Below are 260,454 nucleotides of genomic sequence, written 5' to 3'. Positions count from 1 at the left end.
TGCGGAGCACAGGCTCCGGACGCGCAGGCTCAGCGGCCATGACTTACCAGCCCAGCCGCTCCACAGCATGTGGGATCTTCCCTGATCGGGGCATGAACCCGTGTCCCCTGCATCGGCAAGCGGACTCTCAACCACTGCGCCACCAGGGAAGCCCCTCTTTTTCTTTTTTTTTTTGGCTGCACCTGCTGCTTGTCGGATCTTAGTTCCCCAACCAGAGATCGAACCCGGGCCCTCAGCAGGCAGTGAGAGTGCAGGAGTCCTAACTACTGGACCTCTAGGGAATTCCCAACAATTTTTCTTTGATGTCCTATAATTTGGTTTACTTAGGGTAAGATGGGTGAGGCGAAATATTCTAGTTAGTGTGTCAAACTGTGGTGAAGGGCCAAGGTTTTTGGTTACCCTTCTTTCCGTTAGAGACCAGTACTTTATAAAATACAGTGAAGACATTGCAGTATTGTCCTATTGCTTACTCACTTTCTGTACTTAGCCCACTGCCAACTGGTCGCAGTCTGTGGACTGTGGCTTGATCGGCCCTGTACTAAATAACTCAAACGAGGGTTGGTCCCTAGCTAGGCATTGCTGACTGGCCATTTATTCCTTAAACCAAAGCTAATTATTTAGTAGACAAATTTCTACAGTTACATTTTTTTCACCATATTACATACTTTTCCACAATTAAGAGTTAATACTCTGGTATGTCCATGAGATTGGTTAGACCAAAAGATTCCAAGAAAGAGACAGACATGCCTGCTGGATCAGCCTAGAGATGGGAACAGACCCAGTTGCAGACCTTGGTGGAGTTAGATACTCAGCTGGAGCAGGCAGCCAGGGTACAAGAGGACTGGAATGAGGAGCCTGGGCCAAGCTGCTGCACTGGTGTTTCTTAGACAAGATGGTCAGAACATGACAGGGCCTCAGGTTCATTTGGTTTCAGTAATAGCTTTTTGAGTTGTTTTCTTTTTCTCTTTTATGATAGTTATACTCTATAATGAATAGCTCACTAAGGAAAATTGGGAAAATACTGAAAAATACAACATGTGAAATTAAAACACTTAATTTTCTGATATCTTTCTTCATAGTCTATTTTCTATACTTCTCTTTTCTATATAATTGGTATATTGTATGAACAATTTTAGCACCTTTTTAACAATATATTATGCACTTTTTATCATAAAGAAAATTAATGGCGGGACTTACCTTGTGGCCCAGTGGTTAAGAATCCGCCTGCCAACGAATAGGACATGGGTTTAAGCCCTGGTCCAGGAAGATCCCACATGCCGCGGAGCAGCGTGTGTCACAAGTACTGAACCTGTGCTCTAGAGCCCATGAGCCACAACTACTGAGCCAGCGTGCCACAACTGTTGAAGCCCGCGCGCCTAGAGCCCGTGCTCTGCAACAAGAGAAGCCACCTTAATGAGAAGCCCGCACACCACGAGGAAGAGTAGCCCCCGCTCGCTCACTGCAACTAGAGAAAGCCTGCGTGCAGCAACAAAGACCCAGTGCAGCCAAAAATAAAATAAATAAATAAATACATTTATTTTTTAAAAATTTAATGACTGCATGATATGAATGTAGTTAACTAATCCCTTACTGTTGGACATTTAAGCTATTTCTATTTTGCTAACTATAAATAATGCTCTAATAACCATGGTCTATATCTTTTATTTCCTTATGATAAAGCCTAGAATTATTAGGTCAAAGCGTTTGATATTTAATGACTAATTGCTTTCCAGAGAGATTGTATTGATTTCACACTTCAGTTTCAGTTAATGTTCCTATTCCCTGGCCAGCATTGGGGATTATAACTTTTTAATCTGGAATTTTTATGTATCATCATTAAACATGCTTTAGTCTGCTTTTTTTTTCAACAGTGTTTATATCAATATTTATTAGCCATTTGAATTTCTACTTTGTCAATAATCAGTTTATACCTTTTCCCCATTTTTTGTATTGTTTTAGGATGTGTTAATGTAAATGAGCTACTTGCATAGTAGAATATTAATTTTTATCATATTTGTATGTTTTCCAAGTGGCCTTTTAACTTTTAATTTTTCTCATAGAAGTTTTTTGTTTGTTTTAATTTGGCTGCATTGGGTCTTAGTTGTGGCATGCGGGGGATCTTTGTTGTGGTGCGTGGGCTTCTCTCTAGTTGTGGCACGTGGGCTCAGTAGTTGTGGTACATGGGCTTAGTTGCCCTGTGGCATGTGGGATCTTAGTTCCCTGACCAGTGATTGAACCTACGTCCCCTGCATTGGAAGGTGGACTCTTAACCACTGGACCACTAGGGAAGTCCCTCATAGAAGTTTTAAATTATCATGAAATCATCTATTGATCTTCTCCTTTGTGATTTTAATTACTTTTTTACTCTTTTTCAGAACTCCCCTCTACAAAGACGAAAGAGTCATATATTTTCTAACTAGGATTGGTTCTGGTATTGGTGTAAACCTGTCTGGAGCTAAATTGGAACAGGCCTAAAAGCTCTCTGCTTCCCATCCCCTCCAGAGCCCAGCAAGGTGGTAAGAATGTAGGGGCCACATGCTTGAGTTGGACGGGGCACACCAGGTTGAAAGGAAGCTCTTTCCTCTTTTTCTCTTCAAAATCTGTCCAGTTTCCAGCAGCCATCCCCCTTTTTCTCAGCTTCTAGTGTCCTGATTCTTCAAACTAAAGGAGCTGACAGCCCTCTGAACTTAAGCATTTCCTGGGCAGAAGAGGCATCCTCTGGCCTTCTTCCCTCAGCCCCTGGATGTGATCCTGTAGTGATCCCATGGGCTCCACCAAAAGACTGGTTTTCTTTGCTTTATTCATGTGTCCCTCCTCAGGTTGCACCAGCTATGTTTTCCAGTGCAGGAAGAGATTGCAACAGGCCACCGTTTTGATAGTGTTTTAGTTTTACTCACTCGGAGCGTCTCCAAGGAGGGAATGCCCAGTCCAGCTATGTCAGCTTCAGGTTGCCCTGGGTCACTGGGCAGCACACAGCCTCTGGTTAAGTATCTCTGCCTAGTGGGGTTCCTAGGAGAGTGATTGATCTTCTCCACCTCCCTGGCCTCTCTCTTTTCCAAGGGCTGGGTCACAAGGGTAGACACAGATCTCCCTCATCCTCGCCACCCCCTCCCCTTCTGTTCCTTGCTCTTGTTTTTCCCTAGCCTTTCTACAGGTTTTGTTCTTTGATTTATCTCTTCCTCTTTTCACCTTGTTGTCTACAAAACTGGCATACCTAGCCCCAGAGTACCTCCCATTTCTCTGGAGCCATTATTATTTAGAGGGACCAGCTAGAGCTCCTTTAGCTTGTTGGTGCCCCTTTTCTACAAGTGGCTATGCTTGCTATCTTAGCTCTAGCTCTATAAGGTTTTTTTGACCAGTTGGCTCTTGTAATTGCTGTGAGGCAAGGCTAAGCATTGGCTACTGAATTAAAGGATATACTTTATCTGGCAATGGTTCTTCAATATGTACCATGTTATTGAGGTAATACTCCAAAAGTGCAGACTAACATTTTCAATATTTGTATGAAAAGAAAGATTTATAATTTTCTAGGAATAGTTAATCTGGACTCTCCTGTGTTCATAATCTTCCTGTGTTTATCCTATATTACCTATAGAGATTCTCTGATAAGAGGTATTATTTTTAGTAATTTCTTGAATTATACATAGTCTAGGTTTTCTAATGTCTAGTTCAGCTATAATCTGATCTTGCATAAGAGCTGCAGTACCTTCTGTCTGGAAGCAAATCCTAAAATTGTAGGTGTTGTGTCCCATAGAATAAAGAAGTATTCTTCTACTAATGATTCCAAAACATTAATCATAGGTTAGGATATAGGCTCATTAGAGATTCTTACTACTTGAATGCTTCTATTAAACCAATGTAAGTAAAGTTCATTTCCCTTCAACCGCTTTACAGTTTACTGTATACCCTCAAATTTGTCTTTTATTATCTTTTTTCCCCCGCACACTGGCACAAGAAGTTCCTCTCTTTTTTTCTTAGGAAAAGTGAACTTGCTTTCCTTTTTGCTTTTCAGCCAACTTTAAAATTGTTCACAGCAAGATTTTATGTTCTACAGTAGTAGGAATGAGGTAGATAAAATGGCACTATATCAACAAGAATTATCGTCCCATTATTATAGATAATTCTCCTTGGGAGTTTAGAGGAAGGACAGAATATTTTTCGGTGCTAATATCTCTTGGAATGGCACCATTGGACCGATTTTGGACACTTGTCCTTTTGTTTTTTAGGCAGTGTGGATCCATGTTTCTTTCCATGGGCCTTCTGCTTGTAATCTGTACCATTATCCTTATATGTAGGCCCCCAAGTCTTAAAGAAGAAAGGCTCATTTTGTTGTTTTATAGAGAGAGACATAAATTACGTGGATTTCTCACTTGTTTACTTTCTGAGACTATCCAGAAATATCTAACTACACAGTGGATATTTTTTAACCTGGCAATTTCATGTATTATTTCTGATTGAATTCAATAATTCATGCTTGAGCCCATTTATAAAAGAGGTTATTAGGCTCCCTTTATCTCACCTTGAGTCTACTCTAGAATATTGGCTGAAACTTTCTTAAAGTCTTTTAAATCTGTATTTCATAATTTTGAAACTTTAGGTTTTAAGTTTAATCCAACCTTAACAGAAAGGCTTCTGAACTTTATGTAGTGTTTTTATTTTTAAATTTTACATAGAGGCTTTATTGAAATCTTTTTTTTATAAATTTTTTTTCTTTTTATTTATTTTTTATTTATTTATTTTTGGCTGCATTGGGCCTTCATTGCTGCGCACAGACTTTCTCTAGTTGCGGCGAGCGGGGGTTACTCTTTGTTGCAGTGCACGGGCTTCTCATTGCGGTGGCTTCTCTTGTTGCGGAGCACGGGCTCTATGCACGCGGGCTTCAGTAGCTGTGGCGCTCGGTCTCAGTAGTTGTGGCTCGCGGGCTCTAGAGCGCAGGCTCAGTGGTTGTGGCGCATGGGCTTAGCTCTTCTGCAGCATGTGGGATCTTCCTGGACCAGGGCTTGAACCCATTTCCCCTGCATTGGAAGGCAGATTCTTAACCACTGTGCCACCAGGAAAGCCCAAAATCCTTTTTTTACCCTGCTATTCTGAAACTTTTTTTGTCCATCTAAGAGTCTAACAGTTAATTGAACTAATTGATACAGAGGTATAGTCCAGGACTGTAACCTATCTCAAATATCTTGTCCCTTTATCTGTTTTCCTGAAGTTGATGATGAAGTTAATTATAGTCCTTTACTTGACTCTTGACGGTAGTTTTAATTTAACTTCAAATCTGTCTTTCTGTCCTAGCAGTTTTACAATGTACTTGTCTTTTTGTTTGATTGGTTTTTGTTTTTAGATTGTCTTTTTGTATTACACGAAAGGATATTTATTTAAAATGAGAAAAGAGACCCTAATCAATAAAAATGCCACAAACATAAAATGCAGAAAAAAATTAATTAATTTAATTAATTGACATCTTTATAATACTTTTTCCTTATATACTTTGGCTGCAGTTTTTAAAAAAATCTTTTTGTTTTGTTTTTTTTTCTTGCCTGTAACCTTTTGATTACCTCTTCATAGGACCACAGTTTTTGTAATGTTTTCTAAGATTGAATAGAAAGAGAATTCATTATTTCTTCCTGCATGGTTGAACAAACTTTGCTTTTTATTATTGATGGTAGGGATGCATAAAACATACAACTTCTTCCATGGACATATACACTGTTTATAGTATTCCAACAGGTTTGTGGCCTAGCAACACATACATTTTGTATTCTGTGATTTCCATCACAAAAGAAAAGAACATGATGGATTTATAATGGTATCCATACTCAGTGTAAAAATCAAGTATATTCCTGGTAGGAGTGGATTTCCATTTTGGCCAAGCATTGATGAGGATTGAATCTTCTCACAATTTTAGATTAGTCTGATTACTGGAAGAATTTTACATCAACAGCTTCTGGTTGTGGGCATTTCAAATCTTGTTTCTCTTCCATTTCCCACCTACCTCTTGTGTTGAGCACTACAGAACTCATTCATTCATTTCATTCTAAGACCTCCAGCCTTCAATTTTTTTTCATGGTAGGTCAGTACAGAGGCTGTAGGAATATTCCTGGAAGCCAGTTCCTACACTGAAGTGGTTAGCAGTATCCACAGAAATGACAGCATACTATATAAATCTAGCTCACCCATCCAAAATTAAACACGTCCCCAACTTCCTGGATTCCCCAGATTACCACAACCACTCCAAAGCCACCTGAGTAGAGGGGAAGTATCTCAGTGAAAGGTACAATAGACCTAACTGATTGACATGAAAGTATCTTTTTTTTGGCCACGCCACATAACTTGCAGGATCTTAGTTACCCAACCAGAGGTTGAACCCATGCCCCCCACAGTGGAAGTTCAGAGTCCTGACCACTGGACCACCAGGAAATTCCCAAAAGTATCATTTTTTTTAAGTTGTATTAAGATATATTTCACATACCATACAATTTAACCATTTGAAGTGTAAAATTCAGTGGGTTTTAGTATATTCATAGATACATGCAACCATCACCACAATTTTAGAATATGTTCATCATCTCAAGAAGAAACCCCATATCTTTTAGTTATCACCATCCACTCCCCTTGTCCCCTCACCAGCCCTAAACCATCATTAACCTACTTTCCTATTATGTATTGTAAACTTTATGCAATCTTAGGATCAGGTCACTACATTGTTAGGTCCGTTCCCAGAGTCTGGAGAGGGGCCATAAAACTTAAGGTGCATTTATTAGCTTTGTGGTTTATCTGCCTCTGTACCTTTATTCTGCCAGAATCTGTACATTCAATTCCCTATCGTTCACAGAGTTGATTTGATCTACTACAGTATGTGCGTGTGTTTTGTGAAAATTCTGTGGGTAAGGAGTTCATTTGAAAAGTCAGGTAAAGCTGAGTAAAACGAGAGTAACTCAAAGAGGATAGGATTCAGAAGGTTACAACGTCTTTGAGACTGTCTCTTTTTAAAAATATTATATTTATTTATATATTTATTTATTTACTTTTGGCTGTGTCAGGTCTTTTTTTTTAACATCTTTATTGGAGTATAATTGCTTTACATTGTTACGTTAGTTTCTCTTGTATAACAAAGTGAATCGGCTGTACGTATACATATATCCCCATATCCCCTCCCTCTTGCGTCTCCTTCCCTGTCCCACCCCTCTAGGTGGTCACAAAGCACCCAGCTGATCTCCTGTGCTATGCAGGTGCTTCCCACTAGCTATCTGTTTTACATTTGGTAGTGTATATATGTCCGTGCCACTCTCAAATTTCGTCTCAGCTTCCCATTCCCCCTCCCCGTGTCCTCAAGTGCATTCTCTACGTCTGTGTCTTTATTCCTGTCCTGCCTCTGGGTTCTTCAGAACCTTTTTTTTTTTTAAGATTCCATACATATGTGTTAACATACGGTATTTGTTTTTCTCTTTCTGACTTACTTCACTCTGTATGACAGACTCTAGGTCCATCCCCCTCACTACAAATAACTCAATTTCCTTTCTTTTTATACCTGAGTAATATTCCATTGTATATATGTGCCACATCTTCTTTGTTAGTTCATCTGTCGATGGACACTTAGGTTGCTTCCATGTCCTGATATTGTAAATAGAGCTGCAGTGAACATTGTGGTACATGACTATTTTTGAATTATGGTTTTCTCAGGGTATATGCCCAGCAGTGGGATTGCTGGGTCATATGGTAGTTCTATTTTTAGTTTTTTGAGGAACCTCCATACTGTTCTCCATAGTGGCTGTATCAATTTACATTCCCACCAACAGTGCAAGAGGGTTCCCTTTTCTCCACACCCTCTCCAGCATTTATTGTTTCTAGATTTTTTGATGATGGCCATTCTGACTGGAGTGAGGTGATATCTCATTGTAGTTTTGATTTGCATTTCCCTAATGATTAGTGATGTTGAGCATTCTTTCATGTGTTTGTTGGCAATCTGTGTATCTTCTTTGGAGAAATGTCTACTTAGGTCTTCTGTCCATTTTTCGATTGGGTTGTTTGTTGTTTCATATTGAGCTGCATGGGCTGCTTGTAAATTTTGGAGATTAATCCTTTGTCAGTTGCTTCATTTGCAAATATTTTCTCCCATTCTGAGGGTTGTCTTTTCATCTTGTTTATGGTTACCTTTGGTGTGCAAAAGCTTTTAAGTTTCATTAGGTCCCATTTGTTTACTTTTGTTTTTATTTCCATTTCTCTAGGAGGTGGGTCAAAAAGGATCTTGCTGTGATTTATGTCATAGAGTGTTCTGCCTATGTTTTCCTCTAAGAGTTTGATAGTGTCTGGCCTTACATTTAGGTTTTTCATCCATTTTGAGGTTTTTTTTTGTGTATGGTGTTAGGGAGTGTTCTAATTTCATTCTTTTACATGTAGCTGTCCAGTTTTCCCAACACCACTTATTGAAGAGGCTGTCTTTTCTCCATTGTATATTCTTCCCTCCTTTATCAAAAATAAGGTGACCATATGTGCGTGGGTTTATCTCTGGGCTTTCTATCCTGTTCCATTGATCTACATTTCTGTTTTTGTGCCAGTACCATACTGTCTTGATTACTGTAGCTTTCTAGTATAATCTGAAGTCAGGGAGCCTGATTCCTCCAGCTCCATTTTTCTTTCAGAAGATTGCTTTGCCTATTCGGGTCTTTTATGTTTCCATACAAAAATTGTGAAATTTTTTTGTTCTAGTTCTGTGAAAAAAGCCAGTGGTATTTTTTGATAGGGATTGCACTGAATCTGTAGATTGCTTTGGGTAGTAGAGTTATTTTCACAATGTACATTCTTCCAATCCAAGAACATGGTACCTCTCTCCATCTGCTTGTATCATCTTTAATTTCTTTCATCAGTGTCTTATAGTTCTCTGCATACAGGTCTTTTGTCTCCTTAGGTAGGTTTATTCCTAGGTATTTTATTCTTTTTGTTGCAATGGTAAATGGTAGTGCTTCCTTAATTTCTCTTTCAGATTTTTCATCATTAGTGTATGGGAATGCAAGAGATTTCTGTGCATTAATTTTGTATCCTGCTACTTTACCAAGTTCATTGATTAGTTCCAGTAGTGTTCTGGTAGCATCTTTAGGAGTCTCTATGTATGGTATCATGATCTGCAAACAGTGACAGTTTTACTTCTTCTCTTCCAATTTGGATTCCTTTAATATCTTTTTCATCTCTGATTGCTGTGGCTAAAACTTCCAAAACTATGTTGAATAAGAGTGATGAGAGTGGGCACCCTTGTCTTGTTCCTGATCTTAGTGGAAATGGTTTCAGTTTTTCACAGTTGAGGATGATGTTGGCTGTGGGTTCGTCATATATGGCCTTTATTGTGTTGAGGTTAGTTCCCTCTATGCCTGTTTTCTGGAGAGTTTTTATCATAAATGGGATTGAATTTTGTTGAAAGCTTTCTCTGCATCTATTGAGATGATCATATGGTTTTTATCCTACAGTTTGTTAATATGGTTTATCACATTGATTGATATGCGTATATTGAAGAATCCTTCCGTGCCTGGAATAAACCCCACTTGACCATGGTATATGATCCTTTTAATGTGCTGCTGGATTCTGTTTGCTAGTATTTTGTTGAGGATTTTTGCATCTATGCTCATTAGTGATATTTCTTTTTTTGTGACATCTTTGTCTGGTTTTGGTATCAAGGTCATGGTGGCCTCATAGAATGAGTTTAGGAGTGTTCCTCCATCTGCTATATTTTGGAAGAGTTTGAGAAAGAGAGGTGTTAGCTCTTCTCTAAATGTTTGATTGAATTCGCCTGTGAAGCCATCTGGTCCTGGGCTTTTGTTTATTAGAAGATTTTTAATCACAGTTTCAATTCAGTGCTTGTGATTGGTCTGTTTATATTTTCTATTTCTTCCTGGTCTAGTCTTGGAAGGTTGTGCTTTTCTCAGAATTTGTCCATTTCTTCCAGGTTGGCCATTTTATTGGCATATAGTTGCTTGTAGTAATCTCTCACGATCCTTTGTATTTCTGCAGTGTCAGTTGTTACTTCTCCTTTTTCATTTCTAATTCTATTCATTTGAGTCTTCTCCCTTTTTTTCTTGATGAGTCTGGTTAATGGTTTATCAGTTTTGTTTATCTTCTCAAAGAACCAACCAGCTTTTAGTTTTATTGATCTTTGCTTTTGTTTTCTTCATTTCTTTTTCATTTATTTCTGATCTGATCTTTATGATTTCTTTCCTTCTGCTAACTTTGAGGGGTTTTTTTCTTCTTCTTTCTGTAACTTCTTTAGGCGTAAGGTTAGGTTGTTTATTTGAGATGTTTCTTGTTTCTTGAGGTAGGATTGTATTCTGTAAACTTCCCTGTTAGAACTGGTTTTGCTGCATCTCATAGGTTTTGGGCCATCGTGTTTTCATTGTCATTTGTTTCTAGGTATTTTTTGATTTCCGCTTTGATTTCTTCAGTGATCTCTTGGTTATTTAGTAGTGTATTGTTTAGCCTCCTTGTGTTTGTATTTTGTACAGATTTTTTCCTGTAATTGATATCTAGTCTCATAGCATTGTGGTTGGAAAAGATACTTGATTTGACTTCAATTTTCTTAAATTTACCAAGGCTTAATTTGTGACACAAGATATGATTTATACTGGAGAATGTTCCATGAGCGCTTGAGAAGAAAGTGTATTCTGTTGTTTTTAGATGGAATGTCCTATAAATATCAGTTAAGTCTGTCTTGTTTAATGTGGCATTCAAAGCTTGTGTTTCCTGGGCTTCCCTGGTGGTGCAGTGGTTGAGAGTCCACCTGCCAATGCAGGGGACATGGGTTCGAGCCCTGATCTGGGAATATCTCACATGCCATGGAGCAGCTAAGCCCATGCACCACAACTAGTGAGCCTGTGCTCTAGAGCCCGTGAACCACAACTAATGAAGCCCAAGCGCCTAGAGCCCATGCTGCACAACAAGAGAAGCCGCCACAAGGAGAAGCCAGCACACCACAATGAAGAGTAGGCCCTGCTCACTGCAACTAGGGAAAGCACAGGCAGCAATGAAGACCCAACACAGCCAAAAATAAATAAATAAATAAATAAAATTTATTTTAAAAAATAAATAAAGCTTGTGTTTCCTATTTATTTTCAGTTGGTTGATCTGTCCATTGGTGGAAGTGGGTTGTTAAAGTCCCCTACTATTATTGTGTTACTGTCAGTTTCCCCTTTTTTGGCTGTTAGCATTTGACTTATGTATTGAGGTGCTCCTTTGTTGGGTGCATAAATATTTAAAATTGTTACATCTTCTTTGATTGATCCCTTGATCATTATGTAGTGTCCTTCTCTGTCTCTTGTAATAGTCTTTATTTTAAAGTCTGTTTTGTCTTATATGAGAATTGCTCCTCCAGCTTTCTTTTGATTTCCACTTGCATAGGATATCTTTTTCCATCCCCTCACTTTCAGTCTGTATGTGTCCATAGGTCTGAAGTGGGTCTCTTATAGACAGCATATATATGGGTCTTGTTTTTGTATCCATTCAGCCAGTCTGTGTCTTTTGGTGGGAGCATTTAATGCATTTACATTTAACGTAATTATCGATATGTATTTTCCTATTACCATTTTCTCAATTGTTTTGAATTTGTTATTGTAGGTCTTTCCTTCTCTTGTGTTTCCTGCCTAGAGAAGTTCCTTTAGCATTTGTTGTAAAGCTGGTTTGCTGGTGCTGAATTCTCTTAGCTTTTGCTTGTCTGTAAAGGTTTTAATTTCTCTGTTGAATCTCAGTGAGATCGTTCCTGGGTAGAGTAATCTTGGTTGTAGGTTTTTCCCTTTCATCACTTTAAATATGTCCTTCCACACCTTTCTGGCTTGCAGAATTTCTGCTGAAAGATCAGCTGTTAACCTTATGGGGATTCCCTTGTAATTTGTTGTTTTTCCTTTGGTGCTTTTAATATTTTTTCTTTGTATTTAATTTTTGATAGTTTGATTAATATGTGTCTTGGTGTGTTTCTCCTTGGATTTATCCTATTTGGGACTTTCTGCGCTTCCTGGACTTGGTTGACTATTTCCTTTCGCATATTAGGGAAGTTTTCAACTATAATCTCTTCAAATATTTTCTCAGTCCCTTTCTTTTTCTCTTCTTTTTCTGGGACCCCTGTAATTTGAATGTTGGTATGTTTAATGTTGTCTCAGAGGTCTCTGAGATCGTCCTCCATTCTTTTCATTCTTTTTTCTTTATTCTGCTCTGTGGTCGTTATTTCCACTATTTTATCTTCCAGGTCACTTATCCATTCTTCTGCCTCAGTTATTCTGCTCTTGATTCCTTCTAGCGATTTTTTGTTTTTTTTTTTTTTTTTTGCGGTATGTGGGCCTGTCACTGTTGTGGCCTCTCCCATTGCGGAGCACAGGCTCTGGACACGCAGGCTCCGGATGCGTAGGCTCAGCGGCCATGGCTCCCGGGCCCAGCCGCTCCGCGGCATGTGGGATCTTCCTGGACCGGGGCACAAACCCGTGTCCTCTGCATTGGCAGGCGGACTCAACCACTGCGCCACCAGGGAAGCCCCCTTCTAGCGAATTTTTAATTTCATTTTTTGTGTTGTTCATCATTGTTTGTTTTCTCTTTAGTTCTTCTAGGTCCTTGTTAAACATTTCTTGTATTTTCTCCATTCTATTGCCAAGATTTTGGATCATCTTTATTATCATTAATCTGAATTCTTTTTCAGGTAGACTGCCTATTTCCCCTTCATTTGTTTGGTCTGGTGGGATTTTACCTTGCTCCTTCATCTGCTGCCTATTTCTCTGTCTTGTCATTTTGCTTAACTTACTGTGTTTCCTTTTCTCAGGCTTCAGGTTCATAGTTTCCGTTGTTTTTGGTGTCTGCCCCCAGTGAATAAGGTTGGTTCAGTGGCTTGTGTAGGCTTCCTGGTGGACAGGACTGGTGCCTGTGTTCTGGTAGATGAAGCTGGATCTTGTCTTTCTGCTGGGCAGGACTGCGTCGTGTGGTGTGTTTTGGGATGTCTGTGAACTTAATATGATTTTAGGCAGTCTCTCTGCTGATGCGTGGGGTTGTGTTCCTGTCTTGCTAGTTGTTTGGCATGGGGTGTCCAGCACTGTCGCTTGCTGGTCGTTGAGTGGAGCTGGGTCTTAGAATTGAGACGGAGATCTCTGTGAGAGCTCTTGCCAATTGATATTACGTGGGGCCAGGAGGTCTCTGGTGGTCCATTGTCCTCAACTTGGCTTTCCCACCTCAGTGGCTCAGGCCTGACATCCGGCTGGAGCATCAGGAGCCTATCAGCCAGACAGCTGGAGTTCCTTCCGAGTTGGAGAATCTGGCTTGCATTGGCTGTCCTTCTGTGCTGCACATCAGAATCACCTACTTATTTTTTGTTTTTGCAGGCAGTGTTCCACAGAGAAAAACAGTAGCGTGAAAATAGTCACAGCTCTGAGATGGCTTTCTTTTTCATTTGTGCTTAGTCGGGTTTCACTTGCTCACGGGGCTACATGCGGAGGCCTCACATCTGGCTCTTCTAACCAGAGTCTGAGTTGGGTCTTAGTTGTGGCATGTGGGATCTTTCGTTGCAGCACACAGGCTTCTCTCTAACCGTGTCGCGTGGGCTCAGTAGTAGCAACGCCTGGGCTCTAGGGTTCTATAGTTGCCGCGCACGAACTTAGTTGCCCCGCGGCATGTGGGATCTTAGTTTCCTGATCAGGGATCAATCCCGCATCCCCTACATTGGAAGGCTGATTCTTAACCAGTGGACCACCAGGGAAGTCCCATTGGATACTGTCTTGGAGTTTGAATTTTTTTTTTTTTTTGAGGCCTCACTTTTCCAATTTTAAAGAAGCTGATATTGTCTATTTGGTGTTTTGTCTCCTAATTTTTTTTAGAATGCCTCTTAAACATATTTATTCTTTATGACATGTCAGAAGCTTCCCATGATGGCCATTGTTTTTTAAGTTTTAAAAGATTTTAAAAAGTTTTTCGTTTAATTTCTCCATTTACCAAAGAAAATTCAAGAGTTAGGATTATGGTATAGCTTTGTATAAGAGGTAGAAATTCTTCCAGGAAGAAGTTTAGACTTTGTCACAGGGAAACCTGTGACACACCAAGAACAAGGCCAGCACAGTTGGTTAACATATGCTTGGTAACTGTATCTCACATTCTCCTTTACAAGAAGGACACCAGTCACTTTGGATTAGTGCCCTCCCTAATGACCTTATTTTACTTTAATTACCTCTTTAAAGACCCTATCTCTAAATACAATCACTTTTTTTTTTACAATCACATTTTGAGGGGTTCTAATTGGGGGGCTAAGGAATTAGCATAGGAATTCAACATAGGAATTTGGGGAGCCTACACAGTTCAGCCCGTAACATATAGCGAGGTGTCAATGCGAATAATCAATAAACAATCTGTAACAGGAATAGAAAAAACAGAAAAATAGAAAAATCCAAACTGAGGATTATAGCTTGGGAAACACAAATTGAGGACACACTTGAACAGTGTTCTGCTGGACTACAAAATGGGAGAGGCTTATATTGGCAAAAATTGAAAAGTTGCATAAATTGTTAAGAATTAGGATTAGAGCTGGCATGAAGGGTGCTTGTTTAGCAAGGATTGATTGGGGTCCAAAATGGTTGCATGTTTACAAAGGGAGACCTTGAGGCCTTATGGTTGCATCTGGTAGCTGCTAGCCGATATTGTTTTGAAAATGGCTGGTGGTGTCCTTGAGTTTGATACAGTTCAGAAAATTCAGATTCTCAGTTGATGCGGGAATGTGTCTGAAACCACATTCACAGTGGCCACCAGGCTCTACTTTGAATGCCTGAATCACATTTAATCCGTTTTGATTTTAAAGGATCTTAAATATGTCATCAGTGAGAAAGTTATGCTGGTCAGGCCCAGTCTCTCACAGCTGAGCAGAGTGTTGGTCTTGCATGGGTTTGGGGCAGTGTGGAGATCAGAGTCTGGCAGACTTTCAGAGCAATAAGGAATTGACATCATCTGAAGTATGACTACCTAGTTGACACTCTTGTTGGTTGGTTGGCACTCAGAGGTAAGTTTATTTGATTGAGTCCATCCCTGACAGGCTGACTTTCAGAAGCAAGAGTCTAACACTGATTGGATGGCTTATGAAAGTATCTTCAGTGAGGTAGGTTTTCATTAATTGATTGAATAGGTTTAATGGCTGGCAGAATAGCCAGTCTTTTCCTAAATTTTGGGGGATGTTATTCTCAACATAAAAAGTGACTTTCATATGTCCCACTTTTCTTCTAAAGTGGCTGAACATCTCTTAGCTCTAGACAAGGGAATTTGTGGTACTTTCTGGCTGATTGACAAGTTTACACTCTGAATCCAAGTCAATGATATTTTGTTGGTCTACAGAGGAAAGAAGGTTGGAGTCATCCTGGTTCTTCAGATCACTAGTTGTGTGGCCTCAGACAAGCCACATGACTTCTCTGAGAGTCATTTTCTTCATCTGTAATTGGAAACAATAATAACTATCTGTGTTATTATAAGTATCAAGGGCATAACTTAAGGGGAATGCCTAGCACAGTATCCATGGTACCTACCAGTTCATGGTTCTCGTCCCTGGCTTATTAGACTCACCTGGAGACCTTTAAAAAATCCTGAGAATAGGAGTCTCCCCATCTGCCAGAGCTTCTGATTTAATTAGTGAGGGTTGATTCCAAGCAGGCAATTACAAAACTCCCAAGGTGGTTCTGATGGACAGCCTGATTTGAGAACCACTATTAACTGCTCCCAAAAGTGGTAATTCTCTCTCAATCCACTCTCTTCTATTTCTATTAGTTTTCCCCCTGAAGTTGATGCCCTTCCCAAACTTCAGAAATTTTTCTCCTATATGCCTGAGAGGGAAAAGTCCTCCCCATGCCATGTGTGTACTGATTTTGATAGGATGTCTATGGCTCTGATATTACTTTAAAGTGGCTATCTTCTTTTTTTTTTCAGTTGAGGTAAAATTGGTATATAACATTATATAGTTTCAGGTGTACAACATTTAATTTTATGTCTGTATACTCTGTAAAGTGACCACCCCCCCAAAGTCTAGTTACCATCTGTCACCATACAATTGACCCCTTCACCCCTTGCCCTCAGTCCCTAACCTCTTTACCCTCTGGTAAACACCAATCTGTTCTCTGTATCTACGAGTGTTTTTCTTTGTTTGTTTGTTTGTTTAAATTCCACATATTAGTGAAATCATATGGTATTTGTCTTTCTCTGTCAGACTTATTTGACTTAGCATAATATCCTCAAGTTCCATCCATGCTGTCTCAAGTGGCAAGATTTCCTTTTTTTTTTTTTAATGTCTGCGTGGTCTATTATATATACATACCACATCTTTATCCATTCACCCATTGATGGACACTTAAGTTGTTTCCATATCTAGGATATTGTAAAAACTACTGCAGTGAGCATAGGGGTGCATATGTCTTTTCAAATTAATGTTTTAGTGTTCTTCAGATAAATACCCAGAAGTTAAATAGCTGAATCACATGGTAGTTCTATTCTTAAATTTTTCAGGAATCTACATACCATTTTCCACAGTGGCTGCACCAATTTACATTCCCACCAATAGTGCACAAGGGTTTCCTTTTCTCTACATCCTCTCCAACACTGTTTCTTGTTTTTTTGATAATAGCCATTCTAACAGGTATGATGATTAGTGATGTTGAGCATCTTTTCATGTGCCTGTTGGCCGTGTGTGTGTCTTCTTTGGAAAAATGTATATTCAGAACTTCTGCCCATTTTTTAAAATTTTATTTATTTTATTATTATTATTATTTATTATTATTTTTTTTTTGCGATACACAGGCCTCTCACTGTTGTGGCCTCTCCCGTTGTGGAGCATAGGCTCCAGACGCGCAGGCTCAGCAGCCATGGCTCACGGGCCCAGCCGCTCTGCGGCATGTGGGATCTTCCCAGACTGGGGCACGAACCCGTGTCCCCTGCATCGGCAGGCGGACTCTCAACCACTGCGCCACCAGGGAATCCCTTCTGCCCATTTTTTCATTACGTTGCTTTTTGTTGTTGAGTTGTATGAGTTCTTTATATATTTTGGATATTAACCCTTTGTCAAGTGTATGATTTGTAAATATCTTTTCCCATTCAGTAGGTTGCCTTTTCATTTTGATAATGGTTTCCTTCACTGTGCAGAAGCTTTATGGTTTGATGTAATCCCATTTATTTATTTTTGCTTTTGTTTGTTTTGCTTTTGGAGTCAGATCCACCAAACATTGCTAAGACCAATGTCAATGCGTTTACCACCTTTGCTTTCTTCCAGGAATTTTATGGTTTCAGGTCTTAAAATCTTTAAGCCATTTTGAGTTAATTTTTGTGTATGGTGTAAGATAGTGGTCTAGTTTCATTCTTTTGCATGTGGCTGTCCAGTTTTCCCAACACAATTTGTCAAAGAGACTGTTTTCTCTCTGCTGTATCTTCTTGGTTCCTCTGTCATAAATTAAATGTCCATATATACATGGGTTTATTTCTCGTCTCTCAGTTCTGTTCCACAGATCTGTGTCTGTTTTCTTATGTGAAGTGGCTATTCTTTTCTTGTCTGTGAAGTGATTATCCTCTTAATGCATGAAAGTACATGTTACATTGATCATGTGGATAAGAGAAGTGTCTTCAGATCGAAAACTGGAACTGAGGAGGCAGGTAGGGAGACTGGAAGGTAGAAATCTCCTTTCTTGTTCCAAACTGTAAAAGGACATCACACAGAAGTCTGCTTATAACATTTACAGGGTGAGAGGCAAGATGGAAATGAAGATACACATGCCATTTTTAGGTTCTTAATCAAGCTAACAAAGTATTATGTGAAATATGACCTATAATACTACTTTGACAAATATATTTTCATAGCAAAAAGTGTGTTAAACTAAGTTTTTTATATACGTGCTAGTCATCAAAATAATTAAAATAATTTATTGGGCAATTGAAGGGCCAGTAATGTTTGGATAAGTAATGAAATAAAGACATACATAATTAACATTATATATTCCATAAAATGTATTTATCTTGCCTTTATTTCTACAAAATCATTAATTATGTTTTAATACTTGTATTAGTTCCTAGGGCTGCTGTAGCAAATTACCACAAACTCGGTGACTTAAAGCAACAGAAATTTATTCATTCACAGTTCTGAAGACCAAAAGTCCAAAATCAAGGTCTTGGCAGGGCTGCTCTCCCTCTGAAGGCTCTAGGGGAGAATCCATTCCTTGTCGTTTCCAGCTTCTGGTGACTGCCAGCATTTGTTGGCTTGTGGATGCAGTACTCCAACCTCTGCCCCCATCTTCACATATCTTTCTTGTGTGTGTGTGTGTGTGTGTGTGTGTGTGTGTATAATCTCCCTCTGCCTGTCTCTAATATGGACACTGCTGATGGCACTTTGAACCCATTGGGATTATCCAGGATTATCACCTCATTTTTAAATCCTTAACCACAACTGCAAAGACTCTTTTTCCAAATAAGGTAACAAGGATTAAGACTTGATGTCTTTGGGGCTACTAGTCAGCTCACTATAATAATCAAGGGTTTTCTGCTTCTTTTTACATTAATCAACTAAAGGATTTAAAAACATGTATTTTTATTTAAAGTATATAAAGTTTAAATGTATTGTTGGCCTGAAACAAATAGACTGCCAGATACTTCTTCAGCAAAGATGGGTTTATCTAGGATCATCAGAGAATTGCAATTTGGGGCCTGCAACCATGGCAAGCCACATGTAAGTACCCCCTTCTGGTCTCCCAACTCTGTTTAATTGAAACGTCTGTTTGTTAATTTTTTATATTTCCCTCTATTGATCAAGGCCTTTCTCTGAAAGCATCCCTGATCAATAGTCAAGTTTTCTAGTTTCAGTGGCTTTTTGTTCCTCTATGTCAGGAAGGACCTTTCCTGAGCGTAATGTCTCACGTCAGAGGGAAAGTCGACAGATTGGAAACTGATTAAGGTCATATTCAAGTAACAAGGACAGGTAGGAGGGAGAACTCTCAGGCACTTTTTGTCTGAAGTCCGTATGTTATCAAGATCATAGATGTTGGAAATCATCTGAAGCATTACATCATCATCAAAGTTTTGGCAACAGAATTCTAACAGACCTAGTCCAGATATCTTGGGCAAGCTGTCTCATCAGATGTTGTTTGCTTCAAATCCAGGAAATCTTTACTTCAGGTCACCAGATGATATGTAGGTCCAGTCAGGTTTTGGCACTTTCTTTAGCTGTGTCATGTGAATCCAAGAGTCTGTTGATTGGAATTTGGGGGCACAAGGGTTGGTTAGCGATACTTGGTAGGGGCCTGTCCGGTGTGGTTGAAGAAAGTTCTTCTGAAGGTTTCCTTTCCAATAGATGAAATCTCTAGTTTGCAAGATGTGATGCTTAAGGTCTTTGTTTCCTGAGGGTTTGCTGAGAAAAGATTGCTCTACCAAAACAAGGTTATTTTTAATAGAAGCAATTAGCCCTTTGCAGTATTGGACTACCTTTCCTTTTATCCGTTGTGGATCAAAAGAAGCAGAGGCCAATTGCATTGGGCATCCTGTGACTATCCCAGTAGGTGAGAGTTCATGAGTTTCAAAAGGGGTGGGTCTGAGATTTAGAAGGACCAATGGCAATGCTTTTGCCCAGCGTATTTGGAGGACCTCTACAAATTTTGCCTATTGGGTCTTAATAATGCTGTAAGTGCGTTTGACTAAACCAGAGGTTTGAGCTTGGTGAGCACAGTGAAAGTGTGCTTAGACTTTGTTGAAGCAGCATAGACTTGTTGAAGCACATAGACTTGTTGCGAAGCAGCATAGACTTGTTGAAGCACATGGCCAGTAAAATGGGTTCCTCAATCACTGCGAAATTTGGGAGGAGTTTCCCAGGTAGGGGTAATCTTTTCCAAAAGGACTTCAGCCATAGAAGAGGCAGTAGCCTGTCTGCAAGGGAACGCTTCAGTCCAGTGTGAAAACATACAGACCACGACTAAAACACATTTATATTCACTAGACACAGGAAGTTTGTATCAAATCCATTTGCCAGAGCTCGAGCAGTCCATTGGGCAGTTTAAAATGTCTGGGAGCAGTACCAACAGGCTTCCCTGGGTTGTACTTTGGACAAGCGGGACAAGTGAGGTAGGTGCTTTTGTGGCCTTGTTGATATTGTGGCCTTGTTAATAATCACCAGTATTGATTCATGCAGGCTACTATTTTGTCAGTAGACCAATGGTTTAATGCATGCAGCGTGGTGAGGAGTGGGAATTTTAGAGTCTCCTGTAGGACTGGGTTGTTATTTGGTCCAAACCAGAGCTTTCTCTTTTTATCAAACCAACAACTGTTGAATTTCCAATCTTGTTTTTCCTTTTTTGAGGCTAATTGTTGAGCTCTCTAGCCAGTTTTTCTAAATTATCATTTGGGGAAATATCTCTTCGAACCATGACAGAGATTTGGCTGCTTTAAGGGCAGCATTCCTTGCAGCAATATTGGCAGGATGATTTTCCCCTAGCTTCCAGAGAGTCAAGTTTAGAATGCCCCAGTATCTTAAAAGTAGCTAAAGAGGCAAGTAAAAGTATTACATTAAATAATTCCTGAACATAGAGGCCATTTAAAATTTTATTTCCACTAGAAGTTAGGAAGCCACACTGCTTCCACAACATTCCAAAATCACAGGTACTCTAAAAGCATATCTACTATTGGTATAAATATTGGCAGTTTTGTCCTTGGCTAAAGTACAAGCCCATGTAAGAACATATAATTCAGCTTGTTGGGCTGAAGTAACCATAGGTAAAGATGCTGCCTCAACAACATCAAAAGGAGTTGTAGGGGCTTCCCTGGTGGCGCAGTGGTTGAGAGTCCGCCTGCCGATGCAGGGGACATGGGTTCGTGCCCCAGTCCGGGAAGATCCCACATGCTGCGGAGCGGCTGGGCCCGTGAGCCATGGCCGCTGAGGCTGCACGTCCGGAGCCTGTGCTCCGCAACGGGAGAGGCCACAACAGTGAGAGGCCCGCGTACCGCAAAAAAAAGACAGTGTTATAGAGGTCTAATTGACATAGAATAAAGTGCACATATTTTAACTGTACAGGGTGATGTTTTTCCATATGTACATTTCCATGGAACCATCAGCACAATCAAGATAGTGAACACATCCATCAATCCCCAAAGTGTTCTTGTTCCTGTTTGTAACCTCTCCCTACTTTCCTCTCCGCCTCCCCACCCCAAACAACCACTCATCTGCTTTCTGTCATTAGAGTTTAGTTTACATTTACATAAATGGAATCATATAAGATGTTCTCTTTTTTCTTCTGACTTATTTCACTCAGCGTAATTATTTTGATACTTGTGTATGTTGGGTGTATCTATAGTTCATTCTTTTTTATAGGGGAACAGTATTCAATTGTATGAATATACCACAATTTGTTTATTCATTTACCTGTGGATGGACATTTGTGTTGTTTCCAGTTTTTGGCTGTTACTAAAAATGCTGCTATAAACATTTTCAGGGCTTCCCTGGTAGCGCAGTGGTTAAGAATCTGCCTGACGATACAGGGGACACGGGTTTGAGCCTTGGTCCAGGAAGATCCCACATGCCGCGGAGTAACTAAGCCTGTGTGCCACAACTACTGAGCCTGCGAGCCTAGAGCCCGTGCTCCGCAACAAGAGAAGCCACCGCAATGAGAAGCCCATGCATGGCAACAAATAGTAGCCTCCGCTCACTGTAACTAGAGAAAGCCCGCGCGCAGCAACGAGGACCCAGTGCAGCCAAAAATAAATAAATAAATAAATATAAAACAAAAACTCCAAAAAATTTTGCAAACATTAAAAAATTATCATTATTAAACATGAGAGTTGTTAATGAATCTGAAAAGGGGTTGAAGGGTCATGAAATGCTGGTTACAATCCTGACTTCTCCATGCTAGTGAAGAATGTCTTGAGCTAGTGAAAAGATCCTGCCTCCCCTTTACTACCTGAAAGACATGAGATAGAATTGGTTAAAACACATAAATGTATCAAACCTGAAGCTACTTGGAGAAAGGTGTCATTTACAACACAATTTAAGGTTCTGTCTAAACATGGCATATTGAATGTATGCATCTAATTTCTCTCCTTCAAAACCCATTAAAACTACGGTAAAGACAGCTCATGCAGCTCAATATCAAAAAAACAACACAATCAAAAAATGGGCAGAAGATCTAAATAGACATTTCTCCAAAGAAGACGTACAGATGGCCAAAAAACACATGAAACGATGCTCAACATCACTAATTATTAGAGAAATGCAGATCAAAACTACAATGAGAGATCATCTCACACCAGTCAGAATGGCCATCACTAAAAAATCTAGAAACAATAAATGCTGGAGAGGGTGTGGGGAAAAGGGAACCTTCCTACACTGTTGGTGGGAATGTAAATTGGTACAGCTACTATGGAGAACAGTATGGAGGTTCCTTAAAAAACTGAAAATAGAGCTACCTGATCCAGCAATCCCACTCTGCATATATCTGGAGAAAACCATAATTCGAAAGGATGCATGCACCCAGATGTTCATTGCAGCCCTACTTACAATAGTCAGGATGTGGAAGCAACCTAAATGTCCATCGACAGAAGAATGCATAAAGAAGATGTGGTACATATATACAATGGAATATTATCAGCCATTAAAAGGAATGAAATAATGCCATTTGCAGTGACATGGATGGACCTAGAGATTGTCACACCGAGTGAAATAAGTCAGAAAGAGAAAGACAAATATCGTATAGTACCAGTTATATGCGGAATCTAGAAAAATGGTGCAGATGAACTTATTTGCAAAGCAGAAATAGAGTCACAGATGTAGAAAACAAACTTATGGTTACCAAGGGGGGAAGGGAGGGGTGGAATGAATTGGGAGATTGGGATTGACATATATACACTACTATATGTAAAATAGATAACTAATGAGAACCTACTGTATAGCACAGGGAACTCTGCTCTGTGGTGACCTAAAAAGATTAGATATATGTATATGTATAACTGATTCACCTTGCTGTACAGCAGACACTAACAACATTGTAAAGCAACTATACTCCAATAAAAATTAATTTAAAAAACTACGGTAAAGAAAAAAAATTAAGACATAACTCTCAAGGAAAGAGAAGATGAGAGGAGTTAACAGTGTTGGAAGCTAGGTAACTGATTTCACTGACCAAAGAAAGCCCAATCCTAAAAGTGCAACAGAGAATGCTAAGGCCACCTTTTTTTTTTTTTTTTTGCGGTACACGGGCCTTTCACCGCCGTGGCCTCTCCCGTTGCGGAGCACAGGCTCCGGACGCGCAGGCCCAGCGGCCACGGCTCACGGGTGCAGCCGCTCCGCGGCATGTGGGATCCTCCCGGACCGGGGCACGAACCCACGTCCCTTGCATCGGCAGGCGGACCCTCAACCACTGCGCCACCAGGGAAGCCCCCTAAGGCCACCTTTTATCTACACTGAAGAATCCCCAAAAGACTCAGGAACTAGGAGCACTAGGTGCCTCTGGGACCGAAGATTATGGGGTGGGAGAAGGAGGGGCTAAAATGAGGAGGACTCCTGCACAGCTGAGTCAGTCGTTTGGAACGTGCATCCACTGCTTTCCCTCCACCACCCCTGCAGTGGTGTATATGGACCCTGTAGAGGGTCCCATATACAGACTGCGTCCTGAATGCTGAGACTCCTGGCTTTCTTGCTCCACTTGGCTTTGAAATTCTGGCAACCAGACACTATCCAGGTGGGAGATTTAAAGACTCTCCCTGAGAAATCTGACTAGCATAAGAAAAAGGACTTATAAATAGTGACATCTGGGTTCCCAACAGACCTTCCAGACAAGGCACTCTACACTGATCCTAAAGTGGACATAGCTCACCTACCAACTCAGTTTCCACTCAGTATTTTCTTTTTAATTTTTATTTATTTTATTTTTTAAAGTTTTATTTATTTTTTCAATTTTTTTGATGTGGACCATTTTTAAAGTCTGTATTGCATTTGTTAAAATACTGCTTCTGTCTTATGTTTTTTTTTTTTTTTGGCTTCAAGGCATGTGGGATCTTAGGTTCCTGACCAGGGATCAAACCTGCACCCCCGGCATTGAAAGGCGAAATCCTAACCACTGGACCTCCAGGGAAGTCTCAGTATTTTTTTTTTTTTAAATTGAGATGTTTTTTCTCCCATTTTTATTACTGGACTCTATTTTGTTTCAAGGGAGATTAATAGATTTAATGACTATCATTGTCTCGCAAATCACATTTAAAATAAACCTTGATACAGCAGAACTTAACACAACATTGTAAATCAACTATGCTTCAATTAAAAAAACAAAACAAAACTTGAATTATAGTGAGAGCTCCAAGTTCACCCTGTGGGTCAATGGGGCTCTACACACAAGTGAGGAACTTGGTGTAGTGGTTAGTGTGTTTCTGCAACTGTTGATCTTTAACAACTGTCAAATAGTTCCACAGTGCTAGATTTTGTGCTTGAAAAAACAGATGATCGCACCGATCAAAAATGCTTCCCTGCACAAATACCTTTTCATTACTTCTCAGTGAGAAAACATTCTAGGGCATCTGCTCTTTTCTCACAGCCCAGGTCTGGCTTCTGTTGGCATCTGCTGGCAGCTGCTGAGCTAAGTCGAGCACCTCTTCCTTCCAAAATCTAGAGGGGTTCTGGGTCCTGAGGAAGAAAGTGAATTAAGAATTCGTAGGAGGTGCCGACTGTCCCCATGGCGGCTGCGCTGGAGCCCGGGGGGCCCGGGAAGGCGAAGGTAGAATTAGAAGATCATGTGACGTTCGAGTAGGAGGATTTATCTTGGTGACTTTAGGATGCTGGTTCCATTGTAGGTATAATTATGCAAAGCTAAGAATCCAGGAAAGACTTGCCAGAGAAGGAATTAAAAACAAGATTTTATATGAAAGTACCCATCTTGATCCTGAAAGAAAACAAACCAACAGCGGCAGCAGCAGCAATTGAGCAGTCTAGAGCACAGAAAACCCAGACACAACTCACTTAGGTGTGAACAAAGCTGAGATCAACTATAGAAAGCATTTTATGTACCATAAAGCTTTCAGTCAAGTAAATAAAGTATGTGTAAGTTGTAAAAAAAAAAAAAAAAAAAAGAATTACTTCGCTTCTCACCTTGGAGCCGGTACTGGGCAAGGCTCTTCCAGAACTGCACTTGATTCTTCCATGAATCCCGAGTGGTCAGTGTCACCCTGCAGCTTTCTCCTGGATCGTGTACGGCAGGCGCACTCACGGTGCAGGCTTCAAGCTGACTGGGGCAGAGTCCTGTTCCACCAAGTCCGGCTCTCAGTGCTCCGTTTTGGCCTAGGAGTGCGGCTATGAAGATTAAAAGACGTGCGACTAAGGCGCCAGCTCTAGGCCGGCAGCAGGAACGCAGGGCTGGGAGGTTTCTCACAGTCTAGCCTCCAAAAGTTTCTCTGCACCAGTGGCTGGGCCAGATGTCCCACCTAATTATGATTTATGTAGTGGCAGCATCAAAACCGGATACTTTTCTTACACTTGAATACATTCAAGAATAAAGACCTCTGCTGACAGGGTTCTTTTTTTTTCCCAGTATTTTTTAATTTTAATTTTTATTTATTTATTTTTTGCTGCGTTGGGTCTTCGTTGCTGCACGCAGGATTTCTCTAGTTGTGGTGAGCGGGGGCTACTCTTTGTTGTGGTGTGCAGGCTTCTCACTGCGGTTGCTTCTCTTGTTGCAGAGCTCGGGCTCCAGGCGCAAAGGCTTCAGTAGTCTGGCACGTGGGCTCAGTAGTTGTGGCTCGCGGGCTCTAGAGCTCAGTAATTGTGGCGCGCGGGCTTCGTTGCTCCGCGGCATGTAGGATCTTTCCGGACCAGGGCTCAAACCCGTGTCCCCTGCATTGGCAGGCGGATTCTTAACCACTGTGGCGCCAGGGAAGCCCAGCTGACGGGGTTGTTAACCTGGGGTTCACAGACTCCACTTCAGAGGGACTTTAACTCCCTGAAATGGTACCCCAGTGTTGGTGGTAAGGGTCCACGTGCTTTTGCGGGAAGGACTATGGCTTTCATCAGGTAGTCTGGAGGGTTCTGACCCAAACAGGTTTAGGAATCAAAGGCTTAGACCTTCCAAGTAAACCGCAGCTAGGCAAAATCGCGACTTTGAACTGCATTTCAACCTGCCTCCTCGGTGGGCGGTACAAGATGACTCCACGCCCTCCACTCCTTCGGCAGCACCCCTGGGGGCAGGGCTGAGGTCGGCCGCGCCCTCCAAACACCGCCCATTCCCCTGCTCGGGGTGGGGCATTCCTACTGGGCATGCTCAGTACCAAGGACTCGGGTTGGCCTCCTAGGCGGAAGCGGGTCCCTGAGAGTTTGTGTGTTCTTCCCAGGGTTCTCCGCGCTACCGTTATGGTCGCCTCCTTGTGCCGGTGTCCGCACATGGGGTTCTAGGGCTGTGGATGTGCTTACAGGAACTGTCGCCACTACTCTTCGACGTCTTTGGACCCTCTTCCTTTCACTTTCTTTTGTTGACTCCTGTGTGACCCTCGTAGGACTCTGTTTTGGTTGCACCGATATCTGAGGTGATGTGGACCCCGGAGCTGGCCCTACTGAGGGGCTTCCCCACTGAGGCTGAGCTGCAGCAGTGGAAGCAAGAGGGAGTCGCCGGTTCGGGTGAGAGGGGTGCACCTGCCAAAGAGGGACTGAGGCCAGCGTGAGGACTGTGGGGAGAAGGGGTGGCGGCGGCTGGGTTCTCATCCCTTCTGGTTTTATTTTTTTCCTACCCAAATCTATCTGATTCTTAATGCTTTGGGTTGCTGCATCCTTGACATAGTGGGCGCGGTCCAAAGGCTCCGTGCATGTCTTTACCCCAAACTTCTCACCGTCCGGGTTCAATAATAATGTCAATTGTTTTTCTAATCCCTTAACATTTCTTCAGTCATTTAATGCTTAGAATAGACCTGTAAGGTAGACACTACTTTTATTCCCGTTTTGCAGATGGAGGCATTTAAGTACAGATTAAGTAATTTATTCAAGGTCACACAGCTGGTAAGCACAACAGCTGAAATGAGGCAGCAAAGATGTAATCTTGTAAGCGAAGCACATTTACCGGAGAGAGAAAGAGTTAAAAGGCACATATACTAGGGGGATATAGGCACATCTGGTTGTGGGATTTAGGCTGGACCCAAAAGAGAAATAACAATGTAGGACAGTATATGTCCTGTCCTATATATTTGTGTGTGTATGTATGTGTGCGCGGACCCGTGTTTGTGTGTATACGCAATAGGTGCTTCAGGAGAGAGGTAGTTTCTGAAGTTTGGGTCTGGAAGTCTCATGGAACAAGTCAAACTTGACCTGATTTTTGTTTAAAGAGTGAGACTGACAAGTGGAAAAGTTCCCCAGGAGGAGTCACAAGTGTAAAAGTGTGGAGGCAGAATGTGCATATGGATATTAAGGGAACAATGAGGGAACCAGCTTTTCATCAGGGAGGACAGTGGGGGTAGGAGGAGCCAGATCGTGAAAGGAAACTTTGTAAGGAAACTTTTCTGTTGTCAGTAGGAATTCTTTTGAATTCCCAGCAGAATTCCTTTTGATGTTACTTGCTAATAAGGAATATTATTTCTGGGTTTAACTTCTGACATGCTGCTCATGGTATGAATGAGCTTCTAATTCTAGGAGAAGTGATGGGCATTTGCTCAGTACTTTGTGGTTAATGTATAGGAAGCATTCTAAGTATATACATTTTTTTTTTGGCATGCTGAAATGATAATAGTTACCTTTTATGGTATGAAAGTAGTTGTTCTTTGGATTATTGGACTAATTTTTTTCTATTACAGAGAGTGGATCTTTCCTACAATTGCTGCTAGAAGGGAACTATGAGGCCATATTCTTAAATTCATTGACTCAAAGTATTTTAAATTCAGCAACGATGACTGAAGAAAAGATTGACAGCTACCTAGAGAAGCAGATAGTAACATTCCTGGATTACTCAACAGATTTGGACAAAACCAGAAGGTAGAATTTTATTTGAAATTTTCGTAGGGAAACAGATTATGAATACATTTAATATTGCCTTGACAGTGTAAGGCACTGATTTTTGCAGTTGTTGAAAAACCTGGCTTTATGTTTACTCAGGACTCATGATGTACCAAATAATCTATGTAAGAGTTTCTGTCCAGAGGACCATTGAGAATGAAAAGGTAAAGTCGTGTAGGATATACAGGTTTCATATATAACACTGACTTATGACTGGGTGGTAGCTGCTAACCCACTGAGTTTCTAAATGCTTAAGTCTTATAGCTTTTAGCCATAGACAAGACTTCAGATCTTCTTTTCTTTTAACTTGAAAATGTACACTCTCCATCTTGCTGTTTGTAGATTGCTGAGTGATAATTATAACTACTTTTATTATGTTTTAGGTTATCTTTAATGTTTTTAGCATGGAACCCTTGGTTTATCTTCTTCCATTGACGTTTATGTAATTTTATAGGATTAAATATAATGGATAGTTACACAGCAGTGTAACCTAAGTTTTTCAGTGGCTTATATTTTACTGTTGTTAGTTTGTTAATATACCATCCTTTTCTCTAGCATCTCTGGCAACCACATCAAGCTTTAGTTGTCTTTAAAACACAGTTTTGTTTTACCATTATTTCTAGGGAATGGCTTCATTTAGTTCTTCAACAAATCAACTCCTGGCTAGGTGTTGAGGTTGTGAAGATGAATAAAACATAATCTATATCTATAAGGAGTTCACAGAAGAGTGCTACTATAGGCATTTTATTTAAAAAATTAGTGTCATTCATTTTTATTTTTCTGGTTTACTAGTAGTTTACATTCCTCTGATGTCGTTCCTGATTATTATTTTGCTGTCAGATGTGTGTGTGGTATCATAGCCATTAGCTTTGTGTGGTGCACATGAAAACACACATACACACAAATACATCATACACTGGTAGACCAGAATTCGGCTTGTCACACAGAGCTGAGAAGAGACATTTCAGTTACCTCATTATGAGGTATTTGGAAATTAAACTCTATTCTCAATTCCCCTTAAGGATTTTGATTTTTAGTTATGACAGTTATATTAAGGCTTTGAGATCTTGCTGCACACCTGTTTCCTCAAGTTTCCTGACTTCTAATTACAAACAGCCTCTTTTGTCACCTGTTTTCTGCTCATTCTTTGCTGTCAGTTGTGCTACATCCAGAGCACTCCAGCTACCACAGGCTTGTAGGCTTGATTTTTTTTTTTTCCTTAAAGAATCTTCCTTTTGAGGTAGGGCCTAGGGGATATGGGAAGAAGAGGGTGACTGCTTTTATTTTTCCTTCAGTGTGAAGCTACAGGATTCTCTGGCTGCTGTTCGTTAGAGTTGAATCCCCACCTATTTGTGTCTTAATCTAGGGGTTGGCAAATTACTGCTGGTGGAGCAAGTCCAAAGTGCCTAAGAATGATGTTTACGTTTTTAAAGGGTTGGAAAAAAAGAAACACGTGTGACCCACAAAGCTTAAGGTTTTTTTTTTTAAATCTCTCCTTTGCAGTATAGGTTTACCTACCCACTCCTGTCTTCAGCCAAAGTAGGATTGAAAAGGAATGGGTTCAAGTGAAATTTCTAGGTTTTTTTTTTTTGTTGTTGTTCTAATAGTTGGTAGTACAGGATCAGTAAAATATTTGAAAACAACTTTTTGTTGTCAGCTTTCTTTTGTATAAAATCAGTTTTCCATCCAGTGTCAGAGCTGTTAAATAGAACACAAGGCAAAATTCTAAGTGCCTGATAGGGTCCTAAACCAGTGCTGTTCAGGAGAACTTCCTGTGATGATGGAGATGTTCTGTATCTGCGCCGTACAGTACGGTAGCCAGTAGCCACGTTTGGCCATTGAGCACTTGAAATGTGGACAGTGAAACTGAATTTTAAATTTTATTTACTTGTAATTAATTTAAATTTAAAGCAGCCGTATGTGGCTCATGGTGATAATGTTGGACATTGCAGATATAAATTGTTTCAGAAATTTTTTTTTGTAATACTCTCAGATAATCTCCATAAATGTTGCTATCTTACATTTTTCTTAATAAAGCTGAAATGAAATAGTGTGTTTGTGGTTGTACAGTGATAGTGGCTCATGTTTATTTCTTTATTCTCATATGCAGACAACAGCTGATATTCCTACTTGGTGTGAGCAGTTTGCAACTTTTTGTTCAGAGTAACTGGACGGGGCCTCTTGTTGATTTACACCCTCAGGATTTTTTGCCGTCTGTTTTGTTCCAGCAGTTTAGTGAGGTACGCTTCTTGGAAATGTCATATATAGGTATTATTGTGTTCTTTATTCTTTAGGAACGGCTCTTTATAAACTGGAGTTAATAATAGGTAGGAGGGAAACATGACTTTATTGCTTGTACAGAACCTACTAAGAATGCTTGTTCATTGATCAGATTTTCAATTCCAGAAGTTCCATTATCAGACTCAAACTCCTCTTCAGATGCTCCCCATTTTATGGAGCTCTGTTAGCTGCTCTTTTTATTAAAGTGCAGGCAGCTGCGCCAGTCACCCAGCTGCATGTGTTACCACAGTTACATAAAGATCTTTTCTGGCAAAGCAGAGAATGTGGAGATCTGTTTAATTTTGTTGCAGGAAACTTTTGCTGCTGTCCTTACTAACAGTTCCCAGGGGTGATTTCCTTTATGTCACAGATATACTTATTTGTATATACTTACAGTGTCTGGCACAGAGGTGCTCCATGGTGATAATGATTCTTCTTATCCATATATGGAGATAATATTATTGACCTGCATCAGTAGGTCATCAGTAGAGCTTGCAGTTTGAATTCCTCAGTACTGTTTGAGCACATATATGCAGGGCTTGGGGGATATGACATGCTCTGAAAAGAAGTATGGTAACTGATTTATCCAGCCACCTCAGAACTAGAGCATTACTATCGACCACTCAGCCTGGAAGGCTGTGCTTAGCATCCAAAACTTGCACAGCAAAAGGGACCTATTTACTGTTACCTGGTTTCTCAGAATTAGAAGTAACAAATGAAAGGGGAATGGAGTTGTTAGAGATTAGTGTTAATAATTTGATGGTGGTTGGAAAGAGAAATACAAAAGCAGTCATAATCTGAAGCCTCTGTACACATCAGTTTACTGAGTCATTATGTTATATTGCAATAGAGTAATTGAGATTCATAATGCTGGCCCTAAACCGTAATTGAAAGGTTAAAAGCTCTTCCATATCTTATGTCTAAGAAGGGAATTTAATCTATACTTTACAAAAGTTTTCATCCAAAATGGTTAAAATAAAATCCCCAAGATTTTGGCACTTAAAGAGATGTGCTTCAATTATCTAGGAAATTACTTGTAAGGAATGTCTCATTCCCTCTCTTACTGTGTATAAGACAGTTTCTGGCCTCTATTGCCCTATAGTGCAGGTTAGAAACCCACCAGACAAAGTCGTAAATACGTACCGAGCGCTAATGTTGGTTGGAGTGGTGCTTCATTCATGTATGCTATATCAATTTGACGTATTCTCTAGATGAGAAGACTGATGCTCCCAGTGGTGAAAGAAACTTGTCAGAGGCCTTATAGCTGGGGGATTGGAACACACATTTTCTGGGTCCGAATTCAGTACTCTTTCTGCTATACTAAAGTAGAAGCACCTGTAAAGTTAGGTAACAATCCAAACAGTACAGAAATGGGTTACATGAGAGGTTCAACCTATAAGAAATGCTGAAATTAGGGCTTCCCTGGTGGTGCAGTGGTTGAGAATCTGCCTGCTAATGCAGGGGACACGGGTTCGAGCCCTGGTCTGGGAGGATCCCACATGCCGCAGAGCAACTAGGCCCATGAGCCACAACTACTGAGTCTGCGTGTCTGGAGCCTGTGCTCTGCCACAAGAGAGGCTGCAATAGTGAGAGGCCTGCACACCACGATGAAGAGTGGCCCCCGCTTGCCACAACTAGAGAAAGCCCTTGCACAGAAACGAAGACCCAACACAGCAAAAATAAATAAAATAAATTAATAAACTCCTACCCCCAACATCAAAAAAAAAAAAAAAAGAAATACTGAAATTAATGAAGACGTGTGGAAAGTGAATTTTGTCTGAGAAGACCTTTTCGTCAAGAGTGGACCTTGAGTTAGAACCTGAAAGATGATGAGGAAATGGACAGGTAGAGAAGAGAAAGAAATACGTTCTAGGTGCAGTCACATGAGCAGAAATTTAGAGGGGAGAAGAGTGCGGTGTTTGTGGGAAACGGATGCTTTGAGCCTGTTGGAGCAGCAGTAAAAGGTCAGCCTTGATGGGGCTCAGACCAAATCATAGGAAACTTTAAATAAGACCTTGATTTTAATTTTTTTATTAGAAGTGCCTCATATGGGACTTCCCTGGCAGTCCAGTGGTTAAGACTTTGCCTTCTAATGCAGGGGGTGTGGGTTCAATCCCTGCTCTGGGAGCTAAGATCCCACATGCCTCGTGGCCAAAATACCAAAATCAAAAAACAGAAGCAATATTGTAACAAATTCAATAATGACTTTAAAAATGGTCCACATTAAAAAAAAAAATCTTAAAAAAAAGAGTGCCTCATACATTCCAAAAAGCATACAGAATGTGTACAGTTTAAATAACAAAACTCCTTTGTTCCCACCACCCGGCTTGAGAGAGAGAACATCACCAGGATTGTAGAACAGAGCTTCCCGACTGCTGTTCCCCAGGTTTTGAGTCCCTTTGCCATTGCAGTAGCTCTGTGGGGCCGGGGCTGGGGAGAGCTTTTGAACTGGTCTCGTCTGGTGTAGTAGCCTTCTCTAGTTACCTGATGTGCACTACAAATAATAGCATCTTATGCATTTGCTCTGACTTGGAAAAGGTTGGGAAATACAGGGTTACAAGGTCCCCTGTGTGTGCTTCCTGGTGGTATCCCTGGCCCCCTTTCTCATGAACCACTCTCATGAATTTTGTGTTAACATTCCATTGCTTTTTTTTTTTTTTAATTTTATTTATTTATTTGGCTGCGTTGGGTCTTCACTGCTCCAGGAGTGCTTTCTCTAGTTGCGGAGAGCGGGGGTACTCTTCGTTGCAGTGCACGGGCTTCTCATTGCGGTGGCTTCTCTTGTTGCAGAGCACGGGCTCTAGGCGCGCGGGCTTCAGTAGTTGTGGCTCACGGGCTCTAGAGCGCAGGCTCAGTAGTTGTGGCACACGGGCTTAGTTGCTCCGCAGCATGTGGGATCTTCCCAGACCAGGGCTTGAACCCGTGTCCCCTGCATTAGCAGGTGGACTCTCAACCACTGCACCACTAGGGAAGTCCTCCATTGCTTTTCTTCATGATTTTAGCACCTATGTATGTATGTATCCCCAGAGGACAGATTGTTTAGTTTTGCCAGTTTTTGAACTTTATATAAATGAAACAGATTGTGTGTGTTCTGTGACTTGCTTTGCTCAGTGGTGTATTTCTGAAATTATACTATTATTCATTTTTACTATTGCATAGTATTCCAGTTGTATGAATATACCACAGTTTATATATCTGTTCTACTCTCAGTGGCCACATGGGATGTTTCCATTTTTTGCAATATATTATGTACAGTGCTATTAGGAACACGTCTTCTGGGAATCATTTGCAAGAATTTCCAAGCACAGCATATGCTTAAAAAAAAAGGGATAGTGTTTGGTGCAGTGTGCTAGATGGAAGAGGCTGTTTTTACTGGCCCTCAGGCTGTAGTCGGGCAACCGCTGAGGGCTGAGGGGATTGATATTTTGCCACACGTGGAAATGCTTCCCAGCACTGAGTTGGGAAGCTCTGCTGAGGACATATATCTGTGAGTGGAGTTGCTGTGCCCTAGGGTATATGCATGTTCGGCTCTTCTTGGTCATGTCATGTTGTTTTTGAGAGGATTATTCAATTTATACTCTATACCAGCAATCTGAGAATTTGGAAGATAAAGGGAGTTGAAGTTTTTAAACTGGGGAGTGGCACATCAGTATTTTCTAGTTGTCATTTTCCTGTGCTGATTTATGTTTCATCGTTCTTGTGAAGGACAAATATTTGTGAATATACTTTATGGTCATGGAGTATAGTCATCAAAGCCAAATTAATTTTCCCTGCCTCTAAATTACGGCCTTGGCATTTTTAGCACTGTTTTTTGACCTCTGGTGCTAGCCAGCCTCAGGGGAATAGCAGTGAAGGTTCATTTCTGAGTAGGTCACCTCTCACACATAAAAGTTGATCTCCTAGTAATCTAGTTTTATATTAAGTTTATCTCAGATGTTGACTTTTTTTCACTATTCTGATAAATAAGTATTTTTGTATGTCATATGCTCTCTTGACTGAGGAGTCGTTCCTAAGGGAATTGTAACCTTCATTTTGTCTGTTTTAATTGAGAATATAAACAATTCTCTTTATTTATTTATTTTTGGATTCTTTTATAGGTTATTACAGAGTGCTGAGTAGAGTTCCCAGTGCTATACACTCATCCTTATTGATTATCTGCTTTACATATAGTAGTATGTATTGTTCATCCTCAAGATTTATCCATGTTGTATCATGTCAGAATTTTCTTACTTTTAAGACTGAATGATATTCCATTGTATGTACATACCAGTTTTTTTGGTTTTGTTTTTTGTCTTTGATTAATTTTTTTAAAATTTATTTTTGGCTGCGTTGGGTCTCCACTGCTGCACACGGGCTTTCTCTAGTTGCAGTGAGCGGGGGCTACTCTTTGTTGTGGTGTGTGGGCTTCTTGTTGCAGTGGTTTGTTGTGGAGCACGGGCTCTAGGCGCGTGGGCTTCAGTAGTTGTGGCACGCGGGCTCAGTAGTTGTGGCTCATGGGCTCTAGAATGCAGGCTCAGTAGTTGTGGCTCACGGGCTTAGTTGCTCCACAGCATGTAGGATCTTCCTGCACCAGGGCCTGAACCCGTGTCCCCTGAATTGGCAGGCGGATTCTTAACCACTGTGCCACCAGGGAAGTCCCACAATCCTCTTTAAAACTCGGCCATTTCCCAAAACCTCTGGAAGCACATTTAGAATTCGGTTGGAATATCAGTGTTATGTCACAGGAAGATAGGAAAGCATTTAATTTTTTAATGATGGTGATGCAAGGTAACTCTAGGAAAAGAAGTTTATTTATTTGTTTATTCATGCATTCACTCCTTTGTTTATTTATTATTTACCCAATTAATGACATTTCCAGAGGACTTAGAGTAGGAGGTTTGGTAACCAACTAAACCGTTGAGTATCAGAGGTAATGAGATCCAAGTAGTATATCATGGAGTATCTCTTTGTGTAATTTTTTATTTGTTGCCCTGTTAAATTACTTGTTTGTTATCTTTAAAGATTTCGTTTAGAAGAAAATGATCTAAATTTGTGCTACAACAGGTAGACATCTTTCTCATCTCAATGTGATTAGAATAAGGATTCTTTTCCTTAAAGGCATGTCTTATACTTCACCAGCTTGGTTTGGATGTTAGGAAATAAAGATTGTTCAATCCATCTAAATGGCAAGATGATTTGATGAGGCTGCAGGTCCAACTTGGGCACATTAGGCAGGGTCTTCTTTCTAGTTCTTTTTTTAAAAAATTTATTTATTTATTATTTTATTTTTGGGCTGTGTTGGGTCTTTGTTGCTGTGCGTGGGCTTTCTCTAGTTGCAGTGAGCAGGGGCTGCTCTTTGTTGTGGTGTGCGGGCTTCTCATTGCGGTGGCTTCTCCTGTTGCGGAGCATGGGCTCTAGGTGCGCGGGCTTCAGTAGTTGCAGCATGCAGGCTCAGTAGTTCTGGCTCACGGGGTCTAGAGCGCAGGCTCAGTAGTTGTGGCGCACGGGCTTAGTTGCTGTGCGGCATGTGGGATCTTCCTGGACCAGGGCTTGAACCCGTGTCCTCTGCACTGGCAGGCGGATTCTTAACCACTGTACCCCCAGGGAAGCCCTTCTCTCTAGTTCTTAAGCAGTAGATTCACTTGTGTATTCGGTACCTCCACTTGGAGGTCTCACAAGGTACCTCAGACTCATTGTGTCCAAGACTGAACTCATGGTGAGGTTCTTCTCCAAACCAGGTCTTCTTCTGGTGTCTGTGTCTCAGTGACCCACACTGCCATCATGCAGTTGTCCTAGTCAGAAGTCTAGAAGTGATCCTGGCCCTGTCCTTGAGGACTTCCTCATGCTTAGCATAGCCCAGGAGCTTGCTGAGGGGCAGGAAGAGGTAGAGAGGTCCGAGGGGAAGGCAGCATAAGGTGGTAGGAAGAACACTGGTTTGGGAGTTGGAAAACTTGGGCTGTAATGTCTGTTCAAATGCTGATAACTTCTGTGTGATTTTGGACTGCACTTAACTTTTTTGTGTCTGTTTTCTTCTGAAGTTGAGGCAGTTACAGTACTTAAATAGTTCCTTGATTATTGAACTTAAAAAAAAAATTCCTTCTACCCTCAGTGTAGGTAACAGTAAGCTTTATTTGTGGTTTGGTGGTGGTCATTCACGTTGTCTTTATTCCTCTAGTACACTTTTCAGTAATGATGAAAGTTAGACAGAGGATGAACCCACAGCTATTACTTTCTTACCTTTATTGAATGTTTCAACAAAGCATTGAGCCAGACACTGATCACTTGGATTGTTTAATCCTTACAAGAACCCTGTGAGGTTTAGGTTCTATTATTTTATTTTATAACTGATGAAACAGAGGCTTCAGTTAAAAAAAAAATTACCTACGCCCACAAATTAATAATCAGAAAAAGGACCCTATCCTGTGTCTGTGACTTACAGCCCATGTTCCTAACATTGAGCATTCCTACTATCGATTTTGTGGTGACTGTCAAAATGATTCAGTCCACATTTTTAAAACACAGGTGCTTGGTCTGTTGTAGAAAATCTCTGTTCAGTAAGAAGTAGATTTTTCAGAGGCATCCCTTTTGGGCAGCCTCAGTTCACATTGGTCCATGATTGTATGCCTACTCAGCATTTGATATGTAAGACCTTGTTGTTTTTTGGCTTTATAGTAATTATGGAGCAGCAATGGTTTGTAATGACATTAGCCAGCTGGTGAAGCATATATGAAATGTAGGTGTTTAATATGAATACTTTCACATAGGGATGGTTTTTATTGAGAAGCTATTTTGTTGTAAGTAAATCTGTAAAGTTATGACGCTTCTTCAATAGTAGCATTTTCTTGGGCTTCCCTGGTGGTGCAGTGGTTAAGAATCTGCCTGCCAATGCAGGGGACATGGGCTTGAGCCCTGGTCCCGGAAGATCCCACATGCCACGGAACAACTAAGCCCAAGTGCCACAACTACTGAGCCTGCACTCTAGAGCCCGTGTGCCACAACTACTGAAGCCCGCACGCCTAGAGCCTGTGCTCTGCAACAAGAGAAGGCACCTGTGCACCGCAATGAAGAGTAGCCCCTGCTTGCCACAACGAGAGAAAGCCCATGCGCAGCAGTGAAGACCCAGTGCAACCAAAAAAAAAAAAAAAAATAAATAAATAAATTTATTTTGGAACAAAGGGTGCAACTTGGGAAAAGCAAATTAAAAAAAAAATAGTAGCATTTTCTTGATTGCCCTGTTCTCTAAAGTACAAGCAGGCAGCTGTCTGTCAGGGCAGGCTGGAGTTGTAATGTTAGGACTCCGTCCAGTGCCAACTGCTGTGTAATAGATCAGTACCTGTGTTTCACAGCTGATTACCTGGAAAATATGTATTCTTGTAAGATATATAACGATTAATATGTTGCTAAATTATATCATCTTAAATTTTTTTTTTTCAGGTCAAAGGACTGGATGCACTCGTTCTGAGTTTGCTCATTCTAGATGGTGAATCAATCTACAACCTGACCTTGAAGCCTATACTGCTATTATTAGCACGAATTTCCCTAGTGAATGTAAGACATAGGCTGACAGCTATTCAGGTAAGGGAAGAAAAGGAGCCAGGAGGTTCAGACCCAGGTGTGACTTTTGTGCCGATTAGCATAAAACTTTAGGTGTGATGCTGAAAATGTCTTGGTATATTTGTTTTCTAAGTCTTCTTTAGGTGTTTAATTTTAAAATCTGATGAAAATAAGCAAAAACTGTCTCCTGTCATGAGATTCGTCTAGTATAAAATGAGATGTTGAGCCTCTTAAATGGGGTTGTGTATATGTGTTGTGTGTATATTTGCATGTGTATAAATGTTCATTCTCTGAATCTTAAAAATAGGTTTAAAAACACCCTTCATAGTTTTTTGTGAATTTCATGTAAGGATAATGAGTAGCCAGAAGTATAGCACTTTCAGTAGATCTTTCTTTTAAAAATTGATTTCACTTTTTACTGTTTTTTATTAAAGCTCCTAGAAATTTTTTTTTAATAAATTTATTTATTTTATTTACTTATTTTTGGCTCCGTTGGGTCTTTGTTGCTTGCACACGGGCTTTCTCTAGTTGCGGCAAGCAGGCTTCTTATTGCGGTGGCTTCTCTTGTTGCAGAGCACGCACTCTAGGTGTGTGGCCTTCAGCAGTTGTGGCACGCGGGCTCAGTAGTTGTGGCTCGCAGCTCTAGAGCACAGGCTCAGTAGTTGTGGCACATGGGCTTAGTTGCTCCACGGCATGTGGGATCTTCCCAGACCAGGGCTCGAACCCGTGTCCCGTGCATTGGCAGGTGGATTCTTAACCATTGTGCCACCAGGGCAGCTGTTTCTTGATTACTGTTTCTTGGCTCACATCCTACCTTGTTTCATATTTGGGTTGGATTTAGTAGAGCATTTGTTGAATGCCTGTTATATGGTTTCTTTAGGTCACATATAAATTAGTGAGAAAAGCACTGATACAGATAGCTATTACGCAGTAGGAGGTGACAAAAACCACATGAGAGATTCGAAGAAAGTCCTTGAGGTGTAGTGGAGGTTGTCAGCTGTGCAGTGTGCAGGCTCCGTCACAACTGCTCAACTCTGTGCACCTAACTATTCAATCTGCCTTGTAGTGTGAAAGCAGCTGTAGATGATATGTATGTGAATGGGTGTGACTGTGTACCAATAGAGCTTTATTTATGGACACTGAAATTTATATTTCATATGCTTTTCGCATGTCACAAAATATTATTTTTCTCTCTTTCTTTCTTTCTTTTTTTTTTGCAATGATTTAAAAATGTAAGAACAAGTCTTGGTTTTAGGCTATAGGAAAACAGGTGGTGGGCTGGTTTGGGTCCATAGGCTGTAGCTTCCTGACTCCTGTCCTGATTGTTGCAACTTGGGCATACAGACCTTGTATTTCCAGAAATAGTAAATCTAAATTTTATGTGAGATCTCCCAATTTCCAAGTGTTGGCTGAAAAAGTTTAAGAAACACAGTATTTCTATGGGCAAAATGTGGACTTGGTCTGTACTGTAGAAGGGCTTACTTTCCTAAGCATTTAAGTTGTGACAAAGAGGAGGTAAGAAGGGAATCATGCCTCTTTCAGCAGCTCTCATGAGGACAGATGATTTGGAATCAGTTGTACCAGAAGGGTTTTTTTTTTTTTTTTGCTGTATGCGGGCCTCTCACTGTTGCGGCCTCTCCCGTTGCGGAGCACAGGCTCAGTGGCCATGGCTCACGGGCCCAGCCGCTCCACGGCATGTGGGATCTTCCCAGACCAGGGCACAAACCCGTGTCCCCTCCATTGACAGGCAGACTCTCAACCACTGCGCCACTAGGGAAGCCCAAGAGAAGTGTTTTTAATAGATGGGTTTCAACATATCCTAGCAGATATAAGACCTTATCTTTGATTATTTTGTTTAGTGATGTTAGCTTGAATAAAAAAATGTTTTCCCAAGTTGATCTGAGTTAAATGATCTTATAGACTGACTAGTACTTGGCCCTAAAGGAAGTATCATCAAAGCATGAGGTTGCTAAATGGCATTATTTTCTTTCTAGTGAGACTAATGGTCAATGAGTTAGTGATACAGTTTTCATGGTGGAAAACTTTCATCAGCAAGTACCTTCTTTAAGCATCATTTGTAAAAAGATACATATAGTATCAACAGCTTAGGAGAACAAGTAAATATGTGAACTGCTGGTTGCAGATGTTGTAGGATTGGAGACATAAGTTACCTGAGTTTCTTGGCAGATGCTAAACAGCTTTTGACTTCTGTTTCAAAACCCTATTTTCTTGTACATCTCCATGCAAAGATCATTCTGTGCTGAAACCTTGCCTTTCAGTTGAAATGTTATAATTTTCTTTCCTTTGGGTCTTTGATATATTATTCTGTAAACGATGATGTTAAAAATGATTTCTTTGAGAAATGAAGATAGAATGATAAAGAAGCATGACATGCTTATCCAAGTTAATCTTAACCTTTTAAATTAATTTTGAAATGGCTGGATCTTAAGGAACATATCAGGTTGTTTATTATGATTTTATTTTTGTGGAACTATAAAAGAAGATGATTTTCCCCCACCCCCTAGTCTGTGAAGTGGATAGACTAGTGTTAGTAATATGTGAATGTTGAGTAAAAAGAATTTTGGCTTTGGAATAAGACCAGAGTTTGTCTGGTCCAGCCACTTAACAACTGTGTGGCCTTAGGCCAGTGAATTTCTCTGAATATCAGTTTTCTTATTTATAAAATGGACTAAGTTGGCAAACATTTATTGGGTTTCTTTTGAGTACACTCATGCTCCCTGCCTTCTAGGAGGTTATTGACTAGTGTGACTTGTCAATCAGAATATTCTGTAATAAGTGCGATAATAGGAGACAGGATCTAGGAACTATCTAAAGCAAGGCTTCTAGTTTTCTTTTTTATTAATGCCTCAAATTGTCTATTAAGTGATTCCTGACAGATAGAAAAAGGCACTTATATTTTCTAGTAGAAAAATAGGCTATGCTTTCTTTCTCTGTTTCACACTCCCCCTTCTCCCATCTGAAGATTTTGGGTTAAGAGTTAGTTTATAGATCTGATTTTAAGAGTTGAGCATCTTATGTTGTATGTTTTCTTAAAAGGGCAGTCTCTTTGACCGGATCTATCTAAATTCCATGTCTAGAAAAGGAAAGACTGCTGCCAGACCTGACTCACTTATTGCTGACAGCAGATAAGGGACAGATTATTGAAATATAGACTGACTTCATCAGCCTAGTGATAGGAAAAGAATGAAAATGAGACAGCACCTCAGGGAATTAAATTAAAAATGATGTGAAACTTTATTAGATAATTCTACCTTTCCTCTCCTTAGATGGACTGAGGGAACAGCGTTAATAATTAGAAAAGATTTTGTCAGAGGGTCAAAATTCATTTGTGATTTTTTGATTGTTGTAGCACTTGTGTGTAGTTTAGAAGGGGAGCAAGCAGTTTTACCCCTTAATCAAATGAAGAAATTAAGTTCAAGTAAAAAAGAAAATGCTTTTGGTAATTAAGCTTGATCTCCTATTAGTAGGTATTGCTTTAAAAAAAAGGAAAACTAATTTTTCACTCCTTTGTGCAATATAATTTAGAGTAACATAGTTGTAATTACGTTAGATGATTCAGTGCATGATCACACTTGGTAATTTAGTGAGCCTATCAAAAATATTTAATACTTACTACTTGCATGTGCGCGCACGCACACACACACACACACACACACACACACTCACACACACACACGCATAGCAGAAGATCTAGAAGAATATAAACCTCTGTCATGGATTTTTCTGGGGGAGGAGAATGACGCTGAGGCAGCAGAAGAGAGACTTTCATCTTCACTGCGTATGCTTCTGTATTGGCTTGTTGTTGTTTGTTGTTGTTGTTTAGTAAGGATGTGTTGAAAAGTAAGAGTAAGCATCAGAGAACTGAGAAAAAGCTACTGTGTTCTCAGCCTGTGCATTAGTCAAGACAATGTATAAAATGCAGTTTCTACCCTCCAAAATATATGGACCAGGTATTTACACACTTGAAAAACAAGAGCTCTGCAGTGTGGTGCTAACTTCTAAGCACAGTGTGGAAGTTTAGAGAAGTGAGAGACCAGTGTGTGCCCTACTAGTGGGAGACGGCTTCATGGAAGAGGGTGTGGAAGAGATCTTCCCAGTTTGGGGAATATCTGAACCCAGGGTATATCTTACCTTGTAGTTTGCATAGCATACGTTGCTTCAAGGAGGATACAGAGATGAGTAAGACATGATTCCTCATCTTGTTGGCTAGATGGCAGACAGCATTGAAAGCTAGGATGACATACACGAATACGGTGGAGTGTGTCTGCAAAGAGAGGTGCAAACAATGTGCTGGAAGTTGAGATGAGGGAAAAAAATCACCCATAGGAGGTTCTTGGGGGAGGCCTCCTAGGATTGTTGGTATTGGATTATGGTGCTGGTAGAGTGTCACGGCAGAGCAGCACGATTACAGTAGGCATTTTAAAGGAGGAAATGGTAGGTTCGAAATGACATCAGGAAGCCCAACTGGCTACAAATACAGGCTTTGAGAGAATGGAGGAGAGATGTTATTCTCGTGGAAGACATGGCAGTGGATTTGGTATTATTACTGAAGACATAGCAGCTTATTGAAGGGTAAATTTAATCTCACAAATGTAAAAATATTCTAAAAATTGATTTGAATTAATGTGAAATTTTTTTCCTAAGGGTCCTTTTAATTCAACGTAAACACGTTGGTGTTTCCTTTTTCTAGAGCTTGCCATGGTGGACTTTGAGATGTGTGAATATTCACCAGCAATTGCTTGAGGAACGCTCACCTCAGCTCTTTGCTCTTGCTGAAGACTGTATTGATCAAGGTATGTCGCAGATGTTGTTTGCTATGAACGTGTAGCTCCATTCTGTTTTCTTGGCTGAGACATTCCTCTTTCGTCTGTTGTTTGACAGCAGATGGTAACTTTTTGTGTTCCATTCTTTCTGGATGTGGAGTATCACAAATTATTAGGATGTCAGATTATAGGATTTCTTTTTTGTCTTTGAATTTTTAAAAAGGCAATCACTATTATTTATATTACCTACTTAAAAAGAGTGATTTATTCTATGTAGCTCACCATGATTTTATCACAAACTGCCTAAAGGTATTTAAATATTTTCTCGGTTCTTTAATGTAAGAAACCTCATTAGAAACAAATGTAAACTCCCTTTATTTAAAAAAATCTTTAACTAATTTGAACTGGAGTAAATTGTACCAAATTGCATGCAGAACAGGAAATTATTTATCCTATATCCTACTGAGTACATGAAGAAAGGATTCAGGTTTTCTTTTTTTTAAACATTTTGTAGAAAATACATTTTACTGAGGATGACAGTGGATAGAGAGGCATTTTTGCATTTTGTTTTATTGTTTTTTATTGTAGTACATAATGTACCTATAGAAATGTGCCTAGATATAAATATAAAATTAAGTAAATGATCATAAACCACACACCCCTGTAAATGCCTTTGTTGCAGATGCCTCATGTGTCTTTTAGGAAAACATTTTGAGGAAGGGGGAAAATCTTGGGTACCTTGACCCTTGATTTCCCTGGGATTTTGGAACAATTATTCCTAACAAAAGTTGCCAAACAAAAACAAATTCTCTTGTAGTGAAGGAATACAGAACACAAGTAAACTTGTGTTCAGAAATGAACTTCTGAGTTTCAGAGAAGGGATTTGACATTAAGTGTGCCTGATTCCAGAGCCCTTACTCCTCTCACATCACAAGAGTATGAAGTCATTATGTATGTGGGTGCGCATGTGTGTTGGGGGTGGTGGTTAGTGTCACTCTGCGTGGAGAAGCAGTGATCTGCTCCTGTTTGAGGCGGCACATTCGTGAAGGCGTGAGACAGCTCTTGTGGGTGTGGGCATGTGTAATTGCAAGATGCTGCTGTACCTTTCTGGAGTCTGGTTCCTTTAAAGGTGCATCTGTATAGTAACAGGCTATGTCACAATGCACTAGAGAGGACATTAGTTTGTGCGGTAACACATACTACTAAGCTAGAAACTAGTTTCTCAATTTTGTTCTAAGACAGAAATACATACACATATGCTAATCTTAGATAAAATGAACATCTATATGTGATTCAAAATGAGAATGTCAGGTAAATATTATTCAGTCAGTATAATTGTTATTTATATACCTGGACTTAGTTTATATTTGTTCAGGATTTTATGTTATGTAAGAGTGTGGAACAAGCAAGGGTATGTTAGATCAGACTTGTACATGTAAAAAAAGTTATTCTGAGCTTAAACTTTGTATATATAAAACAATATTTGTTCTGCCATGAGATTTAAACCTGACATGTTAGCAGATCGTCTTATTAAATGTAAGCAGTTTACTTTTCTATACAATGACATTTCACTACATGTACAATGATGCAATGAAGCAACAGAACTGAAAAACAGTATTTCTTTTTCCTGTAAAAGTCTTTGGTTTAATGCTTTTGGATTACAAAAGGTTTTTATGAGCAAATTTAGGCTGCTGAACCATCTATATTTTTGTTAAGACTGTAAGCAACTCTCTGTAAGTTGTGAGCAACTTGAGGGCTGATTTTTTTTATAATAAGTTTTTTTTTTTTTTTTTTTCTTTTTGCGGTACGCGGGCCTCTCACTGCTGTGGCCTCTCCCGTTGTGGAGCACAGGCTCCGGACACGCAGGCTCAGTGGCCATGGCTCACGGGCTCAGCTGCTCCACGGCATATGGGATCTTCCCGTACCGGGGCACGAACCCGTGTCCCCTGCATCGGCAGGCAGACTCTCAACCACTTCGCCACCAGGGAAGCCCTTGAGGGCTGATTTTTTTCTTGTTTCTGCTTAATGCCTAGAAAATAATAAATATTTAATGCATATTTGTTGAATAGTGATAGCTAACATTTATTGAGCCTTTTCTACATTCACTTTTCAGGGGAGAAGTTGCAGAACTCCCTCTATTTGTCTTCCATCTTGATAGCAGTTTTTATCTGAGTTTACTTCTATACAGAAGTTTTTCAAAAAGTGAAATGTTATAGAAATTATGAGAAAATTGATCCTATCCAGATACCCTATGGGATCTTGAATCTTCTCTTTATAGTGTTGCCTAAGTGTGGAGTTCTCTTGCAAATGAAATATGCAGTTGGACTTGGAGAAAATTAAGACCTGATGCCCAGTTTAGCAGACGTCATTGTCCTCTTTCTATTTTTAGTAAAATGAAAACTGTATAGACTAAGTCTTCCCGCATTCATGCCATTTCATATTTTTAAAATGAAGTGAGATACGTTCCATAAACAAACTTAGTGCAAGGGAAACAGAGGAGTGGGGGCTCACAAAACTGGTAAAGTTTTGAAAGTCAGAGATGAGTTGAACTTTACTGATATTAATGGGGAAAAAAGTTGATTTTTCCTGAGGATAGTGAAAGCGTTTGGAAGAAGATGGCATCAGGATTCAGCCCACTATTTAATTTTGTAAAAGGTTATTACATTATACTGTGTAGCATATTATACAGTTTCGTATGCTTCATTATACTTTTATGGAAAATTGGTAAATGAACAAAAAAACAAGGTGTCACTAGGAGTTTTTATTTCTCTTTTTGTAAAGGAAATCAAGTTTGATGCAGTTGCCAGAGGGAAAGCTCCATCTCTTCCCTTTATCCCATATAATATATATAAATCTGCATTTATGTCTACATCTTTACCACATCTCAGTGACTAATATTCTTAATGATGACCCTTAATTATTAAGAAAAGAAAAAAAATACCTTTTTTATGTACCATTTTCAAAGGTAGGAACCATATGAATGATAGGAACCATCCTCTTCTTAGAGAGAATTCTAAGAGGTAAAATTAGGTCCTCAACAGAAAGTGTTAACTAAGATATCTGGAAGATATGACTCTAAGTGACTCATTCCCCAAGTGGTCTCAGTTCTTTCCTGCAGTATATTTTAGCATATCATTTGCTTTGCCTTGCAACTAAGAATTTTTTATGTTGCTGTTCTAGGCTAATCAACGACATTTTTTTATTTTATCTTCTCGTAAATTGGTCCATTTTGGCTATGTCTAAGTGTGCACATAGTCTTAAACTGCAACATTTCATAAACAGTTTTATTTAAAAAAATGTTCTGGGATTTAACCCAAATGTTGACCCAACAGTCAGTTATAACTGAAATATTGTTCAGTGTCCAGAGAAGAATATTATATTTGAAATGTTGCCCTTGAAGGATCATCAAAAAGTTGGCAAGATTTTTTTTTTGCTTCAGTCTATGAAACACAAGCAACTGCGATCTTTATATTTTTGTCCAGGAATGTTGCATCAGTACAATGTAGTGGAATATAACCCATCAGAATGTCAGCATAACTTTGCTGGACTGATCACATCTCTGAAAGGAGTGAGTTAGAATCTTGAAAAGTCTGATCCTCAGCGCACTCTGAGATCCTCTTTGGATGTCATACTGATGAAACCGTGATTCTCTGAAGGCTGCTTAAGGGCACACAATCATTTATTGTGGGATCTGATACTGAAAACGTGTTCCGTATAGTGCATGAGATGTAATATTGAGGTTTAGGTATTTGAAGATGAGCTTATGTCTAAGAGAAAACAGGCTAAAATGCTTTGTCCGAGATTCCACGGTAACATTTACAGGCAGCTCTGTGACTCTAGGCTTAGATTGTTTCCACATAGAAAGAGTTCGTCAAGAGATTAGTTTCTTGATGACTGATGAATGTATCGATTTTTAAAGATAAATTTGATACTTTGGGATGGATGTCTTTAAATGTACTAAGTATAATTATCTAATTATAATTATCCATATGAATCCATAGGGATTTCTTTTTAACATAGCTTTCAATAATCTCATGAGAAGAGATTTTGGTTTTAGCATACATTTTAAATATATGCTAAATATATTAAATATATGCTGGTTGACATTTTGATCCAGAAGGTCATGAATATTCATTTCCATGGAGAACCTACTGATTTATTAAAATAGTAAATATATGTCTGTTGGGACAACATGCTCCTCTTTCTATTTAAACTTGAGTTATCCAAAGCTTAAAACTTTGTGTTCACGGTTGACTCATTGTTTTCCATCATTCTTCGTATCTAGCCAGTTCTTAAATCTTATCAGTTCATCCCTAAGAGTTTCATATCCATCCTTCTTTTCCATTCCTACAACTCTTATCCTAGCCCATGTCTGAAATCTTTAGTTTGGAAAGGCCCTTTAGAGATTACCTTGTCCAGCTAACTCATTTTACAAAGAATTGAGACTCAGAGATTCTCCAAGAACCAGAACTATGATCTGGAGTTTCTGACTCCAAATCTGTTTACTCTTCTTTCCATTACTTTTCTCCAAACTGGTCAGTAGGGCAGAATTCTAACATCTAATAATAATAATGCAGTTTACATTTCAGTAGTTTTTACTCCACACCAAGTACTGTTCTAAGTCTTTAAATATGTTAACTACCTTATTCCTTGCAACAACTCTATGAGATAGAACTGAAGACTTGCTATAGGAAGGTGTAGCAGTGGATTTGTGTGCTTTTGTTTTTGCAATGTTTTTGAAGTATAATTAACCTACAGTAAGACTCAAATTTAAGGTGTACAGTTGGTGATATTTTACATATGTATATACTTGTGAAATTATCACAATCAAGATAATTAACAGAACCTAGAGTTTTAAGATCTGACTTTCCGTTTCTGTTCTGTCACTGACATGCTGTGTGCTTCAGGGAGCTCGTCTGACTTCCAAACCAAGAGTTTTCTTCCACGTAAAAATGGTCTTTAAGTCCTTACTAGGTGTAAAAAAATGTGATTCTTTGCAGGCCAGCTTCCCACCCATCCTAATGCTGGGATCTGTTGGAAGATTGTGTCCAAAAATGTTATTTCCGGGCTTCCCTGGTTGCGCAGTGGTTGAGAGTCCGCCTGCCGATGCAGGGGACACGGGTTCGTGCCCCAGTCCAGGAAGATCCCACATGCCGCAGAGCAGCTGGGCCCGTGAGCCATGGCCGCTGAGCCTGCGCGTCCGGAGCCTGTGCTCTGCAACGGGAGAGGCTGCAACAGTGAGAGGCCTGCGTACTGCAAAAAAAAAAAAAAAAAAAAAAAAATGTTATTTCCTTTTTCATTGGGCTTTCTGAGATGACCTTGAGAAGGAGCTCATTCCATTGTTGGGATCTGTAATTGCTACAAAGTGCCTTTTAGTAAATAAAAAAACCTGCTAGTCTTTCACTTGCTAGCTAGCTAGAGCCGTGCTGTCCAACACAGTAGCCACTAGCCGCATGTGGCTAATTAAAATAAAAGAAATGAAATAAAGAATTCAGTTTCTCTAGCCCCATTTCAAGTGCTCAGAAGCCACCTGTGGTAAATGGCTACCATTTTGGACAGTGCAGCTGTGGAGTATTTACATCGTTACAGAAACTTTCATTGGCCGGTGCTCCTATTGAGCAACAGAATTTCAGGGTAGGTCTATCCTTCTTTCTGTGTGACCAGCCTTGCAGTTCCTTAAGGCTGTTATCACCATCACTTTGTGTCTGAAGGGTTGCACCTGACTTGTAGGCTCCTTCTTGGCCTTCCTTTCTTCTGCCTGTACAGCAGTACTGGATTTTTTTTTTAAATACCAATTTCATCATGTCATTTTTAAATTAGGAAAATCTTTAATCATTCCCAGTTTTATTTTTGACTTTCTGTTTCCTGCCCAACTTGATATTTAATTAAAAAAATTTTTTTGGAATGATTGCTGAGTTCCAGTCACTGTGGTAGTTGCTAGGGATATCAGTGAACTCAGTGGGTTAGGGAATAAAATGCAAGTGAAACCGTGCATCTCAGATTGGGACTTGAACCCACGCAGCCGGGACTTGAACCCAGCCAAAACCCTGATTGGGAACTCGAACCCAGGTGGCTGGCACTCGAACCGGGACAAAACGGACAGGTGATACCTCCAACTGAGATCACACACTTGGTTTCAGGACTTAATGAAGCTCAGGTTCTTGATGTCTCATTGCAGAAAGAATTCAGTGAGAGACAAAGTGATAGGTAAGAAGTGGATTTATTTAGAGGGAAACACACTCCACAGACAGAGTGTGGGCCATCTCAGAAGGCGAGAGTGGTACCAGGGTATGGGGGTTGTGAGTTTTTACAGGGGTGGGTAATTTCATAGGCTAATGAGTGGAAGGAGTATTCCAGCTATTTTGGGAAGGGGTGGGGATTTCCAGGAATTGGGCCACTGCCTACTTTGTGATCCTTATGGTCTGTCTTGGAACTGTCATGGCGCCTGTGGGTGTGTCATTTAGCTTGCTGATGTGTTACAGTGAGCATATACTGAGGCTCAAGGTCTAGTGGAAGTTGACTTGTACGCCATCTTGGGCCCATTTGGTTCTAATCAGTTTTTTTTTTTTAAAAACATCTTTATTGGAGTATAATTGCTTTACAATGGTGTGTTAGTTTCTGCTTTATAACAAAGTGAATCAGCTATACATATACATATATCCCCATATCTCTTCCCTCTTGCGTCTCCCTCCCTCCCACCCTCCCTATCCCACCCCTCTAGGTGGTCACAAAGCACCGAGCTGATCTCCCTGTGCTATGCGGCTGCTTCCCACTAGCTATCGGTTTTACATTTGGTAGTGTATATATGTCCATGCCACTCTCTCACTTTCTCTCAGCTTACCCTTCCCCCTCCTCCCCTGTGTCCTCAAGTCCATTCCCTAGTAGGACTGTGTCTTTATTCCCATCCTTCCCCTAGGTTCTTCATAACCATTTTTTGTTTTCTTTAGATTCCATATATATGTGTTAGCATACGGTATTTGTTTTTCTCTTTCTGACTTACTTCACTCTGTATGACGGACGCTAGGTCCATCCACCTCACTACAAATAACTCAATTTCCTTTCTTTTTATGGCTGAGTAATATTCCATTGTATATATGTGCCACATCTTCTTTATCCATTCATCTGTCGATGGACACTTAGGTTGCTTCCATGTCCTGGCTATTGTAAATAGAGCTGCAATGAATATTGTGGTACATGACTCTTTTTGAATTATGGTTTTCTCAGGGTATATGCCCAGTAGTGGGATTGCTGGGTCATATGCTGGTTCTATTTTTAGTTGTTTAAGGAACCTCCACACCTTTCTCCATAGTGGCTGTATCAATTTACATTCCCACCAACAGTGCAAAGGGTTCCTTTTCTCCACACCTTCTCCAGCATTTAGTGTTTGTAGGTATTTTGATGGTGGCCATTCTGACTGGTGTGAGGTGATACCTCATTGTAGTTTTGATTTGCATTTCTCTAATAATTAGTGATGTTGAGCATTCTTTCATGTGCTTGTTGGCAATCTGTATATCTTCTTTGGAGAAATGTCTATTTGGTCTTCTGCCCATTTTTCGATTGGGTTGTTTGTCTTTTGATATTGAGCTGCATGCGCTGCTTGTAAATTTTGGAGATTAATCCTTTGTCAGTTGCTTCATTTGCAAATATTTTCTCCCATTCTGAGGGTTGTCTTTTCATCTTGTTTATGATTTCCTTGGCTGTGCAAAACCTTTTAAGTTTCATTAGGTCCCATTTGTTTGTTTTTATTTCCATTTCTCTAGGAGCTGGGTCAAAAAGGATCTTGCTGTGATTTATGTCAGAGTGCTCTGCCTATGCTTTCCTCTAAGAGTTTTATAGTGACTGTCCTTACATTTAGGTTTTCATCCATTGTGAGTTTATTTTTGTGTATGGTGTTAGCGAGTGTTCTAATTTCATTCTTTTACATGTAGCTGTCCAGTTTTCCCAGCACCACTTATTGAAGAGGCTGTCTTTTCTATATTGTGTATTCTTGCCTCCTTTATCAAAAATAAGGTGACCATACGTACATGGGTTTATCTCTGGGCTTTCTATCCTGTTGCATTGATCGGTATTTCTGTTTTTGTACCATACTGTCTTGATTACCATAGCTTTGTACTATAGTCTGAAGTCAGGGAGCCTGATGCCTCCAGCTCCTTTTTTCTTTCAGAAGATTGCTTTGGCTATTCGGGGTCTTTTGTGTTTCCATAAAAATTGTGCAATTTTTTGTTCTAGTTCTGTGGAAAATGCCAGTGGTAGTTTGATAGGAATTGCATTGAATATAGATTGCTTTGGGTAGTATACTCATTTTCACAATGTTGATTCTTCCAATCCAAGAACATGGTACTTCTCTCCATCTGTTTCTATCATCTTTAATTTCTTTCATCATTGTGTTAAAGTTTTCTGCATACAGGTTTTTTGTCTCCTTAGGTAGGTTTATTCCTAGGTGTTTTATTCTTCTTGTTACAGTGGTAAATGGGAGTGTTTCCTTAATTTCTCTTTCAGATTTTTCATCATTAGTGTATAGGAATGCAAGAGATTTCTGTGCATTAATTTTGTATCCTACTTACCAAATTCATTGATTAGTTCTAGTAGTTTTCTGGTAGCATCTTTAGGATTCTCTATGTATACTATCATGTCGTCTGCAGACAGTGGCAGTTTTACTTGTTTTCCGATTTGGATTCACTTTATTTCTTTTTCTTCTCTGATTGCTGTGGCTAAAACTTCTAAAACAGTGTTGACTAATAGTGGTGAGAGTGGGCAACCTTGTCTTGTTCCTGATCTGAGTGGAAATGGTTTCAGTTTTTCACAGTTGAGCATGATGTTGGCTGTGGGTTTGTCATAAATGGCCTTTATTATGTTGAGTTAAGTTCCCTCTAGGCCTACTTTCTGGAGGGTTTTTATCATAAATGGGTGTTGAATTTTGTCAAAAGCTTTTTCTGCGTCTATTGAGATGATCATATGGTTTTATCCTTCAGTTTGTTAATATGGTGTATCACATTGATTGATTTGCATATATTGAAGAATCCTTGCATTCGTGGGATAAGCCCCACTTGATCATGTTGTATGATCCTTTTAATGTGCTGCTGGATTCTGTTTGCTAGTATCATTATTATTTTTTTTTTGCAGTATGCGGGCCTCCCACTGCTGCGGCCTCTCCTGCCGCGGAGCACAGGCTCCGGATGCACAGGCTCAGCGGCCATGGCTCGGGCCCAGCTGCTCCGCGGCATGTGGGATCCGTCCTTACCAGGGTATGAACCTGTGTCCCCTGCATCAGTAGGCAGACTCTGAACCACTGCGCCACTGTGGAAGCCCTGTTTGCTAGTATTTTGTTAAGGATTTTTGCATCTGTGGTCATCAGTGATATTGGTCTGTAGTTTTCTTTCTTTGTGACATCTTTGTCTGGTTTTGGCATCGGGGATGGTGGTCTCGTAGAATGAGTTTGGGAGTGTTCCTCCCTCTGCTATATTTTGGAAGAGTTTGAGAAGGATAGGTGTTAGCTCTTCTCTAAGTGTTTGATAGAATTCACCTGTGAAGCCATCTGGTCCTGGGCTTACGTTTGTTGGAAGATTTTTAATCACAGTCTCAATTTCAGTGCTTGTGATTGGTCTGTTTGTATTTTCTATTTCTTCCTTGTTCAGTCTCAGAAGGTTGTGCTTTTCTAAGGCCCTGTCCATTTCTTCTGGGTTGTCCATTTTATTGGCATATAATTGCTTGTAGCAATCTCTCATGATCCTTTGTATTTCTGCAGTGTCAGTTGTTACTTCTCCTTTTTCATTTCTAATTCTTCTTATTTGAGTCTTCTCCCTTTTTTTCTTGATGAGTCTGGCCAGTGCTTTATCAATTTTGTTTATCTTCTCAAAGAAGCAACTTTTAATTTTTTTGATCTTGCTATTGTTTTCTTCATTTCTTTTTCATTTATTTCTGGTCTGATCTTTTGATTTCTTTCCTTCTGCTAACTCTGGGGTTTTTTGTTCTTATTTCTCTAATTGCTGTAGGTGTAAGCTTAGATTGTTTATTTGAGGTGTTTCTTGTTTCTTGAGGTGGGACTGTAGTGCTCTAAACTTCCCTCTTAGAACTGCTTTTGCTGCATCCCATAGGTTTTGGGTCATTGTGTTTTCATTGTAAGTTGTTTCTAGGTATTTTTTGATTTCCTCTTTGATTTCTTCAGTGATCTCTTGGTTGTTAAGTAGTGTATTGTTTAGCCTCCATGTGTTTGTAGTTTCTACAGATTTTTTCCTGTAATTGATATCTAGTCTCTTTTTTGTGGTTGGAAAAGATACTTGATATGATTTCAGTTTTCTTAAATATACCAAGGCTTTATTTGTGACCCAAGATATGATCTGCCCTGGAGAATGTTCCACGCGCACTTGAGAAGAAAGTGTATTCTGTTGTTTTTGGATGGAACGTCTTATAAATATCAGTGAAGTCCATCTTGTTTAATGTATCATTGAAAGCTTGTGTTTCCTTATTTATTTTCATTTTGGATGATATGTCCATTGGTGAAAGTGGGGTGTTAAAGTCCCCTACTATGATTGTGTTACTGTCAGTTTCCCCTTCTATGGCTGTTAGCATTTGCCTTATGTGTTGCGGGTCTCCTCTGTTGGGTGCATAAATATTTACAATTGTTATATCTTCTTCTTGGATTGATCTCTTGATCATTATGTAGTGTCCTTCTTTGTCTCTTGTAATAATCTTTATTTTAAAGTGTATTTTGTCTGATATGAGAATTGCTACTCCAGCTTTCTTTTGATTTCCATTTGCATGGAATATCTTTTTCCATCCCCTCACTTTCAGTCTGTATGTGTCCCTAGGTCTGACGTTGGTCTCTTGTAGACAGCATATATGCGGTCTTGTTTTTGTATCCATTCAGCCAGTCTGTGCCTTTTGGTTGGTGCATTTAATCCATTTACATTTTAGGTAATTTTCGATATGTATGTTCCTATTACTGTATTCTTAATTGTTTGGGGTTTGTTATCGTAGGTCATTTCCTTCTCTTGTGTGTCCTGCCTAGAGAAGTTCCTTTAGCATTTGTTGTAAAGCTGGTTTGGTGGTGCTGAATTCTCTTAGCTTTTGCTTGTCTGTAAAGGTTTCAATTTTGTCTGTCGAATCTGAATGAGATCCTTGCTGGGTAGAGTAATCTTGGTTGTAGTTTCTTCCCTTTCATCACTTTAAATATGTCCTGCCACTCCCTTCTGGCTTGCAGAGTTTCTGCTGAAAGATCAGCTATTAACCTTATGGGGATTCCCTTGTGCTGTTTTTCCCTTGCTGCTTTTTAATATTTTTTGTTTGTATTTAATTTTTGATAGTTTGATTAATATGTGCCTTGGCGTGTTTCTCCTTGGATTAATCCTGTATGGGACTCTCTGTGCTTCCTGGACTTGATCAACTATTTCCTTTCCCATGTTAGGGAAGTTTTCAACTATAATCTCTTCAAATATTTTCTCGGTCCCTTCTTTTTCTCTTCTTCTTCTGGGACCCCTATAATTCGAATGTTGGTGCGTTTAATGTTGTCCCAGAGGTCTCTGAGACTGTCCTCAATTCTTTTCATTCTTTTTTCTTTATTCTGCTCTGCAGTTGTTATTTCCACTATTTTATCTTCCAGGTCACTTACCCGTTTTTCTGCCTCAGTTATTCTGCTGTTGATTCCTTCTAGAGAATTTTTAATTTCATTGATTGTGCTGTTCATCATTGTTTGTTTGCGCTTTAGTTCTTCTAGGTCATTGTTAAACATTTCTGTATTTTCTTCATTCTGTTTCCAAGATTTTAGATGATCTTTACTATCATTACTCTGAATTCTTTTTCAGGTAGACTGCCTATTTCCTCTTCATTTATTTGGTCTGGTGGGTTTTTACCTTGCTCCTTTATCTGCTGTCTGTTTCTCTGTCTTCTCATTTTGCTTAACTTACTGTGTTTGGGGTCTCCTTTTCACAAGATGCGGGTTTGTAGTTCCCGTTGTTTTTGGTGTCTGTCCCCAGTGGCTAAGGTTGGTTCAGTGGGTTGTGTAGGGCTTCCTGGTGGAGGGGACTTGTGCCTGTGTTCTGGTGGATGAGGCTGGATCTTGTCTTTTTGGTGGGCAGGACCATGTCCGTTGGTGTGTCCGCTGGGTTGTCTGTGACCTTATTATGATTTTAGGGAGCCTCTCTGCTAGTGGTTGGGCTTGTGTTCCTGTGTTGCTAGTTGTTTGGCATAGGGTGTCCAGCACTGTAGCTTGCTGGTTGTTGAGTGGAGCTGGGTGTTGGCATTGACATGGAGATCTCCGGGAGATTTTTGCCGTTTGATATTACATGGAGCTGGGAGCTCTCTGGTGGACCAGTGTCCTGAACTCGGCTCTCCCACCTCAGAGGCATGGACCTGACACCCGGTTGGAGCACTAAGACCCTGTCATCCACATGGCTCAGAATAAAAGGGAGAAAAAAAGAAAGAAAAAAAATACAGTAAAGTTATTAAAATAAAAAATAATTATTAAAAATTAAAATATTAAAATGTAATAAAGAAGGAGGAGAGCAACCAAACCAAAAAAAAATCAACCAATGATAACAAGTGCTAAAAGCTATACTAAAATAAACCAAAACAGACAGAGAGAACCCTGGACAAATGGTAAAAGCAAAGCTATACAGAAAAAGTCACACACAGAAGTGTACACATACACACTCACAAAAAGAGAAAAAGGAAAAAAATATATATATCGTTGTTCCCAAAGTCCACCTCCTCATTTTGGGATGATTTGTTGTCTATTCAGGTATTCCACAGATGCAGGGTACATCAAGTTGATTGTTGAGATTTAATCCACTGCTCCTGAGGGTGCTGGGATAGATAACCTGTTTCTCTTCTTTTTTCACACAGCTCCTGGGGTTCAGCTTTAGATTTGGCCCTTCCTCTGCCTGTAGGTCACGTTTAGGCACCCGTTCCCCGCTCAGGCAGGACGGGGTTAAAGGAGCAGCTGATTCGGGGGCTCTGGCTCACTCAGGCCGGGGGGAGGGAGGGTACAGGATGCGGGTTGAGCCTGCAACAGCAGAGGCAGCATGATGTTGCAACAGCCCGAGGCGTGCTGTGCATTCTCCTGGGGAAGTTGTTCCTGGATCATGGGACCCCGGCAGTGGCGGGCTGCACTGGTTCCCAGGAGGGGAGGTGTGGATAGTGACCTGTGCTCGCACACAGGCTTCTTGGTGGCGGCAGCAGCAGCCTTTGTGTTTCATGCACATCTCTGGGGTCCGCGCGCCTGTCTCTGGAGCTTGTTTAGGCGGCGCCCTGAATCCCCTCTCCTCACGCACCAGGAAACAGAGAGGCAGGAAAAAGTCTCTTGCCTCTTAGGCAGGTCCAGACTTTTCCCCAGACTCCCTTCTGGCTAGCTTTGGCGCACTAGCACCCTTCAGGCTGTGTTCATGCAACCAACCCCAGTCCTCTCCCTGGGATCTGACTTCTGAAGCCCGAGACTCAGCTCCTAGCCCCGCCCGCTCCAATTAAAATTTAACCTTACAAAGTGTTTATAATGGTATTTATATCTTTTTCTTAAACTGGAGATCTTGTTTCTAACAATATTAATGTAATTACTTGTTTTACTTTACATATAAAATGTTTCAATGGGGAAAAAGTAGTCTTTTCAGCTGGGACAAGTGGGTAACCACATGCAAAAGAATGAAATTGGACCCTTACCTTATACTGTCTACAAAAGTTAAATTTAAGTGGATTAGAGACCTAAATGAAAGGGCTAAAACTATAGGACTCTTAGGAGAAAATATAGGGGTAAATCTTTATGACCTTAGATTTGGCAACAGATTCTTAAATATGACACGAAAAGCATGAGCAACAAAAGAAAAAAAATAGATACGTTGGACTTCATCAAAATTTAAAAAACTTTTGGATTTCAAAGGACACTATCAAGAAAGTGAAAAGACAAGCCATAGAATGCGAGAATATATTTGCAAATCATATATATCATAAGGGACTTGTATCTGGAATATGTAAAGAACTCTGACAACCCAATTATAAAAAAAAAAGACCCAATTAAAAATGGGCAAAGGATCTAAGCAGATGTTTATCTAGAGAAGACCTAAGTACATGAAAGAATGTTCGATATCGGGCTTCCCTGGTGGCGCAGTGGTTGAGAGTCCGCCTGCCGATGCAGGGGACGTGGGTTCGTGCCCCGGTCCTGGAAGATCTCACATGCCGTGGAGCGGCTGGGCCTGTGAGCCATGGCCACTGAGCCTGCGTGTCCGGAGCCTGTGCTCCGCAACGGGAGAGGCCACAACAGTGAGAGGCCCACGTACCGCAAAAACAAAAACAAAAACAAAAACAAAAACAAAAGTTCGATATCATTAGCCATTAGGGCAGTGAGAATCAAGACCATGGTGAGATGTAAGTTCACACTCCCACGACTGGCTATAATAAAAAAAGTGAGATAATAACAAGTATTGTTGAGGACGTGGAAAAATTGGAACACTGCTGGTGGATATGTAAAATGGTACAGCCATTTTGGAAGACAGTTTGGCAGTTTCTTAAACAGTTAAGTACAGAATCACCATCTGATCCAGCAGTTCAACTCCTAGGTATATACCCAAGAGAAATGAAAACGTAGGTCCATACAAAACCTTGTATATGAATGTTTATAGCAGCATTATTTGTAATAACTAAAAGATGGAAGTGTCCATCAAGTGATATATGGATAAACAAAATATTGTATATCCATACAGTGGATTCCATTGTAGTATTATTTAGCCGTAAACAAATGAAGTGCTGATACATACTACAACACAAGTGAACCTTGAAAACATCATACTAAGTTATAGAAGCCAGTTATGACAGACTACATAGTATATGATTTCATTTATATGAAATGTCCAGAATAGGCAGATTTAGAGTCAGAAAGTAGATTAGTTGTATTTAGGGCTACGGGAGGGGTGGGCGGAGGAGAGTGATAGCTAAAGGGTTCAGGATTTATTTTTGAGGTGATAAAAATGTTTTAGAGTTGACTTGTGATGGTTGCAGATTTCTTGGAATATACTAAAAGCCATTGAGTTTCACACTTCAGGTTGTTGGGCTTGTACGTATGTGAATTATCTAAATAAAGCTGTTGAAAAATTTAACCTTGCATGTACAGCATAGTGACTATAGTTAATAATTCTGTGTCGAAAGTTGCTGAGAGAGTAGGTCTTAAAAGTTCTTATCACAAGAAAAAAAACTTGTAACTGTATGTGGTGATGGATGTTAACTAGACTTACTGTGGTGATCATTTTGCAGTATATACATATATTGAATCATTATGTTTTATACCTGAAATTAATATCATGTTATATGTCAATTTTATTTCAATAAAAAGGTGAAAAAAAGAAAAAAAGATTTAACCTAGGAATTTCTTAAAATGTCCAAAACCAAAATGAAGTCAATTGTATAACTTTACTAAAAATGTTAAAGACATACTGTTTTCTTGAATAGGATGATCAGTATTGTAAAGATGCTAATTGTGCAATTACAGTAAGTGCAATTACATTTTGAAGAGAGAATATGCAAATTGATTTTGGAAGAAAAAGTATGTAAGAATAGTCAAGAGGATTTTTAAAGAGAAAAATAATGATGCAGACTTTCCCTTAGATATAAAAGTTACTCTAAAACTATAGTAATTTCAACAGTATGATAGTAGTAAAGAAATAATATGATATAAAAAAATTTAACCTTGCAGTGTATCAATATCTTTGATTTCATATTTATATCCTTCTTCTCTTAAACTGAAAATCTTGTTCCTAACAACATAAACATAATTACTTACTTGCTTTGTTGTATATATCAAAAGTTTCAAAACAATGCCAGCATTCCTACTAACAATAAGACCACTGAATAAGGCTCAAGATTTCTTTGCAACTCTCTTTGCCCCTAGAATATGTTACCTTAAGGATGTATACTATGCTCTAAGGCAAAACATTTTAAAGACATTTGCAATAATTCTTTCCCTTGTCACCAACTTGTTATATAGTTAGAGTTATATTTTTCCATTTGTTTTCAATTTTTAGGGATTGATGTTTTTATTTTTGATTTTTTGAATATATAAAATAATTACGTGATTCCAGAATCAGAACTCTTCAGAGAAGAGTCAAGGTCAAGTTAAGGTCTCTTCAGAGAAGTTTCTCATCTATCTCTGTTTTCCTTCTACCCTATTCTCTCTTTTTCCCTTTATTAGTTTTATTAATTTTTGGTTTATTCTTCTAGTTTTCTTTTTGCTCTTTGGTATTCTCCCTTCCTTCATGTTACACAAAATATTTTATATATATATATATATAAAACATAAAATATATTTTATGTATATACACACGTATACACACACACATTGCCGTTTGGGACTTTATTTCCTTAATTTTTTTTTTTTTTTTTTTTAAAGCTGAAAACCAAATCCTGTTCTTTTAATCATTTTTTTTTTTAGATGTTGGGGGTAGGAGGTTATTAATTAATTTATTTATTTTTGCTGTGTTGGGTCTTCGTTTCTATGCGAGGGCTTTCTCTAGCTGTGGCAAGTGGGGGCCACTCTTCATCGCAGTGCGCAGGCCTCTCACTGTTGCGGCCTTTCTTGTTGCGGATCACAAGCTCCAGATGCGCAGGCTCAGTAGTTGTGGCTCACGGGCCTAGTTGCTCCGCGGCATGTGGGATCCTCCCAGACCAGGTCTCGAACCCGTGTCCTCTGCATTAGCAGGCAGATTCTCAACCACTGTGCCACCAGGGAAGCCCCTCCTTAATGTATTTTGAAGATCATTCCTTTTTACAGCTGTCTAATATTCTAGTATGTTGGTGTTTCATAGTTTATTCACCTGTCTTCTTTTGACAGATGTGAGACCTCTGGACTATGTCCAATCTTCTGCTGTGTTTGGATCCTCGAAGGTAGACTTTAAAAATTAGCTGAGGCAAACAGGAGCCCCAGGTTCCCCTAAGTGGCAAAAGCTTCTATTCCTCATGTATTATAATTTGCGCTCTTACTTTTCCCTACCCTTTGTTATATTCCGGAGGGCTAGTTCTACCTGTCCATTCATGTCCAATTTTGCTGCCAAATGAGGTCAGTTCAGATCTTTTCCCCCCAAACAAATTGCAAAAACACTTTAGGTTTGCAGGGATTTAAAAAAATTTCATCATTGCAGATAAGGGATTTTGGATGTATAATAGGCTAAGATAAGCAGTATCTTATAAATGGATGACAGGGTAGTCGATAAATGTCTGACTTGGCAAACTTTGATGCCAGAAAGAAGGACTTATGTGAACCGTAAAGGCTCTGTGGCATGAGCAAGATGGTCTAAGGTCATTGTGGTTGAAGCAGAGAGAGGACAGTGTGGGAGGTGGAGGTCCAGGACTGTATAGGATATGATAGGGGATGTTTAGGAATTTTGTTTTTATCCTAAGAGCAATGGGAATCAGGTAAATGGCTTTAGCTAGGGCATGTTTGATCAGTTTTATTGATGGTTATGCTGTATATTTAAGAAATTAAATAATCCTGTACGTGTTTGTCTAGTTAATATCCATGAGATTCAGCTTCTCATGAGAATGTTGTCACTAGGATGATGGGGTTGCTTTTGGGGAAACACCAATTCTCTACCTTTTCATTGCTCTTTTCTAAGTTTTATGTCTTTATCAGTAGCTTAATTAACATTGGAAAGTATCTCTGCTGAAGCAGATACAGTACTTCCAGCAGCTTTCAACTTTTACTCTAAATCAGAAGCTTTAAAAATAGATAAAATTCTCAACGCTCCTTCACACTTGTTCATAAAGAGACTTGGCCTTCTTCCTTTCCACACTCCAAAGATGTACTGTTTTTTGAAGTCTGAAACTGCAGTGTTGGGTTATGATCCTTGGCTTTTTCCTGTCTGTCTTTGGGCAATGTTTTCTCATTTTTCTCTACCTAGGGGAGGTATGGAGGTAATAAAAGTTATGTTTTGGGGGACTTCCCTAGTGGTGCAGTGGTTAAGAATCCGCCTGCCAATGCAGGGGACATGGGTTCAAGCCCTGGTCCAGGAAGATCCCACATGCCGTGGAGCAACTAAGCCTGTGTACCACAACTACTGAGCCTGCGTTCTAGAGCCCATTAGCCACAACTACTGAGCCCGCATGCCACAACTACTGAAGCCTGTGCACCTAGAGCCCGTGCTCCACAACAAGAGAAGCCACCCCAATGAGAAGCCCGTGCACTGCAATGAAGAGTAGCCCCCACTTGCTGCAACTAGAGAAAGCCCATGCGCAGCAACGAAGACCCAACACAGCCAAAAATAAATAAATAAATAAATTTATTTTTAAAAGTTATGTTTTTGTATACTAAAAGTTATTTAAAGTAATTTAGCAGTTCAGTTTTAGCAAACATATCTTGGTGATAAACTCTGCTTCTTTTTACTTGGAAATATCATTATTTCACTCTCCTTGAATTGTCAGCTAAAGGATTCTAGGTTCATAGTTATTTTCTCTCAGTACCATGAAGATATTAATCTGTTTTCTTCTGATTCCACTGTTGGCATTGAGAAATCAGGCGTTGGTCCAACTATTCTTCGTTAGTGTGCATTTTTCCTTTTGCTGTTCTTAAGATCTTGTCTTTATATTTGGCATTCTTTAGTTTGACTGTTACTGGACTAGGTGTGGATTTCTCTTTATCTTGTTAGGGATTTGGTGGGCTTCCTGATTCTGAGATTTAGTTTCTTTCCACATCTCTGGAAATGCTTAGCCATTGTCTCTTCAAATATCATCTCTTCTTCATTATCTATTTTCTCCTTCTAGATCTTCAGACACGTTAGAACTTCTCATCTGCATCCTCAACGTTCTTTAATTCTTTTATTTTCTATCTCTTTGTTGCCCTGTGTTGCCTCCTGAATAATTTTATTTAGATCTATCTTCTAGTTCTCTGGTCTGTCCATTTAATTTTTAATTTTAATTAAAGTGTTTTTTCTAAACTATTTTTGGTTTCTTTTCTGATTTGCCTGGTAGATTTCTATAGTTTCTTTTTCCTTGTTCATATTTTCTAGCCTTTTATTTTTTGAAACCTATTGAATATTTCATGTATGGGTATCTCACAATTTCAGCCTCTGAAGGCTTTGAAGGTGTGTTTCTGCCTTTTGCTGTTTCTGCTAATGTTCTGTTTTTTGGTGGTGGTTGTTGTTTTCTGTGAGCTCTTGTTCCTTGGAAATTTATCTGTGGGAATTCATTGAATCCTGGTTGAAGTTGCATTCCTACAAAAGAGGATTTTTCTTTGTTTGTGCTACTTCTCTGGGGACCTAAATTCTTGGCTTGAGGGGTAGGGTTTTTTTGTTTTTGTTTTTGCGGTACGCGGGCCTCTCACTGCTGTGGCCTCTCCCGTTGTGGAGCACAGGCTCCGCACGTGCAGGCTCAGCGGCCATGGCTCATGGGCCTAGCCGCTCCGCGGCATGTGGGATCTTCCCGGACCGGGGCACAAACCTGTTGTCCCCTGCATCGGCAGGCGGACTCTCAACCACTGCGCCACCAGGGAAGCCCTATTTGTTTTTGTGGGGTTTTTTTTTTTTTTTTTTGACTGAATATTGTCTACAAATCTGTGTGAAAGCTAGCTTATGGTGATGAATTCTTGGGATAAATGTTTTCCCCTTTGCCCACTGCCATTTTCCTTTTTGACCTCTTCTGCGTGGCAGACCTAGTTCTTTTTAACTTCCATTGAAGACACAGTTCTTTGGGGCTCAGTTTTAAATGGAGCTCTTTGGCTAGATTGCCTACTTTGGGTAGGTTCAGGTCTGATCTTTTGACTTTGGTGCTCCTTGCAGCCATCAGAGTGGAATCCTCAGGTCCCTAAAGGTTTGGTAGGTAGCTTCCGGGCAGAATATGGCAGACTGTGTGCTTAATTCCTAAGGTTGCAGTTTTCATTTAGTTTTTGTCTTTTGATGATTCCTTATTTTGTTCTCAGCAGTCATTTTGTTCCCAACACAATCATTAACACAAAAATATATTAAAAATTTTAAATCCAGTTTCTTAAAGGTATTTTTATTGGGAGAGTAATTGGTCATGCTGGTGGAATTAAAGATTAAACTAATTCTTAAAAAAATTAGTATCTATCCTACTTTTTGAACAGTCTTTGACCCCTGAACATGTAAGAAATGCAGAAAAAGCACAGAAGTAGAAGATCAGAACCAATTGTACTAATATGTGTTTGTGTGTATACACACACACACACACATATATTTCTACAAGTAGGTAAGTGGGTAGGTAGGAGGGACGATAGATATACACATCTTGCTTTGAGCATTTATGTGACTTATGTGTTATTAGGACAGTTTAAATTTGGTGGTCCTCCCTAGACCTTTGTGAGTGATCACAGCATAACAAGCCTACTTAAGTGCAGAAATGGCCGTTTTGTGATATTTGAGAGAGGATTTTGAAAAACCTTAGGCAACATCCCTTAATACAGTTTGCATCCAGAACCTTTAGAGATTACTGTCATTGACAATTAGGTGAAATTGTGTCATTTGTGAATTGTGCTAAGCTCATAGAAGGTTATATTTCTGAGAGTAGTGGCTAGACACTCAGGAATAATGGGCAGACAAAAGAAGAGAAAGTTTAAAAAGAAAAAGCACTCACTGACAGCATGGAGTATCATCAGATCCACCTTTTCTTGAGTTTGGTTTGCATGGAGGAAATCTGTTGAAGGATTTTCACAGTGAGGAGTTCGTGTTTGTATGCCTGTCTGCCTTTTGAAGTAAGACATGTACATCTTTTTTAAAAAAATTAATTTATGGCTGCATTAGGTCTTCGTTGCTGCATGCGGGCTTTCTCTAGTTGTGGCGAGCGGGGGCTACTCTTCGTTGCGGTGCGCAGGCTTCTCATTGCGGTGGCTTTTCTTGTTGCAGAGCGTGGGCTCTAGGCACGCGGGCTTCAGTAGTTGGGGCATGCGGGCTTCAGTAGTTGTGGCTCACGGGCTCTAGAACGCAGGCTCAGTAGTTGTGGCACATGGGCTTCGTTGCTCCACGGCATGTGGGATCTTCCCAGACCAGGGCTTGAACCCGTGTCCCCTACATTGGCAGGTGGATTCTTAACCACTGTGCCACCAAGGAAGTCCTAAGACATGTACATCTTGATTTAGTCTCTTTATTTGAGTTAAGAATCTCTTTAAAGGACTGACAGTATATAGAAAAACACTTTCTTTTTCAGACTCATTTTATTTTCAGTTCATGGTAAGACAAAGGATGTCTGTTTCTTAGCTGTAGGTTTCTGTCAGATTACTTGGTGAGAAAGTAGATTAGGTTTTGTAACATCATCTCTACACCTTTGTCCTTCCAATGCCAGCTCCCTCCTCCCGTTTTCCCAACAAGTTTGGATTCAAATTCTGGCTTTGTCATTTAACAGGTGAGGTGACTAGTCAGTAAGCGATGTAAGCTCAGTTTTCTAATGAGTTCAATGGGGTTAATGTCAACCCTAAAGACATCATTGTGAGAATTAACACAACATGTAAAATACGTAGTGCTGAGCAGAGTAGCCATCGATCAATGTCACTTCCCTCTCAGCTTGAATTACAGAAAACTGATTCTCAATTTTTGGACATTCTAAGTGTGTTTTCTATTCATTCATTATACTTTCATTCATGTAAACTGTTTTGTGCAATGCTGATCCTGTTCCGGGAACATTTGTGAAGGATAGTTTTTCAGGGATATTGTAGAGGGATGGATGAGGTGACCTGTTGGAAACTCCCTTGGTGTATGCCAACTAGCCCCTTTATTATATATAATTAATTTTGAAAATCATCTTATTTCAGATACCATGTTATTAGGCTATTATTCTCCCGTCTTTTCATCTCATGTGTTTAGAGAAATAAAGTAGAATATGACTGCTAAGCCAATACTTATTCATTTTCTATTTGATACTCATATTGTCTTAGCTCTATATGGATATATATCTGTTTCTTCTTTTAAGGGAGAAATTCTACATTCTTTATGTGGAAAACTGTCTGTAAGCTGATCTGTTCATTAGATTTTCATATCATTTAACTTTGCAGATTCACTTGGTATATTGTATCATCACCTTGTGTTGTCATATTTTTTTATTGTACGATTAAGACAAGTACTCTAAAATAAGAAAGAGTAGGGTTATGAATCATATCTCCTAGGATTGTGTGGAATAAAGGAGATAATGTATATAATATCCTTAGCTTGAAGCTTGGAACATGTAAGTGCTCAGAGAATGCTTACTGTAAACTATTATTATATGTGTCTCTCATCTTCCAGATTTGAAATTCTTTAAGAGCAGGAACTATGTAATATATATATTTCATATATTATGGACTCAGTGTTTTACTTTATAATATATTTTTATTCTCATCATACTTTTCAATGTTTCATCTTTTGTCTTACAGTGATGAAACTAGAGGATCTGTTTGTAGATGATTCAGGTCGATATTTGGCTGTTCAGTTCCATCTGGAATGTGCATATATATTTTTATATTATTATGAATATAAAAAAGCAAAAGATCAGTTCAATATTGCTAAAGAGATCTGCAGATTACAAATTGATTTGACAGGTAAGATTTTTTTTGACGTTTTGTGGATAATTGATTTATTTTTATGATAAACTAATATATAATTGATAGTTTGGCTGTATTGTATGGTTGTATTTTATTATCTGTGTCCTCTTGTTTGCTTTACAAAAATAGATTTTATTTAAAAATTCATAGTTTTAGAACAAAGTTGAAATCATATACTTTATTCCTGTAGATGCCCATGTCTAGTTAGACATGTCAGTAGTATGTGGCAGCTGGGCAGTACACAAATGAACTTTGTGTATTTGGTTGTGCATGTGGGCTTCCCAAGGCCCCTCCTGATTCCCAAATTTAGTTTGCCCTTTCTGTTAAATACCCACCTGCGGCTTCCATCCTGCCTTTCTTGTATTTCTTAAGAACAGAAATTTTTGACTGTTTTGTTTAGATGTTTCTTCATGGCCTTAGAACACTGTCTGGCATACAGTAGGCACTCAATAAACATTTGTTGGAAGAACAAATAAATTGCAGAATTTTTCCCAAGATCTCTGTGTTTTTTTCTGAGTACCAAATAAGAAACATTATTTTCTCTTAATGTATTGCCCTGTCCCTAGTCTCACAATGTAATTGGCATTCTATATTGAAGACATTCATGAAAATCAGACATCATCAGTGGGTCACACCATTTATACCTGTTGAACCTGGGCTCTGTGAATGTTGAAACAACAATCTGTGAATGTTGAAATGATTGAAACTGCTTGTCCTGCGTAGGCTTGGTCTAGATTATCTCTAAGGCCCATTCTTAGTCCCCAAACTCTGTGCTTTTTGAGGTAGTCCTGTCAATAAAATCCTTCAGGTACATTATGAGGTAAATGTGACTTTGTGGCCTAGTCTGGCATCTTACCCACCTTTTATTACATTGTTTGTATGGGGAGAATTATTAAATATCCAACTTATAACTTTGTGACAATGGCCAGGTGTAAGTTGGAGTCTTGTTTTTGAGATATATGTAATATAAGTTGTGAGGTTAGTTTCAGAGATTTTGTTTTTAAATATTTCGGTCCTAGGAGACTTCTTTTTTTGGATTATTTAAAAAACTAGTATCATGGTACCCAGTATAGTCAGCTTTAGCTGTTGGTGTATTTACTAGCTAGTTCTTCATATTTTTTTCCAAGTTAAGGCTGAAGAACTTAAAAATACAAATGTGCTCACAAATATAAAATGAGAATCAGATTATTACTTTTTTCTTTTCAGCTCTAGCCTTACTATAAAAAAGTAAGCTGTGTTAGACCATCTCAATAGCTATTTTTAGTATAACGTGTTTAAATGGTTGTTGTATAAAGTAGAGCCAGACTCATCACAGGATAAAATCCAGACTTCTTAGACTGGTCTTTGTAATCAAGGGTCTTTGTAATCTGACTCTTGCTAGAGAATAGATGTCAGAGGTTTTGCTTCTCTTAAAGCTGTTCTGCAGCAAGTTATTTCAGATACAAAATGAAAAAAAATTTGGTCTTACGTGGAGCCAGATAGTGTAATAGAAAGACTGTGGGATTTAGAACCTGAAGACCCTGGCTTTAAGCCCTGGCTCTGATACTGAAAACCCTGTGATCTTGAGCAAATGACTGCACTTCAGAATTCCCTTTTTTCATCTGTTGTATGGAGAGGATAGTATTTCTTCTGTCTATGACACCTAATGAGTTATGTTTTTTGAGAAGGGAGGTAGTTTAGTGAAAAAGTAACTATGTGGAAACTAGTGGCAGAAATCCTGGGTTTGAGTTTTGACCTTATAACTTACTGGCTTTATAATTTTATAAAAAGTCATTTTAAAGTCATCTTTGAGCCTCAGGTTTCTCTTATTTGAAATGGAGAAAATACCTCATAAGCTCTAAAGCACTCTGAAAATACTACTCTTTAAGATTGTACTGTATGTCTGATTGACAAGTTGATACATATAATTTAGTATATATTTTTTCAGGTGCTTTGGGAAAAAGGACACGGTTCCAGGAAAATTACGTGGCCCAACTTATTCTAGATGTAAGAAGGGAAGGAGCTGTGTTTTCAAATTATGAATTCACTCCAGCACCCACTCCTCAGGAATATTTAACCAAGGTAAGTAGGATTGTAAATTATTTAAATTAGCATCCAAGTCTAACAGTTTCCATAGGTGAGTTTTGTAGAAACACTGGATGGGGTGGGAAGAGGCTTCTTTTGACCCTTCTTGAGATTTTACAAGGTGGCTGGATGTTTTAAAACAAAACAAAACAAAACAAAACAGGACCCATTTTTTAAAGCCATTTTTACCTTTAAATAGAGATAAAATGTTGTTTTTTCCCTAGACTTCAGTAAGTATGAATTAGTAATGCAGTTAGTTATGTATTACTACCCTTGAAAAAAGTCCAAAAGGCAGACTGAGTAGAGACTAATTTTTCCAGTGGCTACCATATTTTTTGCCTTCTGTTGATATTTTCAAATATTAAGAGCCTTGAAATTTCTTGGGTTTCTTCTAACTATGTAAACAGATGATCAGAATTCCTTTTTACCAGTTTTCTGGTCTGTCCTTAGTTACTACTATGTCATTACTGGGCTGGTTGCTGCCTTAGTATGTTTTCTTGACTTGGCTAATATATTCTCTTGTAGCTTAAATTTATAGCTTTTAGTCAGTTTACCTGCTCAATAGGCCTTTCCATCTGCTTCCATGGAGGCCATTAGCATTTACATTTTCTTATCCCAGAGACCCCAAACCAACATTTTTGCTTGTTCTTTGGTTGATGTTACCGTCCTTGAAGCCCATGTCTTGCTACTTTTCATTCCAGAGCCTGCAAACAAATTTACTTGGTGCATTGAACACGAAAATTCTGTTGTGTACTGAAAATAATGCCAAGGGTAGGGACTAGGGAGATGGGAAAGAGTGGCAGCAGTAAGGAGTCCTGAGGAAGGCCTTTGATGCGATCTTATGTCCCTCCTGGGCTTGCTCCAGCTTTTGTTTGCTTTTGTGGTAACTTCAGGGTGGGGAAAGTTACTGATCTAAGAGGAGAAGGAAGGAAGGAAGGAAGGGAAAGATGGAGAAACTCAGGGATGAGACTGCACAGAGGACAGCCTATATCTCCTGATGTAGGTAGAGCCACAGTTGAACAAGTATTTGTACTGCTGTGTTGATGCTGGTCAGGGAACTGTGTTGATACCTGCTTCCATCCTCCATTTCCTCCTTGTATATCCCAGACCCTTCTCCTTCAGCTATTTGATGTAACCCAAGTCCCTCCCTGAGTCTTAGATTAAGTATCATTAAGCTGGTTTTTAGGCCATAGCACAGCATCAATGAAAAGAGATTTAATTCCGCAATCTAAGCATTTAATTCAGTAATCCATTGTTGTTTGTTTGTTTGTTTATTAGTGTGGAGTTCTCGTATTGAAAATTGTCTCCTATGATTATAAATAGAATGTGATGACTCTTATGAGGAATGTATAAAAATGATGTACAATTTAATACAGAATTTATTCTTTCATACTTGAAATAAAATACATTCTGATAGTTTTATTATCTTCATTAATTACCACTTAAAGGTGGAAAGTACAAATTATGTGATGTAGGTATGGATTAGATAGAAACAGCTTTTTACTCATGGATGGAAGATAGACTTGCTTGTTTAATCAGTTATGTACGATATTTTCTTATTCAGATACCATTAGATTATAAAATACACCATCTGGTTTTTTTTTTTTAATTTTATTTATTAATTTTTTGGCTGCATTGGGTCTTAGTTGCGGCACACAGGATCTTTGTTGCAGCATGCGGGCTCTTTGTTGCAGCGCATGGGCTTCTCTTTAGTTGTGGCACCCAGGCTCCAGAGCACATGGGCTCAGTACTTGCAGCATGTGGGCTTAGTTGCCCTGCAGCATGTGGGATCTTAGTTCCCCGACCAGGGATCGAACCCGCGTCCCCTGCATTGGAAGGCGGATTCTTAACCACTGGACCACCAGGGAAGTCCCCACCATCTGTTTAATAACCAAACTCTTCAGGAAAAAAGGAACACTATTATACCAATTATAGTGATTATAAAATACATCGTGATTAGAAATGTTACAATGTGAAGATGTATATCTTAGAATTGAGGAAATACAGTAATTTTATTGCCAGTGAGGAACATAGTGTTTCCCTTTGGACCTTGCTAGACTTTTAATCTGTTATTAATGGGGAATTACATAGCCTGAAGCTATTGGACTTCAGGCTTTAATAAGCCAACAGTTATGAGCAACCCCAATGTTCAAATCAAAGGCGCAGTCTCTGTTCTTTATTATTCAATCATGAGGGCACAGTGTGAGGAGGGAGAATAAATTAAAATTGTATATTCACAGAAAACACAAACACATACGTGATCAGCATCATTGAAAAGAAATATACATTAAGTGCTGAATATGGTGTGTCCCATGAATTGGAGATAAATTACGTGCTAATTTCTTTTTCTCTTTTTTTTTTTACATTAAGCACAATACAGCAATTTATAAAGATGCTTAAAATGAATACAAAGGGAAATAAAGATCACAGAATTACACATTGTACAGCAGTGTGTCACATATAAGATGGTGTAAATGAATACACCAGTATGATGTTTAACTAAAGATAAAACGGCACCCATTGATTTGCTGCTTCTACACAACCCAAAGCGTTCATACAGATTGAAAGGGTGTCAATATGAGTAGTTGCAAAGTCAGTTCTTGCATGTGATTTTAGCTTTAAAGGTTTCAGAAAACAGATCTGCGATATCAGTTTTCATTTTTGTCAGCGGTAATGTCAAGGATATTCAGAACAAGAAAAATGCAATAATACAGGACAATCTAGATCTGTGACTGGCCTCTGTTGCAGGATTGTACAAGGTTATGTGCAAAAACAAAGTCTGTCCAAAAGTCCACACTCTTGCAGTTTCAGCCTTTAGTTTGATTATCTAGATATAACGTTTATTACACAGCAAGGGCAGCATGAAAAGAAGAAACAAATTTATGATGGGTGAGCAATAACAGTATCATAAGCATCACTTGACTAGGAGGTCTGAAAGACTGTAGCTAAATTTTTGATTCAGTAGAACGTTATGAGGTTGGAGTGGGACTAAAGTAGAACAGTATTTTAAATTTGTGGCTTGTAGAACACATAGGCAAGTAGGTGGTGCAGCCAACCAGTTTTAATTTCGAAAAGAGCTGAATAGGAACGCAGAGTATCTTGAATGAAGATTGAAACTATTTTGATCACCTGTTTGTAGCTGAAGAGTAATAAATAATGCCTTGTTGTTAAGGCTGACCTGTCTCAGGTCTTCTGTGGGGGCTGGAGGGGAAGGAGTCCTCGCTGGGAGGTGGAGACTTGGGTCCCTGTCACATCTTTATTGTCTAGCCAAGGTGAGAACCTGGGAAAGTTATTGTATTTTTAGCCTCCTCATTTGTTCTTCCCCACATCACACTTTTTTAAAAAAAATATTTATTTATTCGGCTGCGATGGGTCTTAGTTGCGGCACGTGGGGTCTTAGTTGCGGCACGGGGGCTCTTGGTTGCAGTGCGCGGGTTTCTTTCTTGTGGCACGCGGGCTTAGTTGCCCCGCGGCATGTGGGATCTTAGTTCCCCAGACAGAGATTGAACCCTGCATTGGACGGCGGATTCTTAACCACTGGACCACCAGGGAAGTCCCCACATCACACTTTTTTTAAGGGATCAGATTAGATCTATAAAGGTGCTCCACAAACATTGGATATTAAAAGCAGGTTGATACAACTCTATCTGGATGTGAAAAGGTGAGAGATTTGGATACTCTGGAGCTGCACTGTCCAATATGGTAGCCACATATGGTTATTAATCATTTGAAAATTGGTTGGTCCAAACTTTGATGTGCTGAAGTGTAAGTGTAAAAGATGTACTAGATTTCATAAGCTGTGTATGAAAGAGTGTATAGTATCTAATTAATTATTTTCTGTTGATACATGTTACAAGGATAATATTTTTGATGTATTAGGTTAAATCACTTATTATTTTTTTTTTACTTTTTAAAGTGTAGCTGTTAGAAAATTTAGAATTACATAAGTAGCTTCCTAAAAAAAAAATATGAAAGGCTTGTATTGAAAATGGTTGGCCACCAGGGTGCGCTGTGCACCTGCCAGCTCTGCCTTTTGAGGTTGTGCCGGTCAGGGAGGAGGAGACACTTTTTCAGTGGAGCCTGAATAGCCACCTAAAGTTGTGTGTTTCTCCTGTCAGCAGTTGTTGGAGGTTGTTGTACTCTTTTCTCTTTTCTCGAAACCTTATAGATAGAGCTAGGCCTACAGTTTAAAGTCTTCCTAGTTTTAGCTACTACTTCTATTGAATTAGAAAAAAATTTAAATTAGGTTTATTGAGGAATAATTTACATAAAATAAAATGCACTTATTTTAAGTGTCCAATTTGATGAGTTTTGACAAATAGGTAGACCCATGTAATCACCACTGTAATCAAAATACAGAACCATTTACATTAGGCCAAGAAGTCCATCCATACTCCTTTGCAGTCAATCACTTTCCCTCCCACTGGTCTGCTTTCTGTCACAGATTAGAGCTGTTTTTTCCTAGAATCTCAAACAAATGGAATCATATAGTATGACCCTTCTGTGTCTGGTTTCTTTCACTTAGCATAATGTTTTGAGGTTCATCTATATTTTGATACCAATAGTTAGCTCCTGTTTATTGCTGAGTTATTTCATTGTATGGGTAAGCCACAGTGTGTTTATCCATTCACCTCTTGGTAGACAGTCGAGCAATTTTTAGTTTTTGGCTGTTATGAATAAAGCTGCTTGGAACATTCATGTGTAAGTCTTTGTGTGAACGTATGTTTTTAATTCTCAGGGGTAAATGCCGAGGAATGGAAGGGCTAGGTTGTGTGGTAAGTGTATTTTCAACTTGAGAAACTGCCAAAGTGTTTTCCAAAGTGGTTGTACTATTTCACATTCCCACCATCAGTGTATGAGAGCACCAGCTGCTCTGCATCCTTGCCAGTGCTTGGTAAAATTTTTTTGCTATTCTGGTGAGTTGTGTGTAGTGGTTTCTCATCGTGGTTTTACTATTTTTTGATGATTAATTTTTTTAAAAATCCATTTTATTGAGATATAACTTATACACAGAAAATTTTTAATTGTACGGTTTGCTGAGATTTGAAAAATATATACACACAACCATTACAGTCAAGATACATTTCATTACCCTAGAAAGTTCCATCCTGCCCCTTTGCAGTTAATTCCCCATCCTCTCTGGCCCTAAAGAGTCATTGATCTGCTTTCTGTGGCTACAGGTAGTTTGCCTTTTCTAGAATTTCATGTGACTGGAATCCTACAGTATGTACTCTTTTGTATCTGGCCTCTTTTGCTCAGCAGTTGAGATATATCTATGTAGTTGCATGTGTCAGTACTTCCTTTTTGTTTCTGATTAGAATTTTATTAAATGCATATAGCATAATTTTTCTTTTTAATCTGTTTACCTGTTGACAGACATTTGGGTTGTTTCCAGTTTAGGGTTATTACAGATAAAACTGCTATGAACACTTTTTTATTTATATACATATCTATCTATCTATCTATCTATCTATATATATATATATACACACACACACACACACACACACATGTTTTTGGGTGGACATATGTTTTTGTTTCTCATAGGTAACTACATAGGAGTGGAACTGATAGCTCATATGGTAAATATGTTTATTATAAGAAACTAGCAAACTGTTTTCTATGGTTGTACCATTTTACATTTCTACCAGCAATGTATGAAAGTTCTAATTGTTCCAGATCCTTGTCAACAATTAGTATTGTCAGTCTTTTAAATTTTATCTATTCTAATGGGTGTGTACTAGTAGTTCATTCTGATTTTAATTGGTATTTCCCTTTTGACTACTGTTGTTGAGGATCTTTTTATGTGCTTACAGACACTTTTGTGAAGTGTCTGTACAAATCTTTTGTCCATTTTTATGTTGGGTTGTTTATCTTCTTCTTAAGTTGTAATTCCATATTCTGAATACAAGCCTTTTTTCAGATATTTGTTTTGTGAATATGTTCTCTGAGTCTGTAACTTGGCTTTTCATTTTCTTAACAATGTTTTCAAAGAGCAGAAGTTTTAATTTGTTGAAGTCCAGTTTATTAAGTTTTTCTTTGATGGTTTGAGTATTTTGTGTCCTAATTAAGGACTGTCTGCCTACCCCAAAGTGGCAAAGCTTTTCTCCTATGATTTTTTTTTTCTAGAAGTTTTTTAGTGTTAGCTTCTACAGTAAGGTCTCTCATTAATTTTGATTTAATTTTTGTGTATGGTGTGAGATCAGGACGGAGGGTCATTTTTTCCCAAATGGATATACAGTTGTTCTAACATCATTTATTGAAAAACCTTTCCTTTGTTTGACTCACCTAGACACCTTTGAAAATCAATTGACCATACAACATGGGTCTAAAATTTTGGACTTTATTCTATTCCTTTCATCTATATGTCTGTCTTCATGCTAGTACAACACTGTCTTGGCTTTGTAGTTATTCTGAAATCAAGTACTCTACCAAGTTCTCTAAGTCTTCAGGTTTTATTCCTTTCTCAAATTGTTTTGCCTATTCTAAATCCTATTGAGAAACAGAGTTGGCAGTTGATGTTTTAGATTATAATTTAGAATCAGAGTAGAAAGATCTGGTTTTGAATCCTGATGTGTTAGAGGGGCTTTTGCCTACTAGGCTGAATCAACAATAGCAGTCATTCCCTGTTATTGATGTTGTCAGTGCATCCTGAGGTATAGATGCGTGTCCTCCATTTCTGCACAGTAAATTGTCTCCAAATATGTGTTTCACAAGAAGCAGCCTATTGACCATATATAGACATTGTAAAATCTTGAACAAAAAGATGTTATCCCCCCAGCAATCTGTTGTGTATAGTCTGTTGAATGAATCAGAATTAATTTTTTGTTCTAAGTAGTTTCTTTTGTATTCCACCAGAATATTGAGCTCAATGATGATACTGTTCTAAATGAGATAAAGTTAGCAGATTGTGAACAGTCTCAGATGCCTGACCTGTGTGCTGAAGAGCTTGCTGTTATCCTTGGAATCTGGTGAGTTGATGACTTACTTGGCTACCTTAAACTTCTGGCATATTGGTTCTCTTGTGTTGGGGAAATCTTTGTTCGAGCAGGCCCCCAGAGTTGTGGATGAATAGAGAATCTTGTCATGGCTTATGAAGATGAAGAATACTTGGGCAGCCAATTAGAGTTAGAAATGAGGAATCTCAGGAATCTCCTGTAAGTTGGTATACTTATCCTTCTCTTTTCTTCATAAACAAAATTTCTTTGGTTAACCTTGGCTAGGAATAGACTCTTAATGAAGTATTTAGGATAGGTGACTGTTTTGACCTTTGAGGATATTTACGTTCAGAGTATGGAATTATTTTTTTTTTTTATTTTATTTTTTAAAGACTTTTTGATGTGGACCATTTTTAAAATCTTTATCAAATTTGTTACAATATTGCTTCTGTTTTATGTTTTGTCTTTTTGGCCCCGAGGCATGTGGGATCTTCACTTCCCGACCAGAGATCAAACCCGCACCCCCTGCATTGGAAGGTGAAGTCTTAACCACTAGACCTCTAGGGAAGTCCCTAGAATTTTTTTTTAATACAAGAGAACCTTATGTGTGGTAGAAATAGTTTTTCATTTTATTTTATTTTTCTATTTTGAAATAATTTCAAATTTGGAAAAAAGTGGCAAGGGCAAGGCATTGGAAATAACTTTTTTGAGAATAATTTTCCGACATGATATTCTATCACCCCTGAATACTTTAGTGTGTGTTTTCAACAAACAAGGGAGCTTTTGTGCATAGCCATAATACAGCTATCAAAATCAGGAAATTTAACATTCATACTTTACTGTCACTTCCTACTCAGACCCCATTCAAGTTTTGCCAGGTGTCCCAATAATCTCCTTTATAGTACAGGATCCAGTCTAGAACATATGTGTTACATTTAGTTGTCATGTCCCTTTAGTTTCTATCAATCTGGAATAGTTCTTCATTTTTGCTTGACTTTCATGATCTTGACACCTAAAATTTATAAGCCAGTTATTCTGTAGGCTTACTCTCAGTTTGAATTTGTCTGATTTAAAAAAAAAAAAGGATTAGTTTCACATTTTGTATCATTATCAGGGGTATCAGAAAATGGAGGTTTTGTGGTTCTTATTGCATCCCAGCAGGTAGAAAACAATTTTGATTTGTTCCTCTACTGGCCATGTTATTTTGATCACATGATTAAAGTGGGGTCTGCCAGGCTTCTCCAATGTAAAGTTATTCTTTTTTAACTTTTGTTATTAACATGGTCTTTTAGAGTATATAAATATCCCATTTCTCATCTGGAGATTTAGTAATGTTCAAAATAGGCTATTTCACAAAGTTATAATATTGAGACTGGTTAAATTAGTAATAGGCAATTTAATAAAGGGAGCATTTATAAAAAAATTTGTGTTTTAGCTCAGTAGAACTTATCCTTCTGTGTTCACCTCATAGCATTTTATCTCCTTTACACTAACAGTAGGTTTTCATTTATACAAAAGTTAAATTCAGTTCTACAGTCCCCTTTTGTTTGATTAAAAAGAATCACACATGCAGAGTTCTGTTTCTAATCCAAATCAGTTGTCTTATCACATTATTTTATTCCAGTGACAGAATTTATGCTTACTGCCAAAGAATTATTTGTTCAATTCATAATGATACTTAGTATATAAATAATATAAACAGCAATCATTTACAAGCAGTGTTATGTGCTAGGAATTATACCATGTACTTTCACACTATCCCTCATTAATGTTCTAACAGTCCTAGAGGTTGTTGTTTTTCTCCATTTTTCAGATGGGAAATCAGGGTTTACATGGCAAAATGACTCAATCAGAATTACAGTACAGCATTTAGGACTTGAATCCAGGTTTTACGGACCCAAATTCTGAGTTTTCCTTTATGCTATTTCTTAAAAGATTATTTTGGCAAACATAATTGTCAACTCAACAGGAAACTAAATCAAACCCAATATATATATTCCCAGACTTCTCTCAGTTGTGCTTTAGCTTTATTGAGTTTTGACTTCACAGTTGAGAGAGGACTGAAAAACCAAGAAAATACTTGTCTGCAAATACTTTTTTTCCCCCAAATATGATCTTGGTAGAATCTCAATATATAGAACAATTAAAAGTGCTGAATGGATTTCATGGGCAATTTAAATCTTCATTGTTTGGTAGAAACTACTTGATTATATTCTGAATCTTGGGGCATCTGATGCACTTTATAAACCCCTGGGTTGGAACATCCGTGAATTGATGATTTGCATGTGGGGGTCGTGATTTTATTATACTGTCGGATCTCTGTGTGACCTCCGTGGCCACTAACCCCTGTGAAGAGGTGATTTGGACATTGCGATGGGCTGGGTTCTTTGGAAAGGAGATATAGGGGGAATTCATATAGATGGTGGATTGACCAAACTGTGGGGCCAGCTTCATGCTCCTTTTCTTCAACTCCTTTGCTTCACTGGCCTCCTGCTTGAATTTGATTTTACCTGGAGGCCACGTGTCTCATACATCAATGTACCTGATTGCTTTTATGTAAAGTAACTGTGGGAGAAATTCCTTAAAATACAGCAATCCTTCAGTAATTCAGACAACTGGAGTGAGAAGGGTAATTGCTTTTGAATTAGTAGTCTGATTTTCAGATATGCAGAGTAATATATTCTAAGCCTAAGTTAGTAAGTTACAGTGAAGAGTGGTGGCCTGATTCAGTTACTGTACCATAATTACTTGTAATGAGCCTGTAGCATTTCAACTTTATCTATATACTTTATGCAGTGAAGTTAAGATTGGAATTTTGTATGTGAGGGATGAATTTTCATCCATTTTGGTTGAGGTTCTTATTTTAGAATGACTTTTGTTTTTTTGTTCACTTATCAGAGTCATAGTATTAGAACCGAAAGGACCTTAGGGGTTATTTGGATCATCTTGCCAACTGATAACATAATCCCTTTGTGCAAACTAGAAATGTCTAAGTATGTATGTGTGTATTGTGTGTGTGTATGTTTTCAAATGAGGTAAATTTGAGACATAACATTGTATTAATTTCAGGTGTACAACATAAAATGATTTTATAATTCCTTCCTTCCATTCATTTATTTTTTTTTTTTACCAACAGTATGTTCATTTAACAATTATTATGTAAACATTTTATGCTCATTATAAAATCCTCCAACAGTATGGAAAATTATGAGGAAGTGGTACTATTTTGTGAGGTGGCATTTTCTTTTCATTCTTAATACAAGTAATATTTGCATACAAAATAACTTATGTAATATATAAATATAAGTTATATAATATAATAAACTGAACCCACCGCCCAATTTAAAAACTAGAAGATTGCAAATACCACCTGCTCAGTCTGTGTGCTTCTTTCCCATCTCATCTTCCTGCCTCTCTTTAAAAGGTAATCACTGTCCTGAATTTTGTCTTTTTCTTGCCTTTTCAAAAAATATATTTATTAACATCTTTTATATCTCTAAGTCAGTTGCTTCATTTTGTTTGTTTTCGCGCTTTATAAAAGCGCTATCTTACTGTATGTAGTTTTCTGTGATTTGCTTTTTTCTCTCACTAGTGTCTTTCTGTGCCTCATCCATGTTGTTATACATAGCTGAAATTTACTTTCCCGTATAACATTCCATTGGGTGAATATTTTACAATTTATTGGTTTCTTTTTTGGACATCTGGATTGTTAACAGATTTTTCCTATTACACACAATATTACTATGGATATTCGTGTGTATGATTCCTGGTACACCTGTTGAAGAATTTCTCTCAGCTCTATACCTAGGCTGGAATTACTGAGATTAGGATATATGAATGTTCACTTTACAAGATAATGCTAAATTGTTTTCCAAAATTATCCAATCAAATCATCTGCCTCTTTGACAACTTCTTAATTTTTGCCTGTCTCATGGTGATACTAAATTTTTTTTTTGTATGAGTTTGATAAATAGGAATTGTTGCTATATGCTTTTCATTTTCTTTGTGGAGTGACACAGATTGGATTTCATTTTTTTCTTATAAAATAAATTGTGTTGATATTTTGTGCACCAACCACATTTCATTTCTCAGCATTTTATTACTTTTTGTACTTATCTTTGGCACACTCATCTCTACATTTCTATATAATGCAGTAATATTAAAATATGTGCTTTCAAATATGTAGATATAATTTACTTGCTTTTTAAAAATTATATTTCATTCATTATGACATGCATTCTGGAATTAATTTGCTTTTTTTTTTTCAATGTAAAGCACAAATCTCCAAAAGAATAACCCAGTGCATAAGTTAACTGAAGAGGAGCTGCTGGCATTTACATCCGTGAGTAATGTCTTTTTCCTTTCCATTTCTTTTTTTTTTCTTTTTTTCCTTGTAAATTATTTTGCCTCTGGTATATTCTTGCCTCAGATTGCTCATGATGAAACACTGCCACCTAAGGAAATTGAGGGGAAAAAAGCTCATCATTTTAGTTTCCAAGCTGCATATATCTTGCTGCTGATTTAGACATAAGCATTCTTCTTTGCACTTGCTTAGATTTGGGGGCGGTGACCAAATATTTCTTGCTCTTTGTTTGATCCCAGGGCCTAGTCCAGTATCTCACATATAATAGGTGCTCAATAAATACTTGTTGAATGAATAAATGAAGTGACAGAGCAAGAGTTTGAACCTTTACTCCAAAGCCAGTATAGTGTGCAACTCTTTCGTCTCAGATTGAAGGTGATGCGACACGGATGTGATGAGAAAGAGGACTTCAGATAGCGAGGAGGAGAACCAGCAGAGGGAATGTGTTTTGGAGGCTGAGGCAGGAGGCAGTGTCAAGAGCCAGGGGTACTTGTCAGCGTTCAGCAGTGGAGAGCAGTCTGGAGGAAAGGCTGAGGCTTTGATGTTTTACGTTGCTTATCTCTATGACGGTTTCAGTGGAATAGCTGGGTAGTCACCTCACTACAAATAATTGAGGGAATGGGGTGTAAGAAAATAAAGTTGATAGATGAAGACCACAGAGAAGAATGGCAGTGAAAAGGAAAAATAGGGTAATCGATGTTTGAGGATTCATGATCAAAGAAGGCTTTTCTAGAAGAGGAAGGTCAGAGAGCAAGAGGTCAGTCAGGATCTTTTTAGCTTTATGGATAAGAAGAAGATACACACGTCTTTAATGAACACAAGTTGCTTAAGATACATCATTTTTTCAAAGACATTTTTATTATCATAGTTAGGGATCAAGTTAGAATTCTGGTGTTTTCTTCTTTTGTTATTTTTCAGATAAGGCAAAAATTAAGCACTTTTATCTGGTAGAAAGGAAAGCTAGCTTACTTTGTACTGTAAAATAAATTTTGCAAGTTACTATTTTCTACATACAGTTTTGGAACTGGTTGGATGTTAATCTTCTGAGTCCTCTGGGTGCCTGTTTTATTTTCTCACTTAAGTATTCTTAGAAATCTGCTGTTTTTCATTATAGAATATGAGTGTTTAGGTAACTATGTAGAATGTCCCTAATTAGTCATTACATATGCTATAGGGAATTTGACAAGTAAAGTGTTAAACATTTTTTAAAAGATATATTTTAAAAATTGTTACGTACCTCCCATTTATTCATTCAGCTAATATCAGTTGAATACTTAATATCTACCAGGCATTGTGCTGGTTATTGGAGATACAGCAGTAAACAGTCTTTTCCCTCTTGGAGTTTACATCAGTTTACACTCTTGTGAGGGAAATAACACAGTAGACAAAAAAATAAATAGATATTTAATAGAAGTGCTCAGTGTAAATATAAAACAGTATAAGGGAATAAGAATGGGTTGGGGATGGCTGTTTTATTTTATTTATTTATTTATTTATTTGTGGTACGTGGGCCTCTCACTGCTGTGGCCTCTCCCGTTGCGGAGCACAGGCTCCGGACGCGCAGAGCCTGTGGGATCTTCCCGGACCGGGGCATGAACCTGTGTCCCCTTCATCGGCAGGCGGACTCTCAACCACTGCGCCACCAGGGAAGCCTGGGGATGGCTGTTTTAGACAAGAAGGTGGGGGAAGATCTCAATGGGAAGGTGATGTTGAACATGGATCTTCCTGATGTGAGGCACAGGAAAGGACATGAAGGGTCTGGAATGATGGGGAGCTTGAGTCAGTGTAGGGAAGTACAGAGCTGGATGGGGACAGTCACCTAGTATCTAGATGATAAATGATGACCAGGATGCTTGTGTTTCTTCTGATGACTGAGCTAAACAGGATGCAGCATATGATAGGAAGTGTTCCTGCTGTCCTCTCATGGGGACAGTGGTCAGCAGTAACGCCTTCTTGGGATTGGCTTCATAAACAGATTATTGTGGAATGTAGATTATCTACAGTTATCCTGAAATGACATTAAAACACTCTATTTACATTCAAGCAGTTAACTTTTTTTTTAGTGTTTTTTGTGGGTGGGGTGTATTCTTTTCTTTAACCTTTTCTTATTTCTTTTCTGATTCTTTTCTCTTTCTCTCTCTCTCTTTCTTTCTTCTTTTCCTGTTCTTGTTCCTCTACACAGTGAGGTACTTCTGAAGTAATTAATTCTGGTAACCTGTGATGGTAGGTGACTCAGCCCTCCTAACTTGCAATGAAGGTCATAAACTCAGGTTTCATACTTTCCCCCCAGGGCTTTATAATACATAAGTTTTCTGCTCTCCTCCTCCAGCTCTCTTCCAAGTCAGCACTGACCTGAGGACTGATCTCTTTTTCGAGGAAAGCTGTTCAGTGACAGTGCTTTATAGTGCCAGGCCTAACTCTTCTAAAGAGATGAGTTTGTTAATGCCAAGTAAATGTTTAATTGGTAAGAAGTAAGGCAAGGAACTTATAGTGAGGAGGGCTTTGAGGAGCCCCAAGCATTCCATTTCTTATCCCAAAGGAAGCATACGGAATGCACCAGAAAAACCCAAATCAGCTCTTCCTTTTGTCATTCAGTCCTTCCTCTTATCCCTTCTTTGTGCATGATTCTGAAGTGGGTAATAAGGTGAATTAGAAGTGGCTCCTGGTTTCAATGAAGAATTTCACTAAAATTTATATCCTATATAACTGTATGTCCTGGACATAAATATCCTTTATTTATATCCTATATAACTCCAGAGGAGTGTTTGAGACAAGAGGGACCACTTTTAAGTGCTACCCTGCTTCTGAACTCTCTTTTAACAAGGATCATATTTGGGCTTACAGTATTGTAATTATTTATGTGTATGTCTTATCTTCCCCATAAGGCTATAAACTTCCAGTTTTAGGCACTGGTCTCTGTTCTTCTCTGGGTCTTCTACAAGGCCTACTGCAGTGCTTCAATGCTTTACTCACAGTTGTTGCTCAAGAAAAGTATGCAAAATGCAGGAATGAATGAAGTACACTAGAACCAGAAACAGGATTTATTTCTGTCCTGCAGCAAGGTGCTGCATTGCTCCACTTAGTTCCATAATATAGGTAGTACTACCACCCAGCGTACTACCTAGTGTATCCTTAGGATGACCACTTATTTCATCTTCCTCTTCAGTGAAATGAGGGAAGGAGTGATGTGTCCCTCCCTCGGCACTGAAAACTTGTTTTGAGGATCAAATTACAGAAGGTATGTGAAAATACTTCAGAGTGGGTAGATAGAGCCTGGTGCCCCTGTAGCATTCAGGAATGAGTCAGCTTATCTGGTTGCTGGTTTGTAGGAGCGTGCTACTGTTTTCAAGGAATAGGACTTCCTAACTGGATAAGGCCGGTTTGGAATTGGCTGTAGATGTGGAAGAGAAGGGAGTAGAGAGGAAAGAAGCAGCATCCTCTTCCTTTCTGAGCATACGTTTCCATGCTATGGCTGTGGCGTGGTGGCCGGGGTCTGGAGTTGTGAACTCTTGAGGCTGTGAGGTGTCTTCCTCTGTTGATAGAAGAGCAAGTCCTGTAGAAATCTCAGTCCCCTACCAGAGTATTGTGAGCACTTGGAGGGACAGGAATGACAGTTATTGAACATTTGATTTATACTTACTGAACAAATGAATGGCTTATTGGTCCTGAATTTTGTTCAGTTTTCATGTGCTATCCTAAAGTTTACTAAAATAATGGTGAAATCTCTTTTTTGGAAGAATTTTTGCCACGGTTTCCAGGTTGGTGTAGCATGTTGAAATATATGTGAGATACGTTGGGAAAAAGTTTTAATTCAGCAATGGCAGAAGATTTTCCCAAGAAGAATACTTTACCTTTTTAATATTGTTATTATGTAATGCTCTTCCTGAGATATTCTTTCCTCACATTTCAGGAAAACTGAATGAGTCATAGTAAAAATAACCCACATTGTTCTAGAGAGTCATTTATGTTGTGTCGGCTTGATAATTTAAAATTAGCTGTGTTGTCTACGTTATTTCCTTTCAGATGAGCCAAGTCAGTGACATTCAGTAATGCCTTTAATTTCCTTTCATTGTTGAAAATGGGAACAATTTAGTTAATTCATACAGGTGTTTCAGTTTTCATTGGCAAAAGTTCTGCTTAAGTGTGAATTGGTACTGGCAGCCTGCCTTCTCACTGTCTGCCTGAAGCCCCAAGGTCTCTGCAAATGAAAAATGGAAAAAGACCTTTGAAAGTTACACATTATATTGTATGTATTTTCTCTTTTTGCTATTAATTTTAAGGCTACTTAATAAATACTTAACTATGGAATTAAAATAGTTTGCTAACCATTTTTGAAGAGAAAAATTATACCTTTTTTTCTTCTAGGGCATACTTATTTCTTAATTTTAATTTTTTAAGATAGGCAATATAACTGTGAGATAGTCACGATACTTCGCATTACATGTTGACATGTCTATATTAAGCAGGATAACCCAGGATTTTGATTTTCTTTCTGGTTTGAATACTTGTGTCCCCAGATGTTACTCATGCATTTTAATTTAACAGGCATTCGGATCATGAGCCTTGTAGCTATATCTGGGTCATAACTTGGTAACTTTTAAAGAAGCAGGAGATGGTTATGTTTTGTTCCATTTGTGGGTTAACTGTTATTAAACAGAGGCTTAAAATATTTTCTTTTGATTGGAGTTGAACTAGGTTACTTGTATATATCTTACTTCAAGAATAGAGAAAGAATAATGAGTAATAGGATTTGTGGGATCTTACATGGCTCTTTTCTTACCATCATCTACTTTGGTAACTGCTAGATTTCTTTCTTCACAGTTAACCATGGCTTAAGGTTAATGCTTATTTGTGGGTCTATTTCTAGCCATGTTTGAGTAACTGGTACTGCATTTGAACTCTCATTGTAAACAGCCACAAATCTGGGGCAAAATAAATATATGAAACAGCAGTATATAAAAAGGATAGTAAGTTATGATCAAGTAAGTGTTTATCTCAGGAATGCAAAATTGGTTTAACATTAAACAGTCATTGCAATTCATCTTATAATGTAGTAAAGGAGAAAAGCTGAATGATTATCTCATTATATTTATTTATTTTAGCATTTGAAAAAATTCAACACTCTTTCATTGTAAAAACTTAGTAAACTATGAATAGAAGAGAATATCAACCTGATAAAGGGTATCTATGAAAAATCAGAGTTAAAATCATTATTGATGAAAAACTAGTTTTTCCTCTAAGATCAGGAAAGTGGCACTTCTATTCTTCATTGAACTGGAAATCCCAGCTAGTGCAATAAAACATTAAGAAGATACAAAGGGAGTGCAGATTGGAAAGGAAGATATAAGATTATCGTTTTGCATAGATAGCACAATTCGTTACATAGGGAAACTCTATAAAGAATAGACATGAAAGCTACTAGAACTAATAAGCAAGGTCTGAGAATACAAATACAAGGTCAATATAAAAAAGTCAGTTATGTTTATATATACTAGCAGTGAATAATTGGGAAAGTAATTTTAAAACTACTTACAATAGCATAAAAACACCAAATGTTTAGTGATGAATTTGACTAAAGTGTAAGACTCGTACACTGAAAATGACAAATATTGCTTTAAGAAATTGAAGATCTGAATAAATGGAGAGACTTACCATGTTCATGGATTGGAAGGCTTAATATTGAGTTGACAGTTCTCCCAAAATTAAGCTATAATTTAAATCCAGTAGCAATTGGAATCCAGGAGAACCCCCTTCTCTTTTCTATTTTTGCAGAAATTGACAAGATGATTCTAAAATTTATTTGGAATACTTTTGCTTCTGTGATGGCCAAGTAAACTCTTTGGACCCATCTGTCTGCAGATAAAAATTACAAACTATGGACAAAATACAAAAAAACAAACAAACTACCTGATGACATTAGGTTATATGAATGACCATTAAGAGAACGAAAGATTGTTAATATCACTAGTCATTGGGAAAATGCAAATTAAAACCGCAACAATATATCACTATACACCACTTAAAAGGTATATTACCATACAGAGTAGTTGGAATTCTCATACATTGTAAATGTAATGTGACATAAAATGGCACAACCACTTTGGAACACAGTTTGGCATTTTCTCATACAGTTAATCATCAATCCCACCTCTAGGTATTTGTCTATGTGAAATGAAAGTATGTGGCTCCACAAAGACTTACACAAATGTTCATAGTTGTTTAATGCATAATAGCTTAAAACTGGAAACAGTGCAAATGTCCATCAACAAGGAAATGATAAATTGCAGCATATCCATCTAAAGAAATAATACTCAGCAATAAAAGGAAGTATTGATACATGCAACAATGTGGATGAAATCTGAAAAACATGATTTTGAGTCAAAGAAGCCAGATTGTATGATTCCATTTCATTAGAGTTCTAGAATAGGCAAAACTAAATCATAATCACAGAAAATAGATCACAGATTGATTGCAAAGAGGTGCAAGGAAACCAGGGAATTTTTGTGGCTGATAGAAATTTTGTATATCTTGATGTTTGTGGTGTATACATTTGTCGACACAGATCAAACACTATACTAAATATGGGTTTATTTTATTGTACCTATCATATACTTCATTAAAGTCACTAAGAATAACTAAAAGGGAAAATGCATGTATGTTATTTAGAGCTGTAATATTTAAGATGGATTAGTTTGTCAAAGTAGATTTCGGTTTCCGTGTAGATTAGTCTTTGTCATCAACTTATGAAGTACACCAGAAATACTCAACCTACCTCAAGTGTTAAATGGAAAGAATGTAGAAGGAGAAGAACAAATTCCCGATGGGAAATTGCTCAGTGTTCACATTCAGTATGAAGCTTACTTCTTTTTCAAGGCAAAATCAAGCTAGTTTTACCCAAATATTTTTGGAAACTTGTGTTCAAAAGAAACCCTAAAATTGAGTGGATGGATATACTGTATAGATCTCCAGTTGGGGGTCCCTTTGACCCTTAGCATCCAACCCAGGTTGTCGATATTAAAATGTTTATTGAATTGAATTTTTTCCCTCTCATGATTGAGAGTCAACAGAAGCAACAAATAGAAAGATAGTTAGGATGAATGTAATGCTTAGGAGTGCACAGGGCAGGAAACTTGTGTATACAATAAAATAAAGTGAGGTACTAATATATGATTTCAGGTAACTTCTTGTGTTAATGGACATAAAAGTAGTTAATTAGTAGAATTTAATTATTTTAAATCTGTAAATGCCATCTTTAGTAGAATCGGTATTGGGCCTGCAGATCAGACTATTGGTTGTGTGGCAAAATGTTAACACTTGGGTGAAGGGTGTATGGGAATTCTTTGTATTATTCTCAAAACTTTTCTGAAGAAGAAAATAAATTTGAAAATAAAAAGTTGAAAGACCTCTGGCACAAAACTATATGGAAAATGAGCAAGGTCCATTATTGCCTCATTGCTAGATAACCATCCTTATTTGGGGTTGAAGATATACACAGACTCTCTGGAACATATTCAGGCTACCTTTAAACTTCGGTCGGTCTCCCTGTGTCTCTTACTGGGTTTCAACCTTGTCTTGCCCCATATTGTCTTTAGCAGCAAAGGAAATAGGGAGGAGCTACGAAATTTAAAGACGTGGCTTAAAATAAAAGGAAGAAGGGGGATTCCTGGACCAGAGAGCAGAGGCTTTCACGGTGTTAAGACACTGCTAATCTCACAAGAGGTAGAAAAGGTGTCTAAGGAGTCTTCAGACCTGATTTAAACACGTACATATGTGCATAGACACTCAGAGACGTCAGCAGCTGGGGTCAGGGCCAGCAATGAGAGGCAGGGAGCCGAGGCCTCGGATGGAGTTACCTGAAGTAATAGCACTTTCAGAACTTTCCACTGAGCTAAGACTGAAGCAAGCAAGTCTGAAGTGATCGTGACTGCATGGTGCTGCTTGGCTGTGGCAGCAGAAACCAGTCTGTCTAGAGGAAAACATCTCCTAAACCCAACTTAAAAATTGAGCAGTGAGCTCATAATTAAAGATCAATAAACAGAAGAGAAGGTAAGCCACTGTGGTCGAGAGTCAACAAACAACAGATTAAAGGATGAATTGCAGTTTTCTCATTCATAATGCATAACAGCTATGTGTGAAACGTTTACAGAAATATAGGGTATAATCACAAAGATAACCTAGCAACTTATGTTAGTTATTAGATGTTCATGATTTGGGAGAGAAAATGTAACTTCTAGAAATAACTTGAAATTAAAAAGCAGAATTAAAAAATAATGTAATCCATGTTTATCCACGTCAGAGAGATGTCTAAAAACACCAAGAAGTTGTGTATAACTAGAAATTCCAGTCTTAGAAGTACACCTAAGAAACTCATGCATGTGCAGCAGTGGATGTGTATAAGAATGTTTAACAATAGCAGTGTTTGTAATGGCAAACAAACTGTAAACAGCCTAAATGTTTGTTGACAGGAGAAGGGATAAATAAACTGTGATATCTTATATCACAAGTATGAAATATTATACAACAGTGAAGTGAAAATAAATGAACTATAGCTATAAGTAACAACGTGGATGAGTTTTATAAAGGTAATGATAGGTTAAAAAACCAGTCCCAGGGACTTCCCTGGCAGTCCAGTGGTTGAGACTCCACACTTCCAATGCAGGGGACGTGGGTTCGATCCCTTGTTGGAGAAGTAAGATTCCCACATGCCACAAGGTATGGCAAAAACAACAACAAAAAAACCAGTCCCAGATTCACAGGTGCTTATATTATACTTTATAACTTGCAGTTTAGTTACTTTTAATCTTCTTTGTATATCAAATAATAAAAAAATCTGAAAAGCATTTTGGGCAAGAGCAAAATCATTTAAATGTTATTTGATAAACGATTTTAAGGAATAAACGACACTGACATCATTGTGTATATTTTACTTTTAAAGTGAATCTTGCTGTTTATTAGGCTGGTGACAATGGAGAGCATTAATGTGAGGTGGAGGAAAAAACCTTAAGAAAGAAAAGCTCCTTAGTGGAGCTTCCAGTCCCCAGATAGGAGAAATATATGGGGCTTATAGCTAAGATGTTGATACATTTGATACTGAGGAGTCTTACTCAGACTCATGGCTTTGTGCTTCGGCTTTTGGCCATCATTGAAACTACAGGTGTTAGGCCTTTTGACATTATGAATTCACATGGTGTTAAAGGATGAAAAATCCAGTTTAAAAATAATTTGTATGCTTTAAATAGGTCTGCTTTTCATGACCATGTGAAAGGTGCATCTGGTACTGACGAACTGGCATCTCCAGAATGCAGGAGATCTTTCTTTTTTGAGGCAACCAAATGACCATCAGCTTGATCTCTCTGGTGTCTGCTTTCTATGTGAAAATTTGCAGACTGGAGAAAAGAACTTTGAGCGCGTTGTAATAGCGGGAGATCCAGAATCTCAGGATTTGCCAAGCATGCTGCTAGATACTGTGGAAGAAATAAAGGTATAAAACATAAGACTTGCCTTCATGGAATTTTTAATTTAGCCAAGATCAGATAAACTTATGAAAATGTAATTAGCAGTACCAGGCAATTTAAACTACAAATTGATAGCACAGATAAATAAATCCCCTAACTGCTTAGAAAAGAAGAAAATATTTAGAACAGAGCAGTCAAAGAAGGCTTTGTTCACTAAGGGAGGATTAGAGGGGCCTTGAAAGACAGATGGGATCTAGATGGAGTGATAACACCAGCAAAGGCAAGGAGATGGCCATGTGTGAGCTGCACTGGGTTCATTTGGCTGTGTTGGAAGGTTTGTTTAAGGCAGTAGTAAGACTTGGGGAAAAATAGCTTTGAGACAGATTTTAAATGGTCTAGAGAGCAAGGACAGGGCATTTGGACTGCTGTTCTACTGGGAATGATTTATAGACTACATTTGGAATTTAAAGTTATTTGGTACTGATTTTAACAACGAATGCTCTTTTAAACAGTTTGTTAAGAAGGGGGAATAGTTTTGTTTTTTTTATAATATTTCTTTGTTCCTTACTTTTATAAGGTCAGCCTGACCTGGGTTGGCGTTGTTTGATTTGCCTTTAGTGTAGCCAAACAACTATGCATCCACAGGAGAGCTCTGAGTTGCCTTGATTTATGTGTAGAAAAAGCAACTATGTGAAAGTTCCTTCATATTTAAAGGAGCAGACTGGCTGGCTGTCATGTAAAGGGTCCTAGTGACCTCTGGAAGAAGAGTATTTGAAATGTATAATGATAAGAATGAAAGGAAATTTGTTTTTAATAGAAACAACACTCCAGATCCTCTTTGATGGTGGTACATAATTTTCTTGGCTACTTATCTGGAAATGAGGGTAATGTTGCATATGGTGGGAAATTGTTAGCTAAGTAAAATAATGCCTTCTGTATAGTGTGTCATAATATTAAAATTTACTTTTTAATGTAAGTTAAAGTGGTATTCACTGACTTTTTCAAGTAGTTACTGGCATTTCCTCAGATGTCATCAACAGATGATTACAGCTCCCTTTCTGGTCTGAGCCCAAGCATCAGCTCAGGTGGCATAGTTTAGTGAGAAACTCCTACTGAGGCGTGCAGAACTGTCTCCCTTTTGCTCTCAAGGTATCTTGTTACACTGCTTATCAACAATTGCTGAAGTGGATTGATTCTTTAACTTATAAAATATTCTAACTATAAATAAAAGAGTTTATTTCAACTTTCACAACAACAATAGAAATGTTAAAGTGTGTATGAAAAATGATAAACTTGTAGAAACCTACTGACTCAGTGAGTAACCTTTCAGCAGTTCTGTTTATGAGATTTGAGATATGAGAGAACTTTCCTTAAAAAGAGACACACAAATGTTACCACTTACTTTTAGGGGGTTTCTGGCCTCTGCCCTAGTATGTGAAAATGGTGGAAATTCCATTTCACATACAAGTATATGGTTGCAATAGGCACAGTGTTCTGTAGCAATTGTCCTAATTCTCAAATTGCTGCTAGTTGAAAACACCAAATTTCTTTTTTTCTTTCTTTTATTTTTTTAACATCTTAATTGGACTATAATTGCTTTACAGTGGTGTGTTAGTTTCTGCTTTATAACAAAGTGAATCACCTATACATGTACATACATCCCCCTATCGCCTCCCTCTTGTGTCTCCCTTCCACCCTCCCTATCCCACCTCTCTAGGTGGACACAAAGCACGGAGCTGATCTCCCTGTGCTATGCGGCTGCTTCCCACTAGCTATTTGTTTTACGTTTGGTATTGTATGTATGTCCATGCCAATCTCTCACTTTGTCCCAGCTTACCCTTCCCACTCCCTCCCCATGTCCTCAAGTCCATTCTCTAGTAGGTCTGCATCTTTATTCCCATCCTGCCCCTAGGTTCTTCATGACCTTTTTTTTTTTTTTTTTTAAGATTCCATATATATGTGTTAGCATATGGTATTTATTTTTCTCTTTCTGACTTACTTCACTCTGTATGACAGACTCTAGGTCCATCCACCTCACTACAAATAACTCAATTTCGTTTCTTTTTATGGCTGAGTAATATTCCATTCTATCTATGTGCCACATCTTCTTTATCCATTCATCTGTCGATGGACACTTAAGTTGCTTCCATGTCCTGATATTGTTAATAGAGCTGCAGTGAACATTGTGATACACGATTCTTTTTGAATTATGGTTTTCTCAGGGTATATGCCCAGTACTGGGATTGCTGGGTCGTATGGCAGTTCTATTTTTAGTTTTTTATGGAACCTCCATACTGTTCTCCATAGTGGCTGTATCAATTTACATTCCCAGCAACAGTGTAGGAGGATTCCCTTTTCTCCACACCCTTTCCAGTATTTATTGTTTGCAGATTTTTTGATGATGGCCATTCTGACTGGTGTGAGGTGATACCTCATTGTAGTTTTGATTTGCATTTCTCTAATGATTAGTGATGTTGAGCATCCTGTCACGTGTTTGTTGGCACTCTCTATATCTTGTCTATTTGGTCTTCTGCCCATTTTTGGATTGGGTTGTTTGTTTTTTTGATATTGAGCTGCATGACCTGCTTGTAAATTTTGGAGATTAATCCTTTGTCAGTTGCTTCATGTGCAAATATTTTCTCCCATTCTGAGGGTTGTCTTTTCATCTTGTTTATGGTTTCCTTTGCTGTGCAAAAGCTTTTGAGTTTCATTAGGTCCCATTTTTTAATTTTTGTTTTTATTCCCATTTCTTTAGGAGGAAGGTCAAAAAGGATCTTGCTGTGATTTGTGTCATAGAATGTTCTGCCTATGTTTTCCTCTAAGTGTTTGATAGTGTCTGGCCTTACATTTAGGTCTTTCATCCATTTTGAGTTTATTTTTGTGTGTGGTATTAGGGAGTGTTCTAATTTCATTCTTTTACCTGTACCTGTCCAGTTTTCCCAGCACCACTTATTGAAGAGGCTGTCTTTTCTCCATTATATATTCTTCCCACCTTTATCAAAAATAAGGTGACCATATGTGTGTGGGTTTATCTCTGGGCTTTCTATCCTGTTCCATTGATCTATATTACTGTTTTTGTGCCAGTACCATACTGTCTTGATTACTGTAGCTTTGTTGTATAGTCTGAAGTCAGGGAGCCTGATTCCTCCAGCTCCGTTTTTCTTTCTCAAGATTGCTTTGGCTATTCGGGGTCTTTTGTGTTTCCAAACAAATTGTGAAATTTTTTGTTTTAGTTCTGTGAAAAATGCCACTGGTATTCTTTAATAGAGAGTGCATTGAATCTGTAGATTGCTTTGGGTAGTATAATCGTTTTCACAATGTTGATTCTACCAATCCAAGAACATGGTATATCTCTCCATCTGTTGGTATCATCTTTAATTTCTTTCTTCCGTGTCTTATAGTTTTATGCATACAGGTCTTCTGTCTCTTTAGGTAGGTTTATTCCTAGGTATTTTATTATTTTTGTTGCAATGGTAAATGGGAGTGTTTCCTTAATTTCTCTTTCATATTTTTCATCTTTAGTGTATAGGAATGCAAGAGACTTCTGTGCATTAATTTTGTATCCCACTACTTTACCAAATTCATTGATTAGCTCTAGTAGTTTTCTGGTAGCATCTTTAGGATTCTCTATGTATAGTATCATGTCATCTGCAAACAGTGACAGCTTTATTTCTTCTTTTCCGGTTTGGATTCTTTTTATTTCTTCTGTGATTGCTGTGGTTAAAACTTCCAACACTATGTTGAATAATAGTGGTGAGAGTGGGCAACCTTGTGTTTTTCCAGATCTTAGTGGAAATGGTATCAGATTTCACCATTGAGGAGGATGTTGGCTGTGGGTTTGTCATATATGGCCTTTATTATGTTGAGTTAAATTCCCTCTAGGCCCATTTTCTGGAGGGTTTTTATCATAAATGGGTGTTGAATTTTGTCTAAAGGTTTTTCTGCATCTATTGAGATGATCATATGGTTCTTATTCTTCAATTTGTTAATATGGTATATCACATTCATTGATTTGGATGTATTGATGAATCCTTGTATTCCTGGGATAAACCCCACTTGATCATGGTGTATGATCCTTTTAATGTGCTGTTGGATTCTGTTTGCTAGTATTTTGTTGAGGATTTTTGCATCTGTGTTCATCAGTGATATTGGCCTGTAGTTTTCTTTTCTTGTTACATCTTTGTCTGGTTTTGGTATCAGGGTGATGGTGGCCTCGTAGAATGGGTTTGGGAGTGAACCTCCCTCTGCTATATTTTGGAAGAGTTTGAGAAGGATAGGTGTTAGCTCTTCACTAAATGTTTGATAAAATTCGCCTGTGAAACCATCTGGTCCTGGGCTTTTGTTTTTTGGAAGGTTTTTAATCACAGTCTCAATTTCAGTGCTTGTGATTGATCTGTTTATACTTTCTATTTCTTCCTGGTTTGGTCTCGGAAGGTTGTGCTTTTCTAATTATTTGTCCATTTCTTCCAGGTTGTCCATTTTATTGGCATAGAGTTGCTTGTAGTAATCTCTCATGATCCTTTGTATTTCTACAGTGTCAGTTATTCTCCTTTTTCATTTCTTATTCTATTGATGAGAGGCTTCTCCCTTTTTGTCTTGATGTGTCTGGCTAATGGTTTATCAATTTTCTTTATCTTCTCAAAGAACCAGCTTTTAGTTTTATTGATCTTTTGCTATTGTTTCCTTCATTTCTTTTAAATTTATTTCTGATCTGATCTTTATGATTTCTTTCCTTCTGTTAACTTTGGGGTTTCTTTGTTTTTCTTTCTCTAATTGCTTTAGGTATGAGGTTAGGTTGTTTATTTGAGATGTTTCTTGTTTCTTGAGGTTGGCTTGTATAGCTATAAACTTCCCTCTTAGAACTGCTTTTTCTGCATCCCATAGGTTTTGGGTGATCGTATTTTCATTGTCATTTGTTTCTAGGTATTTTCTGATTTCCTCTTTGATTTCTTCAGTGTTCTCTTGGTTATTAAGTAGTGTATTGTGTAGCCTCCATGTGTTTGTATTTTTTACAGATTTTTTCCTGTAATTGATATCTAGTCTCATAGCGCTGTGGTCGGAAAAGATACTTCATACAATTTCAGTTTTCTTAAATTTACCAAGGATTGATTTGTGACCCAGGATATCATCTATCATGGAGAACGTTCCATGAGCACTTGAGAAGAAAGTGTATTCTGTTCTTTCTGGATGGAATGCCCTATAAATATCAATGAAGTCCCTCTTGTTTAATGTATCATTTAAAGCTTGTGTTTCCTTATTTATTTTCATTTTGCATGATCTGTCCATTGATGAAAGTGGAGTGTTAAAGTACCGTACTGTGATTGTGTTACTGTTGATTTCCCCTTTTATGGCTGTTAGCATTTGCCTTATGTATTGAGGTGTTCCTCTGTTGGGTGCATAAATATTTACAATTGTTATATCTTGGATTGATTCCTTGATCATTATGTAGCGTCCTTCTTTGTCTCTTGTAATAGTCTTTGTTTTAAAGTCTTTTTTGTCTTATATGAGAATTGCTACTTCAGCTTTCTTTTGATTTCCGTTTTCATGGAATATATTTTTCCATCCCCTCACTTTCTGTCTGTATGTGTCCGTAGGTCTGAAGTGGGTCTCTTGTAGACAGCATATATACGGGTCTTGTTTTTGTATCCATTCCGCTGGTCTATGTCTTTTTGTTGGAGTATTTAATCCATTTACATTTAAGATAATTTTCGATATGTATGTTCCTATTACCATTTTCTTAATTGTTTTTGGTTTGTTTTTGTAGGTCTTTTCCTTCTCTTGTGTTTCCTGCCTAGAGAAGTTCCTTTAGCATTTGTTGTGAAGCTGGTTCGGTGGTGCTGAATTCTCTTTGTTTTAATTTCTAAAGGTTTAATTTCTAAAGGTTTTAATTTCTCCGTCAAATCTGAATGAGATCCTTGCTGGGTAGAGTAATCTTGGTTGTAGGTTTTTCCCTTTCATCACTTTAAATATGTCCTGCCACAACCTTCTGGCTTGCAGAGATTCTGCTGAAAGATCAGCTGTTAACCTTTTGGGGATTCCCTTGTATGTTATTTGTTGGTTTTCCCTTGCTGCTTTTAATAATTTTTGTTTGCATTTAATTTTTGATAGTTTGATTAATATGTGTCTTGGCGTGTTTCTCCTTGGATTTATCCTGTATGGGACTCTCTGTGCTTCCTGGACTTAATCAACTATTTCCTTTCCCATATTAGGGAATTTTTCAACTAAAATCTCTTCAGATATCTTCTCAGTCCCTTTCTTTTGCTCTTCTTCTTCTTGGACCCCTATAATTTGAATGTTGGTGTGTTCAGTGTCATCTCAGAGGTCTCTGAGACCGTCTTCCATTCTTTTCATTCTTTTTTCTTTATTCTGCTCTGCAGTAGTTATTTCCACTATTTTATCTTCCAGGTCACTAATCTGTTCTTCTGCCTCAGTTTTTCTGCTATTGATTCCTTGTAGAGATTTTTCATTTCATTTATTGTGGTGTTCATCATTGTTTGCGCTTTAAATCTTATAGGTCCTTTTAAAATGTTTCTTGAATTTTCTGCATTCTGTTTCCAAGATTTTGGATCATCTTTACTCTCATTTTCTGAATTCTTTTTCAGGTAGACTCCCTTTTCCTCTTCATTTGTTTGGTCTGGTGGGTTTTTACCTTGCTCCTTTATCTGCTGTATTTTTCTGTCTTCTCATTTTGCTTAACTTACTGTGTTTGGGGTCTCCTTTTTGCAGGCTGCAGGTTGTAGTTCCCGTTGTTTTTGGTGTCTGCTGCCAGTGGCTAAGGTTGGTTCAGTGGGTTGTGTAGGCTTCCTGGTGGAGGGGACTGGTGCCTGTGTTCTGGTGGTTGAGGCTGGATCTTGTCTTTCTGGTGGGCAGGACCACGTCTGGTGGTGTGTTTTGGGGTGTCTGTGACCTTATTATGATTTTAGGCAGCCTCTCTGCTAATGTGTAGGGTTGTGTTCCTGTCTTGCTAGTTGTTTGGCATAGGGTGTCCAGCACTGTAGCTTGCTGGTCGTTGAGTGGAGCTGGGTGTTGGCGTTGAGATGGAGATCTCTGGTAGATTTTCGCTCTTTGATATTATGTGGAGCTGGGAGGTCTCCGGTGGACCAGTGTCCTGAACTTGGCTCTCCCACTTCAGAGGCACAGGCCTGATGCCCGACCAGAGCACCAGGACCCTGTCATCCACAAGGCTCAAAATAAAAGGAAGAAAAGAAAGAAAGAAAGAATGAAAAAGAAATAAAATAAAGTCATTAAAATAAAAAATAATAAAAATTAGAAAAATTTACAAGGTAATTTAAAAAGAAAGAAAGAAAGAAAGAGCAACCAAACCAAAAAACAAATCCACCAATGATAAGAAGTACTGAAAAGTATACTAAAAAAAATTAAGAGAAAACGGACAGACAGAACCCCAGGACAAATGATAAAAGCAAAGCTATACAGACAAAATCACACACAGAAGCATATACATACATAAGCACAAAAAGAGAAAAAGGAAAAATATGTATATATCGTTGTTCCCAAAGTCCACTGCCTCAATTTGGGATGATTCTTTGTCTATTCAGGTATTCCACAGATGCAGGGTACATCAAGTTGATTGTTGAGATTTAATCCGCTGCTCCTGAGGCTGCTGGGAGAGATTTCCCTTTCTCTTCTTTGTTTGCACAGCTCCCAGGGCTCAGCTTTGGATTTGGACCTGCCTCTGCGTGTAGGTCGCCTGAGGGCGTCTGTTCCCCAGCTCAGACAGGGCAGGGTCAACGTATCAGCTGATTCGGGGGCTCTGGCTCACTCAGGCTGGGAGGAGGGACGGTACGGAATGCTGGGCGAGCCTGCGGCAGCAGAGGCCAGAGTGACGTTGCAACAGCGTGAGGCGCGCCGTGTGTTCTCCCGGGGAAGTTGTCCCTGGATCGCGGGACCCTGGCAGTGGCGGGCTGCACGGGTTCCCCTGAAGGGAGGTGTGGATAGTGACCTGTGCTTGCACACAGGCTTCTTGGTGCCCGCAGTAGCAGCCTTAGCATTTCATGCCTGTCTCTGGGGTCTGCTCTGATAGCCACGGCTCGCACCCGTCTCTGGAGCTCGTTCAGGTGGTGCTCTGAATCCCCTCTTCTCGTGCACCACAAAACAATGGTCTCTTGCCTCTTCGGCAGCTCCAGACTTTTTCCCAGACTCCGTCCCTGCTAGCTGTGGCTCAGTAGCCCCCTTCAGGCTGTGACCACGCAGCCAACCCCAGTCCTCTCCCTGGGATCCAACCTCTGAAGCTGGAGCCTCAGCTCCCAGCCCCCAACCGCCCCAGCAGGTGAGCAGGCAAGCCTCTGGGGCTGGTGAGTGCTGGTTGGCACCGATCCTTTGTGCGGGAATCTCTACGCTTTGCCCTCCGCACCCCTGTTGCTGTGGTCTCCTCTGTGGCTCTGAAGCTTTACCCCCCACCACCCCGTCTCCCTCTCCGCCAGTGAAGGGCCTTCCTAGTGTGTGGAAACCTTTCCTCCTTCACAGCTCCCTCCCACTGGTGCAGGTCTCGTCTCTATTCTTTTGTCTCTGTTTTTTCTTTTTTCTTTTGCCCTACCCAGGTATGTGGGGAGTTTCTTGCCTTTGGGGAGGTCTGAGTTCTTCTGCCAGCATTCAGTAGGTGTTCTGGAGGAGTTGTTCCACATGTAGATGTATTTCTGATGTATTTGTGGGGAGGAAGGTGATCTCCATGTCTTACTCTTCTGCCATCTTGAAACGCTCCCAAATTTCTTTCTTAAGTGTCTGTTTTTACTGGATTTTTAACCAGTACTCAGTTTAGTGAGCCAACATTTCATCAAATCGCTTTAGTTAATAGACTCCAGGTAAAAGTAAATGAACTTTAAAAAAGGATAGCATTTGCAACTGCCTGTTTCAACTTATTTATATGAGGTACCTAGAGTAATCAAATTCATAGAAAAAGTAGCATGGTGGGGACTTCCCTGGTACTCCAATGGTTAAGGCTCTGCACTTCCACTGCAGTGGGCATGGATTCGATCCCTGGTCAGGGAACTAAAATTCTACATGACATGCCCCAAAAAACACGCCCCCTGCCCCTCCCCGCAAAAAAAAAACTAACCCAAAACAGAAAGCAAGCAAACAAACCAGAAAGGAGCATGGTGGTTGTTGCCTTGGGGTGGAGTGGGGTATTTTTGTTTAATGGGTATAGAGTTTCAGTTGAAGGATGAGAAGATTTCTATAGATTGGTTGCATAAGTAAACTGTACAGTTAAAAATGGTCAAGAGTGTACATTTTATGTTATATGTATCTTACCATAATTAAAAAAAATGAAAAAGAGGGGAAAAAGATAACACCTGCAATAATGTTAAAGAACATCAAATTCCTAGGAGTGAATCTGTCAGAGGATTTACAAGGCCTCTGTGCTAAAATCTACAAAACATTATTAAGAGAAATTAATGAAGACCTAAATAGAGGAATATGCTGTGTGTGTGTGGGGCTCAATATTTTAAAATTTCAAGTCTCCTCAAATTAACCTACATTATCAATGCAATCTGTAACAAAATCCCAGTGCTTGATTTTTGTTGTTGCTGTTGCTGTTGTTTTTTCTGGTTTTGTGGAACTCAAGCTGACTTTAAAATTCATATGGAAATGTGAAAGGCTAAGAATAGCGAAGTCAGTCATGAAGAACAGAATTGGAGTACTTCCACTGGCAGATACCAAGACTTATTATAAAACTATATCAATTAAGGCAGAGCTTAGCCTATTGTGGTTCTTGGACTGGCAGCATCAGCATCACCTGGGAGCTTGTTAGAAATGGAATTTCTCCGGCTCCACTTCACACCCTGTTCAATCAGAATCTCTGGGATTGGGGCCAAGGAGTCTGTGTTTTAACAATCTCTCTAGATTATTCTTATGCACTTGAAAGTTTGAGAAACACTGAATTAAGACATTTTGTCACGAGGAAATACAGACTAACTAGTGGAACAGATAGAGAGTCCAAAAACAGAGCCATACATACACAGTTCATCTGACTTACGTCAAATCTGGCGTTGCAGTGCAGTGGGGAAAGGGTAGGCTTTTCAATACATGCTAGTAGATGATTTATATCCATATGGAAAAAAGCTACCTTAACCCCTATATCATACTAGATATACAAAAAATCAATTCCAAATTGAATATGCCGAAGTAGAAAGCAAAACTGTAAAGTTTTTAGAGGAAAAATACAGGAGAACATCTTTGAGACCTTAGGACGATCAAAAAGGACAATAAAGCTCTAACCATAAAACAAAAATGATAAACTGGATGACTAGTAATATTAAACACTATAAATTTCAAAAGATACTGTTAATATTTGTAAAGCAGTTAGACCAGTGCCTTGCCAGAACAAGTATGTGTTGTGTTTTTGTCAAATAAGATGATGAATATGTTACCCTCTTCCAACAAAAAGACAGGGAGGCTTGTGTTCAGAAAATATAAAGAATATTTAACAAATTATCAAGAAAAAATTCTTTTAATTTATTTATTTTTGGCAGCATTGGGTCTTCGTTGCTGCGTGTGGGCTTTTTCTAGTTGCGGTGAGCAGGGGCTACTCTTCGTTGCCGTGCACGGGCTTCTCATTGCGGTAGCTTCTCTTGATGCGGAGCATGGGCTCTAGGTGCGCGGGCTTCAGTAGTTGTGGTACCTGGCCTTCGGTAGTTGTGGCTCGTGGGCTCTAGAGCGCAGGCTCAGTAGTTGTGGCACAAGGCTTAGTTGCTCCATGGCATGTGGGATCTTCCCAGACCAGGGCTCAAACTCGTGTCCCCTGCATTGGCAGGTGGATTCTTAACCACTGTGCCACCAGGGAAGCCCAAGAATATTTTTGACAACCCAATAGAAAACAGCAGGCAAAGGACTTCAATAGGGACTTAAAAGAGAGACATTAAAATGGTCATTAACATTTTAAAAGGTGCACAACTTTATTAACCAGTAGAGAAATGCAAATTTGTTAGAGAAGTGAAAATTAACCATAATGGAATACTACTAAATACCCACCAGAATAGTTAAAATGTAAAAAATAGACAATATTGAGTGTCGCAGGGTTGTGAAGTAACAAGGACTCTAATGTTTCTAATAAGAGTGTAAAGTGGAAAACCTTTTAGAAGATTGGGTGTATTCCTGAAAGCTGAATACTCTGACCTAGCAGTTTCACTTGTAAGTATATGTCCAGCAGAAATACTTGTACATGTTCACCTCAACTGATGGCACATTCTGATAGCACATCTAGAATGTTCATAGCAGATTTGTAATAGCCCCAGATTGGAAACTACCTAAATGCCCATTAGCAGGATAATGGTTAAATAAATTGTATATTGCAGTGAAATATTATTCAGCAATAAAATGAACATTCTTCAACTATGTAGAGCATTAAAGCATATATATCCTGTTTAATTTTCTTTTTCGTTACCTAATGTCTCATATTCTGACTGATTTTTACCTTGTGGGCAGCAGTGTTTTGTAAGATATATTAGACACAGCCTATCTGCAGTTACCTCCTTTTAGAAAGACTTTCCCAAGTCAGTATATCTCCCAGCCAAACAAATATAAGATAAATGCATTCTTCAGTGATATCATTATCCAGTCAGTTCCTTCTTTAAAGCTTTTCAAATGTCTGTTTTTCGGATTGCATTTTACTTTCAGCGTTTAGTGAGAATGTTTTGCTTGAGCTTCACATAAAAGTCTCAAACTCTTGTTCTCATGCCAGCATAGAAAACAGTCTGAGTTGGTAGTTTTCCGAGGAAAATATCTCCCCGCTTTGGTATGCAAACCTTTTAAAGCTGGGCTTTAACTGACAAGCCCACGGCCTGTGCTGGCCCATGTGCCATGATGTTATTGGTGTAAAGTGACCGTGTGGCTGGGGACTGTGGGGGAGGACAGAGTTTTCCTCCACGCTTTTAGGGTTCCAGACTGGGTCTGAAAATTAAACTGACAAAGACAGATTAACAGGAAAAAAGGGCACACATTTACTTAATAGAGATTTTGTGTGACACAGGAGCCTTCATAAGGAAATGAAGACCTAATGAAACAGTTCAACCTGAGTATTTTTGTGCTAGGTTTGATGAAGTGCGGGCAGTCGTGGAGGAGTATGATAGTTCAAAGGTAAGGGTAGTACACTGGGAGAAATTTAGTAAGGCCTGCTTGTTGGGGTTCTTCTCAGGGTCCCTTTTTCTTCAGAGATAAGGATGCATCTTTCCTCTGGGTATAGGGAAGGCACCTCTCATATGAGAGTTTTATGACCTGTTTCAGGAGAAAAGGGCAGTGGGAAGGTCGGAGTGATCTTCCTGCTTCAGCTGTTTTCTCAGACTCCTTCAGCTTAAGATGCTCAGTATGCCCAGGTACCATATTTTGGGGGTAGCTGATGGTTAGGGCCATCACCTGTGCCCACTCTGGTTGCTGCATTCCTGCTGAGGGTGAGAGAAGGCATTACAGGAGGAGAAATCCCGGAGGGGACCACATGTGCTATTTAGCAGGTACTCTTGGAGGCTAGTTAAGTGTTAACCTATTCATGCTTATTTAATCCTCACAAGTTTATGAGAGATGGGAGTTACTACTCCTATTTTAGAGAGGAGGAAAATGAGATCCTAAGAGGTCAGGTGGCTTCCCAAGGTCACCCAGCTAATCACCTGACTTGGTGGAGCTGGGATTCTGATCAAGCTCTGGCTGACTTGGAGATTATCCCCACTGTTCTACAGAGCCATTTCCTCAGTGCTCTTCCATCCTGTCATGAGGTTACCGAGACAGTCCCCTTAATAAAATGAACAGAAAACAGGCGACCCACTGTAGGTAGTAGAATCAGTGTGCAGATTTACTTATTTCATGTCTTCTATTTCATCATGTATATATTTATAGTGCCATGTAACTGTATTCCAAGGAGATAAAAATATTTTAATTTGCAAACTTAGTTATAGAAGAATTAGGTTACTTAATAGTCATTGTGTTAGAATGTAAGTTCTCTGAGGGCAGGGACCTTGTCTGTCTTGCTCGCTACTTTGTCCCTGGGGCCTTGTGCACACTGCCTTGTACAAAGTAGGTGCTCAAGTGAATTAATGAATGAACACATTTCAGTAAGAATTTATTCTTCTGATTCTCCTTCTCCCTTATTTGCATATTCTCTGTTTACTCCTCTTCTTCCACTTCCCTTTAATAGAGCAGTTTCCTAAAGTTCTCTACTGAGTCCTCTTCTTACATTACTCTACCAGTGTTTCCTGGGTACTGTCATCCACTTCCTTGGAGAAAGTGTTAAGAAAACAATGTAAATGTGTTCTGCGGCTGTAAAAAAGTGAAATCTTGCCATTTGCGGCAACATGGATGGATCTAGAGGGTATTTTGCTAACTGAAATAAGTCAGACAGAGAAAGATTGCATGATCTTACTTATATGGTGAATCTAAAAAACAAAACAAGCAAATAAACAAAACAAGATGAAAACAGACTCACAGATTCAGAGAAGAAACAGGTGGTTGCCAGAAAGTGAGGTGGGGTGGGCGAAATAGGTAAAGGGGATTAAGAGTTACAAACATCCAGTTATAGAATAAAATAAGTCATGGGGATATATTGATAATATACAACATGAGGAATATGGTCAATAATATTGTAATAACTTTGGGAAAAGATGGTTACTGGACTTATTGTGGTGATCACTTTATAATGTATGCAAATATCAAATCATTATGTAGTACTCTTTTTTTTAAATAACTTTTTTATTTTTGGCTGCGTTGGGTCTTCACTGCTGTGCATGGGCTTTCTCTAGATGCGGGGAGCAGGGGCTCCTTGCAGTGCGTGAGCTTCTCATTGCAGTGGCTTCTCTTGTTGTGGAGCACGGGCTCTAGGCACGTGGGTTCAGTAGTTGTGGCTTGCGGGCTCTAGAGCGCAGGCTCAGTAGTTGTGGCACATGGGCTCTAGAGCGCAGGCTCAGTAGTTGTGGCGCATGGGCTTAGTTGCTCCGTGGCATGTGGGATCTTCCCAGACCAGGGCTCAAACCCGTATCCCCTGCATTGGCAGGCAGATTCTTAACCACTGCGCCACCAGGGGAGCCCTGTAGTACTCTTGAAACTGACATAATATTGTATGTCAACTATATTTCAGTTACAAAATGAAAATGGTTGAAGCTCATGCATCCCAGTGCAATTTCCAAAAAAAAAAAAAAAAAAAAGATGTTGTTTTGGGGATCGAGACCAAGTATTAGAATCAGCTTTTGCTCCTAATGAAGGTGTGACATTGAGCAAGTGATCTAACCTGTTGGTGCTTCAGTCTCCTTTTTATTGTAAGAAAGTTGGCAAAGATTTGGAGTTGAAAATTCACATACCTATAGGGGCCAGGTAGGTAATAGAAATGATGGAAGTGAGCTGGGCACGGTACAGTAAGGCATTGCAGGGACGGTGATATAGTTTATGTATACTCCATTGAAGAACTTCTTGCTAACTTTTAATGAGATTTTGGAGTTACAAGGGAATTTGACCAAAAACAAATACTTGTATTAGCTTAGCCTACTAGTGCTTAAATTTGGCTATGTCTTAGAATTACCTGGGGAGTGTTTTAAAAAACACCAATGCCCAGATTCTGCTCTCAGAGATCTGATTTAGTTCTAAAATACCAAAAGCTTCTCCTGCTAGTGCGCAGCTAGGTTTTGAATGATTAATTGGACGCTAATTAACTAGGATGTTTTTTATACCTGACTTTCAGAAATAAGCAGATAATCAAGGATGTAGTCAGCTTTCAGACGAATAAACCTTTTGCCTTTCTTCGAAGCAATCTTCACTGAAAGTTATTGTTGTGAATGATCACTCAGGGACAGCACTGGTTTCCGTGTCACCAGCAAAGAGCTTAAGTTGTGTTCATTATACCAGTCAGTCCCTATTGTCTCATAATACATTTTGCCCCTGTTTTCACACACCCAAAACTTTCACTTTTTCCCCACTACATTTGTGGTCATATTCAGTGGTTTCTACTGCACTCTGTGAACTGATGGTTGGTCACAGTTTTCTCTGGGGCTAGGATTCAGTATGTGCATATTCAGAGTTTTCTTATGAGCCAGTCTTTCTTAAGATGCCCTCTCTAGGATAGCATTTTAACTAACATTAGAGACTCCCTACCCTAACCAAGACTAGAAAGCATTCTCAAAAATTTTTAGAGTGGTTTTCTTAGTTTGATTTGCATTTGCATCAGTGGATTAGGATATTTAAGTGAAAGGTACCAGATTTCTAATTATTTGTTTTTGTTTGTGAGTTTGGATGATTTTTAAAAATTTATTTCAAATTTGAGAAGGTGGCATTTATTTGATGTAGTTTATTTTCTCACATTTTTAAATAACTCGTGAGATAAAAAGATTTATTAATTTATGGTATGATACATTCTGCTTACCTTTTTGATTATATGGAAATATTCTGATTCATTCCTTAAGGAATTTATTCAGTAGAACAGGTCAACTAGGTTAAGTAATGACTCTGCTCAGATGAATACATTCTTCATAAAAAATATTCTTCATAAAAAACATAAAGCACGTGTTGTCTTTTATTATTTTTCCCTGAGGTGATTTTCAAATCTGCACTCACTCAGCACTACCTGATATATTCATTTTGTTATATTCAGAGTGGAATTACCCAGCTTATCCATTCCTTCTGTGGTTTTTTTCTTTCTTTCTTTCTTTCTTTCTTCCCCTCAGTGTTTGCTTTCACAACCCAAGTTCTGGGCCATTCAGACATCAGCTTTGATCCTCCGGACAAAACTTGAGAGAGGAAGCACACGCCGAGTGGAACGGGCAATGAGGCAGACACAGGTAAGAATTAATGTGGCAATTTTTGTTATTCTTCCAGCTCTTTATTATTATCAATAACCGTACATGTTTGTTGTGAGTATAAAATCATTTTCCTCTAACACGTTTTATTATTGAAGAGTGTTGTTTTAGAGTCTGCTTGGCTCCAAAGCCCAACTCTGTCGCTTAGCTCTGTGACCGTAGTATTTAACCTTTCTAAAGGAAAGCTGTTCGCTACTCAACATTTCTGACGCCAAGTGTGTGGGTCTTTCACACCAAGCATTTCATCATTTCCCTGTGGACATCAACTGGGTGTCCTACAATTTAATTCAATTCTGACCCTCCCTGGAATTAGTGCAGACCCCATATGTTAAGGGCTAAGTTCCAAAAGACTGCCTCCCACTTCAGATTCCAATCTCAAGTCTTCTACGTCTGACTGACTGGCTATAAATCAGGGGTCCTCACGACCTCCTCCTCACCTCAGGTTTGATAATTTGCTAGAACTGGCTCACAGAACTAGGGGAAACACTTAATTATGATTACTGGTTTATTATAAAGGATGTTATAAAGGATTCAAATGAACGGCCAGATGAAGAGGTATATAGGGCAAGGATCCTGAGCAAAGGAGCTTCTCTGTCTTTGTGGAGTTTGGGGTACACTCCCCCTCCCAGAACGTCGGTGCGTTTTCCAATGTGGGTGCTCTCTGAACCCATTTGTTTTGGGGGGTTTTATGGAGTATCTATTATGTGGACATGATTGAATAAATCAGTGGCCATTGGTGATAACCTCAATCCCCAGCCCTTTTTCCCTCCCCGGACCTTGGGGTGGGGCTGGAAGTTTCAACCCCCTAGTCACATGGTTGGTTCCTCTGACAACCGGCCCCCATCCTCCCAGAGTCACCTCATTGCCATAAACTCAGGTGTGGTGAAAGGGACTTACTATGGATAACAAAAGACACTTTTCTAACCGTACAACTCAGGAAGTTACAAGAGTTTTAGAGGCTCTATTCTGGGAACCAGAGCTTATATATTTCTTATTATATCACAGCATCACATCCCTAAGTTTCATTATCTATATAAGAGGGTAGTAATAATTGTACTTATAGCATAGGTTTGTGGTGAGTGGTAAAGAGATAATACAAGAGTTAGTGAAAAAGGTAAGCAGTTTCACAGACATAGATTGTATGAAGAAACAAAATTCATCCTAATGCAAAAATATTCACTGATGAAGTAGAATGAATAGTCTCTATTCCAAAGTGGTTTTTTTTAAACTACTAAAGAATATTTTATTAATTTCTTTGTTTAAAAATATTTCTAATAGACACCTCACTAAGCTTAGAGCACTCTATTGATGCTGCTGGAAATATAGTACAAAGTTATTCCTTAGGTTCTGTATCTTTCCTAGCTAGTTTTCCAGTTTGAAACCTGCATGATTCTCTGAATTGTGCAGATGATGCTTTTAGATATCAAATACACAGGATGTGCTTTGCTTGGGGAAAATGGATTTGAAGAAAGAGCCAAATCACCATGCTTTGGCCCTTTGCCCCTGTCTTGGCCTTACTATATCTGGGGTCACTTCATCTTGCCAGGCAAATGCTATGTGATGAAGAGAGTGGTATACCTTTCTACCTATACAGCGGAATGAGGGAGTTGTTATTCCTGCCTCTGTGGGAAAAATCAGAGAAAGTCTTTTGACTCCCCAACCCAGAAAATTTGGAAATTAGTCAGATCATGGAACAAGATGAATTAGACAAAATTTGTCTAATTTTCTGTCACTTGTTGAGCCATTTACTTCATAATCTGAACTTTTGCCAATTCCTCTGATTCAGAGTTGATATTACTAATTGTTGAAGTTATTGCATCCCTGAAGAATAAGACGAAAATGATTTAAACAATACATGTATACATAAAACAATGTTTTAAAAAAATTCTCTTTTAGTTTCTGTGGAAATTTGTTCCCTTGCTCAGCTGTACAAAGTGGTAACATGATAAAGTGTTAAAGCAGAAAGAAAAATAAGCTAGAAGGAACTCTCAGGGAAAAGCTTAATCTTGTCACATGATAAGTTGAAGAAATGCAGGTATGATGAGGTCGGGTGACTTGCCCCAGTTTGCCTGGCGAGTTAATGACAGAGTCTGGACTTTAACTTACACAGTAGCAGGCAGTTACATTGAAGAATGCAGACCGGCTTTTTGGTGGGGCAAATGGCGGACTCCGGGAGGGCTCACTCCAAGGAGTACTTCCCAGTACTTCTGCTGTCAGTGTCCTCGTCCCCGCAAGTAAACCACAGCCACCCACCACCTCTGCAGGAGACCCTTCAACACTAGCAGCCATGTGGCTGACAGGATCATGGTGCTCCAGCCGAGTGTCAGGCCTGTGCCTCTGAGGTAGGAGAGCCGAGTTCAGAACATTGGTCCACCAGAGACCTCTCGGCTCCACGTAATATCAAATGGCAAAAGCTCTTCCAGATATCTCCATCTCAACGCTAAGACCCAACTCAACTCAAAGACCAGCAACCTAGAGTGCTGGACACCCTACGCCAAACAACTAGCAAGACAGGAACACAGCCCCACCCATTAGCAGAGAGGCTGCCTAAAATCATAATAAAGTCACAGACACCCCAAAACAAACCACCTGACACAGTCCTGCCCACCAGAAAGACAAGATCCAGCCTCATCCTCCAGAATACAGGCACAAGTCCCCTCCACCAGGAAGCCTACACAACCCACTGAACCAACCTTAGCCACTGAGGGCAGACACCAAAAACGACGGGAACTACGAACCTGCAGCCTGCGAAAAGGAGACCCCAAACACAGTAAGTTAAGCAAAATGACAAGACAGAGAAACACACAGCAGATGAAGGAGCACGTTAAAAACCCACCAAACCAAACAAATGAAGAGGAAATAGGCAGTCTGCCTGACAAAGAATTCAGAACAATGATAGTAAAGATGATTCAAAATCTTGGAAATAGAATGAAGAAAATACAAGAAACATTTAACAAGGAACAAGAAGAACTAAAGCGCAAACAAACAATGATGAACAACACAATAAATGAAATTTAAAATTCTCTAGAAGGAATCAATAGCAGAATGACAGAGGCAGAAGAATGGATAAGTGACCTGGAAGATAAATAGTGGAAATAACTACCATAGAGCAGAATAAAGAAAAAGGAATGAAAAGAATTGAGGACGGTCTCAGAGACCTCTGAGACAACATTAAACATACCAACATTCAAATTATCGGGGTCCCAGAAGAAGAGGAAAAGAAAGGGACTGAGAAAATATTTGAAGAGATTATAGTTGAAAACTTCCCTAATATGGGAAAGGAAATAGTTGATTAAGTCCAGGAAGCACAGAGAGTCCCATACAGGATAAATCCAAGGAGAAACACGCCAAGACACATATTAATCAAACTATCAAAAATTAAATACAAACAAAAAATATTAAAAGCAACAAGGGAAAACCAACAAATAACATACAAGGGAATCCCCATAAGGTTAACAGCTGATCTTTCAGCAGAAACTCTGCAAGCCGGAAGGCAGTGGCAGGACATATTTAAAGTGATGAAAGGGAAAAACCTGCAACCAAGATTACTCTACCCAGCAAGGATCTCATTGAGATTCGACAGAGAAATTAAAACATTTACAGACAAGCAAAAGCTAAGAGAATTCAGCACCACCAAACCAGCTTTACAGCAAGTGCTTAAGGAACTTCTCTAGGCAGGAATCACAAGAGAAGGAAAAGACCTGCAATAACAAACCCAAAACAATTAAGAAAAAGGTTAATAGGAACATACATATTGATAATTACCTTAAATGTAAATGGATTAAATGCTCCAACCAAAAAACATAGACTGGCAGAATGGATACAAAAACAAGACCTGGGGCTTCCCTGGTGGCGCAGTGGTTGAGGGTCCGCCTGCCGATGCAGGAGATATGGGTTCGTGCCCCGGTCTGGGAAGATCCCACATGCCGCGGAGCGGCTAGCCCATGAGCCATGGATGCTGAGCCTGTGCGTCTGGAACCTGTGCTCCGCAACAGGAAAAGCCACAACAGTGAGATGCCCGCGTACCGCAAAACAAACAAACAAAAACAAAACCCAACAAGACCTGTATATATGCTGTCTACAAAACACCCACTTCAGACCTACAGACGCATACAGACTGAAAGTGAGGGGATGGAAAGAGATATTCCACGCAATGGAAATCAAAAGAAAGCTGGAGTTGCAGTTCTCATATCACACAAAGTAGACTTTAAAACAAAGACTACTACAAGACACAAAGAAGGACACTACATAATGCTCAAGGGATCAATCCAAGAAGAAGATATAAGAATTGTAAATATTTATGCACACAACAGAGGAACACCTCAATACGTAAGGCAAATGCTAACAGCCATAAAAGTGGAATCGACAGTAACACAATCATAGTAGGGGACTTTAACAGCCCACTTTCACCAATGGACAGATCATCCAAAATGAAAATAAATAAGGAAACACAAGCTTTATTTTTTTAATTTTTTATTTTTTTATAATTTTTATTTTTTTGGCCATGCTGTGTTCATGTTGGATCTTAGTTCCCTAGTCAGAGATCAAACCTGCACCCCCTGCATTGGAAGCACAGAGTCTTAACCACTGGACCACCAGGGAAGTCCCTGAAACACAAGCTTTAAATGATACATTAAACAAGATGGACTTAATTGATATTTATAGCACATTCCATCCAAAAACAAGAGAATACACTTTCTTCTCAAGTGCTCATCGAACATTCTCCAGGATAGATCATATCTTTGGTCACAAATCAAGCCCTGGTAAATTTAAGAAAATTGAAATTGTATCAGGTATCTTTTCTGACCACAATGCTATGAGACTACATATCAGTTACACGAAAAAGTCTGCAAAAAATACAAGTCAGAAAGAAGAAAACAAATACCGTATGCTAACACATATAAATGGAATCTAAATAAAAAAAAAAAAGGTTATGAAGAACCTAGGGGCAGGACAGGAATAAAGTCGCAGACCTACTAGAGAATGGATTTGAGGACATGGGGAGGGGGAAGGGTGAGCTGGGACAAAGTGGGAGAGTGGCATGGACTTTTATATACTACTGAATGTAAGATAGCTAGCTAGTGGGAAGCAGCCGCATAGCACAGGGAGATCAGCTCAGTGCTTTGTGACCACCTAGAGGGGTGGTTTAGGGAGGTTGGGAGGGAGATGCAAGAGGGAGGAGATATGGGGTTATATGTATATGTATAGCTGATTCAGTTTGTTATAGAGCAGAAACTAAAGCACCATTGTGAAGCAATTATACTCCAGTAAAGATGTTAAAAAAAAAAATGGATGTAATGGCAGGTCCTAAAGGTGGCAGATTTGGAAGAGATGTCTAAGTGAGATGTGCCAAACTTTGAAGGGACTGTTGTGTCACACCTAATGGTAAATAAATCAGTATTATAAGATCCACAGAGGAAGAAGGAACTCCAAGTTGAGGACAGTCCATTAAAAGCACCATATCTGGGCTTCCCTGGTGGCGCAGTGGTTGAGAGTCCGCCTGCCGATGCAGGGGACACGAGTTCGTGCCCCGGTCCGGGAAGATCCCACATGCCGCGGAGCAGCTGGGCCCGTGAGCCAAGGCCGCTGAGCCTGCGTGTCCGGAGACTGTGCTCTGCAACGGGAGAGGCCACAACAGTGAGAGGCCCACGTACCGCAAGAAAAAAAGAAAAAAAGAAAAAAAAAGCACCCTATCTAATGGAGATTATTCTAGGCTAGAGTTCTTTAATTATTGTATCTTCAGGACTATGATGATGGTGGTAATGATGAACAAAATAATGTTTATGGAAATACTGGTTATTTTAGAATTCAAAAGCAGCTTGAATTAAAATATTATATTCTCCAGTATTTATTTATACCCTGCTTTTTACCAGTGGGGTACAAAATACCTATGTATCTATCATGATTCTGCTTCTCCCCCACCCCACCATGCCATGTCTGATCCAAGTCCAAATAATCGATATCTTCTGTATCATAAGATCACATCTTTTTTTTCTTTCCTTTAGTATGATGAAAGCAATGTATTGTACATATCCAAATATGAAGGAAATTAATTGAAACCACATACATTCAAGGGAACTGTCTTACTTATGTTCAATCCAAAAAAACTAGGGCAAACCAAATGTCATCGTCTAATAACGTCCATATTAGTGTTAGATAAACTCAGTTCAGTCATTGAGGGTTAATGTTAGGTTACTTTATGTTCATTATTAAGTAATTTTGCTGATGAATTTTAATTACCCAGTTATGTTTTAAATCTTTTAATTTAAACTGTGAAGATCTGTCCCTGTCGAGGTAGTTTTGCCTCTGAAGATGTTTGTATGGCAAAAGTCTTTTCCTTCACCCTTGAATTTCTGGGAGGACATTGCATTGAATTGGGAATTTGAGATTGCAGCAGTTTTCTGTCACTGGAGACTGTTCATACTGCCATTTGACTTTCTTAACTGTGGGAACTAATTGAGATTTCACAATTTTTAAATGAGTATTTTTAGAAGTTTTTTTTTTCTTTTTTAACATCTTTATTGGAGTATAATTATTTTACAATGGTGCGTTAGTTTCTGCTTTGTAACAAAGTGAATCAGCTATACATATACATATATCCCCATATCTCTTCCCTCTTGCATCTCCTTCCCACTCTCCCTATCCCACCCCTCTAGGCAGTCACAAAGCAGTGAGGTGATCTCCCTGTGCTATGCAGCTGCTTCCCACTAGCTATCTATTTTACATTTGGTAGTATATATAAGTCCATGCCACTCTCTCACTTCGTCCCAGCTTACCCTTCCCCCTCCCCGTGTCCTTAAGTCCATTCTCTTCGTCTGCGTCTTTATTCCTGTCCTGCCCCTAGGTTCTTCATAACCATTTTTTTTTTTTTAGATTCCATATATATGTGTTAGCATATGGTATTTGTTTTTCTCTTTCTGACTTACTTCACCCTGTATGACAGACTCTAGGTCCATCCACCTCACTACAGATAACTCAATTTCGTTTCTTTTTATGGCTGAGTAATATTCCGTTGTATATATGTGCCACATCTTCTTTATCCATTCATTTGTTGATGGACACTTAGGTTGCTTCCATGTCCTGGCTATTGTAAATAGAGCTGCAGTGAACATTGTGGTACCTGACTCTTTTTGAATTATGGCTTTCTCAGGTTATACGCCCAGTAGTGGGATTGCTGGCTCTTATGGTAGTTCTATTTTTAGTTTTTTAAGGAACCTCCATACTGTTCTCCATAGTGGCTGTATCAATTTATATTCCCACCTACAGTGCAAGAGGGTTTCCTTTTCTCCACACCCTCTCCAGCATTTGTTGTTTGTAGATTTTTTGATGATGCCCATTCCAGCTGGTGTGAGGTGGTACCTCATTGTAGTTTTGATTTGCATTTCTCTAATAATTAGTGATGTTGAGAAGCTTTTCATGTGCTTCTTGACCATCTGTATGTCTTCTTTGGAGAAATGTCTATTTAGGTCTTCTGCCCATTTTTGGATTGGGTTGTTGTTTCTTTATTATTGAGCTTCATGAGCTGTTTATATATTTTGTAGATTAATCCTTTGTTCATTGATTCGTTTGCAAATATTTTCTCCCATTCTGAGGGTTGTCTTTTCATCCTGTTTATCATTTCCTTTGCTGTGCAAAAGCTTTGTAGTTGCATTAGGTCCCATTGTTTATTTTTTTTTTAATTTCCGTTACTGTAGGAGGTGGATTAAAAAAGATCTTGCTGTGATTTATGTCAACGAGTGTTCTTCCTATGTTTTCCTCTGAGAGTTTTATAGTGTCTGGTCTTACATTTAGGTCTCTAATCCATTTTGAGTTTATTTTTGTGTAAGGTGTTAGGGAGTGTTCTAATTGCATTCTTTTACATGTAGCTGTCCAGTTTTCCCAGCACCACTTATTGAAGAGGCTGTCTTTTCTCCATTGTATATTCTTGCCTCTTTTGTCATAGATTAGTTGACCATACCTGTGTGGGTTTATCTCTGGGCTTTCTATCTTGTTCCATTGATCTGTGTTTCTGTTTTTGTGCCAGTACCGTATTGTCTTGATTACTGTAGCTTTGTAGTATAGTCTGTAGTCAGGGAGTCTGATTCCTCCTGCTCCGTGTTTTTCCATCAAGACTGCTTTGGTTATTCAGGGTCTTTTGTGTCTCCATACAAATTTTAAGATTTTTTGTTCTAGTTCTGTAAAAAATGCCATTGGTAATTTGATAGGGATTGCATTGAATCTGTAGATTGCTTTGGGTAGTATACTCATTTTCACAATATTGATTCTTCCAGTCCAAGAACATGGTATATCTCTCCATCTGTTGGTATCATCTTTAATGTATTTTATCAGTGTCCTACAGTTTTCTGCACACAGGTGTTTTGTCTCCCTAGGTAGGTTTATTCCTAGGTTTTTTGTTTTTGTTTTTGTTTTTGCAGTACGCAGGCCTCTCACTGTTGTGGCCTCTCCCGCTGCGGAGCACAGGCTCCTTATGAACAGGCTCAGCGGCCATGGCTTACGGGCCCAGTCGCTCCGCAGCATGTGGGATCTTCCCGGACCAGGCCACGAACCCGTGTCCCCTGCATCGGCAGGTGGACTCTCAACCACTGCGCCACCAGGGAAGCCTTATTCCTACGTATTTTATTCTTTTTGTTGCATTGGTAAATGGGAGAGTTTCCTTAATTTCTCTTTCAGATTTTTAATCATTAGTGTATAGGAATGCAAGAGATTTCTGTGCATTAATTTTGTATTCTGCAACTTTATCAAATTCATTGATTAGCTCTAGTAGTTTTCTGGTGGCATCTTTAGGATTCTCTATGTATAGTATCATGTCATCTGCAGACAGTGACAGTTTTATTTCTTCTTTTACAATTTGTATTACTTTTATTTCCTTTTCTTCTCTGATTGCTGTGGCTAGGACTTCCAAAACTATCTTGAATAGTAGTGGCGAGAGTGGACATCCTTGTCTTTTTCCTGATCTTAGAGGAAATGCTTTCAGTCTTTCACCATTGAGAATGATGTTGGCTGTGGGTTTGTTGTATATGGCCTTTATTATGTTGAGGTTCGTTCCCTCTAGGCCTATTTTCTGGACGGTTTTTATCATAAATAGGTGTTGAAATTTGTCAAAAGCTTTTTATGCGTCTATTGAGATGATCATATGGTTTTTATTCTTCAGTATATTCATATGGTGTATCACATTGAGTTGCATATATTGAAGAATCCTTGCATCCTTGAGATAAACTCCACTTGATCATATTGTATGATCCTTTTAATGTATTGTTGGATTGTGTTTGCTAGTATTTTGTTGAGGATTTTTGGATTTATAATCATCAGTAATATTAGTCTGTAATTTTTTTTGTAGTATCTTTGTCTGGTTTTGGTATCAGGGTGATGGTGGCCTCATAAAATGAGTTTAGGAATGTTCCTTCCTCTGCAATTTTTTGGAAGAGTTTGAGAAGGATAGGTGTTAGCTGTTCTGTAAATGTTTCATAGAATTCACCTGTGATGCCATCTGGTCCTGTACTTTTATTTGTTGGAAGATCTTTAATCACCGTTTCAATTTCATTACTTGTGATTGGTCTGTTCATATTTTCTATTTCTTCCTGGTTTTGTCTTGGGAGGTTATACCTTTCTAAGAATTTGTCCATTTCTTCCAGGTTGTCCATTTTATTGGCATAGAGTTGCTTGTAGTTGTTTCTTAGGATTCTTTGTATTTCTGTGATGTCTGTTGTAACTTCTCCTTTTTCATTTCTAAATGTATTGATTTGAGTCCTCTCCCTCTTTTTGTTGATGAGTCTGGCTAATGGTTTATCAATTTTGTTTGTCTTCTCAAAGAACCAGCTTTTAGTTTTATTGATCTTTGCTATTGTTTTCTTGATTCTATTTCATTTATTTCTCCTCTGATCTTTATAATTTCTTTTCTTCTGCTAACTTTGGGTTTTGTTTGTTCTTCTTTCTCTAGTTCCTTTAGGTGTAACGTTAGATTGTTTTTTTGAGATTTTTCTTGTTTCTTGAGGTAGGCTTTTATAGCTATAAACGTCCCTTTTAGAACTGCTTTTGCTGCATCCCATAGGTTTTGGGTGATCGTGTTTTCATTGTCATTTGTTTCTAGGTATTTTTTGATTTCCTCTTTGATTTCTTCAGTGATCACTTGGTTATTCAGTAACGTATTGTTTAGCCTCCATGTGTTTGTGTTTTTTACGTTTTTTTCCCTGTAATTGTTTTCTAATCTCATGGTGCTGTGTTCAGAAAAGATAGTTGATATGATTTCAGTTTTCTTCAATGTACTGAGGCTTGATTTGTGACCCAAGATGTGATCTTTCCTGGAGAATGTTCCGTGCGCACTTGAGAAGAAAGTGTAATCTGCTGTTTCTGGATGGAATGTCCTGTAAATATCAATTAAATCTTTCTGGTCTATTGTGTCATTTAAAGCTTCTGTTTCTGTATTAATTTTCTGTTTGGATGATCTGTGCATTGGTGTAAGTGAGATGGTAAAGTCCCCCACTGTTATTGTGTTACTGTCCATTTCCTCTTTTATAGCTGTTAGCAATTTCCTTATGTATTGAGGTTCTGCTGTGTCAGGTGCATATGTATTTATAATTGTTTTATCTTCTTGGGTGGATCCCTTGATCATTATGTAGTGTCTTTCCTTGTCTCTTGTAACATTGTTTTAAAGTCTGTTTTATCTGATATGAGTATTGCCACTCCAGCTTTCTTTTGATTTCCGTTTGCATGGAATATCTTTTTCCATCCCCTCACTTTCAGTCTGTATGTGTCCTTAGGTCTGAAGTGGGTCTCTTGTAGACAGCGTATATATGGGTCTTATTTTTGTATCCATTCAGCAAGCGTGTGTCTTTTGGTTGGAGCATTTAATCCATTCACTTTTAAGGTAGCTATCGAAATTTGTGTTCATATTACCATTTTCTTAAGCGTTTTGGGTTTGTTTTTGTAAGTCCTTTTCTTCTTTATGTTTAATTTTTAATTACCTACTTATTAGCAGGAATAATTGAGAGTTAGCTAAATTAAAGATTATATTTTCATCTGGCAATTTAGCAATCTGAGAGCAGTAGAGACCAGCCTTTGTAATATCCTACAGTCCAAATCTTCAGTTGAGTGCCAAAGCTAACAGGAACAGAGCAATCACTGTGATCACACTGAGGGCAACGTAGAGGTCTCAGCGGGTAGTAATTCACACTTTGGTTGGTTGTATTTTTTTTAAAGGGAAAGAGGTAAAGGAATTTCAGTTTTTTCTTACAGGGTTTCCAAAAAAATGATGAACTGCATGCATAAATTGCTACCCTTTGAGGTCATTAGAAGAAGTGATAAGAATTGTAAAGCAAGTATACTCCAATAAAGACATAGGGCTTCCCTGGTGGCGCAGTGGTTGCAAGTCCGCCTGCTGATGCAGGAGACACGGGTTTGTGCCCCGGTCCGGGAAGATCCCACATGCCGCAGAGTGGCTGGGCCCGTGAGCCATGGCCGCTGAGCCTGTGCGTCCGGAGCCTGTGCTGCGCAAGGGGAGAGGCCACAACAGTGAGAGGCCCACGTGCCCCCCACCCCCCCCAAAAAAAGATATTAAAAAAAAATGATAAGAGACCGGAGTTCATGAATTAGCTACTTAATTATCTCAAAATATGTTCACTGTATTTCTCAACATACCATAAAACAAAGCTTTTCCTCTGTATTACAAGCTGGTCATTTGTTCTGCATTGCAGACTGCTCTCTGAAGTTTTGGTGTCTCATAATATGCACCTACTCGATTACATTTTCACATATCTTCTTCATGAAAGTACATCCACATGAATTATATTTGGCAGGCTTGGCATTGACCTTGATGTGCAGCTATTTGTGTGAGTGGAATACATGGCTGTCATTATGGATTGCAGGAGGTGGAGGGGAGCACGCGATGTAGTAATTCAAGCTGACCTTGGCTGTGTTTGGCTTCCCCACGAGGGGGTATGGCTTCAAAATTTGAGAAGTTGCATTTGATTTTTATACTTTAAATATCCTTTTCTAAATATAAGGTGCTTGTAATGGACAGATTGAAGTTTAGAGCTTTTTGAGACTTTTTATACTTCTACTTTAGTACAATTCAAGGACAGGTCTCAGTAGGAAACTTTCAGTTGTAAGGGACAGAAACCCAATTCAAACTGTCTGTAAAAAAGGAAATTGGTTGACTGTTATAATAACCGGGAAGTCTAGGGGTATTCCGATCCCATAGTTAGCTGGATTCAAGGCTCGAAGAGCTCATCCGGTCTTTCTGTCTTTTCTCATCTCTGCTTTTCTCTGCCTGCTTCAGTGTCAGAATGTCTGTTGTCAGAAAAGCACCAGATTTTATTGTCCATAGACCTCACAATCCAAGAGGAAGAGATGTCACGTACTGTGGCCAAGGCTAAGCACCATAACCTCTTATGCTTCACTTCCCTTACCTGGAGAATGGAGAGAGCGGTAATGCCCACCTCATTCAGATACTGAGGGGTTAAATGACTTAATATCTGTGAAACACTCCAAATAGCGTCTGGCACATAGTAAACCCTCAGTAAATGTTGACTGTTTCTATTATCCTGACTTTAAAGGAGGTACAGGAAAAGAAAACTGCCCAATCCTTCATAACTCACTAAAAGCAATCATTATTACCTAGAATAGAATGCTTTAGATTTAGAAAATCTAAAAACATTGAGATAATTACAATGCTTCACGTTTAGTGTGCTGGGTCCCACCATTGAGTTTTTCAAATATCTGAGGTATGAAATCATGTCTTCTGTTCTAACTCTGTACTTCACCTGCATTAATAACCACATGTAGCGCTTGAAAGTTATTGAAAAGTATACTAGAACTTGCTCCTGTGACTGTAGCTATGCTTTTTTTTTTGGAGTCATTATAGTTACTACTGTTTATTCAGAACTGTGTACAGTTACTACCGTTTACTGGATACTCATGTGCCAGGTTCTAAATAATCCTAGGAAGTAGGCACTATTTATATTTTTACTGGTGAAGAAACTGAAGCACAGAAAATATAAGTGACTTACCCAAGGTCTAATTGAATTCACACCAGGTCTGTCTTGGATTTCGAAGTCCGTGCTTTTTTTTTTTTTTTAATTTATTTATTTTTGACTGAGTTGGGTCTTTGTTGCTGTGCGTGGGCTTTCTCTACTTGTGGCGAGCGGGGGCTACTTTTCGTTGCACTGCACGGGCTTCTCATTGCGGTGGCTTCTCTTGTTGCAGTGCACGGGCTCTAGGCACGCGGGCTTCAGTAGTTGTGGTGCCTGGGCTCAGTAGTTGTGGCTCGTGGGCTCTAGAGTGCAGGCTTAGTAGTTGTGGCGCACGGGCTTAGTTGTTCCACAGCACGTGGAATCTTCCTGGATCAGGGCTCGAACCCGTGTCCCCTGCATTGGCAGGCAGATTCTTAACCACTGAACCACCAGGGAAGCCCCTGAAGTCCATGCTTTGATTCACCATGCTGTATTCTCAGGAAGCTCTGAGAAGGAAGATATCAGTGGAAGACTTGGCATCATCTGGGGGAAAGGGGTTGAACCAGCATAGGCAGGAAGAAATGAATAGAGGCTTTCGTGAGGAAGGTTTGGTTGCAGAACTCAGCGTCTGAATGCCTACAATTTAGGTGAAAGGAGGAGGAAATGGATTGTACACAATATCAGGATGCAGTCCCATGTGGGAAAAGAACGTGCACCTGGGTGAGTGAAACTGGCGTCTGCTAAGGCCAAGAAAGGGGGATGCCTGGACAGAGGCTGATGGGCTGAACCAGGATGTGAGTTTCGTGATAATAGATTAGTAAAAATATAGGCAACAATTAGTTCATAAATAAGTGAGATAAAAGAAGGGAGAAGCGATAAACAACATAAAATATTGTTAATAGTTAAAAAAATATTTTGAAAACCTAGAAAGTTACAGAACAGTGAAAACTCAGTAACAGCAGAGAAACTTACTAGTGGAATGGAATAAAGTACACCCACTTAAAGCACACTTCTAAAGGCACTAAATGCTAACTTCAGTCAGATTCCAGGAGGGGCACACTGAAGGTCTTTGACAGAGTCAGATTGTGTTGATTGAACTGACACATCGGTGTTTCCTGGGACAGCACCCTGTGTACATCTTATGAGCCTTATACAACATTTCTCAAACTTGCCTGAACATATGAACCACTTCCAAGGTGCTTGTTAAAATATAGCTCTCCATGGGACTTCCCCGGTGGCGCAGTGGTTAAGAATCCACCTGCCAATGCAGGGGACACGGGTTCGAGCCCTGGTCCGGGAAGATCCCACATGCTGTGGATCAAGTAAGCCCGTGTGCCACAACTACTGAGCCTGCGCTCTAGAGCCCACAAGCCACAACTACTGAAGCCCGCACGCTTAGAGCCCATGCTCCACAACAAGAGAAGCCACCGCAATGAGAAGCCCGCGCACCGCAACCAAGAGTAGCCCCTGCTTGCCGCAACTAGAGGAAGCCTGCATGCAGCAACAAAGACCCAACGCAGACAAAAGTAAAAAAATATATATATATATAATATATATATTATTTATATATATATATATATATATATATATATATATATATATGGCTCTTCAGCCCAGCCTGCAGAAATTCAGGGTCTGGTGAGGGTGGTGATTATGGGTGCGTTTGGAAGAGACTGCCCCTGACAGAGGCAGGTTGTTAATCTTTTGTAGCTCCAGATATTTTCCTGTCTTACAGCCAAGTACAAACAGAACAGAGACTAAAAGGGCATTTACCAAGGCCTGGAGGCCAGTGTTGTGGTTTAACAGCAGACTGGGTGACAGAAGGAACCTTAGAGGTGAGTGTTACTGAGGGCTGCAGGCGAGGGCCAGGTGGAATTGAGCTGGCTGAGGAACAGATGCTTTGCATCTGTCTGAGAGTGCTCAGGAAAGTAGGTGTAATTATTATTAGACTTAACTATTTTAACTTTTTTAGAAAGGATAATACTGGGAATTTAAAGCATTCATTTAAGTTTTAATAAATATTCTTTGCACTCTTATGATACTTGCAGACTGTAAACAGACTGACTTTTCTCATTTCCTAATCTTTTAAGACAAGATAATAAAGGAGAACTTCTAAGTATTGCCTTAAATACTAAGCAGGGTCCCCTGGAGAAGTTGTGGGAGAAGGTTGGAGGTGGGCGGTGTCTGGGGAAGGCACGAGAGATTGTGCATCTCCCAGTTCTCAGGCAGCAGTTCTCAGGGGGTGATTGTGGAGCCCCGAGGCTCCTTAGCCCTTTCAGAGTGTCCAAGGTCACAACTGTCTTCACAACAATATTGAGATACTATTTATCTTGTCACTGTGTTGATACTGAATCACTAGAAGCAATGGGGGGTCAAACTGTTGGCCCCTTAACCGGAATCAAGGTCAGGACACCATACTGTGCTGGTAGTCATCCTGTGCTTCACCACCACGAGTTTGTAGCTTAAAAAAAAGAAAAGACAGTTTTGTTTTTTGGGTTTTTTAAATTTATTTATTTTTTGGTTGTGTTGGGTCTCTTAGTTGCAACGCGTGGTATCTTCGTTGTGGCACTCAGGATCTTTTGTTGTGGTACGCGGGCTTCTCTCTAGCTGTGGTGCACGGCTCCAGAGTGCATGGGCTCAGTAGTTGTGGCATGCGGGCTCTCTAGTTGTCGCACGCTGGCTCTAGAGTGCGTGGGTTCAATAGTTGCGGCATGCGGGCTTAGTTGCCCCGTGGCATGTGGGATCTCAGTACCCCAACCAGGGATTGACCCATGTTTCCCTACATCGGAAGGCGGATTCTTAACCACTGAACCACCAGGGAAGTCCCAAGACAGTTTTGTTTATGAATGTCTTTGATAAAGCGGTAAATATTATTTTATTAAGTCTTCACCCTTGACAGCATGCTTTTTAAAGTTCTACGTGATGAACTGGGAAGTACTTGCGAAACACTTGTGCTGCGTGCTGAAGTACAGTGGTTGTCTCAAGAAAAGCTAAGCGAGTTGCTTTTCCTAGGAAACACTGTTTTTACTAAGAAGAACTATTGACAGACTATGCGTATTCATACTTGGGTATTTGGCAGAAATTTTCTTGAAAATAAATGAAGTGAGCTCATCACTTCTAGGAAAATAATTGACAGTATTTCTTACCAGTGATGAAATTTTGAGCTTTTAAGAAAAAAAATGAGACTTTTGGAAATCTTTTATATGCAGTTACGAATTTGACAGCTTTCCAATACTTCAAGTACTGGGCTGAGAGTTTTCTTGTGAGATTATTGGTGATATTAATGCATACAATTTTTAATATTATATGAAATATGTCAACATTTGTAAATCTGCACATTTTCCAAATGACTAATGCATGATGTGAAAAATCAAGCATGGGTAAAAGATCCATTCAGGGTTCAAGATACATCAGTGAGTAGTTTTTTGTTTTTTGTTTTTTTTTTAGACCAGTGGATTTTACTGTAACAGGGTATTTAATGTAACAGGGAAACATTCATTGATAGGATTTCAAATTCCACATTGCAGGTAACTCTAAGAAGCCACCACATTTTGAATTTTGATGTAGTATCAAAGGATAATGTGCACAATTAACTGAAAAAGCTGTTAACATACTTCTCCCTTTTCCAACTACCTATCTGTATGAGGCCAAATTTTCTTCATAAATTTCAACCAAAACATCATATTGTAACAGATTGACTACAGAAGACAGTATGAGAATAGATGACAGAATAGCTGTCATCTATTAAGCCAGACATTAAAGACAGTTGCAAAAATGTAACACATTGACAGTTTTTTTTTTTTTTTTTTTTTTTTTTACTTTTTTCTTTGTGCCACTCAGCTTGCAGGATCTTAATTCCCTGACCAGGAATTGAACGCGGGCCCCCAGCCGTGGAAGCTCAAGTCTTAACCACTGGACGTCCAGGGAATTCCCAAGACATTGCCAATCTTTTCAAGACTTTTTTTTGGGGGGGGTAGATATAGTTATTTTTCATGAAACATATTATGTATGTTAATGTAATAGATTCATTATTTTCTTTTAGAATGGATTAATATTTAAATTTTATTCAGTTTTAATTTCTAATATGATAAATATTGATAGATGATAGCCCACACAAACAAAAGCTCTTTGGAGTCCCTCAATAATTTATAAGAGTTTAAAGAGGTCCTACAACATTGTAAAGCAACTATACTCCAATAAAAATTAATTAAAAAAATAAATATAAAGAGGTCCTGAAACGAAATGGTTTAAGAACTGCTAAGGTGTGACTAAGGGGAATGTTCCAAGATCCTTGTGTGGGCTTCCTTGAAGCCTCCCTCTTTATGTTCATCTCTTCTGTCTGGAATCATAAAAAAGACATCTAGGCTCTCCCAGCCCCCTTTAGTAGACCCAGCTCCTACCAGCCAACACATAAAAGTCTTTGGAACAGGAAGTAGTGATTAAAGATCTTCTTGGCCAGGCCACACCCTGACTCCCATATTATGTGATTAGGTGGGGAAAAACCCAGTTAATTAGAGTTCTCAGTATTTTTCCAGTGAGAAGCTGCTTTTTATTTTCACAGCTCTGATAATTTCCACTTAGGAGGTAAGGTTTTAATGAAGCTGTCAACTTAGTGTTTGGAATCAGACAGGCTCACCTATTTCATAGCTTTAAACTTTGGGCAAGCCATTTTTAAAAAAATGAATGAATGAATGAATGAATGGCTGAGTTGGGTCTTTGCTGCTGTGCACGGGCTTTTTCTAGTTGCGGTGAGCAGGGGCTACTCTTCGTTGCAGTGCGCGGGCTTCTCATTGTGGTGGCTTCTCTTGATGCGGAGCATGGGCTCTAGGTGCACGGGCTTCAGTAGTTGTGGCTCACGGGCTCTAGGTGCATGGGCTTCAGTAGTTGTGGCTCACGGGCTCTAGAGTGCAGGCTCAGTAGTTGTGGCGCATGGGCTTTGTTGCTCCGCGGCATGTGGGATCTTCCTGGACAAGGGCTCAAACCCGTGTCCCCTGCATTGGCAGGCGGATTCTTAACCACTGCGCCACCAGGGAAGCCTGGGCAAGCCATTTTTTTAATCTCTCTGATTCCCTGCAATTCCCAATACACAAGGTAAAACTGAATTAACAATAGGTTTAACAACTTAGTAGGTTGTTAATAGGTTTTGATTCTCATTCCCCTTTTTCCTATTAGAAGTTTTCTTGGGCTTGGGAGCTTGAGATGGCAGTTAGCTTCACCACTCTGAATCATGGCGGAATGACTGCAGACTCCTGTCAAAGAGAGCAGTTCAGCCCAACTGTTGGATATATTTGATTAAGTACGTATTTTTATAATAAATCCCACCCTCCTACACACACACACACACACACACACACACACACACACACACTCACATTGCACAAAAAAGCAAGGTGATTTGGCATATGATCAATCATACCTTTTAGATTATCAGCTAATTTCTACTTGGCTCTTCAGAAAGTGGATAAACACTTTGATATCACGCAAGCAAGAAAGAATAGCCTTCAGTGAAAGTGTAGGTCCTTAGGGACTAGCTCTGTTCTTTTGAAGATATGTGTGCCATACTTTTAGATACGAGCACATAAATAAAGTCTAAATCATACCAGACCTTGTTCAGAATCGTCCTTCTATACTAAGTCATTCTCCATGTGCTAATTTTAAAATGTAGCCTTGATCTTCTCTAGTTTTTTGGAGGGGAAGTTCTTTCGGTACTGAAAACAGAGCATTGAAAAGAGAGGACCCATCATTGTTTTCCAGGGTTTCATTCCCCATTCCTTAGAGGTATCTTTTATTCCCCATTCCTTAGAGGTATCTCCTGACCTCTGGTACAGTGGCTCCTGGAAGGCTGGAGAGTCGTTATTGTTTGGGGTTAGAGAATCTATATGCACAAGCACGTTGTCTCAAAGGACACTCAAAGTATAAATGCTTTGCGATGGAGTTTGGGGAGAAAAAGACATTAAAAGGGAGTCTTAAAACTTGAAAACAGTTTCATATCACAGTAGTTTATACATCATGAGGTCATCTTTGGTGTCTCCCAGCAGTTATCATACCTGGATTTTCTGTGACTTGGCTGTCCCCCCACCTCCTGACTGAGCTCTAGACTCTTCCTTACTCTTTACTCATTGTCTTTCCCGTTTATCCACATTTCTTCTGTCACCCTCCTATGTACACTCTGCTTGCTTTCAACTCTTAATGATTGGTCTAGGGTATATTCACTTCTCTCTCTCTCTCTCCATTTTTGATGTTACCATTTTCCCTTAAAGGCAACTTCTCATACCAGTTTTAACTTATGACCAAGTGCCCATGACTTTCAGGTGTGAAATACATGAAATTTAGAAACTGGAGAGAGAAAATGGGAAGTGAAAGGGTAGGACACTGCTTTAGAGGTCATTTACCTCAATTTCTGGGGGTGTGTGAAAGCTTACAAAGTGCCAGTTTGTCTCTGAGCTACTGTTTCTGTCCACGTTCACACACACACGTATACACGGCAGGGGCTCGGGCTTGCTGTTCATTCAGTCCCATTCTCCTAGGACTTAATGTCCTGCTGTTGTCTTCCAGACCGCTTTGGTACAGTTTGCCCCTGAGGAATGAACCTGATGCTTGTGTTCGGCTAATGGTACCTGAAACTAGCAACCTCCTCAGATGCTTGAAATTAAACAAAATACTCTTTTGATAAAGCCATATACTCAGAGTGTTTGGAGTGCAAAAGATCATTTAGAAAATCATTTCGTAGATGAGTGCCTTTGTGTTTAAATGACTTGCTTGTTGGAAGTTGACCTAGAACAGCAGGCAGGCCACTTCACCTATCAGTACTCTTTTTCTTGTAAAGGACTCCAGTTCATTTGACTGTAATGGGATTATTCCAGAATGAGTCACTAGAAATAATCCTGCTCTGAAAAACCTAGAGATGAATTGTAAATAAGTTCCTGTATTTGGGGTGAGTTAGCAAATAAGAGAGTACTTTGAATTCAGTAGAGGAAATAGACAAGTTAATTTGATGTTCCTGGTTTTATTGGTAGGTGAATCTTTAGGTGGTTGTCATATTTAAGGTAGGAAGAAGTATATTCTGTGCAGGAGTGAAAATAGGTTAGAATTCTGTTTTTAATCTTTATCATACACATGGCCTATTCGAGTTCTATAAAGCATGGCTGTACTTGTACAGGGGCTTATTTATGGTATCAGATTCAAGTAAATGTTCATTCTCTGCTCTCTCCGGTGGTCTCTGACATTTTGGAGAGTATCTGAGAGTACCAGAGACACTCTGAGGTCATCTAAAAGTATCTGAGAGTATCTGAAATACATAATAAATCTGTTTATTAATAAATGAGGAAGTATTTACTGAGCACTGATTAATACGTTTTAGCTAGATGCAGTAAGTGCAGCAAACAGCGTGAGTTTTGTTTGAAAATCAGATGTCTTGCATGTAATTAAGACTTCATAAAAGTAAATGTTGGGATGTTGCTTTTGGCTTTTAATTATTAAATAAGCATTATTTATTTTTTCTTTCCAAAGGAATAAAAAGAATTTGATAAAAGGGAAAATTTGCCCCCCTTAATGAAGTAATTCAGTGAACCTTCTATTTATGTATTGTAACCATATGTATTCAGCCAGAGGTTTTTCTTCTCTTCTCTCTTTCCTACAACTAAATAGCTTTGGGCAGAAGCATGCAACCTTTTTGCTATTAAGTTTCTCTGAAGTAAGGCCAGAAAGCTTTAAAAATGTTTTGATCAAGATGGTTTAGGAGTCTGGTTATGACTCAGTTTGTTCTGACTGATTTGATTGAATAACATCTTGGATTGTCAAAGAAGTGATGTAATGAGTGTTTTCTCATTCTGCAGGGTATTCTTAGACTAACAAATGTATCTCCCACCTATTATAATATAGAGAACTTCCCTTCTCCCCCAGTTGAGGAGCAGTTCCCCTGCTCAGAAACTGGTCTCCTCTTACTTATAGTGGGATTTGTTAGATTCTTGTCCTTTTCTTTCTCCTGAGGAAGTTTGAACTTGCTACCTCTTACTTTTTTTTGTTGTTTTTGAAATTTTCAATTTTAATTTCATAAAAACTTGAAAAAAATTTCAAACACAGAAAAGTTTTAAGTACAGGACCAGCTGTCTTTTGTATCCTGAAGTTTGGAAAGTAAGTTGCAAACATAGAGCTTCATCATCCTCAAATACATGGACGCTCTCCTCCATAACTACAATATGTGCATTAACATCAGAAAATTAACGTTGACGTATTGTTGCCATCTAATCCTTATAAGATAGGCCTGTGAAAACTAGTCAATTGCCAAAAAAAGAAAATTTGAGCACTGCATTATGCAAAAAAGGTCATGATAATTCACAGTTGAGAGGTCTCCGTATAAAACAGAAAAAACATATATGCCTACTGTATGGCAAATGAGGAGGCAGGTGAAGATGATCACGGTAATGGAACTACTGTCTGTGTATTTACCTAGGACTCCCGTGCGTCTGCATTCACTTTGATGCTGAATATGTGGGGTCTTGTGATGACTCATCACGTGACTACCAGTTAGTGCCAGCCTTTGGCTTTGCATTTGGCCCTGGTACCTTTGCTCAGAGTCAGCCATCTTGGTCTTGTTGGTCTGCTTCTTGACATAGCCTCTTCGAGTTCAGTTACTTAGTACAAAAAAAAAAAGTGCAGGTATTTCAAACCAGCAGAGGGATTCCTCAGTGCATGCAGCTTGAAGCTGTCCACTGCACCTTAAGGGTGGTCTCACATGAATGAATGTCCTGCCCTATGTCTCTCTTGCTGAAGAGTAAGAGAACTCACCCTCTGTGATCAAATAGACGCATGCTTTGATTTCACTTTATTCGTTAGAAAATTCCTAAATGAAGTTCTTCATGTAATTTTTCTCTGATTTATGTTAGAAAGTGCCATTGTCACAGTGACAGTATGGCTGTGAAATAGATATGCTGAAGAACAGTTTTTCTTAGAAAAAGTAAAAAGGCTGATTAATAAGGCTAGTTCTTAAAGAACTATTATAGGAAACCTCAATTTAAAAAACTATTTTCCTGGGCTTCCCTGGTGGCGCAGTGGTTGAGAGTCCACCTGCCGATCCAGGGGACAGGGGTTCATACCCTGGTCCGGGAAGATCCCACATGCCACAGAGTGTCTGGGCCCGTGAGCCATGGCCGCTGAGCCTGCGTGTGCGGAGCCTGTTCTCCGCAACGGGAGAGGCCACAACAGTGAGAAGCCCGCGTACCGCCAAAAAAAATAAATAAATAAAAATAAACTATTTTCCTGGTAAGTTTTAAATGTACAAATTTACATAGATGTTGATTAATTTAAAGTTTTTAAAAATATTTAACGAAATTCAAGGACTTCCCTGGTGGCGCCGTGGTTAAGAATCTACCTGCCAATGCAGAGGACAAGGGTTCGATCCCTGGTTTGGGAAAATCCCACATGCCGCGGAGCAACTAAGCCCGCGTGCCACAACTACTGAGTCCATGTGTCACAACTACTGAAGCCCACGTGCTCTAGGGCACGAGTGCTGCAACTGCTGAGCTCGCATGCTGCAACTACTGAAGCCCTCACTCCTAGAGCCCGTGCTCTGCAACTAGAGAAGCCACCGCAATGAGAAGCCCGCGCACTGCAACAAAGAGTAGCCCCTGCTCACCGCAACTAGAGAAAAGCCTGTGCACAGCAACGAAGAGTCAGTGCAGCCAAAAAAAAAATGAAATTCAAGAAAAAATTCACACATCCCATCACCTTATCAAAGTAACTTGTGTTCTTTATTGTTTATATGTCTGTATAACTTGCAATAAGAATCTTGTTTATATTAAAAAGTTATTGCACATATAGATTCTGATTATGATACATGCTCTTAAGGCTCTTGCAGACCAATTTGAAGATAAGACTACGTCTGTATTGGAACGTCTGAAGATTTTCTATTGCTGTCAAGTGCCACCTCATTGGGCCATTCAGGTATTTTTGTTGTTGTTGTCATTGGGTATGGAAAATACTTCGCATTTGAAAGATAAACGCATTAGATGTTTATGTTTGAGTTTTCAAATATTTCAGTGAAAAGAATAAAAGTATCTAGCTGAGGATTGCCAGTTACTTCAAACTGCTATTTGAGTAAAGTGATATTAGACTTTTATAACATTAAAAAAAATTTAAACTAGATCAACTAGAACCACAGAAGTCTTCATTTTCAATGTTTAAAAGCCCTTTAAGGACCTTCTGCTAAAGAATGAACCTTTTAAGCAAGTTGTGTACAAAAGGTAAAGGAAAGCATTTATTCAATTCTTGATATTGTGGGATACCCTTAACTACTCTCCTCTTTCTAGTGATATGAGAATACCTAGTTTAGCTCCCACACCATGGTTCTCCTGTGTAAGAGGCGTCGGTTCTCTAGTTTGTAAAATTTTAAGCACTGAAGGCCACTTAAGATATGTGGTCCAGTTTCTTAATTCTACAGAAAAGAAAATTGAGGCCCAGTGCAATTAATTACACTTTTCCAATGTTGATCATATAGCTGTTCATGAACTACATCTTTAGTTTCCCAACTTTTAGTCTAGTTTACCTCCTTTCCTGTATCTCCATTGGGTTGTAATTATTACAAATAATAACAGCCAGCTTTTACTGCACATTTATTATGAGGTGCACATTTTGTTCTGCCTTTCACACACGTTATCTTATTTTATTGCAACAATTTTGTGAAATAGCCTCATTTTACAGATGTGAAAGCTATGGTGCAGAGTGGCTAAGTGGAGTTAAATGATGCTAGCCAGAAATTTCTAGATGATTTAGTAACTATTGTCATTTTAACCAGCTTCCTGTCCTCTCGTGGATTAGGCACATAGGCAGTGATTTAGAACTATAAATGCCAACCCACAATTCAGTGACTCAGAATCTCCATCATAAGATTTCTTAGAGAGTAGGTTATATTCTTAAGCACAGGGTAAATGAGGGGGTTTATTACACATTGGGATTCATTTTATCTATTGAAGGCATCTCAATAAAACATAGGCACAAAAAAAGCTTTGTTATATCATCTCAAAAGGAGTAGCTTCTTCATCAGGAAGGTGTTAAAAATTGGAACTTTTTGGCATGTTTTTGACCCTGATCTGTGAAATTTAAGTGCTTTGTACTGTGTGATTTGTGGTGTATAAACCTCTCAGACTGTTATTGTGACAAAACATGTCTGTTGAGGGTGTAGCTGTTACTCTGTTTCTGAACAGAACCATTAGGAAAATTAAGTACTGTTCAAATAAATTTAGGATGTAGGCTAAGTGTTTATTTTATCTGCTTAGGAAGCTGTGGATTTTAGGATATTTGGGCAGTTAGATAAACATCCTCTTTCATTAAGAAATTAAATCATTTTTCTTTCATAATAGGGAGTAACCATATCTTTATGTATTATTTTTAAAGATCAAGAAGTAACAGCATAGTTTATTATAAAAAGAGAATTCATCTTTACTGCTAGCTAAAGATCATATCAGCTTAGATGTCATAACTTTCTTCATCTGTTAAATGAAAAGATTAAACTACTTACTACATGAGCATTAAGACTTATTCCAGCTCCCACATGCTATGTTCAGGTTTTGAAAATGTCCAACCACATATTCTAAAATAGCCAAATTCTCTTGTATTTCATAGGATACAGAAGAATTGGACCATCCCTTTTATTTATTTCGATAATATGTTAGCTTATAATTTTCAGGCATATTTCATTTTACTTTCTAAGTTTGTTAGTCCTGCATGTTCCATGTCCATAAGCCTCTTAACTCTTAAATATGTATTGAATTTTGAAACCAGACCTTCAAGAGTCTCACCTACTATTTAAACCTTTTTAATATTGTTTTTCTATTCCTGCAGGTTGGATCACTTATAATATACAGTATGTTTATTTTTGAATATATTTAACCTTCACTCACCTTACCATAATTTGTACCCTTTTATCTGCCAAGGACTGGGAAATTAGTAGCTAAGTTTTTTAGGATGTGCTTAAAATAAATTAGTGTTTTCATTTTCCTCAGCTATATGCCCAGAAGTGGAATTACTGGATCATATGGTAGTTCTATTTTCAGCTTCCTGAGGAACCTCCATACAGTTTTCTGTAGTGGCTGCACCAGTTTACATTGCCACCAACAGTGCACAAGAGTTCCGTTTTCTCCACGCCCTCAGCAACACTTATCTCTTGTCTTTCTGATAATGGCCATTCTAACTAGAGTTTTAAAAATTGATTTATTGGATATCAGCTTTACAACAGAGATTGTCCTATATAGAATCTCTAGGTAATGAAGAAATACAGATTTTGCCTTTTAAGTTCTGAATTCTTGGGAAAAAATTGATATATTGAGTGTTTTGAACAGTTCCTATATTGTTTTTTAATTCCTTACCCCCTCTAAAGAGGCTTGCTAAAGTAAAGGTAAGTATTGAATGATTGCAAATTTCTAATTAGTAGAGGTTGAATTGTAGAAATTAGGCATTTAATACAGTAAGCAGATGCTTAAAATGGCAGATTGGATATACCTACAAGTGGAATAGGAATCTGTCTTTGTGTAAAGGATTGTTCATTATTTTAACTTGATTTTCTAGCGCCAGCTTGCAAGTCTACTCTTTGAGTTGGGATGTACCAGTTCAGCCCTTCAGATATTTGAGAAGCTAGAAATGTGGGAAGATGTTGTCATTTGTTATGAAAGAGCTGGGCAGCATGGGAAGGTATGTAATAGTAAAATTCTGTGTACTGGCCAGGGCCTTTCATCTTTGAGCGTCTTCTCACTTGTTTTTTAAGCCTACTTTTGCCAACAGTTCACTTATATTCCTTTTTTCACTTTTTTCCCCAGAAATCTTTTTAATGTTTTCTCTGATTTCCGTTGGGGCAGGTTATTTTGTCTGCATGTGTATGTGTATATAAAAGAGAAAAGCAAGGCCCAAAACTGATACAGTATTTGATGTTTGTGAATAAATAATGAAAGCTTTAAACACATTGCACCTTGCGATCTCTTTCCTTTATTAACTCTCCTTCTGTAGACAACTTCAAAATGAACTATTAGAAATTATTTTAAGCACCATTGTGTTGCCTTATGATCAGAGGCTGTGGGTCTGAAGGAAGGTTACCTAGGAGGGAGGGCAGCTGGCTTGGCCTGTAGAAAATCCAAAGAGTGTGACAACCCACCCCGCCTTGGGGCAGAAGAGTTGTCAAGTGTGTAATGCACATTTAATTCCACCTTTAAATTGGGTCAAGAGAGAGAATGTTGCCATATTTGCATCTGTTATTAATCTATTGTTTTTTCCCTCATAAATGAAAAGAATTTTTAAAGAAAGAAAAAAGGACTATGCAGTGTGTGTATGTTCAATGGACACATTGAAATCATTTGTTAATTTTGGATTAAAATTTTAAATGGCTAAATTTCTATCATAAATGTAGTACACAGGCAGAGTAAAACCCACAAATTGGATCATTTGTGTCTACAGTCAGCCTTTTGCCGTCACCCTGAAAAAGAGAAATGGTGGTACGTGTGTGTCTGTTTCTTAATACCTTTCTAAGTGTGTGTATTTTAGACTAATAGTAAAAGTTACATTCCTTTCACTAATCACTAATGTCAGTGAAGGTCTTTGAATTGTATTGGGTTAAGGAGAGACTACCATGGTGATAACATGTTACTATAGAAGATTATAGAATTATAATATTTTCATCCTGGGAAAGGGCTCCATAATCATCCGTTCCATTTTTCTCCTTTTCCAGGTAAGGAAAGGAGTCTCTAACGATTCGGGTTAGGTCACAAAGCTAGTTATTGATTAATAACTTAAGAGACCACATGACGTAATGGTTAAAAGCATAGCCCAGACTGCCTGGATTCAAAAGCTAACCTTGGCACGTGCTAGCTTTGTGATATTGGGGCAGGTTGCTCAAACATCCCCTAGCCCCCAAGCCTCAGTTTCCTCATCTAGAGGCACATAATCTATCTACCTTACAAGTTTTCGTGGCATAATGTATGTAAACTACATAGAATGGTGCTTTCCTCATAGTGCTGTGTGAGTGTTTGCTGCTATTACTGATTCTAAGACATAATGTTTTTCACATTTTAACGTCTTTGGAATATATCTGTCGCTTGATGGCATCTGTTAGTCGCTGTCAGTCAGGTGGCCATTTGGCCAGGTTGTAATTGCTTGTGCTTGTACAAGTTTAGTTGTAGCTATATTTAGTATCATCATTTCAATTGAGTTATGTACACAGTGTCAGCTCTACATATGTTGGGTTTAATTGCCATTTAAGATATCTTCAAAAAGATTCCCTTATGATATGGCGTTGAAACACAGAGTTATTGAACACACAGTAAAGGACCAAAACAAGGTCAAGAGGTGTGAATTTAGCATTAGTGAAGTGAACATGTGCCATTGGCAAAATCATCACAGTTCCATTTACTTTTCTTTAATAACACTAAAAGCTTTATGGCAGCCAAGAAAGGAAGACATCCCAAAGTAAATGAAGCTGTGTTTTGTACTGAGATCTGTGAAAAAATGGTTGCCACTTAAAATTTCAAGCAGTGTATTGAGGGCAGGAAAAATTGCCAAATTTTTCTGAATAGATTTAAAAAAATATCAAAGCACTGAGAGGCTGATGTGATTCATCCATGGCAGTGTGTCATAATTTAATTGAAAGCGTTTTTTCTTTTTTTTTTTTTTTTACGGTACGTGGGCCTCTCACTGTTGTGGCCTCTCCCGTTGCGGAGCACAGACTCCGGACGCGCAGGCTTAGCAGCCATGGCTCACGGGCCCAGCCGCTCTGCGGCATGTGGGATCTTCCCGGACCAGGGCACGAACCCGTGTCCCCTGCATCAGCAGGCAGACTCTCAACCACTGTGCCACCAGGGAAGCCCGCATTTTTTCTTTATTAGTTAAGAGTTAGTCTTACTATTGATGGCATCTCACATTTGATGAAATATAGTATTATGTTTCTTCAGGGACTTAAGTTTTTTTTTTTTTTTTTAGTGCCCATTGTCTGGCACACAGGTAGTACTCAGATATTTGTTTAACAAAGAAATGAATGGATGAATGAATGGTATCTTGACTCCCAGGATACCATTGATGTAGTTCCCATTGCATCATTCTTCACATCGGTCAGTGAACAAATAATAACTGTATATAAAAATATGGAAATATTTGAAATAGTGATTTTTGAAATAATTAAGCAAGTTGGTGAATCACAAATACCCAAAGCACATTTTGAAATATTAAATTTATTTAATTATTTTTAGAAAGTATGGAAAGTAGAGACCTTCTCTTATTGTAAAAAAATATATATAATGAGTCCATTCCTTTGGATGGATGGACTATGGAATGGATTTGACTATGTTTCCTAAAGTAGTTGTGGTATTATTATTTTTAAAATTTGCACATAACCTTATAAGAAATGTCTTATAGTAATGATAAATTCCTATGTTTTTAATCACTCTATAAAATGTGCATATTTTAATTTTTAGGAATGTATAGTCATTTACTTTGTCTCAAGTCTTTTGTGAGTTACAGCCAAACATCCTTCAAAATCTTGATATTAGCTTTTTATTTGCCACATAAAAGACTTCCCTTACCTGTTTTTCTTACGCTGTATTTACAGATCAGCTTAATCATAGACCCTAAAAACATTTGCGTCAAGTTGGAAGCAAATGTTTTATTTCTAAAACAGCTAAGATTCTTTTAGTGTTTGGTTGTGTGCCAGTAGTTGTCACCACATTTTGATTTAAGTAGAAGTTTGTGAAATTTTAATCGTTGCATTTAGTGCTTAATGGCATAATTTATTTTTGAAAGGCAAATTCGGAAAAGTATCTAAGTCTAATTATTATGCTCTGGTGCTCATGTTTGCACCCCACTAGTAAGATCTCAGACTTTCTAATTTAGAAACTACCTACAGAAATTCTCGTTATTTAATGACCACTGGCAAAATAGCCAGGATTAGTTTTGCTTGACCTTGGGGTCAGAACTGGTTCTCATCTGCTAGCATTTAATTTTTTTTTTTTTTTTTTCCTAGCATTTAATTTTTTAAGGCTATTTGGCACACTGCAGTTTCCCCAAGGCTTTTCTATAACAAAAGTTTTATTTTGTTGCTCAAATTGGGTCCATAAGTGAAAAGACAAAAGACTGAGCAGGCGTAAGGCTGCCTGGAGAGGGCAGGGGGGAAGGAAGTGGAGAGATTCAGGTTGGGACCTCTCTTATTTTCTCTTGTTTCTAGGAAACAAGGCTTACCTGAGATGCAGAGCCTTATCTTTCATTATGCTACAGTTGCAGATCATCGTAGCCTTTGGGCTTTAACATTTTTTTCCTTTAAATTGCCAAGTAAATCTTTTATTTCTAAAACAGCTGAGATTCTTTTTAACATTTGGTTGGGGTTTTCTAAGATAGTTTCTTTATATGATTTAAGAGAGTTCCCACATGTTCTTTTCTCACACTACAGTCGAGTAAGCTTCCTAAAAGGCAAATCTGATCATGTTGTTCTGACTCTTCAGGAACTTCCCTGTGTCTCCAGGATTAACTCAGAGCTCTTTAGCGTGAATGGTCTTCACTTCATGATCTGACTCCTGCTTACCTTGCTAACTGCATTGTCTACCTACTTTTTTTTTTTTTAATATTTATTTATTTATTTTGGCAGCGCCAGCTCTTAGTTGTAGCATGCGGGGTCTTTGTCGCCACACATGGGATCTTAGTTGCGGCATGGGGGATCTAGTTCCCTGACCAGGGATCAAACCCGGGCTTCCTGCATTGGGAGCACCGAGTCTTAACCCCTGGACCACCAGGGAAGTCACTACCTACTCTTTTATCTCTGCTTTGCCCCCCTTTGTACTCACTCATCCAGGTTGTGCCCAAAGTTCTGGTAGGACTAAACTACTTGTAATTCTTGAATTTTCAGCATTGTTTGACCTCAGAACCTTTGCACATGCTATTGTCTGTCTAGAACTTGTCCTCCTTAGCTCACTCCTTATTCTTCAGATGTCTCTTTGGTGATTGCTTCCTACAGTGTACTTTCCCTGAAATCTCCCTTGAAGATTTGGTGATATTCTCCTGTGTGCTCCTATAACACCCAGCAGTGCTTTTATCCTTCATGTGCTGGCTTAGCTCACCTGCTAAACTGTAAGCTGTTTAAGAGCCAGACTTGTGTCTATATTATTTATAGCTGTCTCGCCAACACTTACCACAGGCCTGGAGCCTAGGGAGAACTTAAATATATTTGCTGAATGAATGATTAGTAGGTGTTCGTAGAATAGTGATTGCATTGAAGCAAATCTCCAAGTAGACACTCCTTATGGACTTTACATGTGGTGAAAGATACCTCTCCAACCCCTGCTATATATTTTCTCTCCAAAAACAAATCATAACATTTCACCCCTCTCATTTCAACCTTTTAATTTTAGGAATAGAAATAGGAGCCTTCGAGAACTTTTATTTTTGCTCTGCAGATGCTAAGATACTGTGAGCATGCTGTTATTATGTAATGCAATTTTGAGAGCCTTTTATGTACTACATTCTTTATAGAATTATTTTCTCACTGTCATTTAATATTTGTAACAGCCTACAAAGTATGAATTGTTTTTGCCACTCTACTGATTAGCCTTAGTAAGTGGCAGATTTTGGAATCCAAGGTCAGACCTTCCTTTCCTCTAAAGCCCACACTGCTTCCCCAGCATCTGCCCCCCATCCTGGTTGTTGTTAATCCCTTAAAATTTGATGGTCAATTTGTAAGTTAAAACCTGTTGTGTTCACTTGAATGAGGAAGATAGGCAAAACAACTGAAAATATAACTTGGTGTACAAATAGGAGATGACCAACTAATTGGATAACAAGGGATTTTTTTTTTTTAATTTTTTTTAATTTATTTAATTTTTGTCTGTGTTGGGTCTTTGCTTCTGCACAACGGCTTTCTCTAGTTGTGGCGAACGGGGGCCACTCTTCATCGCGGTGCGCGGGCCTCTCACTGTCATGGCCTCTCCCGTTGCGGAGCACAGGCTCCAGACGCGCAGGCTCAGTAGTTGTGGCTCACGGACCCAGTTGCTCCGCGGCATGTGGGATCTTCCCAGACCAGGGCTCGAACCCGTGTCCCCTGCATTAGCAGGCAGATTCTCAACCACTGCGCCACCAGGGAAGCCCAACAAGGGCTGTTTTTAATTATTCTGTTTTATCTTGGACCTGGAATATTTATGTTGGCAGGTACCCTTTGAAAAATCAAGCCAGAGCGTGGTGCAGTTACACACATAAATGTAAAGAGCAATTAGTGAATAGTTGGCTCAGTCAGAGAGTGAATAAGACTAGGCATCACCCCACGGAAAAGGGGAGTGAGCGACTGGGCTGAGATGAAGTGTTTTGTACTTTTCACCTCTCAGTTGCCTCTCACAGAACAAGAATGTAGGCTAGGGATAAACTGCCTTTCTGCTAGAAGGATTGTCTGTGACAGCCATAAGAGTACAAGGTTCTTTGGTGCTCTCTTAGTTCTGCCCTCTCGTCCCATTCACTGGGTCAAGGGCAGTAGAGCACCTTTCCAGTGGTCCAGCTCCCTGTTTTTGAGAAACAGTCTCTGCAGTAGTAAAAATTAGAATCCATTTTCCTCTGTGCTTCAGAGGAAAAGACTGAGTTAGACTATGCCCAAAGTTGTTTGAGCTGTACGCACAACACACACACACACACACACACACACACACACACTTTTAAAAACCTGAAGCTATTGTCAGATGGCCAAATCTAATTCATAATATGACTTTAAATTCTTAGCCTGCCATTTATTGGTCCCCTTGGAGCAAACCTCTACTTGTTAAGCCTAATTCTGTCATTTCTGTAGTCCTCAAATGCACTCGTTATAATTAGTACCATCTCTGGGTCTAGAGCTCATTTCCCCACCTTCATTTTTTTGCCAGGAGAGCTTCCTGTAGTTGTTGGTCTACCAATTCCCCTACCTACATACTGACCAGATGCAGTGTCAGATGAGGGCCACTCTTATCGCACATTAGAATTTTTAATTCCTTCCTCTCATTCACAAAATCAAGGCCCAAATCGCAGCCAGGAAGGGCAGTTTGTTTTGATAATTCCTTCTGACTCAAGTAGGAATAATTTTCTTGAAATGTTTTATTTTTCTTTTTATTAGATACTGAACTGAACTTTCACCCATATTCTTTACCCCAAATGCAGGGCCTTGTCTCTGACAGGGTGCTTCCTGGAATCCTAGTGTGCTTAGGGTAGGGTCCCTGCTTCAAACCCGAATATCCCATATAACAGCTTGTAGAAAAATATACCTTCATAAATGTAAGTGAGTCCCAATATGGCATATTTTTCACTATATTAACTTTTTTCTTGCATATATCTAAAATTCTCAGTTACCTCTCAACACTGGACTGTTTGATCAAAAGGTACATCACCAGGGTACGGAACTCAGGCTGTCAGTTTTGCTCCTCGGTATTTTTAGTCCTAAGGAGAGTCACTTCTTAGGTGTGATCACTTGCATGAGAAGGGCCTGTGAAATTCAGATTCTGCTGTATGACCTCTCTGTTTGCTAGGACTAACTTGTTGTTAGATCATTCCTAATTTAGTCATGCTCAGTGTTGATGTCAGCCAGAGCATGTCCCCAAAATGTTCTCCCTTTGTTCTCAGTAGGAAGAATCTTTTATGTCTCTATTTAGAATCTGAAGCCCTTTGTGATTTCAGTGTTAGTTTCAGTTGAATTCATCCAACATTTATAGAGTACCTGCTCTGTGCTGGGCAATGGTATTCCAAAGATGAGAATGAGAAAAAAAGTTACCTCCAAGGAGCTTATAGTCTGATAGTGCAGATATTTGTGAGCAGAATACTTTAGTATAGTGTGACAGATGCTAAGATGGAAGTGTGTAGATTCCAAGTTCTACTTGGCCAGCAAAATATTTCTCCCACTGCTATCCTTCTATAAAGCAACATTCTACTCAGTTTGTATCTTGTACAGATTCTTTCTCTGAGATCTACAGGGCCTCCTCCTGTGATTCCACACATTTTCATAAAAAACTGATGTTTGGTTGAAATCAGCCTTGAGTGGAAAAATTCAGCTTTAACCTTGTAGCATCAGTACTTTTCCCCTTTGTCCTTACTTCCTCCAGTCCTGTTACATGAACACCTGGGTTACATGAACACCTGGGTTACATAAACACCTGTTTAACAGTTGACAACAGCAATTCTTCTGTCTTTGGAGAAACTGAACACAGTGACTAATATGATTATTTATAGAAAATTTTAATGTTTCTAGAAACTGTGTCAAGTTTCTATCCTTCTTCCTAGTAGTGAAGCCTCAAGCATCTTGCTTTCCAATCTGGTTTTCCAGTGGAGGGATTGAGAAAAAACACAAACATTAGTTTAGGGCTTACTGTGTGCCTGACAAAATGCTAGGTACATTTCACATCTAATTCTTCATCTTAATTTTTGGATATAAATTTGTTATTTATTTATTTATTTGGCTGAGTTGGGTCTTCATTGCTGCGCGCGGGCTTTCTCTAGTTGCAGCAAGCGGGGGCTACTCTTCATTGCGGTGCGCGGGCTTCTCATTGCGGTGGCTTCTCTTGTTGCGGAGCACAGGCTCTAGGCATGCGGGCTTCAGTAGTTGTGGCATGCAGGCTCAGTAGTTGTGGCTTGCGGGCTCTAGAGCACAGGCTCAACAGTCGTGGCACATGGGCTTAGTTGCTCGGCGGCATGTGGGATCTTCCCAGACCAGGGCTGGAACCCGTGTCCCTTGCACTGGCAGGTGGATTCTTAACCACTGTACCACAAGGGAAGTCCCTCACAGATCTTCTTATTGTTCGAAGTCTATAGAATGAATTATGCAACACAGTTTTCTAGGGACATGTTAGGGCCCTTTTGGTTTTAAGAGAACCAACATATACTAGCTTAGGCAAAAAAAGGAATTTATAGGTTCATGCAACTGAAAATTCTAGTAGACCCATCATGATAGCCGTATCCAGGGGCTGAGATGATGTTAGCTCTCAAAGAGCCAGACAAGATGGCCCCTGGAAGCTCAAGGTTAGTAATCCCATTGGAAAAATACAGTCAACTCCATGGCTGTAACAGAAAAGTTCTGAACTGCCTGAGGCATGTGCCCTTGCCTCTGATAGGCCCTACCTGTACCACATGGAATGGTTTCCCTCAGGGAAGGGGAATCAGAAGATCAGAGAATAGATGCTGAGCAGGAAAAAGAGCAGTTGATATCCACTGTAGGGTGGGAGTTTAATTTTCTAAATCTGAAGTTGCAAGAGGTATTTTGTTTGGCTTACATAGTGTTTTGAAAAAAAACTAGAGTAAGCATTTTCAGGCAATTTCATCTAAAAATTTAGATTTCTTCTCTTAAAGAATCAAATGATGTGGAAACATTGGGGCAAATTCCCATATTATTGCGCTGGCTGGAGTTGAGGAGGGGCTCCTTCCTTTGTATGTTCAATTGCCAGCCTACTTTATTCATTCTCAATAATTGGCAAGAATCTCTGGGCATTTGAGTGAGTGACCCTTGCTCTAAGCACTGCAGGTTTTCCGGGTAGAGTAAGGAGAGTGTTATTCCAGCCATAATTCATAAGGTTCTGTGTAAGTCTTGGCTGACTTAATTTTATGCTGAGATTCACTGTGCCTAGTCATTGCTGTAAAGTTGTATTAAGAATAGTAATTAGTTGTGTGGAATTACAAAATAAAATAGATATGTAAGATATGTATATATGTGTGGGTAAGGGAATGGTCTTTGGGGTTTGCAGGTTCCTGTAGGCACCCCAGGTTCATTTCAGCCATTTGCCACTTGAAGTATGCCTTTGCATGTTTGGGAATGTATTTTTATCCTACTTCATAGATGTTAAGATGACAAATTTCTTGTATTGTGTAAGAACATACATCTGTGTTTTCCAGTAGGGAAGCCAGAAATACTAAAGCTTTTCACATTCTGTGAAGATTTCTGACCACCCACATTTTGACACTGCAGAAGTGATATTACAAGCCCTTGTGCTTTATTTATGTTCACTGGGCACATCTTTTTTAGTTCTTTATTTGGTAATAAATTATATAAATTGAGTGGATAAGTGGAGGAGGGAAGAGAAAATAGAACATTTTGGAGAGAGTGAGGAAGACTGAGGGTGTGACTAATTGAAGAGAGCAAATATATTGCCTGCAAGCATTGCCCTTGGGGGAGATAAGTCTGTCGGCAGGATGAAGAGGTGTAAGTGCTCAAGGAGAAAGAATTGACTTATCTAAAGAAACGTGGGATAGGAATTTGAGGAAAAAAGAGGCCAATTTAGACCAAGCAGAGTCACTGCTCTAGTGTTTCTTACCTTCTTCTGGAAGCTGCCCCACTCTCGCCCTCCAGACCCATCTTCCAGAATTGATATTATTTATTATTGATATATAGGCATTTATAACTGTAAATTTTCCTCTAAGCACTGCTTTCACTGCATCCCATAAGTTTTGGCATATTATATATTTGTTTCCATTTATCTCAAAGTGTTTTCAATTTCCCTGTGATTTCTTTCTTGACTTACTGTTTATTTAACAGTGTGTTGTTTAATTTCCACATATTTGTGAATTTCTCAAATTTCTTTGTTACTGATTTCTAATTTCATCCCATTGTAGTTGGAGAATATCCTTTGTGTGACTTCTACACTTTCAGATTTATTGAGACATTTTATGACCTAACATATAGTATATCTTCTGGAGAATGTTCTGTGTGCACTTGAGAAGAATGTGTATTCCACTGTTGTTGGACAGAGTGTCCTTTAAGTGTCTGTTGGGTCTAGTTGGTTTATAGCATTGTTCAAGTCTTCTATTTCTGTCTTCTGTATAGTTGTTCTATTCATTATTAAAAGTTGGATGTTGAAGTCTCCAAATATTATTGTTGAATTTGTATTTCTCCCTTCAGATCTGTCAGTTTTTGCTTGGGGCTCTGTTGTTAGGTGAGTATATACTCGCAACTATTCTATCTTCTTGATGGAGTGAATATTTATCATTAAAATATGCCTTTCTTTGTTCTAGTAACAATTTTTGTCTTAAGGTGTATTTTGTCTTATATTAGTATAGCTACTCCAGCTTTCTTTTGGTTACTGTTTCCACGATGTGTTATCTTCCTTTTTATTTTTTAAAAATTTTCAATCTGTTTGTGTCTGAATCTAAAGTGTGTCCCTTGTAGACAGCATTTAGTTGAATCATAATTGTAAAATCCTTTCTGTCAATCTTGCCTTTGATTGGAGTATTTAATCCCTTTACATTTAATTTAATTACTGATAGTGTAGGATGTATGTTGGTCATTTTGTTTTCTATATGTCTTTTTTATTTCCCCATTACTGCCTTCTTTGTGGCTAAATGGTTGTTTTCTACTTCTAGTATACCATTTTAATTCCGTTGTCATTTCTTTTACTTTTTTTTCTTTTTGAGTTTCTTAGTCCTTGTACTAGGCATTATTTAAAATAGCAGATTTTAAGCGTCTTTTAAGTCCATCATATGGACATCCTCAGGGATGGTTTCTACTTTTTTTTCCCATGTAAGGGCCATACTTTCTTGTTTCTTTGTGTAGTTTCAGATTGGTTAGCTCAATGGTCAGCTAATGATTGGACAGAAAATTCCTTAAATGCCTAAATTAAGAAGTCTCCCAGTCTTTGATGGTGGGCTCTAGGTGTGTGTGTGTTGGGGTACGCTTTCAGCACTTAGCCAGGCAGTTGACAACTCTGCCTTAGCATTCACTAACTGCTTGTGCAAAGCCTCAGGGTCATCCTGAGGTGAGAGCATAGGGCCTTCTCAGGTCTTTCCTGAACATGTGCACAGCCCTACACATGCATGGACTTCTAGATTCCCACCAATATGGTGGAGTTTTTCAAAGCCCTTATGTATATCTCGTTCCCTTATTTTCCTTTAAGTGTTTTGTATAGCCTATTGTTTGTCCCAGCTGTTACTACCTCAGGCAGCTGCAGAATTAATTAATTGTCTCTAATTGTTTTTGACAAAGGGTAGTCACTGGACAAGTTCAGAGTTAGGTTAAGTAAAGACAGCTTTGCAAGTGGGCTCTTCCAGGGAACCACCAGACAATTTTCTGGGAATGAAACTTCAGAGGAGCTCCAAACCCATTTTGTTCCCTCTGGTGGCTGCTGGGCTGATAATTTTCCCATGATAATATGCTGTTGGTTTTCAAGGCTAGTGCAGAGCTGGAGAAGAGGGAATAGGAATGGTACATGTTAAAATGACACAAAGCTTGCTGTTCTTACCAAGAGTTTTATCATTTTCTTGAATAAACACTCCCTGGGTTATTTCAAATCTTTGATTAATTTCCAGAGTTCTGAAAAAGTTGATTCTAACACTTTTTTCCAGTTTTCTTTGTTGCTTTTGTGGTGCAGGGAAATTTTAGAGGTCCTTATACCACCATTTTTGCTGATGTGAAAATAGGAAAAGTATTGAACCTGAAATCAAGGTCCTGTTTTTCAACTTAGTAGGTTTTGGTTTTGGGCTTACCAGTTGATCAAGGAATCTAAACTTGTATTTGTCTTAAAAATGGGCATATTAGTATCTACCTCTCAGAATTATTACAGAGGTTAAGTGAGATAATGCATTTAATAATGTGCTGAATAAAAACTAATCTGTAAATACTGTCAGATGGAAGGACACGTAAGGCATTTAAAAGGAAAAATGAAAAAAAACAATTTTATCATTCAGGTTTTGTTTATGAAAGCAGAGCCACTTTGAGTATTTTGGGGAATAGAGGTTCGCTAAAAGAATTAGATATTACACACATGTGGGAAGGAAGATGAAGGAGTGAAAGAGGGAGTAAGAGGATCAGGGAAAGAATCATTTAACGATCCACTTGAAGCATTGGCACAAGTGCATCAGTCAGAACTTACAGGGGAATCTGAGAAGCCACGTACTTCCAGCCATTGCAATGGGAGGATGAAGAAGGAACTTGTGGAGAGGTCTGTGGAAAGCTGTTGGATCTCTGTAGCTACAAGCTCCGTGGGTCCAAAGTGAAGTGTCTTATGGTGGGCCTGGGATTGCTATTGGTTGGCAGGGCCAGCAAGCGGAAAGACAAGATGGACACATAGAGCATGGTCGAGCTGGGATCTTCAGGACATCTCTGCCTCTTGTTTGATGTCATATTTAACCATGACAACCTTCCAAGAGTAAAGGATGTTTGTTGCTTTACTTCTGCCTTTCAAATCCTTAGCAAGTTTCCCTTCTGACCAACTCTAACACGAAATCAGAAGGGAAAGGGATTTTAGGAAACGTAGTTCCCAGCTTAAGCAAATACATAGCATGATCTGGTACATATGACTATGCAGTGGTTTAGTCCTTTTACTTGGGAGTTTACTTATTTGGAAAGTGACAAACTACTAATAGGCCCAGAGTATTGTATTTTTTAATACAATTAATTATTTTTTATTTTTTTGGCCAGTTTTTTGGATCTTAGTTTCCTGACCAGGGATCAAACCCACTGGACTGCCAGGGAATTCCCAGACACAGAGTATTTTATAGATTGTGTTGTATATGTAAAGAAGAATTTCTGATTTGGGGGGAAACGTAGTTTCTTCAAAAGAGGTTTAGATATTGAAGCATTCTTAGGGCATATAAGAACAAAAATAACTAGAAATAATAACAAAAATAACACATAAACATTTATTTTACATATCTTGCTTTATTTAATAGATGAGTTCCTTCTAAGGAACGTATAAAATGAATTTTTATAAATGAAAATTTTCCTAATAACAAATTACAGTGACAAGAGTATATAATTTCCAATTGGTTTTTGGTTGACATTGGCATATAATTTTTTATTTTAGTTTCTTGACCTTTTTTATTAGCATGATGTCATCAAGACTGGTAAGGCCTAATGGAATAGTGAGACAATCAAGGTACTTGCAGACTGAATTATACCATAAGTCTATGAAATTCTGAGGAAAGACAGGGAAGTCTACCTTTCTCTGTGCTAGTTAAAGCCCACTGCATTTGATGTTGCCTGGCTATTGGGTAGAGAAAAATGTATTTGTTGTATCAGTACCTGCTTAGCATATGTCAGGGGCTGTGATTATTTGCTACAGTAAAGAGATCATGTCTGGAACAGTAGCTATAATTAGAGCACCATTACATTAAGTTTATAATAATCTATGACACTTTCCAGGACCCGTCTGTGTTCTCAATTTAAATGGGTAGGTTAAACGGCCCATGCACACACGTACAAACACACACACTTTGCAGTGTCTCTCAAGTTTTTGATAGTGGCGCACATGTCTGTGGTTTATATAGATAATGCGGTGTTGCTTTGGGTTTTCTCTTTTAATGAGGAGAAGCAGCTTCGGAGGCTTTCACTTGGCCCTTTATTGGCCCACAGTAGCACTCACTGTGGACTCTGCTTGTTGCTGGATGTATGTAATTCAGCTCTGTATTCAACTAGGGAAGTAACCACTGGGTGGGTTCGGGACTTAGTCCATCCCATGGTAGGCTTAGTATCTCCCATAAACCCGCTAACTCGACATGGTGATATTCTGGGTCCCCAGGGATTAGCAGTAACTAAGAGCTAATCAACCCTGAAAAGAGGAGGTATTTCTTTTTCCCCAGGATAAAATTACCTGGTAAATGGTTATAATTACTTATTTAGGGAAGAAGAATTGTGGTATACACGTGTTATGTTATCACAGGGTCCTTTCTCACCAGTACTGAGTTGCTTGCTTAGGTATTTGTTTGCTTATAAGAGGCTCTGAGTCTGTGAAATGACTCAGGGATAGGAATTGGGTGAGAGACAGTGTGTCAGCATGGTGATTCAGGTCAGACATCTAGTCTCCAAATCTAGATTTTTTTTTTAAGTCTTACGTAGATCAAGTTGTACTTAGTTGGCTGTTTATCTAATTTGGTTAAAAATCTTTATGATCAGTTGGCCATCACCTATGATCCATGCTAGTCACACCATTCTACTTATCACTCTGGATGTGCCTGTTACAAAGAACTGTGTTCGTCTTGCTTCCAGGGGCTATCAGCAAGTCTCTGCTACCTTGGCTTCTGATCATCCCCACTGAAATCAGGAAGCCCATTTAACAGAAGGACCTCTCGGCTTTACCCCCAGCTTACATAGGATATCTACTATAGCACTTTTCAAAATGCTGATACTCCCAGGTATAATGTATTTCTCAAAGTCAGGGTGAAAGGAGTATCCCCTTGGCCTTAATGGGGGACACAGGTAGGGTGGGTAACAGGTTGCAAATGCTAAATTAACAACAGCCTTTTCTTCTGAGTTGTTGGATTCTTTCTTCCATATTACACCAAGGAATTTTTGGCATCTCAGCCTTCGTTTTGGCCATGTTTGAGTCTAGGTTTTAGTCAAGCAGTTGAGCAAATAGTTGGAAGCATCCCCAGCTGCTTGCGTTAGAACTGTGAATCAAAATTTTCTGATGAGTGTCTACATTAAGCTGATTTAAAATTATGATCCTCTTTGTCTATGGTCTAGCTCCCTTAGAATCTTTTTCCACATGGTCCCAAGGTTTTCTCTGTAGAAAGTAACAAAATCTTGCAGTTCTTTTTGTGTATAAACCCATTTACATGTCTGGAGGCAATGAGGGGTGGGAGGGGTTAGGTAATAGGAGAGAATTGGCATTCTCTTGCAAGGTAACTCCTTGAGGTGTAGTTGTTACACTGTCCTTAAGCAAGGTAGCACTAGTCTTATCAGATAGGGGAGGGTTGCCTCTGCTGGCTTAGGAAACTCCATAGAATCTGGGGGTTTTCTGTTATCTGAATCGTCCCAAATGTCTCCATTTAAATTCTTGGGTCTTGCTCTTTTATAATCAGTGCCCTCTTCTCCTGGCCACGACGAAGTAACTGGCACTAGAGTAACCCTCTCGCTTTAAACAACTGTTGCAGTTATTATTGGTATATAACAAACCACATCAAAACATAGTGGCTTAAAACAATAGCAGTTGTTTAGTTCATTGTTTCTGGGGAACAGAAATTTAGGAAGGCCACTTATGACATGAGAAAGGTGAGGTGATACAGTATTAACTCTAAATGAACTTAGATCAATTGAAGATGCACACGAGTAGCCCTAGAGCAATCATGAAAATTTAATAAAATGATGTGTAGCTAAGAGGCAATAGAGGAAATAAAATGAATCAGTAAAGCATATTTGATTAACCCAATCAAATGCCCTAACTTTCACATAGAACTAGTGAAAGTGAATTCATCCTATATTGTAATTCAGCAATCCTACAAGAGCAATGCCTGCATCTGATTTTTGCCTGTACCAGCTTGGCAGCGACAAGGAAAACAAATTCTTTTAGGAAATTATAGAAATTCCCTGGTTCTCTGGCCTTGAGGATTTAAAACACTGAGTGTCCTTTTCTCTTTTTGAGCTGTCCAGTGAACTTAGGAGCAGCTGACCTACCTCACAGTCTTGCGCTCTCTCACAGTGTCCTGTCACTCAAACTGCAAAAGCCTTGCATTAGATCGGTGCTTCATTCTAAGTTACCGCAGGTGATAATTTAAGTAATCCTTTCATCACTGGATGTCATGGACTAGTGACGCTAAACCCTGTCATGATCACTGGATCCTCATTGTCTTCAACTCCAACCAGATCAGATAACCAATTACAAAATTTCATGTTTTTTTTTTTTAACATCTTTATTGGGGTATAATTGCTTTACAAAGGTGTGTTAATTTCTGCTTTATAACAAGGTTGTCAGTTATTCATATACATATGTCCCCATATCTCTTCCCTCTTGCATCTCCCTCCCTCCCACCCTCCCTGTCCCACCCCTCCAGGTGGTCACAAAGCACCAAGCTGATCTCCCTGTGCTATGTGGCTGCTTCCCACTAGCTATCTATTTTACGTTTGGTAGTGTATATATATCCATGCCACTCTCTCACTTTGTCCCAACTTACCCTTCCCCCTCCCTCCCTGTGTCCTCAAGTCCATTCTCTAGTAGGTCTGCATCTTTATTCCCATCCTGCCCCTAGGTTCTTCATGACCTTTTTTTTTTTTTTTAGATTCCACATATATGTATTAGCATATGGTACTTGGTTTTTCTCTTTCTGACTTACTTCACTCTGTATGACAGACTCTAGGTCCATCCACCTCACTACAAATAACTCAATTTCATTTCTTTTTATGGCTGAGTAATATTCCATTCTATCTATGTGCCACATCTTCTTTATCCATTCATCTGCCGATGGACACTTAGGTTGCTTTCATGTCCTGGCTATTGTAAATAGAGCTGCAGAGAACATTGTGGTACATGACTCTTTGAATTATGGATTTCTCAGGGAATATGCCCAGTAGTGGGATTGCTGGGTTATATGGTATCAGTATCAAAAAAACAAACAACCCAATCCAAAAATGGGCAGAAGACCTAAATAGACATTTCTCCAAAGAAGATATACAGACTGCCAACAAGCACATGAAAGAATGCTCAACATCATTAATCATTAGAGAAATGCAAATCCAAACTACAATGAGATATCATCTCACACTGGTCAGAATGGCCATCATCAAAAAATCTACAAACAATAAATGCTGGAGAGGGTGTGGAGAAAAGGGAACCCTCTTGCACTGTTGCTGGGAATGTAAATTGATACAGCCACTATGGAGAACAGTATGGAGGTTCCTTATAAAACTAAAGTTTCACTTTTTTCAGGAGTGTACTGACAGCAGTAACTTCTGTACCCAGTTACTGTAATGGTCACTGTTTAATTGCAGACCACAGAATCCACTCTAGCAGTTTAAAGCAGAAGTGGGAGAGTGTGGGTTTCGAGTTTTAGTGACGTGCTGTCAAGAGAAATGCCTCAACTACACTGTAAGGTCATTTCAGCAAAAATCCTGCTGTGGCTACAATCTGTTATACACAATTTGGTTGAATACATACACGTATATACATAAAAATAAATATATTAAATACAAAGTATATTGAAATGTACCTACTGAAAATATATCGAATACGGAATTATAGTTAGATACATTAATAACTGCTGTATTATCTGTGAATAAAGGAATTACATGGATTATATTTGAAAACTTCATGTTTATTTTGGCCATTTAGGACTTGGAATTGTTTTCTCTTAGAACCTGTTTTATAAATTCTGGTTTCATTTTCAGACTAGCCTAAAAGACCTACATAACCCATACTGTATCAGAAATGCAAAAGAGGCCATAGCATCCGAAGACACTTTCAGAAGCACAGCCGTCTTTTAAAAGATTTCACAAAAATTAGACTGCTTAAGACTTAAATTATAGATACGTTGAACCTAAAGAAAATAAGATATACAGACTTTAAGATTGCCAGCCATGCAAGTTAGGGGGTCTAAACTACCATTCTAGCTACCAAAGGATGGCTTCCTGGTTATCTCCATCCACTTCGGCCAAGGCTGTATTGGCATATTTGGTGACCCCACTGCTGTTCATGTGGAAGTATTTGTATGTGAGGATGGAAAGTAGAGCTGCTACCATGCTTCTTGCCCTCTGTTGAAATTAATCAGAAATGGGGGTGGGGGTGGGTAACAGACATGGGTGGGGGAAGTGAGATAGTATATGTCACAAGTACAGAGTTAGCTTGGGTGACAAGGTGAATCCGAATTGTGGACACATGAGAATAATACCCAAGCCATGTACTGAGGATGGTCTTTAATTTCTACAGTGAATGGACTGTCTGGAAGCAGGTCTCATGTTGGCAAGGTTTTTTGTTTGTTTGTTTTTTTGGCCACGCTGCACGGCATGCAGGATCCTAGTTCCCCAACTGGGGATCGAACCGTGCCCTCTGCAGTGGAAGCACGGAGTCCTAACTACTGGCACCAGGGAATTCCAGCAGGTTTTATCTGTGAGGTGTGATGTAGTTCGGTTAAGAGGTAGGTGTTTAGCAGTGCCTGTTAAATTGTACCCTCTCCCTTCTTTTATAAATTTTTCAGCGATCCCAGGCTCCTGAAGCATACCATTTTTAAAAAGGGAAAACATACTTTTCATTGCTATTGGGTGGAGGTGAACTGAAGGCTCTGCTCTAACAAATGGTCACAGTGGTGACAACTGGAGCAGGGAGCAGGGAAAAGGGGAGCTAAGTGAATCCCCCCCAGTATCATGAAGTCAGCCTCTCCTCGGGGCCTTTTCTTGAGGATTCCAGAGGCCAGCAAAGCGTGTTCGCCTCTTACTTCTTGTTCCTCTGTTACTTGTACCATATTGATCTCCTACTGTTCCTCTTTTTTTCAGCCTGTGTGCTAGATGCATGAAATAAGCAGGTCATCTCAAACTTTGAAAATAAAATTTTGGATCATGTGACATAAAAGATTGTATATGTGCTAAAAAATAGGCATTTGTCACTGTTCAGCAATTTAGTTATTTCTGTTGTTATTTCTAGGCAGAAGAAATCCTCAGGCAAGAGCTGGAGAAAAAAGAAACACCAAGTCTATACTGCTTGCTTGGAGATGTCCTTCGAGAGCACTCTTACTACGACCAGGCCTGGGAGTTGTCTCAGCACCGCAGTGCTCGCGCCCAGCGCTCCAAAGGCCTCCTCCATCTGCGAAGCAAAGAGTTTAAAGAATGTGTGGAGTGCTTTGAACGCTCGGTGAAGATTAATCCCATGCAGGTTAGACAGTTCATAAAGCCTCATCTGCTCTTGTCTTTCTTTGATTTTGACTTACTGAATGAACACCCATTTTCTTTCATAAAGACTGGGGAGCTCATCTGTGAGCTAAGGACCTAGCCTTTAGAATACTTCTTGCTTGTCACTAAGAGTGGACAGGTTGCTTTTCTCTTACTCGCTTTCTTTTGTGCTTCTTTTATTCACTTTTCTGTTTCATTTTGTTATTTCTCTCTGTTAACTGTCCTTAACACAAATACAGCTATTAAAGTTAGGCTCCATTTTGAGTAGATATACTAGGAAGGAAGTGAATGAGAGTCAAAATTACAGGCAGTGAAGGACTCTGCAAGTAATTGTTGATGTCAATAATGAAAGAAAAACCTTTATATAAAAAGGGTAACATATAGAATGGGTAGTTGATCATTTTAGGGAAAAAAAAAGTCTGTATTTACATGCACAGAAGCATTTTTAAATGTTTAAAAAAATTTTTAAGATTTGAAAAAATAATGCAAAAGGAACCTGGATCTTTAAAATAAGTAAGTGCAAGATAAATCCACAGGAGAGGACCTAATTTTGAGGGGAAAAGATCAGCCTAGTTTGTATTACATGCTATTCAGTTAGTTAAATGGTTTTATTCCTAGAAATGTTTATTTTTTTTAACCAAACTTTCTTTATGACTGCTTTCCCAATCACCAAAGTCACACATACCTGTCAACCATCCTCCTGACAAACATGCACACCGACTTAGTATAATTTTAGTTATAATACTAATTTAATATCAGCCACTAATATTTACTGAGTACTTACTATGAGCCAGGTACCTCTTTGGGCACTTTGCCAGTATTTGAACCCAGACAGTCTCACTCCAGAGCCAGCAGTCTGTTCTTTTTTAAATTGTGATAAAAAGCCTGTAACATAAAATTTACCATGTTAACCATTTCTAAGTGTACAGTTCAGTAGTGTGAAGTACATTAACTTTGTTGTGTAGCCATTGCCACCACCCATCCCTACAACTCTTTTCATCCTGCAGAACTGAAACTCTGCACCCAGTAAACAGTAGCTCCCGGTTCTCCTCCCATGACTCTAGTCCCTAAAAACCACTGTACTTTCTGTCTCTATGAATTTGGCTACTCTAAGTACCTCATATGAGTGGGATCATACAGGATTTGTCCTTTTGTGACTGGCGTATTTCACTTAGCGTAACGCCCTCAAGGTTCATCCATGTTGTATCGTGTGTCAGAATTTTCTTTCTTTTAAGACTGAACGATATTTCACTGTATGTACATACCAGTTATTTTATCCATTCATCTGTCGATGGACACTGGGTTGCTCCTACCTCTTGTCTGTTGTGTAGTGCTGTAATGAATGAGGGTGTGCAGAAAGGGTCACTTTTGAACTGGGTAGACTTGGGGCATATCTTTTACATTGAAAAAAAATCAGAACACATTTTTTTTTTAATGACAGGTTGAGCTAATTGCTTACTTTCCTCGCTCTGGGTAGTGATTACAATGAGAATCTTTCTCATCTGTAGGCTGGTGAGAAGCCTGGAGAAGAGAGTAGGACAGGTGGGAGTACAGAATATCAGCAGAAACTGACAGTTGCATTTCGCAGCAAGAATGCTTACATAGAGTTGGTTGTTGTTGACAACTTGCTCTATCTCAGAGTTCTCAACTGGGGACGATTTTGTCTCCGGGTCCTTTGGCAATGGTGGGGAGGTGAAGGGGTGCACTACTGACATCTAGTGGGTAGAGACCAGGGATGCTGCCAAACATCCCATAATGCTCAGCACAGCCCTCCACAATAAAGAATTATCCCAGCTAAAATGTCAGTAGTGCCAAGGTTGAGAAACCCTGCATTAACTTGATTATCACTGGACACTTTTTTTTTGGTAGAAAATAGAACTCAGTATTGTGTTACTAAAATTTTACTTTTATGGAAAACTGTATCATATCCTTGCTTATCTGTTTAAAGTTTACCCAACCACAGCTGCCATAAGGAGTGGGGAAAATAAATTCCCTCCCTTAGCCTCCATCGCCTAAGTTAAATCACGCACATGGATTGTTTTCTCAAGCACACAGTCTCTTAACGTCCAGCCTTAACATTGTCCTCCTGCCTCACTGGCTACTCCTTCTCAGTCTTCTTTGCTGGTTCCTAGGGCTTAGTCGTTGGGCTGTATATCTCTGTCTACACTCACTCCCTTGATTTAATCTAGTCCCATAGCTTAAATACCATCTGTATGCTGACAACTCCCAAAAGTTTATTTTCAGTCCTGTCTTCTCCCCTTAATCGTAGACTTCCGTATCTCACTGCATTCTCAGTCTCCCCATTCGTTACTCTGACTAAACATTTCTAATATCCGAAATACTGTTCTCCCCCTCCTAAAAGCTTTTGCCCCCAAGATCATCCCCGTCCCTGTAAGTGGCAGCCTGTTTGGTCTTGGATTCATCCTTGATTTCTATTTCCCTCATATCCCACATCTAATCTATCAGTAAATCCTAGGAGATCTGCCTTTGAAATATATCCAGAATTGGACAACTGCTTGCTACCTGCAACCATTCTGGTCAAATACCCATCACCTCTCACCTAGTTAATATATTACCTCCTTACTGGTCTTCCTGCCTCTGTCTTGTTACAATCTGCCTATACTCAATGAACATCCAAGTTGATCCTTCCAAATGCAAGTCATATGTGTCATTCCTCTGCTCCATCACCTGTGATAATAGCCAGGTCTCTGACTGGCTCAAGGCTTTTCCAAACCTAGCCCCTGTTGCTTCTTTACCTTCCTCCTCCCATTCTCCCCCTCGCTCACCCCACACTAGCCTCTTTGTTCTTCCCTGAACATTCCAGGCACATTTCTGCCTCTGGGTTTCATCACTTGCTGTTCCTCTGCCTGGAATGTTCTTCTTCTGGATAGATATCTGCATACCTTGCTCCATGACCTCATTCACTTCTGGGATCAAATGTCACTTTCTCAGAGAAACCTTCCATAATCATTCTATTTAAAATCACACCCCCACTTTCCACCCTTACCTTACATTCCTTATTTTCCTTCCCTACTTTATTTTTCTCCATAGTACTTAGCACCTTCTAATATTATATATAGCTTACTTAAAAAAAAAAATCTTTTTCTCCTCCACTACAGTGTAAGTTCTATGAAGGTAGAAATTTTTATCTGCATGGTTCATTCACATTTTCCTAGTGCTTGTAACAGTGCCTAGCACATATTGGGTCTTTAATAAATAATTGTTGAATGAGTGAACAAACGATATCTTCAACCAGTTATTCGATCAAATACATATTAATTGTCTGCTGTACACATGGCACGGAACCAGAGGAGGAAGCAGTAGCAGCAGATCACCAGATGGCCTGGTTTGTACCCTCTGCTACAGTCTAGTGAAGTGGACATAGACAAAGCTAGCCAACAGTATGAGGCCTCAAAGAAAAACCCAGAGAGTAATTTTTAAGACACTAGTTTTATAGAGGCCAAAGAGACTATTTCTGCCTTTTGTAGACAATGATGAAGAGAGGATGGTGAATTGGGCTTTGAAGGACACATAATACTTGAACAGGCCAATGGAAAGGCAGTGGTGAGGGCATTCCAGGCAGGTGAACAGTTTGAGCCCAGCCCTGGAAACACAAAGAGAAGGGGTGTGTGTGTGTGTGTGTGTGTGTGTGTGTGTGTGTGTGTATGTGTATGTGTATGTGTACAGAGTGTTAGTGAATAGGCTAGTTTTTTTTTTTTTTTTTTGCTGTACGCGGGCCTCTCACTGTTGTGGCCTCTCCCGTTGCAGAGCACGGGCTCCGGACACGCAGGCTCAGCGGCCGTGGCTTACGGGCCCAGCCGCTCCGCGGCATGTGGGATCTTCCCAGACTGGGGCATGAACCCGTGTCCCCTGCATCGGCAGGCGGACTCCCAACCACTGTGCCACCAGGGAAGCCCAATAGGCTAGTTTTTTAGAGTGAAAGGGAATAGGACAGTCCCAGTGGGAAAGCTAGACTGGAGCCAGATTATGGAAGGTCTTGAAGGTGAGGCCTTTGTTTTTTTTATTTGGCAGGTAGGAGGCTATTAAAGGGTTGATTTGTGTTTGGCTTTGTTGAATTGAAGGAATGTGGTGTGCATGGAGGTGATTTAAGAATATTGTTCTGGCAACTCTGTGGCCATGGGAGACACTAGATGTAGGCAGGCTTAGGAACTATAGCAGTGGTCTAGCAGGACAGTTGTCTGTGGGGGAGGGGCAATAGGAAAGAAGGGGTGGAGTAAGGGAATTCGCAAGGGAGGACTTGACAGGGCCCAATGGTCTCATTATATGATTTCAAATTAATTACTTAGCAAGACAAAGAAATGACAATTGCTCCAAGCAGCGTCACAGAGCAAACATATTATGTGAGGATATTTTGCAGTTTGTCATATGGATCGAATTCAGGCAGGCTGTAAGCCATGCCAAAATATGCAGGCATATGATGCTACAGTTGTACAGAACTACTACAGGATGCAAACTTGAATGCTGTAGACTTACTATAACTCTTGATGCAAGTTTGAATTGTCTCTGAAGAAGGAGAGCTCCTACATGCTGTTGTCTCCTCTAAGTCCTGGAATGAAAGGAAAATAGAAAAAGAGAATTTAAAAAATTCTATCCCTGCTTTTCTGACATATCCAAACAATTAGGTTTAATAACAAAACTCAGGCAAATGAGAGAGATATTTGAATGGCTTTTGTGCATTGTAATGGCTTCCTGAAATCAAATTGTTATAAAAATAGGAATGTTTGGTTTTATATTAGGGATGGTCTACAAAACTAAATGCATTTGTCTATGGTGCATTTGTTAGAGAACCAGAAGATGTGTGTACCATTTGCATTTGTGTTGAGATTGCTAGCTACCATTCGTTTACCCCTACCTGTTTAATTTTCCCAAGTAACTTTTGAAACTAGTAAAATTCAAAATCAACCGTAGACTTCTGGGGATTGTGGGCTGTTAGAAGCTGAAGTGGATGGTAATAGGAACATACATATGGATAATTACCTTAAACGTAAAAAGATTAAATGCTCCAACCAAAAGACATAGACCAGCTGAATGGGTACAAAAACAAGACCCCTATATATGCTGTCTACAAGAGACCCACTTCAGAACTAGGGACACATACAGACAAAGTGAGGGGATGGAAAAAGATATTCCATGCAAATGGAAATCAAAAGAAAGCTGGAGTAGCAATTCTCATATCAGACAAAATAGACTTTAAGACAAAGGCTATTACAAGAGACAAAGAAGGACACTACATAATGATCAAGGGATCAATCCAAGAAGAAGATATAACAATTGTAAATATTGATGCACCCAACATAGGAGCACCTCAATACATAAGCAAATGCTAACAGCCATGAAAGGGGAAATCAACAGTAACACAGTTATAGTAGGGGACTTTAACACCCCATTTTCACCAATGGACACAGATCATCCAAAATGAAAGTAAATAAGGAAACACAAGCTTTAAGTGATACATTAAACAAGATGGACTTAATTGATATTTATAGGACATTCCATCGAAAAACAACAGAATACACTTTCTTCTCAAGTGCTCATAGAACATTCTCCAGGATAGATCATATCTTGGGTCACAAATCAAGCCTTGGTAAATTTAAGAAAATTGAAATGTATCAAGTATCTTTTCCGACGACAATGCTATAAGACTAGATATCAGTTACAGGAAAAAATCTGTAAAACACACAAACACGTGGAGGCTAAACAATACACTACTAAATAACCAAGAGATCACTGAAGAAATCAAAGAGGAAATCAAAAAACACCTAGAAACAAATGACAGTGAAAACAACGACCCAAAACCTATGGGATACAGCAAAAGCAGTTCTAAGAGGGAAGTTTATAGCAATGCAAGCCTACCTCAAGAAACAAGAAACATCTCAAATAAACAACCTAAGCTTACACCTAAAGCAATTAGAGAAAGAAGAACAAAAAACCCCCAAAGTTAGCAGAAGGAAAGAAATCATAAAGATCAGATCATAAGTAAATGAAAAAGAAATGAAGGAAAAAATAGCAAAGATCAATAAAACTAAAAGCTGGTTGGTTCTTTGAGAAGATAAACAAAATTGATAAACCATTAGCCAGAATGATCACGAAGAAAAGGGAGAAGACACAAATGAATAGAATTAGAAATGAAAACAGAGACATAACAGCTGACACTGCAGAAATACAAAGGATCATGAGAGATTACTACAAGCAACTATATGCCAATAAAATGGACAACCTGGAAGAAATGGACAAATTCTTAGAAAAGCACAACCTTCTGAGACTGAACCAGGAAGAAATAGAAAATACAAACAGACCAATCACAAGTACTGAAATTGAGACTGTGATTAAAAATCTTCCAACAAACAAAAGCCCAGGACCAGATGGCTTCACAGGCGAATTCTATCAAACATTTTGAGAAGAGCTAACACCTATCCTTCTCAAACTCTTGCAAAATATAGCAGAGGGAGGAACACTCCCAAACTCATTCTATGAGGCCACCATCACCCTGATACCAAAACCAGACAAAGATGTCACAAAGAAAACTGTAGGCCAGTATCACTGATGAACATAGATGCAAAAATCCTCAACAAAATACTAGCAAACAGAATCCAACAGCACATTAATAGGATTATACACCATGATCAAGTGGGGTTTATCCCAGGAACGCAAGGATTCTTCAGTATATGCAAATCAATCAATGTGATACACCATATTAACAAATTGAAGAATAAAAACCATATGATCATCTCAGTAGATGCAGAAAACGCTTTTGACAAAATTCAACAGCCATTTATGATAAAAAAAAAAACCTCCAGAAAGTAGGCATAGAGGGAACTTACCTCAACATAATAAAGGCCATATATGACAAATCCACAGCCAACATCGTTCTCAATGGTGAAAGACTGAAACCATTTCCTCTAAGATTAGGAAAAAGACGAGGTTGTCTACTCTCACCACTGTTATTCAACATAGTTTTGGAAGTTTTAGCCACAGCAGTCAGAGAAGAAAAAGAAATAAAAGGCATCCAAATCGGAAAAGAAGAAGTAAAGCTGTCACTGTTTGCCGATGACATGATAATATACATAGAGAATCCTAAAGATGCTACCAGAAAACTACTAGAGCTAATCAATGAATTTGATAAAGTAGCAGGATACAAAATTAATGCACAGAAATCTCTTACATTCCTATACACTAATGTTGAAAAATCTGAGAGAAAAATTAAGGAAACACTCCCATTTACCACTGCAACAAAAACAATAAAATACCTAGGAATAAACCTGTCTAAGGAGACAAAAGACCTGTATGCAGAAAACTATAAGACACTGATGAAATAAAGATAATACAAATAGATGGAGATATACCATGTTCTTGGATTTGAAGCATCAACATTGTGAAAATGACTGTAGTACCCAAAGCACCCTACAGATTCAATGCAATCCCTATCGAACTACCACTGGCATTTTTCACAGAACTAGAACAAAAATTTCACAATTTATATGGAAACACAAAAGACCCCGAATAGCCAAAGCAATCTTGAGAAAGAAAAACGGAGCTCCAGGAATCAGTCTCCCGGACTTCAGACTATGCTACAAAGGTACAGTAATCATGACAGTATGGTACTGGCACAAAAACAGAAGTATAGATCAATGGAACAGGATAGAAAGCCCAGAGATAAACCCACGCACATATGGTCACCTTGTTTTTGATAAAGGAGGCAAGAATAAACAATGGAGAAAAGACAGCCTCCTCAATAATTGGTGCTGGGAAAACTGGACAGCTACATGTAAAAGAATGAAATTAGAACACTCCCTAACACCGTACACAAAAATAAATTCAATATGGATTAAAGACCTAAATGTAAGGCCAGACACTATCAAACTCTTAGAGGAAAACACAGGCAGAACACTCTATAACATAAATCACAGGAAGATCCTTTATGACCCACCTCCTAGAGAAATGGAAATAAAAACAAAAATAAACAAATGGGGCCTAATGAAATTTAAAAGCTTTTGCACAGCAAAGGAAACCATAAACAAGACGAAAAGACAACCCTCAGAATGGGAGAAAATATTTGCAAATGAAGCAACTGACAAAGGATTAATCTCCAAAATTTACAAGCAGCTCATGCAGCTCAATATCAAAAAAACAAACAATCCAATCCAAAAATGGGCAGAAGACCTAAATAGACATTTCTCCAAAGAAGATATACAGATTACCAACAAACACATGAAAGAATGCTCAACTTCATTAATCAATTGAGAAATGCAAATCAAAACTACAATGAGGGGGCTTCCCTGGTGGCGCAGTGGTTGAGAGTCCGCCTGCCAATGCAGGGGACACGGGTTCGTGCCCCGGTCCGGGAAGATCCCACATGCCGCGGAGGGGCTGGGCCCGTGAGCCATGGCCGCTGAGCTTGCGCGTCTGGAGCCTGTGCTCCGCAACGGGAGAGGCCACAACAGTGAGAGGCGCGCATACCGCAAAACAAACAAACAAACAAACAAACAAAAAAAACTACAATGAGGGCTTAACTGGTGGCGCAGTGGTTGAGAGTCCGCCTGCCGATGAAGGGGACACGGGTTTGTGCCCCGGTTCGGGAAGATCCCACATGCCGCGGAGCGGCTAGGCCCGTGAGCCATGGCCGCTGAGCCTGCGCGTCCGGAGGCTGTGCTCTGCAATGGGGGAGGCCACAACAGTGAGAGGCCTGCGTACGGCAAAACAAAAACAAAAACAAAAACAAAAAACTACAATGAGATATCATCTCACACTGGTCAGAATGGCCATCATCAAAAAATCTACAAACAATAAATGCTGGAGAGGGTGTGGAGAAAAGGGAACCCTCTTGCACTGTTGCTGGGAATGTAAATTGATACAGCCACTATGGAGAACAGTATGGAGGTTCCTTAAAAAAGTAAAAATAGAACTACCGTGCGACCCAGCAATCCCACTACTGGGCATATCCCCTGAGAAAACCATAATTCAAAAAGAGTCATGTACCACAATATTTATTGCAGCTCTATTTACAGTAGCCAGCACAGGGAAGCGACCTAAGTGTCCATCAACAGATGAATGGATAAAGAAGATGTGGCATATATATGCAATGGAATATTCCTCATCCATAAAAAGAAACGAATTTGAGTTATTTTTTGTTGTTTGATTTTTTTGTTTTTTTTTGCGATACGCAGGCCTCTCACTGTTGTGGCCTCTCCCGTTGCGGAGCACAGGCTCCAGAGGCGCAGGCCCAGCAGCCATGGCTCACAGGCCCAGCTGCTCCGCGGCACGCAGGATCTTGCCGGACTGGGGCACAAACCCGCGTACCCTGCATCGGCAGGCGGACCCTCAACCACTGTGCCCCCAGGGAAGCCCAGTTTGAGTTATTTGAAGTGAGGTGGATGGACCTAGAGTCTGTCATACAGAGTGAAGTAAGTCAGAAAGAGAAAAACAAATCCCATATGCTAACACATATATATGGAATCTAAAAAAAAAAAAAAAAAGGTCATGAAGGACCTAGGGGCAGGATAGGAATAAAGGTGCAGACCTACTAGAGAATGGACTTGAGGACACGGGGAGGGAGGGAGAAGGGTAAGCTGGGACAAAGTGTGAGAGTGTCATGGATATACATACACTACCAAATGTAAAACGGATAGCTAGTGGGAAGCAGCCGCATCACACAGGGATATCAGCTCGGTGCTTTGTGACCACCTAGAGGGGTGGGATAGGGAGGGTGTGAGGGAGGGAGATGCAAGAGGGAGGGGATATGGGGATATATGTGTATGTATAGCTGATTCACTTTGTTATAAAGCAGAAACTGACACAGCATTGTAAAGCAATGATACTCCAATAAAGAGGTTAAAAAAAAAAAAAAAAAAAGAAGCTGAAGTGGGGGAAGTGGTCACCAAACCTCCCAAGCAGAATTTTGTAGACTCCGGACCAGAATTAAAACATAAATCCTTAGGTCTACTCTTAGGTAGTTATTCTCATTGTCCCCTACTTTTATGCAAAAAATAAAATCAAAGAAATTGTTCAGATATCAAGCTAGTATGTGTAGCCCTGAAAAAGGAACATGTCACTTCCTATCATTTTTTACCCCTCCCTCAGCGCATACACTTTATTCCTTTTATTTTGTCAATTTCCCCCCTTACCCCCGTTAAAAATTTAAAATTTTCCTTGACTTTCCTCCTCAATTAACTGGTCATTTTTGTAAGGTTATATGATATTACTGGCAGTATATATATGGAAAGATACATGTATAGGCAGAAGGGCTATAGGAGTTGAGAGGAGGTGAGGGATCGCTGTGGACTGATGCAGGCAGAGATGGGACAGAAGTTAGCTCAGATGTTCACTGATTGATGCAAAGTGAGTAGATGTGCAGGAGGGGAACTAGCTTCACAGGTAGGAGAAAAGCATGAAGAAAGGTGAAGATTTGAGAGTTTACTAAGTGGCTATCCTAATTTGTGCCTAATATGCTGATAACACATCCAGTTTATTGTGTGTCCCAGATTTTTACTTTTGTTTTTTCTTTTTTTTAATTTTTGGCCACACTGCATGGCATGTGGGATCTTATTTCCCTGACCAGGGATTGAACCCGCGCCCCCTGCATTAGAAGCTCAGAGTCTTAACCACTGGACCACTAGGGAAGTCCCCAGATTTTTACTTTTTAAATGAAGTGCTATTATTAATAGTTACATTAAAAGAAGTTGGAACGGGTTTTCATAGACATTCATTTTGTACTTCTGTCTTCAGCCATAGCCTCATCTAGTGTTGTGTTTAATGCATGTGGTGGATGGAGCTCCCACTTTACGATGTGCTATAAAATCTGAAAGGTGGCCAGTAGGAGCCTGTATCTTTTTTCCCCAATGCTTTCCAGATGCAACTTAACTAACATTGCCCTTTAGAGGACAGTGTGTAGGATGCTTGCTGATAACATCAACTGTGTTTGCTCTGAGTGGCTGAGGGCAGCCACCTCCTTCAGGTTTTGGGTGGTGGTAGGAGAAATGTTTGAGCCAATGTCTCTATAAGCCCCTTGATATATATCAGACACTTGTGTCAAGCTGCAGCCTGTGAGATGCATGATGTTGCCTGGTTACCAGTTGGCAGAATTAGTGGGAAATATGGGGAATTGTAGGCTAGATAGATGTATGGGGAGTAGAGGCAAAGCAGTCCTGCCAGAAATAAAAGCACATGGAGAATAGGCTGAATTCCCTTGCTGCAGGGGTTTGGTCACTTACTGTATGTTCTAAATGTACCACTATTTCTATATTATATTGCTTGATAACTTTTTATATAGTTTATAGTAAACCCTTTTGGCAGCAATCATCTCCAAAAAGCAAACACATTTTTAAAATGTGTTTTTAGGGAATAATTAAGAACTTAATTTTCAGTTGTCAAGAGAGTAAATACATGTATTAATATAACTTGTCCAAGATTTAGCTGATATAATTAAATTCCACCTCAGGGGCCGTAATCATATCACTAATCACATGAAAACCAGAAGACCCAAGATTTCTGAAGAAACATTAGTGTTTATGTCAAAAGTTAGTAGTTGTTGTTGTTTTAATAGGAAGCATGTCCAAAGATGACAATTTAATATGCAGCTGTAGGAGGTGTATTTTCATGTCATTCTGTGAGACTGGACTTTTATCTAGAGCAAATGAAAATGCGCAAAATTAGTTTAGAAAATTAGTTGATACCAAATTTTTTCGTGTGTGTGTGAAAAGTGAGATCATAACAGTTAATATGCTAGCTCTTAGCAGAAGTAGTTCACTAACAGTTGAATCTGCCAGTTTTATATCAGTGACATCAGATGCTTCAAATAGAAAACTCATTAATTTGGTTCTCACAATGGTTTTAATTTTTTCACCTAATTATTGGATTCAAAATAAAATTTTTGGAAATTCACTCTATTAAAGTTGAAACATCTGACATTATTCTGAATGCTATTGTTAAACATCAAAGATAAAAGTATTTCTTTTAGTGGTGATAATAAGGATACAAATTTTCATGGAGCATGGCAACATGGTAAAAGTAATTCTCTTTTTGAATTAAGAAAACCAGTGGAACAGAAATGTACTTGGAATGGGTTGTAGTGGTGGACATAATATGATCCAAACAAGCTTCTACCAATGGAAATAAAAACTAGCGGTCGTCATTTACACATACTTTAATATACACTGTTTGGGTAATTAAATTACAAAATTCTTGTGATGTCTGATGTGATGTCTGATGTTGAATTAAAATAAAATTAGTGTGGCAGTATATACTTTCTCTTGTTCCTGCCCATCACCTAATGCACTATAAAAATGTTTGAGTTTTTTTTTTAATAAATTTATTTATTTATTTGTTTATTTATTTATGGCTGTGTTGGGTCTTTGTTGCTGTGCACGGACTTTCCCTAGTTGCAGTGAGCAGGGGCTACTCTTCATTGCGGTGCGCGGGCTTCTCATTGTCATGGCTTTTCTTGTTGCGGAGCACGGGCTGTAGTTGTACAGGCTTCAGTAGTTGTGGCATGTGGGCTCAGTAGTTGTGGCTTTCAGGCTCTAGAGCTCAGGCTCAGTAGTTGTGGCGCACGGGCCCAGCTGCTCCGTGGCATGTGGGATCTTCCCGGGCCAGGGCTCAAACCTGTGTCCCTTGCATTGGCAGGCAGATTCTTAACCACTGTGCCACTAGGGAAGCCCTGTTTGAGTTTTTTGAAGAATTTTTTAATAAATCAATTTAAGTGTCCTATAATGATAGGCACTTTTTTTTTTTAAGGAGTCTTTCGTTTGGGCTGCATTGTGTTCAAAATCAATTGGAAATCTTTTATGTATTCAATTAACGGAGTTCAAAAAAATTTCAGCTTTTACAACTTTTACCAGATTGTAATTATTGAAAGCAAACTTTCAAACAGGAAGACATTGAAATTTATCTTGAAGAGGAACAATGAGAGTTTAAATCATGTACAGGATTTAATTTAATAATGTATAATTGTACTTTTGAATATCCCTACTGTGTTAGTCTGCTAAGGGCTGACTGATACTACAGACTGGGTGGTTTAAACCACTGTGGGAATTAATTTTTTCACAGTTCTGGAAGCTAGAAGTCCAAGATCAAGGTGCCTTCAGGGTTGGTTTCTGGTGAGGTCTTTTCCTTGCTTTTAGACAGCTACCTTTTCACTGTCTCCTCACATGGCCTTTTCTCTGTTCATGTGTAGAGAGCTCCAGTGTCTTTTCTTCTTCTTCAAAGGATACCAGTCCTGTTGGATTAGGGCCTCACCACTTGACCTCATTTAACCTTAATTATCTCCTTAAAGGCCCTATCTCCAAATACAGTCACACTGCGGGTTGAGCTTCAACATATGAATTTTTTTTTTTTTTTTTCCTCTCTGCGGTACGCGGGCCTCTCACTGTTGTGGCCTCTCCCGTTGCGGAGCACAGGCTCTGGACGCGCAGGCTCAGCGGCCATGGCTCACGGGCCCAGCCGCTCCGCAACATGTGGGATCCTCCCGGACTGGGGCATGAACCCGTGTCCCCCGCATTGGCAGGCGGACTCTCAACCACTGTGCCACCAGGGAATCCCCAACATATGAATTTTGAGAGGGATACGGTTCAGTCTGTAACATCTACCTAGGAGGAATCTTTTCTTTGTAACCTTTTGTTATGAAACTTTCAATTATACAAAATATATACTAGCAGAGACCAGAATAAAGAGTCCCCTCCCATGTGCCTATGAACCAGCTTCAACAGTTACTAACTCATGACTGGGCCTGTTTCATCTATATTTCCCCACTCCATCCCATATTATTTTGAAACAAACCCAATATATCATTTCATTTTTAAATGTTTTAGTATGTATCTCTAAAAAAATAGGGACTTAAAAAAATAACCAAGTACCATTGTTCTTAAGATATCAATAATAATTTGCCAAAGCTTTTGATTTTAACTGAATAAATTTATATTCTATTCTAGAATAGAATGTAATTGAGAAGGCCTATAATTTATAAATTTGTAAGTTTGATGAAACCTACAAAGAATCATAAATTTGATGAATTATTTGATGAATTTTGTCCTGTTAAAAATATTTGTTGAAGAAAGGTACTCTAAATGGGGGCCAAAAGACAGAACCAAAGAAAAATATTTATAAGCTTCAGTATTAACAAAACTAGAATTCAGAATATCCTTTGTTTAGCAGCAGTTGCTCTGAGCTTCCTAGTTATCTCAGTACATTAAAAAAAATTTTTCCCGGCTTTGTTGAGATATAATTGACATATTGTATAATTGACATATTGTGTAAGGTATACAACGTGATAAGATTTGATACATGTATATATTGTGAAATGATTACCACAGGAGCATTAGTTAACACCTCTGTCACCTCACCTCTGTCACCTTTGTGTGTGTGTGATGATAATATTTAAGATCTACTCTTTTAGCAATTTTCAAGTATATAATACAGTATTGTTGCTGTATGTTAGATCCCCAGAACTTATTTATCTTATAACTGGAAGTTTGTATGCTTTGACCAACATCTCCCCACTTTCCCCCACCCCCAACTCCTGGCAACAACCATTCTGCTATTTCTATGAGTTTGGCTTTTTTAGATTCCACATACAAGTGAGAGCATATGGTATTTGTCTTTCTCTGTCTAACTTATTTCACTTAGCAAAATGCCCTCAAAGTTCATCCATGTTGTTGCCAAAGGCAAGATTTCCTTCTTTTTCATGGCTGAATAATATTTCACCCTGTGTGTGCACACACTCACACAATTTCTTTATACATTCATCTATTGACAGACAGTTTGTTTACATGTCTCAGCTATTGTGAATAATGCTACAGTGAACATGAGGGTGCAGATATCTCTTCGAGGAGTGATTTCATTTCCTTCAGCTATATACTCAGCAGTGAGATTGCTGGATCATACGGTGGTTCTATTTTTAATTTTTCCTCAATACATTTAGAAAGAATATTTTCTCAGCTAAAATTATTATGACCTACAAAGAGTCAATCAAAAGTTTTAACAATTTTAAATGTATTAACAATAAATTTGACAATTAACAATAAAGAATAACTTTGAAGTAGACAGTAGGCACTTTTATGAAAAAATTAAAAGTACTAAGATACTGAAAAAATTATCAGAAAATATCAATGACATGGTATTAGAATTAGATATGACTAAGGAACTGATTAGAGGATATGAATATCTGCTAAGAAAAATTGATTTTAATTCTGTAATATATTAGAGAAATATGCAAATGTCACAAATATATAGCTTGCTTAATATTCCTTTTGTTATTTTTAAATTTCAGATAATCAGAATTTACAAATTTTTAATATATTTTATTCAATAAATAATTTTACTTTTGAAAATGGTTTTCAAATAGAACCGTCTTTAGGTCCCCTGTTATATTAGTAGTAAAACCAATTTGACAATCAGTAGTTTGTTGGTCAATAAATAAGGTCTTTTTAAGGTCCTATAATTTTAATGATTTTTTTTAATGCCTTGTTTCATTTTTTAAAATGTTGCAGTTTGAACAGTACATTATGTGGTTGCCTCACTAAGCATTATCAAGATCCTGCTGTGAACCAGACACGGATGTGGGAATGAACCGGGCTGTGTCAGCCTATCAGCAGAGAGCAGAGAGTTTCCACTGGGAAATGATATGGACAGAACTAGTTTGTGAAGGGCCTTAAGTGCCTTTCTTCAGGATTAGTAACCCTACAGATATGGAAGTCTGTTGTGGTTTTGAATAAAAGAGTGATATGACAAAAGTGATATTCTAGGAAGTCTAAATAAGGGATGAATGTCATGGATGAGTGATCAGTGGCTTTAGCAGTGAGGATGGAAAGATAGAACAGGTTGAAGCTCATTATAAAGGAAAATTTTCTGGGCCTTATTCACTGGATTGGCAGCATTGAGGGAGAGTTCGGGATCTGAGAACATGCCAGTTTTCTCAGTTGTTTGGTTAAAAAGGAAATGTCCCTATTGATAGATACAGAGAATTCAGGAGGAAGGGAAAGTATCTTTGGTAGGGGAAGATGATGTGTTTTGAGTGTTGAATATGAAGAGATGTTGCCGTGTCGAAGTAGAGAGGGCTCACAGTCCAGTGAAAGCCAGTCCAAGCCTGAAGCCTAGGAGTGAGGCCAAGAACTGAGCTTGCAGATTGGGGCTTTTCTGTGGAAGTAAGGTGAATCCATGCAAGTGAATGAACTCTTGACAGAAAACTGTGTTGGAAGAGAACACGAGGCAAAATCTTGAACTTCGGGCATCTCCTGGGGTTGGAGGAAGGTAGAAGAAGTAGCACCAGTGAAATATGATTCAAACAAAATATACCAGAGTCTTAGTCAGAGGGATAGAAGGACCCCAAAGAAGGGAGTCATGGAAACTAAAGGAAGAACAAGTATCCGTAAGAAATGTCACGTGTAGTGATAAAGTCTAAAGAGAGCTAAGAAGAGTTTATTGGATTTGGAGCTCACTAACGACCTTCAAGACCGCTTCAGGAGGCAAAAGAGTGTGTGGCAGCTGAGGAAATGGACATAACATCCATAGACTGTTCTTTTTAAGAGCATGTCAAGGAAATGAGAGTCAAAATGTAGAGTGTTGTGCCAAGGGGCAGAAGAGTCAAGTAACACTGTTCAAGCTACTGGAGACCTTTATGTGGTTGAATCCAGTGAGTGAAGAAGAGATTGAATGTTATAGAGAGAGATGGGTTGCTAACCTAGGGAATGTCATTCTAGGAAGGAGTGAAATGAGAAGAGATGAAGGCATTAGCTCTGGAAACAGAATAATGTTTCCAACGAAACAGGAAAGAAGATGAGAGCATTAATATTATAATAGCAGTTTCTGTTTATTAAGCATCTTCTAGAGTGTAAGCTAGAATATAAGTGTAAATGAACTGTTTATAAAATCACTGTGAGGTATTGGGGGAGGGGTTACGAAAGAATTGTGTTGAGATGTAGCCTCTTGCTCTCCTTTGGTTTATATGGGCTAAATGGAGAGAAGAGGCAGAAGTAACTTTTCCTGTGACCAAGGGGTAGAGTAAATAGACGCCATGCTTTGGGTGCCTAGTGATGGTGTGATGAAAAGGAGGTAAGGCCTGATGGAGATGTCACGAACTAAGAGGAGTGGTTGGGATTTAGATAGGAGGCAAAAATTAGGCAAATAGTTTCGAGAAAGGAGACTAGCAGATGCAAAAATCAAGCATGTAGCAAGCAAACGTTTCTTGGTAGCTGTAGGTTTTGACTATTTATTCTTTTTTTTTTTTTTTTTTTGGCGGTACGCGGGCCTCTCACTGTTGTGGCCTCTCCCGTTGCGGAGCACGGGCTTCAGACTCGCAGGCTCAGCGGCCATGGCTCATGGGCCCAGCCGCTCCGCGGCATGTGGGATCTTCCCAGACCGGGGCACGAACCCGTGTCCCCTGCATCAGCAGGCGGACTCCCAACCACTGCACCACCAGGGAAGCCCTGACTATTTCTTCTTAAATTCAGTTGTAATGATAATTCTAGCAGCCAACGTTGAGTATTTACTAGGTGCCAGGTACTATTCTAAGCATTTTGCATACAGTTTTAATCCTCAGCCCAATCCCCAAGGTACTTACTGCTATTCCCCTCATTTCACAGGTGAGGAAATAGAGGGTTAATTAATTTACACGCGATCCCACAGCTTATGAGGTGTGGCGCTGGGATCGGGGTGGGGCTTTCTGATTTCAGAGCACTTACTCTTAACCTGTTCATTGTTTTGCCTCTAGAGGATGTTGTCTTATTCAGGAAGGAATGGCAGATTTGGCTGAGGTCAAGTTAGACGTTATGGAAAGCCTTGAATAGAAGACTGTCGGGTTTGAACGTTTTTCTTTAATACATAACCATTGGGGCTTTTGTCAGGAGCAAAGCAAAGTTGTAACTTTGATGTAATGGGACAGTCCAGCACATGACAGTGGGTGACTCTCTGCGAGACCAGGGAGTTTTAGAGGAATCAAGGCAACCTTTCCCTGCCCGTGCTATATGTAAGACTAGACTTCCACGATGTAGTACTCTGATAGAGTTGTTAATTAACCTGAGAACGTTTGTTCTTCTTTGATTTGTAGGGGTCAACTTTTTCTCTTTCATTTCAGTTCTTGAAAGAAGAAATGTTTTTATTTGAAATGGAGTTAGAGTTTCTGTTGTGCACTTGTGTTACTGTGGTGGGGAGGTTCGAGGATTGGAGCTTACATTCCAGTGGAGAAGAGAATAACCATATGCGAATAATATGTAGAGAAAAAAGAGATTCTTTCTCTTTTGTTCTTCCTTTCTCATATTGGTAAGCAATAAAAAATGAAACTCTTAAGGTCTAACTTGCGTAACTGCCAAGAAATACGAGCACTGTGATAACATCTGGGCTGTAGCTGGGACTAAGGGGTAGAGGGGAGGGCAGAGCTCTGCGGCCATAGACCTGACTCTGAATCCTAGTAATCCCAAGGTAAATCACTTCATCTTTCTGAGCTTCAGTTTCCTCATTTGTAAAGTGGAGATATAATCCCTATCTCAATTTGCTGTTGGGAAAATTAGAGCCAATATGTATAAAGTATCTAGCATATTTCCTGGCCCATAGTAAGTTCTCAGTTGTCGTGGAGTTTTCTGTCCTGCCCATTGCAGTGTGGTAGAAAATCATTGTTCCCCCATTATCTGTAGCCTAAAGATAGGGAGGTAATATCTAACAGGAGAGTTTCATGCAGATGATGTGTAAACACCCATGTTACCTCACATGTGAATTCTCTGGAAAGAGCAGGCAAATAGAAGAACCAGTGGTAACCAAGTCTAGGACAGGAATAAGAGGAGGACACTAAACAATTAATACCCTTTCTAGTAAAAGAAAAAAAGTGTGTATAAAATTCAGTTGCTCTTGTAGTTTAAAAGAAGACACTGACATAGAGGAAACTTTTGAGAGAGAGGGAGAAGCTGGCAGGTTAAGACTTGTGTTTCCTTAGGGAGGAGAACATAGTATTTAATAGTAAATGAGAAATTTGGTTACGAAAGAGTTGGTGGTGCACATTTTTAAAAACTATGAGCAGCGAGCATCATTTTAGGAAAAGATATTACCAGACAACATTGATAACTCTCTTGGATTTGGCTTGGGTCATTTCCTGTTTAATGAAGCCGCATTCAACAACTTATCTGCATTTGGGGTCATGGGAATGAGTCAGGGGTATAGAAAGGAGAGAATGGAGAATGTAGCTTGGCTTCAGGATTCAATTATAATGTGTTACACTTTATTATATGGAACATCAGAAAAATTCAGTCAATCCTGTAAGGAAAATTAGTAAAAAAACAAAAAAAACCAAAAAAAACCAAAAGTGAAGCTACTGATTATTCATTGATTCTGCAGAAGCCTTGAGGAGGAAGGAAATTTGAATAGTAGGCTCATAATTTAAGAAAGAAAATTGTAATACATAAGTAAATGACACCTATTGCAGATGTGCTTTAAATACCCTTGTAAAAATTAACTTTTAAAAGTAATCCATGCCCACTGTCCAGTGGTACTTAGTGTTCAACTTCTATTTTAATTATTAAGGTTTAGTAAGTGTTGCAGTTACTCTCTTCATCACATGTATTGCACACCAGAAACCAGGAACCATTGTGTGGCTTTAGGCAAATCATTTCTTTTCTAGGCCTCATTTTCCTCACCGCCTCTTTTCATTGATTTCTAAGCCTGTAATTGATCTGATTTCCTCCTAGTTTGTCAACCCTGCTGATTCTAAGTATTCTATTTGCATCATCAGTGTACTTGTTCTGCCACTAGATGGCATTAATGTACCTTTGAACCCTGTCACCTCCAGGTTTTCAGAATCTGAGGTCTGAAGGAGCCTTGGAATTTTTGCTTAATCCACCCCCCCACCCCCCTATTTAACAACTGGGGAACTAAGACTCAGAGGTTAAGTGACATGGCCAAGGTCATACAGTACCTTAGAACCTCTTGAATCCCAGTCATTTATCTTTCCCTCTATTGCACTGTTTCTGTAGGGGGCTTTTGAGGGAAATTCAAAGAGAGATCATGTTTTCAACCATTCCTGCTTTTTGATAATTATCTTTAAAATAATTTAAAACCATTCTTCAAGTGCATATATCATCATATTAAAGATAAATAGTTGGTCTGCTTTTGTGTTTCTGTACTGGCTCCCTCCGAGGAAAAAGCTAGACTGTCAGCTTCTAAAGATCACTGCCCTGCCTACAGCTTGCCTGCCTTCACAATTTGCCTTGGAAATAAGCTCCACAGAAATCTCCACCAGAGCGTCTCTGTCAGATGATTATCTTTCTCCATCCTTGCCCAGTCCCTTGGTAAGAGATTTGCCTTTCAGCTCTTTCCTCCAACCAAACAGCCATCGATTCTTCTGCTTCATCTTTGTCCACTTGCCTAATCCAGAGAGCTTTTGGAGGGGGGAATTAGATGATGCCCTGGTTCTTAAAAAATTGGTCTCCTGGGTTTTCCCAGCACATGTTAATTGGACTCTTTCCTTCCCCCCAACACCCCGCCCTCTCTACTGGTGACAAGGATGGCACTGCCGTAAATCATGGCTGTGTGTGGGGCAGACGGTGTAGCGGGGGGCGGCATGGTCACGTGGAGATGATGTGGGCTCTGGAGTCACACTGACTGGGCCTCGAATCTCTTCTTTTGCTGACTGCCTCTGGTCCATGGTCACCTCTTGAATGAGGGTGATATTTACTGCCTCACAAGGCTGTTGTGAGGAATAGATGAGGTTAATGTTTGGAAAGCTCGCAGTATCAGTGCTTGGCAAACATTGTAGGTGCTCATTAAGTGCTAATCTGGTTGCTGTTGTATGGAGAGGACAGCAGTGACTATAGTATATGAAGAGTTGGAGCCTAAGGGAGGGTGTCAGCCAGAGGAGCTAGTTTCTTCAATGGAGAAAAAAGGGAGGGATGCAGGTATGCCAGGGTCTGTCTCAGTGTTTTGGAGAAATAGTGTAGAAGTGTGCCGCCCAGTACGGTAGCCACTAGCCACATGTGGCGGTTGAGCACTTGAAGTATGGCTGGTCCAAACTGAGATGCTGTAAGTGTAGGACACACATCAGGTTTCAAAGACGTCATACGAAAAAAATGAACATAAAATATCTCGATAATTTTGTATATTGATAACATGTTGAAATGATACTATTTTGGATATGTAGAGTTAAATAAAGTATGTTATTAACATTCATTTCACCCATTTCTTTTTACTTTTTAAAATAGCTACTAGCAAATGTAATGAGGCTAGCATTATATTTCTATCTGATAGCATTGGACTAGAAGATAGAGACCTTTGGTACTCAACCATATACAACTTTAATTTGGGGAATCATGTGAGTTTTCTTTTTTTTTTTTGAAGCTTCTTTTGATTTTTTTTTCTTTTATGATGTTCTGTTCTTCAGAGCATGACCATCGTAAATCAAGATGCCAGTGAGGATAATATAGATTAAGTAATAGTTTAAAATGAAAAGAGTAAGAGGCACTGAATATTCTCCTTAGTCCGCCAAATTCCGAAGACCTCAATTGAGATGCAGGGTATGAATGCAGTTTTGATGGTTTAGTGGGTCAGCCAGAGCAGTTAGAAGATCCTAGAGTTGTTGGTTTTTTTTTAAGCCATTTCATGATTTCAAAGAATAGGATGTGTACAGAAGTCATCTCCCATCATAATTATATGTTATCAGTAGATGAAAACCTACTAGCAGTTAATGATTCTAGAATTTTCTTTCAGACACAAATTAAAAAGCAATTATACAAATTACCAAGAGCGAAAAGAGAATCATAATACTATATATTAAATTGCCATCTGCCTGGTTTTCATCAAATTTATTTTGGTTTTAGGACGTTGGTTACAAAATATTGACTTGCTTTGAAAACCTAAAGATCAACAGTAATCTCATCACCAGCTTGTGTTAGAGCTGTGAGATAATTGCTAATTTCAGACGTTTGTAACCTTCGTTTTTTCAGGTGGATTGAAAAATAAAGTTCTTTATTTACATCTTAAATTTACACTTGCTGTTTTTTATAACACATGTGAAATAGTTTTGTGGGGAGTTTGTCCTTTGCTGATGCAGGAAGCAAGCAGGGCACGTGCATTTTGAGAACTTCGAGGGCAATTCTCATTCTTCTTGATTTAGTCCCAGAATGAGGTTATACCTCATTCCAAGTAAACTTGCTGCCATGATTTATTGGGGTATGAGATGCTGTCAATTGTAAGAGGCACATGTAAGTGCCACCTTGTATAGAAAGTTGAATGCTGCCAATAAAACTCTGATCAGCTGTGGGTTATTAAGATGCATCTATTGCAGAGATGTTAAATGGAAAAAAAAAGTGTACCTTATAAATGATGAAATATAATACACAGATTTTGAAACTTTCAACTAGGTTAAAAGTAAGAGAGCTTGTTTTATATGTTGTTTTATACGTTAGCATCAGACCCTCCCCAAATGAGTCACGTTTAGTGAGTATGGAACTCTTTTCAGTTAATTCTGTAAATAACCAGACAAAAGCAAAGTGTAATGAGCTAATTTTTAAGTTGCTAGAGTCCCTTGATTGAGAAAAGTGAACTTCTAACTTTATTTCCACCTAGTACCTCTGCATCCCCCCCACCCCCCCAAACACACAGCCACCCCGTTTCTAGCCATTACCTATACCTCTAACAAAATCTCTTCTCTTAAAGGCTCCTCATAGCAGTTATTTATAGCCTCTTGTGAATTCAAGGCAAAGTGTTAAATTGCCCAAGGATGTTTGCTTTCTAAGCCTTATCTCTAATTATCGGCTAAAAATCTATATCTGCTTAAAGAAATTTCAGGCCTCAACTAGCCATATGGAACAAGTTTTGTAGGAATGGCAGGGGGAGGAGGGATGTAGGGGCAGCTTCCTACTTGCCTCTGTGGAAGGCTATGGACAGATAACAGAGCACCTCATTTCCTTTCCCACCCTAAAGTGTTCAACCAAGTCTGTCTGCTGGCTTACTGCCTTTGTACTGGAAGTCAAAGAAAGTAAGAAAGTAAACTGCATTCTGCTGCTGGCCTTACTAACTATATCTAAAAGGAAAGCAAAGTTGTAATAGCTGCATTTCTGACTAATTTCATTGAATTTTTATCAGTCTTATCTTCCTTTTGACAGAGGCTATTGAATTTTAAGGAAACCCTGTGATGTAAAGAATTCTTTTGTGATTTCAATAGCTACTTCCTAATTTACCTGTTTTCTACATCTCTAAGTTTACAAATCATACTGACTTAAGTCAGGCTTTCCTCTTTGAATGACTCTTTGGTAATCCAGATTCTCAGCCTGCTTTTTCTAAATTATTTTGGGCATGCCTAAACAGATACATGCTAGGGCAATTTGGCTCTTGGTTAAACTGCAGAAGTACTTGTGGTCTAACTTGAAGATGGAAGCAGAAATTTTTCCTCTCAAGTTTGTAATACATTCATCAGTTGTGAACCTGCTGATGCTCTGTATACTTTCTACATAGTTACATAGATGCTCAGTAAAAATGTTAGATTAATCCCACATTTATAATATCAGGGCTTGTCAACAGAGCTGTCCATTGCTTTCATGGAGTTGGTTAACACAAAAAATGGTCTTTCTCGGTAAAAGACGTGCAGTGATATTGCACGTGCTTTCAGTGTTGTATTAGCTTCGAAAATTATATGGAAAAATGCCATCTCCATTGCTAAGTTTCCTACATTTAAACTAATATAAAATGTAAGCCAAATTATAGCTCTACATTCTTTATAGTAGTGTAGTGTGTTTGTTGATAGTATCTTAAATGATTTTCAGGTTAATTCTATAAATGTCTATGTGTTTGAATGACTTTGTCTTTTGGTCTTTGCAGCTCGGGGTGTGGTTTTCTCTGGGCTGTGCCTATCTGGCCTTGGAAGACTATGGAGGTTCAGCAAGGGCATTTCAGCGCTGTGTGACTCTAGAACCTGACGTAAGTTTGTTTGTTCTTCTTTCCTTATTACAGCTTTTTGGTACTCTTTAAGTTATTTGAATTGTACTGCAGTTCAGAACAGCAATTCCTATGGGTCTGTAGTTTCAGTTATGTAAGATGAGTACACCTAAAATTTTTAAAAAGGTTGATCTCATGTTGAGTGTTCTTATCACAGTAAGAAAAGAGAGCGAGAGAGAGAGAAAGCGGCAAAAAGATTCAAACTTTGTATTATTTTATGTCAAAAAAAAAAGAAGAACACCAATTCCTTTTGTGGTGGAGGAAGGTATCTCTTTGGCAGAAGGTCACACCCTAAGTTATATGAGTTATAAATATAGAAATAAGTTTCTTCTCGTAATAGCTAAGTTATTCATTGTTTTGTTTAGAAAATAGTTTTGGTAGAACAGTTTTTTAGTTAAAAATATACTTTGCTGAGTATACAGCAAAGTGTCACATATATTTTGTTGCTCACCAGCATGTGCTGCCTATGTTAATTGCACTATTAGAAAGTTCTTTTAGTCTATAAATATTTGACAGCTTTACTGAGATGGTAAATAATTCGCATGCCATCTAGTTCATCCATTTAAAGTGTACAATATAATGATTTTTAAAATTATTTTCAGAATTGTGCAACCATCCCCACAGTCAATTTTAGAACATTTTTATTACCATAAAAAGAAATGCCCTGTACCTGTTAGCAGTCACTCCTCATTTCTCCCAAACACCTTCCACGTCTACCCCCCATCCCCACCCCTAGGCAACCACTAATGGACATTCTGTCTCTGTAGATTTGTCTATTCTGAATATTTCATATCAGTGGAATCATACAATGCGTGGTCTTTTTGACTGCCTTTCTTCACTTAGATTAATGTTTTCACAATTCATCCATTCTCTATTCAAAAATTTGAGAAACTGCCAGACTGTTCTCTAAAGCACCATTTTACATCCCCACCAGCAATGTGTGAGGGCTCTAATTTCTCAACATCTTTGGCAACACTTGTCTTTGATTATTGTCTGTCTTTTTGATTACAGTCATCCTAGTAGGTGGTATCTTGTTGTGGTTTCGATTTGCATTTCCTTGATGGCTGATGATGTTGAGCATCTTTTTATGTGCTTTTTGGCCATTTGTGTATCATCTTTGGAGAAATGTTTATTGATATCCTTTACCTATTTGGGTTATTGGTCTTTTTACTGTTGAGTTGTAAGAATTCTTTATATATCCTAGATACAAATCTGATATCAAATATATGATTTGCAAATATTTTCTCCTATTCTGCAAGTTGTTTTTCACTTTCTTGATAGTGTCTTTTGAGGTACAAAAGTTTTTAATTTTGATGAGGTCCAGCCTGTCTGTTTTTTCTGTTGTTGCTTGTGCTTTTGGTGTCATATTTAAGAATCTGTTGCCAAATCTAAGATCATGAAGATTACCTTATCTTTTCTTCTAAGAGTTTCATTGGTTTAGCTCTTATGTTTATGTCAAATCTGCTGTTAAACATATTCATTAAACTTGTTATACTATGTGTGGTGGTGGATATTCACTAAACTTATTGTGGTAATCAATATATCCCACCGATATATACACATATATCAAATCATTATGTAGTACACCTAAAAGTAATACAATGCTATATATCAGTTACATCTCAATTAAAAAAAAAACTAAACATCATTTCAGACAATGTATTTTTTTTTTTTAGTTCAAGAATTTTTATTTGGTTCTTCTATAGTTTTCATGTTTCTACTGAGATTCCCCAGTTGTTACCTTATCGTGTTCTCTTCAAATCTTTTTTTATATTTATAACAACTGCTTTGAAATTTTTGTATGCTTATTCCAACATCTCTTTAATTTCTGTGTCTGTTTCTATTTACTGATTTTTTATTTGGTTATGGATGAATTTTCCTGCTTGTTTGCCTGTCTACCAATTTTTAAAAATTATATCCTACACTTGTGGATGCTATGTTGTTGAGTTTCTGGGTTTTGTTGTCTTCCCCTTGAGGAAGGTAGAGTTTTATTTTGGCATTTGGTTAATTTACCTGTGAATCAGCTTGATTTTAAGCTTAAGGTGGGTCTGGAGTTGTCCGTATTCCAGAGTTGCTGTCAACCTTCTCTTGAGGTATAACCTTTTGGGGGCTGAACTTAATCCCACAGGTGATCAGTAAGAATTCTCCTCTCTGGTTGGTTGGAACTTGAATAACTCCCAGAACCGTGTGACCTCTAGAATCTCCATTCAGCTCGCAGCTGTCTGGTAGTTGTTCCCTGCCTGGCCTTAAGAAGTTTTGCCCTGCACACGTATAGCTTAATATTCAGACAAGGACTCAAGGAGATGCTTATTGAGATTTCTGGAGCTTATTGTCTGCACAGATCTCTCTTCCCTGTTATTTTGTCTTGCAAATTCAGCCACCTTTTCAGCCCTGAACTCTGAACTCTTTTCCCGCTCTTAGTAAGACTTGTTGTGCTTTGTTTGGTTCCTACCTTTCTGTGCTGCAGCCCTCAAAGTGCCTCTAGATAGAAGTGTAGGTTGATTGTTGAGACAACTCAACTGTCCTTCTCTCAGGGATCATAGTCCTGTGTAACCCTTTGTCCAACTTCTCAAAAACAGTTGTTTCCTAAATTTCGTCCAGTTTGTAACTTTTTATGGTGATAAGGCTAGTCTGGTACTAACAGTGCTCTGTCTGTAAGGAGAGGTCCATTGCCAATTAATTTTTATATCATAGGTATGGAACTTGAGAACTATATACTTTATGTTTTATAAAACGTGGAACAAAGAGGAACAAGCATAATTTATATCATTCTTGTTAGAATCAACATTTATATAGAGGCTTTAATTTATTTTTGTCATTGCATAGAGGAATAGGTAGAGAAGTATGTTTGATTGATGAAATACTTAGGCTTAACACTGGAGAACACATATTCCTTTACTCTTCCATCTGATGAAGGATGATGGTAAAATAGCAAAGCCTTTTATGATAGGAAAAACAATATTTTGCATTACTTTAGATTTGTAGTTAATCTATATATTGTGTAAATTATGTTGTAAATTGTCCAACTGTTTTGTAAATATAAATTTGGAAATAAAATCTTAGCAAACTTCCAAATTAGTGCTATAATAGTTATATCATTTTGTTGACCTAAAAAATTATTTATTTATTTATTTATGGCTGCGTTGGGTCTTCGTTGCTGCACGTGGGCTTTCTCTAGTTGTGGCGAGCGGGGGTTACTCTTCATTGTGGTGCACGCACTTCTCATTGTGGTGGCTTCTCTTATTGTGGAGCACAGGCTCTAGACGCTTGGGCTTCAGTAGCTGTGGCACGTGGGCTCAGTAGTTGTGGCTCGCGGGCTCTAGAGCACAAGCTTAGTTTGTGGCACATGGGCTTAGTTGCTCTGCAGCATGTGGGATCTTCCCGGACCAGGGCTTGAACCCATGTCCCCTGCATTGGTAGGCAGATTCCTAACCACTGTGCTACCAGGTAAGCCCTTGTTGACTATTTTTGTTCTAAATTATAAGTGTTAAGTTTAATTTATTTAATTTTCTTATACATTTTTAAACATACCTTATTGAAAATTAACATTGTAAAGAGTACATCTTGAGCTAGGAAAATATGTTATATTTTTTGGTTGCAGCAATTATACCTAAATGAGAATAGTCTGTAACTGTTGTCTATCATTTCAGAACGCTGAAGCTTGGAACAATTTATCAACTTCTTATATCCGATTAAAACAAAAGTAAGTGCATCAAAATAGATGAAGAACTTTGCTTCCAAAATAAATGAATGAGATTTTCTTCAACTGAACACTGAAATATTGTGCCTTACTCTTTGTCTTTTTCCCCTTGCCTACCCATATCTTTGAGTTAGAATGACTTAATATCGCCATTTGCATTCCAGGTGTAGTTTATTTCTTGAAAACATTTAGTATGTAATAAAATAAGAAATATATATATATTTTTTTTTAAGAAATATTTTTTGACCTCTTTATTTGATACTGAAGTTTTGTATCCTAAATTTCATTGCATGGTAAAAGCAAGCATGCCTTTAGTCAGTCAGCTCAACTGATAGATTCTTAATGATTGCTTGCTGTGTACTGGACATTATTGAGACATATAAGTATGAACCAATGTCTTCAGGGAGTGTGGGTTTAAAAAATAAAATATTATGCCATATTATTTTAAAAATTGATTAATAATATAAGTTGTATGTGGTAAATCTCAAGTGAGAAGTACAAAGAGGGCTATAATAATGGTAGGTGATATTTGTAGAACAGTTATATTCTCTGCCACTCATGTAGTCCTGTGAGGACCTCAGAGGAGAGAAGGTGTGTGATGCTGGTTCAGAAATGCTTCTGAGAGAATGTTGGATTCAAGCTAAAATTTGAAGAATTGGTAGAGGGGAGAGAGGGAAGCCTTTCAGGATTTGGAAATAAATGGTCATTAATTTGTGTACCTAGCATTCTGAATCCATGTGACCAAATGCAGAGTGACAGGCATGAATGCCACACTTTAGGATATAGGAAGTAAAATAGTCCAGCTCGAGACTAGTGAGATCTATAGTGGGAGATGAGGTTGGAAAGGTCACTTGGGGTCAAATGGCAGCGTGTTCTGATTATCTGACTGACTAGTTGAGACTATCCTGTTGGCAGTAGGAAGCCAGAGATTTCAGTGGGGTGATTTCATGAAGAAAGGAGTTTTTTAGGAAGATTTATCTGGTGACAGTGTGTGAGACAGAATAGAGTGGGAACTGGGGACAGGGAAACCAGTTAGGAGACAGCTGTGGTAACAGTCCAAGCAGGTGATAACTAGACTGGAAAAAGAAGGGGCAGATGCCAGTTTATAAAGAGAACAACCAACTGGGCTTACTGACTGGCTATAGAAAGCAAAGGAAAGGGAAGAGGCAAGGATGGCTGTTGCCCCAGTTTTAAATAAATGAATTAAAGGGTAGATATATTTCCATTTTTATTTTGCCTTATTTTCAAATTTAATTTTTCTTTGTGGATTCACAAGTATTTCTGAAGATACCATTAAATCCACATTACGTCGAGATCATGAAATGCTTCCGCTGCTCTTGAATGACGATCTACATAAGTAAAGTACTGTTTGTTCTGCTGCTCCCTTTGGAAAGTAATATTATGTTCTTGATTGCAACTGATTGTGTTAAAACTCACCAGAGACCCTTTTGGTTTAGTTAAAGCAGGGGCAGGGGAAGTCCCTGTCATAGTTGTAGAATGATCTCAGTGGGTTTTTTTAGTAATACTGATAATTTTGTATGTAGTGAGGCTCTTGATACTCTGTGTTGTCCTCCAGCCCATTAATCCTAAGAATTCTAATTGCTTTCTCTCTTAGTGGTTCTTGCACATTGTTCCTCAGCTTCTTTTTGACACTTTTTTGTCTTCCTGCAGCTCCATGAATAGGTTTTTGTGTCAAAGTGGGGTTGTAAGGTCAGAGGTAAATCACTCCTTTATTCTTGCCTCTTTACTCTTTGCTTACTTTGCTGCTGCTGCTCCAGAGAGAGCTCAGTTTTGACTCAGGAGATTGTTACTTCAGGGGCAAATTATTAATGCTCCTCTCAAAAGAATCCTACCCCTGCCTTAAAGTGACCCTTTAAACTATCTCATCTCTCCCTCTGCTGTCACCAGGTTCTTCACTAAAGTGCTCTTTCCCCCGTTTCATCTGATTCCCCTAGGCATCATGTCCCTACCAGTCCCGTGGGAAATTTTTCCATCTTCCTATATAACTGTCATAGTGCAGTATCACTACCATTGTGGGTTTGATAAATGAATCCGGAATTGAAGCTCCTTAGAAGGAAGTCATACCTCCAAAAAAAGGATTTCATTGCAAAAATTTTGAAGCCAAAAAATTGTGATTGGAGGATAGGAGGACATACAAAAAGGATAATCCTCCTGGTGTGGACTGCTGCTTGTTGAGTTCTTTTCCAGTAGGACAACTTCACCCCCACCCCCTATGTAGATGGGAGACCTGCAGAATCTCAGTCCACTGCCTTTGAAGGCAGTTGCTATCACATATGAGGTGGGCATAGGGAGTAGAGTAGAGAAAGAAAAAAGAATCACATAGAAACAATTTATGGCTGAATTTGAAGAAGTATTAGAGCAAGGGCACTTACATTTTTAACTGTAAAGGAGGGTGGGTCAAGGGATAAATGAATCAGTGCCATGACAACTTTCGGTAAATTGTTTAATATAGGGTATAAGAAACTAAACTGTGGTGAATTGTGGTTATGAAAAGACTAAAAGGACTTAATTGTAAAGAAATTTTGATTAGTACTATAGGTATATTAGAGAATGAGTAAACGATTTGTGTGTTCAGTGACTAGCAGGGAAGGTTACTAAAAAGAATTTACACTTCTTTTTAAGTGCTTTAGGGGGTGACTCTTAGAACAAGGGCCTGAGTCAGCCAGAAGACCCCCCACCATCCTCTCTAAAATTTGCCTTGAAGTCAGCAAAGAGGAGGGGTGTTGGTGAAACCCTGTGAGGCTCAGCAGGGAAAGGGAGGTGGACCTTGTAGTCTTAAGTTAGCAAATTCAAAGTGGCTCTTGGAGACGGAGATTTGATAGCATACCTTTGAAAGAGGTTACTATAGTTGTCCAGTAAAGCATTTATGATCTATAAGGGAGCCAGTAAAGTATTAAGAATCTTTTTGAGAGCTGAGATGTTTAACTTTTAGAATAGGTGACATGAAGTTCTGTTGATTTCCTTGTCAATATCAAGTTTTTAATAGTGTTTTTCTATTTTTTGAAGTAGCTGGGATAAGGCAAGGATTCTGTAAAACCACCTAGCCTGGTTTTAATTTTTATTGATTTATTTGGCTTTCTATTTTTTAGCTCATTTTGCATAATTTGTTCATAATGTTCTCTTATGAGTTTTTTAAAAATTACTAATTTTATATATACCATTTTTCTAAATTCTAAATGGAATTTAGTTAGACATTTGTCTGTTTCATTAGTCTTTTTCAAAAAGTCAACTTTTGGTTTTGTTGATCATTTATATTCTTTATATTTTATTTCATATTTTCTTCTTCCTTAGAATTTCTTTTCTTCTTTCTTAGAATTATTTGGTGTTCTTTTACAAAATTAAGTTGGATGTTTTAGCTCATTTATTTCCCATCTTTCATAATTATAATCAATACATATAAAAATATAAATTTCTCTCTAAATACTGCTTTACATATATCTTGCAGATGGTGGTATATAATGCTTTCATTAAATTCTAAATATTTTATACTTTCTAATATGAATCTCTCCACGCCCTCCCCCCACTGTAGGTTCCTTTTTTTTAGGAGTGCATTTTTAAGTTTGCAGGCATATATTTTTTTAACTGTCTCTTTACTGTTGATTTCTTATTTAATTGCAGAGAATATGGTCTATATACTTGTAGTTTTACTTTTTTTTTAAACACAACTCATAATTGTTTTTGGTCTCAATAATTATGTAAATTTACTGACATACTTCATTTTCTCTTCTCACCATTGATCATTTCTTATATCCCTTTACTTCTCTTTGAAGTCCCTTTTATTTTTGCAAGAGGAGATGCTTTAATAGTTCTTTTAAGTTAGGGTCAGTAGGTGGTAAACTTCCTTAGTCTTTGTACATGTAAAATTTTTTATTTTGCATTTATTCTTGAGTGGTAAGTTTAGTTGATTATAAAATTTTAGGCTGACAGTTATTTTTACTTTGCACTTTAAATTATTTTATTGCCTTCTACCATCTTCTGCTGCTAATGAAATATCTGCTGTCCTCTAACTGTCATTCTTTTATAGGTTTTAGGATTATCTTCATGTTCTGCAGTTTCACACAAAGTGTCTAGGTGTTGGTTTACCTTTATTTATTGGCCAACCCAATATAATGCTCAGTACACAAAATATACTTTTGATCATAGAATTTAGATCTTTGTTCAGTTCTGGAAAATGCTCAGCTATTACCTTGTCAAATGTAGTGTCTTGCCATTTTCTGCATTTATTTACTCTGGAATGTCTATCGAATATATGCTTAAATCTTACCTCTCATTCTTTCCTCTGTCTCTTTATTACTCTTTTATTTTTTAATCTGAATTCCTCACTGTTATCTTTCAATTCATCAGTACTCTTTTTGACTGTGTGTAATCTAGTTTTTGTCACATGTTGAGGTTTTTTGGTTTGTTTGTTTGTTTTTGTTTTGTTTTGTTTTTTGCGGGGTACGCGGGCCTCTCACTGTTGTGGCCTCTCCCATTGTGGAGCACAGGCTCCGGACACGCAGGCTCAGTGGCCATGGCTCGCGGGCCTAGCCGCTCCACAGCATGTGGGATCTTCCCGGACTGGGGCACGAACCCGTGTCCTCTGCATCAGCAGGCAGACTCTCAACCACTGCACCACCAGGGAAGCCTGGTTTGTTTGTTTTAATGTCTCTTGCAATTTCAAAATTTCTACTTGGTTTTTATATATGTCTCCCTATTCTTGTTTCATTTCTACTTGTTTTTGTTTGCCATTTCCTGTTAGGGAAATTTGAGGTGGTTTCGGGTTGTTTGAACCTCTAATACTGTTTATTAACATGAATGATTAAGGACTGACAGAAAGTCCACATGAGTATTTTATACATTTAGCTATAGTTTATTTAGCTATGGTTATTCATTATTGTTTTTTTTGTTTTTGTTTTTTTAACTTGACCTTCAATAGAGTGAAAGCTTTTAGAACTTTACAAGAAGCCCTCAAGTGCAACTATGAACATTGGCAGATCTGGGAAAACTATATTCTCACTAGCACTGACATTGGGGAATTTTCAGAAGCCATTAATGCTTATCATCGGCTCTTGGACTTAAGAGACAAATACAAAGATACTCAGGTAGGATATTCATATTTTGTTATTTCAGTTTGTGTTTGGTATTAATACTTCATTACATAATGTAAATTGTTTCCTTGACTCTACATAGGAAAATTTTGTTAAACACAAGTAATATATAAAAGAGGGCTTTTTTGTATAGTTGAATATTCTTAGTTACATATTAATTCTGGCATTCCAATGTCAAATATGTTTGTGTAATCATAGACTGAATATTACTGTGACTCAGTTATGAAAATCTGATATGTGGTTTACATATGTATAGTCAGCTTGCAGAAACTTAATAGAGTGATGCTTGTGTTATTTATAACTTTGGTTATCTCAGTGCAGTAGCTGGATTAACTCCCATACTCATTTATCCACTCGTTGAACAGTCATTTACTGCATACTTTCAGATTGTTTGAACAATATAGAAATGAAGACTAACATTTTCTTTGCACTGTTTAATGAGATGGTCTTCATTGGGATGAAGTCAGGACTGGTTGATTCTTAACAGTACAAAAAATACTATATCCTTTCAGAAACTATGGGAGACTTGAAGCCCCTATGTTTGACATCCAATAGTATTAAATATATAAGACCTTGTGGGTTTTATTGTGGGTGAAGAGAATGTTTAAAGATAGGGTGTATAGGAGCTTATAGGTTACAAAGTCCAGGGGCTTGAAAATTTAATACTTTATTTGCAATAATCAACATATATATTATTTAAAGTGATGAATTTGGAATTATGAAAAAACAAATAACATGTAATATATGATAATACCTCACTACTCTTATGGCTTATTATAGATGTACTCCAGCTGTTCCAAAATTTACCTTGTCTGGTTTCTGGTTTCGTAGCCCCAGCCCTCAACCTGTTTGCATGTTCTTGCAAATCCAGCTATATAATTCACTAAATTGCTTTAAAGCTCAGGTTCTGGGCAGTTCACTTAAAGATCTGTGGCTTCAAGTAGAACCATATGCCTACTTACAGGAGCATTGTTGACCCCTTCAATTACTTTTCTTTTCCTTGTTTTTTTTTTTTTTCCCCCTTTTTAACTGTTGTACATTAACCATCCATTATAGAAAGAAGGGACTTGAATTTTATAGAGTGAAGATCACTTAAAACGTGCATGGAAGCATAGCAGAGTTTTACATCCTAGAGAGGATAGGAACCCTAGCCAATCTGTTTGCACAGTCCTCTGGCCATCTAGTACTTGTCCTGTTCACCATTGTGATGGCTCTTTCTCTTCCGCACTTAGTGCCTTGGCAAAGGGCACTGATGAGGCTCTGAACAGATCTCGGTGTGTTGCTGAACCACTGAGGATGGTGCAGAGATTGCAAAATGCTTGTCTCTTGTTTATCTCAACTGTAATTTTTTAAAAGACCTTTCTTTACTAAGAAAGCCTTGTGAAGCCTGTTCTAAAATCTCAGGGAGAATGTAAATAATTTGCATTGGTAGTATATTCCATTTTACACTTGAAATAAATTCTTTTTTTTTTTCCTTTCACAAAGCTTGTTCTGAATGCATAGAGATGTATTTTGAGAAAAGGAAAAAAAGTTTTAAGAAAAACCCCAAAACTTCTCCCAGCATAAATTAAGATGCTTTCATTTAATTTTTATCTTAAATAGAGTTTCCAAACATATTTTAGTGATCATATTCACAGTTTTAAACTCCTTCCGGCAAATCTAATCATAAGAATTTTCACCCATAGCAAAACGGTGTTCTAATTCCCATTGAAAATTTTCTAATCCTCTACCTGTTTTAGCAGAGTATTTAACTTATATCATTTTTAACTTAAGTGAAAATTGAGTCGTTTCCTACCTAGAGAAAATTATTAGGATTTAGTTTAAATTCATGGCCAGCTAATACGTTGATTTCTTTTTTCCTGTAATTCTTTTGTTCCTCAAATTCAGAATATGAACCAAACCTCCTTTCATACAATAGTATTTCATCTGAGCACTAATATTTTGATGAGTTTGAAATTAGTTTTTATAAAAGTTCAGTATTTTTAGAAACAATCAAGGGTGGCATCTATATTCTTAAGACTTCTTCCCTCAGCATCCCTGCCACACACAGGAACACCAAGAATCATTCCTGTTAGACAAAATACTGCTTATAAACAGAGCACCTAGAAAAACATAAGGTGCTATAAAGATGTCAGATGGTATGGCTGTTAGCTTAATTTTTATATTTGGATTTGGGGAAATATTACTCAGAACGTAAGAACTAGATAACCAGTGACTTGCTCGGGTCAAATGATCATCTTTAGCACCTTATGATAGAGAACTTTCGGGTATTCAGATGGAGAAATAGCCACAGTGAGATAATTTGTCAGTTTATACTAGGCCCTGTTAATAGCTTTCTCCAGAAGTGTCACAGAATACTGATGGAGGTGTTTGCTCTCTGGCAGGTGTGGGTAGAATCACTCCAGAGTGGTTAAATCATCACTGAAGGAAGGTCTTGATGGCTGGTGTGGTCTCAGTCATATTTAGCTTCGTGGCATATTTGTGTCTGCCATCATGTTTTCTCACTGCTGGTCAGTGTGAACTGAGACAGTTGATAGATTGTCTGGAATATTTTTATCTTGGCTAAAATAATTTTACTGAATTTGACTCTGCAAGTTTGGTAACAGGTGTCTTTCAAAAAAACTCTGATATTCTTATGTTTCACACTACCTGACCTCATTCTATTTCAGTTTGCTTTAAAATTCTCTTTTTATCTATTCTTTTTCTACTTCTTTATAGATGTGATTACTGCCATTTTAATTTTTTTATTGTGTGTATGTAAATTCATATTCATTTTAATACAGACACATGATAAATTAACTATAAATTGTTTTTCTCACTATTTGTAATAGGAGAATGGGTGGATATACTGCCTTTATCATTTACTGCCTTTTGTCTCTATGTCCTAATTTTGACTAATGCATAGATTAGTATAACTCAAGAACACTGTTCTATAATAGATATTTATATTCATGTCTGGATTGTACACACTTTTATTAATCTATCATAAAACTAATTTTCATGTTTCTGTGTAATTAGTCCCTGTTTGATTTTCCAGTTTTCTACTATTGTTAATAGTGCCATGAATATCCTTGTAGACAAATCCTTGTGTACATTCATGCTTCTTTCCTTGGGATAATTTCTAATGTTGATGTGTTCATTTTTTTTCTTTTTCCTTTTCTTTTTATCTTTTTCTGCTCTTCCCCCATCCCCCCTCCTCCTCCCCTTCCTCCTCTTCTTCCTTCTTCTTAGATAACTTTCAGTCATTTGGGGAAAAATTTAAGTATTGCATTATTGCACCCCATTTGCTGTTTATAAATGGAAGAGGAAGGAAAGGGGATTAACATACATCCAGTGCTTACTATGTTCTTGGCACTTAACATGGATTATCTTTTATAGGGCATACAGTATTTGAGGTGGGTACTAAATAGTCCTCATTTTACAATGTATGAATATGAGACCCAGAGAGGTTATATAACTTGACCAGTCATATATCTAGTAGGAACCAGAGATAAGAATCACATTTAGGCATGTCTGTTTTTTGTGTGAACCAAGCCTTGAAGTCTATGGGAAGATTTATATTAAAAAGCACATTTCCCCATTATATTAATGTGCATTTGAACTATATCTAACAAAGTTTTTTTTCTTCAAATTGGGGTATAATTTACATATAATAAAATGCACAGATCTTAAGTGTAAGTTTGATGTGTTTTGACCATTAAGTATTCTTATGTAACTACTTCCCAAAAAAGATATGGAACATTTTCATCACCAGAGAAAGTTCTATTATACCCCTGTCCAGTTAACTGAGCCACCACCCTTTCCCCTCACCCAGGCAACTACTATCTGATTTCTGTCATCACAGTTCAGTTTTGCTTTCTCTTGAATGTCATACAATATGTATTCTTTCCTATGTTGTTCTTTGTGTGGATTTCTATTTGGGGAAGGAGGGAGGTGGTGTTGATGGGCAGTGGGGCAGGTTGCCAACCAGATTGAAGTCCTGGAGCAAGTGGTGGCTGGGCTTACCTGAGAGAGAAGAGCAGAGGGAATGGATATATTGTATACAAATTCTGTCTCTGTGAAGTAGATACTATCCCCATTTTACTGCTGAAGTATCTGAGGCTCAGCAAGATGAACTAATAAAGTTGATCTTTCACAGCTAACGAGCAGTCAAGCCAGGACTTGAAGTCTGACCTATTTAACCTAAAACCTGTGCATGCCTTTTCCACACGTGAAGAAATTTTTTCTTTTTTTGGTGAAGGAGTGAAAAAGACAATGTTAAACTGCCTACGTCTCTCTGATAACTGAGGTGTGGGGAAGCCAAGGGTCAGGGTTATCAGACCAGGAAACAGAGCAGGTTCTTTAGAGAGCTCCAAGTGGAGGGGGGACTTGGCCAAGCCAGGGAGGAGGGAAATGGCCTCATTCCTGGCCTCCAGCCCTCCTGGAAGTGTTTGTAACTGGACCTGAGGCAATCCTATTCCTTCCTGCTTTGAAGACCTCCAGGATTCAAAGGGCCAACGCCTTGTGCTTTCAGCCAAGATTTTGGGGAGACTTGGCCAAGGACCTCAAGGTTAGTGTTGGGGAAGAGGATAGTTATACTTTTCTCTTTGTGGAGATTAGAATCGCTGCTCCTCCATGTGAGAAAACGTCAGCTCTCTTCAGGGGCTAGTGGTGGTCCCCCACAGTCACACTCTGCTTGATGCAGTCCATGGACCATGGTGGAAGTGAGAAATAGGCTGAGGAAAGAGAATGAAACAAAAGTGCTCTATCACTGAAGTGATTAGAGATGTGGGTTAGAGATTTAGACGTCATTACATGAAGTTGGTGGTGTGGCATTGGTTTAGTTAGGAAGTGAGGGGCTGCAGGGCTGTTTATACTGATTAAAATGAAATCCCTCTAAACATCCAGGCTCAAAAAATATACTTAGATTATTTTATGATACACAAAATGAATTCCAAATGGGCTAAATATATGCTAAATAGTTTTTCATCTCCTAGAAAAATTAGCAGTACAAGTGGGTATTTACCATATTTCCTGAACTTTGAAGCAAGAAAAAAAAAACGTGAAGGAATTTTTATGACTTCATGGAAAAAATATGTGATGAAATATTTGTAACAAATAGAAAAGATAAAAAGCTAATAATATCCTTATTATATTAAGAGTTAACATCTGCTACAGGAATGAAATGGGACAGGAGAGAGGATTCAGAAACAGACTCAAGTATGAGAATTTAGTTCATGTTAAGGATGGCATTTTAAATCTGTGGGATAAAATAAAATATTCAATATGTATTGAAATAGTTGGCCAAGCATTTGGGACCCAAAATGAAGGCTCTGCTTCACTCCTTAAACCAAAATAAATTCAAATGGATAAGATATTTATTTATTCATTTATTTATTTGGCCGTGCCACCTGGCGTGCGGGATCTTTAGTTCCCCGACCAGGGATTGAACCTGTGCCCCCTGCAGTGGAAGCACAGAGTCTTAACCACTGGACCGCCAGGGAAGTCCCTGGATAAATATTTAAATTGAAATGGCTTGAGAAGCAGGATCATGTTGTAGGTAAGAGCATAGATTCTGGGGTTAGACAGCCTTTGCTTACTACCTCTGCCAATCACTAGCTATGTGACCTGAGCAAATTACTGACCACTTTTGTTCTTCAGTTTCGTAAAACAGGGCTGATATTATTAGTACCTCACAAGACTGTTGTGAAGACTAAGTAAGTTAATATATGTAAAGGGCAGAGAATAGTGCCTGGCACATACGAGTGCTGTGAGTATAGCTGCCATCAGCATCGTGATCGTATCGTCGCTATTATTGAAAAAGTAAAACCATAAAAGCACTAAAAAGAAAGTATGGTAAATATTTTTATAAGCTTGGGGGTGGAGAAAACATTTTTAATCATGACACAAAAGCCACACTCTGCTAAAGAAAAGATGGAGAGATTTGAATTGAAAACTTCTACACATGAGGAAAGGATGACTTCTGACCAGAGGGCTGGACGCCACTGTCCTGAGGAGGGACAGGCTGAGACATGACAGCCTTACTTAGTGCTTCCTGAACTGAAACTGGAAGAGGGTTAGTAGAAGCCAGTTAAGTGCCCTGGGAAGCGTTCCTCGTACTGTTCTCCACGTTGCCTTAGTCTTTCTACATAAGACTGCTGGATTCATTACCTGGGGCTATTCTACCAAATTACTACATGCTTGGTGTCTTCAAACAACAGAAATTGATTCTCTTCAGTAATGGAGGCTAGAAGTCTGAAATCAAGGTGTTGGCGGGGCCATGCTCCCTCTAAAGGCTCAGTGAAGAATCTTTCCTTGCCTCTTTCAGCTTCTGGTTCCTGGCATTCCTTGGCTTGTGGCTGCATAATTCTAACCTGTGCCTCCCTCTTCACCTACTTCACCTCCTTCCCTCATGTCTCTGTTTGTCGGCTCCTTTTCTTAGAAGAATATTAGTCATTGGATTCAGGGCCCACACTAATCTAATATGACTTCAGCCTAACTAATTATTTCTACAAAGACCCTATTTCCAAACGAGATCACATTCTGAGGTTCTTTTTCAACATGAATTGTGGGGGGGGACACTATTCATCCCACCACAACTTTCATGCTCCTTTTTAGGGAGAAAGCGGTGGCTTTGAGAATAGTGAGGCTGGTAAAGGTAAGGGAGTGTGTCCAACACACACCTCATTGGTAGCTTTGGTAGAAGGAGAGGCGACATGCACAGAGGTGCCCCTGAGAGAAGGCCAGAGAGACCTCAGCTGATCACATGAAGGTCTTGCCTAAAACAATACCAGAGATTTGAACATCTGGAAGGGACAGAAGGGATAATAAGAATAGGGAAGGAGTTGATAGAAAACTAATAAAGCTTTTCAAAGAGATACACTTACTTAGTCGTATGCAGTATTGAGAGAGAAGACCAGAATCCCATGCCACGGTGGACAAATTAGAATTTCTAAGAAGGATCTATTTTTAGGCTTCAGAAGATTGTGAGATTACCTGAAATATCATGAAAAAAATTTGTGTATGTGGCTATGTACCTATTCTGGGTAGAGGGTTCAAAACGCTCAATTAGATCCCCAAGGGTGTCCAGAACCTCAAGAAAAAAACCACAAACGAAATAAAGAATATCTTTGGAGTAGAGTATTAGGACTAGTTTTCCAATAAAAAGGCAAGTGGACCTTCCCTTATAATCACCATGGGTTAAAGTTTACCTGTATAGCTGTGTTATATTACAAATGCATTTATCATTGCTCTTGTTTTTTGAAAGTTCTCAAGCTTTACAAACTGTGCACAAATAATTTATGTGCACTCCCCCCACCCCCAGCCCAGTCCCCACCCCATTCCTCTGCTGCTCTTCAGGGCTGACTCTTTGGGAGAAGCATCTTGCTGCACAGTCTCCACTTCCCCTCTTCCTGTCCTCTTTGGAACCCACGCCTTCTAGGCTCATCTCCGCCAGCCTACTGAGCGTGCTGTTGTCAGGGTCTATATTGCCACATCCAGGGGACAGCTGTCAGCCCTCAGGTTTCTCAGCCTATCTGTTACACTTAACGCAGTTGATCTCTCTTCCTTCTTCAAATGCTTTCTTCGGCAGGCTTCCAGAATTTCACAACTCTTAAGCCACCAGATGCAGCTTCCTCATCTCCTTTGCAGAATCATTCTCGCCTTTCCTTCCCTATGAGAGCAATTCCAGGCTCAGTCCTCACGCTATTTTTCTTCCGCACTTACACTGCTACCCAGGGGATCTCACCATTTCCTTGGTTTTTCCCGCTCATCTTCCTGAGGATATGTATTATGAAATCAAGTTTTCCTCCACATGTCCCTTTAATTCTTTGTCACATAGGCTGTTCAATTTGTTTCTTTCATTATGGTTGCCCTTTCCAGATGTCTTACTTTTGTCCCTCTTGGCTCCTACTCCCTGGGGATATTGGCTTCTTGACTGGTAATGCGCACTTGGTGAGAGGGCCCAAAGCAAGCCCAGGACCAACTGTGCGCCTCCTGGTGAGTTTGGGCCACAAGGGGAGCTCACCTTTTGGAAACACCTTGCCACTGCCTCCTCCCACCACCGCCACCGCCACCGCCAAGTGGCCTGGCTCCTCAGGAAACCTTTCTTATCTCTGCCAGGCACTGCTGTCTTCCAGTCCCATCTTCCTGAGTAGTCATCCAGCAGGTGGGGGGCTGGCCAGGCCCTCTGCCCGCAGGCGGTACCTGCCTGGTCCCTGGCTTGCACTGGGCTGGCACTGCTGTGTTTCAGTCTCTCCACGTTGATGGCAAGTGGTGTATAGAGTAATGTGTGGAAGAAAAAAAAAAGCACAACTAAACAGCTTTTCTCAGCCCATCTGTGAACCTTGGTCCCTTGTACGTCTCCATCGTGGGCTGCTCTTCTCCACCAAACCAGGACCCAGCCAGTCTCTGTCTCTCCAGGGTTTCCCATGTGTTTGCTGTTACTTTCTCAGATTCATCAACTTTCTCTTTTTTTTAAGCAGTGTACAGAATTGGGGTTCAGAAAAAGAGGCTAGCAACGTGTTAGTGCATCAGCTTGTAGGCTATGTAATCTCCATATGAAGATGAACAATAAAACCGTTTTCACATTGGAAAATAATGGGTTCCGTACAAATTAAGAAAAAATTTAAATATCTTAAAAAGGAAATATACTTACTGAACAAACATTTGGAAAGAGATTTAAATTCACTAATAATAAAAGAGAAATTCAGAATAATAGCTGCGTATATTTTTAGTGAAACAAAATATCAAAGATTAAAACGCCTACACACACACACACACACACACACACACACACACACAGTGCTGGTAATATGCAGTGAAATGACACATGTTCATATACTACAGATGGACATCTAATTTGATTTAGCCCTTTTTGAAAGTATCCAGGTTATCTCTAGAGTCTTAAAATGTTTATTCCCTTGATTCCATAGTTCTGTTCCTGGAATTCTAACCTAAAGAAGCTTCAGTATGAAAAAAATCTTTAGGCACAAAAATATGCAGTGAAGTGTTCTTTATAATGATAAGGACAATGGCAGTACATGGAAACAGCCTAACTGTCTAACTGCAGGGGAATTGTTAAATAGACTGTGCTCTGTCAACCCAGTGGGAGGCTTTGAATCTATTAAAGTGATCTATCTAAAGAATATATGAAAACATCAAAAAATTCTATGACATAATGTTAAGTGAAAAAGGAAGATAAAACAGTTTACATAGTATTATATTTAAAAATTTACATACAGTAAAGAAATTAATGACAGTAGTGCTTGTGTTTGTGAATTTTATTTTCTCTTTTTATTTTTTATTAGCTCCAATGTCTTGGGGAAATTTTTAAGTTAAAAAAGAAAAAACTACAAAAACCTGTCTGGTTTGGGTTGATTCAAGATTTGGCAAAAAAATGATAATGAACTGATCAAAGTTATTGGCATACATATTTCATAAAAGAGCAAATCTTTCCAATAAAAAGAACTTATTATTAGAAAGGAAGGAACAACAGAGGAGTAAGGAGCTGTGCTTTATCATTTAATACAGCAAATGCTTGAGAGCAAGAGCCAGGATGCGAGCTGCAGGTTCAAATCCACCTCTGCCTTCCCTAGGTGTGTGACCTTGGACAAGTTATTTACCTTCTCTGTGCTCCAGTTTCTTCATCTGCAGAATGCAAATAACAAGAGCACCTTCCCCCTAGGGTTGTTAGGAAGATTGTGTTCATAGAGCCCCCGGCTCATAGGAAGGTGTATATGTATGAATATTACCTGCTATCATCATCGTCTTCTCTTCATCCTCATCAAAACTCAGGAGGCCAGTATCACTTGTGTTCAAGACCCAGCTCCACCATTCACTTGCGTTGTGCCCTTGAGAAGTTCATTTTGCCTCTCATGCTTCAATTTCTTTGTAAAGTGGAGATAATAAAGTCCCTGCTTCCTAGGGTTACAGTGAGAACTAAATGAAATCATGTTGGTCGCATACTTAGAATGGGGCTTAGCACATGGTGAGTGCTCAGAGCAGGGGTGGTGGGAGGTATTGAGGGCTGATACCATGGTGGTAGCGTTTGTTCTTCTTTAGCTCCATTTTAATCCAATTAAGTATAGGGGCACATAATGAGTGGGCGACGATGAGGGCTTTGCTGTCCCCTTTTGACAGAGTAAGGAAGTTGAGGGTCAGTGATGATTGTGATAGTTTATAGGTTTATATTGCTTTACAGTTTTTGAAGCTCTTTACCTGTATATTGACTCCTTGATACAACAGTTCTGTGATGTTGCAGACAGAAGACCTGTCCTCGTTACCACTGTTTAGCAACTTCCTAGCCATTCCCCCATATTCATGGTGGACTTCAGCAACCGACTATGTATATCTTCCTCCCCACTCTAGATCTACTGTTCTTGAACACTTGGTTTTAGGTAGATGGCACGTCCAATACTTTGGACTTAAACTTCTTTGCTCTCATCTTATTTCATAGGAGCAACCCATCCAAGTGGCCATATCTTGGATCCTGTTTCCCCAAGAATCGTTTACCTCTAAATTCTTAAACTTTAGGACTCTACCCTTCAGCCTCTTATTACATACTTAATAATTTATAGTTTTAACTAGTTACTGATGGGTTCTGTAATCATATTTTTACCCAGTTTACAGTAGATAAAAACATTTACCTGTTAAAAAAAATCTTTTTCACCTTTGATGGTGCAAAGGACTATAATGCAGGTAAACTTTGTAGACTGCCCAGGAGAAAGTCATAATCCTTGGTGATTCATTTTATCAGAGAAATCCTACTACAACACCCTTTGCTTTTTTTAAGTTAAAAATATGTGTTTACTAAAGAAGGGTTAAATATATGTTAAAAGTTACTATTTTGGTAGTCAGTCTGGATAACAAGAGTGTGATTTTTCTCACCAGTTAGAGGGAAGGAAATGATGATATTAACCAGTAAATTATAACATTAATAGTTTTTTTAAAAATTTTATCACTCTAAACCCACTTTTGAAGATTACATATTAGCTCCATTTGTTACTACATTTTAATAACTCTTATTTTTTTCCTTCAGTTTATGGGGCTTTCTTAATTGCAGGAAATACCTTTTTAATTAACGTTTATTAAAATAGAGTGAAAATATAGAAAAGTACACAGGTCATAAGTAAACATGAATTTTCACGAAGGGCACGCACTTGTGTAAACCACCCGGGGCCCCCCCCCGCCGCCCCACGCCCTTCCCCGAGTGTGAGTCCGAACATCACCAGCATCCCAAAGTCCTCACGGTCCGTTATAGTCTTTGCCCCTCCCCCCTCCACCCACACACACCAAAGACATAATTTTAAAGTTTATAAATGAATATTCATGTGTGCTGTCGTTTTTTGTTTCCTCTTTGCCAATCTTTGTATTTATTCTTTTTCTCTATTTTTAAATTTTTGTGTTATTAAAGTAACACATAACATATAGTTTTTACAAGTTAAGTCGTAGTATAAGGCTTATAACAAAATACAGCAATTTCCTGCTCCACCGCTCCCCCCTCCTATTTTTTATTAACCAAATTTTAGGTATTATCAGTTGACTTCCTATTATAGTAAATAAGGACTTAATTCTTTTATATTAGCATTTCCACTGCTTCCCTTTCTTATTTTCCCAATGTATTTATATTAAAAATTTTGGTTACATGAATATTTTCTATTAATATTATATGCCTATGCAAATTATATTCAAAATAGGTATTACAAGATAATATGATTGGGGGTATTTTTTGCTTTTTGTTTTTTATGATGTTAATACTTGTCTTGGTTTTCATGTGATTCTCTTTGTGAGCCTCTTGTCTAAAATCATGATCTCTCATGCCCTCCTTTTTCTGGCTTTAGCTCTGCATACAGTCGCTAACCCGTGTACCTGCCAAATCCAGCAGAATCTTCCAGTCCTGATCTTCTGTAGATGTACTCTCCTTGTTACTTTCTCCTTCCCTGGTTTCCATGACATCGCTTTCTGCCACCTTTCCTTTGTGCATAGACCTCTGTTCATCTACCCTCCTTTTAAATGTTGTGTTCCCTAAGACTATCCTTGGTCTGATGCTTACCCAACACAGTCTCTCTAGGCAATGTCTGCCGTGGCCATGAATGACTTCTATTATGTATTCTTCTATATAGAACTCTCTTCTAAGGCCCAGATCCAGCTATTTAATCATTGTACATCAAATAGAGAGTATAAAAACAAATTTGTTATTGCCTCCCCTTATATTCAGGGTCTCTCTACTTATGGTATCTGCATATGAATTGGGTAGAGGTGTTTGGTATCTGCCCCCTAACCCCAACACAGAGGCACTCTATCTACCTCCTTACCCTTTTGCAGTTCCCTCTATGCACCCACAAATACACACACACAACCTGCTTCACCAACTTTCCCCCTCTCAAACAGCAGTACTGCAGCTCTCCATTTTTATTAGCAAGAAGGCCAAAATATTTTTCTTCCCCTTTGGCTACTCATCGTGGCTAAAATGAGGGGATAGGGTGTTGGGCCAACTGTGATATCCCAGAAAAAACCAGAATTTTACTAATTTAGTATGCTTCATTTGTCCATGTTTTATAACTATTTCAATAGACCATCTCTTTCGAAGTATGTTAATCCTTGAAACGTTTACAGAATGATTACTCGAAACAGGTAGTGCACATTCATACCATTTCTCCTGCATTGTGACTTTCATATTTAAAACCATGAGTGGAATTGTAATATCTATTTCATTACTTTCAGATTTAAAACTACATGTTGGATTGTAATGTGAATTTATAGGCAGAGATAATTTACCTTGTCCATCAAAAAAGAAAAAAGCACAAGTGAGTGTTCTCCTGTCCGCTTTTCTCCCTGTATATAATTAGGACCATAAGTCTGAGCTCACATTCGTAACAGTGTTCATGGGCCAGAGGAGCCCTGATTCCTTGGATGCGTCTCATGCCTAGATCAGAATGCTCTACGGGGAGACGGAGCAAGGTGTCACACTGGTTGCATTTCTCTTAGCAAAGCTTTCTGAAAGAGGTGTGTTCATTCAGTCTTTCTTTAAGGCATAAGTACTCCTTGCATCAGAGCTGTGTGCCAGGCTTGATGTTAGATACTGGGGACACAAGGTGATGAAATGTGGTCCTCTCCCTGAAGTGGAGAGGAAGAATAAAGATGTGGCACCCTGTCTCTTGGAACCTTGCCACTCAGAGTGTGATCTGTGGACCATCAACACCAGCATCACCTGGGAGCTCGTTAGAAATGCAGAATCTCAGTTAAGACGGAGCGGCATCTCCATCCAGGATTCCTCATTTACAGCGAGCTCCTGGGTGATGCCAATGCTGTCCGTCCAAGGGCTGCACTGAGTAGCAGCAAGGTGTGAGGGCAGTCTCCTCGAGCTGGTTCTTTAGGTGGATCCATGTGTCTTTGCTGGTCTTCTGTCACAGGAGTGGATGACGGAGGATGCACTTTCTATGCTTCCAGGCAGCCTTGAGATACACAGCCTAATATAGATGTGACAGATGTAGCTTGTCATAACAGTGTAACCCACGGTGGGGCTCACCTTAATTCATCTATCAGCATTCAAGGCATCTGATTAATGAAAATGAGATGGCCACGAAATTGCAAATGGTGAGCGGACCTGGGGTAGTTGGAAGGTCAAGAGCTACTTTGTGGGTACCCTGCATACCTAAGGCAAATGCACTAGCAGTTTATTATGCAACAATTAGGAAGGGCCAGGACCTCTTTTAGCAGAATTAGAGTGTTATCACTGCAGTCCAGGTGGGAATAGTGAGGTCCAACCTAAAGGAGGAGAAGCTGGATTTAGGACTCATTAGGAATGTTGAATCAAATTGGTTACATGTGGCCCAGCCAGGAGAGAAGAGACTCTAGGTTGGTGCTCAGGTCACTGGCTCTGAGACTGCAGGAGGAAGAGGGATCTGGGATCTAGGTTTCCCTCTGGGATCGATGGAGCATGAGATGTTGATGGGACATGGCTGGTAGATATGGAGGTGCACAATCCTGGGGCTCCAGAGAGGAGTCGGGCTGGAGCTGCGCTGACAGTATCGGGTAGACTTGGTCATAGTGTATTTGCAGCTACAGGTGTGGAGCAGATCATTCAGAGAGAGCCCTCAGAGTGTGAAGAAAGGTGCACAGAGCCTAGGGCCCTGTGGAAGCAGAGCCCTCCAAGGAGCCTGAAAAGGGACACTGGGAGAGGTAGTCGGCCTGCGATTCCAGACCGTGGTTCGGGATGGCTCGTCTTGTATTTTATTTTTCAAAAGTGACGGGTGATATTCTTACAGGCCTGACAAGGTTTTTCACTGTCATCTTCGTTGATGGTGAGGGTAGCTCTTTGTTTTTAGTTATTGTTTGGTTGTTTCTAGCTTCCCAGTTTCTCCTGTGCATCTTTTAAGGTCCTTACAGTTCTGGTCAGGGCAGTGATGGATGGGATGGCTGATCGTAGTGGAGATGTTGCATCTGGCCTCAGAGGAAAGCTGCAGGAGCTGTTTGGCAGAGTAACTTCAAGAGTGACGAACGACGGAGAAATCTGGAGGCTATATGCCCAAGTGTGTGGAAATGGGCAGAGTGACAAGCCTGATGAAAATGAAAAGGTGAGTCGTGCCTCAGTCCTCCGGGGCTTTTGCCTTCTGTTTGAACATAGGTGTAGTGGATCTGCTTTTTTGATGGTTGGAGGAAGACTGTGATAATTTGAAAGGTAAGATGAATACGCTCAAGTTTTCAGGTGTGATTCAGAGTTCTTAACATAAGCACCCTGAATTGTGGACACGTTAAGATTTGTAAGTATTCATCTTTTTTCTTTCCATGAATTTTTCTTAAATAATTGTTCTCTGTTTCCTGCAAAAGGGTCTGTCTTAACCTGCTCTCCCTCCAGAGCTGCAGCGAACAGCTGGTTCTTGTTATTTACTCCACACCCCTTTCTGCAGGCTCCTTCCTGAAGACTAAGGTAGACGGTACAAGGACAAAAGAGTGTTTAAATCCGAGATGGAGACTATGAAAAGGAGAAAGAAAAAGGGGCTAGATAAGAATATCAGAGAGGAGCTTTTAAAGTCTAAACATAAAATATTTTACAAAGGTTACCCTGCCCCTTTCTCACAAGTGCAGTAGAACACCAGATAGATTCAAGTTATGCCTTAGCTTCTTATCTTAGAATGTAGATGCACCTCCAGAGTTTCCAAGGTTGGAATACTAAATATTTTGTGCTCTTTTCAAAACATCCACAACAAATCAAGTGTAATTCTTGTGTAAGTTTGGAATTCGCCACAGTACAGCTAATCTGTGGGATTCTTAGCCATTCTCTCCTCCCTCAGTCCACCCAGCTGGCTTCCACCAAAGCCCCGTCAGCCCAGAGAACACATACTCACACGCAGGCATGCACACACTCCTGCTTTCCGTCCTTCCATTTTGCCTTGAATTATGTCCCCTGTTTATGTGCAGAATTAAGGGTACTCTGAATTCTCTGATCTGTGACTTCTCCCTCAAGAATCCACAAGGGTGGGGTTGTGAAAGAGAGTGTTTTAAACATCTGTGAGTTTACACACCTACCAGTAATTCAGTAGTTTTCACCAAGTTCACACCTCATTCTCTAAACTGGTCTCTCAAGCTGATGGCTGTAAATGCTAGGGAAATGTGTATACTTCTTATAGATTTCCAAACCAAGCGTTTTTATTTTTCTGTTTGGAGGGAAGTGTCTCTATCCAGACACATCCAGTTGATTTCTTTTAATTGCTCATTGCTGTTGGATGTACATCTATGCCCCTTCTTTGATGAGAATCATAGAAACTGTGCTACATAACAAGAGAGACTGGTTTTTCGGTTGGAATTAGTTCCATATGACTTCCAGGAAGCTGAGTTTGAAATGTGAATTCTACTTGTTAATCTGAAAGTTGTTCTTTTTCTTTCCTCAGGCGTTCCAGTATCTCTCTAAGGCATACAAGTGTGACACACAGTCCAGTTGTTGGGAGAAAGATATTACATCATTTAAGGAAGTGGTTCAGAGAGCCTTAGGACTCGCACATGGTATTTGATGTGATGTTTGATATCCATGGCATATTTTAATGTATTTTTACTGATAAGAAGTATTAGTCAAAAGCAAAGTTCCATTACAAATAATTTCAGGTTATTTCATTATATTAAAATTGTTGTAGTTAATTCAGCAAATATTTACAGACCAACTATTATGTAGTAGGCACCCTGGAGCAATAAGAAGAAATAGGCTAGAGGCTTAAATAGTGTTTGAATAAGTGACAGATGATAGAAACTTTAGAGATAGGAAATACTTTTACAACTGTATTTAATCTTCACTTCACACAGAAGTAACCTTCTCCTGCATTGATGATGTAGTAGTGAGAAAATATTAACTTTTCCTGACTCATGTTCTTCTTTTATAAATGAAAATATTCATAAAAATACATAGATTTCTGGAGTGCATAGCAATATACATAAGAGCTATGGCATATACAAAGGAAATTACAAATATAATCTAATCCATAACTTTGGGAAATTTAGTGGGTGATATTTGAGGGGAGGGAAAACCTTACATATAAAATTGTAGGCCAGTTGGGGTAAGATACTCCAGATAAAGGCCGCCTTTAATTATTTGCATTAATGAAAAATATACTAGTTAAAGGTAATAATGCACTTTTATATTTATGTTTGAATATAGGCATGTGATGCCCTGGGAATGCAATTCAAATAAAATAATGAAGCCACACTGTCAAGAACTGAATCACAAGGACTGTGAACCTATCCTAAAGTCCTCCTCTAACTTCTGCAACTAATAGTTGCAGCAAATAGGTAGCCAACAAGGGACAATAAAAAGGGCAGAACTTTGGACTCAGGGAGGCCCAAGTTCCAGGACCAGCTCTACCACATACTAACTAGGTGACTTGGGGTCACCATTACTTAGCTTCTCTGACTCTTAGTGCCCTCATGGGGAAACTGGGGATAACCTACCTATGGTTGTTATGAAAAATAAGTAAAAACATATTTAAACACTTACCAGTATCTTACACATGGTTTAAATGTTAATCCCTTGCCTCCTTACCCCCACCCTGTTCCTTCTATGGTAGAGGATCTGGGCTGTATGATAAGGGACTCAAAACTAAAAAGAAAAAAACGAACAAGAATAAAGTTTAACTTTGCCTTGAAAGAAGTCATAGAACATTCAAACAATTTAGAAATGGGCTTAGTAGTTAATAATTACTTATCTTTGACAAAAGGATATAACTATCCAAAAGGTTGAGATAATTGCCGATAGACCAGTGGAAGGATGGTCTAGGGTGGCTAGAATTTATGTAGCTTGTGCTGGCCTCCTGGTGGGTGGGCTTAGATGGAGCTCATTCTTTATCCCTTTGGCCTTTGTGGATATGGTACTGTATTTCAGTAAACCCATGCTAAGCAGTTATAACAGGGTGCAATTTTCTCTGAATTTATCTGAGCTACTTCAGCTTGCCAACCCTAAACATTTCGGTGAACAGCAGGCTCTATAACAGTCAAAGCCAAGATATTTTCTGTAATCACTAAGTGATAGTGTTAAACCTGTCAAATATAAATATGCAGGTTAAAGAAGTACTCTAGGAAAAATCTTCATTTTGCCTCTTAAAGTTGATTGCGAACTATTTTTGGTACCTTTTTTTGTTTTTTCATCCAGGCAATACTTAGAGAAAAACAAGTGTCTGTTCTTTTTTTAAGTTTCCCTTTGACTTAGTGAATTATGTGTTCGTGCTCCTGCAACATTTTAAGCATACTTGAGTGGATGCTCAGCTTTCTTTTCTCGTGATATTTTAGATTTATGGAGATAAATCTTAACCTTTTCTATGTTGCTTTTGTATACCAGTGCTTCATGGAAGAAAGAGCTGAGTTTCTCTGTTATTTCTGTTCTCTTTTTTTAACTTTCTCCCCATCACTGTTCTCCACCTCACCCAATTCTGGAAAAGGAAATATAACATTTAGAAAAATCTCCATATGATTTATTCCCTTCTGGGTTGCTATTTTTAAGAGTAGCCACGTGCTTCAGAAAGCTTGGTGTAAGACATTGTGGTCTCCACGTAGTGTTGGAGACCCTTCTATGATAGTGTTGTCATCGTGTACCCATTGTTCTGTCTGGAAGGTATTCATTTACAGTGTCTGCTGTTCTGTCTTCTGGGAAAGAGTGGACAAAAGTTCGTTCCTTCTTTGCCATCCAGGAACTTCTAAAATAATAATTACACATTTTAACTACAGTCTGCCTGGAGGAAGCACAGCTGTCTTGGATTTCCCGATGATTTGAAACAGCAGGTTGTTTCTCTCTCTCCCTGTCTCTCTGTCTCTCTCTCTGTCTCTCTCTGTCTGTCTTCCCCCCCCCCCACCGTCTCCCCATCTCTAACGCCTTTTGGAAATGGGATTGAGGAAGGGGACTAATGGAGCACTGTTTGTCTTTTTGCTTTTTTGTTTTTATCAAAATGACAATGAAGGATTGAAAACAGAATCACAGCTGTTTTTGATATGTTACTAGGTACTAAATAGCCCAAGTACCTCAGTAATAGCAGTTACAACCTTCCTCTATTATGGGACACAGACATCATAATCCTCACTATCTCCATGTTAACTGTACCCTTTGAAAATGCGTGTAACGTTGTTGATTACCATGCATCCTTTCAAAGTCTGATTATTATTTTAGAATAGGAATGTCAAGCATAGTTCTCACCAGCCATGGAAGGTGTTAATGAATGGCAAAACTATTTTGCCAGGCACAAGCAACCTCCAATTGGTGAGAGTTTGCATACAGAAAGAAATCTGTTTTCCATCCCTGTTCTGTGATACAGGGTACTAAGTAAACTTCAGTTGTTGCACTGTTTAGTGTAGTTTTAAAATAGGATCTGATTATTGATCTGTTTGTAGTGAGCATAATTTAGAGGAACAAGAACAAATCAGTGGAGAAATACGAGGCATTTTAGATATATATATATATATATATATATATATATAAGCAAGACATTAAATATTATTTATTCCAAGTTAGTTTCATTCTTTTAGAATTTCTCATTTTGTGCATGTTTTATTATTTTTTTTCTTTCTTAATTCAGCAACATTTTATTTTGCCCCTCTGCTCACTAGGCATTTACTGTCTTTTTTTTTCTTTTTTTATATATACACATTCATATATATATATATATATATGTGTGTGTGTGTGTGTACTTAAAAAATTTTTTTTAACATCTTTATTGGAGTATAATTGCTTTACAATGGTGTGTTAGTATCTGCTGTATAACAAAGTGAATCAGCTATACATATATCCTCATATCCCCTCCCTCTTGAGCCTCCTTCCCATTCTCACTATCCCACCCCTCTAAATGGTCACAAAGCACCAAGCTGATCTCCCTGTGCCATGCAGCTGCTTCCCACTAGCTATCTATTTTATATTTGGTAGTGTGTATATGTCAATGCTACTCTCTCACCTCTTCCCAGCTTCCCCTCTCCACCCTGTGTCCTCAAATCCATTCTCTACATCTGCATCTTTATTCCTGTCCTGCTCCTAGGTTCATCAGAACCATCTTTTTTTACATTCCATATATATGTGTTAGCCTATGGTATTTGTTTTTCTGTTTCTGACTTCACTCTGTATGACAGACTCTAGGTCCATCCACCTTACTACAAATAACTCAATTTCATTTCTTTTTATGGCTGAGTAATATTCCATTGTATATATGTGCCACATCTTCTTTATCCATTCATCTGTTGATGGACACTTAGGTTGCTTCCATGTCCTGGCTATTGTAAATAGAGCTGCAATGAGCACTGTGATACATGGCTCTTTATGAATTATGGTCTTCTCAGGGTATAGAGGCATTATATTTTTACAAAGCTCTTCACTTGTTCTTTTTTTTTTAATTAATTTATTTGGCTGTGTTGTGTCTTCGTTGCTGCACAGGGCCTTTCTCTAGTTGTGTTGAGCAGGAGCTACTCTTTGTTGTGGTGCGCAGACTTCTCATTGCAGTGGCTTCTCTTGCTGCAGAGCATGGGCTCTAGGCATGGAGGCTTTAGTAGTTGTGGCACGCGGGCTCTAGAACGCAGGCTCAGTAGTTGTGGCGCACAGGCTTAGTTGCTCTGCGGCATGTGGTATCCTCCCGGACCAGGGCTCGAACCTGTGTCCCTTCATTGGCAGGTGGATTCTTAACCACTGTGCTTAACCACTTGTTCTTAAAAAGCATTAATAGGCAGGCCCTGTGCTAGGAAGGGTTACACGCTCTTGATAATTTCAAGTTTTAGGAAAATGGGCTCTCCAGAATGCTGGAGGTAGAGGTGTCGGGAATGAGTGACTGTCCTCTCCCCTACTTCTTGCTAATGGATACCAAGCATGGCTTAGTGACCCCAGAGCCTGGTCGTGGTCACGTTCCCTAAATGCAGGCGCCTAGGTTGTTGGCGTCACTTCTTCCAGAATGGTGATGTAAACTCTGAATACGAAAATGCAGCAAGAATTGAGCTGTAGATATCTGGCACGTCACTTCTTTGGGCTGGTGTCATCTGCAATTGTGATTCCCCATTAGGGACTCAGTACCGTGAGAAGCCACATTAAGATGAGCTGTATATGTTTTTGTTCTCTGTGGGTACCTTGTGTTCAATTAGACCTTGTCTCTGCCTAATTTCATTACTCTGTGCTTGTGTGTGTGCACGTGCATGTGTGTTTTCACGGTCCATTCCCAACAGTCTGTAACTCACCAAATATCCCTCATTTTCCTCAAAATTTTCCTTTTAGCAATAAGCTATCCTTCTTAAGGGATAAAAGGAAAATTTATGCATATAACTTATTTTCCTTTCACCAAAATAAAACTTGTCACATAGAAATATTTCTGAAGTCTGTTACTATAAAATCCTGATTAACTAATTGGTTTTTGTACTTACAAATTATCATTATCAATTTTTAATGGATGTTTTCCCCATATTTATCTTCCAGTGGCTATAAAATGCAGTAGAAGCAAATCCAGTCCCCAAGAGGCTATACAAGTGCTTTCTTCAGTGCGACTCAATTTACGGGGCTTGTTATCTAAAGCAAAGGTGAGAGTGAAATGTGAATTAATTAGAATTATCACAGAAAATAAAAGGTCTTTGGTGTCAGCCAGGTGCTCTTAAGTCTTCCTTCACATGAAGGATAATTTTAGGCCCATGTTATATTTTAGACATCAGCCCCCAGGTGATTAGTTGTACTGGTGAGGAGATCATTGACCCAGTGGCTAAATCACCCTACACATGGGTAACTTAGGAGTCTTTGAAATTAATATTTATAATCCGGCTCTTGATGCTTTCTTTAAGTCAAATTAAAACACTGCTCTACTACTTACTATCACTTTTTCCCGAAGTGTGGCATATATACTACTAGTAGCACTTGGGTAAACATTTTATTTTAATATGTATTTATTTCAGTGCATCTCAGAAAAAGTATAACTAGCATATCAAACCTACAATTTCATGAATAGTATTGCTTATTTTCTATTTACAGTAGTGTTCTAATGTTTCCTTTAAAATACTTTTATTTAAATAAAAAATTGATTTAGAGACGAATATTAAGTAGGTGATATATGGATTTGACACAAATATTAAGGTAGATAGGTTGACTCAAGCCTGACAACTAAAACATACGGTATCAGATTACAAATGCCAACCTATGATCCAGTGCTAGGATGGGGACACCCGAGAATTATGGAGGGAGGTTTTTTGAAGATTGGACTCCACATCTCTACCTGGGACAGATCGGGTCTGGGACAGAGCCTGGGAAGTTTGTGTTAAATTTCCCAGGTAATTCTAACATGCAGCCAGGTTTGGAGTACACCTCAGGAACAAAATTTAAAGGAATATAACTTCTAACACACTTTAGCACTTTTTTTTCTAATCTTTCCTTGCCTTCACTATTTAATCCTGGGTTGCAAACTAATTTTACTTCACTTCTGAGAGCAAGTCCATGGCAAGTGAAGGTCACTTCTGGACACATGTAAAAACCTTTCCAGACTATGCTTTTTATTAATTGATGATCTTTTCAGATCAGAGCATCATTTTTGCCTCTTTAGATTATTAACTCACTTTTCTGTCCTTATTAGTCTGCATGCTGGAACCAGGTTTCTGTAATCTACCTGGGGAAACTGTATTTCCTCCCAACAGGAAACTTCAAACAACTTCCGATTATGAGTCTCTCAGAAAACTGCAAGAGCTCTCTCAAAGAAAGTCAAGGTAGCAGACTTTTTCTGTGACTCTCCTTCCCAAATTGGGAGCTAATTTTCCTAGTTTTGGTGAGATCACTAACCTACCCATGATTGTTTATTTCTTCAGGATGTACTCTACAGATTTCCCTATTCTGTGCAAAACTGTTTCTTATAATGTATTAACTTTACATAAACCTATACTTATATGACTTAAATAGTCTTGTCTGTACTACCCATCCGTTCATATTGTGGAACTCCAAACATTGAAAATGAGACCTTAGAACATCATCTGTATTTAGATTTTGTTCTCATTAGATCACAACTGGATTATCTGAAAATGGGAAAAATTGCTTCCCAACATCTCCTTTGAAAGCACCTTTTTGCATATAATATTTGGGAGTCTCTGATTTTGTAGTAAATCATATGCCTTTTCTACTTTTTCAACAAATTGGGTTTGCTAAGCAGAATTGCCTTCCAAAAGAACACTTCTGCAGAACACTTTAAAAAGTGAAAATGGGGGGCTTCCCTGGTGGCGCAGTGGTTGAGAGTCCGCCTGCCGATGCAGGGGACACGGGTTCGTGCCCCGGTCCGGGAAGATCCCACATGCCGCGGAGTGGCTTGGCCCGTGAGCCATGGCCGCTGAGCCTGCGCGTCCGGAGCCTGTGCTCCGCAACGGGAGAGGCCACAACAGTGAGAGGCCCGCGTATCGCAAAAAAAAAAAAAAAAAAAGTGAAAATGGGGCTTCCCTGGTGGCTCAGTGGTTGAGAATCTGCCTGCCAATGCAGGGGACACGGGTTCGAGCCCTGGTCTGGGAGGATCCCACATGCCACGGAGCAGCTAGGCCCGTGAGCCACAGCTACTGAGCCTGCGCGTCTGGAGCTTGTGCTCCGCAACAGGAGAGGCCGCGACAGTGAGAGGCCTGCGCACCGCGATGAAGAGTGGCCCCCGCTCGCCACAACTGGAGAAAGCCCTCGCACGGAAACGAAGACCCAACACAGCCAAAAATAATAAATAAATAAATTTTTTTTAAAAAAGTGAAAATGAATGACGATAACTGTGTTAAATAGCAGGCTTGGTTTGCATGAATCTCTGGTCTCTTCTTGCCAGGCCTGGGACTTCATGGAATTAAACTCCTAGGTAGAACCTAGAGATTCACCTAAAGTCATGAAGTCCATGCTTGGCCAGGACACAGTAACTCCTCGGCCCTCAGCACCCTGTCCTTGTACAGATTTGCTGCAGGGGGTCGTGAGGGCGGTTGGTGAAAACGCTGGAGAGCCTGGAGACAGAACAGATTTACCACTTACACTCCATGGGATCCTCAGCAAATTATTCATTCTTTCTAAGCCTAAGTTTCTTTCTGCTTTCTCCTTACTTTATAGGGAAGTGATGCACACTATTTTTTAATTAATTAATTTACTTTTGGCTGCATTGGGTCTTTGTTGCTGTGTGTGGGCTTTCTCTAGTTGCGGCGAGCGGGGGCTAGTCTTCGTTGCGGTGCACGGGCTTCTTATTGTGGAGCACGGGCTCTAGGCACGCGGGCTTCAGTAGTTGTGGCTTGTGGGCCCTAGAGCACAGGCTCAGTAGTTGTGGCTCATGGGCTTAATTGCTCAGCGGCATGTGGGATCTTCCCAGACCAGGGATCGAACCTGTGTCCCCTGCATTGTCAGGTGGATTCTTAACCACTGCGCCACCAGGGAAGTCCCAGTGGTGCAGATTTATGATGATTTGCAAGTACTGTAATTCTTAGTAAAAACAAATATGCTATGTGAGTCCAAGTTACTTTCCTCAAAGGTGTTTTCTCTACTGATCACATCGCAGCGGTTGGTATGTCAATCTGTTGTGAAATGCTGTACAAGGCGTGACTACACAGTAATGTGGCAAAGCTTTGCAAAGCATTTTTGAAGTTCTGCATTCAAGTGAATGTTCTTTGCTCCATAAATCACTATGAGAAACTCTAAGCTTATTGTAGTGATGATGCCGTCACTCAGAACATCTTCAGAATTCCCTTTTTAAAATAGCTGTCAGAACAATTGCTATCATCTATGGTGGTAGTAAATAGTTATATTGTAATGGTAAATTTGATTTTTGTAAACAAATCATCTAGTCAGTTGTGATGAAAAAGATTTATGGTAAACTGAGTAAATTACATTTCTGATTAAAACACATGTACGCACGCACACACACACACACACACACACACAGTCATAAAATCCTGAAGCTGATTTCTTGGGTGCCTATACCAGCTCAGCAGGCAGCTCCTAGAGAGGCATTCCAGAATGTTTCAGCCATGGTGGCATTATTGGAGTATGTTGCAATATGCCTCCCAAGGCAATTCCTTTTACCGAAGGGGGGCACTTTTATTTTGCTGGGCTTTTTTGCTGTCACCAAATTTTGATGATCTTTGTGGCCTCTGAGTCCTAAGACATATTAATTTTCAAATAATTAGCATAAAAGTATGATTTATATGAACTTGAATATAAAATACATTTGTTTTGCTTGTATACACAAAGAATAGATTTCTTTTGTTTGGATGAATGATGTCTCTTTATCCAAAAACCATCTTATGACATTGAAATGAATAATATAATCAATATTCAAGGCAACCATTTTGAAGAGCAGAGCTGATTTGAATTTACAAGTTCAGGCATATTGTTTGATTCATCCTTTAATTGTTGCAGCTTGTATATTTCAGGATGGCGAATAGAACAAATACTACTGTTGCTACTATAATGTATTATTAAGCAAAGGGAATTTTAATTCTGTACTCTATCTATATTATTTTAAAGAGATTTTCATCGTTTTGATAGTTCTGCCTTGTTCTTTGTGTTGCAGCAACTTTTTACAGATGTGGTAAGTGGAGAAATTTCCAGGGAGTTAGCTGATGAAACAGCAGCAATGGACACCTTAGTAACAGAGCTTCAAGACCTAAGCAACCAATTTCGAAATCAGTATTGACCATCCTCAGAACAGCTTCTGGAAAAGGTGCTTCACCTTCTGGAATTTCTCTTATACCTGTGTATCTAAACTACAAGATACTAATTTTTTTAATAAATTTCTCTTGTATGGGTAACATTCTTTTGTGATCTTTCCAAATGTTTGAACTTTCTGAAATACATTAAATAAAATGTTCCTTCCTTCTTTCTTTAGGCTTAATTACAGTTGAATTCACTATTTTTATTATCCTTCAGGTATTTCAGCACAAAGAGCAAAAAAAATGTAGTTTTCTTTTTAGCGTAGGGTTTATTCTGTCACAGCCTAAAATGAATTAGATCATTCTTTGGAAAAAGTCTAAACAGGAAAAAAAGAAATCACACGCTGCAAGTTTGTGGAATCATTAGATTGGCTGATGTGTTATCCAAAAGTGATAAAAGAGTACTTTTGGTGATGGAAACCTTTACGCTTCTTGAGATTTTGTATTTGGGTCCAAAAGATATGGGCTTGGCTAAGTTAGAAATGTGGGTATGGTTTAACTTCTAAATCAGGGAAAATGCAAGAAAAAAATGACATAACTCAAATTTTGACTCAGCCATTAGCCACTAGTAACCAGGCTGACCCTCATTGTGTATACTGCCAGCCCTAAAGATGGTTATTTAATAAGGTTATTATGAGTGAAGACAGCTATAAATGGTGCCATATTACAAAAATGCCAAAGTAAAATGTTTTCTTAGTAATGTCTATGGAAACAAATATTGAAGGCAGCAGCTGAGCTTAATAATCTCACTACAAAAGTCATAGTAAGGAATTTGAAGTCCTGGCTTGGGTTGCTGAATATTGGGTCCCATGCATAAGTCATTTGACCCTTGCTGTTTTCCATGTTCTTATTTATAAAATGTGAATAATTTCTATCCCTTGCTGCTTTGTGAGTTTCTACTGCCTTTGGAGATTTAAAAATATGTAATCCACAAATGTAAGTATTCTGACCATTAAAAAAAAAGTTTTTAAAAACTTTCGTCAGTGAATTTTGGTTATGAATGCTTAGCAGTGCTTCTTTTACTTAACCACCTGCTTGTCTTTTCTAGTATCATACTAGCCTAAAAAAAAGCTGATGTATGTCTCAAAGCAGTTTCTCTTACAGGAGATGCAGTAACTATGAGAAAGACCAGTAAAATGATGTAGTAGCATGAATTAACATTAAATGTCCACTTGAATCTTTTATGGAAGCCATTGGGGAATAGGTGGGTGGGTGGATGGTTGGATGGAGGGAACGAGGTTTTAAGATTAAAACCTCTTTATCGGTACCTAGCTGTGAACCCCAATAGAAAACAGATAAATACTGAAAAGGGTAAAGATTTCAGGAATCGAGTAGAAGATTGAAGAAGAATTTCCAGGTTTTAGAAGTTTTTAGTTCTCAGTTTGTTTTCCTTTGGGTTCAAAGTAGAAAGGCACTGGTGAGTGTGAACTGCCACAGACCAAGTCCTAAAAGGATTATTACCTTCCAGTCCTATTTTCAAATGCTATAGTGGACCAAAGTCTCCAGGAAGCTGCCCTACACCTATTTTTTCTTGGGATGATCTCACAAAAGAGCTATTAGATATCTTCTTTTAAAGATATAGACCTATTAGTTATGTTTAATAGTCTTACTAGGTGAGTGAATGTTAAGTGAATGTTTAACATAATTGAAGAAAATGTCGGGGATAGGTACTATGGTAAAGTAGGAAAAACTTGGGTTTTAGCAAAACCTCATCTGTACCACCTCCTAACACTTAATACTTAACGCTCTGGTACTTGATTTTTTCATCTGTAGAGAGTGTTGTGATAATAGTACCTCCTATCAAGTTCTTAATATCTCTTATAGCACTTTCACCCAGGTGCAGAGTCAGTAACAGAGTATCTGTTTAAACAGCTGTATATCATTTCCAATAGGGTCTTTGATGCTTTGTATTGCTATGTTATGATTTATATACTTGCTATTTCCAAATGCCTTATCTTTTATAGATTTCAACTTTGGTTTTTTAGTATTAATACATTGGTTTTCAGAATTACTTTTTTGTCTTATCAACTAGAAAAATATAAAGGTGTTATCCTTCAATCTTTATTTGGTTCCCACAGCATAAATAATAATACTTACCGAGTACTCACTATGTACTAGGTAGGTTTGCGACATCACCAGTAAACTAAAGAAAGAGAAATAGCCGGAATTCGAAGACTGCTGAAACCTGCATTCTTTGTACTTGCTATGTTGGGGCTAGAAAGAACTTCCAATGGTCAGCTGATTTCAGTCTTCTCTTTCCAACAATGGGATACCTGGAAAGATTGCCTTTCATTGTTTATAAAGTTTTTCAAGGAGAGAAATTCTGTGAAATCTCAGTTAACAATTGCCTGTGGTCTGTTAAGATTATTTAGGATTATTTGATCTTTATTTTAATAAATTCTTTGTTGGCCTTTTTCCAAAGAAGCAACATAGTAAATGGGGACCCTAACTGCAAAGGAGTTAAAATAAACCCAAATGGAATAAGAAATCACTTCCCTACACCCAAACCCAAAACTCAGGAAGCTTGGAGAGTTGATACTGAGTCTGGGAAGCAGCGCCGTGGGGGGTGTGTTGAGGGGTCGTGAGTAGAGTGGTGAGGTTCAGAACTGCAGAATCCCAGAGTGGACTTTGAGGTTCCCATGTAGGGGTGGACAGCTTGGCCTTACCTCACATGAAGCCTCAGTACAGTAATGAGGACCCCAAACATTGAAAGCACTGACTTATTTCATTTTGGTGTATTTTTTTTTTAGATTTCTTTTTGTGTTTGTGGACCATTTTTAAAGTCTTTATTGAATTTGTTACAGTATTGCTTCCGTTTTATGTTTTGGTTTTTTGGCCCCGAGGCATGTGGGATCTTAGCTCCCCGACCAGAGCTCGAACCTGCACTCCCTGCATTGGAAGGCAGAATCTTAACCACTGGACCATGAGGGAAGTCCCCGACTTATTTAATGTTGTATCAAGGCTGTTCTCTTCATGCTGTGCTTGTTTCTGTTGGACATCTATTAGTGTGCTTTCATAAGCAGAAATGTGAAGAAATGGTATCAAGTATGTGTAGTAAATTCACCTACTTTCCAGACTACATTCAAAGATTGTGACATAAGCAGAGGTATGGCCAAGTTTGGGCTATTTGTGACCATTTATCCAAATTATGGTAAGTCTACTAGGTTAAAACCCTAGGTGAGTCTGATGAAAAGTATTCTTTTTTCCTTTTTCTGTTTGTATAACATTCACATTCATCTAAGTTGGTGTTTAGATAAGGTAACTCTATTTGCCAAGAGTGAGGAATAAAACCTGTTAAGTGGGTGCAACACACTTCCTTTCTGCCCGTTCATTCAGCAGGCTCTATAGTGAAATGGCAAAGAGCCTTTATTGAAATGGTGGGCGCCATGCTGTGGTGATACAGATGGATTTTTCACAACGTGCAGAAGTGCTTATAAATAGATAGGTTTCAATCAACAAGCAGCTTATTCAGGCATGTGCTCAAATATAGTAGCTGCATTCATTAGATAGACATTTCCACTAATCCCAAGACTATACTAATAAAAGAGTAATCCTTTATGGGCTAAAGGTAGTGCTGGCTTGCTTTTAACTCTTAGAGAGTCTTTCACAGACCAAGGCCTAATAATAATTGTAGCTGCATTAGGTTTTCACCAAGTGGACTATAAAAGCTGAGCTTATCTTGAAATTTTTTCTTTTCTTATTTTTTAAAATTGCAGTAGCTTAGTGGACAAAGAGGTACTTTTTTACTCAGGATATGCAGCTCACAGCAAAGCCAATTTAGAAACCAATTTTGTGTGCATTTGTGTGTGTGTTCTCATTACTTTATTATAAAGTGCCTTCTCTTTCACCGTGGTTAATAAAGTGGTTAATAAAGAGTTCGCTTGAGCAGATTTTGTCTTTCCCTTTGACTTTAGGATAAATAACAAGTTAATGTCAATTTTGAGGAGATTTGCAAACTCTTAGTAGAGTGGTTGGACTTTCTATGTGGACCTTTTCGGGATTGGATTTGTCCAACAAGGTCTTCACTCCTCCCGCACTGTTCAGAGCTAGCTGTAATTAGTTCGCTTTGCACAACACTAAAATTTTTCTCTTGCCAGTGATGTCAGATCTGCCTTCCTTTTTATTATTCTGACTTTTTATAAACACAGTGACCTGTGAGTCAACCACACCATCTCTTGGCCGTGTGCCAACATTGTGATTTATGAAGAGGAACTCCCGCCAAGTACTGTGAGGCAGAAAGCTGCTATTATGAAAGTGGTCCTCTGAACGGTAAGTATCAGCCATTTTTGAATCTTTTGTGGTGTTGCCAGAAAGGGGTGGGGGGAGGTAAATCATGTTAATGTTGTTAAGGAGCTGACCCATGCATTGCTAACTTTTTCCAGACTGAGGGCTCAAATGAACATGAGCATCTATAGGCATACAGATATTATTACACAAAGCTGCTCACAGACAGAGAAATGCTTCTTGAAGACTCTATTACCATGGGACTTGAGGAAGTCCTTAGCCTCTCTGTAAACTGTCAGTGATCCATATGACAGAGATGTTATCACAAGATCAATTGGGAAGATGCATGTGGAAGTGCTTTGAAAGTAAAATTTAATAGAAATACAAATAAGAGTGTCTTAGAAACCACTTGGTAATAAGCATTGATACAGCCTTTTCTGTTCTCCATTGGGAGCTTAATGACATTTAGTGCTGCTGGACCATGATGCCAAAGTGTCGTGATTCTCAGCATTTTCATTCTGTTGCAAACTTTCCATGTTTCTGGGCTACAGGTGCGGATAGGGGAAGGGAAGAAGGAAAGACTGTGATAGATTTTTATAAAGTCAAGGAGAAACAAAACCAAGTTCCTATCATCAGGATTTCTTGGGTTGGTGCTAGGAAAAGGAAAGAGTAACAGTGATGAGGGAGAGTAGGCAGAACAAATAGGGAATTGGCTGCCTAGGATAAACTCAGGGTTAGAAGACCTAGATTTAAGTCCCAGCTTCACCACTTCCTAGCTGTGACCACACCTGAGCATCTGAACCTCTTTGGGTCTCAATTCTCTCAACTATAAAATGCAAATAGCCTACAGACCAGACAGAATTGCTATAGGGGTCATATCAGATGATGTGTGCAAAGTGTTTTGTGAGCAACTGAGCACAATTAGTTCTTGTTATGATCAAGAGAAAGGGGCATTGTGGATGGTCTTTTGGGTCCCAGGGACTGGTGGAGTCCCTGGATGGGGGCATCCAGCAACTTGGCTCCAATTTCTGTAATCCCTGTGGGGTCATGACCCTCGAGCTTGAGAAACAATACTGCAGAATTGTTTCCAGTCTTCTGTGTGCCCTTTATCACTCTACTTACTGAAATCAGTTTGGCCTATAAGATGTCTGGTGCCAGGGTTGATAAAAGCTGTCTTGGTATTTTTACAGCCGTCTGGCCAGAAAACCTGTTTATGCCCCAACAGTTCTTTTTCACAAAAAAAATATGTAGCAGTAGCAGAGCTAGAGTGTGCTTCATATGCGCAGTTGGTGCCCTTGATCATAACCAGTAGGAAACAAGGTTATTTATTTTGAGGGGGTGGGTAGGCATGCCCTGATTAATGTTCACCTTCCTACTTTAATAAATTACACACGTGTTCCTTCCACGTTCATTGTCAAAAAGTTAACAAGCTAGAAGAAAAACACTAAATCACCCAAAATCGCACCCCCATACTAGATAACCGTATTAACATTTTTCTGCATATTCTTCTAGACTGTTTCCTATGAATGTGCACATACACATCTGAGAGAGAGAGAGAGAGATAGGCTTTAAAATTTTTTTTAATTAATTAAGTTTATAATTAAGCACATGGAAGTAGGCCTGCCTTTAATATGGTGGGGCTTTGAGCCAGAGTACAAATGGAGGCCCACATACCATATGTCTAAATTATTTAAAAGTTATAAACCAAGCTAAGAAACTGTTAAATAAAATTTGTTTTGTTTTTTGATCTTGACAAATATTCCTTCGTTCTGACTTGGAAGGGCATTTAAAATTTTTTTTTATTTATTATTAAAAATTTTTATTGAATGAAAGATTGTTTAAATTCTATAGTGCTTTACAGTTTCCAAATGTTTCACACACATGATTTCATACAATCCCATAATAACTCCTTTTTTTTCCCTACCCCTATAATGCCCCTCCCCACTTCAGTCTCCCCACTGGTCACCAGTAGTTTGTTTTCTATTGATATATCTGTGAGTCTCCTTCTTTTTTGTTTTATTCACTAGTTTATTGTATTTTTTAGGTTCCACATATAAGTGGATATCATACAGTATTTGTCTTTCTCTGACTTATTTCACTTAGCATAATGCCCTCCACGTCCATCCATGTTGTTGCAAATGACAAAATTTCATTCTTTCTTATGGCTGAGTAGTGTACCATTGTATATATATACCATGTCTTCTTTATCCATTTTTCTGCTGATGGACACTTGGCTTGTTTCCATACCTTGGCTATTGTAAATAATGCTACTATGAACATTGGGGTGCATGTATCTTTTCAAATTAGTGTTTTTGCTTTTTTCAGGTATATACCCAGGAGTGGAATTGCTGGGTCACATGGTAGCTCTATTTTTAGTTTTTTGAGGAAGCTCCATACAGTCTTCCACAGTGCCTGCACCAATTTACATTCCCACCAACAGCGTACAGGGTTCCCTTTTCTCCACATCTTCACCAACATTTGTTATTTGTGTTTTTTTTGATGATAACCATTCTGACAGGTGTGAAGTGATATCTCATTGTGGTTTTGGTTTGCATTTCCCTGATGATTAGTGATGTTGAGCATCTTTTCATGTGCTCAACATCTGATGAGCTGTTGGCCATCTGCATGTCCTGTTTGGAAAAATGTCTATTCAGTTCTTCTGCCCATTTTTTAATCAGATTGTTTGTTTTTTTGATGTTGAGTTGTATGGGCTATTTATATATGTTGGATATTAACCCCTTATTGGTCATATCATTTGCAAATATCTTCTCCCATTCAATAGGTGTCTTTTTGTTTTTTCAGTTGTTTCCTTTGCTGTGCAAAAGCTTTTAAGTTTAACTAGGTCCCATTTGTTTGTTTTTGCTTTTGTTTCCTTTGCTGTAGGAGATGGATCCAAAAATATATTGCTCTAGGTTATGTCAAAGAGTGTTCTGCCTATGTATTCCTTTAGTAGCTTTATAGTATCTGGTCTTTCATTTAGGTCTTTAATCCATTTTGAGTTTATTTTTGTATGTGGTGTTAGAGAATGTTCTAATTTCATTCTTATAAATATAGCTGCCCAGTTTTCACAGCACCACTTATTGAAGAGACTGCCTTTTCTCCATTGTATATTCTTGCCTCCTTTGTCGTAGATTAATTGACCATAAGTGCGTGGGTTTATTTCTGGGCTTTCTGTTCCCTTCCATTGATCTCTGTTTCTGTTTTTGTGCCAGTACTATACTGTTTGGCTTACTGTAGCTTTGTAGTATAGTCTGAAGCCAAGGATTGTGATTCCTCCAGCTCTGTTCTTCTTTCCCAAGATTGTTTTGGCTATTTGGGGTCTTTTGTGTTTCCATACAAATTTTTTAAGATTTTTTGTTCTGGTTGTGAAAAATGCCACTGGTAATTTGATCGGGATTGTATTGAATCTGTAGATTGCCTTAGGTGGTATGGTCATTTTAACAATATTAATTCTGGAAAGGCAGTTTTAAAAATTGAATGATAGTTGACTTACAATGGCGGGTCATATTTTAACTTAGAATATTCAAAACCTCAGAATTCCAGACCAGAAGAGGGTGGTGCAGGGATAGTTGGCCCTCCTTCAGTGCACCCTAGTCTTCTGGGGCCTCTTGTGTACCAGTGTGCACACCCCAGCACACGTCTCAGGTCTATCATACCCCCCACAAACAGTTATAATGCTACCCCTCAGACCTAGGGGTGCAAGACCAGAGGCCACTCTACCCTTGGGAATATAGGCCTGGGAAAGAGGTCTATGCAGCTCTGTGATGCAGGCTTTGGGTGTTTGGGCAGGTGATTCTGGGGTCTCAGTTACCTAAGCATGGCCTAGAAGGTGCGGGTAGTACAGGCTTTAGGTAGGCATGTCCCTTTCTCTTGGTCCCATGAGTGAGGGGTGTCTGTAGAGGGACAGAGAGGGACCCGTCAAAGTGAAAGGTCAAGGCAGAGGCCCCTCTTGACTGGTTTTAAGGGAGGTACTGATAGGAAAATAGTGTCAGACATAGGAGGTGTTGAAAGGAACACCTATTCGCCAGTCATTAATTTTCCTTAAAAAGAAACAGAATTTCCTTCCACATTGTAGGAAGGAGAAGAACAGGAGGAATAATTTAGCATCTCTACTCTGTGTTTACTCCAGTGCAGGAGTGACTTAAGGAACTAGACAAGTTCGGCCCTCCCTCTCTTCCTCTCTTCTCCTTCCCCCTCCCTCCCTCCCCCGTTCCCCTTCTCACTTTCCTGCCAAAAGAGAGGTCGCATTCTCTTCCCACCCCTGCTCTCAATGGAAGCACAAAAAGTCAAGGCCCAGCCTTGTCTGAGAGTTAGCCCCCCTCTTAGTCTCCTTAATGGGGCAGTAATTCTGGGTTGAGGAATGTATCTGCTCTGTAGTCCCAAACTCTTCCTTTATGGATCAATCCAAGAACTAAACTTCAAAAGTATCAGGAGGCCCGAATGTGATAACACATAAAAATAATAAAACTGACATTTTAATTTCCATCTGTCTGAGTCCAGCATCATCAGTACGTTAATTAGTTTCAAAATCAGTTCAGAGAGGGGAGGGGGGAGTAATTAATTAGAGGCAGAATTCTTGGATTCAAGCCCTAGCTGTGTTCAGTGAGTTGTCTAGTGGATTTTTTTAAGCATGGTGAATTTTTAACCAGGGCTGTGAATCAGAACCACCTGAAGAATTTTACAAAAACCAAAACACAGGAAACAAAAAAATCCTAGATTCAAACCTAGGAGATTTAGATCCCCTAGCCCTGAGCAAATGTGTTTTTTTAAAGCTCCAAAGATGATTCTGATACTTGCCTGTGTTTGGGGATTGCTGAACATAATTAAGCTTTAGAAAATGAAAATGATTCCTGTATTGCTTCGTAACAGACTGATGGTAAGGATTAAATGAAAAGAAAAGCACTGAATGCTAAAGGTCTCTCTCTCTCTATATATAAAGTATTGTTACTTCTATTACGAATAATTATTTAGTATTACTAGTATTAATAATTATCTAGTATTATTAATTACTACAGCTATTAAGTAATGTACATTTGGAACAAAATATAGTAAAATAAATATCAATGTTAATTGCCAACAATATGATTAGACATCCAGAGAAACCCATACTTAAAAGAACTGAATATACTGGATAAAACATTTATTTAAAAATTCCTTTTAAAGGGGTGGCTGAATTGGTGGGGAAATAGGGAAATTCTTGGTGGTCATAAAGCATGAATCAAGAGAAGTAAATAAATGCTAAAGGGGCTGTGTGCTCTGAAAGCATCTACTAATTCCTGGGGGGTAAACTTAGGTATTAATGGGCTGAGCGTGCTTGGAGACATGGGACAAAACCTAGGATCCATTTGAGTAAGAAGATTGGCTCAGGGATCCTCTGTATCCGGGACCATCCTCCATGAAAAGTGTAACAACAGTTACAACAAAAACTCACCCCATAGAGGGACATTGATGGAATATTTCTCTGTCTCAGACTCGGCTCTGGGTTAAGGGGGGAAAAAAATGAAAAATCTCTTCTCTGAAAATTCTCTGATAATTCCTAACAGCAAGGCTGCTTAATATTGGAATTCATACTCCCTGTGTGGGCCTAAAGACAAAAATTATATCTGGCCCACCCAGATTGATGTGCCACCAGATATTTGTGATAAAATAAACCTCTTTGGAGGCATGCATTTTGAACACAGACCTCAATGCATTATTCCAATAAGGTTCTAAGGAATAAGTATTCACAATAAAAAATAAGAAATGCAAATATGTAAATGATATCCAATAAGGGATTAATATCCAAAATGTATAAAGAACTCATATAATTCAACATAAAAATAAATCCCAATTTAAAAATGGGCAGAGGGGGACTTCCCTGGTGGCGAATCCTCCTGCCAATGTAGGGGACACGGGTTCGAGCCCTGGTCCAGGAAGATCCCACATGCCTCGGAGCAGCTAAGCCCGCGTGCCACAACTACTGAAGCCCACATGCCTAGAGCCCATGCTCCGCAGCAGGAGAAACCACCGCAATGAGAAGCTCGCGCACTGCAACGAAGAGTAGCCCCCGCTCACTGCAACCAGAGAAAGCCCACATGCAGCAACGAAGACCCAATGCAGCCAAAAATAAATAATAAATAAATTTATAGAAAAAAATAGGCAGAGGATCTGACTAGACATTTTTCCAGAGAAGAGAGGTACATGAAAAGATGCTCAACATACTAACCACGGAAATGCAAATCAAAATCACGGTGAGATATCGCCTCACAACTGTCAGAATGGCTATCATCAAAAAGACCACAAATAACACATGTTGACGACAGTGTGGCAAGAAGGGAGCCCTTGTACGCTGTTGCTGGGAATGTAAATTGGTGCAGCCACTATGGAAAATAATATGGAGTTTCCTCAAAAAAACAGAAATAGAACTACCATATGATCCAGTAATTCCACTCCTGGTATTCGAAGAAAATGAAAACACTAATTTGAAAAGATATTTGCACCCCTATGCTCATTGCAGCATTATTTACAATAACCAAGATATGGAAGCAACCTAGTGCCCATCAATAGATGAATGAATAAAGAAGATGTGGTATAAATATACAATGGAATATGACTTAGCCATAAAAAAGAAGGAAATCTTACCATTTCATGGATGGACTTAGAGGGTATTATGCTAAGTGAAATAAGTGGGGAGGTAGTCAGTAACTATGTAATATCTTTGGTGACATAACTAGACCTATCATGGTGATTGTTTTGAAATGTATAGAAATAATGAATCACTACGTTGTGTAACAGGAATTAACAGTGTTGTGGTCAATTATACTTCAAAAACAAACAAACTTACAGAAAAAGAGATCAGACTGTGGTTACCAGTGATGGGTGGTAGGGGGAGGGGGAACTGGATGCAGCCAGTCGAAAGGTACAAACTTCCAGTTATAAGATAAGTACTAGGGACTTCCCTGGTGGCACAGTGGTTAAGAATCTGCCTGCCAATGCAGGGGACTCAGGTTTGAGCCCTGATCCTGGAAGATCCCACATGCCACAGAGCAACTAAGCCCGTGCACCACAACTACTGAGCCTACGCTCTAGAGCCTGTGAGCCACAACTGCTGAGCCCATGTGCCACAACTACTGAAGTCTGCACTCCTAGAGCCCATGCTCCACAACAAGAGAAGCCACCGCAATGAGAAGCCTGCATGCAGCAACGAAGACCCAATGCAGCCAAAAATAATAAATAAATTTTTAAAAAAAGATAAATACTAGGGATGTAATGTACAAAATGATAAATATTATTAACACTGCTATATGTTATATATGAAAGTGGTTAAGATAGTAAATCCTAGAAGTTCTTATCACAAGGAAAAATTTTTTTCTATTTAATTTTGTATCTATATGAGATGATAGATGCTTACTAAATTTATTGTGGTAATCATTTCATGATGTATGTAAGTCAAATCATTGTGCTGTACACCTTAAACTTATAAACTTATACAGTGCTGTATGTCAATTATATCTCAATAAAACTGGAAGAAAAATAATCAGAAATGCACCATGGGTAAGAATCAGTTGAAACAGCAGCAGAATAAGATTGAGAAAGACCACAGATGTCGGAATTACAGAATATACAAAAAGTACATTTTTTTATGTTTAAAGAAATAAAAGGGGAAATCAACTTTGAACTCAGAAGACTATCAGAATGTTTCAGAAAGATTTAAGAAGAACCATATTAAACTTTGGGAAATGAAAACTATGATAATTGAAATTAGAAATTCAGTAGATAGGTTAAACCAGGGTTTCTCAACCTGATGTTTTCAACATTTAGGCTGGATAATTCTTTCTTGTAGGGGGCTGTCCTGTGCATTGTAGGATGCTGACTAGCATCTTTGGCATCTATCCTCTAGATGCCAGTAGTATGCCCCTCCCAGTTGTGACAACCAAAAATGTTTCCACACACTGCTAAGCGTCTCCTGGAGGATAAAATCACCCTCTTTTGAGAACCACTGAGTTAAAATGGCAGATTAGACAGAGCTGAAGAGAATTTGTGAAGAAAAGGATAGCTCTGGACATAATGCAGCACATTCATATCAGAAGGGAGAAAAATAAAAGAGAATTTAGGACACATGGAGAACAGATTTCCAGAAGGATGTTTCTAATCAAAATTTTAGAAGAATATTAAAGAGAATGGGAAAGGGCATTTGAAGAGTTTATAAATGAAAATTCTTCAGAATTGATGAAAATTATTCTCAAATTCAGAATTTCCATATAGATTTAAAACTCAACTTCTCAATTTACACATATACACAACCTTCAGGGATTTTGAAAAGAAAAAACAATGATACCATTTGTAGTAGCATAAAATCAAATACTTAGGAATTAATCTTTTTAAAGATGGGAAATACCTCAACAGAAAACTAAACATTTTCAGAGAAATTTTAAAAGTCCTAACTAAATAAGTGGTAGGAGATACTATGGTCATGAATTAGAAAACTCAATATAGTAAAGATGTTGTTTCTCCCCAAATTGATCTATAGATTTTGAAAATAGTCTTAATCAAAATTCCCATAGATTTTTTGGTAGAAAATAAAATTTTAATTTTAAAATGTATATGGAAAGTCAAGCACTGAGAATGCCAAAACAATCTTGAAGAACGAAGTTGAAGACTTACAGTACCAGATATTGATTTATTATAAAGCAGCAGTAATTAAGGCAGTGGAATATTGGTGCAAGGACAAATAGACCAATGAAGCAGAACAGAGTCCAGAAATATACATATACAGACACTTGATTTATGACAAAGGTGGCATTGCAAAAGAGTGGAGAAAAGATAATCTTTTCAATGAATGGCGCCAGGTATTTAGATATCTATATAGAAAAAAGTTACTCTTGACCCTCCTACCTCACACCATACATTAAAAAATCAATTGTAAGTGAGTAGACCTAAATGTGAAACAATAGTGCTTCTAGAAGATAATATAGGAGAATATTTTCATGACATTGGGGGAGCTAAAGATTTTGTTAATGAGAAAAAAAAAAGCACATTAAAAAAAATATATTGAACTACGTTAAAATTAGGAGCTTCTGTTCATCAAAAGACATGACAAGGGGAATCGAAGCTAAAAGGTGGGAGTAGGTATTTGCAATACATATAACTGGAAAGGATGTATACTCAGAATATTAAAAATAAATAAAAACCATAATAAGGAAAAAACCAACCCAAGTAAAAAAACTGAGTATTTCACAAATGAGGATAACCAAATGGCCAATAAATTCCAGAAATATGCTCAGACTCAGTCATCAGAGACTCAGTGATCAAATGCAAATTGAGGTCACAATGAGATGACCACATACCCAACAGAATGGCTAATACTGAAATGACTGCGCATACCTAGTGTTGGTGAGGGTGTGGAGTAACAGATGCTCTTAAACATTGCTGATAAGAGTATAAATTGATACAAATATTCTGGAAAACAGTTGAGCAGTGTCTACTAACTGAAGACATACATATGCTAGGATCCAACAAGTTTACTCCTAGGTGAATGCACATGCACAATACAAGTGCATACACACGTGCACCAAAACTCTCATTCAAGAATGTTTATAGCAGCATTATCCATAATAGCTCCAAATATCCACCAGCACTAAAAGGTATACACCCATGGGGGGGTAGCCATGCAATGGAATAGTATGCATCAATGAAAAAGAATTTATTACAGCTGCACCACAGCAACAACATGAGCGAATCTCTAAAACATGTTGCGCAAAGGAAGCCAGATGTGAAAAAAATGCATGCTGCATGTTTCCATGTACATAATATAAAGTTCAAAAAGCATCTGAGGACTTACCTGGTGGTGCAGTGGTTAAGAATCCGCCTGCCAATGCAGGGGACACGGGTTTGAGCCCTGCTCCAGGAAGATCCCACATGCCGTGGAGCAAATAAGCCTGCGAGCCACAACTACTGAGCCCGCATGCCCCAACTACTGAAGCCTGTGTGCCTAGAGCTCATGCCCCGCAACAAGAGAAATCACCGCAGTGAGAAGCCCACACACCTCAATGAAGAGTAGCCCCTGCTCACTGCAACTAGAGAAAGCCCGTGCAGCAGTGAAGACCCAACACAGCCAAAAATAAATAAATTTATTTTAGAAAAAGAAAAGCAGCTGAAATTATAATACTTAATGATGCAGGCATGGGTGTCAAAACTGTAAAGGAATGCAAGGAAGTGATTACCACAAAAGACCGGACGGTGGTTACCCCTGTGGGTACACAGGGGTGATGGCTGGGAAGGTGTATGGAGGGCTCCTGGGGAGTTGGCAATATCATTTATCAGCTTAGGTCATGGTTAACGTGATTCTTTTGCCAAATCATTGAGTTATACATTTTTCTATATATTTTTATGAATGTGTGTTACAGTTCATAGTAAAAAACTTTAAAATATTAGAAACAGAACAGTCAGGCTTAATGTGAATCTGAGTGTCTGCTTTCCCTTCCGGATCTTTGCACTTTTCTACCTCTTTGGCCTTTCCTTCTTTTTTAGGAGACCTGACTCCTTTTACTTGCAAATCATAAAACTGACTTTGAGAAAGCATACTTCTTTTCGAGGTAAAATTTAGCATCACAAACCCAAACTTAACCCCATGTAACTTTAACTCTCCATCCACCCACCCCAGCCTCTCAAACACCTTAAACAAAATAAAACATTTTATAGCTAACTCTAAGGTGGTTTTACCCTAAGACCAAAATGTGGATAATTTTACAGTATACTCTAAAGTCTCTATTTCTTTTGTCTAACATAGTTTACATCCTATGCTTTCCACATTGCTGTCTGGCTAAGTAGCAGGGTACTAACCTAAGGGAACCTGGCCATCTTTGACTCATTGATAGAATGTGGCCATCTTGGTGACCAAAGCCAGCTTCTCACATTTCTTCTTGAAAAGCATGGTGTTGACATGTTTAATATCCTGTGGCATTTCCTCTGGGCTCTATAGTCTGATGAAAAAAGCCCCTGTTGTTGTCTGATGGCCAAGTTGAATAGCAAGGCCTCGAGACCCTCCACTCGACAGCTCTGGCTGGGGTGGCGATTTCCCTTGAAGTTGTACTAGGAATCCTGATGGTCATATTTGGCAGGATCCCTACACTGCCACCTTCAGGGAGAGCATTTCTGTGTGCCTGGATGGCTTTTGAACAAATAAAGGTGAAATCTCACCCATAACTTCACAGGGAATGATAAATCAAAACCCAGCACACCACAAAAAGAAAAAGATAACCCTAAGATTTTAAGCTTTTCTGGAAGAATTCCAAAAACACATATTTCAAGGGAATTTCTCAGGGCAGCCCTAAATAAACTGGCAACCTATAGATCAAAGACACTGTGTTTTATTAGCCATCTCCTGAGCCAGCCAATCCTACAGTCCTTCTCTGATTGTTACATGCATTCAGATAAACCGTCTCCGTCTTTCCTTTCCTCCTCTGAGAATCACAAGAATCACAAATCAGCCCTGACAGCATTTGGTTTCTCATCTTCAGGAATGTAGCTGGTACATTCTTCAAGTGAAAGAGGCAATCCTAGGAAGGCATATGAACCAGACCAGACAGAATGAAGAGTATCTTATTTCATCTGCACAGAACAAAAGAGCGTCTTTCCTTTCCCAGCGCCTGTGCAAGTCTGAGGACTTGAATGAAAGCAGACTGGCCGAGCTTCGTCCTGAGGACAGAGTCACAGCTGGCCGGGGAGAGGGGCCCACTGAGGTAAGGGGGACCGCTTTCCCTGCTCCAAGACTGTTCTTACAATAGGGTTCTGACTTGCCAGGAAAAGTGATTGACACAGTTATTTCTCCTTGATTGTAACATTCCACCAAGATATATGCTTCCCGCACTGATCCCAAGTTCTATAGGTTCATTTAGAATATAATTATTAAAACATTATGAGTTTCTCATAAGTTTAATCTGGGCTAGGAAGTTAGTGACCTATATAGGCAGCTTGATGTCACTTCCCAGATTAGGTTACATAAGACAGTGACTTCTATCTTACAGGCGGACCTTCTCCCTTGCTGGCTTTGGTAAAATGGACCTGCCTGTTGGAGAGGCCCAGGTGGTCAGGAACTGAGGGTGGCCTCGGGCCAGTAGTCCGCCAAGCCCTAAAGGAAACAAGGATCTGAGGCAGCCTTTCCGTCCAACAACCTTCAAGAAACTGAATTCTGCCAAAAATTACTTGTGCTTGGAAGCAGGTCCTTCCTCAGGTGAGCCTTCAGATAAGACCCTAGTCCTGGCCAACTCCTTGATTTTGGTTTGGTGAGAGACCCTGAAGTATAGGATCTGCCTCAGCTGGCCCTGGCCTCCTGTGTCCTGAAAATTGTGAGATAATAAATGTGTGCTTTAAGTTGCTAGGTTTACCCTAGCAATCTGTTAAATAGCAATAGGTAACTAACACAGTAGATTTCACCTGTCACCTTTCTTTCCATAACATAAATCCTTAAAATTCCTAATAATTACAAAATAGAACTTCTTTGGAAAACTTTTCCACTGTTATTTCTAAGACGGTAGACTGACACGAATTAAACTCAGTATGCTTTCACTGTATATGGTACTGTGTTGGGATCAGTCATCTCCTTAGAGAGTTATGTGTGAACTAACAGATGGTATAAGGGTAAGCATCAGGAGGGCTCTGTGGTCTAAAATGTGGCTCTAGTTATGTCACCCCCCCATCCCCCGCTTAAAGAGCTTCCAGAGTTCTCCGTGAAATACAGACTCTTTTTGTGGCATTCGTAATGTGAGCACAAACCTCCTTCCCAGGCTTTCTCTCCGTGACACCACTCCCTGCCCCCTCCCCACGCCGGGGCCTGTCCCTCCCCGTGTGTGTCTCCCCCTGCCCTTCATAGCACTTTCCCCTCCGCCCACCATCTCATGTCTGCCGGTGGACGGCCCACCTCTTCCATGAGGTGTCTCCCTGATCCCATGGCCACCCCTGAGCCAGGTGCTCTGTCTCTCCCATTGTGCCCTCACACTGCTTTTGGCCTTGCTTGGAAACCTGTCATGTGCCGACCTTCATCCCGGTTTGACCTCTGCCTCTTCTCTGATTCCTCCTTCTCTCATCTCCCACGTGAGACCAAAAACTCCGCAAGGGGAGAGACTGTCCATCATTCTCCGTGTGGCCCTTCCCACACCCAGAACATCACCTCGGCACAGGGAGGAGGGGGTGACCCGATGTTTGTGGCATTGAATGTAATGCAGGGCAGATCCACATGTGGTGCAGCACTACCCAGAAGTTCTACTAGAGAAGTACCATGCGGCCCAAGGAGTTTGGGAAACAAGGTGTGCCCTGTCCCTTCAGGAAGAGTCCCCATGGACATTAGATGACGCAAGTTTCTAAGAAGTGCTGCAGTAGAGAAGTGGGTGCCCCACCTTCGGGCTCTGGCTTTCTGTAACGCTGGGATTTGGGCAGGAGGTTTGGTAGCAGCCTAGTCATGTACCTACAGCACCGCTGCCCATTTGGAACTCACAGTGGATGCCACGTGCTGGCTTTTTTCTTGGTCAGCCTGCGAGTCTATCATGCTAAATAGTCATTCATTCCCCTGGTTTACTCACAGGTGATGCCAGAATGGTTTCAAATCACGATGCTCTGAATGGATTCTCAACTCCTAAAAATACACAGACCCTACTGTTAGAAACAAAGCCATCTATACTGTGTTTCAAGCCATGTTTGATAACTAGTTTGACCTGACCCTTGTCCTCCTGGGACTTTCTGCTGACGTTGCAGAGACTGTATTTAAAGATTTCAGATGTTAGAGACTCACCTTTTCACCAGCCTTTGCCAGAGTCAGTCCTACTTAATGGATGTTTAATAAGCATTTCCTGTGTGTCAGGCACTATGCTAGGTGCTTAGGGTACAAAACTTGATAGCCCTAAAGGATGTATAGTCTGACTCAGAACATAAGAGATCCTCTTGCTACAATTCTGTGAGCGCTAAAACCCTGTTATACATGGGGAACACAAGCAAGAGTTGGGGAGGAGTCATAGTCTAGAGAAGGCAGGCCAAGGATGCGAGTTAGCTGAAAGATGCCAAAAGCTTACTCTGGGATTAAAGGTAGAAAAAACTAGTCCAAATTCAACAGACTTTTTTTTTCTTTTTCTTTTAAATTAATTTTTGTTGGAGTACAGTTGCTTTACAATGTTGTGTTAGTTTCTGCTGTACAGCAAAGTGAATCAATTTTACGTATACATATATCCCCTCTTTTTTAGGTTCTCATTAGTTATCTGTTTTATACATAGTAGTGTATATATGTCAATCCCAATCTCCCAATTCATGCCATTTCCTTCCGCGCCCCCATACATACAGCTTTTTGTTTTAATCACACTAAATTACCAAAGACGCCCAAATCGCAATGCTCTGTCGCCTCCGGCCTCTTGCCTGTGTTGTCCCTTCTCTGGAAACACTCCCTTCCTTTTCTCTGCCTATCCGACTCCTGCTCAACTCCCAGTCAGACTTGTTTTTTTAACACTCACTCTCTGCCAACAACTCTGTCTGCTAGGTCCTCATAGTCCTAAGATGAATGAGACACACTCCCTCCCGTCCAGGACTTTAGCTGGGGGTGATGGGGTCAGAGGTCAGGTGAGGGACTGATTAACGGACACTGAGAGACTCCAAGGACTGCATGATGAATTGCCAGTAGAGGAACCTTCTATTTTAATTTAAGCAATCATTTCTTGCCTCTAATCTTTTTTTTTTTTTTAAAGAGCTAACATCATTCCTCTCAGTGTCTTGAGCCCATAAACGTAAAGACCTAATAGCTGTGAGCTTAAGAGTTTCTGTCTGGTCACTGATCACACGCCCCCTGCCTTAAACACTGCTCCGCCTTCCTCTCTCTCCTCGTGCTTGGCTTCCATGAAGGGCAGTGGAAGGAAGGAAGAGGAGGAGGGCGTGCCTCCTTCTGTGGTCTTGATGGCTCTTCTCCTGGGATTCATTCTGGAGAATCTATGGAAAAGTGACAGCAGCAACTAAATCTGGAATCTGTGTCCATGGCTGCAGCCAGGGAGACCCTGTGGTAGTTTTGACTCTGCGCGCATTTATTCTGTGTCCTTGGGCGTGTTTCCTAAGTCTCTGTGCATGTTTACCTCATCTCTAAAATGGGGTAAAAAGTATACTTCACAGGGCTGTGTGTGGATTGGTATTCTGTGCTGAGCACGGTGTCTTCATAAAGGCTGTATTTGGTGCTTAATAAATACTAATTCTCTCCCTTGTTTTCCTTTTCTTTTAAATTTTTCTTTTATATATTTATTTTTGGCTGCGTTGGGTCTTTGTTGCTGCATGTGGGCTTTCTCTAGTTGCGGCGAGCTGGGGCTACTCTTCCTTGCGGTGCGCAGGCTTCTCATTGTCGTGGCTTCTCTTGTTCTGGAGCATGGACTCTAGGCGCGTGGGCTTCAGTAGTTGTGGCACACGGGCTCAGTAGTTGTGGCTCATGGGCTTTGTTGTTCTGCGGCATGTGGGATCTCCCCAGACCAGGGCTTGAACCCGTGTTCCCTGAATTGGCAGGCGGATTCTTAACCACTGTGCCACCAGGGAAGCCCTCCCTTGTTTTCTTTAAAGCAGGGTGTCACACATGTTCTGAGTGTATAAGAACATTTACCTTTCAGATCAGGAACTCAGCCATCAGGACCATTGATTGTAGCTTTCAAGGCTGGATTTTTATATGGTGACCCTGGTTACAAGTAGGCTGTTCTCTTCTCTTGGTAAGTGCAACAGTTATAGCTTTTCTATTGGAGTTGAGAAAATTTGGCCATTGTATTTGTACCTAAAACAGGTGATGTGGAAATTTTTGTTCCATTCTTGGAGAACTCCATCTCATTTTTCTTCAGGTTATTTGAGAAAGCCAAAGGAGTTGGTAGTTTATGTTGGCATGCAGGGTTGAGAGAGAACATAAAAATGGGTGGGACATATCTTCAGCGATGGATGGAGATGTGAACATTTTTGGCTTAAAAGTCAATTTTCCTTTGCTATTGTACTCAGGCCAAGAAAGCACCAATTACTTTAGGTCTTTCCTGCAGTAATTAATTCACCTGGAATGCCTTCCTCTCCTCCCTTCCTGTAGTCCTGTCCCCATGAATTATTTCTCTTTATTCAGATAATATTTACTGAGGTTCTGTTCTGGATGGACGCTGTCCTAGGGACAGAGCTGGAAGAAGCCAAGCCGGGCGGCAGAGGAGCGGGGGAGGCAGCGGAGACAGACACGCATGCGCTCACTGCCTCCACTCCTTGTCTTGAGTTTAAAGCATCTGGCCTTGCGGCTCTCAGTACCGGGAGAAAGAAGGGTGCCCTGGGACCTGAGGGTCCTGAGGGGATAACTAAACTCGGAGCAGGGGAGTAAGTGGACGCAGGCGCCACAGGACCCAGAGGGGAAGCAGCAGAACCAGGATGGGTGGTGGGTTTGGGGGCTCATGGGCGGCGCTTGAAGAAGCAGCACAGGTCAGCAGGGACGGCACGTGGAGGAGTAGCGAGAATGCCAGCGGTGCAAATGCAGCAGGCAAGGGCCCTCTCCTCTCACATCTCTGTGGGTCTGACCCCTTTCTGGATCATTTTAGCCACAGTTAATGAGCTGCCATCCCGTCGTTTAGGGAAGCATCCAGTGGGTCAGGCCCTGTTCTGGAAGTGGGGATACAAACGAAAGTGGGACGTGGTCCCAGCCCCCAAGGAGTTGCAGCCAGTTGCTGCTTTCCCAATCCTGGCTGTGTGAGAATCTCCCCAGAACTTTAGAGCACACACCAGCCAACGTTTCTGACTCCGGCGACTGGACCGGTCTGCCATTTCCCCACCTAGTGAGTGACTATGACCTGGAGGAGGAGGTCAGGGTCCCTTCTTTTCAGGCGCCACGCTAAGGGCCTCACATAAGAGGGGGTAAGATAAGTAAACAGTGGTGTGCTTGAGCGGCTCAGCTCAGCTCACAGGAGTCAATTATGCACATTTCTCAACTTGATACGCAGTGACATCACGCTGATACTTTGAAATCAGCCATGGAGGTATTATTTATGCAGTGGAAATCGGCAAATGATAAAAATCACTGGCATTTCCCTTTCTAGAAAGCCAGTTGTTAAACACCTCTGTGTGGTGTGTGTGTTGTGAATGTTCTCATTTAATTTAACCTTCACAATAAGCCCAGGTTTTATGTATGGAATAACACTTTACTGCTTTCAAATCACTTTTTTTCTTTTAATGTGGACCATTTTTAAAGTCTTTATTGAATTTGTTGCAACATTCCTTCCGTTTTATGTTTTGGTTTTTTGGCCACAAGGCATGTGGGATCTTAGCTCCCCAACCAGGGATTGAACCCACACCCCCTGCATGGGAAGGCGAAGTCTTTAACCACTGGACTGCCAGGGAAGTCCCTCAAATCACTTTTAAATATGTTATCTTCCTCTCCCTATAATCCCATGAGAATAGGTAGGCAGGTGCATTATCCCCATTTTGAAGAAACAGTGGCTCAGAGGGGTTGCACAGCTAGGAGGGCCATACCTGACATGGAGTCCAAGTTTGATTCCTGGCTGTACTTTTCCTACTCTGGCAGGCACTGCCCAGCGGTCAGATTTCTGCTTCTGAGTCAGTGTCCTGATCACAAGAGCTGGAGAGACCAGACCTGACCTCATTCTCAGATATCTGATAACCGGAAGTTTCCCCAACACTGGCAGGTGTCACTTAATAAATGACATTCCTGCTCTGTTTATTTTTATGCATTGCATCTTCTCCTGCTAGGTTCAGGGCCTAAATAGGCAGGCTTAACAGAGGCCTCCAATCCAGAGGGTTTATATTTTGAAAGGGTGTTGTGCTGTGCCAGGGAAGCCTGCTTTGGGCTGGCATGGAAAGAAGAGAATCCAGAACATTAAAAAAAACCCACCCCAATAAGGTCTTGGCCAAGGCCGTGGGAATTTCCAGAGTTCACTTGTTCTAACTGAGGTAGCAATTAATATACTTTGCTAGTATGAAGCCTAGAGATTTATATCACCATGGAAAATCCCCAGCAGAGAAGGAGCTAGTTCTAAAGTGGTGAAAATAGTGGCAAACTCGCCGCTAATACTGCCTGCTGTGGAAACAAGAGTGTGTCCTGAAGAGGGGAGGAAAGAGAAAGTCCTAATTCCTAGGGTGTCACTCCCCACACTTCTGGTTTTGTCGAAACCTACCTGGTATCTCCCGGGAAAAACAACTGAGTGAAAAGCTGGTCACGTCATGGAAAAATCACAGTGAAAGACCTTTTTAAGATAGAATTTTCCATTCTGTCTGGTGTTTGGGTGCCTGGGATTGTTCCACTCCCGTGAGCAAACACTCCAGATGGCAACACTCATACTTCTCAGTGTGTCTCTCACACTCTCTGATCACGACCTGGAATTTCCACAGAGGGTGTCAGATGTCACTTCCTCTTTATGTCCTGAAGGGTGTCCTGTCTGAGGGATGGGCTTCCAGGTGGCACCGGACGGAAAACTTGGGAGTCTCGTGATTTGTATTGCTGTGGGTGGGAGAGGGGACATGAGGGCTGCAGAGATTCTCGAATGGATGGGTCCAGCACCAACGGGGCCTGTTGGGGAGAGGCAGCTGACCCCTTCACCAGGCACCTTCCACAGCCCCCGTGCTCCCTGCCACCCCCAGTGCTCAGCCCCACAGTGAAAATTCGTTTTCTTTGGAATCCGTAAACACGAGGGTGCCCCAGAGGTGTCTCAGATCACGTGGATCCGCAGCAGTCCCCACGGTGTCTGCGCAGAGTGCCCCCAGGTTGGGGCTGTTGACGGGAACTCTGGGACTCAGCCCTCCCGGGTGGACCCAGCCGTACTGCAGCAGGGGAATTGGCCTCAGGAGCTCTGGTGCTTTGGGGAGCAATGTAGACGGACCCAGAGTTTCAGACTCAGGATCTGAGGGGAGACTGGAGGCAGCTGGTATAACCAAAGAGACAGCAGCAGGAAGGTGCAGGATAAAGCAGATTTGCTGGCCAACATTTTCAAAAACATTGCTGCAGTGTGGTTCCCAGAGAAGCAGCACCGGCCCTACTTGGAAACTTCCCTGGCGGTCCAGTGGCTAAGACTCTGCGCTTCCACTTCAGGGGGCACGGGTTCAATCCCCGGTTGGGGCACTAAGATCCCACATGCTGCACGGTGCGGCCAAAAAAACGAAAACAAAAAAAAGGAAACTTGTTAGAAATGCAGAGTTGCTGACCCCACGCCACCCCCCTGAATCAGAATCTGCATGTTAGCAAGAGCCCAGGGCCTTCCTGTGCAGTTCCAGCTTGAGCAGCACAGTTCTGCATGAAGCCAGGCCTTTGTCAGCTCCCCATGACGCTACCCGCCGACCAAGACGAGGTCCAGGGCACATCCAGGTGCTGAACTATTTATTCTACTGTAAAAATGTTCAGGTAGAGAGTTCAGTGGGGGAGATCTCCTCTCTCTCTCACACACATACATGTATATTATGTCATAAAGGACCCAGACTCAGAAGAGATTGAAGTTTCATGCTCGGTTTTGTCACCTAGTCCTTGTGGAGCCTTGACCAAGTCCCTGACTTCTCTAACAGGTTTCCGTATCTCTAAAAAAAATGTAATCGATGACTCCACTGAGCTGGGCACTCACAGGGAGCAAGCAGGAGACATTTCACGCGTGCTAACGCATTTAGTCCTCTGGACAGCCCATACGCGCGAGCGCTACTGTTTCCCGCATTTGACAGGGGAAGAGCTGGAGGCAGAGTGCTAACCTACTTGCTGGGGACCACACGGCTCGTGCGTGGTGGAGTGGGTCTGGCGCCTGGCTGGTCTGCCTCTGGAGACCCTTGAAAAAGCAGCCCATCCCTCATCTCCATCCTGCCCTCCAAGAGGGGCAGAGTGTGCCACTTGCAGCAGAACTTAAGAAACTCTCTTAGGTCTGCATTTCAGCACCGTCCCCACCCCAGGGACCAGAGCCCTGGAGAAGGGGGACTGTCCCTGTGTCTCCCTAGTTCCACTGCAGCCAAAATGAACACTCTGGAGAATAAGGCTTTCAGTGCATAAAGTAAGGGCATGGAAGAACGTACATATTAGAGACTCAGGGTTAATGACTTTCTAAGTGTGGAAAAGTTTCCTCCAAAGTGTTTCCAATTATAGAGAACTCACGTAATAAATGATGAAGGTTCCTAGACTTTGGCGGCAGCAGTAGCAGAGGTCAGAGTGAGGAAGAAGAGGGAGTTCTCAATTCCCAGAGCCCAGCATGCCACACAGTCTTCCGGGCTACTGTGCTACCAATGGTTTCACATCCACACCTACCTAGGGGCTCTTTAGATAAATAATCGAAGTGGGAAATCAAACGTATTACTTTTTTAAAAGGTCATTGACAAAGCCCCTAAAATAGATTTCATTTCTCCTCTCCTTTCTGGACTAGAAATGTTTGGGAGTTTGAGACTGGCACTGATCACATTGTTCTTTTCTTCTATGTCCCTAAAGGGGTTTGTTGTTGTAGGTTTGTTAATGGCGGTCAAATACACACATGCCTCAGTCATTTTTAACCTGCTAGTAGCTTGTTGGACCAAACAAACAAACCACCCCTGATTCTCTGCTGACTACTTTTACCAGAATTAGGTCCTGTAGTTATAGGACCTAATCACATTGCTGCCTAAGCCACAGTCTACTCCCAGCCTTCCTGGCTGAACCGTCTTTAGCTTCTTGACAGCTGTGAGCCCCCTCACCCCTATGGGTGGAGGAAACCAGTAAGGGTGCAACTGACGGAAGGATTGTGGACACCTACATCTCTTTCATGTGCCCAAACCTTCCTTTCCTGAAGCAGGGAAGGGCCTGGTCTTGGCACAGAAAGGATACTCAAAGATGTATCAAAAATGCTCAACCGGATGGAAATTATGAACTAACGTTCCTGGGATCACAGCTGCTTGAACAGGTCTATTCCAACTCTGGCTAGTCCCCAAAGAATGAGGAAGCTGTCAGAAGCTCCCAGAACATCTCCTTAAAAATCAAAAGCCCTGAGGAGCCCTGGGCTTTTAGTGGGCCTCTAGAGGAATATACTAGACCAATCACTTGTCATAGCATGAGAGACATGAGTGCTGTACTGGATATGAACTCATGGCTGTGATGTCCATTTTATTAAAAGTTGGGACTCATCTCCTGAGAGATTGTCAGGGATTGCAGGGCACATGTTTTGACTCTGAAAGTCCTAGGGGAGTAGAGGGAAAGGTCACCATGTTATTTTAAACTCAAACTTGATCCTTGGATATATTAATGGCCTGACATAATAACTTCATACAGCAGTTGAAAAATAACTCCCTGCTCCCCTTGCCACTGCTCAAGGCTTCACCACACATCATTTTGGGGTTTGGACTCTACATTCTGAGAAAGATTAAAGTATCTAAAAAGATTCCAAGAAGGTGGAAAAAAAATCAACATGAAAAGAAGGGATGGAATTAGGTCTTATGCAGAATGTTTAAACAGATTGGGAAGAAAGCCACAGGACAATGAAATTGCTGTGTTTAAGTAAAAGAAGGTTGATGATACAAACAGTGCCTGTTTTCTATTGTCAGCTAATTAAATGATTTTATTGCCTGGCTCCCATGAGGTTCTATCTGGGGCAGCGTAGGCACTGAATAAGAGCATCTTCTAAGGGAAGACCGTGAGAGTTGTGTGGACGGAAACCGAGGAACAGATTCACCCTCCATGATCCATGCAAACAAGGGCCTGTCAGGTTTCAGTGGTTCTTCCTGAGCCTACCTGGTGACCTCAGGTGACTGATAGAGAATCAGGGATCTATTCTAGAGAGAATCAGGGATCTATTGAAAGACATGTAGATAAGAGACAAATAAGGAAATACGTAATTTAAAGGATATGAAAGAAAAAGTGGAGTTTCTTTCCATGGAGAGTCTTAAGTATGGTAGCCACCTTTGTTGTTTTAAGGATACTCTTGCCTGGAGGCAGAGGGCTGTGTTGGATATCCTCTCAAAGGTCTCCCTATTTTTATGAGTCTATGATGTATTAGGACTGTGAGGACGGAAACCCAACTCCGGCTAGCTTGGACAAAGGGGCAGACGTAGGGCTCATATAACCAATCTCCAATGGGGCAAGTTTGTGGTTGGTCTGGGGGCCCCTGGAACCAGGGAGTGGCGTGCCACCAACACTCTATTTCACCTCTTCCTTTCTCACAGAAGAAAACAGTCACCGAGAGGCCTGGCTTTGCGTCTCACTCTTCACTGTTAAAGGAGAGCTGACTCTCTTTCTTTGGTCCCAGGCCAAAATATTCTAGAGAAGGGCAAGGTCAGGTGCACACCTCTGAAGGCAGGCAGCCCATCTCTCACTGGCTGGAGTGAAGGGAGGAGCAGATCTCAGGAAGAAGGACTGAGCAGACACACCATAGATATCCAGCATGGTACCTATCAAGATGCCAAATTCTAAGGATGTGTGAGCAGGGGCGGAGAAAAGAGAGAGAAGTAGGAAAAAATGTCTGGGTAGGGCTGGGAAGAGTGGGGGAAACGGTCATTCTGTAGCATAAGCATGCTAATTGTAAGGACATTCAGTTCTGCTCTTGAACCAAGATGCCTCAGGTCATACACATTTCTTGCCAATTTCCTTTCAACCTTAACTAATAACTTTTCCTCCTTAAATTCTGTCTGAGCTAGTTGGCAAATTTTACAAACATTTTCTGTTTATTTGTGCTTGGTATGGCTAGAAAGATTCCCATGAAGTGTTTTGCCCTCATCGTTTTGTCTGTAAATTTCTACCCAACACGAACCTTTTCTTAATAGGCTGCCTGGGAAATGGTGAGAGGTAGTAGTATTTGTCAGTAATTACATCTTTTTACTTGGTAGAATATATCTTCCAGTGATGAACTCTAGCTGTGAGTGTGATGGAAGCATGTTTGTCCTTGAAGCTGGACACAGAAGCAGGGTCTTAGCTTTCCCAGAATGCATCACCAGCCTGACAGTGGTGGTAACAGGGATGTGCAGTGGACACGACAGGACTTTGGAGCCAGAAAGACTAGGACTTGAATCCAGGTTGGAAAATAAGGACAGTAATGACTAAAGACTGATGGAGTCAGAGCTGTAACGGAGGATGTAGTGCACCATTCAGATCACCCTTCCCGACTAAGGCATTCATTCCCCCAACTACTGAGGGTATCAGGGGCTGATCCCTCACTGCCAAGTCCCTTCCAGGTGTTGCCATGGCCAAGGGACCAAAGTTATATCTCTCCCAGAGTGGCCTGGGCTGATTCAGGGGTTCAAAGGCCCAGCACTCTTACCTCAGCTCAAGGCAATTTTGAATGTGTCCCAGCTCTGTAATTCCCATGGGATCTGCTGTGGCCTTTTTTTGTGACTTCCTCAGTGTTCAGCCTCTCCCTCTGCCTCGTCCTGTCTCCTCACTCCCTAACAGGTGTTGCTTCAGAGAGCACTCCCCAAAGAAGCTTCCTACATGCAAATGTCCACCTCAACGTCTAAGACAGGCATTTACCTCGTAGGACTTTTTCCACTGGGATTAAAGCCAATGTATGTCTTGAGCAGGTGCTTGTAACGTTATTTTAATGCTTTTAAAGCCATGACTTACGTGGTTCAGTCCTGGAGTTAAGCCACAATTAGATAGAATACAGTTTATTCAATCAGAATAATTTCAAAATAACTCAAGTCCTTTACTAGTTCTATTAGGAGCAAGACTTTTGGTTGCAAGTTATAGAAAACCCCACCAAGATTGTTTATGGAGAGGAAAAGTATATATGTGCTTCCATATGGTTTCTGGGGAAGATCATGTAACTACGAAGTCCAGGGGTAGATGTTCATGCACATTGCAACCAGGGACTTGGTGAGGTCATCAGGACCTAGTTTCTCTCTGTGTTGACCCCATTCTCAGGTAGTCTTTAACCGCCTGGTGGTAAGATGGCTGCCATTACCTGCATTGTCTACACCAAAGTTTCAACCCCGCAGCTCATGTCCAGTGGAAGAGAGGATGCCTCCGTTCTAAGTGCTCAAATAAAACAGGCATGTTGTATAGTGGTTAAGAGCATGGACTCTCCCCCCAGATTGCCCAGGTTCACATCCCAGCTCTGTCCCTTACCAGCTGTATGACCAGAGCTGAATTACTTATCCTCTCTGTACCATAGCTCCCTTATCAGTACAGTGGTTGATGGTAGCCTACGCTTTTCCACAGGATTACACATGCGAAATGTGTTAATATTTGTAATGTGTTTAGAACAGTGCCAAGCATATTGTAAACACTACATAAGAGTTTGTTAAAATTAAAAGATACATACCTGATTAACTTGACTTGGGTCACATTCCCACCTCTGAGTTTATAACTGTGGGCCAGAAGGAAACGATGCCCACCCCAGGAAGTGAGGGTAGAGTCAGCTCCACCGAAATACAGGGTCTGAGGCGGGAGGTTCTCTAAAAGCATTCAGGCATCCGTTACCAGATGAAGGGGAATAGGTGCTGGGCAGGAAAATAACAAATGGCCCCTCTATTTGTATTTTTAAAAATTATATACATGGGACACACAATTGTTTAGCCATAGTTTTAAAAATCTTTTTTAAAAAATTAAGATATCTTTGTAATTAAGTGATCTGCTAGACACCAGATATTATCCAAGTGAATAAAAAGTTAGCATCACCTCAAATGAAACAGATTTTATGCTTCCTAATTTAACACAATGAGAAGATATTCTCCTTTATTATCTTCTAAAAGTTTCCTTAGGACTATCTGGAATTGTGTGTAATGTGAGTCTCCAAATTTATTTTTTTCCTATATGGATATCCAGTTTCCCTGGTATTATTTATTGTAAAATCCATCCTTTCCCCACTGTTCTGCTCTATCACTTTAATTATATTTCAACTGTTCATAAAATTATGAGTTTATTTCTGGCTTTCCATTCTGTTCCATTGGTCTATTTTATTTCTCTGCCAATAACACACTGTGTCCATTACTACACAGGCTAAAGCAAGAAGGTTTAACAGATAATAGAAGGTCCTAAGAAGAGAGTAGGAGAGTCAAGAAGGCAAATAAATCCTAAGTAAGATACATAAATATTAATAATAAATAATGTAAGTAGGGCTTCCCTGTTGGCGCAGTGGTTGAGAGTCCGCCTGCCGACGCAGGGGACGTGGGTTCGTGCCCCGGTCTGGGAAGATCCCACATGCCGTGGAGTGGCTAGGCCCGTGAGCCATGGCCGCTGAGCCTGCGCGTCTGGAGCCTGTGCTCCACAACGGGAGAGGCCACAACAGTGAGAGGCCCGCGTACCGCAAAAATAAAAAAAATAAAAAATAAAAAATGTAAGTAATAAGATGAATAAACAAATGAAGCAAGAGAAAGCAGTAACAACAATCAATTCACATGAAACACATCAACAGAACTAAAGAAAATAAAAAACAAATGGAAAGTCTTAAAAGAAGCTAGAGAAAAAAGACAGATTACTTATTAATGAGTGACACTTGACTTCAATGGAAACAATGGAAGCCAGAAAACAGTGAAGTGATACCTATAATGTATTGAAAGAAACAACTGCCATCCGAGAATTCTGTACCCAGTGAAAATATTCTTCAAGAATGATGGTAAAATAAAGATATTTTTAGGTAAAAAGAGTAGTTTGCCACCAACAGAAAAGGAAAATTATTCTAAATGGAAAGTCTGAGATACAAGCAGTAAAGAGCAAAAGACTCGGTAAATGTGGCTGCAATTATAACAGTCATTTGTGATGGGGTTTTTTTTTTTCTTGGTTGTCTATTTTTGTATAACTTTCATTATCTCTCATGATTCTGTGTGTTGACTGTACTCAGCTAGGCAGTTTCTGCTAGTTTCACTTGGAATGTCTCATGTGGTTTCCATTAGATGCTGTCTATAGCCAGAGTCATCTGGAGGCTCAACTGGTCCACCATCATATCTGGGCCTCTCTCACTCTCTGTTTGATGTCAGGGCCTCTTCTTCTCTTGTGGTCTCTCCAGCAAGCTAGCCGGATTTCTTACATGGTATCTCAGGACTCCTAAAAGTGCAAGAGGGAAAACTGCCAGGCTGTCTCAACCTTTGGTTGAGAATGTCACTTCTGTATTAGTCAGGGTTCTCCAGAGAAACTGAACCAATAGGGTATATATATATATTTAAATATAGAGACTTATTAGAAGGAATTGGTTTATGTGATTATGGAGCCCAAGAAGTCCCAAGATCTGTAGTCAACAAGCTGGCAACCCAGGAGAGCCGATGATGTAGTTCTAGTCTGAGTCCAAAAGACTGAGAACCAGGAGAGCTGGTCATCTATGTTCCAGTCCAAAAGTTGGCAAGATCAAGACCCCAAAAGAGCCAGTGTTTCAGTTTGAGTCCAAAGACAGGAAAAGACCAATGTTGCAGCTCAAACAGGCAGAAGGAATTCTCTCTTTTTGTTCAGTCTTTTTTTTTATTATTAATTTATTTACTTTTGGCTGTGTTGGGTCTTCATTGCTGTGCGCAGGCTTTCTCTAGTTGCAGTGAGCAGGGGCTACCCTTCGCTGCGGTGCATGGGCTTCTCATTGCGGTGGCTTTTTTTGTTGTGGAGTATGGGCTTCTAGGTGCGCGGGCTTCAGTAGTTGTGGCTCACGGGCTCTAGAGCGCAGGCTCAGTAGTTGTGGTGCATGGGCTTAGTTGCTCCGTGGCATGTAGGATCTTCCTGGACCAGGGCTCGAACCCATGTCCCCTGCATTGGCAGACGGATTCTTAACCATTGCACTACCAGGGAAGTCCCTGTTCAGCCTTTTTGTTCCATTCAGGTCTTCTATTAAGTGGATGAGTCTCACCCACATTCCGGAGGGCAATTTGCTTTACTCAGTCTACTAATTCAAATGTTAATCTCATTATGAAACACCCTCACACACCCAGAATAACGGGTTTTTTTTAATTTTTTATTTTATATTGGACTATAGTTGATTTGCAATGTTGTGTTAGTTTCAGGTGCACAGCAAAGTGATTCAGTTATACATACACATATATCTATTCTTTTTCAAATTCTTTTCCCAGTTAGGTTATTACAGAATATTGAGCAGAGTTTCCTGTGCTATACAGTAGGTTATCTATTTTAAATATAGTGGTGTGTATATGACAATCCCAAACTCCCAATTTATCCTCCCCCTCCCCCACTTCCCCTTTGGTAACCATAAGTTTGTTTTCTATGTCTGTGAGTCTGTTTCTGTTTTGTAAATAAGTACATTTGTATCATTTTTTTTTAGATTCCACATGTAAGTGATATTGTATTTGTCTTTCTCTGACTTACTTCACTTAGTATGATAGTCTCCAGCTCCATGTTGCTGCAAATGGCATTATTGCATTCTTTTTAATGGTTGAGTAATATTCCATTGTATATATGTACCACATATTCTTTATCCATTCACCATAACATTTTTCCAATTATCTGGGCACACTAAGGTCTAGTCAAATTGTTTTATAAAACTAACCATCACAGCTTCTATTGATTAAATCAAACCATGGGCCAGAACAATTAGACAGAAAACCACTGTGGAAATAGAAAACCTGAACTACATTATAAACTTATTAGATTTCACATACATCTCTAGAATACTCCACCTAAAAAATAATGCATTCTTTTCAAGTGCACATGGAATATTCTCCAGAATAGAGCACATGCTAGACCATAAAACAATAAGTTCAAATGGACTGAAATCGTACAACAACAATGGAATGAATTTAGAAATCAGTAACAGAAAGAAACTTGGGAAATTCACAAATGTATGAAAATTAAACAACACACCCCTAAATAACCAGTGGGTCAAAAAGAAATCACAAGGGAAATTAGAGAATACTTTGAGATGAATGAAAATGAAAACACAACATAGCAAAACCTAAGAGATGCAGCTAAGAGATGTAGTGGTAGTGCCTATAGGGAAAATTATAGCTATAAATGCCTATATTTAAAAAAAGAGGGACTTCCCTGGTGGCGCAGTGGTTAAGAATCCTTCTGCCAATGCAGGAGACATGGGTTCGAGCCCTGGTCCAGGAAGATCCCACATGCCGTGGAGCCGCTAAGCCCATGAGCCACAACTACTGAGCCTGCATGCCACAACTACTGAAGTCCGCATGCCTAGAGTCTGTGCTCCGCAGCAAGAGCCACCGCAATGAGAAGCCCGTGCACTGCAGTGAATAGTAGCCCCCACTCGCCACAACTAGAGAAACCCTGTGTGCAGCAACGAAGACCCAACGCAGCCAAAAATAAATAAATAAAAAGAAAAATCTCAAATAATTAACTTAACATTCCACCTTAAAACACTGGGTGTAGGGGGGAAACACCGGGGTGGGGGTGGTGGAAGCAAACTACATCTAAAGCAAACAGAGGGAAGAAAATGATAAGGACTAGAGTGGGAATTAATGAAATAGAAAATAATAAAGAAAATCAACAAACCCCAAAGCTGGCTCTTTGCAAAGATCAACAAAATGGACAAACTTTTAGCTAGACTGACCAAAGAAAAAAGAGAAAAGCAAAATTAATAAAATCAGAAATTAAAGAGGGGTTGTTACTATCAACCTTATATAAATAAAAACACTTATAAAGAAATACTATGAACAACTATATAACAATAATTAAATAGATGAAATGAATAAATTCCTAGGCAGGAATTTATCAAACTGATTCAAATAGAAAGAGAAAATCTGAATAGACCTATAACAAGTAAAGAGATTGAATTAGTAATAATAATGTACCTTGCAAAATATACCATTTGCAAAATCTGCGTGTAGACCAAAAGAGCAGACAGTTTTCAGCATGTAGCTGGCTGCTTCCAGAAACTCCTTTTGCTGGAGCTTTTCTATGTTCAGGCTTTGAATCTCAGTAAATGCAAAAGTCCCTTAAAGAAGTTACACACTAAATTGGTTTCAGTCATTTACACCTTAGTACAAACCAAGGACTTGAGAGATGTGATCTTTAATAACGTGATAAAAGGAGATATTTCAAAGCCTTGAGACTCAAAGTAGAAAGAAAGGAACTTTACGGAAGGATGGGTGGATAAGTTGGATGCCAAGATCAGAGCCCAAAACTTACCTCACTCTTTAAATTTCCACAGTACCAGGCGTGCTTAAGTCCTTTGCAGATAATGATAGCCAAGTGTCTCTCCAACAAAGGATCGTAAATGGGAATCTCAGTGCAAAGCCATGAATCTATAATAGTACGGTTTTGGACACATACCAGCAGGAAGGTAATGGGTTTGGGAGCATCAGAGACTTCACAGAGCCCCTAAAATCACGCATTAGGTTTGCAGTTAAGTCTGCTGGCAGCCTCCTAATGGATGTCCAAGCTACAATTACTGCAAAGATTCTAAACTTTTCCCTAAATATCATGCTTCTCTTAGAGACGGGAGGATATACGAATCTTTGAAAACTGCTGTATAAATATTGACATCATAGTTATTTTGACCTCAGTAACCCCAAGCTACCAGCAACGGCAGAGGAGCCAGAGGGTTCAATGTGATTAGCCAGTCTGATAGTTTTTCTCTGATTTCAGAAGGCCACTGATTCCTTAAGTGTATTGGGAATGGAAACTGTAAACAAGAGACGTTGCTTTCCTCTTACGTGGTGGTTTCCCATCTGAGCCTCGCATTTCAAGTCCTACCTGTACCTAGCACAGCCTTTGGCGTGAAATGCTTCCATGAATAAATTAATGCTTTTAAATGGCTTGCTTAACTCCGTTCTCCTGCACACATTCAGTGAGCTAATTCTATTAGCCCAGGCTGTTAATGGTCCGAGAAAAACTGAAGGAGTTCATTTTTGGCAAAGACTCCTCATTTATGTTAGTGGTTACCGCACCCAAGCCTTCCAACTTAATTGGAAACAGTGGAATGTAATTTAGTTGTGGCTGTTTCTCTGGCTGTTAATTTAGCTGATTTGAATGCCATTAAGGTTTTAATGGAAACAATTCCTCACTAATTAAGCAGAACCTCTATTTGCTGGTAGCTGGTTACAGGTAGGATATGCACCCAGGTTCACTCCTCTCTGCTTCTTAAAGCAAACTCTGCAAAGGCGCTCAGCCCCAGCTCTGGATACAATTGGCATCTAGAAACTCTGGTGTTTATAATCAAAACCAGAGTCTATTCAGTGACCAAACACTAAAACTGCTTGAGTTTTGCTTTTCTAGCTGAATTTCCAATGACAAAATATTGAAGGCGTTTTGTTTATTGCCTCTTTCCAGGAGATCTGCTACTAAGATAAGGCTAAAGCTTTATGACTTTGTTTAAAAAGAGAAGTTAGCATCTTAAGAATCGTCTTTTGAGAAAAAAAAAAGATAGAGCCAATACTTTCCACTTCATTATTTTATTAAGATTTTAGTGACTTTGAAATCTGATATTTTTGTCTGCTAACACTTGTGGACCAATTGTGGTTTTCTAAGTTTTCCACAGGAGTGTTCAAGCCGATCAGGCAGCCCCATGCTCTGAAATATTTACAAGACACGGACAGTGATCCTTCTCAGCCATTCCTCCAGGTCAGGAACCAGCCTCAGCTTAGTTCCAAGGGAAGAGACCTGAACCCCAGCTATTTCTGCTTTAGGCCAGTCTAGAAGCCTCCTTCCCCCTTATATAGGTAACTCTATGCCATGGGTCATGGTAAAATATTATCACTTTTAAGTTGCAAAGGCAAATGTAGCCAGAAATAGAGAACTCTGTGGTTGCATTCCCTGCATCTGCACCATCCCCACTCCCCCAGCAGCTGAATCTTCCTCATTCATCCATAAGAACTCGCTCCACTGCTTGTAAATTGCCTTAGTTTTCAGCGGCAGCTTAGATGTTGGCAGCGCTTTATTCAGTCTGGGAAAAGGAGTCTGCAGTCAGCGCATTCAATTCTGAGGTCTGGTGGGAATGTGTGTGACCACACAGCGACAACGTGATTCCACCAGCCCCGCAGGGATCAGCTTCGTTACTTCACAGTGATGTCACATGGGTCCTTGAGGGAGAAACTTCTCTTCTTAATTCCTGCTTTCATCAGGCCATTAGTTAAACTATATGCTTGTCTCATCTCAAAATTCACTGTTTAGCTTACCCAGACTGGAGACCTAAGGATGAACACATCACTTTACTGAGGGAAAATAATCTGTTCTCATTCATTCATTATTCAACAACCATTTATTGAATGTCTAATCAGGAATCGGATAATCTAGATTTTCCAAGATAGCCCCATTTAAAGAAATTTTGATATTTCCCATAAAGACAATTTGTTAACGGTATCTTAAATATGGTCATAATAGTTGAGGTTCCTTATAAGTATACAGATTAGGAAAACAAAGGGGGGTTGAATTATGTGTTCCACATTTGAGGTTTGACTGTCTGATCACTTCAGCTGTGTGTTAACATCTTCGTTAGAAGCAAAGATGAATAAGGCAGGATCCCTGCTTTAAATTGTTCACGTGTAACGGGATGGGAGGCGTGTATGTCAGTAACTCTAAATAGAAGGTGGAAAGGGACAGGGGTGAGAAGAAACTCACTGGGCGGCTCAGAGAAGATTGTGTTGTGCTGGAAAGGCCACCCAGAAGTGTTTTAGCCAGTGTGAGGGACACGGAGGTTTTGGATTAGCAGAGGTGTGGTGGAGGGTATTGAAGGCAGGCAGCAGCAATGTGCAAAGAAGGGGGAGGAGTTCAGGGCGTGGGGGGAGTGTAGTGAGAGGAAGAGGGCATGATAAACCCACCCGTAAAGCTCAGGCCAGGGAGACTGGACACCATGTAGTAGGCAGTGAGGGTGGGGTGAAGCTGAACGTTCAGGCGCGGGGCGGGGGTGGTGGGGCGTGATCAGAAGGCCGACATGACATCATGAGTAGAATGGGGGTGGGCAGGGGAGGCACGGGGGGAACAAGAGGAACACAGGGAACTAGGAAAGTGGGCGCACCTTCCATGGTGCGCAGGAAATGGTCAGCCTCCCATGCAGGAGGCAGAGGATTATCTGTGGAAATCTGCAGCCATGTGGGGTGGCAGGATGCGTTCTGACATCTGACAGTGTGCGTGGCCTCAGTCTGGCAAAATACTCTGACCAGGAGAAAAAAGACCTCTGGACGACTTAGAGCAGCACTTCTCAGGATTTAATGTGTACACAAACCACTTGGGATCCTGTAAAAAGGTGGATACTGAATGTGTAGGTCTGGGTGGGGCCTGAGATCCTGCATTTCCAACAGGTGCCCACCTGAAGCCCATGCTGTTGGCCCAGGGACCACTCTGAGTAGCAAGGAGCTACAAAGACACACTTAGTTTTAGGCAATGATTTATAATGGCTGAAAATCTGAGAAAGTGACTCAGTTGTTTCTTAGTGTGTTCATTTCTTTAAAATCTCAGTTTCAGTGTGTCAGGAAGCTGGCACGTGGCAAAATGTGTTTGCCTTTTGGTTCTAGCGTGACCCATGCAAAACTAGCCCTCTTCCCAGGAGCGTGTGTGAACTGGTGTTCTGAGTGGAGAGGTCACAAAGGAGACTCCACTTGGCTGTGAGCGACCCTTTGAGACAATGCACGTGGCTGCCCTGGGTTCAGGGAGGGGATCCCTCCTTTGTTCCAGAAGGCTCCCTTCTCTGAGATCTAAAGGACTAGAAGGAAGGAAGAGGATTTTCCAGAGATGGCAGATCCTTGAATGCATCCTGACCCAGTGTTCTGAAGTCAGGTTGCAGCTTGGGAGGGGCTGGGGTGGGCCAGTGCCCCAGCAGGGGAGCAGGCTCTGCCACGTTTGGGGCGGGCCCCATGGCACTGAGGGATGCTGCCGCCTTGGTCCCTGTTACAGTGTGAGGCTCTTCATTTATGGGGAGACCAGCTGCAGCTTCGTGACAACCCTCGAGCGGCAGAGACCCCTGGCCTCTGTGTGAATCAGAAGAGCTGGCTTCAAGCTTCTTCTCCTGGAGCTGGATGAGGGCGTTCATGTGTCCATTAATGCATTTTGAGTGATCCACTTATAAATATGGGGTCACTGTTTATCCCCCTTCATTATCTTAGGCCACAGAGAAGGTCATATTTCTCTTAATGATCAAGTTAGTAGTATTCTGAACCACCATTCACTGACTTGGGCCATGTAAGTACATCCTTCTTTCCTCTCCTGGGACAGCCTTCTGGTCTCATCTCCGAAGTCAGAGCTTCAGCCGGACCCAGTGAGCCTGCAGAAGGGCTGGGCACTGCTATGGACCGTGGGGCTTGTGGTCCCTGTTCACAGCCCAGGCCCAGTGCTGACTGGCCAGAGCATCATCCTGGAGGCTGGGAGCTGGGGGATCAGCCTTGCTGTCATATGGGATTTTTGCAGAAGCCTGTGGCTTTGCATAGTGTGCCTGTGAGCCCCTGCTGCACAACAGCCGCTTCTCAGGGGTGGTGATGGGGGGTAGTAGATGGTTCCCCCCAGGCCTGGGCCCAATGGTGCTGCAGCCATGTGATTTTCACTCATCTGGGTCCTTAATATCCAAGCCCAGACATACTGCTCAGAGGCCCCACCATAAGGATCCCCATCACAGTTCATCCCCGGACAGTCGAGGTCCTGGGATAGAACTGGGATCAGGGGTCACCTAGCTGTCTCCCCCTCTCTTAAAGTCAGTTCCTTCTGGTTGGGAGGGGTCCCTAGGTGTCATGTTCACCCACTGATCAGCACTTGGGCCCAAGTAATCATCAGTTACTCTAATAATTAGAGGTGCACACGTGGAACTTCTGGAGTTGAACAAAAAGGGTTCAAATTCCGGTTTGCCATACATACATGGCCTGCCCGTCAGGCGTGCACATTGGGGCCAGCTTGACTGGGATCTACGTTCCAAATCCTTGTCTTCCTTGTTGTTAGACCTTGGGCAGGTCATGTAGTCCTCGTGAGCCTGGGTTTTCCCGGCCATAAATCAGAGATGGTGATGCTCCCCTGCCTCCTGGGGTTGTGGGAAGAATGGAGTGATGAGATGCACAGGGAGCTCTTTCACACTTTGTGTGTACACGGGAAGCATCCAATAAGTATTAGCTATTACCGTGAAGTGCTGCTTATTCAATAAGTAAGGAGTTGTGGTTTTATTAGAAACGAAGTAGGTACATCCGCTTCTTAGTCCCTCATCCCTCTGGGAAGCCAGACCGTGAGCTCGTAAACGCATGGTGTCCACCTGGTGGCCGCATCCCCAAACCTCTCATCAAAAACCTTGGAGGAAATGAAAAGGCTTGTAATTTATAAACCGAGGCTTCTCAAAGGGGTGAGGGGAGTGGTGAGGAGGGTGGAGTGCACACTCTGGGGCTTTGTGGAGGCTGCACAGGCAGCTTGAAAACAAAGCAGCACTTTGTCCTGTGACTTTGCTTTGTTTTTTGTCATAATATTTAATTAATTTTGAAATTTCAAATAACATTGAAGGAAGTGTGAGACACATCTACTCAAGAAGGGAGCCTGGGTTGAGAGCCCATCTACAACTTAGAAAACGCAGCCAAGCTCACAGGAAAGTGACAGCTACAGGGAGCTAGGGCGTTCCACACCTCTGCCCGGCCAGCCAGCCAAGGCCCACCCACCCCCAAGCTGGTAGTGAAGGAGTGGAGCCCGTGAGCCCTTGCAGTTGGCCTAATTGGAAAAAGCTGGCACCTGCATAGGGCGCTTCTGTGTCCTGGACCCTTGCTTTGGCTTTATAATGCTAATGAGTGAAACATGAACAAACTTTCGTTAAAACCATTTGAAACACGATGCCCCTTCATCCTTAGGTTTTCACTATTATTCCAGTGATCCTTTAGGATTTGGGGCATAAATCCTTTATTCATCCTAAGAAGTCCATTCGCCACCCTGGCTAAATAAATCTTCTTTGTGGATCTTTTTTTTCCACCCAGTTCTAATTTTCTGTACACTAAAGACTTAATAGAAATTTAACAGTTCATAAAAGTGAAAAATAAACTCACTGAAAGGTGCACAAGTGTGTGGCTTAATGAATTGTTATGAAGTGGATGGAACCAATCAAGAAACAGCATTACCATCCTCTCCACATGCCACGCCCCCCCCACCTCCTGCCTCAGTCTAGTCACTAACCACCCCCAGAAGGGTGAGCCCAATCCTGGCTTATAACAGCACAGAATTATTTGGCTCATTTTTGAACTTTATATAACTGGAATCACACAGGATGTATTCTTTGGGGTTTGCCTTTGTCCAGCATTCTGTTAGGAAGACACGCTGTAGATCATTCCTTCTCAGTACTGTCTAGTGTCCGTTGTGTTGTCCTTCATGATTGGAGACATCCCCGGAGGAGGTGGGTGTATGTCCCTGACAGCACTGGTCCCAGGGATGGCCTGGGTCCGCCAATTGGGATTTTCCAGACTGGAAGCAGATAGTATCTATCTTCCCCATGAGAAGTGGTCTGTCATAGCCGACCCCGGAGTCAGGCCATCTCTGCTCCATTCTGGCTGTGTCACTTACTAGCTGTGGAATCTGCTGTGAGTTATTTAACGTCTTCATTTCCCGTCTTCATTTCCTCTTCTGTAAAAGTAAATAATAATGATAGCATCAATGCCATAGAGTTGTTTCCAAGATTACGTGAATGCTTAGAACCACGCCAGACGTATGTTAAATGCTAATGGGTGGGTTTTTATTCTTCGATTATGAACTCTAAAGGTGTAAGGGCTGTGGTGGCCACTGAGTTGCCTGCAGTGTGAACACTGAGTTCTCCGAGTTTCTGTGTGCCACACGCCTGCTGTGCCTTTGCACATGCTGTTCCCTTTGCCTAATCTCTCATCCTCCTTTGATTCTCACACAAAATTTCCATCCCTCTTGCATGTCTCAGCCCAAAAGGACCAGAGTACCTACTTTGTTTGTAATAAAACACCATCCCCATCGCTGCCCCGATCATCATGCTACAATAGCTCTCAAAGTGTGGTCTGCAAACCCTGGGGAGTCCTCCTAAGACACTATTTCCCTTTCCTACTTTGGGGTCACTTGTACTGATGGTACAAAAGCAACAGTGAGTGAAACTGAGGCTGCTTAACATGAATCATGGCAGTGACACCAAACTGTACTACTGGACATTGGATCTTTCACCATCATGTGCTAGTTAAAAAAAAAAAGCCAGTTTCACTTAAGAATGCCTTTGATTAGGGAGGAAAATTTGTTAATTTTTGACCCTTGAATGCATGTACTTTTAAATTTCTGAGATACCAAATAGGAAGTATGCATAAAGCATTTCTTAAGTACACAGAAGTAGGATGGCTGTCTCAAGGAAAAGCACTTGTACGAATGACTTACAAGCTGAATTAGCTGTTTTTTCCATGGAATACCATTTTAACTTGAAGGAACAAATGACAGACAGGCAGACGGTGGTTATTCAGACTTGGGTGTCTGGCAGACATTTTCTTGAAAATGCGTAAAGAGAGCCTGTCATATCAAGGAGACTATCAGTCAGTATGTGTGGCCAGATAAAATCTGAACTGCAAGTAAAAATGGGAATTTTAGAAAACATGTCAGTGCCACCACACGCCTGACAGCTTCCCGCTACTTAAAGACTTTTCTGGTGAGATGGGAGGACATATTAACAAATGGGACTTGGCCAGCATATTACATCTGGTTCTTTACAGGCGCCTCCCCGTCTCCTCCCAATACTAATTCCATCCCACTCATCGTCTTCCTCCATCTACTGACTTGTACTTCATCCTTCGCATCTCAGTGCCACCATAGATGTGATGGACTAGTTCACCCCGGGAGGGGCTGGGCTGACCCCAGGACACCTGCCCGTGGATGACTGCCTTGCGGGGACAATGCTGGTGGTGCGGTGATCCCTTTGTTCAGGGGTCCAGGAGGGATTTGGATTCTCATGGTGGGAGGCTAAAGCCAGCTGAGTGCAGGGAAGCTGGCTCCCTGGAGGGCTGACTCGACCCTCAGTGAATCATAGAAAAATTTAAATTACGTTCTTATTGATAACTGATTAATATTACTCCTTAGCAATTATTGTGAGATACCTTTTAAAGTCCCTTTTGAGGAATATTTCTCTTAGGACATCAGAATCTCTTATGTCGCATTCCTTTATTTGCTTTAGAAAAATTTTAACATTATTTGGAAATAATTCTGTAATCAAAACTAGGTGCAAAAATAGTACAGTGAGTAAGTTCCTCTATACCCGTCACCCAGCTTCCCCCAGTGATAATGTTTTACCTAATCATAGTCCGTTATGAATTCTGGGAAACTGACATTTGTGCTATTGTCACTACATTACAGACCTTACTTATTCTGTTGCCACAAAGAAACTCCTTTGCGCTACTCCTTTATAGTTATACTCTATTCACCTTTAAAATATAGTTTTTATTTTAATGAAAATGACAGTTCATAAAAATATCTCTGATTGGAAACACTAGTGCCAAGCATAGGGCCATGAATTTAGTACATTATGTGGTATTTAAGCTTGAAAGCCTGGCTATAAACATTGACCTGTGGCTCACTTGCTGTGTGATTTTAGGGAAGGAACATAACCTCTCTGAGCCTTGGTTTTATAATCTACAGAATGAAAATAATAAAACCCACTTGGTAGAGATGCTGCACAGGCTAGATACAAAGTATATGAAGTGCCTGACACGTCCGTCACAGGCACCCTGTTGTGGTCAGTGTCTTAGGTCCGGTTATCCAGGAAGCGGAGAGATGGAGATCTGCATGCGGTTGTTTACAGGGAGCACTCAAGGGATCCACACTTATGAGCTAGTGTGGGCACCAGTCGCTGTATGGGGCTGCTCTGAGGGAGGGGTGTAACTCTGGGCAGGGTGGCTCCCTGCAGCCAAGGGTAAGGCCTGAGGACAGACTCAGCTGTGAGCCTCTGCACTGCCGGGGAATCTGATCAGTGCTATCACAGCATTTACTGTGCTCACTATTACTATTACGGCTCTGAGGAAGGGGGACATCAAAAGCAGAGTCATTCGTAGGTTTCTCATCCGCCCCACGTGTGAACCACATCAAACGCAGGCAAATGCGAATGGCTTGATAGCCCTAGAAAAAGCTGTTTCCTTTTCTGTGTTAGGCCATTGAAGGGGATCTGTTTACGTCTTCAGGAATTGCTATTTTGGGAGGAAGGAAAAAAAAAAGGCAACGGATTCTACTCCTCCTTATAGCTGCTAAAGGGAATTTCCTAAAATTCTCTTTGCCAGCCCCATAAAAGAACTCCATCTTGTACTATCCTGCCCCTGAAGTGAGATTTGGAGGCAGACTTTTAATAATAACTTTTCGAGAAAGCCCTTCGCAGTGTGCCAAGGACAAGTTGGTATCAGTGACATTATCAGTAGTTGTGTTTGTTTAGTAATAGCTGGAAACCTACTGGAAGGCTGACACTGAGCTAAGGCCGGTAGAGGACACCAAAGAGGAGGTACTGAGTCTCCCACTCAAAGGATCCCACTTCGTGCCTTCTCCCCATGAACAGCTACTCAGAGATAGAATAAATAGTGGAATTTTGAAAGTACCAACCTAAGAAGCACAGTATTGTTCTGATTACTCAGTGGATGTGGATTAAGATCCTGATGATTCATATCTAAACTTGATTATAGTGTAGTTTGGTCTATAAATATTATGATATCGTGTCTCCTTTCAGAAGGTAAAGATCATATATGTTAAAGGGAAGCACACCTGTTCTGGGCAACATCCTGAGTTTTGGGGTGAACAGTTGAAATAAGTGTTCCTGACTTGTTAAGTCTCTGGAAAAAATTTCTTTGGCCAGTTATCCAAGCAACTATTTGACTTTTTTTGTTTATAAATAAAGATACAGGTCCATTGTACACAATGATAAAGAAATGATAACAAGAAGAATTTTCATAAATTAAGGAGATTTTTCTGCCAGAAAGCTTGATACACACTTTCTGCCTTTTTCAAACATCCATGCTCAGTATTTGGGGGAGGTGTCTGCACTAACACATGGTAGAGATTGACCTAGAAACTTCCACATCTGTGACAAGGGTACAAGCCCTCATACTCTTCAGAGCTGGGAAGGGTTAAACTCAACCCCACAGGTCACTGTCCTCCAGTACTCTGTCTCTCTCCAGACACACAGACAGCTGTGGCCTTCTCAGGATGGGAGGACAGAGTGGGGTAGGTCACTGCCCTGGAAGGCCAAAGGATGAAACTCTGCCAGGGGAGCGCCCTTGCAGGATGAAGGGAGGTGAAAGCACGTCACCCCAGGGGTCTTAAATCACACATGTTTCCCCTTTCCTCCTCACTTGAGGGAAAGGTCTGGGGGGAAGGAGCCAGATCAGATTCCCTTTGTGTCTCCACAGGGCCTTGCACGGATAGAGTTGGTGATTAATAAATGTTGGGTTGCTTCCATGTCCTGGCTATTGTAAATAGAGCTGCAATGAACATTTTGGTACATGACTGTTTTTGAATTATGGTTTTCTCAGGGTCTATGCCCAGTAGTGGGATTGCTGGGTCGTATGGTAGTTCTATTTGTAGTTTTTTAAGGCAAGCTAAGTGTCCATCAACAGATGAATGGATAAAGAAGATGTGGCACATATATACAATGGAATATTACTCAGCCATAAAAAGAAACGAAATTGAGTTATTTGTAGTGAGGTGGATGGACCTAGAGTCTGTCATACAGAGTGAAGTAAGTCAGAAAGAGAAAAACAAATACCGTATGCTAACACATATATATGGAATCTAAGAAAAATAAAAAAGGTCATAAAGAACCTAGGGGTAAGACAGGAATAAAGACACGGACCTACTAGAGCATGGACTTGAGGATATGGGGAGGGGGAAGGGTAAGCTGTGACAAAGTGAGGGAGTGGCATGGACATATATACACTACCAAATGTAAGGTAGATATCTAGTGGGAAGCAGCCGCATAGCACAGGGGGATCAGCTCGGTGCTTTGTGACCACCTAGAGGGGTGGGATAGGGAGGGTGGGAGGGAGACGCAAGAGGGTGGGGATATGGGGATATATGTATATGTATAACTGATTCACTTTGTTATAAAGCAGAAACTAACACACCATTGTAAAGCAATTATACTCCAATAAAGATGTTAAATAAATAAATGTTGGGGACTGAATGGAGTTTTCTGTTACCTTATTAACTGCCAGAAAGTGACAGTATGAGTTAAGCAGCAGTGATCAACACCACAAATTAGTCATCCTTAGAGGCAGCAGGGTTTTGACTGTTATATCAGAGATCTTGGGTTCGTGCCTGGAAACTTCCTTGGGCAAGTGTCCTTTTAAAATTAGAATCTGTGATGAACTCATCTAATGGATGGTTCACACTCGTCTGGGAGTCAGAGGAGGCCTGGGCTCAGGTCCTTTCCCAGCTATGTGACCTTGGAGAAGTGGCCAAACCACCTTAAGGCACAGTTTCCTCAATGGTTAAATTGGTTGATGCAGTGCTGCCTCTTACAGGCCTGTTTTACAGGTCTGATGAGCTCATGCCTGCAAAGCATCAGGCTCACCCCAAGTGCTTAATAAATGGTGGCCAGTATTATCATTACTAGGATAAGCATATGTCATGCAAATCAAGATACTTTGACAGCAGAAAGGGGCATAAAACAATTAGAATGATAACTTTTTCTGAAAGATTTACTACCTGACCCACAAATTGTCTTATATTGGTGGACCAATAAAATGGTTCTATTCAGGAGCTATGTTCAATTGTAAAATTCCTTTGAAGAAATTAAACATCTATCTCTGTACATTAAAGAAAATTTGAAAACTTTCTTAATGTTGATGATGTGATCATTAAAAAATATTTTTCTTTATATATATATATATATATATATTTTTTTTTTTTTTTTTTTGTGCACGCAGGCCTCCCCCTTTTGTGGCCTCTCCCGTTGCGGAGCACAGGCTCCGGACACGCAGGCTCAGAGGCCATGGCTCACGGACTTAGTTGCTCCGCGGCATGTGGGATCTTCCTGGACCGGGGCACGAACCCGTATCCCCTGCATCGGCAGGTGGACTCTCAACCACTGCGCCACCAGGGAAGCCCTTGATATATTTTTTTAACACCTTTATTGGAGTACAATTGCTTTATAATGGTGTGTTAGTTTCTGCTTTATAACAAAGTGAATCAGCTATACATATAATCCCATATCTCCTCCCTCTTGCGTCTCCCTCCCACCCTCCCTATCCAACCCCTCTAAGTGGTTACAAAGCACTGAGCTGATCTCCCTGTGCTATGCGGCTGCTTCCCACTAGCTATCTGTTTTACATTTGGTAGTGTATATAGGTCCATGCCACTCTCTCACTTCGTCCCAGCTTACCCTTCCCCCTCCCTGTGTTCTCAAGTCCATTCTCTACGTCTGTGTCTTTATTCCTGTCTTACACCTAGGCTCTTCAGAAACTTTTTTTTTTTTTTAGATTCCCTATATATGTGTTAGCATACGGTATTTGTTTTTCTCTTTCTGACTTCACTATGCATGACAGACTCTAGGTCCATCCACCTCACTACAAATAACTCAATTTCGTTTCCTTTTATGGCTGAGTAATATTCCATTGTATATATGTGCCACATCTTCTTTATCCATTCATATGTTGATGGACACTTAGTTGCTTCCATGTCCTGGCTATTGTAAATAGAGCTGCAATGAACATTTTGGTACATGACTCTTTTTGAATTATGGTTTGCTCAGGGTATATGCCCAGTAGTGGGATTGCTAGGTCGTATGGTAGTTCTATTTGTAATTTTTTTTTTTTTTTTTTTTTTAAGTACGTGGGCCTCTCACTGTTGTGGCCTCTCCTGTCGTGGAGCACAGGCTCCGGACGCGCAGGCTCAGCGGCCATGGCTCACGGGCCTAGCTGCTCCGCGGCATGTGGGATCTTCCTGGACCGGGGCACAAACCCATGTCCCCAGTATCGGCAGGCGGACTCTCAACCACTGTGCCACCAGGGAAGCCCTATTTTTAGTTTTTTAAGGAACCTTCATAATGTTCTCCATAGTGGCTGTATCAATTTACCTTCCCACCAACAGTGCAAGAGGATTCCCTTTTCTCCACACCCTCTCCAGCATTTTTTGTTTGTAGATTTTTTGATGATGGCCATTCTGACTGGTGTGAGGTGATAACCTCATTGTAGTTTTGATTTGCATTTCTCTAATGATTAGTGATGTTGAGCATCTTTCATGGGTTTGTTGACAATCTGTATATCTTCTTTGGAGAAACGTCTATTTAGGTCTTCTGCATTGAGCTGCATGAGCTGCTTGTATATTTTGGAGATTAATCCTTTGTCAGTTGCTTCATTTGCAAATATTTTCTCCCATTCTGAGGGTTGTCTTTTCATCTTGTTTATGGTTTCCTTTGCTGTGGAAAAGCTTTTAATTTTCATTAGGTCCCATGTGTTTATTTTTGTTTGTATTTCCATTTCTCTAGGAGGTGGGTCAAAAAGGATCTTGCTGTGATTTGTGTCATAGAGTGTTCTGCCTATGTTTTCCTCTAAGAGTTTGATAGTGTCTGGCCTTACATTTAGGTCTTTCATCCATTATGAGTTTATTTTTGTGTATGGTGTTAGGGAGTGTTCTAATTTCATTCTTTTACATGTAGCTGTCCAGTTTTCCCAGCACCACTTATGGAAGAGGCTGTCTTTTCTCCATTGTATACTCTTGCCTCCTTTATCAAAAAGGTGGCCATATGTGCATGGGTTTATCTCTGGGTGTTCTATCCTGTTCCACTGATCTATGTTTCTGTTTTTGTGCCAGTACCATACTGTCATGATTACTGTAGCTTTCTAGTATAGTTTAAAGTCTGGGAGCCTGATTCCTCCAGCTCTGTTTTTCTTTCTCAAGATTGCTTTGGCTATTTGGGGTCTTTTGTGTTTCCATACAAATTATGAAATTTTTTGTTCTAGTTCTGTGAAAAATGCCATTGGTAGTTTGATAGGGGTTGCACTGAATCTGTAGATTGCTTTGGGTAGTAGAGTCATTTTCACAATGTTGATTCTTCCAATCCAAGAACATGGTATATCTCTCCATCTGTTTGTATCATCTTTAATTTCTTTCATCAGTGTCTCATAGTTTTCTGCATACAGGTCTTTTGTCTCCTTAGGTAGGTTTATTCCTAGGTATTTTATTCTTTTTGTTGCCATGGTAGATGGGAGTGTTTCCTTAATTTCTCTTTCATATTTTTCATCATTAGTGTATAGGAATGCAAGAGATTTCTGTGCATTAATTTTGTATCCTGCTACTTTACCAGATTCATTGATTAGCTCTTGTAGTTTTCTGGTAGCATCTTTAGGATACCCTATGTATACTACCATGTCATCTGCAAACAGTGGCAGCTTTATTTTTTCTTTTCCGATTTGGATTCCTTTTATTTCTTTTTCTTCTCTGATTGCTGTGGCTAAAACTTCCAAAAATATGTTGAATAATAGTGGTGAGAGTGGACAACCTTGTTTCCTGATCTTAGAGGAAACGGTTTCAGTCTTTCACCATTCTGAACGATGTTGGCTTGTGGGTATGTCATGTATGGGCTTTATTATGTTGAGGTAAGGTCCCTCTATGCCTACTTTCTGGAGGGTTTTTATCACAAATGGGTGTTGAATTTTGACGAAAGCTTTTTCTGAATCTATGAGATGATCATATGGTTTCTCTCCTTCAGTTTGTTAATATGGTGTATCACATTGATTGATTTACATATATTGAAGACTCCTTGCATTCCTGGGATAAACCCCACTTGATTATGGTATATGATCCTTTTAATGTGCTGTTGGATTCTGTTTGCTAGTATTTTGTTGACGATTTTTGCATCTATGTTCATCAGTGATACTGGCCTGTAGTTTTCTTTCTTTGTGACATCTTTGTCTGGTTTTGGTATCAGGGTGATGGTGGCCTCGTAGAATGAGATTGGGAATGTTCCTCCCTCAGCTATATTTTGGATGAGTTTGTGAAAGAGAGGTGTTAGCTCTTCTCTAAATGTTTGATAGAATTTGCCTGTGAAGCCACCTGCTCCTGAGCTATTGTTTGTTGGAAGATTTTTTAATCACAGTTTCAATTTCAGTGCTTGTGATTGTTCTGTTTATATTTTCTCTTTCTTCCTGGTTTAGTCTCGGAACGTTGTGCTTTTCTAACAATTTGTCCATTTCTTCCAGGTTGTCCATTTTATTTGCATATAGTTGCTTGTAGTAATCTCTCATGATCCTTTGTATTTCTGCAGTGTCAGTTGTTACTTCTTTTTCATTTCTAATTCTATTGATTTGAGCCTTCTCCCTTTTTTTCTTAATGAGTCTGGCTAATGGTTTATGAATTTTGCTTATCTTCTCAAAGAACCAACTTTTAGTTGTTTTTATTGTTATTATTTTTTCTTTTTCCAACTTTTAGTTTTATTGATCTTTGCTTTTAGTTTTATTGATCTATCATTTCCTTCATTTCTTTTTCACTTATTTCTGGTCTGATCTTTATGATTTCTCTCCTTCTCCTAATTTTGGGTGTGTTTTGTTCTTTCTCTAATTGCTTTAGGTGTAAGCTTAGGTTGTTTATTTGAGATGTTTCTTGTTTCTTAAGGTAGGATTGTATTGCTATAAACTTCCCTCTTAGAACTGATTTTGCTGCACCCCATAGGTTTTGGGTCATTATGTTTTCATTGTCATTTGTTTCTAGGTGTTTTTTGATTTCCTTTTTGATTTCTTCAGTGATCTCTTGGTTATTTAGTAGTATATTGTTTAGCCTCCACGTGTTTGTGTGTTTTATGGATTTTTTCCTGTAATTAATATCCAGTTTCATAGCGTTGTGGTTGGAAAAGATACTTGATAAGATTTCAGTTTTCTTAAATTTGCCAAGGTTTGATTTGTGACCCAAGATATGGTCTATCCTGTGGAATGTTCCATGAGCACTTGAAAACAAAGTGTATTCTGTTGTTTTTGGATGGAATGTCCTATAAATATCAATTAAGTCCATCTTGTTTAATGTATCATTTAAGCTTGTGTTTCCTTACTTATTTTCATTTTGGATGATTTGTCCATTGGTGAAAGTGGGGTGTTAAAGTCCCCTACTATGATTGTGTTACTGTTGATTTCCCCTTTTATGGCTGTTAGCATTTGCCTTATTTATTGAGGTGCTCCTATGTTGGGTGCATAGATATTTACAATTGTTATATTTTCTTCTTGGATTGATCCCTTGAGCATTTTGTCGTGTCCTTCTTTGTCTCTTATAATAGTCTTATTTTAAAGTCTATTTTGTCTGATATGAGAATTGCTACTCCAGCTTTCTTTTGATTTCCATTTGCATGGAATATCTTTTTCCATCCCATTACTTTCAGTCTGTATATGTCCCTAGGTCTGAAGTGTATCTCTTGTAGACAGCATATATACTGGTCTTGTTGTTGTATCCATTCACCCAGTCTCTGTCTTTTCATGGGAGCATTTAATCCATTTACATTTAAGGTAGTTATCGATATGTATGTTCCTATTACCATTTTCTTAACTGTTTTGGGTTTGGCATTGTAGGACTTTTCCTTCTCTTGTGTTTCCTGACTAGAGCAGTTCCTATAGCATTTGTTGTAAAGCTGATTTGGCGGTGCTGAATTCTCTTAGCTTTTGCTTGTCTGTAAAGGTTTTAATTTCTCCGTTGAATCTCAGTCAGATCTTTGCTGGGTAGAGTAATCTTGGTTGTAGGTTTTTCCCTTTCATCACTTTAAATATGTCCTGCCGCTTCCTTCTGGCTTGCAGAGTTTCTGCTGAAAGATCAGCTGTTAGCCTTGAGGGAGTCCCTTCTTTGTTATTTTTCCCTTGCAGCTTTTCATATTTTTTCTTTGTATTTAATTTTTCATAGTTTTATTAATATGTGTCTTGGCGTGTTTCTCCTTGGATTTATCCTGTATGGGACTCTCTGTGCTTCCTGGACTTTATTGACTCTTTTCTTTCCCATATTAAGGAAGTTTTCAACTATAATCTCTTCAAATATTTTCTCAGTCCCTTTCTTTTTCTCTTCTTCTTCTGGGTCCCCTATAATTCAAATGTTGGTGCATTTAATGTTGTCTCAGAGGTCTCTGAGACTGTCCTCAATTCTTTTCATTCTTTTTTCTTTATTCTGCTCTGCAGTAGTTGTTTCCACTATTTTGTCTTCCAGGTAACTTATCCATTCTTCTCCCTCAGTTATTCTGCTATTGATTCCTTCTAGAGAATTTTTAATATCATTGTGTGTTGTTCATCATTGTTTGTTTGTTCTTTAATTCTTCTAGGTCCTTGTTAAACGTTTCTTGTATTTTCTCCATTCTATTTCCACAATTTTGGATCATCTTTACTGTCATTACTCTGAATTCTTTTTCAGGTAGACTGCCTATTTCCTCTTCATTTGTTTGGTCTGGTGGGTTTTTACCTTGCTCCTTCATCTGCTGTGTGTTTCTCTGTCTTCTCATTTTGCTTAACTTTCTGTGTTTGGGGTCTCCTTTTTGCAGGATGCAGGTTCATAGTTTCCATTGCTTTTGGTGTCTGCCCCCTGTGGGTGAGGTTAGTTCAGTGGGTTGTGTAGGTTTCCTGGTGGAGGAGACTGGTGCCTGTGTTCTAGTGGATGAGGCTGGATCTTGTCTTTCTGGTGGGCAGGACCACATCTGGTGGTGTGTTTTGGGGTGTTTGTGACCTTAATATGATGTTAGGCAGCCTGTCTGCTAATGGGTTGTGTTGTGTTCCCGTCTTTCTAGTTGTTTGGCATAGGGTGTCCAGCACTGTATCTTGCTGGTCATTGAGTGGAGCTGGGTCTTAGCATTGAGATGGAGATCTCTGGGAGAGCTTTCGCTGTTTGATATTACGTGGAGCCAGGATGTCTCTGGTGGACCAGTGTCTTGAATTTGGCTTTGTCACCTAGAGACACAGGCCTGACACCAGGCTGGAGCACCAAGACCCTGTCAGCCACATGGCTCAGAAGAAAAGAAAGAAAAAATAAAGACAGAGAGAAAAATATATAAAATAAAATAGTTATTAGAATAAAAGTTATTAAAAATGAAGAAAAAATTAAAAAGTAATTTAAAAAAAGAAGGAAAGAAAGAAGAGAGGAACCAAACCAAAAAATAAATCCAGCAATGACAATAAGTGCTAAAAAACTATACTAAAAAAGCAAACAAACAAACGAACCGAAAACGGACAGACAGAACCCTAGGACAAATGGTAAAAGCAAAGCTATACCGACAAAATCACACAAAGTCCACCGCCTCAATTTTGGGATGATTCATTGTCTAAGCAGGTATTCCACAGATGCAGGGCACATCAAATTGATTGTGGAGATTTAATCTGCTGCTCCTGAGGCTGCTGGGAGAAATTTCCCTTTCTCTTCTTTGTTCGCACAGCTCCCGGGGTTCAGGTTTGGATTTGGCCCTGCCTCTGCATGTAGGTGGCCTGAGGTCGTCTGTTCTTTGCTCAGACAGGACGGGGTTAAAGTAGCAGCTGATTAAGGGCTCTGGCTCACTGAGGCTGGGAGGAGGGAGGGGTATGGAATGTGGGGCGAGCCTGTGATGGCAGAGGCCAGCATGACGTTGCCACAGCCTGAGGCACGCCATGTTTTCTCCCGGGGAAGTTGTCCCTGGATCATGGGACCCTGACAGTGGCGGGGTGCACAGGCCCCCGGGACGGGAGGTGTGGATAGTGACCTGTGCTTGCACACAAGCTTTTTGGTGGCTACCGCAGCAGCCTTAGTGTTTCATGCTCGTCTCTAGTGTCCACGCTGATAGCTGTGGCTTGCGCCTGTCTCTGGAGCTCGTTTAGGTGGTGCTCTGAATTCTCTCTCCTCTTGCACCCTGAAACAATGGTTCTTGCCTCTTCGGCAGTTCCAGACTTTTTTCTGGACTCCCTCCCAGCTAGCTGTGGTGCACTAGCCCACTTCAGGCTGTGTTCACGCAGCCAATGCCAGTCCTCTCCCTGGGATCTGACCTCTGAAGCTGGAGCCTCAGCTCCCAGCCCCCACCCGCCCTGGCAGGTGAACAGACAAGCCTCTCAGGCTGGTGAGTGCTGGTCAGCACTGATCCACCCTGTGGGAATCTCTCCACTTTGCTCTCTGCACCCCTGTTGCTGTGCTCTCCTCTGTGGGTCCTAAGCTTCCCTCCCACTACCCCCCACCACGTCTCCGCCCACAAAGGGCCTTCCTAGTATGTGGAAACTATTCCTCCTTCACAGCTCCCTCCCACTGGTGCAGGTCCTGTCCCTATTCTTTTTTCTCTGTTTTTTTTTTTTTTTCTTTTGCCCTACCCAGGTACATGGGGAATTTCTTGCCTTTTGGGAAGTCTGAGGTCTTCTGCCAGCATTCAGTAGGTGTTCTGTAGGAGTTGTTCCACATGTAGATGTATTTCTGATGTATTTGTGGGGAGGAAGGTGATCTCCATGTCTTACTCTTCTGCCATCTTTAAGGTCTCCATTAAAAAATATTTAAGCAGAATAATTATTCTTGTTAGGTACTTAGGTAGTTTAATCAATTTCTTTGCCTACCTGTCATCATATTCTTCTGCAGAATATAGTTTTCAATAGTTTTATAATTTTTAACTTTTTCCACAAAATTCCCTGCATTTTAAGTTTAATAAATTTGAAAATGCTGTTACTTCAATTGACTTCTCTACAGAGCACTATATATTTCATTGAGAAAATAATCTTTACCAGTGATGAAGTACCTGGTAAGCCAAGAGCAATTCTGCTAAATAAAGGCTATTCTTAATTCTAATTTAAAAAAATTTTGAAATGTAGAAATAATTCAGTCCAAATATTTTCTCAGGTAATTTTGTCCTCTATTCAGAGTACCTTTTTTTGACAACTATTTTAATGACACAGCTTGTCAAGTAAGTTGTGTCTGTTTATGATTCTTTTGAATGGTTCCCCAAATTTAGAGGATTCAAGATTGTATGCCTTCTCAATTACATCCTGTTCTAGGACAGAAGCTAAATTTATCCAAATAAAAATAGGAGCTCCATCCAAATATTCCTCTCACAGGTTGAGATCATCCCGGGCACAATTATAGAGTTTCAAAATTAAATCTTATACTTCATTAGAGGACTCATGGTACCCATCCCCCTCTTTGCAAGATATATTTCAATGCCTTCCTGTTCACAGGGCTGGCTTTGTGGGCTTGTGACTTCCGTGCAGTGCTTAGAAAGGCTCCACACTCTGTTTATGGACCCCCTGTCGCCATCTTGAAATTCTTAATTTTTTACCAAGGGATTCTGCGTTTTCATCTTGCACTGGGCCCCAGAAATTATGTAGCTGTTCCTGCCTGTTTGTCAGCTTGGTTTTCAATAATTGTATCTTTCTAAAAGATTCAAGCTCAAAAGCTGAATTTAAAAAGCAAACCAGGGCTTCCCTGGTGGCGCAGTGGTTGAGAGTCCGCCTGCTGATGCAGGGGACACAGATTCGTGCCCCGGTCCGGGAAGATCCCACACGCCGCGGGGCGGCTGGGCCCGTGAGCTATGGCCACTGAGCCTGCGCGTCCAGAGCCTGTGCTCCGCAACGGGAGAGGCCACAACAGTGAGAGGCCCGCATACCGCAAAAGAAAAAAAAAAAAAAGGCAAACCGAAACAACTCCATTCACTCCACACTTTGAAAACTTCCAAATGATTGTGAACAAAATAAAACCAAAATTCAGAGCATTGTACGGCACTCAGGTTGATTTTAACAAGGTAGTTTATCATGAGAACTCAAATTTTGTAAATCAGTTGATAGGCAGAGAGGAGAATTTTGTGATCCAGTTACTGTGTGTGTATTTGTGTATGTGTGTATAAAACTTGACAGCTCAGCTTCTTTTTCTGTTGGTAGACCATCACAGCTTGTTTGGACAAATGCACTAATTACATACATACATATCACTTCCCAGTCCAAGTAAGTTTCTGCTCTACAGGTTCTTAATTTAGCAAAAATAGTTCTTCTATCAGGATTCCAACCATCAAAATTTATTACCCCCCAGGCCTTCCCTGGTGGCGCAGTGGTTGAGAGTCCGCCTGCCGATGCAGGGGACACGGGTTCGTGCCCCGGTCTGGGAAGATTCCACATGCTGCGGAGCGGCTAGGCCCGTGAGCCATGGCTGCTGAGCCTGTGCGTCCAGAGCCTGTGCTCCACAACGGGAGAGGCCACAACAGCGAGAGGCCCGTGTACCGCAAAAAAAAAAAAAAATTATTACCCCCCAAAGAAAGTTTCTCTTCTCTTCAATGATGAACTTTTAAACTGGATTTATAATATCAATCAGAATAATGTCAAATTTTTCACCTTTGACGGAATGAACTTTCTGAAGGTTTAATTTTATTTCCTGAATTTGGTTTTGAAAAACGTGAACCCTTATTAGAATTAACAAATTTCTCATTTGAACCGTCTGATGACCCTGATGTAAAAATTGTGTCATTTCAATGTTTACATGGTTCTACATCTGCTAAAGGAGACACATTAGCAGCTACTACTTCATTTTTCAGACATGCGCAAGAAAATTTGTAATTGAAAATGAGTGACATTAGTTTAGGAGACAGGTCTTTGCATCTAAATGAAAAAT

The 260,454-nt window shown here is 39.6% G+C and overlaps 1 protein-coding gene and 1 pseudogene across 3 annotated transcripts; both read left to right on the top strand.

The window, feature by feature from the left end:
• The first annotated feature begins 17,540 nt into the window (after positions 1 to 17,540).
• LOC113624180 (cytochrome c oxidase assembly protein COX20, mitochondrial pseudogene) lies at positions 17,541 to 25,126 on the top strand (annotated as a pseudogene).
• Positions 25,127 to 26,235: 1,109 nt separating this feature from the next.
• On the top strand, positions 26,236 to 206,948 carry TTC27 (tetratricopeptide repeat domain 27). Of its 3 annotated transcripts, XM_027113427.1 has the most exons (20): positions 26,236 to 26,593; positions 27,757 to 27,934; positions 30,066 to 30,195; positions 37,649 to 37,789; positions 42,480 to 42,582; positions 64,877 to 65,041; positions 66,972 to 67,105; positions 73,967 to 74,079; positions 78,322 to 78,388; positions 103,515 to 103,628; positions 126,440 to 126,535; positions 129,155 to 129,277; positions 147,892 to 148,119; positions 171,942 to 172,040; positions 175,709 to 175,761; positions 180,695 to 180,860; positions 195,224 to 195,421; positions 196,736 to 196,847; positions 201,763 to 201,863; positions 205,835 to 206,948. In XM_027113427.1, the coding sequence occupies exons 1-20, from the start codon at positions 26,506 to 26,508 to the stop codon at positions 205,955 to 205,957; spliced, it is 2,532 nt and encodes an 843-aa protein (XP_026969228.1). In that variant the 5' UTR covers positions 26,236 to 26,505; the 3' UTR covers positions 205,958 to 206,948. The 3 variants fall into 3 exon arrangements, with proteins under 3 accessions (XP_026969228.1, XP_026969230.1, XP_026969229.1); XM_027113428.1 differs by lacking the exon at positions 103,515 to 103,628 and having other exon boundaries at positions 26,321 to 26,593; XM_027113429.1 differs by lacking the exons at positions 195,224 to 195,421; positions 196,736 to 196,847; positions 201,763 to 201,863; positions 205,835 to 206,948 and adding an exon at positions 184,098 to 184,237 and having other exon boundaries at positions 26,316 to 26,593.
• Positions 206,949 to 260,454: the final 53,506 nt, after the last annotated feature.

This window comes from Aethalodelphis obliquidens, unplaced genomic scaffold (genome assembly GCF_003676395.1).
Source record: "Aethalodelphis obliquidens isolate GAN/ISIS:26980383/991018 unplaced genomic scaffold, ASM367639v1 scaffold12, whole genome shotgun sequence".
NCBI lineage: Eukaryota > Metazoa > Chordata > Mammalia > Artiodactyla > Delphinidae > Aethalodelphis > Aethalodelphis obliquidens.
The sequence above is the reverse complement of the archived record's forward strand: the minus strand, read 5'-3'. Positions and strand labels throughout refer to the sequence as shown.

Bases quoted from the DNA above. Each gene is read 5' to 3' on its own strand.
- TTC27 (XM_027113427.1), top strand. From the start codon at position 26,506: ATGTGGACCCCGGAGCTGGCCCTACTGAGGGGCTTCCCCACTGAGGCT. The intron at 42,583-64,876 runs GTATGTCGCAGA...TTTGTCTTACAG, and splicing joins TGAAGACTGTATTGATCAAG to TGATGAAACTAGAGGATCTG. The intron at 65,042-66,971 runs GTAAGATTTTTT...ATATTTTTTCAG, and splicing joins ATTACAAATTGATTTGACAG to GTGCTTTGGGAAAAAGGACA.